Source organism: Lutra lutra, chromosome 3 (assembly GCF_902655055.1).
Source record: "Lutra lutra chromosome 3, mLutLut1.2, whole genome shotgun sequence".
In the NCBI taxonomy this organism is placed as follows: Eukaryota; Metazoa; Chordata; class Mammalia; order Carnivora; family Mustelidae; genus Lutra; species Lutra lutra.
In genome coordinates, this window is record NC_062280.1 from 3,681,904 (window position 1) to 3,907,985 (window position 226,082).

Below are 226,082 nucleotides of genomic sequence, written 5' to 3' on the forward strand. Positions count from 1 at the left end.
AAATAAATAAATAAAATCTTTAAAAAAAATTAAAAAATTAAAAAAAATACTGAAAAAACATGCTGATAGATCAGAGCACTTACTACTGGGAAGGTATCTAACAGTGAGTGTGAAGTGCAAGGGGCCAGTCTTGGAAAGAGTTTTAGGCAGAAGGGTCAGAAGAAGGTAGAGGTGGCTTTCAGAAATTATGCAGGGTAAGGGGAAAAAATTTGAGGGGCAAATTTAGGAAACTATCAGACCCCCCCCCTAAGATGGAAGGAGGCAGGCACCTGGGTGGCTCAGTGGCTTAAGCATCTGCCTTCGGCTCAGGTCATGATCTTGGGGTCTTGGGATCGAGACCCACATCGTGCCCCACATCGTGCTCTCTGATCTGTGGGGAGCCTGCTTCCCCCTCTCTCTGCCTGCCTCTCTGCCTACTTGTGATATCTGTCAAATAAATAAACGAGATCTTTTTTTAAATGGAAGGAAGCATAATCTCTTTTCCTATCAATCCTCTTCCATAAAATAATAATCAATTAAAAAAAAAAAAGAAAGAAAAAATAAACGTACTTTGCTACACTGACAGAAGAGGGCGCTCTTGATCCGGAAATCTTGCAACCACCCCACTCTTCAGCCCTGCCCACAGAAATGCACCTCAGTCTTCATGAAAGCGAAATCATTAAAATAAAAATAAAAAGAATCTAAAAAATAAAAATATTTTAAAAAGACAAAAAGAATCCAAAAAATTCAACTCGTAAAACTCCTCTTCCAAATAATATCAAAGTGGGAGAAAATTCACCAGCTGTAACACAACTCTCCAAACTGAATTATATATCCTCAAACAAGCATTTGGGAATATGAGAAACAGTAACAGACAAAAAACCAGGAGGAAATGAGACAGTCGGTTGAACTCAGGAAAGAAATAGAATAAGTATTAGACCGCATTACCTCTAAGATTTGAGATATTTGCACTAAGACACTGCATATACATATATATGTACACGTGCCATCTTTCAAGGCACATCGAAATGATTTCTCCACTGTGCAGTTTTCAGAACGCGTCCTCGCTGGGTGCGCCCTTTGAGACTTGTCTGCTGTTATTGCTGTCATCTCCATTACTGGCAATTGGTTGCTCGAGGACAGCAGGGGAGGGGAGGGAATCCTAAGTTTGTCTAGAGCAAAACTACAGAGTTTATCCCACGGCCCACCTAGGCCCAGGCTTGACTTCATGGAAGAGGAGACTGAGATTCAGCGAGGTTTTCAAAGTGGCCCAAAGCCGGTTAGTGACAGGGCGATGGAAAAAGCCTTCCTTTCCTTCTCTTTCCTTTTTTCTTCCTCTTGCTTCGGAAGATAAGGAATAGTTCCTCCCCTGAATCCACCTTCCAGCACCCTCCAGGGGCTATGAGGTCTTCCTCAGCAGGATCTCTCTTCTATATTCACGTTCCGTTTCCCCGACCCGTCCCACCGAACAGAAGCCAAGTGCCCAAGTCACTCTCATTTTCAAAAGCAAATAAACCAAACCATCTTCCCTTGATTCTGTCATCCCTGATTTTCCTCTTATCATTAAAACTTCTGGGGGGAACCTGGTGGCACAGTCTCTTAAGCGTCTGACTCCTGATTTTGGCTCAGGTCATGATCTCAGAGTCCTGGGATCGAGCTCTGCGCTGTCCTCCGAGCTCCGCAGAGTCAGCTTGAGATTTTCTCTCTCCCTTTGCCCCTCCCCTGCTCATGCACACACAGACACACACTTTGTCTCTAAAATAAATAAAAATAAAATCTTTAAAACTTCTGAAAGTGAACTGTACCAGCTGTGAGCTCTTCCTCCGCACTCATTCTTCAAACTCTCGCTCTCCGTTCCTGCCCCCATTCTCTCTGAAAGCTGTCTTGTTCCCTGTCGGTTACCATCATTTAGACACTGTTATTCCCTGTCTTGGATCTATAATCTTCTTTCCTTAGACAATTCTCAACTAGTCATTCTCCTTTTCTGCCTCGTCTTCCCCCCTTTTACATGTAAGCACCGCCTGAAGTTCTCCACTACCCTTTTTTTTCCCTCACAGCTACAAATTGCAAATACACGTCTCCAGGCCCAGAAGCTTCTTGGGTATCTCTCCCAAGTGACCTACTAGATACCACCGCTGGGTTCCAGAAGTTGCCTGGGGCTCAACATACCTGAAACTGAATTTCATGCCCTCTCTATTCCACCCTCCTCCCAACCTCACGCCGCTCTTTTTTACCACCCTTTCCTTTCTCTTCTGTACCAAATCATTCAGAAATTCAACTAAAAACACTGAATATTTTGTATGTGTAGGGACTGGGGAGAGGAAGTGAATAAACCAACTTTCTACATTTGTGCTTAGAAACTCAGGGAAAACCTGTCCGATCAGCACATCCAACTGTCCTTCCGTCTCACAGTCATGCCTCTCACCCCCATTGTCACCTCAAGTTCAAGTCATTGTTACCTCTTTCTTCAACGAATAAATTGGCCTCTGAAACTAGCCTGGCTGAGCTGAGTTGATCTCTATATTCCTTGCACATTTTTCTAGTTTAACGTGTTATTTCTGTTTGATGTTTCCCTCTAGATGGAGCGCCCTCCTTGAACTCTCAGTACTATGCCTTATCTGTCCTTTAAGGCTCATCTCAAAGTCCAGGCCCTCTCTGATACTTTCCCCAACTTCCTGAGCCACGAGTGTATCTTCTTTCTCTGAACTCATGTGGACTTGCCCTCTGCGTCTGTGCCTTACCAGCCGTCCGTCTTGCCAGAGCTGCTGGCTTCACAAATTACGAGTAGAAGGTAGAAACCTGTTTTATGTGATGGAAAGGCATATCAGTGATCAGCTTCAAGAGAAATTACTCCACCACTAGTTTATTTGTATAGTAGCCTTTCTTTCTTTCTTTCTTTCTTTTGAGATTTGATAAACTAAACTGCTAGAGAAGCTGAATAGGGTAGCTTTGTCCAGTGCATCAAAGGAGATCATGTGTGACTTCAAGAAAGTCACTAAGTTCTCTGGACCTCGGTTTTGTTATCTAGAAAACTGAAAAGTTGTACTAAATGATTTTCAGTGCTCTACCAGATCTAATCTCCTATAATTAAGGTTTTGAGGGGATTTGTCGTTGATGGACTAATCCAACGTCTATTCCCGGCCCCTCTCCTTTTCTTGTCTTCTGTGTAGAAGCTGGAAAAGCTAGATATCCTCTTTACTAGCCTTCCTTGCAGTTAGCACTGGCTACGTAATGTAGTTCTGCCCAACGAGATCTAAGAAGAACTCTATTACGAGGAACTCTGAGAAGCCATTTGCTTTTCAAAGGAAAGAGATGACATCGCTCCCGTGGTGGCAGAATTCTCAGATGGCCTCTTGGTGTCCATGCCCTGTAGAATCCCCTCCCTTTGAGTATGTGGAACCATGGGATATCGCCCTATGATTATGTTACTAACTGGTTGACTGTGAGTCAATCAAAAGGAAGGTTATCCTGAGTGGGCCTCACGTAATCAGACAAGGTTTTTGAAAGAGATCATTTCCTGCTGGACTCTTAAAAGAAAACAAACAGCAATGGTGTGAACGGCTTTGGAGCAGTCTCCGGGAGGTGAGAGCCTCAGTCATAGGAACTGAATTCCACCATCAGTGAGCCTCAAAGAGGACCTGAACCTCGAAGGACACGCAGCCCCAGCTGACACCTTGATTACAGTCTATTGATTCTCTGAGCAGAGAATTCAACCAATGACTAGACTCCTGACCCATAGAAACTGTGAGATAACAAATTTGTGTTGTGTTAAGTTCCTAAATTGGTGGCAATTTGTAACACAACAGTGGAAAACTAATACAGCTCCTTTTCACTTAATCTCAAAAGCTGAGCGCTTAAAAAACCATCTTGTTATCATAAAGGAAATGTCAAATAAACCACAGAAATCTCTGGCCTTGACCTCTTGCATGTCTAAACCATGGTCAGCAGCTGCTTTTCTCCAAACCTTTTTTTACACCAGACAAAGAAATGTCTATTTGTATAAGCCAATACAGGCTAGCAAGCTTTTCTTTTACTTGTATTTGAAATCGTTTCCAACTAACACAGCAAACTTCTGAAAGTAGCATGAGCAAGTTTTTATTGGTTCGCGGGCAAACAGTTATAAGGAATCCAGATAGAAAACACATGCACACATACACCAAGAATGTCCCAGATAGAACACACACATACACCAAGAATAAAAGGCTCACAGCCTACTGTTGGAGGAGGGGGTGGGCAGAGAAATTAAGGAAACAGTTAAAATACAGAGGGATGGAGGCTACGATAGGTATGAGAAGATCTTGGGAAAGCTCAAAGAAGGGGTGCCTAGGACACACTTCAGGGCTGGCTGGGAGGGAAGGACGGATCTGGGGGGTCAGGATGTGGAACACAACTATGAGGGGCGAGTCCAAGTGCCCGGGAGGGAAACCCTGGCGCAGAGAGAAGTAGGGGTCAGTCCGTCAAATAACTGGCCGCTACCAAGCACCTCGGGTGAGGCGGGGAACGTGCCGGACGCTCGAGGCTGGTAGAGACGAGAGTAAAGACACGGTTTAGGCCCAGGTTCTTAGACTCACCCTCGTTCCTGACCGAGCGGCACGTACTCTCCTTGTCGAGGGAGCTGCAGTGACCCCCAACACCCCGTCCTGCTGGCTACTCCCCGCGTTAGTGCCTTTGACAGCTGCCCCCGAAGGAGCCGCATGGAGAGCAGCTCACCCACGGGAGAGTCTAGGACAAGCTTCTTCAGGAATGAATCGTGCACAGGCAGTTCAAGAACACAGAAACGGATTGGACAGGGAAGCCCAGCCCTTCAGCTTTTGAAGTAAATCTTGGAGGCGTTCGGGCTTAGTCAAACCACATCGTCTCTCCTCTCCACTTAGGGTTCTTCGGCCTAGGGCTGTGCTCGGAAGCTAGATAGCCCCTGCGGGTCTCGGTTCAACAAGTGAAGAGCAAACACGTCCGTACACTAGATTGTGAATTCTGAAATTGGGCCTAGAGAGAAACACGGGGGTAAAAAGGCTTAAGGCAGACACTGTTGCAGGAAGTTGGAAGCAACGGAACAAACCTTATTTCATCCACTGACCAGTTTTTGTCAAGTTGGAGGAGCAAAGATGATCTGGACCTAAAAGGAAGAGGTAACTCAGGAGCTAGGGAAACTGTGTTTTTATCTGAGAGGACATCCAGTGCAGCTTCCCGGGTTTTCCTGGATGCTGGGGAAGCTTCCCCTGTGGCAGCAGGTAAGGAACTTGCCTGGGACCTAGAGGTTTGTTTTTTTCTTCAATTGTTTAAAGTGTCAGATTTACTGAGGTTTTATACACACACACACACACACACACACACACATATGTGTATATATATAAAATGTATTTTACATAGATATATAATATATAATACAAGAACATTCATCCTTTTCCATGTACAGTTTGATGATATCTGACAAACATGCACCACGGTGTAGCCCAGGAGGAAGAAGACGCGACACTTCCATCACCCCACACAGCTCCCTCTTGCCCCTTTGTGGTGAGCTGCCCCCACTATAACATCTAACCCTGCAAGTAGGGACTTAATTTCCATCCAGACAGTTTTGGCTTTTCCAGAATGCCATGTAAATGGACTCATACAGTATATAGCCTTGAATGTCTGGCTTCTTGCACTTAGCATAATGCAAGGTCAATTTTTAAAGCTCCAGTGCTGTCTGCCAAGGTCAACTTTCCTTGTGACGTCAGACAAAGTGGGTGAGCATCGGCGTGCACGCTTGCCTTAACAAATTCACCAAGGTGTGACCGTAGACCCTAAATCAAGCCTGCTGAATACTGAGCTCCTCCTCTTTGTTATCTGTCCGGATGTGTGTCAGGCTAGTGAATTTATACATGACTGTGGCTCTATTTATTAGCATTTAGAATTGCATAATTGCATTTTAGCTGGTCAAGAGCATTTATGCACCTATACTACTGGCCTTAAGGAACTTGCAAAGATAAGTAAAAAGACAGCATATAATTAAATCTACAAAATTTTATTGCTGAAAGGAGTTTAGGGATCACCGAGTCATAACGGCATAGAATTTCACAGTCAGCAGTGGCCTGCAAGATTCCCCAGACTCCCCCGTTGTCTCAGATTTGAATTTCCTTCTGGACAGCAAATTCAAAGAGCAGACAAGTGATGTAAACACGTGAGACTAGCCGTAGAGAGTAATGGGGCTTGAGGCATACTGAAGAAGGTATGGTAGCGCCTGTGGTCATTCAAATTCAATTTCAAAATTGACACTGTGAAAAGCCATTAAACGCACATCTCTGGGCATTAGTCAGTCCTTTGGTTATCATTATACAATCTCTTTTCTACAGTCGCCTTCTCAAGTTTTTAGTTAGTGTAACAGATACTGCTGAGACCCTGACTTACACCATGTTCGTTCTGACCAGTTCATTGTGTCCCAGCCTGGCTTTCGACTGCCAGCAATAGCGCCAGAGGAATGGTTTCCTGGCATAGTTTTCAATCTCAGCTGATGGAAATTTGTGTGTGAGCATCCCAGCTCTCACCTGAGGTGAGTGTTTCACACTGGTCTCCAGAATTTCCAAATGGGATTAGAGGTCCTATTTCTATACTGGACTCTTGCATGAATAGTATATCCTTCACACCCAGCATCCTTTTCTTGTCTCACTTCTGTTTTTCGTACCACTCTTCCCTGGGATCACCTACTGGAGAAGCTACTTCTGTGTAGATCCTCATCTCAGGGTCTACTTCTGTGAGAAAATCTCAAGTTCCTGTAGCCAGTGAATACTCAGACACCTCCAGAGATGAGGGGCTCTGCATCCCCAGACCTTGAGGCTGTCTTGGGAAACCTCTGACCCACAGAAAAATCTTCCCCTTACTAAAGTGAAACTGTCTATGACTGGCTAGTGGTTCACTCGACGGGACTAGATACCACTCCAGAAATAGCCCTCTTCAGAAAGAACCATTCAACCCAATTCTTAAATTGTTTAATTGTTCTTGAATATATTCTACATTTCACTCATTTATCTATGAAAGAAAAATTGTTAATTAGTATACAAAACCAGTAGTGAGACTCTGGAGTGAAAAACGCCCAGGAGAGGGAAGATTGGAGGAGGATAATGGACTTTCCCATCACATGAGATGGAAACTAGATCCATAGTTTGTTAAATGTTAAAGGAAAGGTCAATCCAGAAGACTGGAGAACATGACATCATTTTGCTTGTATAGATAATACATATATTATGCGTATAATTTATGGTCTTAGTTTTTCACCTGGGAAAGGCATGTGCTATGTTTTCCTTTTTCAGCCTGACAGTTTTTAGGCACAAAACTGGGAAGTTTGTTTCCCAGTCAAATGTTTAGTGTTTGTTCCCCGTATGTAGTACCTAAGAGGGTCTCAAACACTTTGTAAAGGTGCTGGCGTGGCATTAGGTCCTCACCTTCCTCCCAAGAGGCATCTTTTGGGCCTCTTTAAAAGGCAAGAAAGGTTCTGGCTTGTCTGAGCAATGTTCTGAGAGCATCTCCCTATTCCTTTCCACCTTAAGAGAGAAAGGAGAGCTTCCGGGGAGCAAAGAGCAAACCAGTGCACCAAGTAGATTTCAGAGCCCTGACGGACATCCCTTCTGACATTCCGTGTGAAATAAAGTCCCTATGGAAGAGTTCAGTGTACTAGTTTCCGAAGTTTGAGAGTACTTTGAGGACATACATGGTCATGTTTCCACGACCGATTTCCAGGACACACTGAAGGGACTGATTACTTGCCAATCTATTCTTTCTTATATAAGACTACTCCGTGAATATGCATTCCTGGGTATTCATGAATAGTTTTTCTTTTAAATTTTTGAAAGAGAGATAAACAAGTAATTACTGAATTCAAGGCTACACCTATTCCTCCCACGTCTCCATCTGATATAATTACAATAATCTGGGCTGAGCATATCTGAACATTTTCTGGTTTTGATTGTCAAGCAATCAAATAGCATTTCTCGCCCCCATTCAGACCCATAATTTAGAAGCTTCTCTACAGTGACACTCGGTGCAGTTTAATTATAATGCTCCTCAATCCAGAAAGCTATTTAAAGGACGATGGAAGCTGTGCACTTTCAGTCCTTTCTCTCAAAAACGATTCAGAAATGTATGTGTAGCTGATCCCAGATTGAAACTTGATACTTGTGTTGTGCATGGCTTTGAACAGCACTGTCTCTTCCTTTAGAGAATGGCTCATATTTTAAAATATATGTTCTTTCTACGAAAGAGGAGCCAGCACAGTTATTTCATTTTGAAACTCTTGCAGCACAACAACTAGAAGAAGACATGTAAAATCTCACAATTATCTGCATGCTGTTTCCAGCAAATACTTTTTCATTTCAAAATGAAATTCTCAAGCCCCAAATGGGTAGGTGTTTTAATTCAGCATTAACATAAAGAACTGCTTTTTCTGGACATATCCTCTCCCCTCCCTGGCAGTTACTGGTACCAACTTGCTCTTAATTATCTCCCATTCAATGCGAGTCATAACCGCCCGCCTACTCCACGCTCAGTCAGGCGGGCCCACAGCACTCACCCCAGCCCCCTCCGGCTGAATCATCTTCTGCCACCCACGTCCTTTCCCACTGCCATTTCCTTTCTTACTTTTCAAAGGGACAGTCTTGCTTTTCCAAAGCTTTTTTCTTCATTCTGTGCTATGTGCCCTTTATATTTTAGAAAACTGCAATTCTAAGGGAATTTTCTTCCCATCACTGCAGACAAATCATGCTTAATACATCATAGAATCTATGCTTATTAGCTACCCATTAATTCTTGTGTACTTTAGGGAAAAGTGGGATTTGAGAAACTGGACATTCATTACCTTCACTCTAACATACGAAAGATAAAAGGGACTCATTTTTGTAAGTTTCTACCTTGGCAGAGACACAGGAAATCCTAGGCCTGGGCTATATAAATAGTCAACCTTTGGATTGATATTCGTGTGTTCAGGATTTTCTTACTGATTTCTTAAAAATTCTACAGTCAAGTCCTTTCAATCATTAACTCTCAAGTCTCCATTTTTTTCTTAAGCACAAAGACTGAGAGAATGACTCCGACAGAGTGTGGAGCTTGGAGGCACAAGGATTTGATACCTGATGTTATCCAAGCTCTGAGCTGCTAACAGAAACTTTGTGCTAACACTAGCCCAGACCATGACAGCATAATTAAATGTTTCATCTGCACACATTATTTACTTAGTAATCTCAACATTTTCAGGAGGCAGCCATGCATGAAAGAGAAATCCTGGGCATGAGCGGGACAAGTCATTTGTCATTATCTCATAAAGATTCCTAACACAGGTCTTACAGTGACCCCAACAAGCAGAGGGAGAAAAGAGGAAGCCAAGCTCAAATGGTGAGTGATGGCCCCATTGAGGGGGTCCCTCTTCATTAAGAAGTTCTGGTTAAAAGAGATACCCTTGACCCAATACTTCATTTTATATGAGAAAAATGAGCCTCAAAGGCCTGACTTGTCCAAAGTCATTATGGAATTAGTTTTTAAAAATTAGAACCCAAGTATTGGGGCAACTGGGTGGCTCAGTCAGTTAAGCGTCTGCCTTGGCTCAGGTTGTGATCCCCACGGTCCTGGGATCTAGCCCTGCATCTGGCTCCCTGCTCAGCGGGGAGTCTGTTTCTCCCTCTCCCTTTGTCCCTCCTCCCTGCCCTACACTTTCACTCGCTTCCTCTCTCTAAAATAAATAAATCTTTTTAAAAAAAAAAAGAACTCCAGTGTTGCCACTGATAAAAGGAAATCTGTCTTTGTGAGTGCCTGGCACTGTGCCCTTCCCTTATCATTTCACCAAATCCTCACAATAACCCCCCAGAAAGGCTTCGTTATCCCCATTTGACAAATAAGAAAACTGAGGGTCATGAAGATAATTAATTATTCCAATTTCACACACACACACACACACGCTCACACACATGGAACTTCTGGCTGATGTTCACAGCTAACGGTTCGCGGCCTCGTGCACACTCACGCAGGAAGTGCCAGGCAGTGAACTGAGAGCCTCAGAGTGTCCGCGGGCTGAAGGTTTCAGGTTTTAGGCTCCTTTTGTGCCTTCCCTGCTATTTTGTTATTGTTATTTTTTGTTTTGTTTGTCTCTTTAGCCACAAAGACCATTCTAAGAAGCAGATGGCAAACAGGCCCTTTCACGTGTTACTGCCTGGAGTCCACACTGGAGTTTTAAGAGACAAAAAAGTAATCGAACTCTCACAACGCTTAGCATTTTCCCCTGAGGACTGAATGGAAAGGATTTCTTTCTTTTTCTTTTCTTTTTTTAAAAATTATTTTATTTTTTTAAAGATTTTATTTATTTACTTAAGAGAGAGAGAGAGAGCATGAGAGGGAAGAGGGTCAGAGGGAGAAGCAGACTCCCACTGAGCAGGGAGCCTGATGTGGGACTCGATCCTGGGACTCCAGGATCATGACCTGAGCCAAAGGCAGTCGCTTAACCAACTGAGCCACTGAGGTGCCCCACTTTAAAAAAAAAAAAAGATTTATTTATTTTAGAGAGAGAGAGTGGGGAGAGAGGTAGAGGGAGAGAGAGAATCCTTAGCTGACCCCACTCTCAGCAAGGAACCCAGCATGGTGCTCGATCTCACAACCCTGAGATCATGACCTGAGCCAAAATCAAGAGTCAGGCATGTAACCAAGTGAGCCACCCAGACACCCCAATGAATGGAAAGTATTTCTGAGGGAAGATGGATGAGGGGTGACAGACTGCAGCCCTGCCTATCCTTGGAAGTTTGGAACTGAAAGGAGGTGTTTAAGATCTTTGCTCTTACTTTAGGTTTGATTGGTGGGAAAATTATTATTTTAATTTATCTGCAGTTACACACAGCACAATTCTGCTTTACTCAGAAAATAAAGGAAGGTACGTTTAAATGAAGTTCTGGCTTGTGTCACTTTAACAACCTTTGCATCAAAAATGAGGTAGGGAACATTAGGAGATAGAGATAATAAAAATAACAGAATTTAACATGTAGTTTCTTTAACGATTTGTGAATAGACCCTCTAAATCACAATACTGCATTTTAAATGTGCACACATTAACTTGGTACTTACCTTATGCAGTTATCCCCCTGTCTCCAAACCTCCTCGATATCCCACCCAACATCCGGGACACATTCCCTTTCTCAACTCTATGAGCTCATGCCTTTTCAACTGTTCAGTACCCCTAAAATTATTACCTTTCAGGATTTTTTTTGTACTAACTGGAAGTGTGGGGTGATTCCTTTGGTCTGAAGGTCTGAAACAACCTTTTATTCACTTATAAAGTAAAAGTCTAGATTAGATCATCGTTGAGGTGTCTTCCAGATCTTAAATTTTTTGCGTTTCTAGTGCAATATATGAAATCAACAAACATGTACTGAGCACCAACTAAATGTCAGACATTGTACCAGAAATTGAGGGAATCAGGATGTAGTCCCTCCCCTCAACCGTCTTATTCTATGGCTGGGGAGAGGGGATCAGATACGACTAGTTATTACTCAACATTAAAAATGATAAAATCAAGGTATGTGTATGGGGATCAAGTGTCTAATTCTGTCTAGATGGTTAAGTAAAACACAGAGAAGATGAAATCTGAGCTGAGCCTTGAGAAATGAGTTAATAGGCCCAGACAAGAAGGAAAGGACTTTCTAGATAGAAGGAACAGCTTGAGGGATGGCACAGAAAATGGGAATATCTGGGTGGAGCAAAGAGAGCACAGAGGAGCTGGTAGGGCAGTAGGACTAAGACCATATCCTCCGAGAAGTCAGTTATCTGGCCTGTTAGTAACCTAGGGCTGCCATACAAAATACTACAGGCTGAGTGGCTTAAACAGCAAAAATTTATTTTCTCACAGTTCTGGAGGCTGGAAGTCCAAGATCAAGGTGTCAGCAGGTCTGGTTTCTCCCCAGATCTCTGCCCCTGGCTTGCGGACAGCCACCTTCTTGCCGCATCCCCTCACCGCCTCACAGCACCCAGACTAGCTATCCTCAGGTCAGCGTATTGAAACTCAGTCGCCCCATTCATACGAAAACTCTTAGGCCTCCCCCAAATGACTGCACATTCTGATTTCACATTTAACTTTTAAATGTAACAAACGGTAGCCGACAGACTGTGTTTTCCAGGGATGGCCGCACCAACCTCTCCCGTCCCTCCTGCTCTCTTCCAGTGTAATTTGGCCACTGTCCCATCAGCAAGTGGAGGCTCAATCTCGTCCCTTTGAATCTGGGGTGGATCTCGTGACTCATTTGTTACTAACACAGCGGCACTGCATGATTTCTGAGGCCACGAGAAAAGGCCATGAATGTGCCCTTGTTTCTCTTAGAACACTCACCTTCTGGAAGCCCCTCTTTGTGGCCTTCCCTCTCAGAACCCAGTCACCAGCCGTGAACAGCACAAGCCACGTGAAGAGGCCCTGGGTAGGGGTTCTGGGCAATGGTCCCAGCTAAACCCAGCCTTTCGCTGTTCCAGCCCAGGAGCCAGACAGGTGAATGAGACGCCATCTTGCGACTGGAACCTCTCGTCCCAGGTACCGCAGACGTCATCTGTTAGAGTCGCTCTTCCTACCTGAGTCTTCCTGGCTGAGGGCCAGACATCGGAGAGCAAAGAGCTACCCCTACCTGTTCACAATGAATTCCTGATCCACAGACTCTAAGAGCATAATAAAATGATTTTTTTTCATGCTGCTAAGTTTAGGATGACTTATTACATAGCAATAGTAACTGACTCAGACAATCAGACCACTAAGGGAAGAAGATTTCTGAAAAAATACTTGAAGTTAGATGTATGGAATTGTTGAACCACGATATTGTACACCTCAGTATTTTTCCTGAAAACTTCCCTATTTATAATATAGCATACGATTTTATGTTCATGATAATATTCCAGTCTCATTAAGAAACTGTTAAATTTGGTTCGGGATACATTCCTTTAGAAGGGAAGAGAAATAGATCACACATTTTGGAAAGATACACCTCAAATTGGTTAATATTTAAAATGTTTTGGTGCTTTAAAAGGAATGTAAGTTTCCATTATCAGGAAAATTAAAATACATAAACGTTCTCATTCTTTCATAATATGGATAGATTAGGCTTTACTATAATTTTTAATTGAACGTATTTCATATTTATTGGTGTTTGTGTTGCTTGTCAAAAGTAAGAACTGGCATATTATTATTTATATATATACCTTCTCTTTTTCAACAAAAAAATTGAACAGGCTTTGATGTTTGCTTAACCAGTTTCATACCCCATTAGGCATACGACATATGGATAGAATCATCATGAAGAAACACACTTTGACAATGCTAATGATGTTAAATTATGACCTCTCTAGAGACCAGGGACCATGCACTACTATTCATTTGTATATCTCTGATATTGCCTAGTTCAGTGCTTTGTATGTAATAGAAGCTCGAAAGTGATTTAATGAATTGAATTAAATTGACATAATTATGATTAGATCTTTGAATCACTTATGTCTAAAATTTTTCTCCAGAACACTATAGAGAAATGAGCAAAAAAGATCTGAGATAATTAACCTCAAGTAATACAAAATAGCCATGTAAACTACCACCCACTTCTAAATGATGCATTACAATAAACGCACCACGTGACAGACTTCTCTAATTTTATTTCCATGGAGTTTCATACCATTAAAATGGTATTGCAGTTCAGGTCAGGACTAACACTGAATGAGGATTCTGCATATGGTTACATATAGCTGCGTATATGTGTCTGTGTGTGGGCACATGTGAGTATGTTTAGAAGAATAGCAGATTTATTAGCAGAAATGGAATTTCGGGTCTCATAATCCCATCACAAATACTCTTTGCAAAGAGTAGACAGTCACTGGGGTCGAGCAGGGCCTGGTGGACGTCTCTAAGGACACCCAGGGCACAAGCAACCACGTTAACATGAAGAGTGCTAGCTTTCCTCCTGGAGACCAGCAAAGCCAAACTACTCTTCCTACCCCGAAGCTCCCTGTAGGACCCCCACGCTCATCCAGTAGAGCTGGGCCCCGACCAGGGACGAGTCAGGTAGAAGTTGCCTCTCAGTTGTTCTTTGGTGTGGCTCAAGAGTGCAGGGATGAACGGTTGACCGAAATTTTATCTTTGCTGATAATTTAACTATGTGCAGACAGTATAATTGCAGCCAGGGTGAAATTAAACTTCAACTCAAAATATATGGTCCTTATCCTTCACAATTTATAAGCCAGTGAGAAGGACGGGTGCAGACGTTTCTAGCTAGCTATAGTCATTTCTGACTGCAGAAGTCGGACGCTAATCTATAAAATGAGTAAAGTGCTGCATGGGGAATCTGAGGGGGGTGGTCACTACCTCTGAAAATGTGGAGAAAGATATAGATCTCACCTGAATCTCACTTTTGGTAAATGATTCTGATAAAAACAACTAGCACCAAGAATCTGCAAAATGCTTTAATAAAACAATAATAAAATTACTTAATTTACTGAATATATACAAAGTCTAAGATACCAGCACCATGCTATGTAAGATTTGATTTAATTGCTATGAAATGCGTATCTCTGTCTTCCCCCAACCGTGTGTGTGTGTGTGTGTGTGTGTGAATTCTATTTTATAAATGAAGAAACTCAGATATGCAAAAGTCAAAAGACTTCCTTATTTCTCTATCACTGGAATTTTTGACAAAGAAAGCCAAAAAACATTAAACAAACAGCATAGAACCCTATCTTCAAATAGTATATCCACAGAGATCAGGGTATTTGAAACTAAATTTTGCACTACTCACTGTCAAGAAAATATCTGTGTTCTTGGCCTGCACAACATATGACTGATGTTTAAAAATAGTTCTATGTTCTGATTTCCCCTTGTCCTTAAGAAAGAAAAAAAGTTTAACACAAGACTTAATTTGTAACTCAAGATTTATCTGCCTTTATCTACACAAGAGTCTTCATTGTCTTGAAGCTTTTCCAGTTAATTCCTAATTAATTATATATTTCAAATTGGTCATAATACGTTTCTTTAAAAAGAGTAGAGAGCTTTATTGGTAGGTTACAATTATAAGATTATACAGTTTCCACAACTAATTTAAAAGTAATTAATGAAGGCTCAAGTTTCAAAATGGCAGAAACGTTCCAACATCAGAATTATTGGAATCCCTGAAGGGAAGGAGAAAGAAAGAAGTCTAGAAGATATAGTGGAACAAATTCTCCATGAAAATTTTCCCAATCTCGCAAATGGAACCAGTGTTCATGTACTAGAGGCAGAACGGTCTTCCCCCAAGATTATAGAATCTCGAAAGTCCACGAGATACCTAATAGTAAGAATGAGGAATTATAATTGTAGACAGGCTCTCTTGAAGGCAGCAAGGACAAAGAAGCTCCTTACGTACAGAGGAAAGCCCATCAGAATAACACAGACCTGTCCACAGAGACCTGGCAAGCCAGAAAGGGCTGGCAAGATATATTCAGAACACTAAATGAGAAGAACATGCAGCCGAGAATACTTGATCCAGAAGAAACATTTCAAAAATGTTTATTTCCAGGTCATTGGGAGTAGCAAGAACCTTTTCAAATGTTTATCTTCAAAAGCGTCAACATTTCCTATATCAAAATACATAGACCACAATCTTTGAAGAAGATCTCTATGGCATTCTAGTAAAACAATCAGTTATATACCACACCATGTCCGCCATTCTACCCACCCGGGATAGGGGGAGAGGACTTTCATAGCTTATTCCCTTTGAAGCCCAAAAGGCAATAATTCCTCTCCACTTGAGAACAGAATTATAGCCTTCAACCAGAAAGTTAGTTTGCCAACAGATCCCTGGTTTTAACCAACAAGTATACGAGTAGGGCACAATGCTACAGAAAATGGACAGGGGTGCCTGGGGGGCTCAGTCAGTTAAGTGGCCGACTCTCAGTGTTGGCTCAGGTCATGATCTCAGGGTCCTAAGATCAAGCTCCATGTCTGGCACCCTGCTTAGTGGAGAGTCTTGAGATTCTCTCTCTTCCTCTGCCCCTTCCCCTGCTCACTCTCTCTCTCTCTAAAATAAATAAATAGGGGCACCTGGATGGCTCAGTGGGTTAAAGCCTCTGTCTTCAGCTCAGGTCATGATCCCAGGGTCCTGGGATTGAGCCCCACATCGGGCTCTCTTCTCAGTGGGGAGCCTGCTTCCTCCTCTCTCTCTGCCTGCCTCTCTGCCTACTTGTGATCTCTGTCTGTCAAATACATAAATAAAGTCTTTTAAAAAATAATAAAATAAATAAATAGATCTAAAAAAAGAAAGAAGGAAAGAAAGAAAGAAAGAAAATGTGCAAAGGGACATCTGGTATCCCAGATTAGAATAAGCAAAGAGCAGAGAGCAAACTTAAGTATGTGCTTAGCGTACCACAGAATGCCAAAAGCGTTTACAAGTAGTGGGTTGAAAGTAGACTTTAATGAACTACATTACACTGACATTATGAATCATAATTTTAAAAATTGCGGGGGGGGGCACCTGGGTGGCTCAGGCAGTTAAGTGCCTGCCTTTGGCTCAGGTCATGATCCCTGATTGAGGCCCGCATCAGGCTCCCTGCTCAGTGGGGAGTCTGCTTCTCCCTTTCCCTTTCCCCTCTAAACCTCACCCTGTTCATGCTCTCTCTCTCTCTCTCTCTCTCAATAAATAAACAAAATTTTAAAAAATTGTTTTGAAATACATGTATGAGACGTTGAGGGGTGGGGAAGGCCTCACAACCTTTTTGGTGTCTGGGATCACCAAAGGCAATCAACACTTCTTTATATTTCAAAATAGAACAATTTGACATAATATACAATTGATTAGCCAGAATCTCCCCCAAAGTCTTTATTTGTGACAAATATTGGAAACTTTCGATTCAGTTCATAAAATGGTTCTAGTCAACAACAGAACCTATTTCTAAGTTACTGTCCTGTGTGACTCATTGGTTTGAGCTGAGGTTTCAACAGAGATTGCAGTGGATGTTTGCTGAATGTACAAATTATGAAGGAACTAGAAGCAGTACACCTAGATTCAAAATTCACCTTTTTTTCATTTCTAATCGTGACCTTGGATCACTTACCTTGAGCTTAGGTTTCTACAGCCATAAAATGAAAATTATATGCCATATATACTTTATGGAGTTGTTAGGATGATCAAATGAGGTAATATAGTAAGATCATCTCATTAAGGTAGTTAAATCTCTTATTTGGGCATGGGAGAGTTAGAAATGAGACACCTATTTGAGGAATTATATTAAAATCCTTTATAACCTTCCCATAATCATTCATTCATCAATAGATATAGAATACTGCAGGCATGGTATTAGGTACAGAGAAATTTTGTGATAAACCTCAGGAAATAAGATATTTTATGTCCATTTTGACATAGTCTACAAACTATGTAGTCTTTGATATAGCATACAATTAATTGTATTTTCAGCATAACCTCTCTCTGTGGTGCCCTTCCATCTTCAAGAATAAGAGACGAGGTGAGAGTGTCTGTTTTACAAATTGCCTAGTGATTTTCAAAAATCAAAGTTTAATGGTTTGGTGTTTTGTTTTGTTTTGTTTTGTTTTGTTTTGTTTAGAGTCATGAAATAGGTGTGAATGTCAAAACTGTCCAACCAAAATGTTACCCCCTCCAGGACTTCACAACCAAAATGTCACCTCCTCTTAGAGGCACCCTCTTTCTCTCTGGTCTCTAGGATTTCAGTAATGCTTTTCCATCTGCCTGGACCACTGTCTCCTGGCCTCCCCGCCCCCATTCACTCGGCTCCTGATCTAAACTTCAGCAAGCTCTTCAGTCATTCCCCATCCTGAATGGCTTCTCCATCCTTACTCCCTCTCATCCCCAGTCTGGATAAAGGCCTTTCTCACTCTTAGAATGGGGTATTCAGTGAAGTCAAGTTTTTTTTTTCTTTACTGGAAAGACATCATCTCAAAGTGTTAGTGGAAACATTAATTCATCTTGGGAGCAGATTCTTTTGCTTTAGGAAAATCACCAGAATACTCTTATAAACGTAATAACTACTTACTGTTCAAGAGAAAAATATTAAGTCACCATTAATCTGAAAGCTAGTATTTCAGACAAACACACTAAATGCACCATTGGTCAATGTACATTTTGCTATCTTTAGCATAAATATACCCTTGCAGAGACAGAGACAGATAAAATTTTTTTCCTAAATATGGATTTAGTCTTATGCCTGAAAATTGCCCCCTCCCGTTGGGAGGTATGAAAGTCCTTTACATAGAAGTTTTCCCACAGATCGGTTTAGAAGAGTCTGTGTCAGGAGCCAGGTCTGACCTTCTCTTAGCATTATGCTGCAGTTAAGTCCCAGAAGGGTCTTGTAAGAACGTGACCACGGCTGAACTGCTGGCAACCCACCCATGAGTTCTTTTAATCGCATAAACCAGACTTTGAAGTATGTCTTTGAAACTGGTGCTCTCGCCTTGCCGACCTCCCGAGGCTAAAGAGCACCTCATGGGTGAGGTCAAAGGAACCGGATGTTTTCACCGTCAGTCATTCCAGGGAGGAAGACGAGGCAGGCCCGGGAATGGACTGGAAGATGGCAGACTTCTTCCTGGTTCTAGAAAAAGAAGAGGATTAAGTGTAAGAACTCCATAACACGAAGATGCCTGGAGGACCTGCCATGTCTCCAACACACAATATTAATTTATTTGTATTTAATATTAATGGAAGATCCTAAAAGTAGCAAGTAACTTTTAGGGGCAGCTGAGTTGCAAGTACTTTCTATATGGTGCTTGAGTTATCCCTAAGCCTTAAGTTAAATCTTAAGTGTGATGGTAGGTTTGGCTGTGCTCTAGGAATTAAGAAAGAACTCAGCGTACAGCAGGTGTGAAATGAGAAAGAGCCAACAGCAGCGTGGGAAGATGTTCACAGGACTTCGAAAAAATCAGTTGTAGGATCTGGAACTACAACATCTAGATCAGGATGGCTGGTCAGCTGATCAGTGACTACCTGAACAGACGACAGGACGTGGAAGTGTTCCTCGGGGATTTATAGAAATTATTCAAGAAAGAAAAGAATCCAGTAAAAGAACAAATTTCTCACAATTCTCTCTCAGATCTATTGCTATTGTTTTGGGGAGTATTGATGCAAATGCATGTGCCTTTTAAAGGTTAAAAGAATTTGGATTCCATTTTCAAATTCACTTTGTCTTTTCTACAAAGCCATCAGGTTGTTGATAATAAGGACTGTGTCTTCTTTATCTTTGCCTCATCACAGTTTCTAGAACAGTGTCTGGAACACAACAGTTGCTCAAAAGTGTCTGCTGAATTCACATGGATAACGTCTTTTACAACATGGTCTTCAACTTGATGATCTGACTCGAGTCAATAGTCTTATTTAAAACTGACTATGAGAAACACACTGAAATAAAATTAGTAAGATGTCTCGAGCCTCTCTGTTGTAAGGCTATTGCCATAACTTTCAAGTTGGAAAATATGTTTTCAGCACAGATTCCTACAAGAAAATCTGTGCAATCATATTGCCAGATAATCAGGCAACCAGAGGTGACCTGAAGGCCATGTACTTCCTTCACTTTACACACGAGGAAATCAAAGCCTTAAGGAATAAAGTAACTTGCCCAATGTCACACACCTCACAAATAATGGAGTAAGGGCTAGAATGTACCTGTTCTGATTCACTACGCTTCTTACTACTACATCATATGCTTCTACTAAATCCTACCATAGGTTCATGTTACTCTGAAACAAGAGTTGGTATAGAGATTTTTTTTTTTTTACCATCATACTTTGCTAAATTTTATAAACACTGCAGATCCTTAAAAGTCTGGAAAAGACCTACCCCGCCCCCCACCAAAGAAGCAAGACTTAAGCATTGGTATTTTAAAAAAAAAAAAATTGCACAAATGATTCTGATTACAGCTCGTATTAAAAATCATTGCCTTAAAATAGTCTTATTCAATGTCCTTATCCATTTTCCAATCCTTTTGTCCACCTCTCCCAACTTCTCCCTCACACCTCACTCTATGATTAAGTAGGAGACGCAGAATGCAGAGTCCTCGTTTTGGGTTCCACTACTGACTAGTGGGAAATTCCTAAATTAGTGAAGTTCAATGCAAAAAATATTTAATTTTACATTAAACACAGAAGACATCACCATTTGTGTGGGACAACACAGTACTGCATTATTTTAGAGAGCAGGCTTCCATGGAATTCATGACCAGCAAGAAATATATGATTCATATTTCAGCCACCAGGGAAATCTTTACCTATAGATACATGTCCCCTTTGTTAAAAGTCTACAAGGAGAAGTAATCCGTATTTTCCTTCATCATTCTTAGCCACACTGCTAAGAATGTTTTTTACTTAACCAATTTAAGCTGCTGTCTTCAGCTGCGATGAAGAACAATGAACAGATTGCCCATTTACTTATCTTTTGTTTAGTTGTGGACTCATGAATTCACAACTTAACCTTTTTCCCTCCAGGCTCATAATAAACAACTTATCCTGTCATTATGGCCTAAATTTTCCCACCATTTAAATTTTTCATTCTTCTCTGAACATAATAGACCACTATATGACAAAGTATCTGTGCTTTAACAGATCATTTGAAGATAAAAAATGCAATGAAGTCATCATTTTTAAAAAGATTTATTTATTTGAGAGAGCGAGAGTACACATGTGAGTGTAGGGAGGGGTGGAGGGAGAGAATCTCTAGAAGACCCCCATCGGAGCTTGGAACCTGACAGGCGGGGCTCTCAGTTTCATGATGTATGAGATCACGACCTGAGCCAAACCCAGGAGTCCAATGCTTAACCCACTGAGCCACCCACGTGCCCCTAGCAATGAGGTCATCATTTTAAGTACTGTTACATTCATACTCCAATACTTTCCATTTTTTCCCTTATCTTTTAGTTTTAAGACACAAAACATATTCACTGGGTCATAAATCATAATTACCTTGCCTTGTATCTGAAAGCAGAATGCAAACATAATGCTTTCCTCCTCTGATAATGTTTATAATTTACACGTAGCATTAATAAGGCTCTGGGTATAATTCAAATGTACAGATTGCACTCACAGTGCCAGAAACATAAGCTTTTCCCAGAGCAAACTGTCACTGAGGCACCAGCCTGGATAACAGAATTAGTCATTAACTCCTCAGGCAGCCTTTACATTTTCTTTATGGAGTATTTCTACACCCGTCGTAATATTGTGCCATTTTTACCAACTAGTTAAGATTTCATTGTATAAACAGTAGCTGAATATATTCATGTCAAAGATAATCCTTCCTTTAAAAGGTTTCTTTGTCAGGTACTCATTAAAGTAGGTTTCACTTCAAAATGATAGTCACTAATATAGGGCAAACATCTTACCCATTTGGCAGGTTTTTAAAAAATAATTTAATTTTATTAGCACCGTATCAAATCATCAGCCCGTATCAGGTCTCCTGTATTAACGGTACAAGGATCTGTGTCACAAATGCGCACAACTGGTGGGCTTACAGGGCAAAATCTGTGTTTCATATAAAAACCACAAAACAGGAAACCACAGAAGAGATGATGTTCATGGCTACCTCAGAAATCAATCATTGGACACATCTCTTTGCACGTGCTGTACTTCGTAAACGGTGCTTCCGCCTTCTTATATTAATTTCTTCAGAAATTCATTTTGCGATAAATTCCCTAAATAAGAGCTTCTCTCCAGCTGATGTTTACCACTCCAGGCTGCATGAAGCGCTGGCATTTTGCTTCAAGACAGGAGGTGACAGGAATAAACACAGCGCCAGCTACATTTCCTCCAGATCAGAGATGGCAATGTTGTGAGCATTGTCGTGGGTAGCGTGGGTGACACCGAACTGCACGGAAGCGCCCACACAAAGCGCAGCCCTTCAGAAGGCGCAGCAGACACCATTTTGTCCCGTTCCAATGCCGTTCACAATCTTCTCCAGTTTTTCAGTTGAAGCTTTCAGATGCAGTTTTTTTTTTTAATCTAAACCTATTATATATAATACATGAAGTTTTAGGAGGGCAATTTGGCTTCTAGACAGTGGGAGTGGGAATAGAATGGTACAAGAATTGGGGTCACAGCTTGTAAATACGTCTGAATTCTCCGAAGGAGTGAAGTGAGAATAGCCTTTATGTACGGTCATAGGGACACCGATAATCACTAAATTAAAGCCAGCATGAAAAGTAAACATCCATTCTTAGATTACTTCATAGGAGAGACCCATGTTTGCCTGGGGCCTGGGTGATGGGGGTGGGAGAGGGGTCAGGAGAGGAGTAGATGAACACCGCTCCATGTCTTTCTGTGGAGTCACATGAGAAACCAGTGCAGACTGTGGTGTAGGAAGCCTTGCAACGTGAGGGGACCTACAGGGACTGTGGCCCAACTGTGAGAGCAGCACCGTAGCTCTGTATCAAAGAGACTACAGTGATGGTGGCTTCGTGTGCTTTGTCTGGGGATGTTGGGAGGTTGTTGTTGTTTTGTTGTTTTGTTGGGAAGCCAAAGCATATATATGGTTTACATACATGCCAGAGCATTTATGTAAGTCAAAGTTGGCTTTCAATGTTGTAGCTTGACATTTTCCCAAATTTAGTGTCACCCCTTAAGCCATTTGGGGGTGTATCTTTTAGGATTCCCCCAACCCCAGCAGTGCATTCTTTTTTTTTTTAATTTTTTAAATTTATTTTCAGCGTAACAGTATTCCCTGTTTTTGTACCACACCCAGTGTTGCATGCGATCCGTGCCCTCCCCGATACCCACCACCTGGTTCCCCAACCTCCCCTCCCGGCCCTTCAAAACCCTCAGATTGTTGTGCATTCTTTTCTATAGCCTGAGTACTACCCATCTCCGTTTACCCTTTTAAAGTGTACAATTTAGTGGCATTTAGTACATTCACGATGTTGTACAATGATCATCACAATCTAGTCCAAGAAAATTTTCATCATTCTATTTTTTTTCATTTTCATCTTGAACTTTTTTGTTTTGCTTTGTTTTGTTTTCAAATTTTTACTTAAATTCTAGTTAAGATGTAGCATAATATTGGTTTCAGGAGTAGAGATTAGTGACTCATCACTTGCATATAACTCCCATCACAACAAGCACCCTCCTTAATACCCAGGACCCATTTAGCCCATCCCCCACCCAACATTCTCATCACTCTAAAAGGAAAGCCCCTACTCAGTTAAATAGTCACTGTACATTAGCCCCTCCTGGCCTCTGGCAACCAGTGATCTGCTTTCTATCTCTACGGATTTATCCATTTAGGGTATTCCATATAGATGGAGCTATACAGTATGTGTCCTTTTGTGCCTGACTTCTTTCACTTATTTGCCCTCCAGGATCACCCATGTTGTGTCGGTATCTATTTTGAAGCGACAGGAAGCCATATGGAACCTAGTCTGCTGAATAAGATAGATATATATTATTTGAAAAATGTTTAAGTGATTATAAAGTGATAATACTAATTTTCTTATGTGTCTCATGTTTTGTTTTTATGTGTTTGACTATATAAGTTCTATCTACACTAAAAAAATACACACAACTAAATAAACATGACAATACATTATTACCTATACTCAGAGTATAAGTTTTGATTGGTTATTGTCCAGTAGACTTTTACAAGGTTCTCTTTGCAGGAGGCAGGGGTTGGCTAAAGGATGTTACACTGAAGATGTTGTACTGGAATTATGAATCTCCCTAATGAATAATGTGAGGTATCCATAAATCAGATCTCAGAGGCAAAGCATCCAGGCTTTTGTAGTCTCTCTTTGTAACATCCGTCCTGTTTAATTGTTCCCTTTTCTAGTTCTTCTACAAAGGTTAAGTACCTAGTTAATGAAAAAAAATTTACTCTAAAATATTTATGACCTAATGAACTTAGAAACTAATGGAGACATACTTGCTTAATTCTATAATTTTTTTTATCATGTTCAGTTAGCCACCATATAGTGCATCATTAGTTTTTGATGTAGTGTTCAATGATTCATTAGTTGCGTATAACACCCAGTGCTCATCACAACATGTGCCCTCCGTAATGCCCATCACGTGGCTGTCCCATCCTCCCCAGGGCCCCTCCCCTCCGAAATCTTAGGTTTGTTTCCCAGAGCCCGTAGTCTCTCATGGCTTGTCTCCCTCTCTGATTTCCCTCCCTTCAGTTTTCTCTCCCTGTCCCTGTGGGCCTCTATGCTATTCTTTATGTTCCACATAGGCGTAAAACCACATAATTGTCTTTCTCTGCTTGACTTATTTCACTCGGCATCATCCCCTCCGGTTCCATCCATGTCGATGCAGAGGGTGGGTGTTCATCCTTTCTGACAGCTGCATAATATTCCACTGTATGCGTGTTCAACAAATGGTGCTGGGAAAATGGGATAGCTAAATACAGAAGAATGAAACTGGATGTTCTCTTACACCGTACACAAAGATAAACTTAATTCTATAAAATGAATTGCCTTTTGTGTCTGACTTTCTCTCCATCTAAGAAGTAGAGAAAAATATTAAGAGCAGATCTTTCCTGGTTCCCTTAAATCATACCACATGGACCAGTGTGGTCCTCAAACTTCCGTGTGTCTAAGAATCACTGGGACATTCATAAATATAAATTCCTAGGACCCAGAGATTCTGATTCAATCTGGTCAAGTATCAGAAATCTACATTTTTAAACAGATTTATTCATTTATTTATTTGAGAGACCGTGTGCACAGGCAGGGGGAGGGGCAAAGGGAGAGGGAGAATCTCAACCAGACTTCCTGCAGAGCACAAGCCCACGGCAGTGCTGGATCTCAGGACATGATCTGAGTTGAAACTATGTGATAACTATCCTAAATTGGTAGTTCTGGAACTTTAGTGTGCCTCAGAATTGCCCCGAGGGCTTGTTAAACCACAGATTTCTGGACCCCATTCCCAGAGGTTTTGATTTAGTAAGCCTGGAGTGGTGTTAAGAATTTACCTAACAAGACCCCAGGTGGTGCTGGTGCTTCAGGTTGGGGACCATATTTTGTGAACTATTGTCTTTGATGTTTCTAAAATAACTGAGCCTTGGCATACCTGGAGACATTCCGATAAACTAATCACACTTCTGTAAATCAGGCTAAGCTATGTGGCAGCCTGTGATAACATAACATGACTTTCACAATGATGGAATAAAATAAAGCTCTGTCCCTAGCTGGGAAGCATCAATACATTCCACAAACAATTTTAATAGGGTACTATTTTAATATAAAAAATCAGTTAAGGACCAAAAACCAATGCATGCAAAACAATGTTTTCTTTTGACATTCAGGTATGCATGCAGAAATTTTAAAATTATTGTAGTAGATTTCATTTAAAATAATACATTAAGGAGGGCATATGTTGTGATGAGCACTGGGTTGCATGTAACTAATGAATCGTTGCACACTACATCAAAAACTAATGATGTACTACTATATGTTGGCTAACTGAACATAATAATAAAACTTGGAAAATTAAAAATTTAAAAAGAAACTAGAATTTTCTAAAAATGTAAAAAGATAAAATAAAAATAAAATAAAATAAAATAAAACATCGAAAAAACATGTGAAGCTCTAAAAAAGTCACTGTTTAATGGCTTTGGTTTTCAGTTAGAAAACTGATTCAGGAGTACAGCCTACTGGATGTTTCTGATATTGCAAAGGAAAAAATTGTCATGAAAGTTTTAGCATTTAATATCTTTCTTTTATTGCATTAATTTCTTTCTATGTTTCTTTATAAGCACAGTAGAATGGAAATCTCATGAACCTTGGAGGGTTCAACATCTTCCTTTGTTTTGTGAGCTTCTTTTTATGTCACCTTGAACAAGTTACTCAAGCTTTAGGTTCCTACTCTGTATAACAGGGTATCGTAATAACTACCACCCTGCAGCACAGTTGTGAAAATCAGTGGAATAAAACATTTAAATTCCCAGTACAATGTTGGACTTGTTTGGAACCTATGGTGTTTATACAGATCCCTGTATACACGTGCACACGTCTATCACCAAACAGGAAAGATTTTTTTAAAAATCACCTTCTGATTTTTCTATGTAAGTTCCCCAAACTTAATTCTGCTTCAAAGCAACATTTACCAGAACATGTGGGGACTCCATATTAGTATTCCTCTGCATTTTGACTTCTGATATTTCTATGCATTAATGAATTAGGGAAGACTAGGCCCTGGTAAAGTCACACTATTTTTACTGCTATTAAAACTTAACAATGAAGTGAAGCATTCCAGATAAGTAATTTCCTGTACATAAGTTACTTAAGTCGAATCCATACTCAGTGCCTTCAGTCAATTAATTCTTTGATGTTTTCCCTAGGGGAGGACATTTGTAAGCTGGTCTTCACCGAAGATAAGCAGTAAGAAATGACATCCCATTGATGTCCAGGCCCAAACTGTGATGTCTCCAGACCCTAGTTGTGCTTAGGAACTCATCACATTTTGAGGTCCCCACACCCCACACCAAGAGTGTCCTTGGTGATCTCATGTGTGCTTGGGAACTGGTCCATGTATATTTTCTGCTGTAGCCTCCTGGTTAAGAAATCTGGAGATATAGTTCTGTGACCTATAGTAGGGCTCCAGAATGTTTATTAAAATAAGTGAATTCAGGAGATTCTGATGAAAGGTGTCCAAGGGTTATATAATGTAGGAAAAAAACCCTACACCGGGAGCGTTGTCTAGGAACCAGCAGGAGTTGGTTTTCTGCTCCTGCTTGCTGTAATTACTGGAGCAGAATCAAATAGGACTTCTACATTCAGTAAGGACTCTCATTAGCCAGGTAGACTGTCAGTTTTGATTACCGGGGCACTCTGGTTCAAGTCAAGTGTCCTTTGGATTCTAGTGTTGCAAACTACGATGATTTATGAAGCCCTTGCTGCAGTAAGAGATAATTATTGAAATTGATACTATTCCTGCCTCCTTACCTGCTGCCCCATTATTAGAGTCAGATTGTTCAAGCTAGCTCAGGGTCCAGCACAGAGTGTGGCACAAAGAAGACATTCAGTAAACAAGTGTTGAATGAATCCTCGTGGTGCCACAGCACCAGCTACATCAAAGATTGGGGTTTATTTGGAAGATATATTTACTTGGCTCAGTATTCATGATCAGGCAGTCTTTCCAAAGTTTGAGTGCCTATCCAATGCAGCTCTACTCCAGATAACTCAGGGATTTGGGGAAGTTTGAATCCTGGTATGCCCAGAAAAGACTAGCTACGTAAGATAGCTCTTGCTCCCCAACAGTCACTTAAGGCAGCTTATCAAAAATCACATTCCTTCAACATTCTTAAAATAAAGTTAGACTAGGGCTTATACAAAGTTCACACGAAGAGGAAATTATTTGGGACTCAATGTTTTGAATAATGACATTGAGATTAGACAGGTTCTATTATTAAAGGTCAAGTAAGTAGGATTTCTTTTTATCTCGGGTAATACTTGTTAATGTTCTTAAAGTAATGTGGATTTAATTACACAGGTCACATGAGAGTTCCCTCTTGCTTCTAATCAGTAAATATGGATTCCTTCACATTTAAAAAATTTTTATTTTATTTTTTCGGTGTTCCAAGATTCATTGTTTATGCGCCACGCCCAGTTCTCCATGCAATACGTGCCCTCCATAATACCCACCACCAGGCTCACCCAATCCCCCACCATTCTCCCCTCCAAAACCCTCAGTTTGTTTCTCAGAGTCCACAGTCTCTCATGATTCCTTCTCTTTTGATGACTCTGTAAAACCTGTAACTGGTAGATGACAGTGCCTTGTCTACCAAGGTCACAATAATATAGAATTATTAACTTTTATTTTCCCTCAAGTCAGGAAACTCTGAGAAGAATATCACTAAGATAAACCCTGAATTGGGCTCTCCAAGAACCTAAATGGAAAAATGAAAAATGAACAAAAAAATAGCTTGATGAAAAAAAGAATGGCTTTAATCTGTTGAAAAAAAAGTTTAATAAATTCTCATCATATTCTCCTATTTACTATGAAATAAAACCATATGCATTTATGACTGCTTTAAAATAGATCATTGTTAAAGAAAAACAATTACAAAGATATTACTTATAGAAGGTTTGTTTTTAATAGAAAATACTCAGATTCAGGCAACCATGGAAATAGAAACTCCTTTCTTTCAAGTCTAGCATAAGAATTAGGTATTATGTTATTCTAGGTTCTTCCTATGCCATCTAGTGGGAGATTCAAATGGTTTTGTCTGAATTTTGTGTAGATTATTTATCATCATTTCTTTCAACTTTTAATTTGCAGCAAATCAACCACATTACACCTAGTAAATGATGTGTGTCAAATTATGGGTTGAAAATGAAACTAAAGCAGACAAAGCAAAGAGTAAGCCCTGCCTTATGTTACAAATAACTTAGTGATAGACTATGCTCACGTTTCCAGCTCATATCACTAGTGACCCCTATGAGAGATTCCATGGTTAAAATATGAGCCATTACTGCTGTTGGCAAATCATTATATTATGGTATGATGACACATTCTAATTTACTCAGCCAAGAATATCCTCAGGATACAATTCCTAGTTGTAAATAGAATACAATGCCTTCACCTGCTGTTTGCTGTCTTATTTCTCTTCAGCACCCCCTTCTCTGCATGATGAAATCTTACCCAGCCATCAAGATTGCTCTGGTATTGTGTCCTCTGCAAAATTTGCCTTTTGTCCCAGGCTACACAGTCTACCCGCATGACACAGACGTAAACATGGGGAGGGGCCTGTGGGACTAACCGCCCCTCCTATTGCACCTAGAGCACTTTGTTCTCATACTTCTGTTACCACATTAACTGGTATTATTATTTTCTCAAATAGAGCTCCTTGAGGCCAAGGGCTATTTCTTTTTCATCTTTGGATTAAAAAACCATGAATGAATGAGTGAATGAATGAATGAAAGTAAGTACAGAGTCATCACTATGGCTCACTTCTCTCACTCAGTTGGTTGCAGAAGCCACTCATACTGAATTCCCACTGACAGGACTGAAAACAGATGGGGAGTCATGGAGTGTGTGTGAAGGCTCGGTGGGGAGCAGGAACCCAGGAATCAGCAGGAACAGCTCTCGAGGGATATGTGATGACCTCCCCCCTCTACCCCTTCTCCATTCACACTCAGTCCCCTTCTCTTCTAAGATGGAAGGTCTCACAGGTAGGGACTTGGCTTAATTCCACTGAGGCAGGCTTACGGATGGCAGTGAGAGTCACAGGGATCTCAAGTGCTAATATCGGCAGTTCGGCTGAAAGAGAAGGAAAAAACGACAGTACTGGCTGGGGACCGTCATGTATCTGCACAGGCAAAGACTCTCTCTTGAGTTCAGATCCAGCTACCAACACTTCCTAGGGGTTCTCTTTTACTCACCCCAGATAGGTTCCTCCTGTGACCAATTTGTAAGGAAATGACCACCTCTCCTGAGAGCCAAGGAGTCAGTCATCATTAGCCTACAGAGCACCTTCCTATCCAACCCCTCCAGCACTTACAGAGCCCTTCCCTGAAGACACCGTGACTCTGAGTGGACCCACGTTCAGAGGACACAGAGAGGAAAGGAAGCAATAAACATCATCTTGCAAGACCTATATGGTTATAAAGGGTGTTGTAACCATACTCCAAATCAAGATCAGTCCAGAACTACAGAAACTTGTGACTAACATCATCACCTTTACTTCCTAATTGCAGATACAAAATATACAATCCTTCTCCATCCATCCTCCAACTTGGTAAGAATGAGTAAAGTAATTTAAACCCATCTGAGGTTAAAATGGCCATTTTTCTTGTTTATGAGTTTCATTTTATCAGATGTTCAGGCTGAGAGAGGGTAGGCCAAGTTTTTTTTTTCTGAGCATTAACGTGTGAAGTACATGTAGGATCTGTAGCACATGGATGAGGCCACAGGCAGTGAACAATGAGGTCTGAGGGCCACAGCTAAGAGATCACTGAAGACAAATGGCGCTAACTGGGAGGACAGCAATTAAGGGAGAATTTTGAGAGTTCTGGTCTCCAGCTTAGAAACAGCATCACTGTTTTTGCAGTGAGTTCAAGACAAACATCTTGCACTCCTTGGTTTCTCTCTCCTGTCATACCCAACATCCAGAACATTCACACATCTTGTGAGTTTCATAAAAAAAATTTTTTCCAAGTATATCTAATATGTTCACTTCATGCCATTCCAGTGCCACCAACCAAATCCAAGCCACCATCAGTTCATTAGAACCAACCACACTGCCACTATTAGCACTCTTGCTGCCACTCCCTACCACCTCCCATACTACTGTCCACACAGTAGCCAACATGGTCTCAACAAAGGGTAAGTCATGTGACTTGTATCATTTAAGGTAACAGTCGCTACTACAATAAAGAAACCCCCATATTTGTGTAATGTGGATTTTACTTCTCACTTGCCTCATAGTCCCATATAGGGGATCCTTTGTCAGGGCCAGGCTAGTGCAGGGCAAAACCTAGTTATTGTCAACACATGAAATTAACATCCATCAAGCTGATAGAAGTGGAAAGAAAAAGTGAGGCAGACACGTCTGTTCCTCTGATACGTTTGCTCATAAATCACTCCTGCTCACATTCCAATGGCAAGAATTCAACCATGGCTTCTCTGGAAGCAAGGCAATGCCCTGGCTGGGCAGCTGCTCCCCCTAAAACAACTCCAGCACTCTACAACTCTGACGTGGGCAGCTGCCATCTGTTAAAATATAAGGAAGAGTTTATTCATCTGCTTACAACTGTCCTAGTGCTTCCTGTCTAACTATACCCAGAGCGTCCAGACCCTCATGATCTGACCTCTTCTACCTCTCTGGTCTCATTGTGCTCTGGCTCCCAAGGCCTTTATTCTGATCCTTATTATTGCCAACCCCGCGTTTGCTGTTCTCTTTGTCTAAAAGATTCTTTCATTAGATCTTCATGTAACGGATTCATTTTCATCATTTACAGAGATAAGTGGTGGGAACCAGGCATTTGCACTTTAAAGGGCACCCTAGGTGACTCTGATGTGGATGGTCACTGGCCCAAATTCTGAAAACACCTGGACAGTGGTTGACAATATAAACTCTAAGAACAGAGATACTTTGTTCATACACTAGTGGGACCCTTACACCAAGTCTCTAACTCTGGGCCATTTACTTGGGTCAAATAGTTTGGAGTCCGGCACACAGTAAGTGCACAAAGGAGTAGCTAATAGGTGCATCGTGCAGTTTTTGAAAATATAGGTATAGAATTAGACAAAAGAAGATTTGAGCAAGTGAATGTTAAATAAGGTAGTGATGGGACTTTGGGAAAACAGTTTGGATGTGCGTTGTGGGATTGTGGAAGGATGCTACAGAATCTTAAGAGGTAGAGTCAACTTGTCTCATGAGTGGTTTGAGATGCCCGTGTCTAAGGTCACTCTGAGCAGTGATTAGGAAGGTTAGATCTGGAGGGGAGAACCCGACCAAGAGACCAAGTCTGAATGAATTCTTGCAGTTGGGACGTGAGCAGGATTGATTTATGTGTCTCTCCTGGGCAAAAGTATCAGAGGAACCGATGTGTCTGCCTCACTTTTCCTTTCCACTTCTATCAGCTGGATGGAGGTTAACTTCCTGTATTGAAGATAACTATTCTTCTGGATTAAAAAAGACCCTATTGTATGAACTGAACAGAGAAATGGATCAGAGGGAAGAGAAAACAGAAAGAAACAGCAAAAGAGGCTGGTAATATGAAAACCAGGGAGAAACGATGGAAGAGAAACAGTGTGATCTCAGTGTGGGCAGAGCCTAATCTTACAGGAGGGCGGTGATTTCTAGTCTAGATTATTCCCAGGAGAAAAAGGGCTGAGGAACTTCAATAGACACAGAAAGTGGTACAACACGATCCTCAGAGCAAATGACCCCCTAGAAGCTGGAGTCCTGTGGTCAAGATTTTGAAGAAGTGATGCTAGTCACAACAAAGGGAAAATGGTGCATTGATGAGGCATCGAGTCAGAAACTGCAATGATCACGTGGGAAACTGTCTTCTGACTTTTCCATGAAGTCGCAATATTCCAGCGGACAGGAAGCTTTTAGAGGTGAGTGGGGTGCAGGGGGCAGGGGCATGACGTAGGTTCGAGAGAGTCAGGCCCGGGATGTAGTTCAGAGGTGGGACATTGTGTATGAAGTGTGTGTTCAAGGAACTGGGAAGGGGATGGAGCAGCAGCAAAGACTGAACTCTGGTGGCCCGGGGCCCGTGTGCCAGTAGACGGGGCCATTCTCCACTCACAGACACAGGCTGCACTGGCGCTCCTCCCTCCCGCCAAACCTCCAGCCACTGCCTGCACAATCCCCCTGACTGTCCGCCCCAAGGCCCTTCCCAGGCCCACTTCAGACACCGACCGCCCACCTGGGGGGAGCGTAATGACGATTCCACGTGGGCAGGTTGGGCCCAGAATGTGCGAGGGCTAAAGCTTGTAGTACTCGATTCATCCTTCCTCAGAAAAGGAAGATAAAATACGTAAGAAAATGTTTGGTCTCCAAAATGAACATTTATTAAGATTTTATTATTTATTTGACAGAGAGAGAGAGATCACAAGTAGGCAGAGAGGCAGGCAGAGAGAGAGAGGGGGAAGCAGACTCCCCACCAAGCGGAGAGCCGGATGTGGGGCTCGATCCCAGGACCCTGGGATCATGACCTGAGCTGAAGGCAGAGGATTTAATCCACTGAGCCACCCAGGTGCCCCCAAAATGAACATTTATTAAGGATAAGAAGCGGATTCACGACAAATTACCCTGGAGCTTCAGAAGGCCAGATCTGTCTAGTGACACTCGCCTAGGAACGTGCTGTATGTAAGGGCCTGGTTGGTCAGAGGGAGCCATTTTGTTGCGGTGAACTTGTATTGACCCTGCCCCTCCCAGAGGAATTTGCTTGCAAAGTCTAGATACAAGGGCAGGGCCACTAGGGTGAATTGAAATTCAATTGGCCACCTGTCTGTGGGCGGGGCAGGCTGGATAAAGACATCCAATCAGTGGGGCGCGAATATATCTACTAGGGTAAATTGCAATCTCATTGGCCACCTGTGTAGCCCGGCTAAACTACCTCTATAAAAGTTAGTCTGTGAGGCTGGGAGGGGTCGCCTCTTTGCAAGAGATGGCCTTGACTGGTCAGTTTGATTCTCGATGCTTGGCATGAAATAAAGCTTTGCTTGACCTTCGCTTTGTATCAGTCTCGCTCCTTTGATTACGGACCCTAACACTGGAACCGCACCCACAGAAGAGCAGTGGGACTTCCTCCGCCGCGGTGACCCCAGGAGCCCCGGCGCTCACAGGCCAGCAGGCAGGGCCCAAGGCTGAAGCTTCATTTTCTTCAGAGCGAAACTGCCTTTCTGTCAAGAAGTGTCTCCTCGCTTCAAGGTCAGGAAACTCTGACGCCTGACCACGGCGAGGGACACGTCTTCTTCATGAAGCTGCTGTGCGTGTTTTCCTTGGGCTGGAGAGGACGAAGCATGGCCGTCAGGGAAACCCCGCCGGGAGCTGTGGCCTCAGGCAGTCATGACCTCAGGGCCGCCGGCAGGGCCGGAGGCTCTGACTCTCCCAGATCCGTCCCCGCATCCCCGCAGGACACACACTGCTTCGCGCCGCCCGCACCTCAGAGGGAATTTGCATTTGCGGGGTCGTCCATGAGCCTCTCCGGACTCGCTCCCTCCGCTCCGTGCTGCTCTGCGCCCTGGAAGGCGGACCCAGTGACCATGTCCGCGGCTCCCATCATGCCCCGCTCAGGGTCAGGTGTGGCAGCGAGAACCCGCAGAGGGAAAGTGAGGCGGGGATCCTTCGGGCTGGCTCCCCCGCAGCGCCCGGTTCCCAACGCTCCTTCCAGGCCCTCCTCTCGCACAACCACCCTCTCCAGGGGCAGGAACAGCCCCGTATCTGCCATCTTCAGGCCGGGGGAGTAATGTCTCCCCCGTCCCAAGTCTTGGGGATGGTGCGGTCCCTTGCTGGTTTCTGTAAACACCGTCCACACCTCTGTGAACGCTCCTTTGTCAAACTCTCCTCAAATTACCCAGTTTGAATGCTCATTTTTCTGCTTGTACTGTGACTGATTTCATATTATAATCACCAAAGAGGAAAAGGCCTTCAAAAACGTTTCCCTGGGGGCCCAGAATTAATAATAAGGGGAAGTAAAAAGCATGAGCTGACACTGAACGTACCAGCCAGTAAACAGATTGTGCCCGGAGGATGCCACAGCAAGCGGGTCTGCTGCTCTTCCTCCTGGCAGTGGGGGCGTCGGGAAGGCAGCGCCGTCTGGAAAAGACCAAAGTGCAGCATCGGAGCTGGGAGGCCCTGTGTTCCCTCTCCGCAAACCACAGGTTCCTCCAGGCAGAAAGGACCTTAATAAGGTAAAAGAAGCCATTGGATTAGCTGGTCAGGTTATTGAATATGTTCTACTTGAATATTTGCAAAGGTGGAAAGCATTACTGTACAGTAGCCCAATCAGTTACAGGGCATGTCTAATTGTCAGAACATGGTATACATATTTGATAACAATAGAACATTATATAAATATACAGATATTTATATATTATATATAATTAAACAAAAATTAAATATATATACATATATAAGATTTCATTCACTTACTTGAGAGAGAATGAGTGAGTGAGAATGAGCAGGGAGAGGGACAGAGGGAGAAGCAGACTCCCTGCTGAGCAGGGAGCCCAATGCAGGGCTCGATTCCAGGACCCTGGGGTCATGACCTGAGCCAAAGGCAGATGCTTAACCAACTGAGCCACCCAGGTGCCCCTGTTAGAACATTATGTTAAGCAAAATCTGCATCCCTTTAACTTGCTTGTGTCTGTTTCTCTTTTTCTGAACAATATAGAGCCAAATGTGATCTTTCTTCCTTGTGGCAGACCTACAGATATCGGGGGAGAGCTGCCCTTTCTCACCACCCTCGTGTCTTGAATGACCTCTGGTTCGATGCTCGTGAAAGTATAGTGACCAAAAATGGACATAATACTCTATGTAGAATTTTGCCTGGAATAGCCATATAACATTCAGCTACGCTTTTCCCATGATTCTTTCCCGACCCCTTAAAAAATATTTCTCTTACTTTTAGGACACATTTAAAATTAATCCTCTCTCCCATAGCTGCTACTTCCTTTATCTGTGCTAAAATTATCTTCTCCTCGCAAATCATTTCCTATTTCAAATGCCTCTTTTATAGCTACCCATGGCTTTTTCCATCATATTCAAGTTTCTTGATTTTACTGTTACTGCCTGACCCCAATCATTATTTTTACTGCTTGCTGATTTTCTTTTTCTCCTTTCTCCTCTACATCTTTGTTCCCTGTCACCTCCACTGAATATACTACTGATTTCACACTGAACTCTGTTTGAAATGTTCAGCCCATTTTTTGTCATCCTTTTCCATTTTAGAAGTCCCTTTTATGTAACCACCTCATAAAACACAGAGAAAAATACACACATAGACACTAAATCCAAATGATCTTTTATCCTTCAAAGTTCAAGAGCATCCTCATTTTGTTTTTATTTTATTTTTAGAGGGGGTGCGGGGAGGGGGCAGAGGGCGAGGAGGAGGAGAAAGAGAATCTTGGGGAGCCTCCCCAAGGAGCCTGACGCAGCTCAATCCCACAACTCTGAGATCATGACTTGAATCAAAATCAAGAGTCAGGTGCTTGACCGACTGAGCCACCCAGGCGCCCCACGAGCACCCTCATTTTAGTGTCTTGATCTCATTCTTTGAATTATATACTAGTGTCAAGATAAACTGTTAGAACCAAAATCATATCTTACAATGTTTCATAAAAATGTTAAGCCCTTTATAATTACATAAAACCTATAGACCTTGAAGTAACATGAGAATAACACTTGAAATAAGTTTGATCGACAATCATTTCATTTAAAGATGCATGATATAAATAACTCAAATTATGTATAAAGTTCTCATTAAAATATGTGTCACACAGGACTCACCTGTACTTAGCTTTACCTCTCATTGCGAGGGAGGCTTACAGAGCAGGTTCCTGAGCTCTGATGAAATTCTACTCCCTGACCTTGTTTTAAAGGAAGAGATTGAACTAAATATCTAGTAGTGAGCATTTTCTATTTATTCCATGCATACTTCTGGACACAAGCCAAGTTAAAAAACATCTGAATATAGATAGAGAGACTGACATACAATCTTGCAATATTTGTCTACCAGAATTCCTTTGGTTATATTTATACATTTTTATTGTAGGAGCTCAAAGTTCTCCACAGATAGTATCTTTAGAATCCTCATAACATACTCTTTAAACAAGTAGAAGCCAAAGAGGATTGCATTCTTTTTTTTTCTTTTTTGTATTGATTTTTGTTTTTGTTTTTGTTTTTTTTAAAGAACAGTCCTTTAGAGGCAGAAGGGCCTTTCTCCTGGGGTCATTCATCTTGACAAGTTGATGGCTAGCCTTAGGTCAAGGTCACATGTTAAGGTACTGGTGTTCTAAGAAAAGAATTCTAATTTAATGATCCACCCACAGGATCTGGCCGACTTCCATATGTACAAAGTCAGTACTAAGACACCGTAGAATAAGATACTGACTAAAGCTCTGTCTACAAAACTCACTGCATTTTCTGTTAAAGCATTTCTTGAAGAAGAATCAAACTTACAAGTACTATATGAGTGCGAGTCACATAGTCATGACCCCTCAGGCCCATTCTTCCATGATATCAAGCTCCCACGGATTTGCTACCTTCTCTTCTCTAGACTTCAGAATATGTATCTCCATCTTACCATCCTATTATCCTCGGATTTAGCATTTCCTTGGACTACCACTGTTTGCCCAGAATGAGTCTGAATTTGCTACTCTCTTATTAGGATTTGCTCTTGGAAAGCTCACCTTCTCCATGAATACTGAAGCCACCATTCCCACTTGGCTCAAGTTTGTATTAATTTCTTCCTAACCTTCCCTCTTTCTCTTGACTTACTTCCTCTTCCTCCTTACTCTCCAAATGCCCTGCCACAAATGATATAAAAGCATATTGTACTTCCTGCTGGTGGGCCAGACAGAATCACCCCCAGCATTATGCACAGTGGGCTATTCATGCACTGCAAGTGGTTCTTCCCTAACCAGAAGTATATAAAAGAACGATGGCTGGGCCAGAACTTTTTGCCCAGAATGAGGCTCATAATTCTGCATTCTCCCTGCCGACATGTTACTCTAAGTTACTTAGTTGCCTGGATTTGGGGGCCCTTGTTTCCCCTGAACTCAGGTATTTCCTACTTAAGAATTGCTTCTTTACTGGGAAAAAAAGATTTGCAAAATACATATCTGATAAAGGACTTCTATCCAGGATATTTAAAGAACTCATAGCTTAATAAAGGCAAACAACCCAGTTAAGATGGACAAGAGTCCAGATGTCCATCAGCAGACAAATGGATAAAGAAGATGTGGTATACATATACAGAGGAATATTACTCAGCCAACAAAAAGAATGAAATCGTGCCATTTGCAACGATGTGGATGGAATTAGATTTTGTGCTAATTGAAATCCAAATTTAGGTTTTGTGCTAATTGAAATCAGTCAGTCAGAGAAAGACAAATGCCATATGATTTCACTCATATGTGGAATCTAAGAAACAAAACAGATGAACATAGGGGAAAGGAAGGAAAAATAAAATAAGATGAAAACAGGGAGGCAAATCATAAGAGATGCTTAATTCTAGGAAACAAACAGAGTTGCTGGAGGGGAGGTGTGTGGGGGGATAGGGTTATTGGGTGATAGGCATTAAGGAAGGCAGTTGATGTAATGAGCACTGAGTGTTACATGCAACTGATGAACCAATGAATTCTATCCCTGAAACTAATAACACAGTATATGTTAACTAAATTGAATTTTTAAAAATTTTTAAAAGAAATGAACAAAAAGTACCAGATTTCACAAAAGAAGATATTCAAATGTAAAATAAGTACATAAAAAAGGTGCTCAACTTCATCAGTCATTAGGGAAATGCAAATTAAAACCACAAGGAGGCACTACTATAAATGCCATCAGAATGCCTAAGTTAAAAGACAAATAGTACCAAGTCTTGTCAACGATGCAGAGTCTTTGGGACTCTCATACATTGCTGTGGAAATGCAAAATGGTACAACTGCTTTGGAAAACAGCTTGGTAATTTCATGTAAGATTAAATATGCTCAATATATGAGCTAGAAAACTTACTCTTAGGTATGTACTCAAGATAAAAGAAAAAATATGTTCCATACAAAGATTTGTACTTTAATGCTCATAGTAGCTTTATTCAGAATAGCCCCAAACTAGAAGCAATCCAAATCCTCATTAACTGGTGAATGGATAAATAAATTGTGGCATAGCCATACAATGGTATACTACACAGCAATAAAGAGGAATAAACTATTGATATAAGCAACAAAATCAGTTAATCTCAAAAGTGTAATTATGTTCATTGTAAAAAGCCAGGCAGAAAAGATCACATACAATGTATATGAACTTCTAGAAAAGGCAAAACTATAGTGATGGAAATTTGATCAGTGCTTTCCAGGGGTAGATGGGGAGAATGGGATTGGCTATAAAGGGACATGAGGAAATTTTTTTAGGTAACTTAAATGTTCTGTATTGTGAAAGTGGTGGTAGTTTTTAACAGGTTTTCTTGTTTTTTGTTTTTTTTTTTACAAAACTCAACTGTATGCTTAAAATGGGTGAATTTTATTGAAGGTAAATTATATTTCAATAAAGATGATTAAAACAAACAAAATGCAACAAATGTTAATAGATGGTATTTTAAAATTTAGGATTTCTATTATTGTTATTCAGGAATGGTGAGGTCAATAGGTCAAGAAATGGCTGCCACTAAAAAGATTGCTTGTTCCTCACAGTTCCCAAGAGGGAGAGATACCCATGCCACAGAAGGAACATGGAAAAATACCTGGGCTGGTCAGAAGGCAAAGAAAGCCTGGGGGAAATGTGGGCAAGGCATTTTATTGTGGCTTCCATGGGAAGGAAAGGTAAGGCAGGCTAAACAGGTTTAGGACTGGCTAGTTTGAGTAATTTCAGCAGGCTCTGAGGTATAGAGCTCTCTCAGATTGCCTGATACCTGGCTTCGGGCTGATTACAACAAATAGTGGCCCTGAGTATGAAAGCCCCTTAGAGGGACAGTGGGGATGTGGGCTCTGGATTGATTAGTTAGCAAAAGAAAGACACACTTGCAGACAAATCCCTTACTGTCTCCAGGAGCTGGGTAGCACTGAGAGTGGCAGTCTCTCCAGGGTCAGCGAGGCAAGATCCTAGATGCCCAAACATCGGGAATACAGAAAATAAAAAGACATGGTTAAAAAGATATGTGATAAAATAAATACACAAAAATGTTAATCACAGACTCTAGGTGTTGGGTATATTGGTGTTCCTTATATAATTCTTTCAAGTTCTCAGTATACCTGAACATTTTCATAATAAAAGTTGAGGGAAAAAAATGTTTCTTTGGGTATTTCATCTCTTACCTAGTCATGGCTTCTAAGAGCCTGTTTCTCTACCCTTGTCTTACTTACCTGCCTAGATTCTTGACTTCCCGCTTGCTCTGAACATTACTGTTACCTGACTCTCTTAGTGATGAAATTCAGCTGAGTCTCCCTATCAGCCAACTTTTTTGGATTCCAGGAGTCACACCCGAACTAGCCAAGACTTCTTATTACACAAAGTCACTAAATAGGCAGGGCCAGCCCAGGGCATAATGTGAATCAGATGAGTTCCATTTTCAAGTGCCTTATATACTTTCTTCCTCAGACCCCTGCCCAGCACCTGCACACACCTCTGCTATAGAGTGAATTGTGTCCTCCCCCAGATTCATATGAATGTGACCTAATTTGTGACAATAGGAGATTTATAGAAGTAATCAAGTAAAATGAAGTCATTAAGTTAGGCCCTAATCCAATATGACTGGCATCCTTATGAAAATTGGAAATTTGGACATAGTGATACAAAGGGAAGATAATATGGAGAGACACAGGGAGAAGACAGGCACCTATAATCCAAGGAACACCTGAGGATACACCAGAAGCTAGAAGAGGGCCTGGAACAGATGCATCCCCAGCACCTTTTGAAGACTTCATGGTCTTGTCAACACCTTGATTGTGAACTCTGTCTTCTGAAACTGTGAGACTAATACCTTTTTGTTCTAAGCCATCCAGTTTGTGAATATTTTGTTACTGCAGTTCTAGAAAACTAACAATGGCTAGAGGCTCTCTTTCTCTTTTCCTAGTCCAGTACAGTTGTATCCTCTATGGTACCTCACCCACATTTACAGTAATGGACAGTGTCTCAAGTACCCATTCATAAAAACTGGAATTTCCAATGTGCCTGTAGCTTGGAAAGTTACCAGGGAGTAATTAAGAACTGATAAGCTAAAATGAAGCCAAAGAGTACGGACACTCTTACAATGTGCCATAACTCTCGTGGGGATTGGTTCATATGCTCGTTAATTCATAGAACAAGTCTATAACGATGCTGTCTCAGGCAGTATAAGAGGTGGGCAAGGAAAATAATCGTAGGTGTAAGAAACATCTCATAGTTTCTCAAATCACACCAGTTAAATTGCCATGCATTTTTACCTGGAAGTGTCCATGCTGGCAAAGAGACAATTTCTCACCCAGAAAAATGTGCTGGTTAAGGCACAGGTCAACAAATAAGTGCCTGATTGCCTCCAGGGTGGCACTTGGTGTGTAAAGGTATTCTAATTTGTGGTAAATCATCCAAAAAAATCCATATTTTCATTAGCTAACCTCTTACCCCTTTTGCTTCTATGCTAACACTGGAAATGCTGAGACCAGAATGACATGTGTAAAGATGCTTTTCTGGTTCTATTTGCCAAGGGAGGGGGAAAGCCAAGGACTGATCTCGTCTCAGCTTTCAGAGAGCTGAAAAATGTCTGCACAGAGGATTGGGGACACATTTGCCATACACGGCCAAGAGAAAACATTTGGCAAAAACAAGCAACAAAGAAGATGTGGTCCTATGGAGTATTATGCCTCCATCAGAAAGGATGAATACCCAACTTTTGTAGCAACATGGACGGGACTGGAAGAGATTATGCTGAGTGAAATAAGTCAAGCAGAGAGAGTCAATTATCATAGGGTTTCACTTATTTGTGGAGCATAACAAATAGCATGGAGGACAAGGGGAGATGGAGAGAAGAAGGGAGTTGAGGGAAATTGGAAGGGGAGGTGAACCATGAGAGACTATGGACTCTGAAAAGCAATCTGAGGGTTTTGAAGGGGGTGGGAGGTTGGGGGAACCAGGTGGTGGGTATTGGAGAGGGCACGGATTGCATGGAGCACTGGGTGTGGTGCAAAAATAATGAATACTGTTACGCTGAAAAAATAAAAAATAAAAAAAAATAAAATATATAACTGGGAAAAAAAAACAAGCAACAAAAGCGAGAAAATAAAGAAATGACTGTTTTCCGTAGGTTAAAACAAATTAGTGAGGACTGATATCCAATTTCAGAGAAAGTACTCACCATTTCCAATAAAAATATTTCAAAAAGCAATGCCTTAGTTAAAGAAAGAAGATTAGTTTTTAATTCACTACAGTGCTTTCAATCAAGGGGTTTGCCTTTTTGACTAAGTGGGGGGAGAATAAAAGGCAGTTCTTGGTAGTTTGGGTGGCCATATTAGATTTGGATATTGGTTTCCCAGGACAGATCTGTGAACACAACATGTCACGATCTTCTAAGAAGAGCAAAAGGAAGGCATTTTGAAAGAACATGGCTATATTTAATTAATCTAAGTATGTTCTGTTTCCATTATAGATCCCATCACTTTTTCAACACCTCATCATTTGAATATTATTCAAATATTATTATATTATAATTTATTTCAATGTTTTCAAGATAATAGTTTTGTCATTTCAACAATCTTATTGTTTAATTTTATACCCACATGTATTCGACACTATTCTCCTAGTTGAGGATGTAGTGCCAGTTCACAATGGAAAAGTAATTTGTTAATCATTTCTATGAGTTCTCTTGTCATTCATCAGAGGTGACCATATTCCATCCTAAATAAGTGCCGAACTTGAGAGTTTATAATCCAGTGAGGTTACCAGAGTGATCAAGCAGAGGTCAGCTGGCACTTCTGTCCTTTTCCCCTAGAGATCAGAATGACTGGCTCTCTCTTCCTTCCTTCCTTCCTGCCATCTTTCCACCCTCCCAGGATTCAGTTAAAGGGTTCAGTCTTTCTCCTCAACTCTATATGTCCCAATCCTATACTACCTTCAGTGTCCTTTCGAGTTGAACTAAAAGTTTTTCTTCCCAACCTACGTCCCCCTTGGAACAATGATGGTCACTAGTAGTATTACTCTGTACCATCATCTACTCTTGTGTCTTGTTTTGCAGTTTTTAATTTTGTCTCCCATACTTGACAATGAGCTCCTAGGGGACAAGATTCATCTTCATGTCCTTCCTATGGCTATTATATTGCTCTCTGCAGAGCAGGTGCTTAAAGAATACCTACTGAATGACCGGGTTCATCCAAAAATGAAGTATTGAAAAGCAACATAAAATTTTTTTGATGGACTACATCTTTTGTCCAACAATTTGCTCATTCCTAGAAGTCCCTGAATGAAAAGCACCAGGTAAAAAAGGTTTCTTTTCTTTTCTTTTCTTTGACAGAGAGATCACAAGTAGGCAGATCACAACACAAGTAGGCAGAGAGGCAGGGAGAGAGGTGGGGAAGCAGACTCCCTGCTGAGCAGAGAGCCTGATGTGGGGCTCAATGCAGGGCTCAATCCCAGAACTGGGATCACAACCTGAGCCAAAGGCAGAGGCTTTAACCCACTGAGCCACCCAGGCACCCCTGAAAAAGGTTTCTTACTATTGGTATGTAGTAATTTCAATGCCAACAAAAGTCTAGTCCTTTGGATTCACTTTCTACAACTGGGTCGATTATGAAGCTCTTGAGCCCCTAAGTGGGATTGAAGGGTATAGAATTCAAACTTGAGTGTTTAGGTTACTGTAAATATATTCTTCTAAAATCAATATTTAATTAACTAAGGGTCATTTTCTGACACATAATGATGAGAAAAATATTTGATTACAAGAAGTTCTTCAAAGTCACTCACTCCTAATAGAACTTGAGTTATCCCTTTATTCTTCAAAGAATAATGTGTTTCAGTTAATAGATCAAACTTAGCATTATGCTTTACCAGTTAAACCTTAAGCTCTTTTCATTAAAGACAAATTTGCAAAATATTATCCTGCTGCTAAAGATTTCACTAATGCAGGAATGGCAAGCACACTGTATTCTGTTCCTTAGTTAACTCTGGTGAACAAGACTGAAGTTTAGTGTTTAAGCCTCATAGACTCTGGAGCCTTGTTTCTTGGATTCATATCCCTCTTTCCAGTCTTGGAGTTTTGTAATCTTTATAAAATAGTTAGCCTCTCTGTCTCAATCTCTTCATGTTTAAAATAGAAATGATTATCTGTCAACCTATAGTGAAGATTAACTGAGTTTGTGCAGCCAAAACTCTTGGAACAGTACTTGAGCACAGTAAAGACCATGTCGGTTATTGTTTAAGGGTCTAAAGGTAGACTGTAAGAACTTGAATTCCTTCTCTTTGGTTAGGAGGGATGGTTCAGATGAAGCTGAATCTCATTTTAAGGTAGGTCAGTGGCTCTTGGTAAAGCATTATCCTTTTTCTGGCATCTGAGCAAAGCTACCCCTAAGGCCCGAAAGCTATTTTAGTCAATGGAAGTCTTATCACTGGTGTCCCCCACCCACTTCCTTTTAACCCTTTCTATGACATCTCTGTTCAAAGTGCTGTACCCCCCACCCCACTGCACGGAGCATAAATTTCTGTCCAGAGGAAGGAGAACTATAATGTCACATAATAGACTACAAACCTATGTAACCAACATACTACCTCCTTGGTCTCCCATGAATCCCATTCACAGGTGAAAAATAAAATTGTAGCTATTTCTTGATTAGTAATACTTAAGGGCTTAAGTGGAATTAGTAGGATCTTTTAATATCCCAACCATCCACTCCATATGTTTGGCAAATAAAAAGAAGCAAATTAATGGTGATATTAACTAACTTTAAAAAGATTAAATAAAGAGGTTTAGAGATAGAAGTAACAGATGGCAACTGAGGTGTCTATCTTAGCTCATAGGCACAGAAGGGAAAAGGGTCCCTGATTTCTTGTGGGTGACTGGTTTCCAGAGCCTGCCAGTATTTCTCAATTGCTTGGAATGCTTCTGTAAAAGGTCAGTTCCTAGGGCTCACCAGTGCCAATAGGATTCCTGGTGGTGGGACCTAGTATCATATATAATATGTTTCCCCCAGGGGATTCTAGTGTCCCCCAGTTCTCCTGCTGTTGTCTCATTTCTTAGAGTGATGAATGGGACACAAGAAATTTGGGATAAGAGGAGGTCTTAGAGGTTATCTAGGATACCTCCCCCTGATACAGAATGAGGAGGTCCACAGAAGTCAAAGGGCTGACCTTCAGACTGAATACTGCTAGCACTTACAAAGTGTTCCAAGAACTAGAGTTGTGCACTCACAAGACCTGATTGAAGTGCAAACTATTTGTTTTGCTAACACACATAGTATTTTCCAAAATATCAAGAACAATAATGTTGTTGTAACAGACTGTCACTGCCATGCATATATCTACATAATTCAGACCTCTTATAACTAGCATGTCTTGGGAGTTTTCTAATTAGCTTTCTTTTCTTTTTTTTTTTTTAATCAACATTATTTTATACTCTCTTTTGGTTTCTGTATGTCAGGATTGCAGGGAGGGATCAAGTGGATAATTCACGTTCAGGGTCTGTCTTTTTAAAAATGTGTTTATTGAAATATAGTTCACATATCATAAAATTCAGCCATTTAAAGTACAATTCAATGTTTTTAGTGTATCCACAAAATTATGCAAGAATCACCACAATCTGACTTTATAACATTTTCAACATCTCAAAAGAAAATCCTATGTCCATTAAGTCATACCCCATTCCTTCCCAACACATCCCATGCCCCCAACTCTACCACCCACTACCATGTCCTATGAAACTACAAATTTACTTTTTGTTTCTATAGATTTGCCTGTTCTGGGCATATCATATAGAATCATTCAGTATGTGGCCTTTTATAACCAGCTTCTTTCATTTAGTATAACATCTTCGAGGTTTATCTGTGTTGTAGCATGCATCAATACCTCATTTCTATGGCTGAATAACATCCCGTTGTATGGATATACCACATTTTGTTTATTCATCCACTATTTGATGAACACTCGGCTTATTTCCATCTTTTGGCTAAACTGAATAATGCTGCTCTGAACACTTAAGTATAGGTATTTGTTTATATATACATTTTCAGGGGCATCTGGGTGGCTCAGTTGGTTAAGTGTCCAACTCTTGATTTTCACTCAGGTCATGATCTCTCAGGGTTGTTAGATCGAACTCCACATCAGGCTTGTGCTGGGTGTGGAGCCTGCTTGAGATTCTCTCTCTCTCTCCCTTGCTCTCTGCCCCTCCCAACACCAACACCAACAACACCACCCTTTTTCAGTTCTCTTGGGTATATATCTAAAAGAGGAATTGCCAAATCAGATGGTAGCTGTATGTTTAACATTCTGAGGGATGCTAAATTATTTCTCCACATTTCACTTCACATTTTACATTCTCACCAACATTTATAATTGTTGATTTTTTTTATTATACCCAGATGTAATGTTTTGCTAGGGTTGCTATAACAAAGTACTACAAACTGAGTGGCTAAAACAGAAATTCTCCCACAGTTCTGGAGGCTAGAATTTCAAGATCAAGGTGTCCACAGGATCATGTTCCATCTGAAGAGCCTAGGGGAATTATCTGTTCCAGACTTCTCTTCTAGCTTCTGGTAGTTCCTTGGCTACTGGAAATATATATCTATTTTTCACATGGTGTTTTCCCAGTGTACATGTCTGTGTCTAAATTTCCACTTTCTATAAAGACATTAGCCATATTGGATTTGGGGCCACCCTATTCTAGATCTCATCTAAACTACATCTACATTGACCCTACTTCCAAATAAAGTCATATTCTGGGGTTATGACCTCAACATAGAATTTTAGGGGGGCACAATTCAACCATACTCGTAGGTCTAAAAGGATATTTAATTGCAGTTTTGATTTTCATTTTTCTACAACTAGTAATATTGAACATCTTCCTATGTGCTTATTTGCCATTTGTGTATCTTCTTTGGAGAAATATCTGCTCAAATCCTTTGTTCATTTAAAATACTGGATTATTTATCTTCTTATTGTTGAGTTTTAGGGGTACTTTATAAATTCTGGATATAAAACTGGTATATGATTTGCAAAGATTTTTTAGGTATATGATTTGCAAAGATTTCTCCCATTCTGTAGGTCTTCTGTAGGTCTTTCTTGATAGTATCCATTCATGTAGAAAAGATTTTAATTTCAATGAAATTCAGTCTATCTTTTGTTGCTTGTGCTTTTGGAGTCATTTATAAGAAATCTATATATAAATCCAAGGGTCCTAAGATTTTTCCTGTGTTTTGTTCTAAGCATTTTATGGTCTTAGTATTTAATTTTAGTTTTCATTCTGAGTTAATTTTCATATATGGTGTGAGGTGGGAGTCCAACCTCTTTCTTTTACTTGTGATATCTAGTAGTTTCAGTGCATTTGATGAAAAAGCTATTCTTTCTCCCACTTAATTGTTTTGATGTCTTATGAAAAATGCACTAACCACAATGTAAAGATTAATTTTTGGCCTCCCATTTCTATTGCAATAATCTATATTTGTATTTTTATGCCATAGTGTCTTGATTACTGTAGCTTTGTAGCATGTCCTCTATTTTTATTCTTTCTTAAGATTGCTATTATGGGTTTCTTGGATTTCTATATGAATTTTAGGATCACACTATCAGTTTCTACACAAAATCTAATTGGGATTTTGACAGAGATTTCGCTGAATCTGTGGATAATTTGGAGTACTGCCACTTTAACAATAAGTTTTATGATCCAGGAAAATGAAATGTCTGTATTTATTCTAGATTTCCCTTAATTTCTTTCAACAAGGTTTTGCATTTTCCAGTGTACAAGACTTGCACTTAATTTTTTAAAATTTATACCTATTTTATTGTTCTTCATGTTATTGTAAGTGGAATTATTTTCTTAATTTCATTTTCAGATTTTTTTTTCTACTATACAGAAATTAAATTAATTTTTTAATACAAATCTTGTATCCTGCAACTCTACCAAACTTATTTAATTCTAATGCTCTTTTAATGCATTACTTATATGGATATAATAAAAATATATGTTATGTATTTTGTCTTTATCAATGGTTCCTGGTACAGAACTCAAAAACTCTTAGAATTTCCTGAGTGATAGGAGTGTCTTTTGTTATTCATAATAATATCTGAAAGTATGATAACAAGATGACTCATGGTGGGTCCTCAGATAGTTTCAAGGAAGGAGATGGCTATGCACATAATTAGAAAATTGGAACTTTCAGCCCCACCCCCCAGTCTCTGGAGAAAGGAGGCGGGGGTTGGTCATTGAGTTCAATCATGTGGACTATGATTTAATCAATCATGCCTATAATGAAACCTCAATAAAAATTCTTGAATAATGAGATCTGGGAAGAGTCTAGATTCATAAAAACATTGATGTGCTGAGCAGGTCATCCTCCTGGGGAGAGCATGAAAGTTCTTTGTCCCACTTCCATATTTTGTCTAATGAGCATTTTCCATTTGTCTGTTCCTAAGTTATACCCTTTATAAGAAAAGTATAATTATAAGTATACTGCTTTCCTGAGTTCTGTGAATTGTTTTAGGAAACCTGAGTGGGGGGTCATGGTAACCCTCAAATTTTAGTCTTTTGGACAGAAGTGTGGGTAGTCTGAAGCCCCCAGGTAGGGCTGGTGTTTAAAGTGAGGAAAGTCCTGTGAGAGTGAGCTGTTTACTTGTGGGGTTTGTACTAACTCTGGGTAGTTAGGATCAGTACTGAATTAAATCATTGGACACTCTGTTCATGTCAGGGAATTTTTACTGGAAGAATGTACCTATTAAACTCATTAATTCTCATAGTCTATTAATGGATTCCATTGGATTTTCTAGACTTAAGATTATGTGATTTGCAAATAGAGATAGTTTAACTTCTTCCTGTCCAATCTGGACGTATTTTATTTCTTTTTCTTGCCTAATTGCTTTGTATGGAACTTCTAGTACAATGTGCAATGTAAGTGGCAAGAGTGGACGTCCTTGTCTTTTTCCAAATCTTAGTGTGATGCTAGCTGTAGGGTTTTGTGGAAGCCATTTATCAGGTAGAGGACTTTCCCTTCTATTCCAACTTTATCACTGAAAGATGCTGGTTTTGTAAAATGCCTTTTCTGCATCTATTGAGATGATTGATCTTTGTCCTTCATTCTATTGTTTGCATGTATTACACTAATTGATATTCAGGTGTTAAACCAACCACATCTAAGATACATCCCACTTGGTTATGGGGTGTAATTATTTTTATATGTCACTGGATTTGGTTTGTTGGTATTTTGTTGAGGACTTTAGTGATTACATCCATAAAGAATATTGATAAGCAGTTTCTTTTTTGTGTAGTATCTTCATCTGTGTTTGGTATTAGGCTAAAACTGGCTTCATAGAATTATTTGGGATATATTCCCTCATCTTTCTTTTTTGGAAGGGTATATGAGGGATTGGCATTAATTCTTCTATAAATGTTTGGTAGTACCTCCCGCAAAGTTATCTGGTTCTGAACTTTTCTTTGTGGCAAGTTTTTTGATAACTAATGCAATCTCTTCTTAGAGCTCTATTCAGATTTTCAGTTTCTATTTGAGAGAGTTTCATCAGTTTGTGTCTTCCTTTCATCTAAGCTACCTAAGTTGTTGGCATATCATTATTCATAGTTTCATTTTCATTGTTCTCAAAGTGTTTTCTAACTACCCTTGTGATTTCTTTCTCGACCCATTGGTTATTTAGGAGTGTGTTGTTTAGTTTCCACATATTTGTGAATTTCCCAAATTTCCTTGCTAATGATTCCTAATTTCTAGTTTCATTCCATTTTGGTTGGAGAATATACTTTGTATGATTTCAATCCTTTTAAGTTTATTGAGCCTTATTTTATGGCCTACCATATGGTCTATCCTAGAAAATGTTCCAAGTGCACTTAAGGAAGAAAAAATCTGTTGTTAGGTAGAATATTCTATAGACTCATTCACATTCATGATCTGTATGCTTATATATTTCATGTGAGATATGTTTAGATTCACATCTACCATTGTGCTTTGTGCTTTCTTTTTCTAAATTTCGTATGTTTTTCTATTCCTATCTTCCTCTTTATTGTTATGTTTCATATTAAGCTGATATTTTTATAATGTAACATTTTAATTCTTTTAATGATTTTTTAATTTTATTTTTGAGTTATTTTCTTAGTGGTTATTCTACAGATTACAATAAAGTTCTTAAAATCTACTTCAGATTTTTACTAAGCTGATTCTAGTTAATTTGGAAATGTACTGTCGTTACTACTATATAGCTTCATGCCCCACCCCTTTTTGTGCTATTATTTATAGCTATTGTGTTTTCTTGTTAATACCAGTGTCATGGTGCTAACAGCATCCTCTCAATTGTTCTCCACAAAAATCTTCTTTGTTTTGGACAATACCCTTAAGCATGGAATTTCTACATTTTGTTCCAGATAAACTCAGTCCCTTCAGGCAAAGGTGTGGTGCCCTTTGTCCTTCTGGCCTGTGCTTCTCAAGAACAGACTCTCTGAATCACAGTATAGCTGGGAGCAGGGATGATAGCCTGTTCTCCCAGAATGACACCCAGCAATATGTGCATATGCTGGAAGTGAGGGATAGTAGCATCTGATCTTCTCAACTTGCCTTTGACAACGTGGAACCTCTCTAGGAGTGGTTCAAGCACCTGGGGAAGGAGTAAGCAAGGCCCCAGTATTTGGGGCTTACCAAGCTGAGAAACAAACTGAGGGTTTTGGAGGGGATGGGGGGTGGGGGGTTGGGTGAGCCTGGTGGTGGGTATTATGGAGGGCACATATTGCATGGAGCACTGGGTGCGATGCATAAACAATGAATTTTGGAACACTGAAAAAAAATTAAATTAAATTAAATTTTTAGGGGCACCTGGGTGGCTCAGCGGGTTAAGCCTCTGCCTTCAGCTCAGGTCATGATCTCAGGGACCTGGGATCAAGCCCCGCATTGGGCTCTCTGCTCAGCAGGGAGCCTGCTTCCCTTCCTCTCTGCCTGCCTCTCTGCCTGCCTCTCTGCCTACTTGTGATCTCTCTCTCTCTCTGTGTCAAATAAATAAATAAAATCTTTAAAAAAAACAAAAACAAAAAACAAAAAAAAAAAACAAAAAAAAACCTCCTAGATGGGCTAGATGGCTTCACAGGAAAATTCTACTAAACAATTAAAGAAGAGTTAATACTTATTCTCAAACTATTCCAAAGTAGTTTCCAAAATACTCCAAAAACTATTCCAAAATATTTCCAAAAAATACAAGAAGAAGGACAACTTCCAAATTCATTCTATGAGGTGAGTATCACCCTGATACCAAAACCAGATGAAGACACTACAAAAAAGAGAACTATAGGCAAATACCTCTGATGAACATAGATGAAAAAATCCACAATAAAATATTAGCAAACTGAATCCAATGATACATTAAAAAAGTCATTCACCACGATCAAATGGCATTTGATTGTGAGATACATATGTGGTTTATTATTCACAAATTAATCAACATGATATATCACATTAGTAAGAGAAAGGATAAAAACCATATGATCATTTCAATAGATACAGAAAAAGTATTTGACAAAGTACAACTTCCATTTCATAAAAGCCTCAATAAAGTAGATTTAGAAGGAATATACCTCAACTTAATAAAGGTCATATATGAAAAACCCACAGCCAACATCATACCCAATGGTGAAAAACTGAGAGCTTTTCCCCTAAGAACAGGAACAAGATAAGGATGTCCACTTTTACCACTTTTAATCAACATATTACTACTGGAAGTCCGAGTCACAGCAATTAGAAAACATAAAGAAGTAAAATGGACCCAAACTAGTAAAGAAGAAGTAAAACTTTCACAATTTGCAAATGATGTGATACTGAAAGTAGAAAACCCTAAAGACTCCACCAAAAAACTACTGGAACAGATAAGTGAATTCAGTAAAGTCACAGGATACAAAATCAATATGCAAGAATCTGATTCATTTCTATACACTAATAATGAAGCAGCAGAAAGAGAGATTAAGAAAACAATCCCATTTACAATTGGACTAAATATAATAAAGTATCTAGGAATAAACCTAACTAAAAAGGTGAAAAACCTGTACTCTGAAAACTATAAAACATTGATGAAAGAAATTGAAGACAACACAGAGAAATGGAAAGAAATTCCATGCTCATGGACTGGAAGGACAAATATTGTTAAAATATCTATACTACCCAAAGCAATCTATGGATTTAATGCCATCCCTATCAAAATACCAACTGCATCTTTCACAGAACTAGAACAAACAATCCCAAAATTTGTATGGAACCACAAAATACCTCAAATAGCCAAAGCAATGTTGAAAAGGAAGAACAAAGCTGGAGGAATCACAGTCCCAGACTTCAAGTTATATTACAAAGCTGTAGTACAGTACTGGCACAGAAATAGACACATAAATAAATAGAACAGGAAATCCAAAAATAAACCCACAGATACATGGTCAGTCTTCAAAAAAGCAGGAAAGAATATGCAATGGAAAAAAGACAGTGTCTTGAACAAGTGGTGTTGGGAAAACCAGACAGCTACATGCAAAAGAATGAAACTGGACCACTTTCTTACATCATACACAGAAATCAACTCAAAATGAATTGAGAAACTAAATGTGAGACCTAAAACCATAAAATTCCTAGAAAAGCGCAAGGCAGTAATGTCTCTGACATTGGCTATAGCAACATTTTTCTAGATACATCTGCTGAGGTAAGGGAAATAAAAGCAAAAATAAACTACCAGGACTATTTCAAAATAAAAAGTTTCTGCACAGTGAAGGAAACAAAACTAAAAGGCAACCCACTGAATGGAAGAAGATATTTGCAAATGACATATCCAATAAAGGGTTAGTATCCCAAATATATAAAGAACTGATACAATACCCAAAAAACAAATAATCCAATAAAAAAATGGACAGAAGATATGAGGAGACATTTCTCCAAAGAAGACATCCAGATGGTCAACAGACATATGAAAAGATACTCAACATCACTCATCATTAGGGAAAGGCAAATTGAAACAACAATGAGATATCACTTCACATCTGTCATAATGGCTAAAATAAAAAACTCGAGAAACAACACGCGTTGGTGAGGACGTGGATGAAAAAAACCCTCATGTGCATGATTAGTGGGAAGGCAAACTGGTGCAGCCACTATGGAAAACAGGTTGAAGATTCCTCAAAAAGTTAGAAGCACAACTACACTACAGTGCAGTAATCACACTACGGGGAATTTACCCCAAGAATACAAAAGCAGTAATTCAAAGGGATGCATGTACTCTGATGTTTATAGCAGCATTATTTACAATAGCCAAATTATGAAAGCAGTTAATTGTCCACTGATAGATGAATGGATAGAGAAGAAGTGGTATATATATAGTGGAATATTATTCAGCCATAAAAAAGAATGAAATCATGCCATTTTCAATGACATGGTTGGAACTGAATAGTATGTTAACAAAATAAGTCAGTCAGAGAAAGACAAATACCATATGATTTCATTCATATGTGGAATTCAAGAAGTTGAACAATCAAGCAAGGATTAAAAAAAGGGGGGGGAGAAACCAAGAAACACTCTTAACTATAGAGAACAAAAATGGCTGCTTACCAGGGGGTAGGCGAGTGGGGGAGTGGGAGAAATAGGAAATGGGGAGTAAGGAATTGTTCTTGTTGTGATGAGCACGGGGTGATGTGTGGAGTGTTGCACCACTATAGCACACCTAGAACTAGTACAACACTGTATGCTAAATATGTAGGAGTTAAAATAAAGTTTAAAAAAGAAAATAATCTGTTTGGTGTTAATCTGGCAATACAGGAATGTCTAGTCACCCATCAACTAATCTTCAAATGGTATTAACAAATAATTTGACTCATCATCATCAAGCCATCATACGTTGCCTGGTCTATAAAATGGGCTTGGGTAAGAACATCTCAAAGATCACTTTAAGCTTGAATGTTACTTCATTCTCTTAGTCTGAAATGTTGACTTTATCTGAATCAAGCTGTAATGCCTTTTTCCAGTGGTACTGAGAAATAATTGACTTACATAGACTGCTGGGTAAGTTTAAGGCATACAGCATGATGGTTCCATTCACATATACTGTGAAATGATTAATATCCATCATCTCATATAGATAAAAAAAAAGAAAAGTTTAAAAAAGCTCCGTATGGGGCGCCTGGGTGGCTCAGTGGGTTAAGCCGCTGCCTTCAGCTCAGGTCATGATCTCGGAGTCCTGGGATCGAGCCCCGCATCGGGCTCTCTGCTCAGCAGGGAGCCTGCTTCCTTCTCTCTCTCTGCCTGCCTCTCTGCCTGCTTGTGATCTCTCTGTCAAATAAATAAATAAAATCTTTTAAAAATTAATTAATTAATTAATTAATTAATTAAAAAATAAAAATAAAAAAATAAAAAAGCTCCGTATGATGAGCCCTCTTAGGATTAACTCTCCTAACTTCCGTCTATACCATCCAGCAGTGTGAACTATAGTCATCATACTGTACATTACATCCTTAGTACTGATTTGCCTTACAACGGATGTCTGTGCCTTTTGACCCCTGTCCTCCAACAACCCCCAACCACAAATTTGCCTTTTTGTCTATGAGGTTGTTTTTGTTTTTGTTTGCTTTGATTCTACATATAAATGAGATATACAGTATCTGCCTTCTTCTGTCTGACATTTTATTCAGCACACTGCCTTCAAGGTCCACCCATGTTGCTGCAAATGGAAGGATTTTCTCTTTTTTTTTTAATTGTGGGATAGTATTCCATTGTTTACATACACCATGGCTTCTTTATCTATTCAGGTGTCAGTGGACACTTAGGTTGTTTCCATGTCTTGCTTATTATAAATAACGCTGCTACAAACATCAGGGTGAGGGTATCTTTTCCTGTTACTGTTTTCATTTCCTTTGAATATATTCCCAGAAGTAGGATTTCTAGATCTTTTAGCAGTTCTATTTTTAATTTTTTGATGCTCTTCCATACTGTTTTCTATATTGGATGTACCAATTTACAATCCCAACAAAGTGCACAAGGGTTCTCCTTTTTCCACATCCATGCCAACATTCGTTATCATTTGCGTTTTGATGATGGCCATTCCAACAGTAAAACCATATCTTCTTTTCTTCTGCATAATAATAAAACAAGACTGTTACTTCAAATGACCACTAAGTCAGAGAGTTTCATATTTTAAGGTCATGGCATTAAACACTTGTGGCACCACATCCAATCTCTGGAAAAATGTGAAAAGCTGCCTCTTTCAAATGTCAGCATTATGACCAATAGAGATTTTGTCAGGATTTTTCAGGAGCCTTAGGAATGTTCTGAAGGAAGAAGAATGGAGAAGACTATGGAGTGATAAACGACTGTTCTAAGATTCAAGAGGCCCAGACCGAGAGTAAAGAAAACAGACCAAGTCTTTGCAGAATTAAGAACAGGGGATGGGATTTAAGGGCAGGCAGGTATCAGGTCTCTGTAAAGCGGCTCTCTCCTCAGTCCAAGACGTCCAGATTGCAGCAGGCTGCTGCCTGTGAGTCAGACAGCTTCCGCGCCTGGAAGTGTCCCAACAGAGGCTAGAGAGCCATCACGTGCAAATGCTGTGAACAAGATTCCTGCATTTAGTCAAAAGTGGGACTAAACAATATCTAAGCCTCTTTCCAAACAGAGAGACCTGGGGATCCTCTTCATCATCTTGGGCTACATTATTGAGCCCTACCTGTCACTTCACATCCTCAGCATTTCTCATATTTCCATTTCCAGTTTGGCTATCGCTGGGGCAATATCTCCTACTAACCCTAACATGAGCTCCATGCTCAAGGCAAACTTCACTAGAGTCAGTGCTCATGCCTCCCTCTTTGCTGTGAATTCAATTATTTCTCATCACTCAGCTCAAAATCTCTTCCCCAGGGAAGCCTTTTCTGCCTCAGCCTGGCAGAGTCCTTGACTATCTCTGTTTAACGAAACAGTAGTTTACACGAACTGCCATTATGCACTCATCATTCCGTATTACAATTTTATGTTTACACATCTGGCTCCCCTACTAATGATAACCTCCCCCAGGGCAAAGATCATGCCTTATCTTTGTATGACCAGCACCTGGAAGAGTATTTCCTGTAGAAGTTACTCAACAAATATTTAGTGAGTAAATAAATCAATGAATTAATCTTTGGGATTCTATATTTCTGTTAAGAGTCCTTATACTCATGACACCTTTAAGAATGAAAATGAAATGTTTGGTAACTAAGGCCAGTATTTTTATATCTAAAATAGTACCTCTCAACTTTAAAATTTTTATGTTCCTCATCCTTTCCTCTGAGGGAGTGAGCTTTGCTACAAACGACTAAAGGGAAGCACTGACTACAACAGTAAAAAGTGAAAAGTTATTGCCATGATCTTTTGGCTCTGACAGCACCCCACCTGAAGGGTTAATTAATACCGAAGGAGAAGAGGAGAAACCAGGAGGTATACAAAGGAAGAAAGGAAAGGAAAGGAAAGGAAGAAAAAAGGGGAAGCAATGAAGAATACACATGAGCAGGAAAATGTAAACATCAGAGGACACAGTGAATGAACCACAATTTTGGATTATATATATCAGTGCCATTTGTGACACTCTAATTAGAAAGTGATGCTCAGAAGATCCTGGCAGTTCTCAATCTGTGGTCAAGAACAGAGCAGAAAGGGGTAAAACACCGTTCCTGGGAAGGTTTATGAAGGCAAAGGAAGCTAAGTCTAGAGATGTGTGCTAAAGAAAAATGTTCAAAGGGCACCTGGGCCACTCAGTCAGTTAAGCATCCGCCTCCGGTTCAGGTCATGATCCCACTGTTCTGGGATCGAGACTGGCACTGGGCTCCCTGCTCAGCAGGTCATCTGTTTCTTCCTCTCCCTCTCCCTGCTGCTCCCTCTGCTTGTGCGCTCTCTGTCAAATAGATAAATAAATAAAATCTTAAAAAAAAAAAAAGGAAGAAGAAGGATGTTCAAACTCCTGATGAGAGCCCTTTCCTCCCTGTGGCATAAGCAGAATCCCTTTCTCCCTGTACCATCACAGGTGATTGTTGGCTCTCTTGGCTGGGACCAGCCTGAGGGAAATTTGGGAAGTAAACAAGATTTAACATCCATTCTCTTTTTACAGTGACTCCTTCCTTTTTTTAACCCCCTGCCATCATCTCCAGTTTTCTCTAATTTCCCCCACTGCCTCTTAATTTTACATGCTTACCCAGCCTTCCCCCTATCTGTGACACCCCATCAGGACATCCCAGTTTTTCTATTCTCTGGGTTTATTCTCCCTTAACCCTCCATGGTGGCCATGGCACCATGTCCATTTTCTCTGGCAAAACCACATGACCAGTCTTGAGCTAAATTGCTATGACTGAATTGAATGACTTTGATTCCCAATGTGTTACTCTTCCACATATGCATTCTGCTAGAGATTTTTAGTGGCTTAAACAAAAGGTAGAGTAAACATTAAATACAAAACAAAGGAAACCATTTAAAACACTAACCCAAACTATTTCTGAAAATGAAAGTCTCATCCTTAAGGAGCTTGAGATCCTTAAGAAATAGATTTCATACTTCACTGAAATAAATAGGACACACAGTACTTCAGACTTTAATTTCATGCTAGTGATTTTTGATAGCAGCTGTTGTTAATAAGGGAGGAGTATATTCATCAAAGCAGCTAATCATCTTATACTCAAAAAAAAAAAAAAAAAAAAAAAAAGACTGTAACAGGAATTTGGAAATCTGCCCAGTATGCTTTTTGAGAAATGGATGGCAATGGTTGACATCTCTTTTTTGTGCCTCTTCCTGACACTCCCGCACAGGGGCACACCCTGTCCATTCTCAGGGTGAATCTGATGACGGTGTTATCTAATACTTTAATGACACAGAAATATGTTGTCTCCAAACTACACTGTAAGAGAATCAAATGATGCAACCGTAAGTTATTAACAGCTGCTCTTATCAACCTGTTCTTTAAGAATATTGGTTGCTTTTATTTGTGCCTAAAAATTCCTTCCTCTGCGTTGAGAAAAAAAAAAAAGGAAGAAAGAGGAAGAGAGGAAGAAAAGGAGGGAGAAAATGAGGGAAGGAACGCCCCAGCTCTTTGTTGCTGAATAGTTCTGCATCTTTGCGATGTCAACATTTTTTTTAAAAAGATTTTATATATTTATTTGAAAGAGAGAGAACACACAAGCAGGGGCAGAGGGAGACGGAGAGGGAGAAGCAGACTCCCCTGATGAGCAGGAAGCCCGACTCCAGCTCAATTCCAGGACCCTGGGATCATGACCTGAGCTGAAGGCAGATGCTTCACTGACTGAGCCATGCAGGTGCCCTGAGATGTCAACATTTTGAAATAAAAGCTTCTTGGAATATTAATTTTTCTTCCCAAGATTTAGCTAACAAGGGCTTTGATTGACAGTACTTGTTTACTTTATTTCCCATATATTTTTCATAATTATGTACATATTTCCATGTTTCATTTTATCCTTTTGGGTGGCTCTTTGTTGGACATCTGAAATAACTATTTCAGGCATTTGTTTTTCCACCCTAAAGAAGGGTAGCTCTGATTTTCTTTTGTCTTTGCCTACATTCTCTTTGCATGAAAACAAACAAACAAACAAAACAGACATGATAATGAGCTCTGAAGGGATGAACCTCAGAAATGGCCTAGGATTCAGGGATTAGCGCTCTACGGCCCACAAACCGAACACACACACTCTGACTTGCCACCCACACAACCAATATGTCCTACTCCAAGGTTCCTTTTCCAGGGATAGGACTTCCAAGAGACAAGACATAGCTGCAAAGGGCAGGGATTTTTTTAGTCTATTTCACTGCATATATATATGTATGTATATATATATATATTTTTTTTTATAAAGGTCTCAAACAGTGCTTTGGTATAGTAGGTCTTCAATAATAATTAGAGGATTACATAAATGGCTTTCATTAAAATTAAACAAGACTCAATAATGGGCACTTCTAGAGTTCACTTATTTCAGAATAACACCAGAAAAACCTGGTCTAATTTGGAATTTGCAAGGCCAGCCTCTCAATAGTGGGAAATTTGCCTTCACAAAGATATCACAGAAAAGTTGTATTAAATGCATCAATTAAAATTTAGACATGTCAAAAAAGAACTCAAGAAGAACATTCAAATGCCTTGAGACTCAAAGACCAAAACTAAGACACTGTTTAAAATTGTTAAGTGACAGTTCAGTTAACATATAATAAGCACAGCTTTAATTAGTATTTCCTTTAAAAGGGATCAGAGAATTTTTAAACCCCATTTTTTCCAACAACCAAGTTAGAGTGATTAGATCAAATTGTGATAATACTCAGATCTTCTTCAACTAATTGGCCCACCATTTGTAGGATACCTCCTTAGAATCTGATACTTTTCCAAGTTTCACCACTCTTATTAAAGCTCTGACCAAAGGCTGTAGCTAGTCCTTTTGGTACCTTCATTAGAGTTAGAAAAAGGTGTACCCCTTGGAATTTCAGCTTCCAGTTTCCCTTGTGAGGGGCATAACTTTATTCCACTTGTGTACCTACTCAGCAGATGAACTTATCACCTACATCGCAAAGAAAATTGAGACCAAGAGTTGTGAACTCCTTCAACTTCCAGCTTCCCCACCTCTGATTTTACTATATATTTGCACATTTCCTCTTGCCTAAGGGGACATATTCTTTGCAGACTCGCCCCATCCTCCCGGATGCTTCCTCCTCTCCCTTCCAGGACCCAGTTACACCCACTTACCCACTCAGCCTTTACTCCTCTGCTCTCCTCAGTCTCCATATAGGCTCAAGTCCCCCGACCTAAGAAACACAAAAACTTCCTCCTCACTCTGTTCCCCAAAGTCAATCTTCTTGAAAAAGCATGAAACATCTTTATGCTCAATTCTTCACCTCACATTTGCTCCTCAATCTTCTCGTGATTGTATCTCTTCCGACCTCCCCATTCAGATTCCAGTTTTAGATGGTGACATAGGAAGAGCCTCAACTCACCTCCTCCCATGGACACAATAAGTCTACAGCTACATATGGGACAACTTCCTCTGAGGAAAAAAACAAAAAAAACCCTAAAGGCTGGCTGAACAACTACTATACCTCAGGAAAATGAGAAGAAAACCCCATCCAAAGGGGTAGGAAAGGCCAGAGTATAATTTCACCATAAATCCCAGTCCCAGTGCAGTGACCCACATTGGAAAGGAACTCAAAACCCAGAGCTTTTGCCTGAAGAGTGAGGAGTTTGAACCCCATATCAGGCACCCCTGCTTTTAAGACCTGCACTTGAGAGATGAGCCTCTGAAACACCTAGCTTTGAAAGCCAACAAGGCTTATATCCATGAGACGTACAAGACTGTAGCCATCTGAGAAATAGTTCTTAAAGGACTCCTGTGTGGGGAGTCACCTGCCCCAGGGCCCAGCCCAGAGGCAGCATTCTGCTCAGACTTTAAGTGAAAGAGGCTCATTTGAGTATATTAAAGTGCTGGTCTGAGGTGGAGGTATATAATTTAACACACATCTGAGAGCCTGCAAGATCACTCTCTGGGGGCAGAGATTGGTAGATGCCATCATCATGGTCTCCTTCTGCCTTGCTCTTACCCAAAGCTGCCACCTCTTGCTTTTTTTTTTAAAACAAATTTTCCAGTGGGGGCCATCTTTATGCCCCTGTCTTCCTTGCTACAGCCAGTAGGCCTTTCTGTATCATATCTCTGCCCTGCTCCAGAACGCCAGTATCTCCCAGGGGGAAGCTCTTACATATATCTGGTGCCTTTTTGTTGTTGTTGTTGGGGTTTTTTTTTTGGTCTGGTGTCCTAGCTTTTGCAACTGCTGCCCAGGGAATGCTCTTTGACCACCTGCTTCCAGTGGCCAGGTGCGGCTGTGTTTTGGATCCCACATTACTAAAATGGGATAATAGTTCTTGGCAGGATACCACGCCCAGAGCACTATGAAGAAAGTGGACTGAAGCACATCCCCCCAGTCTTTCTGTGAAAGAAATCTATTTGCATGTGCAGGAGTTTTGGCCTGAGGGATAGACTTTTAGTCTGGTACACACATAGGGGTCTACTGAGTTGCTCTTGGGGAATATAGGCTGATGATACCATCTTTGGTCTCTCCCTCTGCCTTGCTACAGCTGGGTGGTATCTGGAAAAGAACTTATGCACTTGTCTGGAGTCCTGATTTTTGTGATTGCTGCGCAGGGGACTCCTCCAGATCATCTGGCTCTGGTAGCCATCAGAGCTACACTTCCAGTTCCACAGGCTGTATACATTTGCATACTTTAAAAGCTGCTGCCTGAGGGTTTGGTTTCCAGGCACCTTGAATGAGTGTAAGTGCTAAGTGAGATCTCTTTTGGGACACTGACAGGTCTTGGCCCATCTTCAACTACTGGGAGCTATTAAAAAATATTATAGGCTGCTTGGATAATCACAAGGCTTAAAAGACAACCAAGAACTAGGGAAGGGTTGTGATATGGTTCATTTCCCACACAAGTCCAACCTGTTAAGACTGGGAGAGGTAGCTGTTTCATCTAATGCATAGAAACCAACAGAGAGTCAGGCAAAATGAAGAAACAGAGGAATATATTCCAGATGAAAAAACAAAATAAAACTTCAGAAAAAAAAACCTTACTGAAGTGGAGATAACTAATATACCTGAAAAAGAGTTTTAAGTAAAGGTCATAAAGATGTTCACTGAACTTAGGAGAAGAATGGATGAACACAGTGAAAACTTCAACAAAGAGATAGAAAATTTAAGAAAGTACCACTCCATCCAAAGACATTCAAAAAGGTCTCTCCGGGGGTGCTTGGGTGGCTCAGTCAGTTAAACATCTGTCTTCCACTCAAGTCATGATCTCAGGGTCTTGAGAACAAGCCCCATATCAGACTCCTGCTTCCCCTTCTACTCCTCCTCCCAGGTCATGCTCTCCCTCTCCCGCTCTATTAAACAAAATCTTAAAAAAAAAAAAAAGAAAGAAAGAAAGAAAGAAAGAAAGAGAAAAGGTCACTCCAGACTCCCCAGATAACCATAATTTCTTTTTTATCCTTCTTGATGTCTTTGCATCATTTGACTCTATTGATCTTCTTTCTATAAACTTTCTCCTTCCACTGGCTTCTTTGAGGCAACTACCTCTCTGACTTCTATCTCTTAGCTTATTATTCTGAGTTTTAATGATTTAAAAAAGGCAGGGGGAGCAGAAAGTCTCACCTCTATCTAAGCTTTAAAAATGAATTTACCATGGAGTGTAAGATCACTGAAAACTTGCACAAACTTGACATACTGATAGAAAACACATTTTATTAAGGGAAAATCATATCTAAGTAGTATGTTAGGCTTCTTTGAGAGTAAAATTAAATACCTTAATAAAAGCGCAGCAATAAATGTGATGTTTGTGTTAGCCTTTCATAAGATTCTACACTAAAAGCACTTAACAAATTGAAATCATCAGAGAAAAAATTTTATGGATAAAGAATTGCTCTAAAAGCACTAAATAAAAGATAAGGGTAAATGGGCACTTGCATGTATAATTAGTGCATTGAACAAGCCCCATCTTATAGGATGTGCTCAGAAGAAAAGCAAATTTTTCTCTTTCATTGTCCACTTGTATTTATTCAGTAGGTCTGGTCTTTCTCCTGTCTCTGTAGAAACTCAGCTTTTCTTCTTACCTTTACATAAGAAGAGTTTACTTTGCTGGTTTACTTTAAGATTCACTCTTAAATCAGGCTCCCTGCTGAGCAGAGAGCCCTAAGCGGGGCTTTTTCAATCCCAGGACCCTGAGATCATGACCTTAGCCAAAGGCAGAGGCTTAACCCACTAAGCCACCCAGGTGCCCCAAAAAGAATTTACTTTGCTGGTTTACTTTAAGATTCACTCTTGACTTGAGCTAAAGAAGGTGGGGTTGATACTTCACAACTCACGAAAGGAAGGAAGGAAGGAGGAAGGAAGAAAGGAGGGAAGGGAGAGAGGAAGGAAGGAAGGGAGAGAGAGAAAGAAAGGAAGAAAGAGAAAGAAAGAAAAAAATCAATTTTTCAAATGCCCAATAAAACCACCCTTATGCCCCTGATGTGGGTAAGGGGCCTAAGCATTATAACTCTAAAATTAATAAGTTTACAATTAACTTAGGTAGCTCATACTTTAGGACATCAGCTGAAACTGCCACTTAACATTCCATTCCTCCTGAATGAAGAGATTTAAACAGTGAGCTAACACCAGGGATTGGCTCTAAGGCATTCTTACGAAAAGGTTTGGTAAATGATTCAGAGGTGAGCATATGCTGAAACCTCCGAAGTGGCATATGACATGAAACTTCCGTTTAGTAAAATGCCAAGTCCAGGATAACCTACAGGAAGACGGCACCAGAATGGGCGAGCAGGCAGAGAAGTGGAAGATGGATGTTCAAGGATAAGGGAGAAGAGGCTTTCAGGACAAATAATCCAAACACCACTCTCAGATGGTCTCCAGGGTATCAGCCATGACCCTCTGGAAGGATGGCCTTCAGAAAGGTATAAGCCTACACACAAATGAGGTTCCTATTTACAGTTCTTAAGGTACTGGAATCTTTTGCATGTTTAAGTAAGGTTTTTTTTTTTTTTTTTTAATAATCATTAAAGTCATTCTTCTTTTCAGTGAAACACAAGTGGCTGAATCTTGAAATTGAATTTCAGATGGCATTTTATACTAGGGATTTACTTTAGTCTATATTTCCATATATATTTATAATTAATAGGAGGCTTTGAAACCTAAATTTATTCTTTTTCACATAGTACTACATAGATCTTTATTATCAATGTGCTAATAAATTACCTTTGTCTCTGTGAAGATGTGTTTGTGTATCTTTCTCCACGTATTTTTCTATTGTGCATGTGTGTAGGTACACTTGGTCATACAAGTATCTAATGACTTGAGGTGTAATTAAAAGTCTTTCGGAGACTCTCCTCTCTCAAGATCTTTTTTTTCCCCCTCTGCTGAGAAGGTGAGACATTGGGTAGCTGGTGCAATTTCCACTATTAAAAATAAATGCCCTTCAGACAGGAATTAGATAAGCAGCTGTTTCTTCAAGAGTTGAACAGCAGCCAATTTCACACAAACTCATTTCATAAATATTTCTCTCTTCCAAAAAAAAAAAAATTTGAGAAGATAGATGGATTCAAAATTCTCTAGGAAGGTACTGAAGTTTCTGCTCAGGATTATCTCAGGTGGAAGCGTCCATCTGTTCTCTCTAATAGCTTACCTTTCTCTGTTGAGCTCCATATTTCTTAAACAGGACTTTGAAGTTTTTGCATAAGATTAAATATGTTTCTCATTTTCCTGTTTTATTAAAATACCCATTTATTTGATAAGTCATTACCCTGCTCTATTGCTTACAGCATTACCTGAGGGCAGAGAAAATATTTTGTCCCAAAGAAAGATTTCATGCCATCTCTATGGCTACATAAATACTTATGTATCTTTGTATCTTTTTAACTGCCTCGATCGGTTGATTTTTAGATTGTCTCAAATGCACCTGATTTCTCCGCCTCCCCAACAGACCTTCTTCAATCCCTGTATAACTTCCTATCTAATCCTGCTCACTGGCCCACAAAGGTCATGTTCAAAATATTATCACCTTTATGTAATGATCACATACAAAGCCTAACCATCCTCTAAATGGTTTCAATATGAAGCATGACCATAAACCAGCGTGAATAATTTTCAACGTGAACAGGACTGAAAACTAGTTCAATAAGAGGAGCTCCAGAAATCTTAGCATTGATTAAGCATATAAATTTCTTCTGCTGAGTCCTTTGAGTATATAAGTGCTGTAATATTTACTTAAAAAAGCCATTCACACTGTTTATACTTTCACTTTGTATTTGGTTATTAATATGCTATACTGTGTATTCTCTTTGGAGTAAAACATTTTCTCATTTTAATATTCATGTTAATAGCTCTCATTACAGAAATGGGTAGATTCTAATTTTTAGCGATTTTTTTTCTTTAATACATTCTCATGTTTAAATATGAAACACATGAAAGTGAATGTCTTAAAGATTTTTTTAATTAAGAGAATTCCTCGTATTATATTTGTTTGCCAAAAAACTCTTGGGCCCAGTAATTCACAGTTTTAAATTATTTGTTTGGAACCTTAGGGATGTTTCTACTGTTTCAGAGTCCCAATTAAAAAAAAGAAGAGGAAGAAGAAGAAGTAAACAAAGTCCATATGAAGGCATTCCTGACTCCCCTGTGAAAGGTAATACTTTATAGTGGTACTTTCCTCATGGACTCCTGTAATTTTCCATCATAAATTAGTATCCACATTCCTTTCATGCAGACACAACTTTAACATGCTCTCATACATGGTTGACTTTGGGGTAGGAATGGAAACCAGCCCAAATCACGTTGTACTCTGCCACCTTCTGCTCTGAACATTTTTATACGGGAACATCAGGTTTAAAAAACTAATCTTAAAAGAAAGAATGAGGAAGACCCACAAAAGCCACACCCAGTCTGGGGAGAGGGTATAGTAAGAAGATAAGCAAGTCTTACCTGCCTGCCCTGTTGACCTAAGGTATGGAAGTAGGTTGGACAGTATATTCATGTGTAAAAAATACCCGCCCTTAAGTGTGTTGAGAACATTGAGTTTTTATAGCCCTATAAGGCAGATAGTATTATTATCTCCATATTTTACAGATGAGAAAACTATCTTTCAGGTCATTTTTAGCACCAGTTGGGGAATTGGCTAACTGCCCGGGTGAGTCATGGTCCAGACGCACAATCCCAAAACCATGAGGGCTGAAGACAATTACCCAGTGTTTTTGGCACTCCCTGCTTTAGCTGTGCCCAGCACACACCCTGAATATTTGATAATATGTGTTTAAAAAATAACCCCACATTGTACTGATTATCATTCAAATATCTGTGTTAATGAATACTTATTTTCAGTATTTGAATCACCAATTCCCATTTCAGTACTGACTTTCGCCTTGGCCCTTTGTGCCAATATAAGGAAGCAGTGGTGTGGATATTGGAAGCGGGCATTTCGCCCACCCAGCAGGATCATGCTCCTCACACAAATGAGCCAAACACTGAAATTCACTGTCACCTCATCCCTTAAAATTAAAGCTAGAATTGAGGAAAACTACCACCAGGGGGCAATAAATATCTTACCACATGGTCAGAACCAGCAGCCGTATTTTGTTAAAATGACATTGCACCACCAAGGAATACAATCATTGAGCACCAATACAGACATCAACATAATTTTAAATGACAAAACTTTAGGTATAATTTTATATATTTTAAATTAATGCTTATCTACTTTATCTACTTTAAATTAAATTAAATTAGCTTATTCTAACTCTGTACTTATCTTCTCGCTGAAACAGAAATTTGAATATTCATCCTAAATCCACATCCTGAAGGACTCAGGTCGTTCCTAGAGAGGCGATGTATTTTGTTACTTCAAACAAATTTGACATCAGCTCATTCTCTTAATTTCAGGTAAAAGCAAGAATTGTACGGCTGCCATGAGGAACTTGCTTAGATGGAGTCTCCCAACTTCATACTTTTCTTTTCTTTTAACAATTTTATGTGTTTATTTGACAGAGAGACACAGCGAGAGAGGGAACACAAACAGGGGGAGTGGGAGAGGGAGAAGCAGGCCCCCCGCTGAGCAGGGAGCCTGACGTGGGCCAGGATGCTGGGATCATGACCAGAGCCAAAGGCAGACGCTTAACACCTGAGCCACCCAGGCGCCCCTCAACTTCATACTTTGCTCATTCTCTCTCTCTAGCAGGTGGAAGAAACTATTGGAGGGGATAAGAAAGACAGCATCCTCTTGCTTTTTTGCCTTCTCACTTTTTTGTGAGTTTATTCACAATCGGAACAGGCAGAGAGAGCAACTGATGGTCTCACAGGTCAAGGAAGCTTCGGCTGTGATATTTCTCATTCCAGATTCCTAGACTGTTCTCATTGTTCAGTGTCAAACTTTCTGGTATTGTAGAGAAATTGTTATTGCTCTCCAGAGGCAGCTTGGGTGGCAGACAAAACTCTAGCTTTGAGTGAGAAATGCTTGATTTATTACTCTTCACTCACTGAGTATACATTACTATTTACTACAGTCCAAGACTAAACTTTCTTGACTGTAAGAGTGGGATAATACTATTTGACCTTACTAACTTTGCTCATGTCATTGTGAAGAATAAAAACAATCCATGTTATGAAAACAAACTGTAGAGTACTATATAATACAAGTTGTTATAATTTTGAAACTTCCGGGAGGCAAAGTGACCACAGTAGCAGCTTCCCATCCTCCACCCTTCAGACCTATGGCAGGCAGCTGTACACTGTTCTAGAACAGCTTGCATGCGGTCTGCCAGAGCCAGGGTTGGGGGGAAATATGTCCTCCAAATGTGTGGGGTCTATTCTCTGATGGCTGATTGACACTTCTGACCACAGAGGCACAGGCAAAGAGCCGGTGATCATTACCGTTACACCTCCCCCATGTTTGCAAGCCACTCTCATTTCAGCTGAAGACACTTCTGGGGATTTAAAGAACTGGCATCCTTTTGTTCCCCTTCATTTTTTTATTTTCTGCCTTTGGGAGCCGTACATTAAAGACTAGGCTATTCAAAAGCAAATGTATACACACACACACATATATATATGTTTAAGAGAAATTAGAAAGTCACCACACATACCCAGACAAAGGATACAACTCAGAAAATACCTGAAAGGACCTTAGGTTTACACTTCAGACTGATTTCCCAGCATAGAGACAGCCTACAATAAACCAAATAGCAAAACTTGTGGGGGGCAGGGAAGAGGAAGAATCTTACGTTCCACAGTTACCAAATCATTAGATTAAGTATCCATTTTTCAACAAAAATCACAAAGTATACAAAGAAACAGGAAAATGCGATCCATTCAAAGGAAAAATTAAGCCAACAGAAACTGTCCTTGGAAAAGAAGTGATGGTGGACCTACTAGACAAAGACATTAAAACAACTGTCATAAAAATGCTCAAAGAACTAAAGGAAGATATGAAGAAGGTTAAGAAAATGATGTATGATAAAATGGTAAAATGGAAATACTAATAAAGAGACAGAAAACCTAAAAGAAACAAAAAAGAAACTCTGGAACTGGGGAAATGGAAAATTCCCTAGAGGGATTCAGAAGCAGTTTTGAGCAGGTAGAGGAATCAGCAAACTTGAAAATAGGATGATGGTAATTATTGAGCCTGAAGTACATAAAGAAAAAAAAAAAAAAAACCTGAAGGAAAGTGAAGAGTGTAACAGACCTGTGATTTACCATCGGGCAGACCAACATACAGATAGTGAAGTCCCAGAAGGAGTAGAGAGAGACAGAAGAACAGAGAGAATATTGAAGAAATAATGCCCCCAAACTCCCCAAATCTGATGACATGAACATAAACATCCAAGAAGTTCCAAGACCCAAGTAGGATGAATTAGAGAGATGCACACTGAGACACACTAGGATCAGAGATTCCTGAAAGCAACAAGAAAGAAGCAAGTCACCAGAAACTGGAGACCAGGAGACAGCGGGCTGATACATTCAAAATGCTAAACAACAACCACAACCACCTGTCAACCAAGAACGTATTCAACAAATTCCTTCAAACCTGAGGGAGAAATTAGGACATTTCTAGATAGACAAAAGCTGAAGGAGTTCATGACCACTAGACTTACCCTGCAAGACAGGCTCTAGAGAACCCGCAGATTGAAATGAATGAACACTGGATGGCAATTTGAAGCCATATGGGGACATAAAGTTCTCAATAAAGGTGAATATATGGGCAATTATAAGACCTACTGCTATTGTTGCAATGATTTGTAACGCCACTTTTTTCTACATTACTTAAGAAATTAAAACACTTTTAAAAATCATTAACTTATGTTTTAAAAACAAAGTATAAAGACATAATTTTGTGACAACTGAAAGGAGTAGGGATGGACACGTAAAGGAGAAGAGTTACTGTATGTTATTGAAGTTAAGCTGGCATAAATCCAAGTTAGAGTGTTACAACCCTAGAATACTAAATCCCTATGGTAACTACAAATAAAATGACATAGAATATACTCGAAAGGAAATGAGGAAGGAATTTAAACATTTCATTACAAAAAATCAACTAAACACAAAAGAAGACAGTAATGCAGGAAATGGGGCACAAAAAAACTATAAAGCATATTGAAAACAACTAGCAAAATGACACAAGTAAGTTTCTTACCAATCAGCTTTAAAAAAATTCTGACGCATGCTACAACACAGATGAAACGTGGGAACACTGGACTAAGTGAAATAAGCTGATCATAAAATGACAAACGTTCTATGATTACTTTGTTAACTTCTTTATGCGTTTATCGCTGTTTCTACTTCCACCCAGTGTGAGCGCTCTAAGAGTGGGATCTTTCTGATTGCTGACAGCTGTTTCTGTACCACATAGAACATAATGGCGTATGATGGGGATCAAGAAAATTATTTGCTCAATGAATAAATGGAAGAATTTTTTTTTTTTTTAATTTTAGGGAGAGTGAGAGAGCATGCACAAGCAAGCAGGGGAGGGGCAAAGGGAGCTGGAGAGACAGAATCTCAAGGAAACTCCATGTTGAGTGCAGAGCACGACACGGCTCCATGTCAAGACCCTGAAAACACGACCTGACCTAAAACCAAGAACTGTATGTCCAACTGACTGAGCCATCCAGCTCCCCATGAAAACAAAATTTGATTTTGTTTTCAACATATAATATCTCTCGGTTTCATCCAAAACTTAAAGACCCAATGACTGATTTATTAGATTGTTCTGTTATTCTTAGTTTGGGGGTAAAAAAAAAAAGTGTCTTATATCAAAGCACATATTTTGCCAAATCCCATATATTTTTATATCCGAATCCTTTGTTTACAGTCCCAGCCTCCATATAACCTTTCTAGTCAACTACCTCCTCTTCCAATTTATTATTTATGAACCGATAAAATACTTGAAAGAAAAATACAAAAAGCATCCATATACTCTTCATCCAGACTGAACATTTTTTAACCTCTTGCCACATTTGCAGTCTCTCCCTTTCTATACACACACACACACACACACGTCTAAATAAGTTATTACAGAAATAACTATAAAATGGTAATTTTCTTTTTCTATCATTCCTTTCATATGCATTAGCTAGCATTAGTCATAACCAACAGCTTCTTGATACCAGATCATATGAAGGGAGATTTGTATTAACAGTGAAGTAGATTCAGAAAAAATATTTTAGTGGTCTTGATGCGTTTTTGAATCAATCCCATTAGCACAGTCCCCAAATATAGAACGTGTGTGACGCTCAAAATTTCTGAATACTGAACTTTACTACTATCAGAAAAAAATGAAATTCTGAAATATTAATTTTTCCTCTTTCAGTACAAGTGTAAAAGTGTCCCTGTATTATTCTTTTGTTATGATCATTGACCATCTAATCCGCAGACATCTTAAGCTATTTTACTATTAACATTAAACCAAAAAAGAAATAAATTGACGATACGTGTTTGAGATGTGAGAAACATTTTGAATTGTAAGAAAGCTAATATTAAATGTGTGTAACATTTTCAAATGGACCCAGAGAATTGGAGAGGAAAATTCAGAGTCAACATTCATTATGGACACTAATTCTGTGAGGCACTAATGCATTATTGCCATGATACAGTCCAATTATTCCCAACATAATTCTTAAGTTAAATATAGTAAATGGAATTTTCCCCCCAGCAAGTTTGGTTAACTAGTTAATTTTTACACAGGTTAGTTTCAGGACTACCTTGATGGAGGAGGTGGTCTGGAAGAGTCAGGAAGGGTCAATCTGGAATTTAAATCCTCTACATGTAATCCGCAAGAATGGCAGAGATATTACTTACGTTCAGGGTCTTAATATTGATTTGTCACTACAAATTAGGTGAACTTGAATTGCTTAACTAGTGAGATAGTCCTTAGCTCTAGAATGTATTCATTCATTCATTCATCAAATATTAGCAGAGTTCCTCTCCATGCCAGCTACATGCCAGGACATGGAATCCCTTGGTGAACACCACAGTTCCCCGCTATCAATGGTCCTCAGTCTCCTCCAGCTCTAAGGAAGTATCTCTCTAAGGAAGCAGGTGGAGGTAAGTGTAGAAAAGGATAAAAGGGGGACAGAAAAAGAATACTACAAGGTCAACAAAGAGTCATGACAAATGTGAAGATTAACAGAAAATGAAGATGGACCTCAGAAGTGAAAAGTCGTGAACCATGAGATGTAAGTAGGGCTTGCCACGGACAGCCCTTCAGTCTGAGCATTACGCAGACACTTGATGGACAAGCCAGGAGAAACCTCATGCTTGGGGAGGCGGGAGGAGGACTCAACCTACCCCTAAAAACAAGCAACTTTTTCCAGTTCACAGAAAGGTACTACATAGGATGTGTATGTTTTTAGATCCACAGTTGTGCCTTTAAAACTAAAAATATTTTTTTAAGATTTTATTTATTTATTTGAAAGACAGATCACAAGCAGACAGAGAGGCAGGCAGGGGGGCGGGGGGGGAGGCTCCCTGCTGAGCAGAGAGCCTGATATGGGGCTCAATCCCAGGACCCTGAGATCATGACCTGAGCCGAAAACAGAGGCTTAACCTACGGAGCCACACAGGCGCCCTTAAAACTAAAAATATGAAACAGAGCGACAGTTGGTGGTGCTCATAGTCTGTACTCAGTCAAGGGTCTTAGCAATTTTCTCACATGTACAGGATTCAAGAGTACATATTCAAGACTTGTAGGTGCACATCTTGGGCTTGTAATAAGCTATGGCGATAGATTTCTTAACATGAAGCTTAAGTTCTTCATCTACTTTAAGAGTATACTTTAAGAATATTTGAGATGTAACATGTTTAAAACAAAATACTCATGTCTTGTTTACCTTTGTATTATAACATTTTAAGAATCATCTTGTTGTTATTACTATTATTATATGACTCGAGAAAAATACCAAGTTTCAGTGTAAACCATGGTTGTGTATTATTTGAGGAAGATTACTTTCATTTACATTGCTTCAAATCTTAAAATGTGTGGTTCTATATAAAACAAGAGGAAGTGGCCTAATCTTTTTAAATATAGAATGTTGACGTGGAGTTTAAAGTCCATTTTTATCCGATTTCAATTTCCTCTGAAACACCTGGAAGCATTCCTTGTGCTTAAAGAAAATAGCTTATGCATTCATGCTCTTAAAAATTGTGCTGTAAGCCTAAAACACAACACAAAACATTGTGTGGCTGTGTGTTTTATTGAACCTAGAATCTAATAGCTTTTTGACAAGCCAATATAAGAAGTAGTATTTTTTATTCCTTACATGTCAAAAATTATTAAAAGTTCATTGTGCAAAGCATTGTGGAATTAAGCAAATAATAGAAAAGATATTGTTTCTGCCTTCAAAGGGATAAGGTTATTTTGGCATTGAAATATTTCTTTTCAGAACGCTGATAGCCGCAGAAATATGGGTCAAATATGGGCAAAAATTATTGTTGACATCTCCTGTTTTGATCTCTCTTTGAGGCACCCGATTGCCCTTCTGGTCTCTCAGAGTCCTTTTTGGCTCACCTCTGGAAATTCTCCCCCTTCCAATTCCTTCTTTTATTATGCCCATATCCATATTACTTGCCTATGATCTACTTTCTTAGGGATTAGTTGCCACAGTGATGACTAACTAATCTGAAAAACTAATCCATTCTAAGGTATGTTCTAGTTTTATCCCTTTTAGAAACACAGTTATGTTTTATTCTCTTTTTAGAGACAATACCTTAATGCATAAAAGTGACTCTACTGGTGGGGCTTTCTACAACAAGCATGATGGGTCATTTGGTGTCCCTCAACATTGTATTCTTGTCCTGAGGGTGGAGGGGAAAAAAATGGGCTGTCTGTTTTATTTTTTTTAAAGATTTTATTTATTTATTTGAGAGAGAGAGAGAGAGAATAAGAGAGAGAGCATGAGCAGGGGGCGAGGGGGTGGGCAGAGGGAAAGGGAGAAGCAAACTTCCTGCTGAGCAGAGAGCTCAATGCGGAGCTCAATCCCAGGACCCCAAGATCATGACCTGAGCTGAAGGCAGAGGCTTAACCGACTGAGCCACCCAGGCGCCCCATAAATGGGCTAAGTCTTCACATTGCTTGGAAGAATTCCTAATTACATGCTTACAAAACCCTCAAGGGGCAGGTGGTTTCTTCCCTACCTTGTAGGATCCTCCATTTCAACAAGCTCGGCCCAGTTTTCCACAATTCCTATTGGAAGAAAATATATTTCTCAAAATAAGGGTGCAAGTGGCATTCGGGGCAGGACAATTCTTTGTATTATAGAGTGGTATTGCATGTGGAAGGAAATTTTAGTACCTTTGGTCCCAACCCACTAACATCTCCCCTGCCACTCCACCTGCCCAGTAACTGTGATAACCAAGGTGCCTTCCACACATTTCCAAATGTTGGAATAACACTGGCGATGACTATTAGGCAGCCATTTTAGAGCCAGTTAGAACCATCTCTGCAGAAAGCACAACATACTCCATTAGCCACAGTGTCACAGGTGGTGAGTAGCCTTGAACATCTAGCGGGCAGATCTCTGTTCAGGAACACAGTGCATGAATGCAAAAAGGCAGATGTAAACTTTCCCCTCAGCATCCTCAAACTAGTTCCAGTCAACTGTGTTACTGTAAGTCAGGAAATAAGACTAAAAGGATGGGAAATTTTTCTAAAAGTAAAGGCTTTCTTTAGATGGCAGCTTAATAAGGAATCATTCCGTGGTTGACATTGATCCATCTAATATTGTGACAGTATCCCTGAAAGAAACCATGCCCTTTGGGGGTAACATAACTTCAGAATTTTATCTATTTTTGGAGTCACATTTGGTCTCATTCAAAAGATCATTTTTTAAAGAATCAGTACATAAGAAAAAACGAGAACAGAAGTCCTTTGTCTCAAATGCCATGGTAACACACTAAAATATTGATTTTTAAATAATTGTTCACTTGATATAATTTCTAGTAAGTCAATTTGTATTATTTTTATTAATTTTTCATAGCATTAGAATTACATGGTTTAAAGATATGAATAAGAATAAGAACTAGATAACATCATAGCAAAATAGACTTCTAGTTTATGGTGAGTAGATCAAAGTTTCAGGGGCCATAAAGAGTTTCATCAGGGGAGTAAAGTCCTTTCGTTTCTTTTAGATTAGACATATGTATAAAAGGCTCAGGAAAGTGCTGTTTAATTAGATAATGCTCAAAGAACATGATTGACAAGAAAATTATGTGAAAATAAAGTTTAAAACAATTTATTTAAAAGAAATTTATGTGGGAAATAAATTGTGGGACAATTTGTTTAAAAGTCTGGGGTAACTTTAAGAGGATGGAAGGTAGGAAACATGACTTTTGAAAATATGAATATGTTCTTGCTTATTAATGGTTATCCTCAAAGTGAGAGTTAAGGTGGGCTTCTATTTTAAATATTGAACATTTGGTACAAAATGATGCTGACTTGGTGTTGTATAGGTGGTTAAATCATTGGTTACATTGATAAGAAAGCCAATTATATTTCTTCCCTAATGGTCTATGTGTTGGTTAGACGCCAGTTTAGGAAAATGGTCACCAGGTGGTGGGTATCGGGGAGGGCACAGACTGCATGGAGCACTGGGTGTGGTGCCAAAACAAGGATACTGTTCTGCTGGAAAAAAAAAGGTCACTCTGCTTCGAGTTCCAGGAATGCCGGGGCCCTGTTAACATTGCTCCGTCTCCAGGGCCGCGCAGACTGCCTGCACATAGAAAGGCCTCAAAGGAGGGGATGAGTTGAAAAACATTCACTCCTTTTTTCTAGTGTAACAGAAACACCCTAGATGATTCTTTCCCTGAGCCATTTTCAATACAACTTTCGACAGCTAACTCTCATCTGTATGCATTTATTGTGAGCCCAGCAACAATGACCATTATTTCATTTAATTATTAAATCAATTTCATGACATAAGCATTATTGTCAACACTTTCAGACAAAGGCGCTAGATCTTAAATCAGTAATTTGCTTGGGATAATGCGGCACCAAAATGAAAATCCAGGTCTCTGAGACCTGGGTCTATTTATTGAGTCCCTGTTGTGAATGAGACACTATGGTAGGAGATAGATTTCATAAGATAAGCCTCTGCCCTCTGCTGAGAAAGAGGGTCATGTAAACAAGTCATTCCATTCACTATTAAAAGGGCTAAAATAGAGAGAGGTATAAGGCAGCAACTAGTAAAATTTAAGGATAGAGAAGTAATTACCTGAATTTAAGGATGTGGCTAATCATATGATGATAAAATGACAGGATTTAGATGTCAGCTCTCCAATTCTGGGAGGTAAGTAAGTTATGTAAAATGAGCAAAACTATCACATCTGGATGTGAAACAATTCTGTCCCCAGGTCCTACTTCTCTTCAGGCAGCTCTGCACCATGGGTCAGCCCCTATATACCGGCCAGTGCTGAACTACACATACACTGCTTACCTCAGATGCCCCAGGGGCACACACCACTTGCACCAACATGCGAAGTATCTCCCTATTACTTCTGAGAGTCACCGAAGGGGTGTCTGCCTCCCACACGCAGTTAAACCGAGTCATTTTCCTCCCACTTGGGTCCCTTCTTGCCAATGTCCACTGCAGCCGAAGCTTCCTTAAGAAACCTGCTGCCATCTCTGCTCAGGACTATTAAGCAGTTGGCGACCCATGACCTACTCCTAATTCAGCCTTTACCCAGCAAAACCACCCTAGGTGGGAGGAAGAGCCCTCTGTTGTCCACTGGCCTCCAAGGCCCCACTTTGCTAGACCCAGTGTCTCTCACAGTAGAATTTCTTCCCCTCTTTATCACCTTTAAGCAAAGTTATCTCAAACAGAAGTAGAAGCTGCAGTTTTCTGTGCATTCTCTATGCTGTTTAAACACTTCCAAGAAAAGCGTTTTCTTTCCTTATTACTGAAATACAAGTCAGCACACATACACACATACTCACACAAGGAACTTGGAGATAGCAATCTAGCTCAAAGCTACACAATCAGCTATTTCCCTTACCAAACTGGAATGCTTAATACCATCTTCAGATTAAGGGCACCTGTCTTATATTTGTGTAGTTAAAAGAAACCATTGTGGGATCCCCCCCTAAAATGAAGGAACAGTTTATATTAAATATGAATGATAAATAAGAATGATAAAAATAAATATTTACTTGTAGAGACAAAAAAAACACACAAAATTTCACAAATTTTGAAGTCCAATCTCAGCCGAGACACTCTGTTACATATAGGTGAGGGAATCGAGAGTCACGAAGACTGTTTGGTGGTTAAAGTCATACAGGTAATAGCAGAGCCAGGGTTAGAATTTAGGTTTTTCAATTCCCAGTCAAGTGCTCTTTCTTTGGGGGTGGGGGGAGAGGGAGGAGGAGGTTAAGAGAGGTGTAGTTTGATACTTTTTTCCCCTGTGGGAGAAAGAAGAATGGATTTCTCTGTTCTCTCTCAGCTAGTTTTTGGTCAGTTTTTGGTCATCTGCTAGGTATGTGTCATTTCTGGCTCTTGCATTTTCAACAGAGCTGACTCTTGTGTACTGACTCTGAGCTTCCGTGGTTTTATGGAATGTTCAACATGAGCCTCCTCCAAAGGGAGACTGTGCAGTATTCCTCATTCTAAAAATATGCCGCTTTGGTTGAAATGGTTAAATTACTAGGTTTATTTTATTATGCCTTGAATTGTGTCTACATTCCTTTTGCTGTTTTCCTTTTCAAATTCTGGTCTTATAATACACCTCTGCACATTGGTGTTTTTATCTTTTGAACAAGCTGATCACGATAGCTCCACGTTGCCTAGAATCAGTTAACTTGTTTCCTAATAAATTCGTTTCTCTGATTGTCATTAATATTCAAACAGTTTGCTTAGTGTGGTTGCCTAGATATGCTGCCAGGGGACCTGGAACATACCTCACCAGGACCAGTTGTAGCGTTATTATTTCTGTTCTGACTCCTTCTCCCTGGTCCAGGGACCAGCTTCCTTTCTTCATCTTCATCAGAAAGTAGAAACCTATGTATCTGCCACATTCATAATGCTTTTGGCTTTTCTAAGTGTGATGTGGGGGAAAAAAAAATGTTGGGGGTGAGTTCGTAGCAGCTGTTTTACCACGTTCCTGTGAAAATGCCTGCAGGCCCAGAGGGCTCCACTCAAGCCATAAAAAGACCTTCAGCCCTGGTAGATCTGCCTCGGCTGATCTCCATCAGAATGCAGGGTTCCAGACTCAAGCATGCATAAGAAACACCTGGGGGTGCTGACTGCTGGACTGTACCCCAGCCCCGAGGATTCTGTCCATCTAGGGGCCCAAGGACACTTCAGCAATATTCCAGTGATTCTGATGCAGGCTGTCTGCGGAGCATTCTTTGGGTTTTAGAATTAGGCTCATTTCTTTAAAAAAATCTTTTTCTTAAAATTGTAGCTGGATGGCCAGTTTTGAGGAATGCTATATAGAGGGGATTAACAAACATGGGGGAGCGGGCCGGATTTCTGAAGTCCCTTCCTTCCCACCTCTTTGATTCTATGATTCTGCATTTTTTTTTTTTTTATTATATATAATACATCTGAATCCATGGAATTTAGGTTCAGTACAGAGATATTTCTTGGCATTTTTTCTCCCTACTGAAGAGCCTACAACATGAAGGGTTATGTTAAAATATAGAAAATATGTGTGTAGAAGCTTTGGTAACTTTCTGGAGTTATTCTCTGCTAACTAAATAAAACCTCAGTCCACAGTCCACCGTCTATGGTCTCTCCCCATTCATACCTTCTGGGCACAGTTTGCTTGGTTTTATGAGATTAGGACTGAAGTGGGTTCATTTGTGTAAACAGGAGCAGAAGAGGAATGTGCCCCGAGAATTGAGGTAAGCCTTAGACCTGAAGGGGAGGGCTTGGAACACTGGGACACAGAAGGGCTCACTTATGGGTGGAACAGATAGACCTTTTGTGATGTGACTTTAGAGGAAACAAGGGGAGACAACCAAATTTCTTTAGTGGAGTCATGGTGCCGAGGACGACTGCCAAAGCCTCACACTCTGTAAGGTTAAACTTAAAGATGGACCTGGAAGATGATTCCTTAAATTCACTCTATTATTTATAAAGGATTTCCATGAATGTTTCCTGAAAGCTGTTTTAACATGTAGGGGGAAATCTACTATAGAAAGTTGGAGTGAGGGGCGTCTTGGTGGAACAGTCAGTTAACGTTTGGGCTCAGGTCATGATCTTAAGGTTGGGTGATGGAGCCCCACATAGGGCTCCATGATGAGTGTGGACTGTGCTTGAGTTTCTCTCTTCCTCTCCCTCTGCCCCTTCCCTCCCCTGTGCTTGCTCTCTATCTCCAATAAATAAATAATTAAAAAAGAAAGTTGGAAGTGAGGGGAGAAAATTATGCGAATGAGGTAGACAGCACAAAAATAGATAGTTGGCACCATGACCGTTGTTATTCCAGTTATCTTATTCAATAAGCAAGACACACCACAAAATTCTGGAGAAAAACACCTGAGTACGTGGCAACCTCAGCTAATGAAAGAATAGAAATTTTGTGTAAAGTTAAAGCACAGAGGCCTGACAAAGCAAATGCCACTGTGTGCTCACAGTTTAGAGGGAGGGCCTCGGGTTCTCACTCAGAGGTGACTCCAGGTATGGCTGTTAAATGGTAAATATACATTTAAACACCAGCACGGAAATCTCTCCAAGAGCTTCTCTAAGAGCTGCCTTCTACACTGGGAGTTTCCAAGCAGGAATAGTGTGAGCAAAGATGTCAGACCAGCATGGAGAGCGGAATCTTAAAGAAAAATCTTAAAGATTAAAAAAACTTAAAAAAAATCAAAAATAAAAATCAAAGCCAGATAGGAAGGAAGACTCAAAGTGGACAAAAAACTTTGGGAAATACTGTCAATCTAGACAGTCTACAGAGGTTATGCATAAGTATGCATAAGAGGTAGGACCTCGCACGGGGCGTGGTACTTGGGGACATTTCATAAACTGTCATGGAAGGAAGAGAGAGAAGCCGCGGTTTTCTAGCAGAAGCTCCTACGTTATCAGCAAAGGTGGTGGGCTGTGAGGTATATTTTCATGACTAAAAGGTAATGGTCTAAAACCTAGAATCCAAACAGAAAAGCGTGTTCGTACTTCCTTTCAGAGACCTATGCAGAAGCACAGCTCGGGAAACTAAAGCAGGTGACTTGGCCCTTCGGTAAACATCCAAGGACAATGTGACATGGGCTAGAAACAAGGCACAAAGGTGGGCCTGGCGGGGTACTTCTGCTGAGAGCTCAGGACTGGAAGAGCCTTGAGGCAGTGCGAGCAGTTTATCTCTTCCTTCTCAGTAGTGAACTTCCTATGTCTCAAATCCCTCTTTCTACACAAAGTCTAATTTTGCTCTAGAACCATTGGTGAATGTTGAAATGCAGTGAGCAGGGTGAAAAAGAGGAAGTGAGTTAAAGAGGAAGTAGGAAGAGGCCAGCATACAAAGATCTTTTGCTGGAGGCATTTTCTCTCTCTCTGTTCCTACATGTGGCTCAAGGAAGATGCCCAAATTTGACATCAGGTTGGCTGGAGTCATGTTCTCCAATTTTCCATGGGTGATGGGGAGTGGGTACAGATCTTTCGCTGTATCTTTGGGTGGACTTTATTGGTTAGAAAATCTTGAACTCCAGCAGCAAGCATTTCCTGCGTGCTTTCTCTGTGTCAGAATGTGGCCATGAGAGAAGGACCCACCCTACCAGGCCCTTAGAAACTTACAGTGTGGTAGCAGAAGAACAGTCACACAGGATTAGTCATTTGCTTGAAAGAAAAGAGCAGGGTCTTAGGAGAGTTCTTAACAAGGAAACATATTTGAGTAGGTTACATTTAAGTTGAGACCTAAGAGTAAGATTTTTTTTTTAAATTTTCAGCGTAACAGTATTCATTGTTTTTGCACCACACCTAGTGCTGCATGCAATCCGTGCCCTCTCCAATACCCACCAGCTGGTTCCCCCAACCTCCCACCCCCCGCCCTTTCAAACCCCTCAGATTGTTTTTCAGAGTCCATAGTCTCTCATGGTTCACCTCCCCTTCCAATTTCCCCCAACTCCCTTCTCCTCTCTAACTCCCCTTGTCCTCGATTTTGCCAGTAACAGAGAGAAAAGGTGAGAGTTTCAGGCAGGGGGAGCAGCACATGCAGAAGCAGTGATGGTTTCCAAACTGCAATACGGGAGGGCCTCAGGGGCAGCGATTAAGTAGAAGCTCCTTTCACGTAGCATTTGGCATAAGAGCTACAACATATGAGGGGGGCATCTCAAAGGAAAGATGGACTCAATGCATATTATAACAGATAAAGCACCCCAAATCTCCTCTTGTGCTACTACTATGATGGAACCATGAGACAGGTCAGGCCTATCTGAAGACCCGAGAGAAGGCAACTGTGGCCCGAGCAGAAAACTCAATGGGTAACTGGCCTAAGCAGCAGCTACAATTCAGATGGGGCCAAGGAGCCTTGTTATGAAGGTTACAAATTGTCGATTTTATCCCAAATGTAATGGGAAGCCATTAAGGGTTTTAAGGTGAAGGGTAATATGATCCGATTTTATAGTTTATGATCATTCCAGCTTGACAGAAATGGATTAAGGGACAAGGAGCTAACAGTTGCGAGTTTCTGTGTGGCCTTGTCTCTGAGCAATACATACACATCACTCATTTAATTCTTACAACAGCCTCCCAAAGTGGGGGAACTGAGGTCCTTCGAAGTTATACAAATTGCCCAGCATAACGCTAGGAGAAGCAAAAAAAAAAAAAAAAAAAGAAAGAAAAAGTGTACAATTTGTTTTATTATTTTGGAGTTAATGCATGGGGCATACCGATAATATCTCAGTGATTGTTTGATCATAAAATTCTGTAAGTTAGGTGACGGCCATATCCAGAATGCAGTGATCACAAGGGTTTATACGTGTTTTTGCAGCAAGGAAGTTCCTGACCCTGGCTGCTCATCCAAAGGATACTGGATACAGCCATGTGTGATTAAAACTTCTATAGAATTTTGTTCTTAAAACCTTTCTTAACATTGTTAAATGTGCAAAAGACCTCTTTTCACTGTTTTGATCTCTTTTTCAGGCTGTTTTCCAGGCAGTGGTTGCTAGAAGTGAAAGAGTTTTATTATTTAGAGCTAAGTGAAGCCGAGATATCCCATTACCTTAGAAAGCACCAAAAAAAAAAAAAAAAAAAAAGAAAGAAAGAAAGAAAGGAAGGAAGGAAGGAAAACGGTAATTGACTTGACGATTATTTTTGTAACACCACTTGTACCAATCCACCTGCTTTTTATTTACTCATGGTTATCTCTTTTCACTAATGATTCTCTGAAAGCATGCACTAAAGTTTGCTCCAAAATACTGTCCTGGAGACGGTTGGAGTCTGATTGCCAGGGCTCCTCAGAGCCAACAGCTGCTTCTAATAACAGTGAGCACATACAGGCTGAGTGACTATGGAGCCCCTGCCATAAGCATGAGTGCCAGTGGCTACACAATGCATGAATTACCCTTGAATATAGTTGCCTTTATAGTCTGATAATGCTTACCCCTGGGGGAGACCCCACTGAGACTGAAGTTGTACCAACCAGGTTACAGAGACATTGCTCCCCATCTGGGATCAGTTCCCACCCAGCCCTGAGGTTCTTGGTTGGGTATCCTTTTGCTCCTTTTCATATCACCCCTTAACAGTATCTTTGATTATTAACCTAAGAGTGTGTGACCCTTTTGCTCTTGTAAAACTGCCATGTGCTAGGTTGCTTAGAGCTTTTGTCCAGTCACTGAACTTAAAACATTGTTCAACCTTGTTTGATATTTAGAATGCGTCACCTGCAATTCCTATAGTACCTGTTGGAAACAAAGACATGCGATCCCATCAGTAAGTGTCTAATAATCTCCAGATGAACGTTACAACTACATATAACCTGAATCACATGCTCAGAATCATAGTTCAGATCCGCCTTTGAGATCACGTAGGCCAAGCTTCCATTTAATAGAATTGGGAACCGAGGCACTGACAGGTCAAGGGATTTACCCAGGTCAACCAGCCGGGCAATGGCCAGGCTGAAGCGAAAATTCCCGTAGCTGTACTTTAAGAAAGTTCAGAAAGCCTTTAGAGATCTATATCCATTATTAAACTCTTTCATATATAAACATATATTTAGTCCTCAGAATTGGACTTAAAATTTGTTTATTGGCTCTCTTACTGTACAAGGACTTGATTTTCCTCTCAACATTTGGGCAGATACTAGGGAGTACACACACTTAAGGTACTTCCCTTGGCCCATATCACAAATTATTGAGAACAAACCACAGTTATGAAGGAGACTAAGTTTATCTTCAGAATGTCCACCTTTGTTTCTCATCCTCTCTTCTCTCTTTTTTCTTTGGTATTCCTCTAAGTCTTGCTGGTATCTTAAGATCTGTATTCTAACCTATTCATTGGCCTTTGGCTTTCCATTCTTACCACTTAGGATATTAACCCCTTATGTCTAGACCTTTTCCTACCTCATTTCCTCCTCTGTCTACATAAACTTACTTATACAGTATATACGATCCTCTTAATTTCTTCTCTCAGGTATGATGTTAGCAAAGCTCATAATCAACATACATGGCTCCTGTCTTTGCCTATCATGAGATGTCAAGTTATCACTATTTCAGTCACTCTCTTGGGTTAAAATACTATTTCTAGAAACCTCTATTAAAATGTAAAGAATGTTATCTGGGAGGTAAAATCCATGAAGGCAGTACTGTGTGAAAGCAATACACTCTGCTAGAAATAAAATTTAAGCATGTCTCTCCTCAAGTTGTAAGCATTTTCATTTGTGCCATGCCTCTTTCAAATGTAGAAATGTAACAGCATCTTGTGTTCAATACAAGTGTAGCTAATAAATACCGAAGCTATAGGTGACTGGTTATTTTCCCCCCATCTGAAACACATAGGTTAGTAACTGTGTAATGATAAGATTAATTTAAGGATGGATTATGAAGGCACGTTTTTTATTTTTTTGACTCAGATTACATTTATCAACTTTGGAGTTAGTTGTGGAAATAAGAACTGCTGGTCAGAAGTGGCATTCAAGGAGCGCCTGGGTGGCTCAGTGGGTTAGGCCTCTGCCTTCAGCTCAGGTCATGACCTCAGGGTACTAGGATCGAGCCCTGCATGGGGCTCTCTGGTTGGTGGGGAGCCTGCTCCCTCCTCTCTCTCTCTGCCTGCCTCTCTGCCTACTTGTGATTTCTCTCTCTGTGTCAAATAAATAAATTTTTTAAAAATGGCATTCAATTGAAAAAGCATAAAATATGCTTATTCGAATTCATGCATTTAAATATTTGGACATATACTTTTGAGTAAATGGTCATTTTATAGGCTGACCTTTATAAGTGCAACCAATATGATTGTCTTCTCTATGATCCAATGTTCTTTCTCTCACCTTCCTCTCATATTAGATGGAATAAGTAGGATAGAATGATTTGCTCTGACAAAAATAGCCCACGAATAGGGGCCCCTGGGTGGCTCAGTCCATTGAGCATCTATCTTCAGCTCGGGTCCTGATCTCAGGGTCCTGGGATGGAGCCCTATGTTGGGCTCTCTGCTCAGTGGGGAGTCTGTTTCTCCCTCTCATTTTCCCTCTGTGTTCTCCCTTCTCATTCTCTCAAATAAATTTTTAAAATTTTTTTTAAAAATAGCTCACAAATCACAGATGCTTAAAATGACAAAGTTTCTTTCTCTGACCTCAGAGACTAAGGTAGACAGAATGGCCACCAGCTTTAAGTATCAATAGTTACAGTGGCATAGAGAAAGACAGAAAATTATGCATTGGATTTTTAAGCTTATAACATTTCTCTGGCCAAAGCAAGTTTCATGGATACATCCGACTTTAAGAGAGCAGAGGTGTGCAATTTAACACAGGTAGATACTGGAAACACTTAGAAGAGAGTGCTAATACCACTTCAGATTACTTAGAATTCCCTGAACCTACAATTTAACTTATTCCTTTTTTGTTCTTCAAAGAATGTCCTTGTCAATCTTTATGTATCTGGATTTCTACAAGTAGCTACCTCCTTCCTAGAATATTTCATAATCTCCCTGATAGAATTCACTTCCAGTTCTTCATCCTTTGAATATACACATATATGTAATGTTTATAGCATCTAGACTAATATATTTTAATTAAGAGTTTACATTTGTCTGAGTTTCATCTACTTCATCAAACCAAAAGACTATGTCTTTCCTACTCCTCTATGTAATCTTAGCTCCCACCATGGTGATTGGTGCCAGTAGATAGTCACTAAAAACAAGATGTCCATAAGGTCAGTTTGAATTTTTAATAAATTTTTTCTTCTTTGTGAAATATAGAGGAGTAATTTACTTAAGAGTCAAATAAAATTGTGAAAGGTTCATTTTTTTCTAACAATTTCCTTTATTTTCTAGCTAACAAACTCCTATGTTGCATTAATTGAGCCTCATTTCAGTTATTAAAATGATGTTACTTAAAATGATGGTGGAGGGGTGCCTGGGTGGCTCAGCTGGTTAAGGGTCTGCCTTCAGCTCAGGTCATGACCCCAGGGTCCTGGAATTGGTCCCACATCCAGCTCCCTGCTCAGTGGGGAGCCTGCTTCTCCCTCTGCCTCTGCCTCTGCTCCTGCTTGTGTTCTCTCACTCTCGCTCTCTCTCAAATAATAAAATCGTTTAAAAAAGAGAAAATTTTAAAAAGAAAAAAAGAAAATGATGGTGGATATGTTGAAAACAAAGAGATATACATCCTCCTGTCTAGCTGGAAGAGAGGCACACAAATAATTACAGTAATGCAATAAATGAAGATACTACCAAGTAAGCCCTGATACGGAGAGGAAGAACCTTTCAACTCTGCCTAGAGAGGTCAGGGAAGGCCTTCCAAAGGAGATGCCATTTGAGCTGAGTTCTTAGAAAAGACAAGGAATATCCAGATGAGATTAGTAAGGGGCAGTGGGAGTGGTAAAGGCCACAGCATCAAGAAATATGTGCCACTTTTAAGGCAAGTCACAGAAATATTGAGCAGATTACTTACAATCTCTGTGTCAATTTTCGCATTTACAAAATAAGATTATACACAGCTGCCAATCTCAAATGGCTGTTATAAGGGGAACAACTTTTATGAAGGTAAATGTGTAGTTACATGAGAAATTGGAGAGCATCATGGAGATGTAAGATGGAGACCTTGAAGGGTCAGTGGGATTTGGATGGGGAGAGGGAAAGGGGCTTAGGGCATACAAGATGGTAAGAATGGTGTAAGCAGACTCCAAGGAGAAAAGTCAGCTAGGTGAAGGAAAATTGAAAATTTTGGCAAGAGTGGAGGATAGCAAGTTGAAGTTCAAACACTAACAAATAAGGCACAAGTATAGAAGTCTAGCAGAAAAACAAAGCTGGTTGACTTAATATGGCTCAATATTTTTTTGTTGGGAGAGAAGAGAAGCAAATCGAGGGTTACAGAAATGATTCGGAGTCCAAACTGGGGCAAGCTTCTTAATGCTTGTTGTGCCTCCCGCTCTATCCTTTAAATTATGCAAGGCTATCCTATGTGGCCCTCAAACAATATGCAAATAAGTTAAATGTAGATATATAATCTAGCAGTGTTAAAAAAAGAGAGAGAAGCGGGACGTGATAAATTGTAACTCAAGGTAAGAAAGAGACGGAAATAATCTCCTACAGTGTGATTTTGAATCAATCAGGATGTCTTAATGGAAACCAGGGTTCGAGATGATTTAAGGAAATGTATCACATATAACAGGGCAGGCATCAGAACTGGCTTCTCATGAATGACAGTAGCTCATGAATGTCATAGATATTCTAGACTCTTCCTCTGTTGACCTTGGTATGTTGGGTTTTTCTTATGCTACTTCCTCTCTTTGGAAGCAAGAGAGCTGCAGCAGTTTCATGGGGAATGACATGCTCATGGCTGGTTAGGACTAATCATCTGGAGTAGAATATGTGCTGGGGAATAAAGCTTAAACAGAGTTACATCGCTATCATCATCTGATTGCTTGGGACAGGGCTGGAAACATGCCCACGGGCCAAGTTATTCTTGCAGATGTTTTGTTTGACTAGTATACTGTTAAAAAAATTGAATGAGTTGCTTACTTTTATAAATCAGAAGACTTTATTCTGTAAAGCAGCACCTCTGCTCTTGTTATCTGTTACTCCCTTTTACAAATCTTACCTGAAGGCAAACTGGTGGCTTAAAGTTTTCTAGACTTATCCAGAATTTTCCTATCTCTTTGCTTTTGTTCCTGCTATTCCCTTCTCCAGAACGCTGTTCCCTGCATGGCCAAGTGGAAATGTCACCCACCCCTCAGGGCCATGTCATCTGTTACACCCCCCAATCCCCCACCCCACCCCCACCCCCGTCATGAAGGTTGATCTAAGTCCACAAACCAGATAGCATCTTTTCCTTCACAGAATCCTTCACACTCTACATATTGCTCTTGTGTCTGGAGTTATGGTTGTTCTATTTGCCTTAGATCATGCACTCATTTGTTTCTGAGAACTTTCCAGGTACCACCAGGTGCTGGGGCCTGGTGTACAAATCAACAAGAGCAATCCTGATCTTAAAGGGAGTAAGGAGTTATGGAGGCCTTCTGGGCAGAGGAAACAGCAAGTTCAAAGATCCAGAGGTCAGGCAGAACCCAGGCCAGGTGAGAAACTGCAGAGAGTTCAGCATAAGGAAGAAATCAGCTGCAGCGCCTGGTGCTCAGTCAGTTAAGTGTTTGCCTGTGGCTTGGTTCATGATCCCAGGATTCTGGGGTTGAGCCCTGCGAAGGGCTCTCTGCTCAGCGGGGATCCTGTTTTTCCCTCTGCCTACTGCTCCCCCTGCTTGTGCCCTCTCTCTCTTTCTCTGTTAAATGAATAAAGTCTTTAAAAAAATAATCAGAAGATTTTGTTTACTTTAAAAAATCATATTTCTGCATAACTTAAAGAATACAAAGGTCTAGCTAACAGTGCCTGCATTCCACTTAGCTAAAGCTAGCTAGAGTACATTACTTACTTCCCCTCTAGACAGACCATTCCAATTCTAATTTACTAGAGCCTCATCCTTCCCTAATGCATTATAACCTAGTCTGTTTTACTCAAGTTATCTACTGAGTTTTGCACTGGGGAAATTATTCCCAAAGATTTTTAAGAGCTTTGTGGTGTCTCATTTAGGTATTTGTCCAAAGGCTCAAAAGAATAGAAAGCAAGGAGAGTGAGTCTTTGCCAACTCCACTGTATTAGTTGAGTGACTTTATTAGCTTATAACTTTCATAGCCATAAAATTTAGCAATTGACACCTGTCCCCAGTAGGAATGTTACAAAGATTAATACCTTAACTTCAAAGAAAGGATGGATATATCTTTATCCATATTTTATTAATAAAAGAATTCCTTCCATATTTATGTTTGAGATAGCCAAGAACCAAATAATTTTTGATAAGGTTTTCAGTTAAACATTAGTCACTTGTAACTTTCATAAAGCCTAATATGGTTTCAAGGATATTGTCTGTTGGTTGCACTCTTTAAGTATGTTTACAGAGTAGCTATATTACTTACTAGTTGTATCAGCCATCATTGATTAGGCAAAATTTGATAAAGTTTAAAAGGAATCATTAAAAAGTGAAAATTGGATTATAATATTATATTATGTATATGTATAGATACATATACAGATGTATAATATTGTTAGAGAAAAGAAACAGCTTTCAACATTATAATAAAGCTTCTTTTCTTTAATTATCTTTTAGAGTTCTCAAATATTTTTTATAATCCATATTCTCATGGTGGCCAACTCTTCTTAATTCAAGTTGGATGATACATCAGTTAACCTAAGTTATTCAATGGTAATAATCCCTAAATGGGAACTACTTACAGGAAGTTTTCTTTCTCTTCATGTTATTTGTCAATCACAGTCATCTTCAACTTCATTTCATCCTTCTGGGACTCTGGTGAAGGGGCATCCACTCTTTGGGACATGCCATTCTTGTCATATAAAGAAAAGAGAGACATTAGAACTAAGTGATTACTATTAAAATTCCTGGTCAATGTGGCACTCATCACTTTCTTTCATATTTCATTGAATAAAAATTAAGGCAAAATGCCAAGCCTGCCATTCAAGAAGGTGAAGAGGTAAAGTCTTCCTACTGGAAGGGACATAAAATATTTGGGAATAGTAATTTGATTTACCATAGAGGTTATTTTCATTCTCAAGAAGGTATCCTTTTGATTGACTTTTGGAATATTTATAAAATCGTCCCCCTTTTATTTAGGTTTTTGCTTATTATACAAGCAAGACTTTTTTATCTTTGTGAGGTGGAGATGGGGTTTAGTCCAACTTAGTATTTCTTATTATACTACAAAAAATAAGAGTTAAAATTACTTTGAAAAATCAATAAATATCTAGGGAACACATGCATATAATTGTGATCTAAGTATAACCAATATTAACTTTATAAACCGAACTAATTGAAATCTTCACTGTATACCTCCAAATGAAGGAAAATAACTCATTACCACCCGATTCCTGTTCCAGCCGTCAGGAGACCCACCAAAAAATTTCATGTTGTTAGTATTTTGTATGAGACTTCAAGTAGTTTCTTCAAACCTGATGGAAATCTTTCTATTTTTGTGTGATGTCACAAGGAAGAGATGTTTGATTTACATAGGTAGCAAATAATAGATTTTTAGACTTAATTATATATGAAACATACATTTTCTTTTTAATCTAGCACTTCTTCCTGTAGTACTTTTTATTTTTTTAATTTATTTTTATTTATTTATTTTTAAAGATTTTATTTATTTATTTGTCAGAGAGAGCGAGCACAGGCAGACAGAATGGCAGGCAGAGGCAGAGGGAGAAGCAGGTTCCCTGACGAGCAAGGAGCCCGATGCGGAACTCGATCCCAGGACGCTGGGATCATGACCTGAGCCGATGGCAGCTGCTTAACCAACTGAGCCACCCAGGCGTCCCCCTGTAGTACTTTTTAAAAGTTATTTGTAAATAGTTGGTACCTTGGGCACTGAGCCCAGCTTTGCTTAATCTTACTGTCTTTAGAGCAGTCTATTTCTATTTTAAGATACTTTGGTAATTATTGGTTTGTTTTCTAAAAATGGAGTAAATGATCTCATTTTGTGGAGCTAACTTCTTCTTAAATGATATTTTATGACTAGATGGTTTAAAACAACTTTATCCAGCTTTTGATTAGACAACAGATGTTATCTAATCAAAACAGATTAGACAACATCTAATGTTTCAACATTAGATGTGAAAACAGATGTGACAACGAAATCACACTGCACAAACAAAATTTATTCACTCATGGAATATTTATAGCTAGCATTTATAAAATGCTACTGGTATTGTTCCAAGTGGTTTATATATATTGATTCATTTAGTCCTCACAACCTTGTGAGATAAGGTGTTAATATTATCACCATTTTATAGATGAAGGATCTAATACCTACTTTAATACAGACCTAAGTTCAGCTTTGGAATAATAAGTCATGTTTGACAGGGTTTATCAGCAAGACTAGGAAGTTGGCCAATTAATGCAGGAAATAGAACAGAAGAAAGGGAAGTAGTAGCAGAAGCTGTTTAGAGGTTCCCTGAATCTTACTCTATTCTCTTAATAGAAGAATTTCAAACAAACAAACAAAAAACATAGTCAATTCTCTTAAGCTGTTAGGCAAATTATTTTCTACTTAGCTTTAGGTCAACAAATAATCTTTTAATTCTTGTGAAAGGCAAAATCTGGAACTTATACATAGCTTACATTATGATCTTGAAACATTAGCTTTTTTTTAATCTTCAAAGGGTACACAGGAACTCAGGAATTGTTCTTCTAGTTAGAACAGAGACAAAGTGCATAAATTCCAACTTTTCCTTTGGATGGTTCATTACCTTCTCAATAGCTATGGGACCAACAGTCTACTGTGGGATGGCTGCACTTACCTAGTAGCAAAGAGAAGTCTATGAGTAGGTCTGACAATCCAGCCCCCTGTTAATCTGGAGATCCATTTTCTCTTTTGTAGATATGTTGGTGGACTATCGTATGTGTATAAAATGTTTTTACAGGGATAGATTTTGTTTTATATGTTGATGTAATTTATTAGGCAAATAATTAATCTAATGGAAATAGTAATTAACTCCAATTCATGGTTACCCAGCTGTCTTTGATTAAAAAACATTATAAGATAAAGGAATCAAATGAGAGTATGAATGAGTCACATTTTAATTTTATTTATTGTAGTTTTAATTTGCTGTCTATAACTTTCTCATGGTTTTCACAAAGCGTTTAATTTCATCAGACTCTTGAGTTCTTCTAAATGTTAGGAGTAACATGTGTCCATTTTTATCAGCTCATCCCTGAAAGTAGAAACTCTAGACAGCAATCCATTATTAGGTCAGTTTTCCACATTTGTTAAGTATACTATAAAGTATTTAAACGTTTAAACATTAGAATTTTCATAGGAAAATTAGAGAAACTGAGAGAAAAACCAGGAGGAAAATAAGAATTGGATTTGTCAATAGCTTGGATGTGGGAGACAGTCAAAACTGATAATCAGTCATACGTAAGAGGTCATACAATATTCAGGTTTATGCCATTGGTAAGTCAGACTGGAAAGGTTAGGCAGGGCTGGTATTTGCTACCTTTCCTCCCAAAGTTGACGTTCCTTTTCCTGAATGTATTATTATTATTTTGACTCTTCAAATTTTAGTGACGGGTAACCTTAAGCAGTAATAAAAGCCCTATATATAATTTGCCAGTGTTTTAACTTTTTTTTAAGGTACTTAAGTGATTGACACATGATAGCTTTTTCTAGGTTCTTCCGGTTAAAGAGCAGCCAGAAAAAATTTAAATATGGCAAGACTCCGACATGTCAGAGGTCACATAACCTTTAGGTACAGCAGATTTTCTATTAATCTAGTGCTACATTTTAAGATTAATTAGATGACAACCTGGTGATCCGTTAATGATGTCCCGGACAAACACCACCCTTCCTGTGTCTTAAAGATCACCCCATTGACCTTCGTGGGTCTACGCATTGCCAGGGCATAGGTGGGCTCAGAGGAAAACCCGGAGTTTACCCCATCCTTGGCTCTTTCCCCACAGGTCCAAAAGGATAAACGGGGGGAGGGATACGAAGCCGAAGCGATTAAGGGACCCGTATTCGGAGGCTCCTATTTTAAAATGATGCAGCCGCTTTTAAAATAGAAGAGTATCCACAATTTTGCTTTCCAGCAAACTAATGTCGGGGAATCCCTGCTGTCCAGAAACATTTGGGGGATACCAGCGAACATTTTAAAAAATAATTGTTTCAAAGGAAAGCAGTCGTGCTCTGGAATTCCTCCCCCTCCCCGCCCTCGCCCGGGCGCCAGCCCTCCCAGCGGCGAAGTCGCATAGCTGAAAGGCTTTTGCTCATTTTTTCCAAAACACTTCGCATCTGGGTAGTGGCCAACCATGGAAAGTTTCAAGTAAATGTAACATTTGGGAGGGAGACGATGTTCGTCTGGGGCTGCCTTCCCTGGACCGCGGCCACCGGAGGTGTCGCCTCACGCCCTCTCCGGACCGCCGGGCCAACGCAAGCCTGGACCAGCCCAGCTCCGGCGGCCCAGACGCCCCCTGCGGCCCACCAGGCCGGCTGCCGGCCCCTCGGCTTGCCCGTCGGTCTCCACCGCGGGTTCGAAGCCCCCGGTCCGGGAGCCAATCCGCCTCGTAAACGCCGAGACCCCTGGGTCCCCGGGTCCTCAGGTCCCCACGAGCGCAGCCTCGCGGCGGGAAAGCGCGAGGAAGGGACCGAGCTGGAGCCCCGGCGGGCTCCCACGCCTCGCACGTCAGTCCGGTTACCCTCCCCAGCCACCTCCTCCGCCCGAGCCCCAGCCCCCGCCCCCGCCCCCGCCCCGGCCCCGGCCCCCGCCCCGACTCAGCGCGCACCCGGCGCCGAGAGAAATTTGACTGCTCCAGTCACCAATCAGGAGAGAGGTCGAGGGGACGAGCCAATCGCAGCGGGGAGAGGGGGAAGGACGCCAGTGTCCTCCCGCCCCCACGAGGGTGAGCGCGGAATGTCCCCGGCCCTCCCCTGCGCCTCAGTCTCAGTGCGGAGCTCTCGGCCGTGTGAGGAGGAGCAGCAGCCCGCAGCCGCGGAGGAGCCGCAGAAGCTGCGAGAGCCGGAACCGAAACCACACCCACGTCGCCGCTCCTGTCCTCTGTCGCCCTCTCGGCGTCCCACCCGAGGCCGCGTTCCGGAGGACAGCGGCCGCTCACTCCCCGAGCATCCTCCCCGCCGAGCGGGTGCTGACAGAGCCGGCGGCATGATGCGCCTGCGGGGCTCGGCGGTGCTGCGCGACCTGCTCCTGCGGCCTCCCGCCGCCTCCTGCGCGCCTCTGAGGCGGGCGCAGCCCCTCGCCACACAGTGCCGGCGTCCCCGAGGCGGGGGACAGGGGACCGCCGGCCCAGCGGCCGCCGCGCGTCTCCACCCGTGGTGGGGCGGGGGCGGGCGGCCGGCGGGGCCCCTCGCGCGGGGACTGTCTAGCTCCCCCTCGGAGATCCTGCAGGAGCTGGGCAAGGGGGGCCCGCAGCCGCCGCCGCAGCAGCAGCAGCAGCCCGGGGCGGCGCCGCCCGCGGCCCCGTCGGCTCCCGGCCCCAAGGACGGCCCCGGGGAGACGGACGCGTTCGGCAACAGTGAGGGCAAGGAGCTGGTGGCCTCGGGCGAAAAGTGAGTGTCTCCGCCGGGCGGAGGCGGCCTCCCCCTGCAGCGGGCCCGGGAGGGGCCTGCGGTGGGGCGGGATGGGAGCGGAGGTTCGAGAAAGAAAGAGATGCCGGCGGCCTGCGCAGGCTGCGCCATGTGATTAGGTCCGGCCCCGCCCGCGCCTTCCCTGCCGTCGCCCCTCCGCTAGGCCCCCACTTCCCTTCCCCGCCCCCGGCGCGGGCCGCCCGGGAGGAGCCGCGCGGGGGCCGCGGTGGGGGGGACGGTCTGGTCCCCTCCCCGCCCCCCCCGTCCTCCCCGCCCGGGAACCGCGGCCGCCTGTGCGCACCGCGTGCGCCGCGCGCCGGCCCCCGGCTGCAGCACCTGGCGCCGGCCCAGCTCTCGTGGGTGATGCCGCACGAACCGCTCCGCCGGGTGACATTCGGGAGTCGGTGTGGAGCCCGCCCGGTGCCTTCCCGGCTCCTGACTCGTCGCTCCCCGGCTCGGGTTTCTCCCCTGAGCCGCCCCCGTTCGCTCGCTGCCACGGTCTCCTTAGGAGCTTCGCGTGGCAGAACGTTCGTAACCTTTCTGGAGTGGCGCCTCCCGGCGCGCTGCGCAGCCATCTGGGGCGCCGGAAATCGTGTTTTCGCAGCGAGATTAGGAGGAGAGTCATGTGGCCGAGATGGGGCGCGCCGGAGGAGACTACCTGTTTGTCCTGGGACCAGCCTTGGCCTGTCCGATGCCTCTCATGAGTGGGTGAATTTTAAAAAATAAAAACCAGAATAGCCAAGATGAAGCGTGACTTGGTAAACACTGGAAAATCCGGGCCTTGTAGCCTTCGTGGCTTAGCGATAGAAGGTTGTCATCTGTGCCGCACAGCAGTTCCGACCCAAAACGCAGTGGGTTTTCCTACACAATATGGGAAGCAGTTTCTTGGATAGTTTGTGTGACATAAATGGACCCAAACTTTGTTTTCCATGTGAGTGAAAATATATCTGTAGGCTTTCTTTATACTTCACTGTTTTGGGGACGCTGTCCTGACACTAGGCGACCTCTTTTGCCTCCCTGTGACTTAACGTTCCACGTTGTCTCCAGCCTCAGATCACCTTAAGTCAAACTGAAAGTGCCGTTTGATTTTTGTATTTTCAGTCTCAGGCCGGCCTAATGTTTCCTGTAATTGAAGTTGGCACCTTCCTAAAACATTCCAAGCTAAAGTTTTCCCAGACTGAAAAATGTCACTTAAAAAAACAAAACAAAAAAACACACATTTCGTGATGGGGAAAATTTGTTGTATTCTGTGATAATGATTTTGTGTGGCAAAGTAGCCGTAGGACCATAGGCAGGTCATTTAACATCTTAGATGATTTAAATCCCTTCGGGGTCCAGAAAGCTAGACTTCTGTTAAATTTTGACCTCTCATGTTTTTTAGGGAATAGAATGTGTGCTTAATCTCATGTGGAACTCTCTTGTACCTTATCATCTGGTTTACGAGATGAGACTTGGAACTCGTTTAAATACCTGAGCCTGGAGTCACGGAATTGCAAAATGCAATTGCCAGCATTTAAAAGTTGTTCTTAAGGCTGTAGAATGGGAGCAGCTTTCTATTGAAAATGTCTTCCAGTCTGTGTCTCCTCAGTGGCTTTAGTGTCCCTCTTTTTTTCCCTTTTTGTCAGTTAGGAAATTGAGCTCCTTTTGTGATTCACATGTTTCCCAGAAGTTTCTAGCTTCATTGTCTTCTGAATAAGAGATGATCTCTTAGCAATAACTTTCAAACACTTTGGCTAATACTTACTGACAATGATGCATAAAAATTGTCGTGTACTATATCCTAACCACCAAAGAAAACCGATCTAGAGAGGGAATCCTTTAAGAATATTTGCTCAGATGCCCCGGGAGTTTGAATAACCAATAAGGTAATCTTGTTTACCTTAGTATAAAGGAGTTTATTTTTCTGCCACCAAAGTTTGGAGTAATAGCTAGACTGGCTCAGGAACAATCTAAGTATATGATAATCCTGAGAGCTTTCAGTCAAGGATTTAAAGAGTGAACCCCAGCTGCCTCCAATCCACATATGAAGTTGAAGAGCACTGGTCTCAAGATTGCCAAAAATTTTTTAAATCTTATGAAAGATTCGATTTCCTGAATGCTGTGGTTTCCAAATGTAGCTTTCCTCCTTCGACTCCTTCGATTTTGCCTTTGTGTGATAAACATTTCTCTCATTCTGGAGGTAAGCCTCCCGTTCATCCTGTTATCCTTTCTAATGCTCAGCTTCCAAAGCACAGTTCATCCCTCAGTCAGCCAGCCATCTGGAATGCCAGCACTCAGGACTCTGCCAGGTTTTATGGGGGATTATTAAAAGAAAGAGCCATGTGAAAATTAAATGAGTTGACGTTTTGTAAAAGGCTTAGGACAATATTTGATATGTGTTAAATACTACATAAATCTTTATTAAATAAGAAATTGCTTCATTTATTGTAAAACATGACAAGGACATTGACCTTTGAATTTTAGGCTCACATATGAGAAATTTCTTTTGTTTTTTTTTTAATTTCCAGAAAAAATTTCTCTTGAGAAATTATTGTACTAACATAAAACTACTTGATTTGCACTGTTTATCTTTTTAGCTTGTATACTCAGTAAGCTCAGAGTGAATTGAGTAACCATACAACTTTCATTAATTAACACGGCTGAGCTATTTCTTGTTCCTACTTTACTTGGTCTTACTATATTTTATTAACTTTACCGTATTATTTTCTGGAAAGAGGTGGGATATAAGCACATTAACCTACTTACATTTTTTTTCTGTAGTCCGATTCTTTGAACCAGTGTCATCCTAGGCTACGCCATCTCCTTCAACCAGCTTCAGTCTGGTTTAGATTCCTGATGCAACTTAAGATTTTACTTCTATCTTACGTATCTTAGAGAAAATGTAATGATCTGAGCTCAGTTTTGACTGGAGTACACCTAATTTTTGTTGCTATCATTTCATCATTTTGAAAACCACTTGGCTTGGCTATCTTCATTTTTTAAATTGTTCTCTTTGCTTTCCTGGCTCTTTTTTGGATTTGCTCACTGAGTAAACCCTGAGGCTAAAGCTTTTGCTTCTTTTCCACTTGTCTGTCTTCTCAACATGTGCCTTCTCTCAGCTTTGACTCTCTTGGTAATATTTCTTCTCTTATCCAAACTCTTTTCTTACATTTATCTCCACATGTTTGATGACCCACATTTAAATTCTGTGCCCCCATATTCATTCTTCTGTCCCATTTCAATCTATTTTGCATACTGTTCTGAGATTAATTATAGAGTTTTGATTTCAAACTACCACTCTTCTTCCAGAATACCAATAGACTGGAGTGAGCATTATATCAAAATCGCAAACCATGCTGTAGCATTCAGTAGTCTTGATCAACCTTAATGCCAAATGCTTGCCCATCATGGACATTTTATCATACTGTTCCCCATTAAGCATCCATGCTTCATTTCTGTAAAGCTCAGAAGTAAGATAATCCTATCTTAGTAAAGAGTAAAGAGTGACAAAGGGCTAGCAGGGTGGGAATGAGGGACATTTTTGTGACCTTCCGTTTGGACATTTTATTGTTTAATTAGAAAGGAAAAAGATATAACAAAAGGACTAGGCTGGGAAAATATCAGCACATGTATGTTCTTTAGTAAGCAGGTAATTCATTCAGGGTACAATACTGACGATACAGGAAACAGTATTCCATCAAAACGATGAGATCATTTTTACCCTATCGGATGGGCAGATGTTAAGTTAAATCAAGTGATGCAGATGGTGAGGGGAGTAGGAACTCTTACATTGCTAGTGGAAGTATAAATTAGTTCAGCTATTTTGGAGGGTGGTTTGGTAGTATCTGTCAAAAACTGCATACCCATGATGCAGTTAGTAATTGAATGTTTGCTTATCTGCATGAAGTCATGGCCTTTAAAAATGTATCTTAAGGGACGCCTGGGTGGCTCAGTTGGTTAAGCAGCTGCCTTCGGTTCAGGTCATGATCCCAGCGTCCTGGGATCGAGTCCCACATTGGGCTTCTTGCTCATCAGGGAGCCTGCTTCTCCCTCTGCCTCTGCCTGCCATTCTGTCTGCCTGTGCTTGCTCTCTCTCCCTCTCTCTCTCTGACAAATAAATAAATAAAATCTTTAAAAAAAATGTATCTTAAATATGCAGAGTTAAAAATATATTAAGGGTCACTTGGGTGACTTGGTTGTCTGTCTTCGGCTCAGGTCATGATCTTGGGATCCTGGGATCAAGGCTCCCACGGCCTCTCTTACCCACAGCACCCTAGCTTCAGATTGTGTGACTTATTTTGGTAGTTAATATTGATTAAATGGAAAGTGAGGGTCAAAGAATCATTGAATCATATGCTATAAGAATTAAATCTCAGAGTAAGAGTAAATGCCTAGGCATTTCAGCAAACATTGAATTGGGTCTATACACGGTACTGATAATGAAGTTGAGACAGTATTTGGCAGATACAGATCGTTTCAAAGTGAAAAAACCTCTCTGAAATAGGTGACTAAAATTCTGTCATCCTTTAATAATGTGTTTGCTTTTCATTTGTAAAAGTGAACATATGTATAATTCATTAAAATTGAGATTGAAATATATTTAATTGGGAGCTTTCAGTGAACCCCTCTGATTTTATTTGTGGTTTCCTCTATTAAAAATTTTTTAAAAATTACAGTTATCAGTGAGTTTTAGTTTACTTTTAATGGCCAGTTGTAACATACATCATAACATTATTTGCTGTCTAATGTTTATATTAAACTACATACATCTCTTTAGTCATGAATGTATCTGTGGTGATCTGTAATTAACAAACTACATGCTGCTTATTAATTTTTAGATGAAGTTCACTGAAAGCATGAATTAGATCTTGAACTTTAGTGTCTTTGAGTTTTAGCTTCTTTTCAGGCTTTACTGTTTACAAAGAAGTCTGCCTACTCAAAATCAACTAACTCAGGAAATGACTACCAAATTGAATTCAGGTTTTTTTTGAAGCAGTAGGTAGGGAAAAGTAACGGGTGGGAGGGGCACTATTTTAATCTGAAAAAGCTAAATGTCATTTTGAAGAGAACTTTGTTGAATACATTTGTGGGTTTGAGTTTCAAAAAGTTATTTGAAATAAGTAAAAATATATTACTTCCTTGTGATTATGAAGTGAAGAAAAATTATAGCTATAGAAACTGAAAGTCTGATTGTAGGTTTTGCATTCTTTGAGGAGCTCAGTCTTTAAATCCTGTATAAATCAAGGAGTTGCCTGTTGGCCTTTTCACCTTTTAAGTCATTTGCTAGTAAGAGGAATGCTTAAGAAAGCTGAGTGAACAGATATATTTGTAAAAATAGTTATTAATTGTTGATATCTCTAAGTGAGTTAAATAGCTTTTAGGTAGACACTAAGATTTTATACTTAGATCTGCTCAGGTATAAAACTGCTTTGGTTATGAGACAGGGTGCATGCAACTAATTATTGTACTTGGTAATTTTTCTGGCCACCTACAATGTGGTATGAGTATGTTAATGTGTTGTCTTGGTTTCCTTTGGGAAGTATTCTCTGGTTGGTATGTAACATTGCTTACTGAGTTCTAAAGAAATATTTGTAGTGAAAGCAATAATTTAACATGGAACTATGGATATTACATAATGGACAGTAAGTTGATAACTTTCAGGATTTGCATATATATTTTTGCCTCCTAATTTCTATTACAGACTTCTAAAGATTTTTTAAGATTTATTTATTTTAGAGGGGAGGGGCAGAAGGAGGGGAAGATAGAGTCTCAAGCAGATTCTGCGCGGAATGCAGATTCTAACGTGGCTCCTCATGGGGCTCCATCTAATGACCCTGACATCAGGACCTGAGCAGAAACTAAGAGCTGAAACACTTAAAAGTGTGCACACAGGTGCCCCTAAAAAAGATTTTATTTATTTGAGAGAGAGAGAGAGAGAGAGCACGCACATAAGCTGGGGTGGAGCAGAGGGAGAGGGAGAAGCAGGCACCCCGCTGAGCAGAGAGCCTGATGCTGGGCTTGATCCCAGGACCCTGGGATCATGACCTGAGCCAAAGGCAGATACTTAAGCAACTGAGCCACCCATGTGCCCCTAAAAAAGATTTTTAAATTGTTACTTTCATGAGGGTATTCTGAGCGACATGGGCACTTAAGATTCTTGGTGGGAGTTCTTAGGAATGCAGACTTTTAAGAACTGTTTTTAAACTGTATGAAACTTTAAATATATTCATACATTTTTAGGCACCTAGGCTGAGTTGTAGAAAGATTTATTCACTAATACTTCTGGCACAGTATTATGCATACTAGAGAAGAATGGAGAAAAACTTAGGTTTAACATTAGTGGAATGATTAAGTAAATGATGCTACATTCATATGAAAGTTTCTTACTCAGTCATTTAAGATGTATACACATATTTTTGGGGGTATAAGACAATGGTAAGCCTGAAGTTAGAATACAAAATTTACTGTGCAGTATGCTCTTTAAGTGATCCTTAAGCTTAAAAAAAAAAAAAAAAAAAAAAAGCTTAGAAAACTTGTATCTGAGGAAAATAAACTGAAATGATATCAGCAGTTGTAGTTTGTGAAAATGGACATTGTTTTTCCTGCCTCTCTAGAGTTACTAAGATTTCTCATTATGAGTACAGTTGATCCTTGAATAATGTAGAGGTTAGGGGTGCCAGCCTCCCCTCACAGTCAAAAATCTCCTGACTTCCCCAAAAATGTAACTACTAACAGCCTACTGTTGACTGGAAGCCTTACTAGTAACATGAACAGTCAATTAATGCATATTTTATTATGTTTTATGTATTATGTGCTATATTCTTGTAATAAAGTAAGCAAGAGAAAAGAATGTTGTTTAAATCAGAAGGAAAAGAAAATGCATTTGCAGTAAAAATGCATTTGGAAAAATCTACATATAAGTGGACCCCCGTAGTTCAAACCCATGTTGTTCAAAGGTCAACTGCATATATAACTTCTATAACTAGAAGAACCACATCTGTTAAATTTTAAAGTTGTAAATCTCTACTTTGCTTAGTCTGCTAACCTAATATCCTGTTTCTGGTACATATTACAGGAAGTACCTACATTACATTAAAAAGTTAAAAAAGATTGTGAGTCTTTGTACAGCTCTCATCAGAATTATCCACTTGTGTTCACTATTTGCAAACATCAAGCTTTTTTTATTCCTAAACTATTCTCGGTATAGGTCTCCTTAGAAAATGTTGCATATTTTTTTGCTACAGTAAAAGTTATAACGAATAAAGTTTAATATTTCTTGTTCCAACTTAGAGTTTACCATAAGGGAGCATTGCTATAGTGATCCTCTCAGGCATGTGTTGGCAAACTTTTTCTCAGAAGGGCCAAGTAGTATGTACTTTTGGCTTTGCATGCTATCTGGTCTATGTTAATACTATTCAAACAAATAGCAGTTATTAGCAAAGCTGTCATGGACAACAGGTAAATGAATAGGCATGTCTGTCTTGCAATAAAACTTTTGTACAAAAACGGGGGCTGCTATAGCTTGCTGTCGGCGGCCCCAACATTAAACTGTATTTAGTTGTGTAACGTATATTCTCATAGTCTGACTAGTTGTACTTTGAAAGATTTGTTCCTGTGTGGATTTTTGTATCCTCAGTTGCTATATCTTGTTTCTGTTCTTCATGTCTCCATTTTGCCTATTTTCTCTTACTCTCACCTTCCATGCCTAATTTGCTTTCACTTAAAAAAAATTTTCCAGTAAAATACACATAACGCAAAAATCTTTTATCTTAACCATTTTTAAGTTTACAGTTCAGTGACATAAGTGCTCTCTCTTTTTAAAAAGCATTCAAATAATTAGACTTATTATATAAAATGTGTGAATATAGATCCTGTGTGTGTGTGTATGTATCTTCTGAGTAAAGTTTATAGTCTTTAGTGTAGGAATTTAGGAGGACATCTATTTTAGCAGCTCAAAAACTGAGAATTAGAATTGGAAGTGACTTTGAAAACATTTAATTCCACCTTATTGTACATATTTTCTAAGTTGGCCACATAAAATGGCCTAACTAAATGACTAAAGTTCCTGCAATATTAGGACTTACTTTGTTTTTTTCATCTGCTAGTAGATTAATAAAATACTGTACTGAATTGATTACTTTTTTAGGTACAGGATTGGAAGAGACCTTAAAAACCCATATCCTGGGGCACCTGGATGTCTCAGTCATTTAAGCATCTGCCTTTGGCTAACTGGGGTCATAATCCCAGGGTTCTGGGATCCCTGTTAAGTGGGGAGCCTTTTTCTCCCTCTCCTTGTCCCTCCTTCCCCCCCAAATGAATAAATAAAAAATAAAATCTTAAAAAAAAAAAAGAAAACAAACCATCTCCCCAGCTGATGTTTTTTCCTCTTCTTTTATACTCTCTGAAAATTGTTACTTATCTCTGCCTGAATACTTCCTTGACTGAAGTTAATTAATTCCCTTAGAATATTGCACCTTCCATTTCAGAGCTGGTTTTTTTTTTTTTTTTTGTATCTCTGAAGTCTGCCTTACATTAACTTCTATTTACATGTTTTAATTATTTCAAAGACATCGTTTCTAGAATGGTATTAAAGTGCTTACAATAACAATTCACATAATATGTGTATTTTTACAACTGGAGTGATTTATTAAAGGATACTTGACTGAGGAAATAGGTGGTTGGAAGGAATAACAGAGTGGAATATCAGGGACTTGACCTGCCCAGGTCCTTGTCCTCCTCTCAGAGACCAGCAGACTGCCACCCGGGTTAGACTTTTAAAGTTGTACATGTGGACAAATTGCCATCAACTGTATGGAGAGCCTGGCCACTTCTCACGTAAAGATTTATGGCTTTGGTGCTTCTCACTCTGGCATTCTCTCGGTAATTTTCAATAAAGTCCAATCAGAACAGCAGCCCTAATTTAATACAGTCTGATCCTCGCTTTGTATAGGATACAGTTTTAACAAGGTTGAACAACAGTTTAGTTATCTAACATACGTAATTCCCGTTAACATTTTGGTTAGAAATTCTTCAGTGTGTAAGGAGTCTTTTATTTTTCATTATTCTGAGTGAGCTCCAGGTGTTCCTTCTAAAATGGAGGGCTAATAACTGAACGTAGTTGGTGTGGTATACCGGGAAGTATCCAGGACTAGAAACCAAAGACCAGCTTTCCACGACTAATTCTGGTCCAGCCACTTAAGAACTGTGTGACATTAGACATGGTGCTGGGCTCTGACATCAGAGTCCTTATCTGTAAACCTTACTTTAGCACATAGGGTTTTAAGATAGTAGGAGATCGTTTCTTAACAGTAAAGCCTTAAAATATGTAAGATTTTGTTTTTAAATTCCACCAATAATTAGCCTTGTGGCAAAATGATTTGGAGAATAAGCAGAATTTGTCACTTGTCAGACTGTCAGACTGTCAGACTTATGATATGTGGTCAGCCCCTCATCAGTTCAACTTTTAACCCCATAGTTTTATTTAGTAAATTAATTTTTATTGAAGTATAATTGACATACCATATTGTATGGGTTCCATGTGTACAACATAGGGATTCCACATATTCATGAATTGGGAATTGATCACAGTAAGTCTAGTTACCATCTGTCACCATACAAAGTGGATACAATATTATTGATAGTGTTCCCCCATGCTGTAAGTTACATCCTCATAGCTTATTTATTTTATAACTGAAAGTTTGTACCTCTTGATCCCTTTCACCCATTTTGGCCCCCACTTCCAACCCCTCTCCCCTCTGGGAACCACTACTGTTCTCCATGTCTGTGAGTCTCAACTGGTTTAATCTAATTTGCTGGTGTTGATGGACAACTATTACTATCAATCAGATTACTTGAAATTCAGAATGATAGACTGATTAAAAACAACTCCAATTTCTTTTTAAAGATCATTGTTTTAAGATGATGACATAAGTAAAAATACCAAAGCATTCTTTTGTGTTCTCTTAGTGGATCTTTTTTTTTTTCTTTTTTTAAAGATTTTATTTGTTTGACAGAGAGTGTCAGACAGCAAGAGAGGGACTGACTATAAGCAGGGGGAGTGAGTGAGGGAGAAGGAGACCTCCTGCTGAGTAGGGAGCACGATGTGGGGTGATGTGGGTCTTTATCCCAGGACCCTGGGATCATGACCCCAGCTGAAGGCAGATGCCTAACTACTGAGCCACGCAGGTGCCCTGGACTTTTATTTATTTTTTTAAATCTAGCTGGGGGGAAAAGTTTCTAATTATCTGATAGGTTTACCATACTAAACAATGCATTTGAGGTACATGGAGCTAACCTCCACACACACACACCAAAAAAAAAAAAAGAAGGTAATACACCAGTCTTGAAGGTTTATAGTTTAGAGAAGTCAGATAACATGAAATGTTATTTAACAAAATAGGATAATATAGTTGATTTCAGTTTTTTTTCTTCTCATTTTGCTGTCCTTAGTTAAAGGCTTGCTTTCATTTTCCTCCTTTCATTTGATACTAGTTTTTTAATTAATAAAATTTTGAACTGATGACGGAGAGTTTACAGGATTGTTCCTAATTACAAATTATATTTACTTGATTTTCCCCACCCATCAAGGCAAAATTGAATGCTTACTTTGTACTTGCCAATACTTTTCTTATACACTTCTGTCCTAGTACTTGCCCCATTGCTGTAGTCTTCTCTGTCCTATAGAGCATCTTTACTTTATTCATCTTTATATCCCCAATGCTTAGCATACAATAGGCTGTATTAGAGAAGTGCAAAACTTAGTGATGCAGCCCAGTGCATGCTAAAAAGAGTATAGAATATCTGGTTGGGGAAAGCCCTCTCAAATGATTGAAATGATCATTGATGCCTTACAGGATTAGGAAAAGGAAGGTTATAAACAGAAGGCTTATAGATAAAAAAAATTAAAGGCACAGTAGCAGGATTTATTTGCAGGTTGGTGAGTCTAATTAATTAAAATGATAAGTTTAGGAATAGATAGTACAAAGCCAAATATGGAGAACTGAATACCAGACTGAGGAGCTTAAATTGTCCTTTGGTATTGGGTAACTGATTTGATTGATCAATAAACAAAGATAGTACCTCTTTTCATGTTGCAGAAATTTGCCCTGAATTTAAACTCCATATTACATTTTGGGGAGGTAGTCTCATTTATTGTTTATATAGATCTCTCTCAACCCTGAAAATTAAGTATTTTCACAGCTCATAAGGAGAAATGGGCACTTTCATATATCTTAGGCTTTCACTGGTGTTCCTTGTAAACACCTAGTGAATGTTTACCTTCATTGCTTTGGTGGTTCTGTTTTCTTCGCTGGAAATCACTTTCTGTTGCCATGTTTTCAACTCCTACCATCTTTCAAGTCCAGCTGAAATTCTGTGTCTTCTAAAAATGCTTTACGTTATTAGCCCACAGTGAAGTAATTTTTCAGAGTGGATCCCTTAGTCTTATTATAATTCCTCATTATGTGAGTCTTCTATTTTCAATTTAGACTGTAAGCAACAACTAACATATGCTGTACATGTCATAGATGCCAGTTAAATACATGGTATTTTTCTTTTTCATCTTCTTAAGTAATGATTTTTAATGTTCTAGGCAAGTATTTTGTAAGGGTATAAAGTAGAGGAAGGAATGGGTAGATAGATGAAGGCACAAAATGAGAGTGAAAGGATCTTAAGGGCAGAAATTAGGAAGTAAGCGGAAATAAAAGGGAAAGAATAAAAAAGTATGAAACAGTATTTTTCTTTGGATTTCCTGATCTTCTATGTATATCTTATTTTAGTTGCTGAGTGTCATAACCATTTTATATTTTTGCATAGGAAATCTGGACGGCTCACTCAGGTTCATCACTAGTGGCGAATGTGGTGATTTGAAAGTCTCCTATAATCTATTTTTTTTTTTATTTGACAGACAGATCACGAGTAGGCAGAGAGGCAGGCAGAGAGAGAGAGAGAGAGAGGGAAGCAGGCTCCCTGCTGAGCAGAGAGCCCGATGCGGGACTCCATCCCAGGACCCTGAGATCATGACCTGAGCTGAAGGCAGCGGCTTAACCCACTGAGCCACCCAGGCGCCCTCCTATAATCTATTTTTTTGTCATTAAAACTTGAGTATGCCTGAAGGATTTTCTAGTTACTATATGCTTAAAACTATAGTTTATAGCTTTTGAATTTTTTTTAAGATTTTATTTATTTATTTGATAGAGACACAGCGAGAGAGGGAATAGAGCAGGGGAGCAGCAGGCTTCCCGCCAAGCAGGGAGCCCAATGTGGGGCTCCATCCCAGGACCCCGGGATCATGACCTGAGCCAAAGGCAGACGCTTAATGACTGAGCCACTCAGGCGCCCCTTAGCTTTTGAATTTTAATAGCAAAACACATTACTGTGAAATGTTGCCACAAAGTCGTATTAATTAAATTTGGAGAGAGAAAAGGGGGTAACATCAAGAAAGATCTTTGGAGTAATTTCTTCCTCTTTTGAAGTTTGGGGGAGAATCTTGTCATTTATTTGTTTACCAGAGAGTTGATGCTAACTCATTCTCAAATCAGAGTGTGAACTTTTAAATGCTGAGATAGGTATCAATTTTGACCTATTTATTTTGTAAGCACATTTTTTAGAGATGACTTAAATCTCTTTTTTATGGATAAAAATTAGTCTCATCCAAAAGCAAGTAAATATTTACCTTTTTTTGCTAGCTGTGACAATAATATGGTCATTTAAATTTTTTTGTGCTCTGTACCATAAGCTAAAGAAGTGTATATTTTATGTCATTTGCTTAGCTTTTAGGCAAAGCAAATACCATTTACTGGTGTAAATATATAGAAAGCTTATTCTGCAGTTTTTTAAAGTGACAAACTATCACTATCTGAAGTTTATTTGACAAACCATTTTCTGTACAAAATTGATCTGTTATTTTCCACTGCTGTTTTGATGGCTAGCTCAATTTTTCTTTAAATAATTAAGTCATCAGTATTGTTGAATGCTGTTAATGGTTTTGGATCAGGGTAAGTCCTAGAAAAATTCTACTTTGTGAAATTAATAACTAGCTAGTAAGTTTGAGAGACAGTATACTGTAGTAATGAATAATTTGGGCTCTGGATTTGGAGATATGGGTTCTAAATCCATTTTTGCTACTCTGCAGTCTTGGGAAGCTTCTTGACCTATCTGAACTCCTGTTTCATTACATACATAGAAGTTTATAATTCCAGGATATGCCATTAAATTATGGTAATACTCTTTATTTTTTAAAACTTTGGCATGAAATTGATACATTTTAAGGTTGATTTTAAAACCTAAAAGTTGGTGTAACAGCTTTGAAAGCCAGTTTAAATGATATTAATATCAACATTAATGTTTCTTTTAGGAGAAATTTGATATGTGTTTGTATAACTGTTCATGTTCTGTGAACCAAGTTTATATTCTGTTGTCTTTTAGGATGGAAATATATGGGCCACGAATAATAGGGAGGTAATTATATTAGGAAATATTAAGTACGTATGGTCTTACTGAAGTATGGAACTATTAAATAATCTTTGGGTAATTCAGGAAATATTTAGATACCTAGAAAAGCTCTTTTTAACAGTATAGAAGCAATTGTGACAGTCTATTTTACAAAAGTATTGTATACAGTTTTCCTGTGAAACTTGCCATTAACCCACTGAGTTGTTGAGTTGTTCTCAATTAAGTCCTAAAATTATTAAAATGAGTATTATTCCATCCTTTCCTTTTGTTTAATTTTCTCTATTGCTTTCTTGAAATATAAAGTCTTTTCCGGAATATTTTATACAGCGTGCCATACGTGTTTGTATTTCTCTCTCACATTTTAACAGATGGGGAGGAGATCTGTTTTATCTTAGATCTATAATCCTTGCATCACTGTAATAAAGTCATTGATGTTCAGAATATGGAAATGGGTTAATTATAGTTTCAGAGCTAAAAAAAAGATTATAATTTCATTATCGTTTACTTGAAAGCTTTTTAGTGGATAGGAAAAAATTCCTTTCTTGTTTAAATGTTTGGTTAACTACAGCATCTTATACTAGTTTATTAGTTAATTAAGATTTTAATGTATTTTTTATAGTAAAAAAATTATATTCTAACAGTCTCCTTTGTGATTTGTGGCATTTGGTCTGTATACATAAGCTTAGATCACTTTAGAAATATTAACTACAATTACCATCTATTGAGTATTTACTTTCTGCCAGTCATCATTCTAAATGCATTGAATGTTTCCAGTCAATTGATCCTCACAATAAACAACCCTGTGAGGTAGGCACTATTATCTCATCTCACATGAGGAAATTGAACCATGGAAAGGTTCTTTAATTTATCCAAGGTGACCCAACTAGTAAGTATATAGCTAGGATTCAGAGCTAGTATATTAGTCTTTATTGTCCAGTATGTAATTGCTCTCTCCCCCAGGTTTTATAATCAGGTTAACATTTTAATAATATGTAAATATAGTCATCATATTTTTAAAAAAACAGAGCAAAGTATTGACTCTTACCCGAACATTTGCTGAGCTCTATAATTAGAGTTGGTGTTGTATTAGGCTGTACTGGAAGGTATCACCATAACAGATGACTCGGTATTAGTAGCACTAGAAATGGTAATCAAGATTTTAAAACCTGGGATTTAAAAAAATCTATATTCGTTAATAAGTTTCTACTTTTTCAGTAATAACTGGTTTGAGTTTGGTGAATTAGCATTTATCATGACAGTAGTCTTGATGAGTAGATCAGCTTAGCTGTAGTGTGATTCAGTGATTATTTAATAATGGATATACCTAAAATCCATTAGAACGTTTGCACAAGGATTAATTTTGTTTTCTTTTTTCCCTTTAGTAAAATAAAACAGGGTCTGTTACCTAGCTTGGAAGATTTGCTGTTCTATACAATTGCAGAAGGACAAGAGAAAATACCTGTTCATAAATTTATTACAGTAAGTTTTTATATTCTTCTGTGTTACACTTTTTAAAAATCAGTAATATTGAATCAATAATGCAGTAATATCAAAATGTAGTCTTAAAGCTCATCTGACATGTAGATCCTGACTGACACTGTTTCTCTTATTATGTTTTCAAATTTTCATCATGCTCATTTCAAGGTAATCAGTGAAAGAAAATGAAAGAAACAATGAGAAACTTGTCCAGGAAGTGGGTAATAGTGACACTAAAATGCCCATATACTTATTCAGGTCCTGGGTAGAAATTTTTATATACAGGAATAAAAACTTGTAGTTGGAATAAGCATATACATTATTTGCACTATGTATTTACAAACTCTTATTTTTTTAAAAACAGGCACTCAAATCTACAGGATTGCGAACGTCTGATCCCAGGTTGAAAGAGTGTATGGATATGTTAAGATTAACTCTTCAAACAACATCAGATGGTGTCATGCTAGACAAAGATCTTTTTAAAAAGTAAAAAATTCTGCCAAACCTTTAATGGTGATTTGCTATGCTATATGGTGATTTTTCTTTTAAAACAAAACTGCATCTTTGAATGCCAGTGCTTCTTGTGTAACTGGAAAAAAGGGGGGATTTATAAACATCAATTGTTTGACAAAGGTGGTGCACATAAGGTTCTATGATGCACAGGGGTGTAAGAGTAGACTTTCTTTGAAACTACTCTAAGGAAATGTAGGCGTAGATGTTTCCAATTTACAGTATATGGAGATTGCATTCAGTTTGAATAGAGCACACTCTGGCTTGTCACAAACTGATCTCCAGTTCTTCTGCATGTCTTACGGGCTTTTTGAATATGGTCTCTGTTTCTTTCCTACAAGGTGATTTAGTTGACGTCATAAAATGAGAAGGCTTCAGACAGCATGTGTTCCTTAGATTTACGTATCTCCATTGTCTGCTTCTCTTTTCTCTTCAGACCTATTGATACATGGGCTTTTGAGTGCTTTTATTTCCCTGAAAATATTTAAAAACTAAAAATGCTTTAGAGATTAATACCTTGATTTGGTTGAATGAACATGCTTATTTTGATTTTCCTATATTTGCCTATTTGTTTAGTATTTATCTTCATTAATGTCTTCCTACTTATCTGATTTCTTAATGGTTTAAAAGATAGCACGTTTATAATGGATCCCAAAGAAGTAAATGGCATTTTAAACTAATAAGAGTTAGGTAAAAACCAGTATAAAACTGTAAACACTACTGTAACACATTGGCTTTTTCTAGACGATAGGGTAAGTTGAGATAGATGCAAAGAATTCTAGCATCTACCTTGAAAGCTTATTTTTATGTATGTATGTATTTTTGTTTAGTTTTATTTTCTTTTGGGGACTTGATGATTTGTCCTAGATGTCTCCTGGAAATATCCTAGGTATTAAGTCATTTTAAGGTATGTGTTTAACTGAAGTCCTTCAGAGTTTCCTGGCATGCTGTGAAGCACTGCTGACAGTTTTGGATTCTTGTCTTTTTACCACAAAGGTTCTTGATTCTGTTAACTCAGCTGACCTTATAAAGTATAAATTTTAGGTTCGTGTTAGAATTAGTGGTAAGATTTTTGAATCTTTGAAATATGTTTCTTTGTGAAGGGGAGGAAATAATTTGTTAGCTGTGCCTTTGCAATAAGGATTAGTTTTAGTGTTCATGAACTCTCCGAGCAAAGTACTCTTGATTATGGCGCCTTCTAAAGAGTTATTTTAGTGTACCTGAGAGTGAAATTGTCAAGAGGTGGTAGGTAGATCTGTTGATAATAGGTATGAGGAATTGCTTTGGAATTTTAAATGAAAGCAGTATTTTATACATTTTTAGTCTGTTTAAAATTTTTTGTGCTTTATAAACATGTTGCTATGTTTAAATATGAAATTAAAAGTAAACTAAGTATACTGATTATGAAGCCAAGAAACATAATCATATTATTTTCTGCCTATAATTATATAAAAGAATAGCAGTTACCATATTTTAAATACTAATCCAATTTCTTAAAAAAAAATTGATGATTGTAATACAGTCAGTTCCTAACTTGACAAATGCTTAGTGTTTTATATAAGCAGGCAATGGAAAAGTCTCCACGTATAGGCGTAACAATTTCTCTTTTCATCTCTCGAATGAAGTAATTCAAACCTCTGACTATAACCTTTTGAGGTCACCTAGAAAGGTGATTGCTCCAGAGAGGTTCTTTCTTTCTTTTCTTTTTTCTTTTTCAAAATAAGAAGTTTTCTAGTTTAATGTTGCTTAAATAAACTAACTCCTCTCCATGCTGATGGGAAGGAGATATTACAGTGAATTCATTTTCTCAGGGAAATAATTTATAAAGGTGGATAGGTTTGGTTGAAGTCAGTGTGTTGATAATTTTACCAGAAAATGTTGTTGGTTAATATTATTTAGCCTTTGAGGGTAATCTGAGCAACCGTGATTACATAGGATTTTTTTTTAAGGGAAAGTGAATTCTAAGCATACTATTTGGAATATAATCTGTTTGAAAGTTGGAGACTGCCTGTACCCATCTAGATAATTAATTGTTTTTAATGCCAATAATCCTTTAAACTGATAGAAGTAGATAATTGTGTTGAAAATGAATGCCTTATTTATTTATGCATTTTTAACTATACAGATATTAGAACTATTTTTATGTGTGATCATGATTTTTTGGTCTTTTTGGTTTTAGAGGAAAATGAATGGTAGTCTTTGTATCTGTATATTGATTTTTTTAAACAACTTCATCTCCATTATGTTATTTTACTGATGAGAATTAGGAGATACTTTCTAAAACATGTGCATTATAGTTGTTAATCATAAACATTTAAGAAGAAAGATTATTATTCCCAGTTAACAGATGAGCAAGCCAAAGCATGAGAAAGCTGTGACTTGCTGAAAAGTCTGAGCACTTCCTTCTCAGAATTCATTTTTATGTAGAACTTCTAATTTTCTAGTTCCATTCATGACATGTATATTCAAGTAGCTCCCAACGAAAACCTTTAGTACATGTAATTTTCATCAGTTTGCAGTAAACACTTTCTTATGTGGTAAGATTGTTTGTGTTTTGCACAGTAATTCACCAGTGAAGTCAGTTCCACAGCTTTACTAGCACCTTCTGATAGAGGGAAAAACAATAACAAACCAGTTTCACTGACTATAGAGTTTTGTTAATTATAAAGCTTCCTTTTAAAAGTGCTGATTAATTTTAAATAGTTAAATAGTTAGTAGTAGGTTAATAATTTAAGTTTGCTTAGTAGTCCTTATATTTTTCCATGTATAACTTCTTGAAAAATTGGGATTTAAGTTTGATACAGATACAGTGCTTTAACATCAGGAATTGTCTTAACTTTTTCCTACTGAGAAATGTGTTCTTTAGTATATATTTCTTACAACTCTCATATGTGCAAATTAAATTGCTATTTAAAACATTAAATATTAAATCATTGGCATACTTAATTTTTAGATTAACTTTGAAACTATGAGAAAACAATTCATTGAATTATTGATATTGAAGTAAATATCTGTTATCTCTGGGATGTCAATTATTTCTATGTCTATTTATTAATAACAGAAATTAGGACTATAATTTTTTCATGTTGTGACTGGGGTACATCTTTGTCATTGGAAATAACCTATATTATTTTAAATCAGTATTTTAATTTTATACTGACCAAGTGAGTATAATCTCTGAATTTTTTATTAATAGTCAAAAGTGAAATCGGACTTTTAATTTTAATTTGATGTTTCATTTGGAACTATTACAATTAAAATACTGAGATATAAAAACTAAAAAAGAAATACTGAGTGTCTAGTTCTTCGTTTCTGTATTTATAGTTAATGCAGGTTATTTACTTGCAGGTAGTTCTCTTATCTTTAAAGTAAGGAAATCCTCTTTCTCAAAATGTTGATGTTCTCATGGTTGAACAGATGAAGAGTAGTTGAAGCTTACTTTTTATGAAGAATGCCAATTTGGATGTTTTTTTTTTTTCCCTCCCAAAGAAGCTAATATAGTATCACATCATTTACCTGTGAGGAATCAAGTTACATAACTTCCGGTAGCTTGTGGCTTAACTTTCTCTTACCACATTACTGAGACTCTTAAGAAGATGAGCTTAGAAGGTGGTTCACTGTAACCTATTTAAAAAGCTCTTCTTTAAGGTTACATTAATATATTGATTTTTTTGGCTTAAATCCTTTTTAGAACATAGCAGAATATTGGTTCAAATCATCAGATTTCATGTTCTCCCATCCGCATGGTTTACCATATCTTTTTAAATGGTTTTTAACAATGAGACCTTTTATTCCATAGTGTATTACATATCTTATAGTGAATAGAATAATGTGATTTCAAATTTTTGGTGATTCATATAAGTAAAGTTAATTACTGTACTACTTTATATATAATTTCATTTAAAATTATACATTATTGTTACAAGTATTTTATTCTAATCTGACTAAATAAAGTTGATTTTATCTCTATTTGTTAGCTTGGAAATACAGATTTTTCACACTAATTTAGAGAAAATATGTTAAGATATAAAAAGTTTAGTTTTTTGTGAAATACTACTAATAGTTATATAGGAACTAAGGATATATGTCTGCAGTTACTTAATGGATCAATAAACAGGCTCTCAACTGTGACATATTAAAGTCCAATTTTTGTTAACGAAATGTCATACTGAATGCTTAACCCTGATGAGCATAAGAAACTTGTCTTTAGTTGCTCTTGATATTTAACCTGGTGGAACACTCTGGTTTTTAATCTTTGACACAATTTTTAGGCAATCTAATTTATTTCTTAAATTTGCTCAACAGCCTACAAGCAACTTCATAAAAGACTGCTTGAAGGAAAGAAAATAATATAGAAAGTATAATTTATAGATTTTAGTAATATAAAATGACAAATTTCTCAATAGTTTAAATATTCTCCTAATTAATATTGTTATTACCAACTACTAATATTTGAAAGGCACCCAGTAAGTTAATTTTTTTCTTACATTCCACAGATGTGTTCAGAGCAACATCGTTTTGTTGACACAAGCCTTTAGAAGAAAGTTTGTCATTCCTGACTTTATGTCTTTTACCTCTCACATTGATGAGTTATTTGAAAGTGCTAAAAAGCAGTCTGGAGGAAAGGTAAAATTTTTGATGTGAATATTTTCCTAAACCAGTCACTTAATTAAGCTCAAGTTGAGGTATAGAAATTCAGGTTGTGGAGTTTTCGTGTGCTTTGCTAGTTAAGAAGTTTAAGCTTAAGTGAAGCTACTGGATTAAATCTTTTAAAATATTTTAAATATTCAGTTTTGTTATTAGGGCTACAGAGAAATCTTAAGTTTAAGAATTCTTTTTGATTTTCAGACGATGGAAAAGGCTTTTAACTCTTTAAAAAAAGAGTAACTTTATTAAGAATTTCTGTAAATGTGATACCCTCAAACATTAAATTTGAAAAATTCTCTAAATAAAATACTAAGGGCTATTTGATTTTTTTTCTCTGTATTGAAAGTTTTTAGGTAATGAAACCCTGCTACCATGACTTTGATTAAAGAAGTTCTACTTCTTTACGTTTAAAGAAAATCAAGTCTTAGTCTCTCTCTCTTTTTTTTTTAGTTTCTCTTTTAGAATGTGCTTTTCTCAATTCTCTAGGAATTGAGAATGCATTGGAAAACATGGGACGAGGGAGACTGAGAGAAGTCAGTTAGATCTTACCTGTAATTCTCAACTCTCTTCTGCCCTTAGTTTTTATGAATATTATTATAAAAGATAAACCACAAAGCCACTGAGTACTATAAAATAACTCTTTATTCATGGAAGCTTAATTAAGATGAATTTTTTGGTAGAAGAAATATTATTTGCTTGTATTCTGTTAATTTTTTTCCCAATATTTTGCATAGGTTGCAGATTATATTCCTCAGCTAGCCAAGTTCAGTCCTGATTTGTGGGGTGTGTCTGTGTGTACAGTAGATGGACAGAGGTGAGTTTATTTCAAATTCATGGAAATCAACTTTAAGCTTTGAATTTTACATAACAGTGAGCACAAGGGAGACAGGATCATCTTCTGTATTGGAAACTAGCCATAACATGACAGGAATTCAAGAAGGAAAATAAGTTTAGATTTTAATTTAATTTTTAAAAACTCAACTAAAATAGTCTTACACTAAGTTTTATGAGGTATTTCATCTCATTCACAATTGTAGTCTTGTTATTTGAGTATTTATTTTTCAAGTACTTGCAATTACAGTTTTCTTAGGAAAAGCAGACTTGTCAAAACATGAAATTATTCACTAATGAACTGACCACTAATAGAATTGGTTTCTGTTTCTTAGTTTAACAGTTTAACAGTAACAGCCTCTCATTGTCTTTGTTGCTCATGCTCTAGATATGAGCGATGTGGTAGTTAAGACAGTACAGTGTTACAGTAGTCGGTTTTTGTCACTTGCAAAGTGAGAACTCTCGGGGTCTCATAAGTCCATGAAAGCGATCTTTGGAAAGTGCTCATGCTGTAGGCAGAACCATTGACAAATGACATTCTAGCAGAATTATAAAAAGGATAATGATGTGTGAAGGCACTTCAAAGAGAATGATTTGGTTTTAAAATCAATGAATCATGTGAGGCCCTTGAAAAGTTGATAAAATTCTGGAATATTTTTTCAAGAATGACTTTTTATTACGCTGTGAGTAAGATATAAGGATTTCTTATCATGTTATAATTTGGTTTTGTCAAGTCAGAAAAATCATGCCAGAAAATTCAATTTTTTTAATTAATTTGAAGGGTAAGCTCAGAGTTACAATCTTTGTGTTCCTTTTGTTTTTTACTAAAGTATTTTTTTAAATTAAAATATAACTTACATAAACTAAGGTGTACATCTCCTAAGTGCACATAGCTTTATGAATTTATATCAGTGATTAATTTTATCCTAAATTTTGTTAAAACTACAAGTTGTTTAGCCTTATAATTTTCAATCTTAAATACCTTCTTTCTAAGTTATCTTTTTATTTTTTACCAACTATCTTCCTCAAGTATTTACAGTAAAAAGACCTGTGACTTAGCCCATTCATTATTAAGGTATCTGAGGCCCAAAATTCCTCTAATACTGGCAGAGGTAAAACAAATACTTGGGTCTCTTAACTTCTAGTATGTTGTTCTCTCCATTATCACAGGCTTTTGTTCTCATTTGGGCCTGTAAGATGTACTAACCCTTAATTGTGTGTTGAATTAAATGTTGGGTGCTATAAAAGGACACAAATACATGGGAAGACATGGCTTTATTCTAGTACAGAGTGATACCTTTTGTATTTGGAGGAAATGGTTTATCATGTAAAGGAAATTTTTATATTTGGAGGAAATGATTATAATGCAAGGTGTGCACGTGATTGTTCTCTTAAACATTCTCTGTGTGTGGAAATGATTCTTTTAGGTAAGTTGACTTTGGACTAGAACATATGTATTTTTAAATGAAAGGTAATAAGACAAGCTCTTGTCAGGTTTTAAGAATGATTATCAAGTTGAAGTTATAGTCTGAATTAGAAATTATTCCTAAACACGATAGGAAGAATATTACATACTTTTACTATCTATTCATATGTATTTATATTCCATAATATACTTGGAAGTAAGGTGGCTGGCCCTCTGGTGTTTCTTTGCCTTTTCTTTGCCTTTTTTGCCCAGGGGCGGTTATTAGTAGTGTCCAGTTTCACGGTGAATGAGTTTCACTCTGAATGAATGATTGACTGGTTTGTGTTGAGGCATAGTTCAGGGCACCTGGGATCCCAGTAAATAAAAGAAAGATCTCTGCCCTTACATTATAATAGAGTCAGTCAGTTTTTCCATTTTTAAACCTATTTTGTACTTCATTTACATCCCAGTTTGGAAACATATAGAGCTTTCTTTTTGTTCTATTGTTTGGATACGTGGTAATAATAATGCCATTAATGCCAGCTTTAATACAGCTCACAAAACTTGGTGCTGTTTATTTTAATGGGGCTGGAATTGTGAGTAGATATGGTTCACAGGCTAAGGTGTTTGTGGACAAGGTCTCAGAGAATAGAGTGAGATCCAAACTGAGCCCTATTTAAAACTAACCACCACTGTGTAGCCATGATTAAACCTATGGGTGAAGAAGTAGTGACTGATTTCTAAAAGGGTTAGTTCATTTTATATGCTTGAATACTGGTAGGAGTAAGGAGGGCCAAACCCTTTTAGCCTCAGAGGAAAATTTTCACATTACTTATTTATTATCTAATTCTGAACCATATTATTACTTGCGTACTTTTAAGCTTTTGCCCTTTTTTGCAGTATTTTAAAAATTTATATTTATTCTTTAATATCCAAGTAAACTTGTGGTGAAATTATGGGAAAACCTTTATAAATTAGAATTAAAATGTAAAAATAACTCCAGTTATTCCATTATTTTTTCCAGTTGATTTTAATTATTTTTTAAATCTGCTTTTAAATAGGCATTCTATTGGAGATACCAAAGTTCCATTTTGTCTTCAGTCATGTGTAAAACCTTTGAAATATGCCATTGCTGTTAATGATCTTGGAACAGAATATGTTCATCGATATGTTGGGAAAGAGCCAAGTGGATTAAGATTCAACAAACTGTTTTTAAATGAAGATGGTAAGAATAATATAAAAGTTCGAAAAAGAAATACCCCTTTTTCCTATTTAAATCTAAGAAGTTGGGATGCACGGGTGGTCAGTCGGTTGAGTGTCTACGTTCGGTTCAGGTCATGTGAGTGCCACATCGGGCTCCCTGTTTTTCCTTCTGCCTGCCACCTGCCCTGCTTGTGCTCTCTCTCTCTGACAAAGAAATACTATTTATTTATAAAACCTCAGAAAAAAAAATCTAAGAAGTTATTTTTTAATATTTTTGAAGAAAATTAAAAACATTTGTACTTTTTTTCATTTCTCATGGGATTTCTGTTAAACCCATAGACATAGTTTGTTTAATCACCTACTTTTAAAAATGTATATATATTTTTTAGGACTAGAGAGAAGATGGGGCAGGGAGTGAGATTTCTGTTTCACTCCTAACCACATATAGGAGAATATCTTGTAATAAAATCTTACAGTGTCTGGGATTTGCTGTAAAATAATTCAGTGAGTATAGTTGGGAGTGCTGGGTATGAATTATTACTGTATGTTGGTAATTATTGAGGCTAACTTAGATGCCTACATCTATGTTTATTCTATTCTTTCTACTTTTGTATTTCATATATATTTGAAAACTTCCAGCATAACAAGTTTTTATAGTGGCTGTGGTTATAATAATGAATATTTTTGCTTTTTCTTTTACATAACATTTAATATTTGAAAGAAACATGTTAAATAGTTGGATAACTAACAAATCTTACCACTTAATAGGAATTTAAAAGCAAAGGGGGAGGACAAAGGTAGTACTTTTGATCTAATAGAGGTTTTATTTTATTTATTTATTTTTAAAGATTTTATTTATTGAGAGAGAGAAGGAGAGCATGAGTGGGGTGAGAGGGAGAGGGAGAAGCAGACTCACCACTGCGCAGGTTGCCCCACGCGGAACTCAATCCCGGTACCTGAGATCTTGACCGGAACCAAAGGCAGATGTTTACCCAACTGAGCCTCCCAGGCACCCCTGATAGACATTTTTTTTTTGTTTGATTGCTTGTTGTTTTCTGATAGAAGTTTTAATTCTAAATGCCAACCTATATATTGGTTTCTATATTTCAGTCTTTCTGACATATACTGTGTTGCTCATTTCGTGGTGAGTGAAGATAGAATCAAAGAAAGAGTGAAGGAGTTTAATGGTTGCAATAATGGTTGTGACAAGTACACTTTTGCAATTTTTGTTTGTGCTGGATAAAAATGAAATGTGCCTTGTACTTGTTATTGTTTTTTTAATGAAGTTATAAAAATGGTATTTTCTTGGGGTGTTTGGGTGTGCATCACCCAGTAAAGCATCCAACTCTTGATTTCTGTTCAGGTCATGATCTCAAGGTCCTGGGATTGAGCCCATAGTGGGGCTCTGTGGTCAGCAGGGAGTCTGCTTGAGATTCTCTCTCTGCTTGTCCTCTGCCCCTCCCCACTGCGATCTTTTTCTCTAAAATAAATAAAAGTTAAAAGAAAAAAAATGATATTTTCTTGTGCTTCTCTATTTGTTTTGAGAGCAATTATATTTTCTTACTTAGTTCACCATAGTCTTTCTGTCCTGATGCTGCTGTTGATTTTATGGACATTGTCATAAACCAACAATTTCAATAAGGTCATCATATGCAGAAGAACCTTATTTATTAAGCCCATTGACACCCAGGTTTAATATGGGAATAACTAGTATTTTTGTCCTATCAAGATAGAGCATTTTATAGGAAAAATTAATATTTTTCCATGTAAGCCAAAATAGAATAATCTAGGTGGTTCTGGTGAATTGTGATTGGCTTTGAGAGAGGTATTTAAAGAATAGAAATGAACAAATACAGGAATTCAAATGTGAAGAAATATTTGAGAAACACAAAGAAATAAAATGGGCATGGAATAAATGAACATTACAAGTCATACCTTTTTTTGCTCTGTAGCTTTATGAGTTTAAAATTATAATTTACTGGGGCACCTTGGTGGCTCAGTGGGTTAAAGCCTCTGCCTTCGGCCCAGGTCATGATCCCAGGGTCCTGGGATCGAGCCCCACGTCGGGCTCTCTGCTCAGAGGGAGCCTGCTTCCTCCTCTCTCTCTGCCTGCCTCTCTGCCTCCTTGTGATCTCTGTCAAATAAATAATAAAATCTTTTTTAAAAAATTAAATAAATAAATAAAATTATAATTTACTGATACAGTAGTCTATAAGAAAAAAATCATAAAAACTTAGGGATTTAGCACTGGTTTATAATTGAAATATGAAGTTTAACAAGAGGTTTTACCTTGATAGTCTTTGATTTTTTTTTCCAAGCCGGTCCAGGAGTCTCAGAAGTAACGGGAAAATGAAGGCCTCACTGTGCCACTTCTGCATAGATTCTATGCTCTAAAGTTTTGGTTTTAAACTAGCCCAAGATAAAAACAATTTATCCGTCTTCTTCATACTTAAAACTTCAAGGGTAGATTTATGATGAAACTATACATTTCATATATGTGCATGTGTCTGTGCATCTAGCATTATAAAATTTTAAAACAATGTGTGTTTATATTCTTCTAGCTTTGTAAGATTGTGGTAAGTTAAGATTAATGTGAATATAATAAAAAATTACAGTACTCTTTTAACATCAGTAGTTTTACAGTGTTCTAACAAAATAAAAACATTTTAGTGCTGTGGTGGAGAGTTGGTCTGATACTTTCTGTCAAGAAGTAGGTTACTTGATGGAGATAATCAGTTTTTGAAAACAGCTGTCACCTAGTGAAGTCTTTTTCTATCTTACAGTAGAAATTAGATTAATTAACAAATACTTACAGAGCCTTCTTCCACTCTATTGTTAACAGCTTATGCAGGGTAAATGGATGTTGGTTCTTTGAGTAACTTAGGTAGCTAATACTAAAGGATATGGCAACAGTTATACATCTATCTAATACATGCAGACAAAATATAAACTCTTACAAGTGTGTAATTTACAGAAGCCAAAATATATATGTTGGTTTATATTGTGAAAGATTTGAGAAAGAAAGGTGTTGAACTAATTTACATGAGGAAGACAGGACTGAATTTTATATGGGAAGAACAAAGTTTGGGTGGTTGGGTAAGTGGGCAATGCAGGATTAAACTTTATGTAGAATATACTTTAATTTTTATATTGCCCTTTAAAATTCTAGTATAATACTTAAAATATAAGTATCCGTATCAAACTGAAATTAATACATTTTAGTTCTTTAGTATGTACATTAGCAACCTTTGACTTAGCCTCAGTTATGATCCACATCTTTTAAGGTTCATGTGCTTAGCCGTTGGAGAACTTTTGCTAGTGTAGTATAATGCATGTTTTGTCACTTTGGAGAATAAATACTTGGCTAAAATTCAACAGTTTTGTGCATTCTAGTTAAAAGTGCTCCTAAATTTCACATGTTGCCCTTGTCCATTTTATCATTAAACCAAGCTAATTTTTGTCATTACTTCAGATGGTAGATTTTATTAATTAGCTTATGTGTTATTTCTGCTGTCATGAGTATTTTTTAAATAAAAGTTCTAAATAGAACCATTCAATTCTCCCCTCCTACCTAGAGTGGAGCAGGAAGCCAGTAGATTTTATAGTCATAGGTTTTAGACTGAGGTTTTAGATTGCAGTAATGCTGGTGTTATATTAGAGTATCTGGTATATTTCCAAACATTGAGGTGTCTGGCTTTTGAGCCAAAGGCAGAGAGAGCAGTTGCTTACATCTGAAAATTGCAGCGTCATGCCTTGAAATGGTTTAATGTTCTTTGAAAGGTCGTCTTGAATGTAGCTGATGTGATATTTGCAGAATATTTGTAATTTAGATAATATTAAATGCACACATTTATGTATTACCATTGGAATATACACATTAGCTGCCTCCTAAAGGCCCTAGAGCCTAAACATGATAATGTCAAAAAACCATGAAAGGGCACACACAGAAACAGCTACACAAACATAAATATAAACTAATGTAGCACAGGCTGATCTCTCTATTGTTTTCTGTCTATATCTTTTTTTTTTTTTCCAGGTGAATAATATTGGAAATTTTTTTTTTCTTGGCTCCCTCTTGCCACGTAGTACTTTTCTTTGACAGTAGTTGCTCTCATTTTGTGTGACCTAGAGAAGGCAGACTTTTCTTAGTGAGATTTGGGATAGGTCAACTCTTCATTGTAAATACTCTGATATTATACTAAATTTTAACATTTGGAGGTAATCATCATCATGAGTAACCCAAAATGTACAGTGTTTAAACCATAGCTGCTAAATCACATTGTTGATCTTATATATTGAGGGGAAACTGGTAAACTGTCAATCACCTAATATTCTGTCTTTATTTTTTTTAAATAAAAAAAATTTAATGGTGTTATTGGGAGATACTTCACATGCCATATAATTCACCCATTTAGAGTGTAGAGTTCAGTGGCTTTTAGTGTATTAATAGAGTTGTACAGCCATCACCACAATCCATTTTGGGACACTTTTGCCCAAAATGATACCCTGTAACCTATTAGCAGTGAGTATCCATTTCTCTCCTTCCCTGGTGACTAGTAATCTACTTTCTGTCTCTATAGATTAGCTTGCTCGGGGGGGCCTGGGTGGCTCTGTCAAGACTTTTTCTGCTCAGGTCATGATCATGATCGCAGGGTCTGAGATCCAGCCCTGTGTGTTTAAGATTCTTTCTCTCCCTGTACCCCCAATCCCCTGCTTGCTCACTCACTCTCTTAAAAAAGAAAAAGATGGTTTGCCTGTTCTGGATATTTTATATAAATGGAATCATATGATATTTGGTCTTATGACTGGCCTGTTGTACTTAGAGTATTAAAGTGCTCTCACGTGGTAGATTGCATCTGTACTTTGCTTTTTAAAAAATGCATTGAAGAGGGTATGTGCTATGGTGAGTGCCGAGAAGTGTGTAAGCCTGATGATTCACAAACTGTACCCCTGGGTACATTTAATTTAATACATTTTATGTTAATAAAAATAATAACAAAATAATGATAAAAAACAAAAAACCCCGATACTCTCCTATTTATGATTCATAAAACAAGACAGTGATTAATAGAATTAGAAAAAAAATTGCTGAATAACATTGCATTGTATGGGTAATAATACCACAATAAAAATAATCACATTGTGTTTAGACATTCATCAGTTGACAGGACATTTAAATTGTTTTTTCGTCTTTTGACTATTACGTATTATGCTGCTGTGAGCATTGGTTTGCAAATTTTCATGTGCACGTATTTATTTATTTCTATTTTTATTGGTTATATACCTGGAAATGGAATTGCTCAGTCATATGGAAACTGTTTAATTGTCGAAGAACTGCCAGGCTGTTCTCCAGAGCTCAGAGTTATTTAGTTATAGATTAATTTTATAGAAGGCAACTTGCTTAAAATTTAAGGACAATAGTAATTATGCAGTAAGTGAATTCTGTTGGATTATCAAGTTAGATAAGAATTTGTTCCCCCCAAAATAAATCACTACCACAAATAGATAATTTAGGAATTGTGCTTTCAGATAAATGTTTTCAATGTCCTAAGGCGTTAATATTTGGCATTTGTGCCATGCCATGAATGACAGGGTGATCAGTTGAGATTTGAAATTCTATTTGTTCTAAGAATTAAAAGAGATAGGATTTTGGATGAACATCAATTTTAAGTATTTTTAAGATAAATACATCTTTATTGTCAGGAAATACAGAAAAATAAAGAATATCATTTAAATCCCATGTAATATTTTTATCATAGGTATATCCCTTTATAGTGTTTGTGTTTTCTTTTTCTGCATATGTATGTGTGTATTCATAAAAACAAAAATAAAGCACTTTTAAAAAAAGATTTTATTTATTTGATGGAAAGAGCACAAGTAAGCAGGTGGTAGGCAGAAGTGGAAGGTGAAGAAGCCCAGCAGGGAGCCCAGTGCGAGGCTGACCTCCGACCCCAGCTGAGCCACCCAGGTGTCCCCAGAATAAGGCATTTTAAAAAGCAAAAGTGGTTTCATACTAGATGTGCTGCTTTCAAGGTTATTTTTTAACAACATTATTTGAGTGCATAAGGGTGTGCCATTTACATTTAAGCATTTCAAGTGTTTTACTTCATTCAGAAATTATGACTCGCTGAGGTGTTGATGTTCTTTATTATTCCCAACATACAGTGGGAAAATTGAGGCACAGTGTAGTTCAGTTACTTGAATACAGTCAAATAGCTAGGAAATGGTAGAGTTAGGAAATTTTAATGTACTTTTATACTGCTATTCACTGTCTTTCAATATTATGAATCTTTGTTTTCCTATATAATTATTATAGAAATATATTATTGGTTTGATAAGTAAATGACTTAAATGCATTCTTTCGCCCTCCCTTCCCCCTGCCAAAAAAAAAAAGACTAACGATATCTTACATAAAGAAAATAGATATATATTCACAGGAAATACCTATGCATCATGGGAAATGATATCAAGTATTTGAAATGATGCTGTTGTTTTTATATTTTACAGATAAGCCACACAATCCTATGGTAAATGCTGGTGCAATTGTTGTGACTTCATTAATAAAGGTAAAATGTTGACAATTCCTTTTAACCTAGTAAGTTTTTAAAAATAACTAAGGCATAAAGATGAATCTTGGATTATTTATGTAGAACTATGAAAAATTTTTTTTAAAAATCTTATGGTGTAAAGCTAAAATTCTTATTTATTTAAAAATAAATAATACAGTTTCAAGGACGGAATTAAAAAACAGATGACTCACTGTAGAGTTACTCAGTTACCCTTGACCTGAAGATCTGGCAAAAATTCAAAAAGAAGTCTCTGCTGAACAATAGGCACAGAGGTTTTTCTTCTTAAAGTTTTGATATTTTTTTCTTCCCTTTCCTTTTGGCTCTTGGAAAATAAACAGATGTAAACACAGTTAAAAGCATTTTCTGTTAACTGTTTGTCATCAGCATATGTAGGAACAAATGTTTTGGTACTTTGTGTTAAGACAAAGTACATTTACCCTTGAATATTCCAAAGTCCTACTCTCTCAGGAGCTACATTCATGATTTTCATTTAAACTTCTTTCATTTGTTTTGCTTATTATCATAAATAAGTAAGACTTATTCCAATTATTAAGTTATATTATTTTTCTTATGTATTGTTTTACATTATATGTTTTGATTGTTTTAGTGTCTTGTTTGCCTTAATAATTGGAAACTCTAATGTTGTTTGGAATAAGTATTTGAAAATGATTTGAGTGCGTGATACTGTTTAGATTTTTAATTTCTAATTATAAATTTCATTCATATTCAAATAAATCTCATTTATGTTTGGAACACTTGTATACTTTCTTCAGTGAATCTGTGTTTATCTCTTCCAAGCATAAAAAAACATAACAACATGGCTTTGTAGATGCTTTAGTGAGTATGGGATACCCTGGTTACATAAAGAATATTTGGGCCTTTGGCCCATTTAATAAAAATATACCTAATTTCTATACTGGAAATCCTTTTTCATAAATTTTATATGTTCGTGAGAAAAGGCTTTCAAATAGAAGACTACTGTCATAAGAATTATGTATGTTTAGTTGCTATTTTAGGACAAATACTTTGTAAGCATTGGTCCACTTAATCCTTGTAACTCTAGTGAGGTAGGTATTATAGCCAAGGATTATTCTTTAATGTAATTCATTTAGAAGACTATGGAAATTTTTATTTTGCCCATTATAACATTTGGCTATTCATGACTGTTTCACCCAAGATAAAAGTTGTCAGTTTGAGGTGAAAGAATATTTGTTTATTGTAGAAAAGTATAATACAAATCTGGGCTAGCCACAGTCCTTCCTCCAGGTAGTTTGCTTACCTTGTAGTGTGAGGTGGACACAAGTATAAATGGGTCCCTACAATGCAATTCAGTGAACACTGCGATGAGAGAAAAGTCTCATTAATAATTGTTTAGATTTGAACAAGTAAACAAGTTAGAGGTAAGGAAAGTTATAATAACACAACCTATGTATTAGTGCTTGCTTGATGAGAAAAACCACTAGAATGGTTCTAAACCTTTTTGGGGTCTTCCCAGAAAATGTTCACTTAATGATGATTTTATATCAACTAAGGAGTTTACAGACCCTTCGAAGCTGATCTGTGAGTCCAAGTTGAAGAACTCTTATATTGGAGAAAGAGTAACCTAGCACACCAGTAATATTTTCAGGAAAGGGCATGTATAAATGATTAAATGAAAAAAATGATTTATTTCCTTAACTGCATGCATTTAAACATCTTTTGTTTAATGATTCATGGGTTTCATATACTATGCTGAAATGCTGCATGTAAATGCATGTCTGGTCACATCATAGCATCACTTCCTCCGTTTCACTTCTCATGTGCAGTCATGAGCCATAAAAGTCACATTGAGCCACATTAATATGAAACAGTGAAAAAAACGCATATACACAACATAAATGTGGTTCAGTGTCCAACAGTGCAAAAGTTTAACTGAGTCATCTTGTATTTATAAATTTGATCAGTGATTTTAAATATATAAACATTTTTAATTTACTGGCAAAGTTGAAAATGAGGCTTTGGGATATAGTTCATATTTAAGGTCACTTTCTTGGAATGTTTGTTTTGTTTTTAGAAGTGTTTCACAAGTTTCTTTCTCTTTCTTTAATGAAGTTCATCTAGGTCTTGGAGGGGTAAGCTTCATCTCCCTCTGTAAAACTGACTGTCCCAGAATGTAATATTTCATTAGACTGTTTTTTGTTTTTTTTTTAAAGAATTCAGAACGCCTCTAAAAATCTGTATGTGATCTGTGAAGTTTGTACGATCACATATTTATGAATTGGTAATCGAAATTGAGGTAACAAAACCGTAGCTGAAAGGGCCTTCAAGTTCAGCCTACTTACTTTATGCAGCGAGGAAATGGAGACTAGACAGGGATTGACAGCAGTAGAGCTGGGCCTGAGCTAAATCTGGTTTGTTTGCACTTCATTACAGTTCACTCTACCATATTTAATGTACATATTTGCTGCTTCTCTTGATGATATCTTTGTCTCTACCTAGCATGGTTATATTGTCCAAAAAGCAGGAATTTTATTTTCTTAATTTTAACTGGCTCAAAAGATAACAATTTATTGGCTTAAAAGTCACATCTGATTTTTAGTGGGTGTAATATGGTCATTCTTTGGACATTATTCAGTACCTGTGATCTGTAAGGAACTAATGCTTTCTCGGGAGCTTGCATTTGAGTATCCAAAGCGTGGATATTTTACCATGGCTACTAGATGTGAATTTTATTTTTTAGCTCTTTAGTTGATGACGTTAAGGATGGTTTTTTTTTTTTTTTTTCAAACTTCAACTTTATGTGCTGCTATTAAAACCTTCTCCTCATGTTAGTCCTCTCCCACCCCACCCCAAGATATTAAGTAGAGTCTTTAGTAAGACTCTTTATTTCTTAATTTTGTAGTATTGATATTTTTTCCTTGTAGGATTGGAGATGATCCTCAGGAAATGGGGGAAGAGGCAGAGCAAATGTTCAAAAGGATTAGCAGATTGTGGAAAAGAGGAGGATTTGGACAGAAGGAACCTGTTGCATAAATTCTTAACTACTAAACTTATAGGAAAACTCCAATATTTAAAATTTTAAACAAAGCTTATATAGGTAAATACCTTCAAAAAAACCAAATGTCATTTTGTACTTAAAATGCACATAATTTAAACAACTATAAAATTAATACCTTTTTTTTCTTTGCGGTAACTACTAAGTTTAAAGGAATACTTTCTGATGCAGTTTGTTTTATCTGATGATGATAATATGGTTGCTTTGTTTAAAAGGAAGAGTAAAAATAAATTTGAAAGGAGCACAGTTAACTCTGGATGAAATAGCAGTATATGTATGTAATTTTTTTCTTTGCAATGGTAAAAACTTCACCTAGATTTAGTTTAAAAGTTAAGATCTTCAGGTAACTTGAGAGTTGGGGTGGGAAAACGAGGACAACATATTTCAATATAATTGCCATAATTCTGCTTTTGTATTTTAAAGGTAAAGCATAAGTTACATTCTCTTCTGTATTTATGTCTCTCCTTATTCTGGTGGTATTTTCCAGTTTTTGTCATTTAAAGAAGACATTTTTTTTTTTTAAATCAGAAATATTTTTAAATTTAAAAAATCAGATTTTTTTTTCTTTTTAAAAGACAGTTCAATCATTCTCCATGAAAATAGGATGAATTTAGTTAGTCTGTATGTAGTGCTCAGTTTGGTTATGTTAGCAGCAACCTTTTGGATGTGCCTGTGAGCCACACTTTTAAGGTGGTTTATGGCTCTGGGGAGCTCTGGGTGGTGCCTTGGATTTGGTGATTTTATTGTGTTAATTGTTTTATTCACTCCAGGTTTATATCAGTTGAATTGTTTGAGGTTTTTGTTTTGTTTTTTTTTTTTTTAAGATTTTATTTATTTATTTGTCAGAGAGAGAGAGGGAGAAAGAGGAAGCACCGGCAGACAGAATGGCAGGCAGAGGCAGAGGGAGAAGCAGGCTCCCTGATGAGCAAGGAGCCCGATGTGGGACTCGATCCCAGGACGCTGGGATCATGACCTGAGCCGAAGGCAGCTGCTTAACCAACTGAGCCACCCAGGCGTCCCTGAGGTTTTTTATAATGAAAGGCAAATAATTTATTGCCAACAGAACTTTTTATATTTAGGGTTAATTTAGATAATACTAGAGTTAGAATATTATTTTTTAACCTATAATATCTACTGTGACTCCTCCAAGCCTCCAAGTATTATTTAGCTTTAAAGCATTTTCTTTGGCAAGATTAAACTAAGCGTATTCTATAAAATAATTTTTAGTTACTTTTTTTTGCCTCTTTTATGCTTTCCTCTGCGATTGCTAATTTTCCATTTGCTTTTACACCTCCATACTTTATGAATGAAATCAAATGATTTACTTACAAAATAACTGATTAATGCATGGACTTCAAATTAATCATTTTTATATTAAATTTATTAGCATATATCCCTGTTAACAGTAATATTTTCACCTGTGTTTTAGTGTATAATTCATAATTGAATTCAGGAGTATGTTTGTTGTAAAAACAGGCATAAAAACACTCCAACATGGTTATATTAATTCTTTTAACAGCCAGTGTTAATTTTGTTTTTTTATTTTTTATTTTTTTAAAGATTTTATTTATCTCTTTGACAGAGAGAGATCACAAGTAGGCAGAGAGGCAGGCAGAGAGAGAGGAGGAAGCAGGCTCCCTGCTGAGCAGAGAGCCGGATGCGGGACTTGATCCCAGGACCCTGAGATCACGACCCTAGCTGAAGGCAGAGGCTCAACCCACTGAGCCACACAGGCGCCCAACAGCCAGTGTTTAAAACTCTGTGCCTGTTTATCACATTTTCATTCATAAAGTTTTCTTTAATGAAATGGAAATTCCTTAAGTTAGTGTAGGTATGTTTACAGAGAAACTAGTTTGTATACTTTTCTCGTCTCTGGATCCCATTTACTACTGTTTTCAAACAAAACATGGTTTGCTTTTTAAAAGTCATTTGATCTTCAGGTTCCTGTAAGTCTTTTTTAACATATGAAAATCCCTTCAGAAACTTCCCTTTATCTCTACCCACGGACACAATTTAATGTAGTATTATCAGTCATTCCTTACAATTACAGTGCAGCTCATTCTGCCCATGAGGACTGTCCCCTTCCTTTAATAAAAACACTTTCTCACACACACCAAAAGAAAAAAAAATTTCATTTGGTGAATATGTTTTCTCCAATTTATTTATTTATTTATTTATTTATTTATTTATTTTTTAGTTTTCCTAATGTACTTACTATGTATCACTATAATTTTTTCTAGAATTAAAATAACATATCTAATAATGGTTGTAGAGTGACTTAAAACTGGGCTAAGCATAATCTTGTTATGGGAATTTTTTTTTTTAAGAGATAAAGGGGCATTAATAGTTTTTAAGACTGTCAGTTTCCCAAATTTCAGTTTTCATATGTGTCTTTCTTAAAATTAGTCTGCCTTTGGTCCAGATATTTCCTTCCAGTTTTCATAAGAAGGCCATACTTGTCATGCATCCCAAATTTTATTCTAGTGCCACTGCTTTAGGTTGTAAAAAACTCTTGGCACCAACAACCAAAGAACATTTTGAAATATTAGAGTCAGTGGTATTGAGGATATGAATCATTGCAAAGAGTGGAACAACTCTTTGTATATGAAGTTGTTTCTAGGTCTTTGCTTTCAAAAAAATGGACAGAGGATCTGATCAAGTTGTTAGTAGGAACATTAAGTCTAAGTTTTAAGGATGGGTTGACTTTTATATGTAAAGAGCCGAGTGGTATTGCTCTAATAAAACCTTTCCTATTTCAGTCTACTCCTCTGTTGTCAGCAAAATTTCTCAACTCATACATCCGGAAAATTTTAAATAGGAAGATTTAATTTCTTAATTTTAGCTGTAGAAAGTAACAGCTGTAAATTAAGATGGGACATTATTAACAAATAAACATTTTTTTCTTCAACTTTTTTATGAAAAATTTCAAACATATACAAAATAAACATGATAGTGTAACTAGCCCCATGTACCCATTCCTGGCTTCTGATTTTCATAACATCTCTTCTTCCACCTCTCTGTACCCCACGACTAGATAATGATGATGGATTTTTTTTTTTTTTTACAGTTTACATTTTTGCTTTTGGGGGTTTTACTCTAGTTTATTTTTTATGTGTGTTTTTTCTTTCACATCTTTGCAGATAAACTTTATACAGTTTTTTTGTTTGTTTGTTTTTAGAAATTGATGTTTTGTAATGAAATATATCCCTGAGATACACTGAATCCTCCCAAGAGATACAGGGGCAAATATATTTTATTGACTTAAATACTGTTTTCAGGGTATATAGTAAGAACAAACATTAAGCAAGTGCTTTTACATTATAATGGGGGAAGTTTTGGGGAGAGGCTTTCTTGGGTCAACAAAATCAGTGAGATACTTTATTTGCTTGTTTATATAATCTGCCTAGGACATTTCAAATAGCTTATCCAAAATGTTATATAACGATTGACGTTCGTAAATATCAGTTGTTTTTTAAAAACTGCATAGAAGCAAAACTCAATTGTGCTTTAATTTAGTAAACTGCAAAGTAGACCAAGCATGTGACCATCGTCTAGAGTTGAAAGGTTTTTTTTCTGTTCTTTCTATTAAACATGACAGCTAAATAAAGCAAATTTGTATTTGTTTTGTAGGGACAGTTTAGGTCAGAGAATGAAAGTTCAGTATAACCTGTCTATTTTACATTGATTAATTGTATAATGGTGATTACCCATGTAACATCCCAATGCAAATGCTGACATCATTTTCCAAAAGAGTTGTGTTTTTTTTTTTTTTTTTTTTTTTGTGCTTTCTCAAAGGTTAAAAAGGTTTTTGTGGTTTAAATGTTGTTACATATTTTACAGCATTAGGATCTATGGAATATTTTGACAACTGCAACAGTTCAATGAAGTTGGTAATTTCTTCTTTTAATTATTTTTCATTGAACACCTTTGGACTTAAATTTCTACATTTTGAATTCTGGTGTATTATAAGGAAAGAAAACTTAAAATATGTCAAAAGGCACTTTAGAGAAAATACAGAGTTAGTGATTACAATATGGCTGTAGCTAAATTATCCTTATCTTGTTTAAGCTTTGTTAATGCCTAATTTTGATGAAATAGTGTGTTCTTTTCAGCTACTGACTGTATATGTGATTGACATCCTTTCTTAAATAAATTCATTTGTAAGGTTTCATGGATTATCAGCCACATCCTAGTCCACTTGTAAAGTGGAGAATGAACCTGGCTTTATTCAGTTAAATAATTCTGTGGTACAGATTTTCCCCCTCATAATAAAATTTGAAAGTGTAATGTTTTAGAATTTTTGAGGGTAAAGTTAAGAAATTTGTTTAAAAAATTTTAGTTGTCAAATTATTTTAAACCTGTTTTGAAAATTAGAGATGTATTGTTTCTTTTGGGTGCACATCACCAATTAATACGTTTGATTTCAGATCTACATCTTACTGCTTTGTAAACTTCGCCGAGGTAAAATGAAACCATTTGGCTACTTGAACTGCTCTACGTTACATAGGTTTTTCCTATTGACATTGCAGTAGCTAACATACCCAGAAATAGCAGTGACGAAACAATACATCTTCCATGCTCTGAATTGGCATAATGCTAAATTCAAATGTAGCTAATTTTCTTAGAGACTATGGAATATATGTTTTTTTAGTTCAAGTATTGTTAAAACATTTGAGATGTGAAAGGTAGAGCTTTCTTTACACTAGCAGAATGTATTCAGAATGTTTGCATATACTAGGATTATAAAAGTTTAGTTAGTTTTGCAACATAACTCATTTTTCTAACTAATACTGATTTAAGGTTATTTTAAAAATATAAGTAGATCGTTCTAAATTGAAAACCATAATTTATAAATACTCAATTCTTTTCTAAGGGTGAAACTTTATTTTAAGTTTTTTTAAAATATGAAATTAAATAACATACATTCTAGAATATTATGTGTTGTCCTGAAAGTTAAGGGAACTTGGGGTAACTAAAATTCTGTAACTTTGGGTTGGGTAAAGATATACTTAAAATAAAGCATTCCCTTTATAATTCAGATCCATTCTCAACATATTGGTGTTAATAAAAGAATATGTAGAAAGTTTATGTAAATATTAAATTATTTTAGAGTATTTCCTAGTGTTAAAAGTACTAATGCACAGTATATTAATCATAATGATAGCAGTTTGAAATTTTGGTACTATATTCACTTAAAACTTAACTGTGGGATGATGCTGATATTAACATTTATGTCTCATTTCTTTGCAGCAAGGAGTGAATAATGCTGAAAAATTTGACTATGTAAGTGCAATATGGAATTCAGTTTTTGTGCTATATTTATATTCCTTATGTATTTGTTTTTTGACTAATACTTTCTAATTTTGGTTTACAGGTGATGCAGTTTTTGAATAAGATGGCTGGCAATGAATATGTTGGATTCAGTAATGCAACGTGAGTCTGATTTGTGGCTTAAGTTTTTTATAATAGGCCAGGCCTCTTTAATTAACAAACGTAACTAGATTATAGAATTCTATTTTAAATGCTATCTTGTCCCACCTCTCTTCCTCCTTTTCCCACCCCTTTCCCTATTGTAATACACATTATACTTAGAATTAATCTGTTTTCCCTTGTTGGTCCTAGGGTTTACTTCAGTGAGTAAATAAATGCTTTAAACAGTTTTGATAGACTTCTTGTGGGTAATTATAGAGTTAGAAGGGAACCCAACTGTACCTTAAATTACTGGTAGTTAGGGATACCTGGGTGGCTTCTTTGGCTCAGGTCAAGATTGCAGGGTCCTGGGATTGCGTCCCTCACCCTGGTCCTTGCTCAGCAGGGAGCCTTCTTCTCTCTCTGCCTGCCACTCCTCCTGCTTGTGTTCTCTCTCTCTCTGACAAATAAAATCTTTTTAAAAAATTGCTGATAGTTATTCAGTTTTCTTTTTGCCTGTGATACATGTTTTATCTCTCTCTCTCTTTTTAAAGAATTTATTTATTTACTCATTTTGAGAACAAGAGAGCATGTGTGAGCTGGGGTGGGGGCAGGGGAGCAGAGGGAGAGGGACAAGCTGACTCTGGGCTGAACGAGGAGCCCATATCGGGGTCAATTCCCATGGCCCTGAGGTTATGACTGAGCAGAAAGTAAGAGTTGGACACTTAACTGCCTGAGCCACCCATGTGCCCTGTCTTACCTCTCTCAGTTTCTCTACCTGGCTAACTTGCCTTTGACCCCAATTTTTTAATTTTGAAATTTGCTAGTCTACAGAAAAGTTGAAAGAATAAACAATGAATATCTGGATATTTTCACCTATATTTTCTGATTAATATTTTGTCTCGTTTGCTTTTCCTCAACCTCTTTCTTTAAATAGAGGCATTTAAAAACGTGTATCTCTCTCTATATGTACATATATATAAATATACATGATTATGATGGGATTGTTTTCCTGAACTAATAGAACAACATTTCACCCTTAAATAACTCAACATGTATATTCCAAGAATAAGGACAGTCTCTTACATAATCACAATACCATCAACAAATTTAAGATCACTAACGTTAATTTAAAAATATCTTCAATATGTAAATGTCCCCAACTGTCCCCTAAATGCCTGTGATAGCCTTTTTTCCCCAGGAATTAATTAAGGTTCTTGCAAGGCATTTTTGTCTCTTTTGCTTTATTGAAATAGAAGAGTTCCCCCTGCCCTAAACCCTTGCTTCATAAAATTTTATTAAATGGCTTTCTTTGAGGAGTGCCAATCACTTTTTTTTACCAAGTAGGAATTAACTAACTTTCTCTGTGAAGGACCAGATAGTAAATATTTCAGACTTATGGGCCATAGAAACTCTTTAAACTACTCATTTCTACTGTTTTGATAAGAAAGTAGCTATAAACAATATGAGGTGGTGTTCCAAGAAACTTTATTTATGAAAATAGGCAGCAGGCTACATCTGGCCCATGGGCTATAGTGGATATTTTCCATTTTGAATAGGTCTGTTGTTTCCTGTGGTTAGATAAAGCTGAAACAGTTTTGTCATGACTACTAACTAGGTGATACTTTGTACTACATGTTTCAGGAGGCAAAAATTTTCTGCTGTACCAACTCTTATTCATCTGCTTAAATATCTTTTCCCAGAAGTTTTTCGTGAATCACATCTCACCTCTCTTCTGTGGTCTCAAATTACCATATTTAATTGAGCTTACTCTTTGTCTCTCTGCCCCATCACTGCTGTTGGACTCTGATCTCCGTTAGACCTGGATAGAATATCTTCCAGTTCACTTTTGTATTCCTGTTACCTGGCAGATAATAGGCACTTGATTTAGTGTTTGTTGAACAGAGCCAATGCAGGGCATTGTGATCATTGCTGAGTAGTTATTGCACTATGCTGATTTTTTTTAAAGGCATGCAGGTTGACAAGTTTATTTTCCAGAGCTTTTCCACATTCAGCATTGTTTTTCTGACCACAGAAACTGTAAAACGTGTAGTTAGAGGGGACTGCCATAGTTAGAGGGGACTGCCACCCCCAACTCCATGATCGATAATACAAAGTGTGTCACCCATGGTTCCTCTTGTCAGCAGCCTTCTGTAAACTTGTAGATTGATTTCTCAAATGTACTGCAAATTAAATCTGTCTAAAATTAAAACTCATTCTCTTTCTTCTCAAACTGCTCTTTGTTCCAGGGTTCCCATCAGTTGATATCATGATCCTTTCAGTAGATTGCACTAGAAATCTAGACTTTTGTACCAGACTTCATTCACCCTGTTTCTCCTCTTTCCCATCAGGTTGGAAGATTTGCTGAACTGCTCTCATGTTTGATCGTACTTCTTCCATTCCTATCACCACTACCTAACTTCAGGCTTTCAGTGGCTCTTAACACTCCAGTCTCCTAATAACATCATTCATCCTTTCTTTTTCCCTTTTCCCAAACTGATGTTAGAGTTATCCTTCCAAAGTATAGATCTGACTAGGTAATTTGATTGGAAGGAAGCCTTTAAGCTTTCATTTTGTTGGCAATCAGGAGCCATTTTTAGCATTTATCGGTCTTGATAATGTGGTCCTAGTCTCCCTTGTTAGTTCGATGTTTCTCCACTCTTTTCCATGAACCCTATTTCCCAGATACATCAGAATATGTGCCATTCTTCAGTGAAGTTCTGTCTTTTATACTTTTTACCTTTGTGCTACATGGAATTTGCCACTGCCTAGGCTTCCCCCTGAAATCCGTTAATCCAACAGATGCTGAAAGGCCCATTTCATTTGTCCCTCTCTCAGTGAAATTTCCATGCATTCCCTCAGTTGGAATTGATTATTATACTTTTTGAGGATCCAGAAGATTCTGCAACTTTTTAGTATATTTTTTAATGGTGGAATATTTGATAATTTTAAAATTAGCTTCTTTATTCACAAAATACGGAGATTAGAAAGGGTGTACCTCACTTCAGTCCTTTTACAACTGAGAAAGTTAAGGCTACAAGAATTGTCACTTAAATGACTTCCTCAAGACACATAGCTAGCCTGTTTGACAGAACTGGGACTGGAACCTAGCAGTCTTTACTCTTAGGTCAGTGTTCTTTATACTGTACTTTGCTATATAAATTAAACTACAGAACAATCATACTCTTATATGAAATAAGTAGAGAAATTTTCTAAATAGAGTAATTTTCTTTTCTTCCTAGGTTTCAGTCTGAAAGAGAAAGTGGAGATCGAAACTTTGCAATAGGATATTACTTAAAAGAAAAAAAGGTTTTTGAATTTTTGTCTCTATTTCAAATTATTTTATTTAATAAAATACATTGGGATGTATGCTAAGAACTCAGCAACAACTTATAAGCAACTACCTATTACTATTTAAGTGCAGAAATTTTTGCAAAACACTCTTGAGTTAATGGTGTCAAAATGGTAAGAACATTAAATTGATTTAAAATCTGGCAGTATTCAAGTATTTGACTAGTTTTATTAATGCAACTTTTGCTTAAGGATTAGCCAATTTTTCCAAAAGTGTAATGCCAGACTACTGTTGATTAAATTTGATTTTTAAATTTTAAGAGTGATCCAGTAACTTAGTTTATGAATTATGAAGCAGTTTATAGTATTTAGAAATCTGTATGTGATGTAGTTTTATTTCATTGTTCTTCGTTATTTCATATTTATACTGTTTACAGATTATGTGCTGTTTTCTCAAGGTGAAGCATTTGTGTACATTTTAAATTTAATCTTTATGTGTCTTTTAGTTATGTGCATATATTCTTGTTTTTAATTGCCTTTCTGTTTTTTTCAGTGTTTTCCAGAAGGCACAGACATGGTTGGTATATTAGACTTCTATTTCCAGGTAATTTACTTTAACTGTATGAATTGTATATATAAATAGGTGTGTCACACTTTGCGGAATCATGGCTCCAGGTTAAGATAGAATACATTTACCATTGACCTTCCCAAAAAAGCCTTCATAAAAGATAATTTCATGTCTTTTTCTCCTAAAATGTCATGCCTCAGAATGTAAGAGGGAGGTTTTTTCTGTAAAAACACTGTATTTAAGAAGTGTCAAAAATTATGTATAACTCTAGAAATTCGCTTGTCCTTATTTAAACTAAGCTGATTTCTTAGCTTTTCAATTTTGGAGAATTTATTTGTTTATCAGAGGGTTTATATTCAGCATCTTGAAGAGGCAGTTTTTTGGTTGGTTTAATTCATTTTTGCAGTGTAATCTGACGGGTTTTTTCCTAAGTTAAAGTAGCTCTCCGCATTTGTGAGAGAGGTGGGCCACACACATAATCTGTGGTTATAGAACTTGGTTTTAAATAGCCTTCCAGGACAGCTCTCTTTTCTCCCTGTGTTTTCAGTTCATTTAATTCCTACAGATATAGTAACATTGGAGCCTCTGATGGGCTATAATATCAAGCTACATAGTAACAAATTACTTTCCATTGATTTCTAGTTAACCTTACATTTATCTGTCTGTACAAGATGTGCTTGAATTTAGAATTTGTGGTAATCTTCAAGAATATATAAGGAATATTGATAATGAAGTAGATTTTGATGACAGTTTGTCACCTGCTAATGTAAAGAATTGTGAATCGAGAATCCAGACTATCAATATAAAATCAAGGTTTAATCTGGCCACTTTTTAACCATGTGACCTAATTTCAGTTACTTAGACCTTGTTTTATTATGTATAGCACATGCTTACCCTAACTTTTTGCATTACATTGAAGATAATATGAGACGATATGTGTGAAATTTCTTTGAATTTCAAAGTTATTTTATATATATAGTATCATATTTACTTATATCCAGTAGCCCTGTTTTTTGCCCTAGCCCGTATGAATTTCTTCCATACATTAATGCTTCTTTTCCTTTGGTGTACATACTTTACTTTGGCTATTACAGCCTAGGTGCTACTAGTCTACTGTGAAATGTCTGTACTTCTGGGCAAAAATTAAGAGAAGGCCATAGAGGGGCGCCTGGGTGGCTCAGTGGGTTAAAGCCTCTGCCTTCAGCTCAGGTCATGATCCCAGGATTCTGGGATCGAGCCCCGCATCGGGCTCTCTGCTCAGCGGGGAGCCTGCTTCCTCCTCTCTCTCTGCCTGCCTCTCTGCCTACTTGTGATCTGTCTGTCAAATAAATAAATAAATAAAATCTTTAAAAAAAAAAAAAAAAGAGAAGGCCATAGAAGCCTTACTTTTTTGGAGAATGGCTACATGTAATTGAACATCCGTCAGAGTATCAGGAAAGTACTTTCAGATTGGGATTTGTAAAATTTGTAGTATATCATTTTATGACAAACAAAATTCCAATTAATACCAAGTATAAATTGGGAAATGATTATTGGAATTTAAATCTTACTTATTTTAGAAAGTTTCATGATTAAATCTGCTGTAAGTCTTTGCTGTCTGGGTCAGTATAGTAATTGGGTTTTCTAGTTTTGAAGAAATTGGGAAGAGATTTTAATACAAATAAAAGTAAAAGTCAGACAAAAAGTGGCTCCCCGTCAGTTTCCTAATGCACTGTAGCTAGTTTTCCTTCTTGCTCTCCCAAACCCCTTTGTGCCTCTTGTAGAATCTTGAATTATGGATAAGGAAAGCTTACACGTTGAGAACCTAGTCTTTTCCTCCTGCTCCCTCTTCCATCTTCTTTCTCTTCTGCTTCCTCCCCTACCCCCACAGTTTTGGTTGCTGTAAAGGAAAAATAAAATGGAGCATATTTATTGTTCCCATTTTACGGGTAAATTTGGGTCTGCTATGAAAAAACTCTTTCCATTATTTTGACTGTATTTAAATGTCTGAACTATACTGCAACTGGACTTTACCTTTTTTTATAGATTATAATTTATCCAGCACCCATAATCAGTTTCAAATAAATATTTGAATATTAATAAGTGATTTAAAAGGTAGCATTTTGATTTAGGCACACAGAATATCCAGGCTAGAGCGATCTTACAGTTTTCTTCCCTTAATTTTTTACATATTGCTACATAGGGATGCTGAACTTTGCCATAGTGAAATGTCAGGCATTTTAGCATTTTTTTCCTTGAATGGTAATTTCTCATGTAGATGCTGTCTATCATACTACTGATGTATGTTGCTTTATCTTAAAAATATATCATGGCTCCCTTTTCTTTTGATTTAAAAACAATTGTTAGGGGGGCCTGGGTGGCTCAGTGGGTTAAGCCACTGCCTTCGGCTCAGGTCATGATCTCGGGGTCCTGGGATCGAGCCCCGCGTCGGGCTCTCTGCTCAGCGGGGAGCCTGCTTCCTCCTCTCTCTCTGCCTGCCTCTCTGCCTGCCTCTCTGCCTGCCTCTCTGCCTGCCTCTCTGCCTGCTTGTGATCTCTCTGTCAAATAAATAAATAAAATCTTTAAAAAAAAAAAATTTAAAAACAATTGTTAGAAAGTATTAATATTTAAACAACTTTTAATATCATTTGGGCAGTTACAAATGTTAGTGCTTAGGGGCTGGCTCTTCCTATCCTAGTTTTGCTGTTAGAAGACTATGTAACTGGCAAATTGGGATAAACCTTAAAGGGGCTTGAACTTCGTTCAAATTAAAATCTTTGGAATGTTATTAAGTTATATTAAAATAATCCCCTTAGAAGAAAGATTTCAGATCTGTATAAAATACCAGATGAAACAGATTATCTTAGAAGTCAACTGCAGTACAAAAAACAGTGTGAACTTGGATTTTCAGACAGTTTTTTCTTCCTTTTAGTTATGCTCCATTGAAGTAACTTGTGAATCAGCCAGTGTGATGGCTGCAACGCTGGCTAACGGAGGTTTCTGTCCAATTACTGGGGAGAGAGTACTGAGCCCTGAAGCAGTTCGGAACACACTGAGTTTGATGCACTCCTGTGGCATGTATGATTTCTCAGGGCAGTTTGCTTTTCATGTAAGTAATTGTTTGATCTCAGTTTTCTACCTGCAAGAAACTAGTCTGGACTAGTTCTTTTAAAAATACAGTTTGAACTTTGGTTTTAAAGCTGAACAAAAAACAAGAGAGACTTGTTTTCAAGGTTAATTTGTTACAGACTTGGTAAGGAATAGAGTTAAGCAGTCTACCAGATACTCTTGAGTACTTGAAGTTTAATTTATAGAACCGCATGACTTCTACTTTTAAGGCATTCCAATGTACACGGTTAGTATAGACTTTCTTTGCTTTTTCTTAATATTTAGCATTATGGTGATTACATATGCTCAAGAACTCCTTACGTTCAGAAGGTGCACATAATTGTGATGTTTAACATCTTTGGTTATTGTCGTAGATATTTAAGGCACTTGAAGTATATTTAACAAAAATATACTGCATAAAGCTCTGTCCTGCCCTTGTGAACATTTGTGTACTCTTGTGAAATCTATAGACTTTCTTATTCATGTTTATGTGAAGACAAAATGCCCTAAAAATTTTACTTGAAATTTTTAAAACAGAAAAATAGAGAAATGCATTTAATGTGTTATCCACTACTCAACTTCAGTAATTATTAATGCATGACCAATATTGTTTATCTTTACGTCATACTCTTGCTGTAGTTTAGTATGTAATTCTAAATGATAAGGATGTTTTTAAAAAACCATAGCAACATTATTACATTTAAAAAGATAAAAAAAAACTTGGTCTTTAATAGCCTCAAAATATTTAGTGTTCAGCTGATCTGGATTGTCTTATAAATTATTTTCTAGTTTGACTTGGGATGCAAATAAGGGTCATACACTGTGATTGGTTTTATCTCCCTTTATTATTATTTTTAAAATCTGTGTTCTCCCCCTTGACCTTTCTTTTTTCTTGTTTTTAGTTGAAAAAAACTGGGTCATTTATCCTGTACAGTTCCTCACAGTGTAGATTTTGTTTATTTTATCCATACCATTGTTCTTTGTATCTTGCATTCCTGGTAAATTGGTATATCCCATTCAGGTGATTTTTTTTTTTTTCCTTAGGTTTTATGCAAGATTACTTCTAGCAATAGATACTCAATATTGGAATGTTAGTAAGCCATTAGTGAATACTGCCCTGATGATATTAATACTGTCTTTTATCATAGTTACTGTCAAGTGTTACAGAATGCAAACTTAAAAGTTTTGAAGAGGATTAGTTTAAATTACCATCTTCTCTTCCTCAGACAGTTCTCTGACAGTGTATCAGAGAATCTTTTTTTTTTTTCAATTTTTTAAAATTTTTAAAGGTTTTATTTATTTATTTGACAGAGAGACATAGCAAGAGAAGGAATGCAAGCAGGAGGTCGAAAGGGAACACAAGCAGGGGGAGTGGGAGAGGGAGAAGTAGGCTCCCCCCAGCAGGGAGCCCAATGTGGGGCTTGATCCTAGGACCCTGGGGTCATGACCTGAGCTGAAGGCAGATGCTAATGACTGAGCCACCCCTACAGAGAATCTTTTAAGAAGCTATAATTTCTCATTGTTCTCTAGTCATAGAATATCTTTTTCAAAGTAACTTTTTATACTTGAATTCATATTTATTATAGAATTAAAAAATATAGGCCAAGAGACTAAAATAAAAACATGCATAGCCCCACAATTTATGATGTAATGGACTTTAATCCTTAGAGTATATCTTTTCAAATTTTTCTATATTCAAATATATTTCAGCTCTAATAGTGTTTTCTCATTTATTCCTTATATACATGTTGAAAGATACTTTTCCACAACATTTGTAATGTTAGAATTCTATGTGTATGTAAACCATAATTTTTAAGCCAGTTCCCTTATCGTTGGACGTAACCTCTTTTTTTTTTTTAATTTAATTTTATTTTATTTATTTGACAGAGATCACAACTAGGCAGAGAGGCAGGCGTGGGGGCGGGGGGAAGCAGGCTCCCCGTGGAGCAGAGAGCTGGATGCGGGGCTCGATCCCAGGACCCTGAGATCATGACCTGAGCCGAAGGCAGAGGCCCTAACCCACTGAGCCACCCAGGCACCCCCGTAACCTCCCTTTTTTTAAAATGTTAACATGAATATCTTTTTCTTCAAATTATTTTCAGGTTGGTCTTCCTGCAAAATCCGGAGTTGCTGGGGGCATTCTTTTAGTTGTGCCCAATGTCATGGGCATGATGTGCTGGTCTCCTCCTCTGGACAAGATGGGCAACAGTGTTAAGGGAATTCATTTCTGTCATGTAAGCACATTTTCTTAATGAAAATAATGGTCATATAAGTGGAACATCCAGTGAATCCATTCTTTTAAATTTTAATTGCAATATAGTTAATATATGATGATGTATATGAGTTTCAGGTGTACAATATAGTGACTCAGTAAGTCTATACATTATCCATTGTTCATCATGATAAGTGCACTCTTAATCCCCTTCACCTATTTCACCCATCTCCCTACCCACCTCTCTGGTAACCAGCAGTTCTCTATAGTTGAGTCTATTTTTAGTTTATCTCTTTTTTTCCCCCCTCTTTATTTGTTTTATTTCTTAAATTCTACAAACAAGTGAAATCATATGCTATTTTTCTTTCTCTGACTGGCTTACTTCACTTAGTGTTATACTCTGGATCCATCCATGTTGTAGCCAAATGGCAAGATTTCCTTCTTCTTTATGGCTGAATAATGTTCCATTGTGTATATATGTACACATCACTTCTTCTTTATTCCATGCATCCATCAGCGGGCACTTGGGCTCTTTCCATAATTTGACAATTGTACATAATGCTCCAGTAAACATAGGGGTGCATATATCCCTTCAAATTAGTGTTTTCGTATTTTGGGGGGTAAATGCCAAATAGTGTGATTACGGGATATAGAATAGTTCTTTTTAACATTTTTTTTAGACTTTTTAAGGAAACTTCATATTGTTTTCCATAGTGGCTGTGCCAGTTTACATTCCAATCAACATTGCACAAAGGTTCGTTTTTCTCCACATCCTCACCAACACTTGTTTCTTTAGTTTCTGATTTTTGCCATTCTGAGAAATGTGAAGTAATACCTAATTGTGGTTTTGATTTGCGTTACCCTGATGACGAGTGATGTTGAATCTTTTCATGTGTCTGTTGGCCATCTGCATGTCTTTGGAGAAATGTCTGTTCATGTCTTCTGCCCATTTAGTAATCAGATAATTTGATTTTTGGGTGTTCAGTTATATCAGTTCCTTATATATTTTAGATACTAATCCTTAATTTTATTTTTTTTTTAAAGATTTTATTTATTTATTTGTCAGAGAGAGAGAGGGAGAGAGAGCAAGCACAGGCAGACAGAATGGCAGGCAGAGGCAGAGGGAGAAGCAGGCTCCCTGATGAGCAAGGAGCCCGATGTGGGACTCGATCCCAGGACGCTGGGATCATGACTTGAGCCGAAGGCAGCTGCTTAACCAACTGAGCCACCCAGGCGTCCCATAGATACTAATCCTTAATTTTAATAGGTAATTTTCAAGTATCTTCTCCCGTTCAATAGGTTGTTTTTAGTTTGGTTGATTGTTTCCTTTGTTGTGCAGAAACTTTATTTTGATGTAGTCCCAATACTTTATTTTTGCTTTTGTTTTCTTTGCTTTAGGAGACATATCTAGAAAGATCTTGACTGTAATTCCTTAATCCATTTTGAGTTGATTTTTGTGTATGGTGTAAGAAAATGGTCTGCTTTCATTATTTTGCATGCAGTTGTCTAGTTTCCCAACATCACTTATTGAAGAGTCTATCTTTTTAAACCATTGCATATTCTTTCCTACTTTGTCAAAGATTAGTTGATCATATAATTATGGGTTTAATTCCGGATGTTTTGTTCTGTTTCATTGATATCTGTGTCTGTTTTTGTGCCTGCACCGTGCTGTTTTATTATGGCTTCGTAATAGAACTGAAGTCTGGAATTGTGATACCTTGGTTTTTGTTCTTCTTTTTTAAGATTGCTTTGGCTATTTAGAGTCTTTTGTGGGTTTTTTTTTTGCAAATTTCCGGCTTGTTTGTTCTAGTTCTATGAAAAATGCTTTTGGTATTTTGATAGAATTACATTAAATCTGTAGCTTGCTTTGGGTAGTGTAGACATCTTAACAATATTTGTTCTTCCATTCCATGAGCATGGAATGTCTTTTCCATTGCTTTGTGTCGTCTTTTAGCATTTTAGAGTTCAGAGTACAGGTCTTTCCTCTTTGGTTAAATTTATTCCTAGGTATTTTATTATTTTTGGTGCAATTATAAATGGGATTTTTTTCTTTACTTTCTGTGGTTTCATTATTAGTGTGTAAAACTAATAATCCAATAGCATTGGATTTCTGTATATTGATTTTGTATCTTGTGACTTTACTGAATTCATTTATCAGTTCTAGTAGTTTTTTGGTGGAGTCTTTAGGGTTTTCTAGAGTATCATTTCATCTGCAAATAGTGAAAGTTTTACTTCTTTGTTACCAATTTGGATGCTTCTTGTTTCTTTTACTGTCTGATTGCTTTGGCTAGGACTTCCAATACTGTGTTGAATATAAGTGGTGAGAGTAGACATCTTGTTCTTGATCTTAAGGGAAAAGCTTTGAAGTTTATTTCCCTATTAAGTATGATGTTAGCTGTGGGTTTTTCATATATGGTCTTTATTGTGTTGAGGCATATTCCCTCTAAACCTACTTTGTTGAAGGTTTTTATCATGAATGGATATTGTATGATAATGATCATATAAGTGGAACCATCCGGTGATTCTTTTTTTTTTTTTTAAGTCATTTCGGTAGTTTTTTGCTCGTTGGCATTCTGCCTGCCTATCTGCCAGTTACTGGGGTAGCTGTGGAAGTACTCATAGAGGAGCTTCAAATTGCTTTCATCAGACAGTTCCCATATACTCATTCCCACAGAAAATTATGTTTGAAGCTGATGTTTTAATTGTCATGGTTTTAAATAGTTTTCAGTTTCCAGAAGCTCAACTAAAATTTTTAAACTTGGAAAGGTTTAAATTTAAAGCCAATTAAGAATATTATAGTTTATTATATCATCATTAATCTTCATGTTTGAATATCTTTATCCATAAACTACCTTGAAAAGTCTGTTTTTTGAGGACATAAGCTCTGCAAAATAAAATTGTTATTATTGTTGATTAGTTCAGTATTTTATGTTATCCAAGTTTGCTAATATTTCAGCTTCTGGTTTTATGTACATTTGCTGCTTCATAGACTCTATATTGCGTACCATAATTTTTCTGCAAACTTTCTCAATTAAAATTCTGATTTATTTTTCAGTTTCTTATATTTTACAAAAGCTAGAGGATGATGTTGGATTGCTTATAGATTATAACCAGAATATCGATTTATATTTTTGTGGTGCTTTACAGTTATTTGATAGAATAGTTCTTTCTCTGTGGCCCATTTTATAGGAAATGAAAGTTAAACAATTTGATGGTTGAGTCCTAGGTTCATGCTAGTAAGCAGTGTTCTCAAAATTTTTGTCCCTGTCTTCTCATTCTGATTTCAGTTCTCTTCTTGATTCATCAGGCAGCTTTATAACATGCAGTGGTGTTTTCCATGAGATAGTAGTTAAATTAGACAATATTAGTGTGATTTGTTAAAATGTGAAAAAACAATGGCCAATGAATAGCCAGTTTCTTAACACCTGTTCTGTTTATTTACAGGATCTTGTTTCTCTCTGTAATTTCCATAACTATGATAATCTGAGACACTTTGCAAAAAAACTTGATCCTCGAAGAGAAGGCGGTGATCAAAGGGTAAGCAAAATTCTTATTTAGATTATTATGTAATATTTTTCTAAGAGAGAAAATGAGATTCACCTGTTTGAATAGAACTTAGTTTAAATGCTGGTGGCCTCATTATTTGCTAATCACAAATGAATGTACACAAATTGTTGACATATTTACCCTGGACGTGATAGTATATAGATGTGGCTGTTTTATTTAAATTTAAACTGGTTGCCTAGCAGCAGAGTTTACCCACCACCCATTTTTCTGCTATTTCAAGCAATTTTTTTAAGAATTGATTCTGTTAAAAAGAAGAATTAATTCTGTTCCAAGAAAACAACATTGGAAAGTGCTACAATGCTATAAAAGAAAGCCTTGGTTTTTTTTACTCTTAATATTTATCAGTTATAGTTTTAAAGTTTATTTTGATGTGGATGGATCTATAAATGGAAAAGGGATTATAGTATTAGTGAAAAATCTTTCAAAGCCTCATAGTTTTAGTGGCCACTACAGATGAAATACTTTCTATAAAAAGTGTTTGATACAGAATTCTTGACACTCTTATTTTAAAGTAATATTTGTTGATTTATCAGTGTGTTTGGCTTCATATTATTGCACATACATACTTTTTTTAGAGCTAATATTTAAGAGTCAGAACTTAAATTTCAGAAACAAGATTTTTTGTCTTCATAGTTACTCACTGGAACAAGGACTTGTTTTGAATTTTAATTAAATTCCTTTATATCCCATTTGGAAAATGTTTATAGTAGATAATTAATTAGACTTAAAGCTAATATGAAGCACTTAAAAGTAGAAATTATTTTTATGCATAGTAAGAAAACTTTCCTATTGTTAGTTCCAAAGTAACTTATAATAATATATGAGAATTATGCAAAGCCAACAGAATAGAAACTTCCATGAGCGTCATCATGAGTAACATGGAACAAAACATCAAATGGTGGTGGGTGAAAATGTTAACAGATTTTAATAACATTCATTGAAAAATACCGTTTTATAGCTTGGACCTTTCTTCACTCAAGTGCACTAATAAATTATGTATGTTGCTTGAACAACTAGCATTCCTTTGGACCATTGGACTATGAAAGTCTCCAACAAGAACTTGCTTTAAAAGAGACAGTATGGAAAAAAGTGTCACCTGAGTCAAATGAGGACATCTCTACAACTGTAGTATATAGAATGGAAAGTCTGGGAGAGAAAAGCTAAAGAAATGGGTTATAGTTTCAGAATGTTCTTCACTTAACCTCTCAAACATCTTTAGCTTTTTTGCATACTATAAATATTTATTTGAGTTTTTTTGTGTTCTCAACCTTGGGTGCTGGAGCCGTAAAGCTTTTTTTCCTTTTAATCTTTTGTATAAAGATAAGAGATTAAAAAGTGGATTTGTTGGTCTTTAAAAAGTATTTATAAATAAGTAAAGCAAATTTGCTTTATTTTTAAAGATGCAAAAAGGAAAAATTCCTTTAAATTTTTTCATGGTATAATTAAAATTTTAACTTAACCCTCATTTTAAAATAGTAAGAAATATTAATTTTTTGGTTCTAAAACCCACACATTGAACTCATAAATTTAGTTACATTTTGTTTTTTCTTTCCCAGTTTTAAAACTTACGTGATGTCTATAGGGGCAGTAGAAAGCTATTTCTATGCTAAATACAAAACTAAAAAGGCAAAATAATGAATCCCAAATTATTTAATATAGCAATAGATTATAAAATTAGCTTAAGTTTACATTTTATGCCATTTTTAGTGTTAGATTGCCTTTAAATTTTTTAAAACTTCATTTTAAATTTTATCAAATACTTTAAAATATAAATCATGTCTGTGCTTTTTTTATTTTGCAATTCCTCTATGTTCTGTCAAAATTGTCATGTACAGGAGTGTCTTATGTTACTAAAACATTCCAGCCAAAGAATTTCAGAAGTAAGATAATGACATTTCACTGTTAAGCTATAATGGTTACTCAGAAGGAGCAACAGTGAGTGTCCTCAAGTGAGATGTTTACCTAAACAGTTTTATTTTTGTATTACCCATGTTACTTTTTCTATGTTATATTTAAGTATGAATGGTGAAGTCTTGGGTTTTAGCTTTTAATATTTTTATTATCCTAATAATTTCACAAATGCTAATGAATCTTATATGATAAATTATAATGACATCTCATAAAGTTTGTTTTATTTGAACTCTTTTAGAGTACTTAGGAAATGAATTCAGTCTGATGGTAGTAAGCATACTACTAAAATGTTAGATCTGAATCCTTTTGTTTGGTTATAAAAATGCAATATTGAGAATCAAAACTTGTTTTTAAGAGAAGGACTATTTTGGATAATTTACAATGTTAATTTACAAAGTCTGTCTTGGCAAAGTGATTGTAAAATTCTTTAGGACCTATTCACACTTCTTCCTTCTTCCAAATATCTCTTCAGTTTTCTCCACATTATCCATACCTGCAAGGTATTTTTTGTTTTTATTTTATTCATTCTTAAACTTGTAGATTTTGGAGGGGCAGTGATGGGTTCTCAGGTCTAGAAGGAGAACTTGATAGTTGGTTTTTTTGGTTTTTTTTTTTTGTTTTTCTTTTTTAGTGTTATGGCATATATATGGTAGATAACGTCTATGAAAGTAAATAATAGTGTAATAAAACAGGTTTCACTGAGTAATTTAGATACTGGTTTAAATATAAATACAAAAAATTTGATCATATGATGTCTGGAACTTGGGAACTGTGATAATAGAAAAGGAAGTTCCCTTCCAAAGGTGTTGGTCAAAAGCTTTTTAGCTAACTTTAAATAATTATATGTTAATTTTTAGAGGATTTTATCAAGGGTTTTATGGTTACTTGAATATTTCTCTGATGTACATATGCATATGTCACTAGATGCTTCCGATTTGGCCATTTCCAAGGGAGAGGGTTTTTATTTGAAGCCCTCACCTCTCCAACACCTTTAAACAGTATCATTTGTACTCTGAGTTCCACCAAAGCCATTTGCAGTTGGGGAATGTCTTAATTGATAGATTGGGGAAAAAAGCTTTATTTTTTCCCCTATGCTCTAAATTGTTACATTTTACTATTGCATTTGGAGATTGGTTTTACTTTATAAAATGAAACTTTAATGTTTCCTATTGTGCCCATATATATAGATTTCAAAATTATGTTGTTAATGTATGGCACTTACATTGCTAAGGAGTAAATGCACACTTACCAGTGAAGTAATGTTATCTAGGCTAACTGTTTAAAGAATCTTGTGAGGGTGAGTATCCAGAAATTTTTGTAGGAAGTTATCCAAATGGAAGAAGACGGAAGATACTGTGAATAGGCCCCCAAACTTTAACAAAAAAAGAAAAAAAGAAGGAAAATCTTTGCCAGATTTAAGGACATTCTTTAAATCAATTCCATCAGTATTTTTAATGCCTTTTCAAATAAAGTTCTTGAAAAGTACCCAGTATTGTGGATTTAATGTTTCATGCCATTACAGATTCTTGATATTCAAGCATTTAGAAGTTAGCACATTTGTTTTTCTTTTTTTTTTTTCATTAATAACATTTCGTTTGAAATGCATATCCTTCCTGAGAAATACTTTATTTTAGCATAAATGTTGTGCATTTTATCTTAGTGTTTGGATTAAAACATTTGTGTTATTTAGCTTTCTTTTGTTTGCTTTGTATATTTAATAATGTACCTTTTATTTTCTAGTATGCCTACTTTTTGTATTGTACAATAAATTTATTTTAAGCTGATTTTATTGGTTTTTTTTTTTTTTTTGGTTTTTTTTTTTGATGAAAGCAACCCTAGCATTTTATGTACAAGTAGTTGGAATTTTAACTTAGAAAATTTCTTTTATGAAGATACTATTAAAAATGTTTTATATTTTTAATTCTGAGCCTGTTGTGAAGAGATACTGGAAATACTCAAAAGGGCTTTGTTTGATTTTTTTTATTCTTAAGTAAAGTATAGAGTTAGTGGGTTTTTTGATGGAGAGGACGTTTTCCTATTGGTTGTACTAGAAGTATTTGAATAAAGACTTTTCTCCCAATTTTTTTTTTGTTGTTTTTCCATTTGACAACTTAAAAAAAAGTCTACCCTGTATGCTGTTTATGCTTTCTGAGGAAGAGTATCACTGATGTTACTCACTTGTCACTGTTGTTTTATCTGTTGTCTAGTGGAAGAAAAACATACTGCTAAACCAAATGAAGAGTATCATAATACTGCTTTAGAGTTGTCATTCACAGCAGAATTTATATTGAGTGAAATAACTATAATACAGAAATTCACCTTACCTACGTTTTAAGGAATTTAGTTTTCAGAAGGAGCTTACTTCCTTCTGTATGTTTATACAGCACAGTCCAAATTATGAGGCTCCGTGCATTGTACAGTTTTATCTTCCTGATGATTTTCTTAATAACATTTTTCTCTTACTGTAACATACAGTAAGAGCTTACTGTAACATACAAAATATGTTTTAATCAACTCTATGTTCTTGGTAAGGCTTGTGGTCAGTGTAGGCTATTAGTAGTTAAGTTTTGGGAGAGTCAAAAGTTATGTGCAGATTTTCAACTACATAGGGGCCAGTGTCCCTAACCCCCACCCCAACATTGTTCAAGGTCAACTGTACTTTAAATATTCTTGTTTGATCAGATCTATCATTTGTATCCATAGAAGATGTCCCAAATATTTTGTAGAACTTTAAAACTATTTGAAAGGGAAATACCGTTGTTTATAAGAATTTGTATTTGTGGGATTTTTTATAAAGTTCTTTGGGGACTAGTAAATACGGAGTTCCAAGTGTCATGATATATTCAAAATGTATTGTTTCTGATTGCTTACTTTTAAAGATACACTTGGAATTTTTTTGTTGTTTTTAATCCATTTGAAGGAAAGGGAGAGGTGACTCAAAGAGCTTGGTGGTCTTGTCTGACAGTGTAGAGTTTTATAGGCATGTACGTATGTGGAAACAAACACTGATATATTCTGAAAAGGTATATATAAATTGTGCATGTTATATATGTATGTGTTTGTGAGTACATCTAAGTCTGTCTTTTTATCTGTCCGTCCATTTACCTATCCATCCATCCATGTTCTGAAAATCAGCAGCAATCTTTTCCACAGAGTATGTTATGTGTAAATGGTTCTTTGCTTTATTCCTATTCCAAGTTTTATCATAGAACTCTTTAATATTGTTGCTGTCCCCAGGATTTATAAGACATAACATATTTTACTTGTTCAACTTAACTCTAAAGATTGTGCTTTCTTTTTTTGTGCCTATTCGCTACCTGCACTGTCAGAGTAAGAGCGTAAGAGTATTGGGGAACTCCATAAAAGGGAAAACAAGAACATCAAATTTCATGTAGAAAGTTGACTTTATGGCAGTTTCTAAAATTTATTATATGGAAGGATTATATTCAACTTAAAATAAATAATGTACTTCTCATTTTGAATAGCTTATGGAATAGTTTTATTCTAAAAATTGTATACAATTTTTATTTTAAGAATGTGCTTTACTATTCATTTGTAAAATTTGGGTATTTCTTCTCATCGATCTTGAAAATGCTAGAATACAGCTTTTTCAAAAAGTAACATGATTTCTGCTCAGTTCCTTTACTATTTTACATTAAATGTAATATTTACATTGTGTAATAAAACCAAAACTGGATGTTGGTACAGCTGTTAGGATGCATCATGGCCATCCTTCAGATTTTCACTTAGGTTTATTCTGGATAGACTTTACCTTAGTCCATTCTTTGTCATGGAGTTCAAAGGCAAAATTAAACAGGAAAATATATTCAAGTTAATTAAGTTCAGCCACTTTTCTTTTATTTCAAATTGTAATATAGTTAAAACATTTGTTTCTTACACTGCATAAAAATGGAAGGAATTTCATTGGACTGGGAGAGAATTTCATTGGACTTTTATCCTCCTTCTCTCTTCCCCTGCCCAAGTTGTTTATCAAAGTGAATTCCATACAGACTTGAAGAAATTTAGAGTTACACTTAGTCTGTTTCAGTTTAGTTTTTAAAACTACTATAAAGGCATCTAGAGCAAAATCTATCAAACATAAAACAGAGCTGACGAAACGATGTTAGAGTCCTTAATTTCTTAAATAGTAATAGAAAACATACTTACTTTTTAAAAAGAAGATGTTAAGGATGGGGCGCCTGGGTGGCTCAGTGGGTTGAGCCGCTGCCTTCGGCTCAGGTCATGATCTCAGGGTCCTGGGATCGAGTCCCACATCGGGCTCTCTGCTCAGCAGGAAGCCTGCTTCCCTCTCTCTCTCTCTCTGCCTGCCTCTCCGTCTACTTGTGATCTCTCTCTGTCAAATAAATAAATAAAATCTCTAAAAAAAAAAAAAAAAGAAGAAGATGTTAAGGAGACCAGTCATAAATCTTTGTACCTAATGAAGTGATTCTTTTATACAATAGTTTTAAAATGTTCTTTTTTACTTATATTTTGAAATATGAAAGGTCATTAGTTTTAAGGTTGACTTTACCATTTGTTTTGTGGATTGTAGATCTACTATAGTGAATTTTAGAAGTTGTAGTTATAGAGATTTTTAAGATATGCAGATATGTAAAGCCTATGTTGATTAGGCTTTATAATGGCTTTCTAATCAATTACATTAACGTTTGACTAAAATGAATGACACAAATTAGCACTTGAGGGCATTGTTTTTCTTTGTGGTATCTGTGTATTTTTTTGCATGAATTACTTTTTATTGAGAACTGTTATGTATGGGGTTAAAAAATAAGAGAGTTTGATTCTTGGTGCCAAATGTTGCGATGAACTTGAAAGAAAGAGTAATGAAGTGACAGATTTTGGCAGTTGATCTTATGACACCATTATTAGACTTTTCAACTCTAAATCTCATTTACTAACTCAGAAATATTAAATCTCAATGATAAAGAACAGCTTGGTATATCTATTTTTAAGCCAAATTTTGACATCTGAGGATATGATTTTTCTGGACATAGTATTGTTAAAAATAATGATTTTTTTTTTTTCATTAAGTATTTACCTTGCTAAGAAAAATATTTCCAATGCTAATACCTCAGATTATTGAAATTATCTATCTGGAAGGCTTAGCTTTTAAAAGGAATAGTTCTTTTTTTTTTTTTTTAAAGATTTTATTTATTTATTTGACAGAAATCACAAGTAAGCAGAGAGGCAGGCAGAGAGAGAGGGAGGAAGCAGGCTCCCTGCTGAGCAGAAAGCCCGATGTGGGGCTCGAACCCAGGACCTGGGATCATGACCTGAGCCGAAGGCAGCGGCTTAACCCACTGAGCCACCCAGGCGCCCCTAAAAGGAATAGTTCTTACTGATCAAGTTTTAGGTTTGCTTCCATATTAACATGACTGGTAATTTTTGTTTATATAATGAAAATCTCCTCTGTCTAGTAATTCCATTTGGTGCCCTGAGTTACAGTTTTAGTTCATATTCTGTAAGCAGCTGAAGAATTTGTTTTATTTTTTTTATTTTTATTTTTTTATTTTTTACAGCTTTATAAACATATATTTTTATCCCCAGGGGTACAGGTCTGTGAATCACCAGGCTTACACACTTCACAGCAGTCACCATAGCACACACCCTCCCCAGTGTCCATAATCCCACCCCCCTCCCAACCCCCCTCCCCCCATCAACCCTCAGTTTGTTTTGTGAGATTAAGAGTCACTTATGGTTTGTCTCCCTCCCAATTCCATCTTGTTTCATTTACTCTTTTCCTACCCCCTTGACCCCCCATGTTGCATCTCCTTAATTGAGGGGCGCCAGGGTGGCTTAGTCAGTTAAGTGTCCGACTCTTGATTTCAGCTCTGGTCATAATCTTGGGGTTGTGAGATCGAGCCCTGAGTCAGGCTCCGCCCTGGGCCTAGAGTCTGCCCAAGATTCTCTCTCTTTCCCCAGTAACATGCTGTCTCTTTAAAAAAATAAAATAGATAAGAATCCCATAACTGCACTTGAAAGTAATCTTAAAGTTTATCCAGTGCAAACTCTCACTTTTCCAGGTTTCTTAACACCTTGCTTTCTCAGTTAACATAAGTACAATATTTTTTTCTCTGTCTTGTTGGAGTTGGTCTGTTTTGTGTTTTGTTACAACAGCCTTTTGTGTATTGGTTATTTGTAAAGAAAAGCATAATTGACAGTAGTTAATATGACTAAGTTATTTGGCACACTGATTGTCCCATCAAAAATGTAGTTATAATACTTAATTGTAGTTTTCTAGTAAACAGCCTTATGCCTCAGTTTATAAAGACTAGTAAAGTTAGAAGTGAATGTAACAATTATACAGTAGTTCTGAAAATAAAGCACTACCCTGGAACTTTTGAAAGAAAGGAAGTATCGCAAAAACGTGACTCTAAAAATAAATGTTGCAGCATTTGCTTTTTAAAATAAGTTTCTGTGGGTTTAGGTCACATATCTAAGTGAAAAGGTCAAATACGCAAAGGCTATTGCAGTTCTAAACAGATGTTCTCTAGGAGAAAAAAATTTTTTTTGCAAGTTAATTTTTCCCAGCATATACTATGCAAAATATCTAGATAATTTCCTTTGTTTTTATTTTATATATTTGGATCTCTGGGTGACTTCAGAACATGGCATCTCAGTTGTCCATATATAATTCTATCACGTATATTGTCCTTAGCTCCAGTGTCCATTTAATAGTTCTGGGACTTTTATTTTTTCTTTATGAAGGAAATTTATATTGCTGTTCTTGAAAAGCGTTACTTTTTAAAAGCTTTTGTTGACTTAGAAATGTTGCAACTTAAAATTGTGTTATTCTTTAAAAAAAAAGTATGCGTTACTTCTCAAAATTTAAGCTTACCTAATGGCGGGCTCTTTTCTCCACAAGTTTATATAGATGAGAACCCAGACTTCTAGGAGACTGGCTCTTATGCTATATAAACTGCTTGTTTTCACGTTGCGCTTACTAAAATTAGAGTGGTCGGAAGTTCTCCCATGAGTTATACTATTTATTCATATTTGGACCATTCCATTGGAAAATTAAAATTAAAATCATGATCTTTAGCCTCTTGCTAAACTTTTCTTTCTAATTACTACGTTTCATTATTTTGTATGTGCCTTTCACAAATCATCACTAAGGGGCAATTACAATTATCCTTTGAGGGTTCATTTAGTTCCATTACATGAGATTAATTATGTTGTATAAAACCATGGTATAAATTATTCATTGGACTCCATCCATATTTTGTTGTTTTGTTCTCTCTCACAGTCACAATTAAAGATCCTAATTGAAAAATACAAAACAAATTAATTTCAAGTATTCTTTCTTTAACTTTTTCCTGTCATAACTTATTTTTGGCTGAAAATGAGGTAACATAAAAATTATATCAAAGTTACTCAAAATGGGTTTTCATTTTCAAGCCTTTGTATTGTGATATGTTCATTTCCAAATCTTTTAGGTATTGTTGACATTGGCCATTCTAGAATTATTTTCTTTAAAAAGTTAAAAACATGAGTGTTAAAATTCATGCTTTTTTTTTCATTATGATAGAGTCTACTGTTGGTAATTTAATATTTTGCCTTCAACTTTGAATACAAAATCTGAGTCCAGGTCTCTGCCCAAGATTTACAACATAAATAAAGAAGTGAACTAAATAATATTGTTTCTACTTTGAATTGAAATGAATGTTACATTTTTTGCACAATGAAACTTTATTAATATCTCTTGATGAAATTATAGAACAAGTGATTTTGTTAAGATTCTGTGGGGACTAATACAATTAACCCTTTTAAATCATACCAATAAAATATTCCTGCCTTAATGTCTCTTCTTTTTACCTGAAAGAGAAACTTTAGAGCATGGTTTTAAGGAGGTGGGGGAATAGAGCTTAACTTTCTACTTATGTGTTTGTGAAGTATTTCAACTAAAACACGGTATTACAACAAAACTTAGGGTACCTATGACTTTTTTTCACCTGAAGGAGAAACAAAGGAACAAGAAAACTAATTTGCTATGTTTTTAGCCAAGTAATAAAAACTTGAGAAGCTTTAATTTTTATTTTGTCTCTGTTGTGCACTTTTATTTTACATCCACCATATATGTCTGCCACAGAACCAGCAGTGCTGTTTATTTGGTATCCCTTACATGTTGGGCTTGGTCATGTAATGGTCATGTAATGGTCTCATGTATTAGTGCATTTACCTCATGTTTGGGGACTCTGGATAGAGGGCTGTTGCTTTGTTTGCATATGGAGTTTTGTAGTTATGCTTTGCAAAAATCCCCATTCAGTGCTATTGTGAATTTTAGAATTTTGTTTTAGTTAAGGATTTAGAATCTTCTGCAAACGTTCTCAATAAATTGAAACTTGGGGTTTACCTAGTGCTTTTTGGACTTAAATAGGATCAGTGAATGCTGGAAGTTGGGCATAGGATCTGGGTGGGTAACCCAATGTGATATAAGGCAGGAAATTTTTCTTTTTCTTTTTGGCATGAACTTCTGAGTCTTGATTTCTACCTTAAAAATTTACATAAATGTTATTCTCTTTTACCTGTTCTAATATTTTTTTAAAGATTTTATTTATTTATTTGACAGACAGACATCACAAGTAGGCAGAGAGGCAGGCAGAGAGAGAGAGGGAAGCAGGCTCCCTGCTGAGCAGAGAGCCCGATTCGGGGCTCGATCCCAGGACCCTGAGACTATGACCTGAGCCGCAGGCAGAGGCTTAACCCACTGAGCCCCCCAGGCGCCCCTGTTCTAATATTTTTGAAAACACAGTATTTACTACAGGTTCTGTGACTAACCTTTTCTCCAGAGTTGGAGTACAGTTGGCTTCAGGAAGTGTACCATTATCATTCACTCTGATACAGGTAATGGTAAATCTATAAAAAGTCTTAATCACAGGTTTGAAGTTACCATTTGCACCTAAAATTGGCAGCGATTTTAAAAAGAATGTCTCAGTTATGCCTGCCCCTGTACACAAAAATCTTGGAAGTCTAGCGTTCCTTTCCCATCCCCTTGTCACAAGAAGCCTGGGCAGCGTACCAGACTAGAACCTGAATATACAGTGACCGGTCCTCAAAGTGTGGGCCAAAAATGGAGGTGATCCCAGTTTGCTAACCCAGGGATCTTGCAGTTTTCTGGAGACTACTCTTTTGCTTTCAGAGTCAGTAATTTCAGTCAACTCGAGCAATGGTGTCTGCCCAATACACCATCCGCCAGAAACTTGATAACAATCAAAATTTGAAAATTTTAAAAGCATAACTTTTAGCACTTACTGTGACTTAACTATGGGTTAACCAGGGCAACGTTTTGAGAATTTTTTTTTATCCCCCTAAAGTCTATGAAGTGGGTGCTGTTATTACCTCTGTAGATTTGTATAGATCTTCAAAGTTCCCTGAAATCACAAATTCTTAGATCTGTAGAACCAGGATTTGCACTCAGGCAGTTTTGGTTCCAGAGCCCGTTGTCTTTGACCACAGACCTATATTATTTCCTTTGCAAGATGTAAGTGGAGCAACTTACGCCTCCTTGTTAATAAAATTGGGATATTCCCTGAAATTTAAGGACAGTAACAATTTCAAGAGTGCCTTGACAGAACAAAAAAAGGGAAATTTCATGTTGAACAAGGTTATTCCTGTGAGAATTTCAGTTTTCACTATAACATATATAATGCAGGCAGTGTCTCCATCACATTTCACTAATATCTCCGGATAAGTGAGAAAATTAATTCCAATGTAATTTGACCATACTGGACAACAAGTCAGCCCCCAACTATTACAGTGAAATAATTTTGAGCTAGCTTTTTATGTGTTTTCATTACTTAAAAGTTTCCTTATTGTATATTCCTACAGCATTAATATAAACTAGTGCACTCTAGTGCCACTCTCTCAGCACTAAAAGCTGATGTTTATTATAACTCTTTAAAACTTAGATTTGTTTTTAAATCTTTGTGTCGTGTCTTCTCTAAATGTCTGTTAGCTAACCTCAATTTATTAAAACCTTTATAAACCCTGACTCCATAAAGCTTTTCATAGAACTCAATTGTAGGGGTTTTTATTGATCTTATATATAAGAGTTCCAGGATCTGAAACCTTGATATCCAAAAACGAATTCATCTTTGGTTCACATCTGCACACGCGTCTTTAGAATAACATTTTTTTAGACACAAGCTAGAATGATTCAGTGATAAATTTTGTATTCTCATCTACAGTCATTTATAGTTCTTGTATATGCATTTTATTTTAATGATAATGTTTGACACATTACAATTTTTAATGATAATTTTTGATACAAACAAAATCACAGAAACATGCCATGTGTACTGAACTATGAAGAAACACAATTCTGCTACGAAATTATATCTAAAAAGATAACTTCTGCCTATCCCAATGCCCTTAGGGAAACTGATAGTAAATGTACCCATTTTCCAATTAAATGGTTCTTCCAATATTGCTTTTATAATAGTGTGGTAGGGTATAAGAGTGGACAGATACTTCATTCTTTTTATGAAGTTTCTTTTCCACTGAAGTGGCTCTAAGAAAGTGGTCAGGACTCTTCTGATTTCTTGGTTTCTAGGTCCCCAATTCAGTACTATTAGTCCCTATTTACTTAGTTATCAAACAACTTTTCATCTATATACCAAGAATTTTGTTTTCCTCTTGTTTGAGTTTTTTCTTCTTCATTTCTGGCATTACATATAGATCTACCAATGTCTAAGATTAGATCCAATTATATAATTGCAAAAGTAAAACTTTTCAAAAATTCTTTTCCTACTGAGAACCAGTTATCTCTCAGTATTTCACTAGTTTTTGTTTAAGCAGCAGACAATTAGTTTGAGATACTTAGCCAATTTGATTTGATGGAGTAGTTCAGACTTTGTATAATTAGCTTGAGCATTATCCTATTGTTAATTCACTGGTTGCTTCTGCATTCAGTCAGTACTTGTCTCTTGCCTGATACACGCTAGATACTGCGGAGTACTTAGGATATGTGATAGTGAGCGTGGTCAGGACCTTGCCTATTTGCAATCTAGAAGAGGATGCAGATATCGAAGGAGTAATTAATATTTAAAATGGTGATAAGTGATCTGCTCATACTGATGCATATAGATGTAGTACATTTTAACATTGTGGAGACGAAATGGTATATACGAAGTGACACTTTTTATACAGCTACACAGCAGACTTCATGAGATAAGTGTGCAGCATAGTTCAAGTAGCAGAACGTGCGCACCAGTCTTCACTAAAGCGTACCTCTGGGAAGGAGGGGAATGAGTGCACGGAGAACACGCAGCTATATCCGTCATATTTTATTTCTTTAAGAAATAAGCAAATATAAGAAATGACAGAAACAGAGTGCCAGCAGAGGGTATAGCAAAAAACAAACATTTTGTCGGTTGAGTAGGTGCGGTTGGTTTTTTCTGAAAGGTGTTAGTTAAGTTCTGGATGAGTGAGAGGGAGGGTGAGGGTTAATACAGTAGCTTGCCTTGAAGGCCCAGGGACAGGAAGGAGCACATGGTGAAGGTGAAGGAAGGCAAAAATGATGGGAGAAGGGGTGAGGCAAAGTGACTGGAGATTGGCCCTGGATGAGTCTCCAAAGACCACATGGGGTAAGGTGGGCTTTGTATCTTAATGTACATTTGAACTTGGTTTAATATCTACATTTTTAACAAGCACCCCGGGTGTTTCTGCTGCAGACTGTTCTCTGAATACAGCTTGGGAAATATTTATGTAGGATCTTGCTTGCCACATTCAGAGTTTTGGACTATTTAAGATGCAGTGGGAAACTTCAGGGCTTGTAAGAAGGGGAATTACATGATTTGGCTTTAAAATTCTGCTTTGTATTGAATGGATTAGAGGCAGACAAAAGTTGAGTTCTGGGCCTGAGATGAGCTGTGATAGTGGCTTAAAGGGGGAAATCGATGGGAGAACGGTAGACAGGAGAAATGTTGAGGAGATGAAGCTTGGCAGTGCCTGGTGATCCATTTGGTGGAGGAAAAGAATGAGAATGTCACATGGACCACCAGGGTTTCGTGTAAGTGATAGAGCAGATGGTGCTGTGTTACTAAGATGGAGAACGCTGGGGAGGCAGACCTTGGGAGTACAGGGAGAAATGAATTTTGGTTATGGTAACAATTAAGGGTCTGACTAGATATCAAGAGTAGGATTAGTAGCGGTTTAGATGAATGCGGTTATTCTTCTAATATATCAAGAAGTTTGGGGTTAGAAAATCCAGGATGTGCAGCATCTGTAAGATAGACTGCAACCAACCTTAGTGTGTTGGCTTCAGACTTCCTGCCTGTCACCTTAGAGTTGCAAGATAACTGTTCCACCTTTAGCCTCACTCGCATGGTCACAGTGGAAGAAGAAAAGAAAGAGGGATACCTAAATCAGATCAGTTTCCAGAAATCCATCTGATACCAGACTAGCTACAAGGGAATCTAAGGAAGAATTTTTATCTGGCACATTGCTATCCTTAATTAGTAGAGATTCTTTTGCATGAATGGGGTAGGGAATAGATAGATCATAGATAGGCAATTGGCAGTGGGAGAAAACTAACTTCCATTTGCCATATTTATATTTTTGAGATACCCAAGTAGTGATGTTGAGTATCAGATATAGGCCTAAATACTTAGGAGAGTGGTCTGAGTTGGAGAAAGATTTCTGTAAGTTGTTAGCGTGGAGAGAGTAGATTTGAAACTGTCAAGCTGTGTGAGATTGCTCCAGAAGACAGTGCAGAATGAGAGGAACCTTAAGAGACTCCCATTTTAAAAGTAGTATAGTACACAGGGGGCGCCTGGGTGGCTCAGTGGGTTAGGCCGCTGCCTTCGGTCAGGTCATGATCTCAGGGTCCTGGGATCGAGCCCCGCATCGGGCTCTCTGCTCAGCAGGGAGCCTGCTTCCTCCTCTCTCTCTGCCTGCCTCTCTGCCTGCTTGTGATCTCTCTCTGTCAAATGAATGAATAAAAAAAAAAAAAAGTAGTATAGTACACAAGTCTCCCACTACGGACAAATGTCCCATTAGAAGAAAATCCAGCATCATACAGTAGAAGTCAAGAAAGAGTATTTTAAGAAATTTGGAACAACTATACCAAAGCAGATTAGCATTAAGTAAAATGAGGGGTATCCATTTACATTACATCTTTCCTACTTTTCTTTTGGTGTTAAAATGCCCTTTTATTTAGTAAATGATATCTGTAGATGGTGGCACTATTTTATTATATGTGCTCAGAAAATTTTAAAAGCGGCAAGTCCATACTGGTCATCTCCTCCCCACAGTTATGAAAATTTTCTTGGCTTTGAGATTTAAAGGTCAGAGAACTATTGGGAGTAGAGCAGGTTTGGCTCCTGATTGGAAAAAAAAAAAACAAAAACAGTAAAGAAGGAGAATTTGAAATAGATACAGGAGAGCGGAAATGACCAGCAAAGTGATGTTTCTAGAAAGAAATGGAGCTCTCAGCACAAGTCGGGGGATTGGCTTTGGTGGGAAGAAAGCATCTCTTCCAATAAATTAGGACATCGAGAGGTTGGTAAGTAGGTTTGCAGACATGGTAGGGAGAAGTGAAGTTACTGGCCATTGGTTTCCATTTCCTAAGAGTACGAAGAGGCTTTCTGCTGAGAATGAGTTGAGGAGTTGGTGGGAGGCTGTGCGGTTCAGGGCATAAAGAAGATGGAAATGTTTATTCTTGAAGCGTGGGGCAGAGCTGAAGAAAATACAGCAACATTGTCAGAATAGTATTGAGGTCGGTAACCCTGGATTTGCAGTGACGCTAATCTGCTGTTGCCCCCGCCTCCCTCCCCCCATTATCCTATAGCCGCACTCCAGATTTAGGTTCAAGGGCTGCAGGAGATCAGGCGAAGGATTTTAGAGCATTTACTAGAGAGTGATTTTTAACAGTAGCCTTGGGAATCTACTTTAGACCCTCCCTATATAGAAGACATTTAGGCTTTTTCCTTTTAAAATTTGATTCTACTTAAAGAATTTTCACTCACAGATGAGTTCCGTGTATAATTTTGCCATGTCCATCCTCCTTTCTTCAAATAAAATATTACTGATAAGAATTATGAATGTTAAAATACAGATATATGCTAAGAAGTCTCATGATAAGCCCCAAGAATGGTGCTCGAGTGACTTTTTTTTTCTTTTTTGCCTATTTATATATTTTTTTTCACACAGTGTTACACTGCATTATTTTTAAGGGTCTTAAAAATACCCTATTCTCCAGCAGCTTCTTGTATATGTGCTGGAGGAACCTGTTAGCATAATTCAATGATATTACGATGTCTATGAAAGTGCTTTGAAAAGTGCACAGTGCTAGAAAAACAGATGTGATTTTGCCTGCTCTGTGTGTTGTCCATAAAGTCGGCATGTTAGACTTTCCGCAATAAAACCGTAAAATAAACATTAAAGAATGTAGAGAATGAAGTATGGCTCTCTGGAGATGAGACTTACTTTCTAGAATCGAAGCAGTCAGTAAGAATGTATTGTGGTTGGAGTAACTAGAATATTGGTGTCCCCGTGCCTTGCTTTGTCGTAGCAGCATTGACGGCGTGCGAGGCACAGATAATCCTTTAAATTGAAGATGTAATTCTGTCTCTACTGCTGCTTTTCTTAGAAAAGAACCTTATCTCTTTTCAGGGATCTTGTGTATATTTATCTTTAATTCCTACTAGACAGTGTGAGAATCTTTTTTTTTTTTTTTAAGATTTTATTTATTTATTTGACACAGATCACAGGTAGGCAGAGAGGCAGGCAGAGAGAGGAGGAAGCAGGCTCCCTGCCGAGCAGAGAGCCCGATGTGGGGCTCGATCCCAGGATCCTGGGATCATGACCCGAGCCGAAGGCAGAGGCTTCAACCCACTGAGCCACCCAGGCGCCCTGAGAATCTTTTAATTCTGTTTGCCCTGACCCTGTTTTGTTTGTTTTAAAGTACGTACAAGCATTTGATGACCGTTTTCTTCTCTTTCTGTCCTATTCTTTGATCTTAGTTTCTTTGACTCTTTGGGGTTTTACCTACTTTTTTTTTAGTTAATGATAATTGTAAATGAACATGACATTTGATCGTGCCAGAAGTGTGACACCTTGTCCTCTGTCTGAACACACTAATGTTAACCAGGCCTCATGGAGTTTTACAAATATTTGTATAAGAGAGAAAGAGAGGAAGACAGCGAATATGAAACTTTGGTAGTTTTCTGTGCATATCAGTACTCCTGGGTTTGTCCCATGGAAATGCACTTCTGTTCTTCAGGGAAACCACTGCCTTTGCCCTTGCTCATTTCAGTTTTCTTCCTCTTTGTTGCTGGATTCTCAATTAGGAATGCTGTCATGCCACACAAAGATACGTTGTTGGCTACTTTTATGCTTGGCTGTGAAGGGAGGGTTGCTAATGGGCCCATTGGTATTTTTTAGGCCATTCATTGGCATTTACCAGAATAACATGAACCACTGAGAGAAGTTACTTATTTGCTGCTAATGCTGTAGCAATCATACTTGCTATGTTCACATCGATCCAAAACTCATATTTCACTTTTAAAGACTTCAGTGCAGAGACTGTGGATATCTTTAACTTTTTTCCTTTTGTGGCATTGATATGCCAAGTTGAATGATTTTTGTTCCTCTATTTTCAGTTAAAAACAAAATACCTTTGGTTAGCACCTCAATAGAAAATTAGTATCTCTGATTTTCCTTCGAACTTCCTTATTTGCTATTTTCTGATTTTAGTCTTGATATTGTATTGATGAGGAAATCTCATCTCAGGTTTTGTTAGGAAATCTGCAGGAGATCCTGCGAAGTGCTTGAGAGCAGCTGAGCCCAGAGCAGCAGTCAGACTGGGCATGAGCTCTCACTCGGCCACATTACTTTGCTGGAGTTAATTTAAATGCATTAGCCTTCAGTCTCCTGTCCCTTGAATAATAACAGACAGTAACACTTAAAGCACTTAGCTCAGTCCAGAGAGAGTAGGTGCTTCATATTATTTATTTTTTCCAAATAATATACAATCTGAATTTTTGTCTTCATGGGTTGTCAGATTTCTTTGATAGAGTCGCGACTTCTTAATTTAAGAATAACTAAAATTATTTCAGGTTAATCTGTTCAGAGAAATTTTGAAAATGGTCTTCTTAGGAGAGTTTGTTCTTTAGTCAAGCAGAATGCAGCGTTTGGACCTGCCATTTTGAAGTTAGAGTTTGTAAGTGAAATTTCTGTGCTCCTCTTTAGGGTAAAATTTACTATTCAATTTATTCCTCTCTATTATAGTTATCCTATGAGCACCTCCTGCATTAAAAATTTGGAAGTGTCATGAAATTGCTGGACTGTTATTCCCTGAAGGGATTTTCTCTAATCCTCTGATCATGTCAGTTTGGATTAATTTTGTCTGCACGTAGCAGATTAATAATTGTGTCTGAGTAAGTCAGTGGAAAAGCTTGGGAGCGCGTGTAACCTCCTACTCACCTTCCACTTTCTAATCACAAAAGTACTATAATTTTGTTTTTACGTGGCCATATGATATTTAATAAGATCATATTAAATATATGAATATTAAATAAGGGAAAGAGGTGCGGGTTTATATTTATTTCTACCCTTGTTGGTAGGAGATTAATTTTTCTTTAGCCATACTATGATAGGTTTATATTTCTTAATGTGACTTTAAGAAAAATATTTATGAAAGAAGGTTGAAAACTTATTTTCATTTAAAGGCTCTAAAAGGCCAAGTTGGCATGAAGCTTTTAAAGCAGAATTGGATCTGGAGTGATGATGGTTTATTTAACAGATGAAGAAGAGTGTCTGTCCCGTGGCAACAGATACTGTAGTGAGCTGGAAATGAGAGAGCGGCTTATGTCACACTAGAAGTCGTAGGAACAGAGGGATGCTTTTTCGGTTACGTGCTTTTTCTTCTTTCATTAAAGCCTTTTCAAAGGGCTGCATTAGTCTTTGTATGAAGACAGAAGCCAATAAGGAAAAACAAGGGTAAGCCACAGTGTTGCAGTTGGTAGCAGAGTTGGAAATAAAATACTTGGAGTAAAGCTAATGAATCGGTCCTCCCTTCCTTCCTCCCTCTTTGTCTCTCTTCTCCAGCCTTTCCCTCCCAGCCTCCCCTGCTTTCTTCTGCTATTTAGCAAAGGACCTTTATGGATTAGAACTAAATTGCCATTTCATCCTTTGGTTTTCTTCTGTCCTTTGGATAGCAGTGAGGTGTACTAAGGACTCACATTACCATGGTGTAGTTGTACAGAATTGAGAATGTAGCCCAGCTACATTACTAATTCATATGCTATATGACCTTGAGCGAAGGCCCTTAACCTCAGTGGTAGCAATAAATAAAATATACCTATAATTTTATTTTATAGCCAGCCTATCAGAAATGTTTAAAAACAATTACAACTTTTTAAAATGTTGAATTTTTCAAGGTTGCTCATTATATAAGTGTAAAGTGGTGTTGTGTAATTCTAATTGCTTCTTGTACAGAATTAAGGCGTTTGGGGAAAGGAGACAAAAGCCACACCATTCAACTTTTACACAGGCTTAAAATGAACAGACTGATAGGATTGGAGAGTTAGGAATGTCTTGTTTTAGAATTATAAAATTGATAGAATCTCCAACTGCTTTTAGCTATTTTGGAAAAAAAAAGTATAATTTTGATATGCCAAGCGTGCTAGTGTTAAAGGAACTCATGTGAACTGGTAACATTTTTGTCCCACTGTTGTCATGACTTTGTATAAATAAACTAAGATACGGTTGTCTGGTTCTGGCAGGTTCTGACACAGAGATTTGATAAGAAAAATGTAGTAGTACTGGAAAATATGCAGTATGAAGGGAAAACTGGTTAACAATTTATAAATTTTTAGTGGCTACATGCCCAAGTGAAGTTTCTCTTTACTCTGGAGAAGCAGACATTAAACATCCGAGCCCTTCATGTATAGGCCACTGTTGAACTCTGTGTGTTCTGCTGCTTTGTACCAAGGAGCGATTCATCACGACAGATGAATCTGTCTCAGCAGTTGATGTCAACTCCCTGTTGTCTACACTGGCCTTCTTGACAGGTATTTTAAAGGTAACATAACCCAAGTCTCTGCTGGGAATTAGGGGACTGAGCCTCAATCGGTGGTGAGCACACCCACATCCTTTGCGAGGCTGGCTTGGGGTCGCACGCGGCCTCTCATAGGCTGTCCTCACCCTCCAGTTTGGCTCACAGTGCTCGTCGCTCCAGAGGATGTGCCAGTGTAGCTGGGGAGACCAGGAAGTGCGCCGTCCCTAAATGAAATAACACTCCATCTGCTGTCTCAGAGCTGTTAAACTGTTCCATTTTCTTTCTTGGCATTCTGCTCAGAGCTCATTTCGTGATTTATGCAAACCTTAAAAATATAGGTGGCTATTTGCTGGCGTAAATGTGGTTTTAAATGGTGCCCGTGCCTGTGCTCCCCCCTAGTGTCTTTCTGTCGAGAAGTGCCCTGACACTCATTTTGTGACCGAGCTCCTTCTCGTCTTGATCTATGACTTGGACTAAATTCAGTCCTGCAGCTAGCTTTTTGTTTTCATGGGATGAATACTACGTTTCCATGTTACCCTTTAATAATTTGTTTAGGGCAAGCTAGTATTTTTCCCCCCATAAATCACAGAGCCTTTGTACATTACAGTCTCCTGATTTTTTTCCTCGTTTTGTGTTTCTCTCTGAGCTGAAACACGCTTGTGAGTAGAGTGTTACACTCTCAGTGAAATGATTGTATTCTAAAACCAGCCATGCTTGGGCCTTATTTAATATGTAGTTTTAGAACTTTGGAAATACTGCATAATTAAGTGACACATACAATGTATAAAAACTCTCTTCAGACTAGCTTGGTCTGAATTCAGAATTTTATAAAGGGGATGTAGTTCTTCTTGCATGCAGTCCCTGGAAATCATCAAGGACTTATGGCTCAGAAGGACTAATATACTTTAAAGAATAAGAACTACGGGTAGTTAATGTATTAGTGGGATCCATGTTGGAACTCTGGATCTCTCTTGGGTGGTAGAGGAGATAAGTAAGACACGTAAGTAAATCTGCCATATGCGGTAGTGCCGTGGGGAGGGAAGTGTCGGAGAAAGAGATGACTTCTGATTGAAGAGATCGGACTAGAGCTCGTGGAGAGGGGCTGCAGATCACCCTGCAGTGAGAAATGGGTGGAGAAAAGAGGCTTTCAGGCAGTGAAAAGTGTGTACTGTGGCTTCGTAGGAGCAAAAGTTACATTCAGGGTTGTAGTGGGAGATACCGGGTCTGACTGATGACCCCTTGGCACATGCTGTCACAAAACAGTGTGCAGGCAACGGGCAACGGGTCACATGGAGAGTGGAGGCTGGATGAGATGCCTGAGGCAGTGTGGTAGCAAAGAAGGGGTCTCCGAGGTTTTCCGGCCAGCCCTTGAAGGAACGGAGGGGTTTGGCTCTAGAGGTTCCCAAAAGGAGAAAAAGGAGCAAAGACACAAAGGTAGAAACAAGAGCAGTAGGTAAGACCAGGTTTGTTCTGTTGAGGTTAAGAAGAAAACCGTGAGTTAGCCAGAGTGAGGAATCGTGAATGCAAGGCTAAAGAATTCAAATTTTATCCAAAATGATTTGGGGACTTTTTTGGCACTCCCATGCCGAGAAGCCTTTAAAGACCAGAGCAGTGTTTGGGGAAGATGAGGAGGGATCTACGGGAGAGTGCTGGTGGGTGGAAGGACCAGAAGCAGAGGCAGCAGTTCGGATTGAACAAATTTGGTGGTATTTAAAGTAAAAGTTAAAAGAGGTAGAAGAATTAGTAATGATTACAGTTTAGTTCCCCAAGTGGTGGTGGTAACAATGTGGATATTTGATGCTTTGGGAGAGAATATTGATTTAGCCCGTAGACACATTCTTTCAGTTGTGGTTTAACTGGTGTAGACACTGCGTCTGTGGTGTACAGTGTGTTGTCTGGTGTCCGTGTGCACTGAATGAGCACCGGTTACGTGCCGTAGGCACTGGGGTTACAGTGGGGTGAACATAAGGTCTGCCTCACATGGAGCTTACATTTAATGGGGGAAAGAGATAAGAAACAAATTTAAATATATATTTATATAAAATCAGATCTGTAATGTGAAATGCATACGATGTCAGGTAACGAGTGCTCTGAAGAGAAAAAGCGAGGTCAGGGGTAAGGCATGATGAAAAAGAGGTCAGTATTGTAGAACCCGTGAGGTAACATTTGAGTAGAGACCTGAAGGATGAGGGCGGGAGCTTCCCTCTCCGGGGCGGCCCGGCCCGCAGCACAGCGAGGCCAAGGAGCCCACGGGCCGGCGGAGACCGCCAGGGCCGAGTGGCCGGAGGGCCGCGCAGGTGGCTGGGCAGTAAGGCCCTTGGTGTTCTGAGAGCCGCGCCACAGGGTCTGGATCTGGTTCCAGTGTGAGGAGGTCGCTGGGGGTGCTGCGGCCCGTGTTTTCGGATCCCCGCGGTAGCGAGGAGGAGAGCAGTGACCCGTTAGGACGCGGCGGCCGTCCTCGGGTGAGGTGAGGCAGCCGAGGATGCACTTAGTGGAGGCGGCGACAAGCGCTGGGATTCCAGATGGCCTTGGGGGCGGTAGAGCAAGTGCGCGGCGGGTGGGACGCGGGTTGTGAGCAGCGGAGTCCGAGTAGCACGAGGGTCCACACGGTGCGCTTGTGTGAATTCGAAGCCAGTCCTGCCTTTGCCTGAGCAGAGCCTCTCGGCGCGCTTGTGCGGCCAAGGCCCCCTTCCTCCCATCAGGTGTCCTTGGGTGCCGGCCACCAAGCGGGCCGAGGGAGCGTGGGCCGGTTACCCCGACTTGGCCGGGCACCCTTGGGCGGGGGCTGCAGCAGCTCTGGGTGACACTCGGCTTTGGGCCGGAGCAGCTGGGAGCATCGCAGCGTCGTCCCCAAGCGAGGGAGCCCCGAGGGGGGAGTAACGGGCTGGGAGGCGGCAGTCAAGTTGGGTCTCGGGGGAGCCTGAGATGCCTGTGGAGCGTCCGGGAGGCACCGGCGAGCGGGCAGACGGGCACAGGCGTGGCGGGGCCACCGCGGCCCGGCACAGCCGCGGCGGGGCTGCCGCTTTGGAGTTTGAAGTGGCAGCGAGACAGGCAGGCGAGCTGTTGAGTTCAGCGAAGGAACAAAGATTTCGATGAAAGATGTAGACTGGGGAGTCATTCGGGCGAAAGGAATGGGAGACCTTTGAGGACCAGCACCGCAGAGGGATGGGGGCTGCCTTCGTGTCTTCTCGGGCAGCGGCCGCGGGAGGGGTTCTGCGCAGCCAGAGGACGAGCTGCGGCCTCGGCCCCTCCAAAGACAAGGGGTAAAAGGGCAGGCGTGGCGGGGGGTCCCCGAGAAGCAGGCCCGGGAAGGCCGCGGGAGCTCGGGGGAGTGGAGGTGACTGTGGATGAGGAGGCGATTTGCAGGGAATTAAAAATACAAGCTGCTTTCAGAAAATATGCACCAGGATGGGGTAGCAGTCGGGTTATAGGCTGATTTTTCAAAACAGGTTGAGGTTGTGTCCATATTAAGGCAGAAATCAGGGTACCAGCGAGGGGGGGAAGGTTAGAGGTGTGGAAACAAGAAGGGTAAATGAGGCGGCAAGTTTAGGTGACTGGGAGGATATACATTTTAAGGAATAGGTAAAGAAGTTAGTCTCGGAAGTGAAAAAGGATAGATGTGTTTTGCTTTGAGGTTTGGAGAGAAAAAAGGGAGAATAGGTATTGGAAGCAGATGTTTTGTGTAATAGAGAAGGGAGAAGTGAGAAGAGCTATCGAAGTACAGCTGTGGTCAGGGTCATCTGCTTTAGGGGACGCCACAGGTATTAAAAGGCCTGAAGACAGAGCGAAACGGAATCAATCAGGAAAAAAAAAAATTGTCAAGCACTGATGAGAGACCAGCTGGAAATTTGAAGAAGAATTTGTAATAGCTCACCAGTATTTTCCCGCGGGCCCAAGACCGCAAGGGGAATTGGAGATTCCAATTGGATCCAATTAAAAAAAAAAAAATTAAGGGCACTTGGAACAGTGGTTTCTGACCAAGAAGAGTACCTATCAAAATCACCTGAAGACATTTTTTCAAAAGGCTGTTTTTCCTAAAACGTATCAAATGAGGTGTGGGACTAGGACAGTTAGAAATGGGAAGAGAGATGCTACTATATCCTCTCAGAACATTCTCTGTGATTCCACGAAGCTTTTCCCTCCACCTCCATGAGAATACGGTTCCAGATTATCTGAATTCCAGATTCAGATAATCTCCAGATTAGCAGGAGACTGACCGCAGAGCACAGGCCGGGCAGGAGCAGGCGGCTTGGAAGGGAAGCTGGGAGACCACAGGAGTAAGGGTGAGGTTTTCTGGAGTAATGTCTACAGTACTGGTAAAATCTGGGGAGTGTGTTCAGCTCCTTAGACAGGTTCTTGTACTGCAGAACTTTACAGAGCCCTTCATATGCCCATGAATCTCCATGAAGGGGATTTACTATTTTAAGAAAATACCTGACTATAGGACCCTTTTTTCCCGGAGCATGTGTGCAGTCTCTACAGAACATATTGTGAAAATGCTGACCCAGAGAAATCCAACCATGGCGAGTTCCAGTTTGATTTAAAAGGAAAGCCACGGGGAGAGGGAAGCCATTGTGGAAAGGGGAAGGGTCCCGGTTAAGCTCTTGGAAGCACATGTCCCAGGCCCGTGGCTTTGTTGGTGGGTAGCTGTGTTACTTTCCATCCCTCCAATTCAACTCCTGTTTTCAACCATTGAGTCCACTGCCAGTAGGGGCATCAGTATGAATATGGAAGTTGCAAAAGATGAAAGTGGGAATTTCTGTAGTATTTACATTGTGTGTTCAGCGGTTTCTCGAGAACAGGGCTGGATAAAGTCTCTGAAGGAAGGCCAAAATCTAATGACCTTTTAGGGTAACTAGCCTTTTCCTTAATTGTAAAGACAAGCAAGTGGGCAGCTATCAGAGGAAGATACACTTTGAAGTCTTGGAGCACTCACTAACAGTGACTTAAAATCTGGGTTCACCCTCCTTTTAAGCAGAGGCAGTGGCCACAGGCTCTGGGATGCCTTACTTTAGACCACTTGGGCATCGACCCGAAGACTGTCTTTCCAGGGAGGTAGAGTCCTTAAGTTTAAGGTGATTAATACTGAACGTTGTCTCCTAGGATTTCCAGAGAAGCCAGTGATTGGTGAGGACAGTGATTGCTGGCAGGGATTAGACAGTTATACAGCATGATTTAGTTTTTTAACAAAGATGTGATGTGAATTTTGTGAGTATAAGAAGTCCACTCATGGTACTGAGACTGACTAAATTAGAAAGGTTCTAAACAATTTTCACTTGCCCCGACTATGTGTGTTTCCCAGGTCCCAAATTTCCACTTTCATGACAATATTATTCCACTCCCTCTTTGCGTGTAGCTTATCTTTACTGATGAATTTTCTCTCCTAACCCTCTATTAAAAAAAAAATACACGTGTGTCCTTTTTGGTGATAGAAGTGCACTTGGGGTAACTGTGCGTGTGACCCAGCTGAGAGTTCAGAGCACGCGGAGATCACTGCTGGTGACAGTAGCACAGTCTCTCTACTTACTTCCCCCTCGGATGCCTGAACTCTCTTCTCTTCACAGGTGAAGTCCGTGATAAACCTCCTGTTTGCCGCCTACACTGGAGATGTGTCTGCGCTCCGGAGGTGTGTTCATAGGGTGGCGTGTGGCTCAGTGTATGGTTTACAGGAGTTTGTGAAGTTGCTTTGGGGCAGGTGGCCATTTCTTAAGGCTAAAATCTCACTTCCATTTCTAATAAAAATGACCCAAACAAATTTACACTAAATCCCACTTCCTCAGGCTTCCTGTGTAGTTTTGTCCTTTTCTACCTCCCAAGAAGCCTAGACCTCTGTCCACCCAAGTGTACCTGTTCAGCTAATCTGGCTCATTAGCGTTTTATTGGAGTCGAATAATGTTTTCTCCGGCCCCATCTCCTCTCCCCTTCCCACATTTGGAGGTGAAGGGGGAGTGAAAAGAGGGGCATTTAGTGTTCGGTAGATCACCGGGTCGAGAAGGGTCGTGGAGTGCTGCACACTAAACCTACGACTTCTTGTATGGAGTAGCAACTGAATTGTAACATGGAAAAATATCTATGCTTAATTCCTACCTTTGTCTTAAAGTCTGATTAGTATTTATGCCAACAGTGTTACATTATCAACTTCAAAGTTGCTTGGAGACCAGATCTTAATTGTTCTCACCAGAAAAAAGTAATTGCTGATGTGATAGAAGAGTTAGCTACTGCTACTGTGGTAATCATATTGCAGTATATAAACGTATCAAATCCAACATGTTTTCCCCCTTAAACTTCCATAATGTTCTATGTAATTTTATCTCAATAAAACAATGTGCACTTTAAAAGTTCTTTTTAAAGTTCCCTGATTAATACTTGTACACTATACACTATAAAATGTTATTTTACAGAAGGGGAGCCTCAGTAAAAACATTTAACTTTAGTAATAGGTATTAGTTTCTCGCCCTTCTGAGGCACAAACCTGGGTATGCTCCTATTCTTGAGTTTTGAACATTTAACGTAATGAAGCTGAATTCTGGGACAGCTGGTGAAGATTTCCTTCTACCCCAAAAGAACAAAGCTAAGGAAAAGAGGGGAGGTGGCATTTACCCGAAGAGGCCTGTGTAGTGGTTGAACATCAGTGAGCCTCATGAAGGATGGCACTTACTTGTCTTCCAAGACCTTAGATTGGTGGGGTAAATGTGACAAGTGTGAATTCTATCGCGTAGATCACGAATGGCTATTCTCACGTGTTTTCAGATTTGCTCTGTCAGCCATGGACATGGAGCAGCGAGACTATGACTCCAGAACAGCCCTCCACGTAGCCGCCGCCGAGGGTAACATATGAACCGTTCTTTTTCTTTTTTCTTTTCCCAGATGTAACTTAATACTAAAATCTGCCTGTTTTGTTTTGGATACAGGTCATGTTGAAGTTGTTAAATTTTTGCTGGAAGCGTGCAAAGTCAACCCTTTCCCCAAGGACAGGTGAGCACTTCTGTTTCCTTCTCCCACGTAGCTGGCAAGTCAGCGTTTCGTTATACAGGGCCAGACCGTTTGAGCTGACGGTATATTTAAATGCACTGTATACTGGAGACGCTCTTCAGCTTGCTGTGGTGCCTTACAAAGGTGACCAAACCTCATTTCTTCTAGGTTCATCATTCTCTCTCCCATATCCTGTCTCATCTAAGGATGGTCTTATTCAGAATTTTTCAGGTTACTCTGTCAGTCAATACACTGTAGGAAGAAAACAGTGGTTCGTATTGGAAAAGAAAAAAAATAGGAATTCTGTCCTTGTGGGGCTTTTAACTTCATCAGGTAGACAAGATCATTTATAGGAGCATATTAAGAATGTATAAGAAAGTCACTGTCCTAGAACGCTAAAATGAATATATTAGACTTTCTTGAAATTCCTAGATTTGGTTGGTGTGTTAGAAGGCTCTGTGCAGTTGAATTTTAATCTGTGCTTCGGGGAAGAGATGAGATTTGAAGGCACGGAATGGAGAAAGGCGCCCTGTCTGCAGTGGGAGAAACCTGCCCGGAGTTCACTTTGCTCCTCTCTGCTCTCTCCTGGGGCACGTGGCAAACCGCCTTTCATCTGGAAGGAAATGCTGTCCCCGGAGAGGATGGTCCCGGGAGGCACGAGTGCAGCTGTCCCACATGCAGATACGTGAAGTCAACTCCGGGCCCACAGACTTGCGCATCGTGTGACCGGAGTTATGGAACTGGATGAGTCAGTAATGAGAATAAAGGTTAAGAATTGAAGGAAAAAATACTTCATAGAGAGCTCTGATAAGTTTCACTAGGAGTTTTGGATTGGATATTTGAGGACTATATCAGTAAGTTTGGGGCAAGTTGATTGTTTTCTAGCCATTAGATCTTTGTTTCACTGTTTTTTAAATTAGAAGTTTGGGTTTTAGTAATTCCAGCTGCTTGCAAGAAATGCAGAAAAGTTATGATGTCTGGAAATTGTTAGTAGTGATGTAAGGATGGTGACAATTTATCTCATCATGACCTTTACTTGCAAAATTCTGAAACCTCATGTTAGGGGAGACAATCTTCCCTTTTATCCCCAAGGGTAACGTTCATACCAGCTCTTTCTAGAGGAAGACACTGAGGAGAGAGTGTTTCCCCCACCCGTCCTCGTGCCCTATGTGTCTAATGCCAGCTAAAACACTAACACACACTGGAAACAGTTACTGTGCTTTATATTTTATCCTTTTTATCTAAAGATTGCAATGTTTTGGTTTTTGCCCTACATTGGCCTCTAGGATTGTGGAAGTAGATGCGCCCACCTGACAGGCAGGAGTTAACTAGGTAATTTGGTCACTGGATATTCAGCTACTCTAGAATACAAGCTAAACCGAGACAACTCCTTTCCCCATTTCACAGAGTCAGTGTTCCCTCAACTGTAAAGTAGGCTGGAGTGAATGTATTCTTTGAAGTGGACAGTTTGTATTATTTCATGGAGGAAGAGTTGTCAGAGAGGTAACTTGCTGTTAACACGCGCTTGTTCCAGAAAGTTCCTTATATGCTGTAGATGCCTGAATGGCCCCCTGCCCCCGTTTAAGGCCACCGACTCCCCAAATTAATGAAGGCCAGTGTGGAAAAGGAGCTGTTATTGGAGAAACATGAAGATGCATGTAAAATATGACTTACCTGATTTTTAAAATGAAGATTACCAAATTTTATCCAGAAATATTTTCTGAGACTTTTCAAAAAAACCTTAATTCCCTGCTGTGATCCCATTAAGGATGTAAAAGGTTTCCCGTTGAAGGCAGAACGGGAAAGAAGAAATGGCAAGAGGGAAACCCAGAGGGCTGGGGGAGTAGCACACTGAAAAGTGGGAGTCTGGGCGCCTGGCAGCCATGGAGAAGTCCAGCGGCGAGAGAAGGAGAGAGGCTCAGTAGCTGTGTCGAGTGTTAGGGAACCGATTCTCACTCTCTCCTCTACCTGCGTTGTGAGTTCACGGTTTCCTCTCTTCTCTCCAAGGGCTGTTGAGATGGTTAGTCACTGCAGTCTTCACCCGTCACTGAGGAGCACACCCCAGAAATACACCGTGGAAAGCGTTGTAATTGTTCTGGGGTGCAGTGGTCCGTCTGAGACCCTGGGTCCCCATCCTTACCAGAGAGGAGGACCAGGTCAAGCCCTCTGGGGCTGAGGCCGCTCCTCCGGTGTGTGTCTGGGCCTTAATGAGGTCACGGTTATTCCCAGACTTCTGAGATTGGTTGCAATTTTTGAATTGACAGGAACACAAATTTTTGATCAAAGGATAGGGTGAGGGTGTTATATACCTGACTTTTCCTTGAATATTTTATTTAAGGAGCGATCCTGCGGGCTTTTCATGAAATTAAAATTCAGGAATCCCAGAGGAGTCCATGGTATCTGTCCACACCAGAACCTCCCCTCCATATGCACTTAGATATGTGAGCAAGATCCATTTCTTTCTTTTTTTGCAAGATCCATTTCTAACGACTGCTTGTTTTCCCTTCCTCCCCATATCTCAAGTGGCCTGTAAGACCTCTTTTTGAATTATGAATCCCCTTCTGTACCTTCCGTGTAAACAGCCATAAAATGGCGAAATCTGAATGGCCCTTAAGCCTGCTAGATTTAGCATCTCAGAACGCTGGGTTTTCATCTCTGTGTGGGGACGATCTAACGCCCCGTCCGTGTTGTGCTACTTATGCAGGTGGAATAACACACCCATGGATGAAGCGCTGCACTTCGGACACCACGATGTATTTAAAATCCTCCAGGAGTACCAGGTCCAGTACACGCCTCAAGGAGAGTCCGACAACGGAAAAGAAAACCAAACGGTCCATAAGAATCTTGATGGATTGTTGTAACGGTCTTAAGCCCCAAATAGAAATCACTTACCTATTTAATTGTGGAAAATGATTATGAAGAACATGTGTATTTCTATCTGGTAGTGATGTATATTTTACGACATTTGTCATTTCAGTGTTACTGGAGTTTTCTTCATTGTACACACAGGACAAATCTGATCTCTTTGGGAAAAAATAGAAATAAAACAATCTCCCTCCATAATGTGAGCAATATTTACCTCGTGCATTGTATAATTTGATGTAAAAGAAGTAGTTACCGATGCTAGCTTAACTGTGTGGTCTTCATGATTTTTGTGTGTTCTGTGAACTTTCAATTTGTATGATGAACTTAGGCATTTATAAATTAAGTTCTGTTGTACAGTCTGTCCAGATGGGTCAAGGCTGCCTTTAGGAGCAAAAAGTGTGACTTTTCAGGACTTCAAATGTAGATTTAGTTTGAGTGTCTAAACAACTATATGCACTTAGGGTTATGTGTTTTAAATGTCTCCCAACACCCTAGCTTCCTGGCGTGACTCTTTAAAAATTAAAATAGTTAACGTGTTGTAGCATAGACCAATTCTGATTAGACTTTATCAGGGAATCTGTTTAAGATATGTTTGGTGACCAAAATATTTATGCGAATGTAGTTATATAATACTTTTGGAAAAAATTTCCTTTTTCTATATCCCCCTTCGTCCAGCCTCTCTTCCCAGATGTTTAGCGATTTGCCTCTTTGCTTTAGCTGGGAATGTGGGTGCTGGCACTCTATGCAGTTTTCATGTTTTCCACCGTAAGTCAGAAAAGGTCTCACATTATCTGGCATCTGAGCTACAATTATGCCATTTGTCTACAGGTGATGAACCAGAGGCAAATTACTAAGCTAAGTACAAATTAGTCAAATTCATCAACCTAAAAAAGGAAGGGATGAGCTACCACAGCTCTTTAAGATACGTTTCAGTTTCCAGGATAAAGATGAGGATAAATTCAGATCAACTCTCTAAGCTACCGAAGTTGTTACGATGGTATGGGAACTGTTACAGTTATCGTTTATTTTTAAACCCATAATTAAAGGCATCAAGATATTTGTTCTTTTGGGGGGAACCCCAGATCACTCGTTTTCTCCTGACTCTCTGCTGTATAATTACTGTATAATTGGTGGCCGACTCTAGTAAGAAAAGGCCTCATTTTAAATGGAGACCCACTGTTGTCTTGGGGAGGCACGTACCTGTGCTTTATCCTATACCTCGGAGGTAAAGGGGTCTGCTAATGGGGATTTCTGATATAAAGCACACACACAGGCACATACACATACAAGTGGACCTTTTCAAAGCCCTATTTAGTGAAATGAACAAAATCCTCCACTCCCAGATGCTGTTGTAGCAAATCCAGCGAGTTCCTTTTCCCCGTTCTATCAGCCTACCCTGCTGCTCCCAGCCTTTATCATGCCGAAGGGCCCTTTCCCCTCTAACACCCTCCAAATGCTTCCATTTTTGCTTTAAAGTGAGAGGCTTCGGCCACTGCCCTTCTGTTACCTGGACAGCAGGAGCTCCCGGAGGAGCCACGGACAGTCCCTCCCCTGAGCTGCAGCAGGCATGAAGCCGCACCGCCTGGCTGCTCCTGCAGGAATTCGGAGGCGGAGGCGGGGGGTGGGGGGGTGGGGTGGCGGGCATCCAGCCCGGCCACTGTGTCCTCCCCCCAGATCTGCCAAGCCGTGCAGACAGGGAGTGCTGGCAGACTGCTGCGGAGGGACGGCATCTTCCCCACAGATGTTAACGGGGTGGGATGTTCTTTAACTTAAATGACTGCTCAAGCAGCCGCCTGCTTTGTGGGATGAAAATGAAACACTACGACGATTCCGCTGTGTGGCTTAAAGGTTACCAACAATTTTGAGGCTTTAATGAAAAGAGGTTTTAGCTATTGTTTGGAGACGAAGAGAGTTCTCATCTTTTTTCAGGTCAAAAGTACCTTGTAAAATCTTTGTGGTTTAGTCCAATGTGCCCTTATTTACCCACGCAGTTGTGTGTGGCTCCGCGGGCCGCGCTCTGGCTGCTGGTGACAAGTACACTTGGCGTCAGTGCTCTGGACTGTGCTTGAAACTGCTGCAGTCAGTATACTCCGAAGATCCTTTTGTTTTGGCTTTAGGATCATCAGTGCTTTTTCTGTACCATGAGAGCCCTCTAGGGTCCTGTTTATTTAAAGCTCCGTCTACACTGTTGTTTTTGGTGGTCTCAATTCTAATGATCTCATTTTGGGGTGTAACGTGCCGTATCCCACTACCGGCCCACACTGCCCGTTAGCTGCAGAGCTGATTCGCAGTCCACTGTTTGATGCTGTTGTCTGTCTGGGGGGTTGAATGACCGGATGCTGGATTTAGATTCTTCCTGGGGACTGTACAGCTATGAATGTATTCACTTCCAGAACTTCCCAAAGTGAATCTAATCTTAAAACTATAAGTTGTAAGTATTCTGAAATTGGGAAATATTTATTTTAAATGAAATCAGGTAGTGTTGCTTTTTACAGCATAATAAAGACATGTATCAAAAAAATACCTGTAAGAATGAATTTTTTAAAACCACTAAGGTTCTCTTACATCACTGGGTTAGGAACTCTGCTGAGTATACAGACTGTATCTAGTTGCTTCAAATCAATTTCTAATGCCTACTCTGAGCCAGGAACTACGCAAGGTGGCAGCGGGAGTTCTCACAATGATTAAGACAACCCTGTAAGGAGTTCATCCTTGAGGGTGGGAGGATGGACAGGCACGTTTCCAGCACTCTAGAAGCTAACGCGATCGTTCTGCAGTTGGGACACACTAAGTATCTGTAGAATTCAGTCATTAGACATGTCCTTCACTAGGAGGGCTTCTGACCTCTGCTAGTGAGGGGAGAGGTGGTTTTCACAGAGCCTTGTCCTCTGTCTAGGGAACTGTATCCAGTGCAGCCACACTAGGGTCTGAGCAGGACAAGCCGGCAAACGGCAGTACCTTCCTGGTTCGTGGGTCTATGGGATGGCATTCGCTCCCAAGGCCAGAAACCCTGTCTACTGGGTTAGGGGTAGTGTGTGGTTTACCGTAGAGACAGTATGAGAATACACGGCTGCCATTTTCAACTACCAGAGCTGTCTGTCACAAAGTGCTCTGCAGCCGTCAGGTGTGAACCATCTGCGTCACCGACATTTTAGGATGGAAAGAGACATCAGACATCAGACATCTCTCATCTAATCCCACTCTCACAGATGAAGCTGAGACCCAGGAGGGGGCTGTGATACAGAACTCCGAGTCTCCTCTTCTTTCTCTACATCTACCACACTGTCCCCGCTATGGACAGAAAACTCGGACTTTTCAGACAGAAAACTATGGACTTTGGACAAGCGTTAAGTGCTATAGCGCTCAGCCTTGCCGCGTGTGGCCGCCAGGAGCCACGCGTGCGCACACCCGCGCACAGAGGCAGCGCAGCAGCGCAGGGGAAAAAGACGAGTAACACCAAATAGAGAAAAGCTAAATCATGCTTATCCTTGATACAACAGGAGCGTATTACTTTTCTGGGGCTGTTTTTAAGGACTGGGTAATCTTTCTAATTTTACTTACTACCTTTCATAGTAAAATGAGTAAATGAGTAAATTCGTGACTCATAGGCCAGACAGCACAGGGAAGCAGCTGGTGAATGTGTTAGGTCAGACTTTAAAAAGGGGCTTTTGGGGGAAGGGGTACTTTATAGTTACATAAAGAAAGGATGTGATTACTAGAAGATCAGGGAAGGTATGTATGTTTTGGGACAGGAAGGATAGAAAATTAAGTCAGTTATTGCAAAGGGGCAAAGACTGGGCATTTTATTTCTATTCTGGAGCCTGGACCCAACTCCAGGCCTCCACGCGCTCCAGCCTTGCCCCTGGCTGCCTCTCCATGTCTTTTTGTTTGTTTTGTTTTTAAAGATTTATTTGAGAGAGACAGAGCGCACACAAGCAGAGGGAGCGGAAGAAGCAGACTCCCCACCAAGCAGGCAGTCCCATGCAGGGCTTGATCCCAGGACCCCAGGATCATGACCTGAGCCAAAGGCAGACGCTTAATCGATGGAGCCACCCAGGTGCTCCTCTCCACATGTCTTTTAAAGAGTCTACTAGAATTGAGTCCAACAAGCAGTCACAGTAATAAGAACTGCTTCATGCGTGTACAGAAAACCAGGGAAAGCTGTCACACACCACCAGCAGGGCGCCGAAGTGGTGCGAGGGCACTTCACATAGTATGAGAATGAAAAACCCATTATTAGCTTTCTGCCAAAGGTACCGCTGAGGTACCCCTACATTTGTATGCCCGATATAAATTTACTATGTTTACAAATGCTTAAGTGCAGTACTTTTTTTCAGTTGGCCAAGTAAGAGGTTTAACTCCTCGGTACAGTATACACATAAACCTGAAGTTCGTCTGCCAAAACTTGGAAGCGGGGTATGATTGATTTTAAGAGCTATAAAATTCGTATTAGAAGGTTCTAAAAACCACATTATCTTTAGCCTTCTTAAAACTGTTTTAAATGCCATTTCCTTGGAATTGTGGGTATCTTACAGAACAATTCGGGTCATCTGTAGCTTTTGGCTATTTCACAAAATCTTATGTTTCCGCAAGTAAGGGCAGCTAGAACCTATGACCCAGTATCTCACGTCTCGGGCTCCAAAAGAGCAGGGCTCCTTGTTTTTGCTTACCGATGTTTCCCAAACGTCTAGAATAGTGCCGGCTGCCTGCAGGTGCTCGGTTATATCTGATGAACTAGTACAGTAGTACAGCGAGTGAGTCTTAACTACCCAAAAGAAGCCACTCAGGCAAAATACCCATTGCTCTGGCAACAGCATCCCGGTCCAAACAGTAGGTACCACAGCTTTCAAAACAATTTCTAGTTTTTTCCCCGGGACAGTCAGAGGTGAAAGGAGTGCTCTGTTTATTGACTTAATATTCCATTTTAGCTTACAGGCCCTAAGTAGATTTTGGTCATTTAATGCTGAATAAATAGCTCAATCATTTATTGCCATCTCAGGAATCTCCTTCCTATTTGATAAGGAGAAATTTTTCTCAGGTGGTGTATAAAAACTCTGTGCTTATCAAACCGTCTATAAAACCACACCAGAAGCACTCTTAAAACTCATAAACATCCCTAAGCCAGCATCTACATGGTGACTCATGATAATGATCAATTATATATGAATACAAGCTTAGGGCTAGGCAGGCCCTTATCTACCGGAGAAATACGGTTCTCCATGCTTATTATAAAGAAACTGTATTTCCGAGATGTGAAGACTGCAGATGCAGAGATGAGAAAGGTCCTATCTGTTATGATGCCAGCATTCAAGCCTACACCACTACTCCCTGATGACTCTTCAAACAATAGTTAGGTCAAGGCTGCCAGATTTATGTTTAAGTAGTGATTATGTCTTTCATTACGTGATTTTTTTTTTCTCCCAGCTCAGGGTGCCTTTTACTGAGAAGGCCATGGCTTTCTAGCTTAAAACATCTTTGGAGAAAAATGGCCCCTTTGGTGTAGGCACAGTGTCTCCTCAGGAAGAGCCCCTCTGATCTTGGGATGTGGGTCTGAGATGTGGCTTTGGAGCCAAGACAAGAGTCCCAGTTCCATGTGTTTTAAGTTAGGAACTGCTATTAGCTGCGCCAAAACATATTGCAAACTAACTGCCAAATTATTTGCACATTTGGAGGCAGCTGTGGTCGAGACCAAAGCACTTTGTGTGTTTGCTTTTCATGGCACTCCTGCAGAACTCCTCATTCCAGAACTGCTTCCTGCCCGCTCGCTCCCACGGACCCATCCGCCAGAGCAGTCCAGGATGCAAGCAGACTAAGAAGGGCCGGTGCTCGGAAACATGGTGTTGCCAGCCTTACTCAAAAATCCGGACTCATGCGTTTGTATGTATGATCGTAAGTAAGAAGAAAATGGGAAAAGCATCAAACCTACACATAAATGCCAGTAACTTTTAAAATCTTTATGCCAAATTTGTTTGTAAGAGACTAACATTAGAGTTTCAATACTTCTCATAAGTAACCAAAATCCCTTGGCCGGCACGGTAAAATGCAACCATACCAGGTTGTTCTCAAAGGGCCAAACACACCTAAACAGTTAAAATGCTGACAATTAGAAACAATATTTTTTTTAACGTCCTGTTCTTTGTTCCTTCCTCCCTTCAATCTAAAAAGTCAATACAGGGGTGCCTGGGTGGCTCAGCCAGTTAAGCCGCTGCCTTTGGCTCAGGTCATAATCTCAGGGTCCTGGGATTGAGCCCCTCACTGGGCTCTCTGCTCGGCAGGGAGCCTGTTTCCCTCTCGGTCTCTGCCTGCCTCCCTGCTTACTTGTGATCTCTGTTTGTCAAATAAATAAATAAAATCTTAAAAAAAAAAAAAGTCAACACAAAGCCAGTCAGGTTCACACGGTCTTACGTAAAAACTGAGAGGAGGGGAGTACCATGTGCAGAGTGTATTTAAGGCAATACAGATAGTTTAAATTTTAAAATAGACTTTGAGAAAAGTTTATTCCCACCAGAAAAATACGGCATCTGCGTACTAATATAACTGTGGTGGTGACGGTGGGAAATGAAGGCGCAGATATAGAGACAGCCGCCTGTCTGTGAACGGGTTCTGAGGAAGAACGTGCCAAACCCGCCCCACCAAGCCATGTGCGTGGTGTCAGTGCTAGTGAGGGAAGACGGTGAGTAACAGAATGCACTTCACGGAACATCAGAAAGCAGTCTAGAAAAAGCACAGGAGAGATGATGGAACCATTTGCAAATGTATTTTTCAGAGACACACATCATCACTGAAAAACATGCACTTCTCAATGCAGTTACATAGGACGAGTTCTCAAATTGTTTGATTATCATACGATCTCCAGTTAATTACTTGTCAGTCACTCTTTTCTCAATTTGAAAATTTCATGACTAAGACTAAATACCAGCTAATAACAATAAAGACACATTAACCCATTTAAGAAACATGAACTAAATTTCTGAGTTGGTCTAAATCTATGATTAACTTCAATTTTTTGAAGAGTAACAGAGGATTTTTGTCTCAAGAGAGTGGTTGTTAATTGCCTGGCTCCCATGACAGAAATGTGAAGATAATTTCATTTACTAGTGACTGCGAAGAAGGCGGGATATATTCAGCTTTGGACATTAAGGCTTAAGACAGAAAAAAAAAAAAAAAAAAAAAAAAACTACTCGAGAGTCCGGAAAACGTATTTCCTTCTACTGATACTAGCCAGTATCATATAGCCATAACAGACGGAAAAGCTAAGTCTCCCAAGAGAGAGAATTTGCTTTTAGCTTTAAACGGCCAGCGTGGAAAACGTAATAAAATAAAGAACCCAACTTTTACCCCCTGCGCAGATACAGGATGGCTACTTTGATAAACAGTTGATGTAATTCTGTGTGACTTAGCTCTGAACGATTTCATAGGTAACCCGACGGAAAACCTCCAGCCATATCTGCAGCAGAGGGAACAAGTAAAAATTCTCTAGAATAGAAATTTGCCAATCCTACATCAAGAAGTTCCCTAAGTAACCGTGTGATCTATCCAACAGCCTGTAACAGCAGCCAGGCACGGACTTTGTGCACAGCATTTTACATGCTGCTCAACTTCTCGCCTTTCCTAAAGGATTCCCATTCTAGCCCTGACGTTTTCAGTGAACCTGGATATTTTTCTTTGTAAAACCCACACTACAGAGAGGGCCTTTCAATTTTACCTTTCATTAGATGCATGAAGCCCTTCAGAGTAACAGACGTTTCTGAATTGGGGGAAAATCCACTTGCTATCAACAGGTTGCAGCAAATTTGTTCGTCTTTGTTTCATTTCCCTAGAAACATAGGATGTGAAGAACAGAGCAGCAGGAGGGAATCACAGATGGGAAGGAAAAATGTCGCCAGAGAAGATGAGAAAAATTCATGCTCTATACTGCATTCATCTGTAAAAGATAAAATGTGGTTAAGTTTATTACACAGCTCTTAGGAAATGCAGACCCACACATTTGACACGGCTCGTCGATTCTACAATGGGGTAGTAGGAAGACACTTCCACAGCAAATAACCACTATGACATGGGAGGGCCTTCACATGTGCTATTTATCCTTTTTCCTGGACTAATCGAGACCTTTTATATCATCTAAGCAGATGGATTATTCCTCTGCAGCCTGCCGGCTTAATTCTGTCCAGTCGTGCAGGCTGCATAAAGCATTCTGCTGTTATGCAAGTCTGGGGGCAGAGCAACGTGGCAAATCCTCTCTCACAAAACAAGAGCGAGGCAATGCTGAGCTGTGTGCCCGAGGGAGGACGGCACGGGTGAGATGATGACTTTTCCTTAAAGGCCACGCAGTGGGAATAATAAATGAATGCCTTTCAGGTACAGACTAGAGACACAGAATTTGGAGGCAGCCCTGCCCCCCCCCCCCCCCCCCCCCCGCCCCGAGAGCCTCTTGCCCAGGTGCCCGGAGCAGTGCACCTTGTGGGCAGTAAATTGCGAATCCAAGGAATCCCAGCCTGCCCCTGACTTCCTAGCTTCACACCCCCGCCCCCCATCCCTGCTGCTCTCCCCACAGGCCAGGGGCTCTTCACCAGCCTGGGTCTGCCCTCGGCAACGTCTAGAGACGTGGTTGATCATCATGACTGGGTTTGGGTCTGGGGGTGCTAGTGGCCTCTAGGGGGCAGAGGCCGGGGGTGCTGCTAAGTACTCCACAAGGCAGAGAACAGCCCTCTGAAACAGAAAATTACTAGGCTCCCAGAATACCAAGAGAAACACAGGACTAGACTGTAAGCCTCTTGGAAACTGCCCTTTTAAGGTTTTGGAGAATTCCTCTAGTACCTATTTAGGAAGCCACAGAGTGACCCAAACAATCAAGTCAGAATGTGTAATGATTTATAGTTGTTTCTACAATGAGTCCATTATTTTTAATCCTAAGTGCTCAATGATGGGTAGGACCCAGTGGGCTCTTATGAACATTATTTTGGATTGAAAGTGCAGTGAAGGTTTGGCTCCTACGTTTCAGTATGTGGCTGAAATGCGTAGTTGAGAGAGTGGACTTTTGGAGAGAGGGAAAAAGAGAGAGACAGGAGAGAAAGCCTGGATCCATATCCTGTCACCGTCTCTTACTAGCATGTGTGACTGTGGCTTATCACCCAGCCTCTCTAAATCTCAAAGTCTTGTCCTTCCAAAGCAGGCTAAGAGGACCTGGCAGAAGGACGTGATGGAAGGATTAAATGAGAGACAGTGTGCAGTGCCTAGTGCAGCAGACGGAATGAGAGATGGTCAATAAATGTTCCTGTTGTTATTATCAGCTTTGCCAAAGGCCGGCAGGAGAGTACACTGGTTCTCACGTAGTCCCCGAGGAAGAAGTTTGTTGTACAGGAAATCCAGACTAAACAAATACTCAAGTCATCCTGAAGAAAACACTGGTGCTCTGTCTCTCTCGGACAGTTTCCTCAGGGGCGCGCAGTCCCTCCTGGTCCTGACCCTAGTCCAGAGTGGCAACCTGCAGACGAGGCTGAAACAGCAGGCCCCGGGAGAGGCCGCTCTGTTTCACAGCATATGCTCTCCCGCCAGGAGCAGAAAGCAGATGCTGACAGAAGTCATGGGCAAGGTCAAGGACAGATCATATGAGATAAAGTAGAGTCCACCCAGTTTGGGGACTAATCCAACTTTTATTTTGTCCAGTCAGTGCCTTGTCCATATTATCACCTCTCCTAGCTCTGTCTTCTAAAGGTTGAACCTGGAGAGAGATGTGTGTGTGTGTGTGTGTGTGTGTGGGTGGGTGGGTGCGTGGGTGTGCAAAACAGACTTCTTTTGCCCTACAAATGAAATGAATGAAATCATCTGGATGGAATGGCTGTGTGGGGGGGGTGTCCATTTCCTGGCATTCATTTAGAGAATTTAAATCCCTCTCTCAGTATCATTCTAAGAGCACAGGGAAAGTCAGTCACACGCTTGCACAGATGGACACAACTAATCCATCTTGTTTTCTTAAGGTCTAGGGGAATAATGGTGATGACAGAGTTGGAACTCTGACTTCCCAATCCCAAACACAGGCTTCCCACCCAAAGGCCACGCTGCCTTTGTCCTGATAAACTGGAACGAGACCTAGGGAGTCCTGTGCAAACAGTTTCTCTGCGGTGATGTTTGGAAGGAAAGGAAGCTCTTGCTGTTCTGGGAGGCGTTCCAGGCAAGGGGACGGCCTGCACGCTAGAGACCCACCGGCTGGATTCCCATGCTCCCTCCACCACTTAGTCAAGTTGGAAAGCTTGGGATGGGGGGGCTCCTTTCCCACACTGTAAAACTGAGAACAGTAACAGCTAACTCAGAAGGTAGTTGTGAAGACTGATGAAGTCACTCCTGGTGGGGTGCCCGGTACACAGAACATCTCACCTACCAACGGCGCTGGGGCTGACTGTGATGATAATGTACCTTGCTCAGGAACAACAAAGAAGGCACGAAAGAAGGTCAGCCATTTTGTGGTTCTGTCAACAGATCTTACACTCCCGGAAGAGGGCTTTGCATTTGTTCCGTTTTTTGTGTTGGGCTTATAAAGTACTTTATAGTAGCCTTGGGGGCTACATTCCAACAGGAGAGGAGTCCTTGCCCATAGAAAAGGTTCATTTTACACGTGCCAACAGGAACAGAAGTGACTTTTTTCATTTTCAACAATCAGGAAGGTGTAAGAAATCAAGATCTCTAAAAGTCTCAGCCTGGGCTTCTTCAGGTGAGAAAAAGGAACCAAGAGAAAAGTTACATACCGGAAACTTGACTCTCAACAGATGTTACTGATGTCACATGCACTCACGGCTATATGACCCCAGGTGTGTGAAGGGTGGCACCCCCCTCTCCACCTCTCCCTTCCCTGCCCTCCCGCCTCGCCCCCTGAGCACACGGTCTGTGCCAGGTACTAGTTACAAGAAACTGATGAAGAAAGGATGGTAATAACTCAGGCAAGACTTTTTTAAAGGAGTAAACACATTTTAACAAATAAACTGGAACAGCTTCCCATGGAAAAACGCTCCAAATTAAACAGTGTCAGCAAAATTCCAGCCAACCAAAAATGTCTTCAGGAGGAAGGATTTTGGCCCGACAGGCCAACAATACTATTTGATTTACTGAAAAACATTCTCTCAAAGGCAATGGATTCTCTCTTTTATAGACAACCCTGTTCCTATTCTGGTCATGACACTCATAACTCTTTCACTCCTAGAATCTGCTACTCTTGGCAAGCGCCCGACCACCGCAGCTGCGAGCAGCACAGATCGGTCGTCAATACGAAGCAGGCGGAGTGATTCTTGTCACTGGTAAAGCCTCAGGGGACTGCTAACTGCCAAGCATCAGTCCTCGCTCTCCCTAAAAATAACACTCCTGCGTCCAGACACAGTGCTGAAATAAGAGGCCAAAGGAAAACACTTTCTTATCAGAGAAACGGTAGCTCCTTAACATATGAAATTGCGGCAAGAACAAGTTCAAAGGGCAGAGGTGAAACTCTGAAATACCTGAAATGTCATTTAGTTTCTGGAAAGTGCCGAGTGCCAGGGATAAAGCATCCTGGTGCTGAGGAAGCTTGCTGTACAGCAGGCTCTGACTGGTCAGGACTGGTCTAAAACGCACCACTGACGGCTCTGCCCGAGGCTGCTGCGGATACCCCGCGGCCGAGCTGAGCAGCTGCGGGTGCCCTCCCGGACCCAGAGACACCTGCTCGGCAGGAGCCCACACCGTCGCCACCGGGTACTCACCATACTGTCGAACTCCACAGAACCCACTATCCGTGACACCTCGTCAAACTCCTCCGGAGACATGGGGAGCAGGTTGTCTGTGGTCTGAAGTCGAGAGGGGTGACTAGAATGGGGAGAGAGGAAAAGGAAATGTTAACACTGAGATCGTGAACATGGTGGTGCCAGCTTGGACATTTCGTCTTCAGCCCGTGACGGAACTGTCACTGGAGATCTTTACTTTGGCTCAGGGCATCTGCTCGTGCACGACACTTGGAAAAGTACAGTTTGCGGGAGGTTCTTGTCCCCAGCCCAGCCCCTTGGGAAACGTCCAGGACTCTAGAGACGTGAGTGAGAAGTAGCCAGACTTGGGACCTGCGCCGCTCCTGCCTGGTTAAAGGTGTGGGCGAGCGTGGACAGCGCGTCACCCTGCGAGGCCGATGCCTCGGGGCCAAGAAGCTTCAAGCTTCCAAGCTCCGGAGGAGTGTCTGGGGAGTCCCTCATCCCTACCTTGAGGTTTGTATGCAGATAAAGCTGCTCCAGAGTGTTTTTACATGAAGGCTACATCCATTCACCCCAAGACAGTGCTGCGGGCCAAATAACTGACAATGACTTTTCCAAATTTTTTTCTACCTTTTATAAAATGAAACAACAAAATAAAAGCAAGCGAAAAAAATGTATCTCAATCACCACTTTGGCCTTTCCTCGATTGAAAAGAACTACTTTCTCACTGTGATCCATTTTTGTTCATTTTATTTATACTTTTTCAAAATATCAGTTGGGGGGGTACTTAAATACAACCTTGGGTGGTGATGGTGGTGTTTAGGGTTTTGGGGTTTTTTCTGTTTGTTTTGTTTGTTTGTTTTTATAAAGGCAGTAAAATTCTGATAGGCAGTGGCACCAGGATCTCTAGTTAGGATCTTTCCAACAAGTCCAACTTTGGTGGCGGCAGCAGCAATTACAAAGCAGGAGCGGGGCTGGCCTGTGGTTTTTAAACATGGCTCTCTTCTGTGTTCACTTACACTTCAGACACAGAAATCAACTCTGTCTTGATGTATCCAGTTCCTTTAGGGCCATCGAGTTCCATTGGTTCTGGGGCTAGAAGCAAACACATCAGGTACAACTTTCTGTTAGCAGGATTTACCCAAGGACAGACGATCAATGTTCTCTTTGATCAGAATTTTACTGTTTGCCCTAACAGTCAGGTTAGGGTCCTGTAGCGTTATGGGGCTGTGACTTCCCTGCCTGGATCACCTCAAATTCTGGTGGGAATGCGGAAGCAACCTAGAGGGAAAGGCGAGGAGCTCAGGACAGAAGTCAAGCTGCAGGCTCTCTCCTTCCCAGGCTTGAAATCCTACAGAAGCTGGAGCACAGAATGTGCAAAGCTGTATCTGGGTTAGTGGTCCTAGCCTGGCTGGTACGATATACACGGCTGGCAGGGTAAAGCTAGCGGCATCTTCTTCCCAAAGCAACTCTGTGGATATTGAGATTTCTGGTTCTATAACATAAAAAACTCTGTTGGCATGTTCCAAACCAGAGCACCTAATGTGAAAGTTCTCAAATGCATCTGGTAAAGATGAAGAAGCAGGAGACCTGTTCTAAGCTCAGGTCTGCTCTTAACAACAATCACTAGGGAATAATATGATCTCATAAACTAATCAGATCACCCTAAATGAACAGTTTTGTTTCTCCTGGGCCTTAGTTTCCCCAATTTTAACAGGAACAGGCTGGTATAAATCAGTTGGCCATGGTGTTCCCACCTTTTACCACTCTGCATGTGGAAAAATAACGTAATAAATACACAAGACCAGAAATGGATTTTGTCAACACTCCCTAAAACACCAAATTCTTTGTTCATTTCTTACTGTCTGTATCAGGCCGAATAACATGTTATATTTCAGCTATGCTGGTTTATACCATCTTTAGAAAACCTGTTTACAGCGATTCAAAAGAAAGTGGGGAGTTAATGCCACAGCAAGGGTGAAGCTTGTGCAGGCGCCATGCACTTCCAGGAAGCCAAAGGCGGTGTGTGCTATTAAACCCCGGCTCCAGCAAACCTGTGGACAGTGAGGAAGTGAGAACCTCCTCATACCAGGAATGAGCGAACTGTGCTATTACTCATAAGGGTGGTGACCATTCACTCCCCCACCTACCTTCCTTTGGCCTGGAGTAGTATTTCCCAAAGGCATGGTCTTTATCAATATTCGGATACAGATACTTCAGGGGATTCTCTGGAATATTTTCAGCAGCCATAACTTTGTAATTGCGAATAATATCAGGGAAAGTAACAGCAGAAAGTTCTTTCTTCGTGTAGGGCTCAACGGCATGGAAGTGAGGTTCTAAAAAAGAAGATCCAAGTAAGTCCCATGGACTAATCCCAAAACAACAGAGAAGAAAAGCAAAACATTGCAGAGTTCATGGATTTAAGCAAACCTGGTAAGAACTAATCACGATATAGGACTTATAATACAGCATGTTGCTTCATTTCTGAATAAATCAGAATCCTTTCTGAGGACAATGCAACAACACTGCCCTTGTCATTATTTACTGAGATTGGTAAACCTGTCAATAAGAGGTTTATTAAACATCTTCAGTAGCCTGCATCTTCAATGATGTCCCCACCTGTGGGCAGCTAGAGAAATACTAACTGGATCTTCTTGGCTCAAGCCAGCCACAGATTAAGTTAATAATCAACTCTCCAGTTGCTTTTCTTTTCAGACTGAAGATTGTAATTTTTTACTAAAATAATTAATGCAATACCCAGAAACCAATTTTTTAAACAAAAAAAGGATCCTACTTGCTACTTTTTCTTCTAATCCTTAACACAATAAACCCCTTTAATTTACTCGTGGTCTTACTCCCAGACGTCAACTGAATGCCGCCTCCTGACTGACCCAGAAGCTCACTTTTGGGTGCACACATTCCGGAGGCTGCCGTTCGGGTGCTGCGGGGACTCTGCCCTAATGTGCAGGCTGCCAGCGTGCCAGAGGTCTGGAGCTGGTGTTGCCCCGCCTAAGCTTTCTGGATGCCAAGGACCTCAGCTCTGCCTCCGGGTTGGCCAGCTCACTTAGCTTGGAAAAGGCACTACTGGAGAAGATGGACAAGGCCTCTTCTAACATCTACTGCCTACCCTCGACCCTAATCCCAGCCTTCCTCAATTTTCATTAGGAGAAAAATAAAAATAGGGGCGCCTGGGTGGCTCAGTGGGTTAAGCCTCTGCCTGCGGCTCAGGTCATGATCTCAGGGTCCTGGGATTGAGCCCGACATAGGGCTCTTTACTCAGCGGGGAGCCTGCTTCCCCCTCTCTCTCTGCCTACTTGTGACCTCTGTCAAATAAATAAAATCTTTAAGTTAAAAAAAAAAAATTAAAAAAAAAAAAAATAGAACTGAAGTATGCCCCATTTTCGCAACTGTCCCTTGAAGGCAGGAAAGTCACTGGGTTCCCTCAGCACCCCCAGAGCGCAAACTGAGAGTAAGTGCGGAAAAGACCGTGTCTACCGTCTCCTCTCCGAGGCTCGGCCTCCTCCACCCACCCCCCCCACCCCCCCACCCCCACCCCCGCCCGGACCCTGCTGCAGGGTGCGGCGGTGCTGGGCAGTCTTTCCGCCGCAAACTCATCTGAGGAAGCGCAAACCCCCGCGACAACAAAGCCAGACTTGCCCCTGCTCGGTTTGCACGCAGGGCCAGGCGGGGGCAAGGGCAGTGCGGGGTGCGCAGGACCCCTGACCTGGAGCCTGCCGGGGGCTGCGCGCCTCCAGGGGGCCTCCCCGCGCGGCCCTGGGGGCACAGGCCTCCACAAAGTGGGTGCCCTCCCCGAACGGCGAGGCAGCCACGCGGACGCACGTCCTCGCCCTACAGGTAGCAGGCGGGACAGAAAGAGCAGCACTCGGCCTCGTCTGTTTCTCACCCGTCACTTCCACCCGGGCAGTGACCCACGAATATTCCTAGCGACGTATCACACCCTCTTGGCGACGCTCAGGGGCTGGGTTTGGCAGCCATCGGGCTGTGGCCGCACCGCGGCTGCGCGGGGGACCCGAAGGGGAAGGGGGGGCCCGCGGGGTACGCATGCGCGCTGGCTCACCTCCTCCGTTCTGGGGGCGCTCCACCCACGTGAACGTGATGGCGCCTTCGCGGCAGCTCTCGCTGAAGCGCAGCAGGAACGTCCCGGGCTGCTGGTCCTTCAGCAGCGCGCGCTCCCGCTCCTTGCTGATGAAGCCCACGATACACCTGCGTGGGGACAGAGAAACAGGTGCGCCGCGCGTCGGCTTGGAAACCAGGTGGGCTGCGGAGACCCGACGGAAGAACCGCGGTGGAAATGTGGGGCCCGACCGACGTGCGGGAATCGCCCGCTCCGCCACTTCCGGTAGCGCTGGGCCGGTGCCTGTGTCTGCAGAAGTCCCAGCGCGTCCTCCGCACCGGCCCGGGGGCGCTGCGCACGGTCCGCACGCACTGGCTGCGTAGGGGCCCGGCGTGTCTACTTGAGGACCCTTTGTTGCCCGTGATTTTTAAAGGCCGTGAAAATGATTATGAAAAAGATTATGAAAGTGTAAATTTAATCTGATGAGGTTCCACTATCATGCAGCCCCGACAGGACAGCCCGGAAGCATCCATTCCTGTGAGACGCTCGCAAGTCTTGTCGAATTGTGAGGCCTGTCCAGGTCAGGTGGGTCTCGGACTTGCAGTAAGGGAGCCTGTGCTAAAATTACGTTTAAAAAATAAATTGATCGATGGCCCTTACCCATCATTCCAGAGAGAGAGCAGGTGTTTTTTAATGAGTTCAAGGATGCTTTCAATCCAAAGCCAGAAGGGAAAATTTTTATCATTTATGTTTTCCTGCAAGTGTACAAATGCACACATTAGGAACAAAGAAATTCAAAATAGTGACTTACCATGCCTCTTCCCACCATCAGATTTTAATTCGCAAAGCGTGACCAGCTGCCAAAACTAACACTACCCCCACTGAGCCGCCCCTCCCCTTACACAGACACCGTGCTCGCTCGCTCTGTCCTAGGCCAGGCTCTGCTTCCCTCTCTAAACTGTAGTGAACCAGTCAGGGAACGACCTCCACAGTGAATCGCAGAATAGAAGCTGCCCTCCTGCTAGTAAAATCCAGTAGCGTGAGCTTGTAAGCACTGTCTGGGCCACTCCAGAGGGGTCTTATTATTCCCTCCAACTGGTCCCTCCGCTGGAGCAGGCTTGGGGAAGCTCATCAGCGTCCAAGCCGGCCCAGACCACGCACTTCTCATGGGCGGGGCTAAATGCTGCCAGGCAAGGGACCGCTGTGGGTAAACGGAAGGCTCACTTCAGAGAGAAAGAATGTTATCACACACGCAGGAGCTTCCTGTCAGACCCACACTTGGAGACTGACCTTCTGCACTGAAGGAAAGTAAACAACCTGCCCCCGGGTTTCCACGGGCCAGGGGCAAACATGCCAAAATAAGCACAAAGATAAGTAACTACCACAGCAAAAAAAAAAAAAAAAAAACCAGGAGAACCTCAACAGAGAGCGAGAACTCAGAGCGTAGAAAACCCAAACAGTACCCACCTTACAGAACCTTGTCCATGGAATGAGACCATCGGGGCCAGCATTAGGTCCTAACCAAATAAAAATAAGCTTTTTCAGCAAACAGAAATGGACTCTGAAGCTTTTCTTAGACTGGCTAACCAAGATGGCTCCTGTATATCCTCTCAAAGAGCTAACACCCAGAGACTATGGGTGAAAGACTATGTATATGGTTGATATTCTGAGACACACTGATGCTAATTAGTTGTACTTTCTAGAGAAGCCTTCATTTGGTCCCTGTCTATGCAGTATCCTCTCCCAGGGCCGCCGCCTCCTTCCTCAGCAGGCTTCTCTCCCACGGGTCCTTCGGAGCTTTCTCAAGCTTCAAACCAAGACCAAGATCACCCCTAGGTGATCTATTTCACTGACACTTGACTGTCCAAGCTTATTTTGGATATTATTTGGGCATTTGCCTCAGCCTTTCTCCAAACAGGATATGGGCTGAGGGAGGCCGATATAGATCAAAAGCCAAGTGGGAGACACGAGAGAGGGGAAGGAGGCTGAGGGGTTCTCCACTTCACAAATTAAAGCAGCCCAGGCCATCAAAGGTGTGAGCCTGTCATCTCTCTTTGGAGAGAACCACAAATAAGCCATTATAAGCAAAAAAGATATCTGTCTTAATTCTCATCAAATAAGGAAATGGAATAAGGTGATTTCTTACATCTTATTAAATGGTGTAAGACCCCCTACTGTGACAGCTACATGGCCACAAGAAGGCATACTGAGCTACTTGGTTAGGAGGAGGCTTTTGGTGTTTGCAATATACACAATTCTTCATATAGAAAGCAAATTTTGAAAAAAAAAAAAAAAGTTGCCTGTGGATTTTTAAATAAATAGTTCAGATATTCTCATTCATTGAAGATGGAGGCCAGTTGGTCTTTGATTTCCTTTTGTGGAAGACTAATAAATCCATGACATTAGCTATTGAAGAGGAATTCTCTATCATGGCCTGGACCCTGAGACAAGAGGCTTGGGTGTACCCTATGGAGTAGGTGGCCCCAGGACCTTACTTATTTTCACTATGCTGGGGACTTACTTTTTTCTCATTTTTAGGTTAATAAGACTTCATTTTTCTCATCAAGGAACTTCTTTTAGCCACAACTAACATATTATACAATTCAAAAATATTTCCCTTAGAACCTGCTCAGTAATGTTAACAAGAAATAATTGGGAAATGGTTCTTTTTAGTTTTTTTTCAATTAAAAAATTTAACCTACTTCTGAGGTGAGCTGTAATTCTCATTTAGCTGTAAAAAGCTGCAGCTGGGAAAGCCAACTGACTCCTTTTTTTTTTTTTTTTTTTTTAAACACTCTTCTACCTTGATCAAAATAGAGCAAAGAGGGGGTAAGGAACAAGTCCAGATATTTTTATGAATTTAAATTTTCTTTTTTTTTTTTTTTTAAGATTTTATTTATTTATTTGACAGAGAGAAATCACAAGTAAGCAGAGAGGCAGGCAGAGAGAGAGGAGGAAGCAGGCTCCCTGCTGAGCAGAAAGCCCAATGCGGGGCTCGAACCCAGGACCTGGGATCATGACCTGAGCCGAAGGCAGCGGCTTAACCCACTGAGCCACCCAGGCGCCCCTGAATTTAAATTTTCTTATATGGAGAAAATTCCTACCGAGTAGTTTCTCTCCCAGCATGTTGAGCTGGTCCACATTGAGACCTCTTTTGGTGACAGAAGAAAACTGCCAGCTGAGCACCTCCGAGAGCTGAGACCATCGTGCACAAGGTGGGTTCAGGAAGAAGGACAGATTCTAGAAAAAAAAAAATACCTAAAAGCTTAGGCCGTCGGTCCCAAGTAAAGCCCTCAGACCCAGATCTGTCCCAAAGTTCAGTTCTAGTTTCTGTGACACACACAAGTTTTCACAGAAGAGAAACACAGTTGATTCTCATTATTTGGAGGGTCACATTTGTGAATGCAATCTACTCATGCAAAGTTACTTTAACCCCCAAATGGCTCCTCGTGGCCATTCTGCAGTCATCCGTGGACACCATGAATAAAGCGGTGAAAGACTGGAGTCACCTGACATGGATGTTTCCAGGAGAGTCAGACTACGCAACTGCCTTCTTGTTTCAGCTCATGCCACAAGCAAGTGTCCTTTGCCTTTTGGGTTTTTTTTCTGTTCTTTAAAAATTTCATTTTTAAAATGGTCACAAGGATAGCACTACGGTGCCACCTGATGTTCCTAAGTGCAAGATGGCCACCACGGGCCTCACGGAGCAAATACAAGCGCTTAGATGCGCTTCATTCAGGCATGAGCTACAGTGCTGCTGGCCTGAGCGCAATGTGAATGCAGAAACAGATGCGTTAGATAAGGCATCTTTAAACAGAAGCATACAAGGCCACATATCGATAGGTCCAGTAGCCATCATTCAGCATTTGCTAATTCAGTGTTCAAAGTGACTTTCAAGAATGTAAGTGCAAAAAAAAAAAAAAAAAGAATAAGTGCAGGGAATAATGAGAATCAGCTGTACTTAACGGTGAGTATGCACACTTAAGAATGGAGCGTGCGGATTTAGCAGATATATACACTTTAAGAAAAGCAATAAATCAACTCCTCCACAGTAAAAGTCATAGGAAATCTATTGCCTGAGCTTATTCCTACAGAAGGAAAACCACACTTCTCATTTCTAATACATACAGGTGCTTCCCTTTTCCAGAATTACTGAAGGTCCTTAAAGCACTTGTTATGTCACTTTTCTCTCAACTTCTGGCCCTGAGGGGTGCTGTGAGATATGCAGAAACCACATGATGGTTAGTGCCTGAGCAAAAGGAGAGGAGTTTTCCATACCCGGGGTTCTGTCACCAGCATGTTGTACCACAGGATGGAGGCCCAACCACTCGGCAGCTGGCTGACGTTGGAGATCACCACGACGGGTAGAGAGGTCGTCTAAAAATGGTAAAGGCCTTGAAATCATTCGAATCACAGAAGTATCACCTGAAGACCACTGTGTAGCCTTAAAACTAAGCAAAGGGTGATTTGCAAATTTGCATGTATTTTATATTTGAACACTAAAAATGGAAAGTTAACTTTTGTCCGTAGCTTATTTTTCATTCTACCATTCAATTAAGAAATAAGTCTCCTTGCCTCATGTAATAGTTTAACATAGGACACCTCAACTAGGACGTTTAGTTTGCAGCTTTTTAAAGCTGAATTCAGTTCTTTAGCTTCCTGAACCATTCCGTTAGCTTCCTGAACCATTCCGTTAACATCAAGATAGTATTAGCTGAGAAAGATTTTCCTTTTTAGCAATTAGGTCAATATGTCTAAAACAAAAACTGAGGAGTAAATAAAATTTCCCAGGTCTGACCATGTAAGTCTCACCTCGAGGTCAATGACCAAACCAGGCTGGCACAGCTGGGTCTCAAAACTGAGGGAGTGAAGCTCTTCAGTAACGATGAGAGGGCCCTTCAAAGAGAGACGGGAGAAAAGAAAAAAAAAAAAAAGGAATACAGTGATTCAGTCACACATCCTGCAACTTTCAGGGGCCTCATAAGGACTAAAAAGGGCTGCAGAGAGCCTGAATGCCAATCAACCAAAGGCAATTCAGAAAAAAAATTCCCATTTTCACGAATGTACCCCAGGTTCAATTATTGTATCTCCGTGTTCTCTTAAGGACAAGATTTCTGAAAGCCTGGCCAGGGTTACAGATTAACAGAAAGAAATGTCAGTAGGGAAACAAGCTTCTCATGGGTTTCTTGGTAAGAAGCTTCCCGGCTCTCAGCCGCCCTGCCTGCTGCCCCGTCCGGCTCCAACCCCGGGCGAACCGGCGGAGCAGACACGTGTTCCAGGTGGGATTAGTTACTGGAAGGACTGAACTGCATAAGCCTGGCAGGTCAGAAAGTTCCCGGTGTAGAAATATAATAGTTTTCTAAGTGGCTTCATACACATTTTCTCCTGGGAGCACCACAGCAACTGAGAACAGGAGAGAAGCAGCCGCTCTCTCTGCTCACAGGAGCGGAGCCGGGAGGTCACGGTGAGAGTGAAGGGCAAAACCAGGGCTAAGCAGTGTGTGTCCGCATGGCCCGGGCGGTGTCTGTCCCACTCTTCCACACAACCTCTGCTGGGTGTGGTTGCAAGGCCCGCCTGCTACGTGGGCACAAAGCCTGAAATTGTTCCAAACCAAACCAACTCCAGACATTCTGTCCTCTGTCCACAGTTCAGTTTTTAATGCATTACAGTCATCCCTCCTCCCTGGGGATCTGGCTGTAAAAAGGAAAATGTCAGAACAACGCTGCCTCTGGGTAGAGAATGCAGGGGTGAGAAAACCCTCTTGCCATGCTTCAGTTTTCAGCACGGCAGTCCCCAAACCAGCCTCTAGTTCCAGCTCACACAGTAATTCCTATGTTTCCTTAGCTACATCCTACAAATTTCCTGGGATCCACTTTCTTTGCATGTGAGATGTGAGTAGCACGGGAGCCTGCTGGGAGGGCCCAGCAACATCGTGTGCGAAATCATCTGACAAACAGAAAGCATGAAGGCAGTGGGTTTTTACTGGTATCACAGATACACTGTGTCTCAGAGCTCATCCTCTCCCCTGCGGGAGAGGACCCCTCTTTGAGGTGCAGGGGCACTGAGCAAACCTGCCTGGACACACCTGCCTCTTAGAGACCATTCACAACAGAAAAGGACTCACCTCGTTAGTTCTGGTGCCAGCATTTTTCTGTTCCTTCAGTTGCTACAGAACAAGAAACCACCTTAGTAAACGGCATGATAATGCTCACAGTTGCTATTTTCATCTACAAATCAGATTGAAGTCACGGTTTAGAAAGAATAAAGGATGTGAAATCATTTTCAGAATGCAGAACAAGACATGAAATGACCCCTGTGTGGGCTCCTAAGCCCAAGTGCCCCTTTCCAGCACCCGGACACCATGCGGACACAAGTGAACATGGAAGGATCCCAGGAAATCACAGCCTGCTCCTTGCCCTGTGCACGCTTTCGGAATGACCCCCCTTAACTCTACCTGCTTCATCCCTGCCCCCACCCTGCTCAGGGCACAGCTAAGCCTGCCCTCAAGAGGACTTCAATCCCTGAGGTTTTAAGGGAAGCATTCTGGAGCTCTGAGAGCAGCTCTGGGCATGTGCGACTCCCACGTCTGGACTGAGGCTCTCATATAAGGTCTAGCTTCACAAACTATGAATTTGCCGGCTTATGGAACTGTTGCAAGTGACCCTACCTGCAGGTTCCAGCCCAGGGAGCACACCAGGGTCAGGGGCAACATGTCAGAACCACCTCACAGAGGCAGGCAAAAGGCACTTAAAATCCCCTGCGGGATTTCTGTGGCGTGGCGGAATGGGCCGACTCCGCTGGAAACAAAGCGGTGGGGGCAGTGGTCGGGGGCAAGACCGCCAGGAAGGAGAAAGTGAATAATGGGCCAAGGAGAGACTCCGGGGGTCTGCCACACCTGGAGCAGGCAGGATGTGGAGGCAACAGTCAGTGATCACCGAGGTCGCAGAGGCACCAGGCACAGGTCCCTCATATGTACACTGGGTATGGCATGTTTTGCCGAGACGGCTGTGCCCCAGCAAGTATCTCTGGAGAAGAGACTGGCAGAGCAAGGGCACAGAGCAGGCCTGAGGTAAGGAGGAGGAATGAAGATTCAGCATGAAGTCAGCAGCCACACACTCTAGAAAGCCTTCTCCAGGGGTGCGTCCACATCACACAGCGAACCGGGTGCCACTCCATTGAAAATGGGTCCTACCAAGCCACACACAACCCACAGAAACAGGAAAGCTGTTCTCCTACCAGGTGCCGGAACTCCGCCGCCAGACTCCCGTTGGTGGACTCCTCCATGTTCATCACTTTTGTGTGCGTGCCCAAAATGTTGAACTTCCTAAATCTAGACAATACAGAGCAGAAATACTTAAAAGGCTTGGAACTTCTAAACAAACAAAGACAGTAAAATCTAGTACAAGGTGCTTAACATACCCTTTTACTGTATTTCTCTCATTCACATCTCTGAAAAAGAAACACATATATATAAAATCATGTATGTGCATTTAAATTTTGAGATGAGCTTTAACAAAAATGCATAAGTATACAGTAGAGTAAAAGACCACACAAAATCTACACCTGTGGGCTTTCTGTCCTTTCACTCCTCGCCCCCATCCCCCAATCGACCCACATGAGCTCTGCCAAGGATTGTTGAGTGACCTTGGGCAAATAGACCATCGGGCCTCACGTCTCACTTGTAAGATGTGGTGCTACCGGCGCCCACCTTGCAGGACACCGAGAGTGGTGAGCTAGACCACGGGTGCAAGGGCACGAGCGCACCCTCCGCAGATGTAAGTAAGCTGCGTTTCTGGCTGTTTCCTGAGCAGTCGCCCGCCTTGTGTGAGGCCCCGAGCTAAGCGCAGGAAGCAGAGAGCCGTCGCAGCTGTGCGATTAGGGAACTTCCAGCGTGACAGCCAAATCCTTCTTTTTAGTCTCTCTGATCCTTAATACTTTTATGAAAGGACCAGAATAGTCAATTATTTGGGGGAAACGGTCAAGTTCAAGTTTTAAATCTGAGGCTCAATCTCGAGCAGCCTGCCTCTTACATCAATGCCATGCTGACTCTGTCACGTTCTGGGCTCCCAGGTACCCGTCAGTAGAGGCGGAGCCCAGACATCATTAGCACGCTCACAGTGACATGGAAGTCATTAGTATGCTCACAGTGACATGGAAGTCATTAGCACGCTCACAGTGACATGGAAGTCATTAGCACGCTCACAGTGACATGGAAGTCATTAGCACGCTCACAGTGACATGGAAGTCATTAGCACGCTCACAGTGACATGGGCCAGCGACCTTTCCTAGCTCAACAAGAAGCTCAGCATTGCTGTGAATGACAATCACCATTAGCTATGTGAGTGACCAACTGTCCCCAGTTCTGGGGTGGGGGGCAGGGGGGTGCGGAACATAAAGAAAAAGGAACAGCATGATAGTGCCTCATCAGAGCTAAGAAGAAAACCCAGAGTGGAAAAGAGAGAAAGGACAAAAGAGCAGTAACCAAAGGAGAGACAGAGCACAGCGTAATGGCCACAACATCTGCCACTTTTCCTTTCAAGAGATACGGGTGTATTTCCCTGTCCCTGGAACCTTCCAGGTGACTCTGACTGGGATCTGGCCACAGAATGGTCAGGAGGGATTGCCGCACAAGCTCCAAGTCTCACCCCCGCACGCATCGCACGTGGCTCTTCTTACCCACCCGGAATGCCGTCCCCATGCAAAAAAGCCCAGGTTAGCCCCTTGAGAACCCCACAGAGAAGGGCCCAGTTATCCCAGCCAGGACTTCAGACACTGGACACCCCCAGCAACAATCAAGCAGATGCAGACCAGAAGGGCCACCCACAGCGCACAGAATAAGAGAAATAAGCTTTTGGGTTTTAAGCCTGACGTTTTGGGGTGATGTGTTAAGCACCAAAAGCAGCCACACAGAGAAACCGCAGCTGGTGGCAGGAAAGACAAAGGCGCAGAGCACAGCGCAGAACAGTGTTAGCGGAAAGACACAACCCTGGAGGAAGATGACTTGCATCACATAAATGGTTTTGAAACTTGCTAAACGAGTACGTTACACACACACAAAAGCATTAAAAATATCAAGGGGTGGGGGCCCCTGGGTGGCTCAGTGGGTTAAAGCCTCTGTCTTCGGCTCAGGTCATGATCCCAGGGTCCTGAGATGGAGCCCCGCATTGGGCTTTCTGCTCAGCGGGGAGCCTGCTTCCCCCTGCCCCCGCCTGCCTCTCTGCCTACTTGTGATCTCTGTCTGTCAAATAAAAAATAAATAAAATCTTAAAAAAAAAAAAATCAAGGGGCGGGAGCCAGCGGTTAGCTCAGGACTAGTCCAGGTCTAGTGTCCAAGGGCAAATGGGATAGGACTACTCAGTTTAGACAGAGAGCTCCTGCCCACTCCTGGGTCCCTGCTGTTGGGACAAGGGTGGATCCAGCAGGCCCCACACAGTCTCTGCAAAACGCTGTCAGCTGTGTTCCAGAAACAACCCACAATGGCTGCAGAATCACTGCACCTCAGTCCTCAGCCTGGTGCAAGCCCAAGGGCCCCTCCTCTTCGGGGCTGGCCTAGGAGGAAGGAGGGTTGGCAGGCCAGGCCCAGTGCTTCGAGACTTGATCAGTACAAGCTCACAGGCATAAAACACACCCATTCTTCCATGTGTGTACAGTCTGAGAAGGCACCAGCTTGCCGCTGTCAGCCCTGGGAGAGGCTCCCAGTGTCCAGAACGGGAGCCATCAATTTAAAGCTCCTGCCATCACGCAGAAATAGCCCCAGCGCATCAGTCCATGTCCGGTTAACAAAACCAGCATCTCGATGGTCTGTGTATCTTAGATAATATAAAAGATATCTTACTTATCAAATAAGACTTTGACTTTCAAATTATAATTCAGCTCTTGCAATTTCACCAGCAGTCTGCAAAGAAAAATAAGTCATTATTACTTTAAAAATTATCTATTACAATCTATTTATTATGCCAACTCCCTACGGGTGGCCATGTCGATAACCTCTGCTCCCTCCAGTTATTACAAACAATAGCATCGACATCCACATATGTCTACTGGGATTTTTTCTAAGTGCATTTGCAACATAAATTCCTAACCGTGGAATTGCTGGGGCAAAGCTCTAACACTAAATTCTGATAGAAAGAGCAGCGTTTCCACTCGCACCAAGTGTGAGTGAGGGTCCCTGCTTCCCTATACAGCCTTGCCAACACTGGGTTCTACCAAAATTTCTACTTTGGGACAATTATATGGGCAAAAAAGTAGCAAATGTACTTTTTACTAAAACTTGTATCTAATGTTTGTTCTGTTGGGAAAAAAATAACTCTGGCCCAAAATGAGGAAAGAGAGGGTAGCATCTACGGTCATTCCAGGTGGTGTGGAAAGACAAAGGAAGGACTGCGGAAGATGTGCACGTGTCTTCTCTGAGGAGCTGGAGACCTCCAGCAGGAGCCCCTCGCTGGTCCGCTCCACTTATTGGCACAGGCGGATGGGACTGTGCTTCTAGTGCCCCTTCTAGCTGTGGGTCCTCGGCGCCCGCGGGTGCTCAGGGGTGTGATGCTGAAACACCAGCAGCCAGGGAACCTCACCGGGACCTAACTGAGCGGCACCCCAGGAGGAAGGACTATAGCCAGCTCTTTGGAGCCCAGTTGCTCACCAGGAGAAGAACAGCTAAAGAAGTTTGCTATTTGACAGAGAAAGGACAGCCCTAAGTTCTCACATGGCAACACTTCTGCAATTTATAATCACGGAGAAAAACAGGTGGCAAAACACCACGTATAGCAGAACCTTAGTTTTTAAAACTAAAATCTGTAGGTAATATTACGTATGTGTGTATGTGTGTATCTTTGTATGAAAATATATGTAAATACACACACACGCGCAACTGTATTTATTTCCGTATTTGTGTAGGCATGGAGAGAATTCCGGGAGGGAGGACTGCCACTAGGCTGTTTGCCACAGTGATCTACAGCTTTTTAGATCACAGACAACTCTGAAACACTGAGGAAAGCTATGACCCCATTCACCAGAAAAACGAGTCACGAGTCCATATTCTCACACACATGGGGTCTCGGGGCTACGAAAAGCCCATGCTACCAGCTTGTTCTCAGGAGGGCACAAAACTGCTGGGAACTTCTGCGTCTACTAGATGCAGTTCTGCCCTTTCGAATTCTTTTTTACAGTGAATGCACATGACATTTACAGGGGGAAATCGTGTGTGCGTGTGTGTACATAAATATCTGTTACATTTCTATTTCTTTTAATAGAAAAGACGGACTCTTAGATATTCTAAATAAGAATTCACATCGAAATGCCTACTGCACCACTGCTTCCTCTAAGTACTCTCCGCGACAGTGTGGTGTAGCAGGGGAGGGCGCACACTTCAAGGCGCAGGGTTTCTGTCTCATCTTGGTTACCTCAACTTCACGGTGAACTGGACCCCAGTCTTCAAGACCAGCGGCCTCTGAGGATGAGTTGGCATGCAAGGTTGTCTTTCCACCACAAATGAGCTGTAAATTCCAAGAAAAGTGCAGATTAGCATTTCCATTAAGGCTGACGCAGTACCAACAGGAGGGGGGTTAGAGGGCACAGCCGTCCCACATCTGCACTCCGTGTGAGATCAGAGCGTGACCTGTGACACCTCTGACAAGCAAAACCCTGAGTTGCACGAATTTGCATGAAGAACCGAATTTGCAAAGTAGCCGTCACTGTGGCGATTACTTCGCAATATATACAAGTTCAGGTCATTATGTCCTATACCTGAACCGGATGAATGTTGTATGCCAATCATATCTCAATTTAAAAATAAAAATAAACGAAAACAAAAAATAAAAAGAAATTTCACTATAGTTGAAAATGAACCGCATAACACATTGCTTGCTACCATAATTTGAAATGGATTATCTTGGGATCCTTTGGAAAACTGTACTTCTAGTAAGACAGTTTGGTAATACTTACTATCTAGTAAACACTTCCAAATATGAATTTTCATTTAAAAAAGGATTACATTTGCATTCCAAAATCCAAGGAAATAAATATCCTTGCTATTTCAAAATACAGCACTAAGGTACTGCTGTTTGGACATGAGCCACAGGGAACTGAGGATATTTTTTTTATTATGTCACGTTAGCACACACAAAAAAAAAACTTGCAGTGTGAACTTTATCCTTCTACCCAGTGCATTTACCTACGAAGTATACTTGGAACAACTACCCATGATCAAGGCACTGCACAAGGTCCTTGTGGGGGATAAAAGAGGACAAAGGCACATCTCTGTCTTCCAAGAACTTCTAGTTCATGTCACAGATGACAGAAATCCACACACAATTACATAATGAATCCAGAATGCGAGAAAAACAAAGACAGAGCCAGGCAGATCCAGAAGGGAGCTAACATGTTTGGGAACTCTGGGAAGATTTCACGACAAGACACAAGCTGACACTCTCAGGAGCTTACAATGTTGAGATGAGGTTCAAAGAAGGCGGCTAGGGGGCAGAGGACACAGGAGAGGCACGGCAAAGTGACTGGAGTCGGTGCGGATGAGGTCTGCCTGGAAATGAAGTGTGTGGGGAAGCTCACCCTGGAGTGGTCAGCTGGGGCCAGGCCAGGAAGTTGGGGCCCAAGTGTCCAGCTGACGGGCTCCGCCTGGATGAGCAGGTGACAAAGAGCCAGGCTGGACACTGCTTGGGGAAGCACAGCGTTGCAGGGGCTGAGAAGGGACATGTTTGGGAGGTGACTGCATGAGTTCAGCAAGAGGATCTGAGAACCTGAAACACATGGGGCCTTGGAGTGGGAAGGAGGGGACAAACCGCCCCAGGACAGACTGGCAGGTCTCGGCAGAGACTGGCCCCCGGGGAGGGGGCAGTAGAATGGGTGAGTTACCAGGCTGGCTGGCCACAAGAATGCAGAGCCGCAGAGCGGACGGTACGGACAAGGCATTTAGGAAGAGGTGACCGCCCTAAAACAATTTACATAACGTATTAAACTTTTAAACGACCTGAATCACCGTGAAATTTCCCCCGAGTAAAATAACTGCAGAACGTGCAAGCGAGTCCCCTCAAGTCACCTCTGAATGAGCTGCTGGAAAAGGCTGAAGGTGCGGTCCCACAGGCCTTGCTTGTTTTTTGTGATAGGGTCGTGTTCGTAGGTGTATTTCTGTTCCAACTCCTCGAGCTTTTTCAGCTGCTGACGCACCTGCTGCAGACTCTCCGCAACTATGGTGAACCTGGGAAGGGACAAGATTCGGGGACCTTGATCAGAAACCGCCTCCAAGCCGCCTGGCCCGCAGGGAACCGTGGAACCGACGAGCGGGTTCCCCAGAGAACACCTGACATTATCCGCGAGGCCACTCTCTGCACAGAGAACAAGGTTCACGTTGCCATTAGAGAGTATTATTTGGGGGGAAGAAATCAACAGATTTCGGCCCAGACCTGCGGAGGTGGGGCCTGCTGGAGACCTGTGACTTCTGCTAACCTGCATGATGACCGGGACTTAAAAGGACAGGCAGGGAGGAAGGCAGAGGCAGGGGACACAGCAAAGGAGATGCTGTGACAGGTGATGCGGGAGGCAGCGAGGGGCCGTGCAGATTGTGTATCAGGACACAGAGGAGCAAGAGAACAGCTTGGAAGCTGGGGAAGCCGCACGGTGAGGGAACGACAGGCCGGGGTCAGGAGGAGGGAGAAGGTCACCGTTTTACTGGACTGAAAGAAGGCGGCAAAAGCGCTCAATCTAGACACTCAAAACATAGACCGCGGAGGAAGCCCGTGATTGCTTTCAGGTCCCTCCTTCCTTCCAGTGAAGGGCCTGTGAGCCGAGTCAGGCCGTGAGACTGCGGCTTGACTCCCTGGCGTAGTAACAGAGGAAGATCTATCCCAGTGAACACATCTCTTCCGCTTCACGGTTTCATTTCCTGAATCCAGTTCAAAGCACCCAAGGAGCAGCCCTTGGCCACGAAAGGAGAGGCGGGCTGATGGCGGCGGGCCGGTTCCGGGGGATCCTAACCGGGGGCTTCCCAACTTCCTTCAAACCATGGCACACACGGGAACGTGACAAATGACAGCCCAGGGCTTCCCTAGGCAGCAGGAGAGGTTTGGGGGGCGGGGCGGGGGGGGGGGGTCAGTGGTTCTCAAGGCCCATTGTGGGGGGTACACTGGGCTGGGAAGTTCTGTTCTAACCAACAAGAAATTTGGGATACAAGCAGGCAATCCACAGAATACAAATGAATGGCTAAGTATTAATTGTGAATTAAAAAAAAAAAAGCCATTCAGAGAACCTGCTGAGATCTGTGGTCCTTGGGCGCTCGGGAACTGTTGTCACCCCCACTCTGACCCACCACTGCCACCCGCTCTGGTCTGTCGGCCCTCCCCTGGACGACACTAGAGCGCTCATGGTCACCCGGCTGGCCTTTCTGTCTCTAGTCTCCTCCAGACTGCTGCCAGAGTGACCGAAGTCAAACAAACAAAAAACCCGAGAAGTGACCCTGCACTTAAATCAAAAGCCCCGCCAGGCTCATCAGCACGCACTGGATCAAGTCCTGTTCCTAGCGCGGTGTGAGAACCGCCTCAGCAGCCTCCTGCTTCCTGCCACCTCCACCTTCCTCCGCCCGCACCGCACCCCATTCTCCAGCCATCCAGTATCCGGTACCACAGGCCCCCTCTCATGCCCAGCTTCTCCTCTCCTCTCCTCTGCCTCTGTCCCTGCTGGTCTCCTCGCTGGTCTCCAGGAAGAACTCCCCTTCAGTCTAAAGTCAGTGCAAGAGCCCTTCTCGGAAACTCTGCTGGTGGCCGCTTCCCTCGTCCTCCCCAGAACCCTGGGCAGCCCCTTATTAGAGCAGCAGCGGCCTCTTACTGCACAGGGTGAGGAAGGGACCTTCCGCCTCCCCACGGAGACTCCTCCCTGGTAGGACCAGGAGTCACTCATCGTGTGTTCGTTCCCAGGTCCTAGCCTGGCACACAGCATTTAATAAGGTTTTACTAGATATCTGACTGAGTGAATGGTCCAAACGATCACTTCACGGAAGCCTGGAAAATGTCTCATGCTATTTTGTTTTTAATTAAACACTAGGGCTCAAGTGGTTAAATGTGTGATGTGAGGACTATGCCACCAGTGTTTTGGAATGGATGACGTATCCCATGGGACAGGCACAGTAGGGAGAAGACTGCTCCAGACCAAGCAGAACTTGGCTAAACTCGGCCACAGGCATGAAAAATGTGCATTTTACAAATGTTGCCAGGGCCAGAAGCAGCTGGGCTATATCAAAGTCTAAACAAAAGTCTCGACAGGGTCCTTTCAACTAACAACTGGAATGTACACTTTGTGGGCTCATGGGGTCGGCGGTCAGATTTGGAGGCTTACCAGTTCTGCAGCTGATCAAGACAAGCGTTGGGGGGGCCCCCGATGCAGGCGCTCTGCTGTCTCTGCTTCCATTCCACCAGCTCATCATTGATCAGGGCTTTCTGGGTAAGTTCCGTAACATTCAACAACTCTATTATTTTGAGAACTACTTCCTAAAGGGAGAGGAAGAGACAAAGTGAACTCAATTCATCTTTAATCACTGAATTTAAAAATATTTTTAAAAAGCAAAGCAAGGGGCGCCTGGGTGGTTCAGTGGGTGAAGCCTCTGCCTTCGGCTCAGGTCATGATCTCAGGGTCCTGGGATCAAGCCCCGCATCGGGCTCTCTGCTCAGCAGGAAGCCTGCTTCCCCATCTCTCTTTCTGCCTGCCTGCTTGTGATATTTCTCTCTCTCTGTCAAACAAATAAATAAAAAATCTTAAAAAAAAAAAAAAAAAGGAAAGCAAATATTTCAACTGGGGCTCTAAGCCAAGTGGTTATAAAAATAATGTTTCCTCTATTCTAAACTTCATGTCCATTACTTATAGTCTGTGACAGAAGCAACACATTATTCTGGAAAGTGAATCACTACCTTTCTCTTATTGTCAAGCATTAAATACATCTTCTGGATTAACAACTGTTCTTGTTTCTGATCATTCTTTGCCACACCATTGGTTTCATGCTCTGTGAAGTGAGAGAGATGGCAGGTAAGTATAAATGTAAAAAAACCAAAACCAACTAAATCCAAGATTTACATCCACTTAGAAGAAATAGAATCCAAATGTTATCTGTTGACAGATCCAAGTTTGATCTTCAATTTTCACTGAACAAAACTAAAAAAATCAGTCACCAGTTTAAAAAAACTGGACAGGCTAAAACAAAGTTCTTGTTTTCAATGACCCAGGTAAACTGGAAACAGTACTGTCCAGCTCTTAAATCACTGTCAGAATATTACCTAAATGAATATAACCAACAAAATCCAAAATCCCAGATAAAAAATTTATACAAAGTGTATGTGCAGCTTTGAAAGAGAAGTACACAATTAGGAAGGAGTAGTTGAGGTTCCTTTCTCTCATACTATTCCCCAAGTTGTCCTAATAATGTCCCCAGATCACCCCGGTATCCTCCAAGTGATCGCTAGGGTTACAGCCAGCGTATGGAGCTGCATCGTTTAAAAGAGCTTCAAGCTGGGAAACTCCACACACCTGTCCAGCTACATCAATCAGGGGCCTAGGTACAGTAAGTAAAGTGAGTGACACAAAGCCTTGTCGACAGCCAGTGATACTGGCCTGCCATCCCTCCCCCCAAACACGGGGCAGTGTCTGACAGGTGGCCACTGGGGATTAAGGAATAGTTCTACTGCCATCTGGTGGCTAAAAATCAGGGCTGCTGCTAACTACCCTATGAGGCACAGAACAGACAGCCCCTTGGGAAGGGAACTGGCTCAAAAGGTCAACAGCAGGGAGGTTAACACCGGCCTGCCTCATCAAGAAGCCAAGACTAGCGGTTCAGAGTCATAAAGCACTTGGCAAACATGAAGACATACTTGCCTTCCTCATCTCGTGTCAACAGAAGAAAGGACAGCCAATGGCACTGCTTTAGAGGTTAAGTCTTACCTCTGTTCTGCAAGGTTTTGCACTTGAAGTCATATTCGTCTTGTAAATCTTCTAGGGTCTTTATTTCATGCTCTATACACTGCAAATAAAGACATAAACAGGTTTCCAACCTGCTTCCAAAGACTTTGGGAAATAGATTATCATTTCTGTAGGACCCAGAAACCCTGGCAACCATCCTGCACCCTCAAAGATGGATTCCACTTGTCACATACATATTCTAGTCACATACATAATAATTCTAGTCACATACATAATAATCTCTATTTCCTTAATAAGAATATAATAATTTCTTTTAAGAGGAAGACATACAGTTATTTTCAGACTGGCTTCCCTTGATTTCTACTTTAATGCTTCCCTTCCCAGGCTCAGAATAAAACAGGTCCTTGAGAAAGAGGAGCCATGTTTGTCCTGGGGCTCTGCATAACCCCAGGAACACGCCAACTTGAGAAGCACGGCCATCAAAGGCTATTTCAAGCAGCAACATCTAGTTTATTGGGTGATGGGGCAAAGTCAACAGTTACCGTACAATCTTGCAAGGAAGAAAGAAAGCAGCTCAGTGTCTGAAGCTGTAACAGGGGCCATAAAAGTCTATCCGCGGGTTGGTTTAACTACTTTGTTTACATATGGTTTAGAACTTCAGCAAAACTTCTCAACTACTTAAAAGACTGAAATCAGTTAACCACGTTTACACTCAAATAATTGAAACCTTTTTCGTCTTACAAAAAGTTAGAGGCTAAACATATATATTGACTCAGTACGCACCATAACCTTATCCTTCACATTTCTGACTTTGCTGTCAAGCTCCTTCTGTTTGTCTAACATCACGGTGCTCTGGATACTCCCCGACTGCGCCTGCAATGGGAGGGGCGTGGTTACCAAAGAGTTCCTCTGCCACAGTCACCTGCTCGTTACTCTCCGAAGTCAAGTCCATACCTTGTGCACCACCTACACCCCAGACCTTCCAAAACTTCCTACAAGCTTCCCACATCAGCGTTGACGAGAAACAGCTAGTTCTCAAGGCCCTGGAAAATGCTGGCGAAATGTTAAAAAGGCTACAGAAAGACTCGGTTCAGTTCATGTCTACTATATACAGAGTATTTCTGGAATTTTCCATTAATTCATACAGTTGCATGGTACCACACAGGAAGTTCACGTCAGGGTTTCTCAAATTTTATAGACAAGATTATTCCCATAAACCCTGTACTTATTTGTCATAAAGCCTTGCGATTCCTTGTGGCCCCCAGACCAGCAGCACCTTACCGCCTGGAGCTAGTGGGAAATGCAGACTCTCAGTGCCTCACTGATTACTGAATCAGAAGCCCCATTTTGACAAGATCCCAGGTGACCCAGAGGCCTGTTGGAACTGGACAGCACTGCCATTCCGGACTTCAGTGACTGTGTGCTACTCGGAAGTCATGACTATCAACCAAGACACACAGAGGATCCAGTCCTTGCCCTTCAGAGCACTCAAGATGTAGCAGAACTTCCGTGTTCCTTGTTTAAGGTGTTCCTTGGTTTATTCGCGCAGCGACTTACTCGCTATTAAGTCAAGGTCAGACAATGTCCTAGACCCCAGTGGTAGAGTGGTAAACATGAGACTGTTCTCATACAGATGATTCTAGAAAGAGGCTATTTTTGTTTAGAGTTAAAGCAAAAACTGTGCCCATCGACCCTACTTACGGAGGCCTACACAGCGCAGATTCTATGTGAGCATTTTTACCCCTTCAAACTTAACAGGATTTTCTTCTTTTATATCTGGATTTTCCCTATTAGAAAGCCTTTCTGTATTGACAGATTAGAAATAAGTTTTCCCATTTTTAACCTAGCACTTAAATGGTTTCTTTTTTTTTCTACCTTTAGATCTCTAATCCATTTGAAGTTTATTCTTACGTTTACGGTGAAAAAATGTGGGGACAATTTTAACTTTTTTTCCCAATTGGCTGTCCACGTGTCTTAATAACATTTAGTGAAAAGTTCCTATTTTCCCCAGAGCTCTGACTTGCCATTTTTATCACACAAAATTCCTTTCATACTTGGTTTTAAGTTCTAGACTTTCTGTGATTTTCCATGGGTTTTTCTCTTCCTGAACCTTAACAGTGTTCCTTGGAGGAACAACCTTGGAGGGCTTGGTGTGTCCCTAATAGAGCGGGGCCCGTCTTCTTGTCGTGTTTCTCTGCTAGTTTCCTTGCTATTCTTGGAGAGTTATTTTCCTGACAACTTTCACAGCTTCGGAAAGAAACTTGTTACTTCTCTTGGGATCACGTTAAAGTCATGAGTAACTCAGGGACAGCCGATAATTCTATGACGTTGCTCTGATTCTTATGCCTCTCATGGTGTTCTCTTACCTAACGGCACTGGCGAATACCATCAATATAATGTTATTTAAGTATCAGTGGAAATAGTGGACATCCTTGCCACAGTTCTGATGTGTTCCAAACGACATAAGACACTGTCTACAGCACTGAGAGATATGTATTTTAATATGCTAAAGAGGTACCCATCAGTTTGTATATTATTTAGTGTCTTTTATCGGGGATGGGTGTTGGATTTTGTCAACCCTTTTCAGCAACTTTAGAGATAAGCATACGCTTTTTCTTCCTTGTATCTACTTACATAATGAATTACATTAATGCATTTCCTAGCCACACCCTACTCTGTAATTATAATCTGGAATAAATTCTACTTGATCATAATATATTGTTTTCTTAATGTATTACTGAATTCTGATCACTAAAATATTTTGTTTAGAACTTTACACTGATATTCAGAAGTGAAATTGGCCTATAATATTCTTTCTTGTTCTATCTTTATTATGTTTAGGTGATCAACGTGATTCTTTGTTTACAGAAAACTCTGGAAGTTTTCCTTCTTTTATATACTCTGGAATTGCAGAAGTTCAAAGCGTCTGAATTATATCTGTGTAAAGTGTGCATTAAAAATACGTTACACTTGGGCACCTGGGTGGCTCAGTGGGTTAAAGCCTCTGCCTTCGGCTCAGGTCATGATCCCAGGGTCCTGGGATCGAGCCCCACATCAGGCTCTCTGCTCAGCAGGGAGCCTGCTTCCTCCTTTCTCTGACTGCCTCTCTTCCTACTTGTAATCTCTGTCTGTCAAATAAATAAATTTTAAAAATCTTAAAAAAAAAAAAAACGTTACACTGACTGGTACCCCGAGGTGCCCCACGTGTCACTGAGGAATGAACAGGGCTGCTCGGGCCTTTCAGAAGGAGCTGTCGCTTTGAGCAACTCCATACGCCTCCTGCCTCTGCTGCACATCAAACGCTCAAGTTGGGTATGGAAGTGCTGAATCACTGTATTCTACACCTGAAACTACTGTTACACTGCACACGAACTGGAATTAAATGCAAACTTTACACAAACCGTTGAAGTTGGAAGGGACTCGTCTACTCTTCTTTTCTCATTTCACACCTACACCACATACAGACCCTGTCTGGAGGGTTCTCATTAGAACTGAGCTCCACACACACCCCAGACCAAGGCAGTCTGCTCAGGGAGGCTTTCTCTTCAATGGAACAAGTGGCTGTCCAAATAAGAGGACACGTGATAGGCAGTGGATGGGCACCAGAGGTCCCAGTCAGAATGCCCTCCTCTCCCATCTCACAAGTCCAAACCCCCAAGACAGATGAAGCAACTTCTCTAATGAACAGGTTTTAGAGTCAGACAATTCTAGGTTTAAATTCCAAACTCATTAGCTCTGTGGCCCTGAGCAAAGTACTTGACCCCTCAACCTTAGTTTTTCATCTGTAAAATGGGGATAAGAATACTTAATTTCAGTGACAGTTTGAAAACGTTTATTCAAATTAAATGATGTTTATAAGATATTTAGCACAGGTCCTGAAAAAAGCATTCAGTATATGGTAATTCTATTATTTTTGTTTAAAGATTGTATTTATTTGTCAGAGAGAGAGAGCATAAGCAGGGGGAGCGGCAGGCAGAGGGAGAAGCAGGTTCCTTACTGAGCAGGGAGCCCGATGCGGCACTCGATCCCAGGACCCTGGAATCAGGACTTGAGCTGAAGGCAGATGCTTAAGGGACTGAGCCAGTCCCTGATAACTCTAACAAAGGGAAACCCGAGAGCCACTTTGTGTCTTTTCTTCCAATCTGAAAGAACCAATCACCACTCCCTGTGGTGAACCCTATGGACCTAAATTCTATCCACACAGTTTTTTCGCCACACACACACGCACGCACTCACGTGTGTGCACATGTGTGCGCACAACACACGAGAAAGAAAAAGCTTAGTGTGCAATAATGGCAGCAAACAAAACATTCATAGTTTACTAAGAAGTATCTACATATAAATTCTTTTTTTAAATATTCTCTTACACATACTTTCTAAAAGTTCTTTTATTAAAACAAAAAATAACAGAAACAAAATTTTCCTATCCCAACATTTCTATAAAATTTCACAGAATTTGAACACTATAAACAGACTCTCAAGTTTGCATGTTTTTAACTTGTTGAATTTCTTGAATCCCTATGTACCTATCAGTTTCCACAACTGTCAGTCAAGTCATGAACACTCTTGTTTCATCTAGATTCTCCAAATGCCCCCGGCGCCAAAATGGGGTTACTGGGAACCAAATACAGGCATCACACATCATACGTCAGTATGCATAAAAGATACATTATTAAAACGTAGTTACTTCAACAAGGGGGAGAAATGGCAAAGAAATGTTTCTCAATTTCCCAGCCCATAGTAGATTGGGTAACTTGGGGGCCATTTCCCTTTCCCTGATGGTCTCAAACATCCAGATCCTTCCCTCAAACCCTAAGAAGGTCTTGCTTCTCTCGTTCTCAGCTGGGCAGTCAACTAAACCTCCTGAAAGGTGCTCACCAGTAACTCAGGGGTCTCCTGAGAGGCTTAAGATGGTCCGCTCCCCAGATCACTGACATTTTTAAAGGGGAGAAAACACTGGCAAGCCTTCAAAACCCAGAGCATACCCAGGAGAGGAGGCTGATCTGGGAAAGAAGTCCCCTTATCTCCCTCCCAGTGCCCACTCTGGGCCTCAGGGCCAAATGTGAGGCTAGAAATGCTTGGACGCCAAGGTGGAAAGTTGGTTCTTCTGCCCATCTCTGCTCTTGGTGGCCCTCTCAAGTTGGACATACAGGAGTGGCCAGACCATTGCCTGGTGTTGTTAAGATGAAAATCCCACACAGTCCCAACATCCTGCTGAAAACCTTGCAGCTGCGGAACGCATGATGAAGACAAGTATACCCCCTGCAGAGGAGCCCAGGCGGCCGACACTGAGAGGCACTTCTGTTCATGAGGCCAGGGGCCAGATGCGCTAGCTCGAGTTGAGAACAAATAACGCATCTCTTGAAATGCTCAGTGCAGCAGCACGCTTCCAGTGGGCCCGGGACTAAATGCCCAGGGAAGCAGCGGATTCACAAAAACTGGATCAAATGCCCAGAAAGCGCATGGAGAATGGCATTCACCCCTGCTACTTACATCCTACTACTCTGGCATTCTCCCTCTCATAGCGGAAGGGTCTTAGCCAGAACAACCCATACGGTGGTTTCACAACTCTGTTTCGTTGCCTTCTGATTGTTTCTGGCACCTCAGCCATCAAGAAGGGGATGAACAGATGCCACAGCGATTTTAAAAATCTGAGCCCTGACCGCCAAGGTGGTTTGTATTAATATTAGTAAAACTCTGATCAAAAATCTCGATGCTAAAACAAATCTGACTCATTCTGTTTGGATGTCTTGTACATTTAAGAGGTAACTCGGGGCACCTGGGTGGCTCAGTGGGTTAAGCCTCTGCCTTCGGCTCAGGTCATGATCTCAGGGTCCTGGGATTGAGCCCCGCATCGGGCTCTCTGCTCAGCAGGGAGCCTGCTTCCCCTCTCTCTCTGCCTGCCTCTCTGCCTACTTGTGATCTCTTCCTGTCAAATAAATAAATAAAATCTTTAAAAAAAAGAGGTAACTCGATCCTATTCAAAACAAAGGTCTTAATTTTCCCATCAACTTGTTCTTCTCCTCTAAAACATACTATGTCCTACAAAAGTCGTCCCCCATCCTTTCTTTCCTCCCCTGCACAATGAACAATATCTCCAAGTGATTCAAGTTGCAAACCATCAAGTCATCTTCCGTTTTGCACTTTCCCTCACTCCCATATCTGATCCTTCAATATAAGCCCAATCGGTACCATGTCCCAAATATAATCTGCCACTTTTTACCTCCACCAGCTGCACCTTTCTTGAGTCCACTTCCGCCTCCTCTCCCGCTGTCTGCCACTTCCTTCCCTGCCCAATCCTCACCCTGATCTAAAGACATAACCCCACCCCCCAGATACTTCGTTACTGTATCTCAGTATCCTCCTTTGGTAACTGCATAGGAATTATCATTATCTGAAAATATTTTGCGTATGTATTATCTCTCTCCCTCACCAGAATGACTTCCAACAGATCATAGTCCTTTCTTAAAGCCCAGGTCTATGCAATCTCTGTATCTGATCTTTCCCATTTCCTGGGGCTATAAGATCAGAGGACTTTTCCCTACAGGGTGTTCATAATATTTGTTGGGTATATGAATGCATTTTTATTTTACTACAATCTTCAGCGTTCCATTAGAAAAAAAAGTACCTGATTGAATCTCTGAGCATTTTCCAGGATCCTCCTTTCTTCCTTCAGACAGTTACAGATGATCATAGACATCTGTATTGGGTCTTCCTGAAAATTATCCTAGATATGGGTTAGAATAAAAACAAATTTCAGAATGTTTAAGCCACTGTATACTATTATAAATTGAATTTGTTCCTATCTACCGAAAAGTCTCCTCTTGTGTTTATTAAATTCTATGCAAGCTATTTTTAGTAAAAATAAAAAATACCCTTAATAAATTATAACAAAACCTTTCCAATAAGTACACATACCTAAATTATTTCTTGATTAAAAATCCCAAGTATCTTCATACACAGTTCTGCTAATAGTTTTACTTTTATTTCTGTTGTTTTTGAGGCCATTTATGTTCTGTTAGGGTCCTGACACAATGCAAATGATATTTCTCAATTAAGTTTTCAGTTGGTCTCTGCTTTGAATTTACCAAAGATATTCTTTTCAGTTTTTCTATTTCCTTGTCAAAGCAGGTTGCAAAATGCTGGCAACATGACTCTTTATAACAGGTATGCTCAAGCAAAGTCTGTAGGAGAGCAAATTTCTGTAAATCTCACCTAACTTCCCCATCGCTGGTATTATAAAAGCATAGCTACATTCACAAGGGAAGGAAAAGCTTCTAATTATCTAAGTTGAAATTTGGTTACGTTGAAATAAGAAAATGATCGCTCTCACCTTCACTGAGACAGAAAAGTTCTGTTGTGACACAAGTAAATAGAGTAGCCAGTCTTAAGGGATGCTGGGAGCCTTTTGAAAAACTCCTAAAACCCTGTAGCCCACTGTCTCCGGCCTGGGACTCCCCCTGACTTTCTCTTCCGTGGGAGGGCAATTCTTCCAAAAGCAAGGAAAAGTGGGCCCTTGTTCCAATTCACTGAGTCTGTCAGAGCTCTGGGTCATCAAACCTTTCCGGACTGATTCTTCATCTGGACACCAAGGGCTGAGACGGACTACTACTACAGCTCCTTTGAGTTTCTGCATGGTACGACCGCTCATGGCTTTTAAAATGTAACCCTGTCCCCTGGTTTCAATTTCAACAACTTGTAGTAAAAGAAGGTGACAGCATCACATTTGTCTCAAAATTACTGACACCTAACAGGTGATACACTTAAACCTGGAAATTCCTTATGTATTTACAAAATGAACAGATATCTTACTTTGCTCATGCTATAAAATATTAGCAATACAAAGAGAGTTTATATGTCATCTCCGAAACTTTTAAAAATACCAGTGAATGCATGCTCAAGTATTTGCTCAGTGAAAAAAACAAAAAACTCTTACATAGGCTTGGGAACATTTTAACTATAATGAAAAAACAAGGTCATACCTGAAGATTACGCTTGCTTTTCCTTATGTTATGCTGCAACAAAAAATTATTCTCCAAAGAAAAGCGACTATACTGATCATCCAGCTGGGACAGGAGGTCATGAAAACGGATGGTGGCAAATGAAACGTCATTAGCAGCATGCTCCCTGGGAGATTGAAAATTTACACATTTCGTTTCAGGTACTACTTTCAACAGACAAAATAAACATCGTTTTCCTAATGAAAATTATTTAAGAAACCAAATCTTAAGCATTCTCCTAGGTTATTTTTCCTTCTTTTAAGACTGACATTGCTTTTAACAGCAGCTTGTACAATATTTCCATTACATACAATTAGCATGAAAAATTCCAGAACTCAGATTGTGCATGAAAACTATTAATGATAATTATCACTGGAGGGGGAAAAAACCAATAGGGGCCTTTACTTTGTGTGCCATTTAAAATTTTTGCAATCAGCATTTAGTAAATTTTAAAATTGAGTACATATCAAGTTTCTAGAGCTAACCCCCTAATTTTATTACCTTCTTCCTATTTCTAATCAATGTTTTACCATAATTAGGCTATCATTGTTTCTTTTAACATTTCTTTCTCTAACCTGGATCCTAACATGGGAAATAATTGGTGCCAACATTATCTAACTTGTCCAAAGCATTTAGGAGTACATGTCATAATTCAATGGACAAACTACATACAAGCACTTAATGACTAACACAGTTTTGTAGAGACACATGCCATTTTTCAAACCAACAGAGTGTTCTGCAACAGCTAATCCAAATGGCTACAATGAGATTCATCTCTTATCCAGTGCAGCTCCAAGCCACTTAATCACTTTAAAAACAGAAAATCTTCAAGTGAGCGTCCCTTACCAGTCTTGTTTTTCTAGCCACTGTGCCAGGTACTGTCTGATTTCCATGGGAAAACTGTCATCGTAGAGCTGGTGAACCTGCTCCAGGAATTTGGAGTCAAGCTGCTGCAGCTCGTACCACTGCGACATCCTACCAGCAAACAGAGCACAAGACCTAGGTCAGGAATGGAAGAGCACAGTTCCAAAGAAGGCGTTATCTAGCACCATGCTTCTTTTAAATATCTTACTTAATCCAAAACATGATTTGTCTCTGAAATACGTTATTTAAATGGTATTTACATTCTGAGGTCTGTTTTTTTAAAATTAAGGTTTGGGGTTTGTTTGTTTTCTTTCTTCTCCAGAAAACACACCTTCAGGCCTTTTGCTCAAGTGCCAATATACCAGGGAAGACTTTCCGGCCCCTTACTTATGTTGACATCACATCTCACCTCATAAAACACTATCCCTCTGCCCTGATGTGTTTTTCTCCATAGCACTTACCACCAGCTAACCCACTCTGTATTTTCTTTTTTATTCTAAGGAATAAAGGGAATGAATGAAGGGAAGAATCTGAAGGGTGAGCGGACTGTTCAATGCTCTATCTCCAGAACAGTGCCGGGCTCATAATAGGACTTTGAAATGAATCTGTACTTTTATCGAATAAAAAATGAAAAACATTATTTCGTTAGATTTGCTTCCAGACAAATCCTAAGAACCCTCCAAAAGTTGCTCTCTTAGAAATACAGTACATTTGGGGCACCTAGGTGGCTCAGTCAGTTGGGCATCTGACTCTTGATTTTGGCTCAGGTCATGTCTCAGGGTCGTGAGGTCAAGTCCCACACTGGACTCTGAGCTCAGTGTGGAGTCCGCCTGAGATTCTCTCCCTCTCCTGCTGACCCTCCCCCTGTTCTCATGGGTCTGCTCTAAAATAAATAATTAAATCTTAAAAAAAGAAATACAGTACACCTGTAATTTAACTCAAAGAATTTTAAACCAATATTTTATACTTTGTGATTCATATGCTAACATGAATTATTTTTGTCCTATACCTTTTAAAACAGATTTTCTTCTTGGTCTACTTAGAACAATAAAAGTAGTACGAAAACTCTTAAATCTCAGTAATAATTTAAAGATGGAAACAACACTGTTAAGTATAATTTCAAAAATTAGAGTACTACTGTCTCTTTGGATAACCGTAAGTCATTTTCTGCTGAGCAGTTCTAAGGAAATGAAAACAAAACCCTGATTTAAGGAATTCCTACCGTCTACGTGGAAAACGGAGAGCCTCCCATTACCACAGTGTAGTCGGGATTTACACCAGCACACAGCTGGCTCATGCAGCGTGGGTACACATGGCTCGCATCCTACAAGGCCTCTGCAGAAGGGGTCTGCATTTTCAAGCGGGGAACGGAAAAGCCATGCATGCTTGCTGTCAAGCACGCTCGTGGAGGCATGACGTCAGGCCTACTCCACGACTTTCCTTCCAAAGAAAAGCAACGATATGGTGGGACAATAAAGCTAGTTACCATCACAAATGCCGGTGGAAATGGACACAAACCCACTCCTTGGCACACCTGCTATAGGAATCTGATTTTGCACTTCAAATTAATTTCACCCCATGGATGACTCCAAACCTGTGGCTCTTTCCCTACCCTGGCAGGTGTGTAATAAGGATGTGCCTAGCAAATCAGGTGGCCCCGGGGTGAGCCAGAGGGGGCATGACACCTCTTACTAGATGCAGGACCGCAGGCAACTCACTTCCCCATCAACATTGCGGTTGTTAAGACTGGAGGAGCTAGTAGAGCACGGAGCAGGCGATCAATAAATGCATGCTAACAGATCCAGAATCAGTATCATCTCATTAAACCTGTAACCAACTCAAGGAGGGACACGATCATCCCCTAATCACCTGGCTCAAATTCCAGTGTTACTCGGACTCCTCCCTCCAGTCCCAAGACCTCCTGCCTCTCTGCTTCCAACACTACTTCCCAGTCTAGCCTCCTGCTGTACACAGATGGACCACATCACTGTCTTGCTCAAAACTGCTGCAGTTTGCCCATTCCTAGGCTGATCTGCACCCCGACCCTATCTTCATCTGTTAGCAAAGCAAACCCGTCACCAAATTATCTAGTGTTTTGGTTATGCCCAACTTTTCCGCTCTGCTCCAGCTGTCACTCGCTCTTAAAAACAGCCTCTCCAGGAATTTCTGCCTAAGTCCTACCATGATTCAAAGGTAGATACAAAAGCCCTTTCTTCCATAAAGCTGTCTAGGACTTGCCCAGAGACAGTTAAGCTTTCTTTGACTTAGCCTCACGCATTCTGCACCCTCGGTTACTATATCAGCTCCATATGAAGCTCTAGGCTTCCTCCCCTGCGTGATGGAAGTTTCAGAGGTGCCAGGGCTATCTCTCTCTCTCTTTTTTTTTTTTTTTTTAAACAAAAAACCACCAACAGTGTCCTGCCCATCGTAGGTACTCAGTTTACTGGATTGAAATCTCGTCTATTTCGTACTGAATTAGAAAGTAAGGGGCAAACCCTGTGATGCTCCTCCGAGTCTGGGTTCCGCATCCTCATGAGGCAGCGGCTGTCCACGGGCTTGTGCTGGAGGCTCAAGTCTTCCTCCCGTCACGTGAGAACAACCTCTCCAGCCTCCACACACAACACTCAAAGCTCAGTCACTCGCATACGCACACAGATACCCCCCAGACTTCAGGATTCGCCACCAGTTTTCAAAGACTAACAGCACTTGGGGGTTCGCAGGAACTTTACTCCAGGAAGACATGAAGCTCCTTGATCTCTAAACACAAAGGATTAAGAGTCCAAAATGCGACGCTCCTCCGTTCGTTCTCCCGAACCGTTACTGACCTGTCGCCTCGTGTCCCGCCGCCGCGGGGCTGAGGACCCAAGCCAAGCGGCCGCCGCGCACGCGAGGGGCGAGCGCCGCGGGGGGCGCATGCACAGGCGCGAGCGTCCGGCCGGGGCGGCTGTCCCGCGACGGCGCAAGCAAACGATCACTTCTGTGGAGAGAAGAGGCGCCTGTGGGGGAGTGGGCGGGGCGGAGGGCAGAGCGGGGTCAGGGCACCGCGGCAGTGTCTTACGGGGGAAATCCTACTTCACAAGACTCTTCCTGCTAGGGCACAACTTGGCTCCTCACCCAGAAGGACCCCGGGGTGCCGGGGACGCGTGCTTCCCCGATGGCGGGTGCGCCTGCAGAGCGGCCTTCGCCGGGCGTCTGGCTGCCAGACGCGGACCGCGCGGTCCTGGGACGCCCCACCCCGGCGCCCGGAAACCCAGGCCACTCACTCTGCGCGCCGGGTCGGGCAGCGGTGGGCGAAAGCGCCGCGGGACTGCCTATCCCGGGTCTCCGCACCCGCTTCACCTCTGCGGGGTCTGGGGTCGGGCGGGCGACGTCCCGAGAGCGGCGGGGCCCGCGGCCGACTCTGCAGAAAACCGAAAGTAGCGGCTGGGAGAAAAAGACAACGCCCGGCGTCCCGCCTCCTCGCGCCTCCGCCAATCAGCGGGCGGCTGCCGCGCACGGCCAATCGGACGCGGCTGTTCCGCGGGGTCGCTGCCTCCCCGCCGCGGCCGCGGCCCCTCCAACCCGCCGAGGCCTCCTCCCTGGGCCCCGAGCAGGGCCCCCGCGGGGCGTCCGGAGGCTGACCCGGTGTCGCAACTTAGCGGGCTGGCGGTTACCTCCAGACACTGCGGACGACAACTAAGAGGATGTCTGTGTTCGCAGAGGCCCCGGCTTGGAGACCCTGGCGTTAAACCCCTGTCTGTGAAGCCAGGGCCGGGGGCCGGTGGGAACTCGGTCTGAGTGGGGCAGCTCACGTGCTTGCTGCTTCCGGGGACCCGTTCTGCCCTCGCCTGACCCCTCCGACACGCTTGGCACAGCTGACCCTCCATTTCTCAGTACCCACTCCTGCGTGTGTCCTCCCGCCTCCGCGGCACCTTTCGTCATCTCCGCTCCTCCGTCGCCGAACTGTCCACCTGAGAGGGGGTCCGGGTCCGAAGCCGCTCGGGTTGGCGGACATTCTCACGCGCGCGTGTGGCGGCCGCGTGCACAGTTGCCTGCTAGCGTGGAGGGCTGCGGTGTGTCCCGTCCGCACCCGTCTGTCCTGTCCGCACCCGCGCCTCCTCTCCCACCTCCTGCACGGTCCGCGCCCTCGTGCAAAGTCCTCCCTTGTTCCACGAGGCTCTTCGGCAGGTTCTGCAAACTAGTTATATTCAGAACCAACTCATCATCTTTCTCCTCAAACCTGCCCTTTTGCTGGAGCCGGCACGTGGCAGCCAGGAGGCCTCCCTGACTTTGTCTTCGCCCTCAACTCCCACGCCTGGTGCTCAAGCCTCGTCGACTCTTCTTGCCAAATATTCCTCAAGTCTCACCAGCTTCTGTCTGTCTCATACCATCCCCACTTTTTTTTCCGATTTGGATAATTGCAGTAGAGTCCCAAGTGGCTGCCTCACTGAAGCTCTTCATTGCCCGCCCCCTTTTAAGTTTATTTGTTTTTTTAAGTAACCTCTACACCCAACATGGGGCTTGAACTCACAGTCCCGAGATCAAGACTCAGCTTGCCCTACCAGCTGAGGCAGCCAGGGCCCCTGCCTTTAATTCCCTTTTAATCCATTCTCCATGCAGCAGTTTGAGTGATTTTTTTTTTTTAATTTCAAAGCAGATCATGTGTTTGCCAACTTGAAAAATCCTGGGATGGCTTTTCTTACAGAATTCAAATTTCTAAATATAGCTTACAAAGCCTTGGTTCCCCTATCTCTTTCTCTAATCCTATCTTGTGCCTCTCTTTCCTTTCTGCACTTCAGCATTCTTAGTTTTTGAATATGCCAAGCTCTTTCCCCAAACTCAGGACTTCTCACCAGCAGTTCTCCATTTGGAAAGCCCCCCGGAGCAACATTGGCTTTCCCCCAACCTCTTTTCTGGCTAACTAATCTTTTATGTCTTAGCTAGAAACTCAGCTTAAATGGCACTCCCCCAGGGAGGCACCCCACAGGCCAACCTAGATTCTTTTTTTTTTTTTTAAGATTTTATTTATTTGACAGAGAGAGAGACAGACAGACAGACAGCAAAAGAGGGAACACAAGCAGGAGAGTGGGAGAGAGAGAAGCAGGCTTCCCATTGAGCCGGGAGCCCAGGGCAGCCTCCATTCCAGGAACCTGGAGTCATAACCCAGCTGAAGGCAGACGCTGAATGACTGATCCACCCAGGTGCTCCTAGATCCGATCTTATTGGGATGTATGCCCATCAGATAAGCCGGCTCTTTCAAGCAGATGGAACTTGAATCAAGCCTTGAAGAATAAGGCAAACTTGGGTAGGAAAAGGATCTAATTAATTTCCCACAGATATGCTTAAATGTGTTTCTATTGTAGTTTTTCTCTTCCCACAGCTATACATTCCTTCCGGTCACATACTCACCCTTACAAAGCCAGTACTGATCTGTGATAGCAATGACCCTTGGTACCAAAGTAGCTGCCTTCTGTAAGAAAAGATGCCAGGCCACCATAAAATGCCCTTCCCCTCCTACTCACCTGCATTAAGGGCCCAGACAATGTTTGAGAAAATCTGACTCTAAGAAGAGTCAGAACTTGTTATCAAGTTCTATGGATGCCTCCTTCCCTCTGTCTTTATCCTCCTTTGTTGTACTGTCATTGACCATACTCTCCCGTAGCTCGCATCATTTCAGACCCGGAACACTAGAGACCAGGGAGACTACCTTCTTCCATCCCTTTCCTCTCCACTGTATTTGCCAAATTAATTTCTCTAAAACCTTAACCTCAGTGATACACTCAGTCCCTGCTCAAGAGCCTTGACAACTCTCATTGCATTTATGGTAAAAAACAAACTCTGTCTGTGAGTCTGGGTCCTCCACAGAATGTCCTTACCCTTCTCTCCAACCTTGTCTCCCACTGTCCCGTTACCTGACGAAACTCTATCCTCTGTTTTGCCTCCATCCCCAAGCTTTTCATTTCCCTGTTTCTGTCCCTTTGCTCATACCATTGGCAAGTATTGCACATACTAAATGTCATGTCCTGCCCCTTACTCACTTCACCTATCAAATCTTGACTCAATTTTGTTAAAACTAAGCCCAAATCCTATATTCTCCTTCTGGAACCACCTCACCCCATGATCATTAATCTTGTCTCTGAAATAATATGACACACAAGTGTCTCCATTTTTGTCAACAATTACCACACACTCCCTATATTATGGTTTTGAAAGTGTCTGAGCCTTATTTCCTCCAAGATTCCAAGTTCCAGGGGGGCAAGCTTATGTATTTTGTAAGTGTGACTAACATACTGACCATTGAAAAAGCAACTCAATAAAAAACCAAACCGAACAGAAAAACGAGAGATCCAGAAGTGAAAAACCCAAACGTGTGAAGGCCCCCTTAGAACGGCCCGTTTAGGAAACTGTATCTCTATGCCAACCGTGTCAACGTTGCAAAAGACACAAAATCTGGAAAAAATGGCTAATACCGTGTTTGGTAGATTGTGTTATTTTTCCTTTTTTTTTTTTTTTTTTCTTTCCCTTCCCACTCCTTGCCTCCATTCACTCTGGCCACAACATGGAATAGAAGCAGATGGGAGGTACTCAGGTCTAACCAACCTGGGACTGCGAATGTTCGATGTGACCCACTTGTCGGTATGCTCCTTCTCTGCACTGGGAGAGGGCAGGCTCAAGCAGCCGCGGCTCCTCCAGCCTGAGTCCTAGAAACAGAGATGTGAGGAGACCCCTGCCCCTACCCGCCAGGACAGAACTGCTGTGGCCTACCCACACACCGTGAGTAAGAGGTGTTTGTGGTCAGTGCTGTAAGGCCCTGAGGTCCCCCCCGTCGGCTGAAATAGCCCCCTAATTCACAGACGGAATCAAAAGTCTAAGTTATCTTCGGGTAGAATGTTGTTGTGCGGACACCAACTGGATAATACTTAAGAGAGTAAGTGCAAAGACCTGTATTTGGGTTTTTTTTTTTTTTGAAAAAAAGGCAACAAAGGACAGGTACTCTCTGGTGCTAGGCGTGGGAATACTTTTCAACACTGTATCGGTTAAGTCACTAGCGCTCAATCCGAAATGGCAGGTAAGAAGAATACCCCTCGTCCGGTATTTATTTAAAGGAGAGTCAGGATGGTGAGGAGGCTAGAAACCACATTTCATGATGAGAATTTGAAAGCGCTTGAGTAACTCATCAGTTCGCATGATGTTACAGTTCTAGGAATCTTTCCTTTCCTGGTTCTCCGCATTTTCGATATTCATATGCTAGAATATGAAAGTTATGCTTTCAAAGACTAGTTATTGGGAAATATCCACGTATAAAATTAAATTAAATGCAGGAAAACAAACAATATCCTATTACTCTAAGGATATATAGAAATGTAGATCATGGAACACTCAGAAAGGGAAAGGGGAGAGACAGAGAAAATATTTGAAAATGTTCAAGTTTCTGGGCGGTGGGTTACTATATAATTTTCTTCTCCTGTTTGCACAAATGATTGTACTGAGCACATTTCAATTCTTGGTCCGAACACCGTCGTGAGCACCTGCCGAGTCCTGCGCCCGAGGCGGCGGCCGGCTGGGAAGCGCAGGTTATCCGCGACTGGAAACGCCTCCGAGGCCGCTGGCCGGTGCGTGGCGGGAGGGGCGCCGCTGCTCGGAAGAGCCGCCCCACGTGCTTTCGGGGAAACGGCCCTGGAGCGAGAAGGAGCAGGATTGGGAGGAAACCGAAAAGCGAAAGTGAACAGAGTCGGGGCGCAGTGCGCAAGCGCGGGCCCCGGGGATTTTCCCACCGACGGGCCGCGGGTCAGGGGTCCCCCCGCGCCGAGCCTGCGGGGGTGCGGTGGGGGTCAGAGCCGGGGGCGTGACGCGACCGCCAGCCCCGGACTGGCGGCACCTGCCTGCGCCCTCCAGCTGGCTGAGTCTGAGGGGGGAGGCGCGACGGGACGGAAGGCGGGGGCCCGGGCGGGGCGGCGCCCGTTAACTTCGGAAGGAGCGAGGGGATGTGCTCTAACCCCTTAAGGCGCTGGAAACCGTAGCCGTCGCGCTTTCACCTGTTCTTTCTTCCTCCGCCCCGGAGGGCGCCCTTTGCCTGCGTCCGGTCCCTCTCCGCCGTCGGTGGGCGGGCTCACTCGGGCGAGCCCCGCGTCCTTCGGGCTCGGACCCCCCAGCTGCGGTGGAGGGGGAGGTCGGGGCTGGCTGCTGCCCCCGGAGTCCTTTTGCTGTATCTGTCAAAGTGGCCTTTCCCCTCCGGGAGCCTTCTTGCCCCCTGCCTTCCCCCTCGCGGTGATTGTACCGAGGAAGTGGGGGAGGGGTATCATGGGGGAGTGGTTTGGTCACCGCACCGTGACCAGAATTTTGACGGACCCGGGGAAATAGTCTGGGTCCTGCCAGCCGTCTGTGCCGCTCACTGCATGACTGGGGGAGGTACGGACGGGGCCGGCTCGGCTCCGTCACTAGCGAAGGACACCAGCAACTTGGGGTGACCGGGTCCCAACCGCGGACTCCAGTGTGCGAAGGGACCCGTCGCGCCATGCCGCAGCCCTCTGCGTCATGCGAGAGTGAGCGCCAGTCCCGGGGCTGCGACAAATGCCCCAGCAAGTGCTCCTCACCTAATTCCCACAACGCAAAGGGATGTTTATTTTCCCGTTTGAAGGACAGGACAGGCTATATAATTTGCAGGGCCCAGTGCAAAATGAAAATATGGATTCCTTTATTCAGAACTTACAAGAATTTCTAGAAGGCAATGTAGGGCATTATACCAAGCATGGAGTCCTTGTGAATGCTGGCCCTGGGCAACTGCTCAGGTTGCACACTAACGAAGTAGTGTGAAATTGGAGAGTAGTCCCATAGAAACCTTGTTACATATTTACTTAAAACAAAAAAAAACCTTAGGTAATGAAGGAACAAAAATAATAACACCACTTTTTTCCTATAGCACTTGCAATAAAATTCAGAGCCTTCAGCTTTCCCTATAGAGCCCTACATGATCTGGTCTTGCCCCTGTCTCCTACCCGTGTTGTCCCAGTCACTCCATGCCTCACCATGTTCCCCTCCCTGTGGCCTCAAGCACTCAAGATTTTATCAGCCGGGGTCTCATGTGTGTACTGTTCTTTTAGGATGTTGTGTTTCTGGCTGTGTCTATGGACCTGCTCCTTCTCATTCTTTAGGTCTCAGATCAAGTATCTCCCCAGGAAGACCTTCACTGACCACTCTTTTCAACTACTCTATATAGTCTTCATAGTACTTATTAAATTTGTCATTTATTATTTGTCTGTTTTCATCTCTCCTCGTAACAGCAGGGACTTTGTGCTGTGACAGCCTGCTTCATCCCAGGTTTCATGAAAGGATTAAGCCTAGTACCCTGAAGCATCTGGGTGGTCTCTCTTCTATACCTAGAATGGCACTAGGTACCATCCTTGGGACAACTGAGAAAATAGTCAAGCAAATCACTGAGTGTGTCTTATGCTTCAGATGGGAAACCTGAGTTAAGAAAAGTAATCAGTCCCTGATAGACAATCGTGGTATTTTTTTACGAGTGCATCACACCATTGACCAATACTGGGATCAGGAATCACAGGTGAATTCAACCATCCAGACCTCAACACTGGCTCTAGACCTGTCGAGCTAGAATTGAGGGGCAGAGAATAACAAGCATGTGTATTCTGAAAAACTCCCTAAGGATGTGAATAAGAGCACCACTCCTCCACACCCTTCCTGACCGCACTCCCATCCCCACCCTCCCCGCCATGTCCAGACAGCCTCCAGGCTTCTTCCCATTGGCCGTGCTCTGTGAGACATCTGAGGGAATGACTTTGGAGTCTAATGTAAGAGAGAGTTGTGTAAGGCTTTCACCCAGGGGAGGAGTAAAAAGGCAGTGAGCTTAACAAAGGCGGAGTTATGGGAAATTTCAAGAGCAGTTGGTTCATCTGTGTACAGGCATATGTCTGGGATATTAGGCACATAGAAGATATCTAAATAAAAGAGAAGTTAGAATGAGCTAATAATCAGACAATCTAATCTAGAGCATTTCTACAGAGTTTGGAAATTATGAGTGAGATGTGCTCATATATTAAATCATTGACAAATACTTTCTAAGGGGCCGAGTGTGCTTGATTTTAGGGCTAGAACTTGTGAACAAAGCCTTCTTGGTCCCTGCATTTACAGAGCTTGCTTAGAGTCTAATGAAGATGACAGCTGACAGGCCTGCACAACAACAGTGGTAGGAATGGTGCCGGGGCACCTAGAGCATCTGGAGGAGGTGTAAAGGGACCTGAGTCATACAGGTGTCCACATGGAGCGGGGGTGGGGGGTGGAGGGTTGGGCAGAAGGCTTTCTAGAACCTGAAGGGTGTGTGAATGTTATCCTGGTGGCAGGCTGGGTGGGATGGGTTGGAGAATTGAGAGGATGCGGTGGAGGGACGGGGGAGGGAGCCTGGGCCATCAAAGAAACTGAAAGTAGTTCAGTCTTGTGTGCGGATGTTTTGCAGGGTAAGAAGCCGTTGTTGGGGGAGGTGATGAGAGAGGCACCAAAGACTAAGAAGAGACGAAAAAATGTCTGACTTCGGAAAGATCTGCTGAGAATTATGGTCACCATCCAGAGCTGGGATTCTTAAGCTTTGTGCCATGGACGCCTTTGGCAGTCTGAGGAAACCTATGAACTCCTTCAAAAAGTAATGTTTTTAGCTGAATAAAATAAAATACATGAGATCAAATAGAAAACCAACTACATGGAAATGCAGATTCAAAATATTAAAACCCACTTTGTGGCATAGTGATAGAAGGGTCTCTTTGTTAATGGCATTAAATAAGATCTAGCAGCGGGTCTGATGAATGCAATTTCAAAATTGTGCTTAGCATAAGCAGTAGTTTGAGGTCATTGTAACAACTGTAATGTGACAAAAATGTGTGCGTGTCGCCTTTATTCCTAATTGGAAGAAATTCTAAGTTTCAATTAGAAGTCTATGAAAATAGACTGATGTTTGCCATTCAAACTCAGGAACCTCCAGGCTTCTATCCATACATGGATGGTAGGAGCTGCTAATCCACAGCACCAGAAGCCATACGGAGATTATAAACGGGGTGAGAGGACGTGATTGGTGTTAACTAGAGCCTCTGTCCACATGGGAAGCCCCATAGAATTATTTGGTGTATTTGCTCTAGAGATGATGCAGAGCCTGTCCATGGTGTTTTTATAGCGTCCTCTTTGAGGACTCTGGTGGGCATGTTGTGTCTTACAGTGCTGGTTGCACAACTGTATGGGTTTGTCAGAGAAGGGTGAATTTATTATGTGTTTATTGTACTTCCTTCAGCCAGACTTTTAAAAAAACTGTAAGCAGTCAGGGGGGCCTGGGTGGCTCAGATGGTTAAGTGGCCAACTTTTGGTTTCGGTTCAGGTCATGATCTCCCGGGTCCTGGGATGGAGCCTTGCGTTGGGCTCCACACTTGGTGAGGAGTCTGCACGACGATCCTTTCCCTCTGCTGCTCCCCCATTCACACACACACACACACACACACACACTCTCTCTCTCTCTCTCTCTCT

General features: G+C 40.3%; 2 protein-coding genes across 7 annotated transcripts; one reads left to right on the forward strand and one right to left on the reverse strand.

Moving 5' to 3' along the window:
- Nucleotides 1-91,363: 91,363 nt before the first annotated feature.
- GLS (glutaminase) lies at nucleotides 91,364-173,229 on the forward strand. Of its 3 annotated transcripts, XM_047720617.1 has the most exons (18): nucleotides 91,364-92,006; nucleotides 106,838-106,934; nucleotides 107,296-107,417; nucleotides 111,938-112,067; nucleotides 112,823-112,902; nucleotides 115,386-115,549; nucleotides 122,035-122,093; nucleotides 130,381-130,413; nucleotides 130,505-130,563; nucleotides 133,782-133,848; nucleotides 134,384-134,434; nucleotides 137,310-137,486; nucleotides 139,588-139,719; nucleotides 143,142-143,234; nucleotides 168,759-168,820; nucleotides 169,945-170,021; nucleotides 170,106-170,169; nucleotides 172,871-173,229. In XM_047720617.1, exons 1-18 carry the CDS (start codon nucleotides 91,603-91,605, stop codon nucleotides 173,025-173,027), a joined length of 2,028 nt encoding a protein of 675 aa, XP_047576573.1. In that variant the 5' UTR covers nucleotides 91,364-91,602; the 3' UTR covers nucleotides 173,028-173,229. The 3 variants fall into 3 exon arrangements, with proteins under 3 accessions (XP_047576573.1, XP_047576574.1, XP_047576575.1); XM_047720618.1 differs by lacking the exons at nucleotides 168,759-168,820; nucleotides 169,945-170,021; nucleotides 170,106-170,169; nucleotides 172,871-173,229 and adding an exon at nucleotides 144,282-146,959; XM_047720619.1 differs by lacking the exons at nucleotides 168,759-168,820; nucleotides 169,945-170,021; nucleotides 170,106-170,169; nucleotides 172,871-173,229 and adding an exon at nucleotides 144,223-144,346.
- A 6,537-nt stretch (nucleotides 173,230-179,766) lies between these two features.
- STAT1 (signal transducer and activator of transcription 1) lies at nucleotides 179,767-217,984 on the reverse strand. 4 transcript variants are annotated; one of them, XM_047720794.1, is made up of 25 exons: nucleotides 217,844-217,984; nucleotides 217,406-217,557; nucleotides 214,563-214,691; nucleotides 213,699-213,843; nucleotides 212,345-212,443; nucleotides 206,500-206,589; nucleotides 205,738-205,816; nucleotides 204,714-204,805; nucleotides 204,145-204,296; nucleotides 201,857-202,015; nucleotides 200,208-200,300; nucleotides 198,644-198,703; nucleotides 196,228-196,257; nucleotides 196,045-196,138; nucleotides 194,933-194,974; nucleotides 193,621-193,704; nucleotides 193,087-193,185; nucleotides 191,913-192,048; nucleotides 190,276-190,325; nucleotides 189,469-189,563; nucleotides 188,812-188,957; nucleotides 186,884-187,069; nucleotides 185,753-185,828; nucleotides 184,755-184,857; nucleotides 179,767-180,955 (listed from the first exon to the last, which is right to left on the reverse strand). In XM_047720794.1, the coding sequence occupies exons 3-25, from the start codon at nucleotides 214,688-214,690 to the stop codon at nucleotides 180,941-180,943; spliced, it is 2,253 nt and encodes a 750-aa protein (XP_047576750.1). In that variant the 5' UTR covers nucleotide 214,691; nucleotides 217,406-217,557; nucleotides 217,844-217,984; the 3' UTR covers nucleotides 179,767-180,940. The 4 variants fall into 4 exon arrangements, with proteins under 4 accessions (XP_047576750.1, XP_047576748.1, XP_047576746.1 ...); XM_047720790.1 differs by lacking the exon at nucleotides 179,767-180,955 and adding an exon at nucleotides 183,980-184,401; XM_047720793.1 differs by lacking the exons at nucleotides 179,767-180,955; nucleotides 217,844-217,984 and adding exons at nucleotides 183,980-184,401; nucleotides 217,695-217,810.
- Between the last annotated feature and the right edge of the window lie 8,098 nt (nucleotides 217,985-226,082).

What these genes read in the sequence shown, in the direction of transcription:
- GLS (XM_047720617.1), top strand. Translation starts at nt 91,603, where the DNA reads ATGATGCGCCTGCGGGGCTCGGCGGTGCTGCGCGACCTGCTCCTGCGG. An exon ending in GTTGGATTCAGTAATGCAAC is followed by an intron (nt 130,564 to 133,781) that starts GTGAGTCTGATT and finishes TTTTCTTCCTAG; the next exon opens with GTTTCAGTCTGAAAGAGAAA. An exon ending in ATTACTTAAAAGAAAAAAAG is followed by an intron (nt 133,849 to 134,383) that starts GTTTTTGAATTT and finishes TGTTTTTTTCAG; the next exon opens with TGTTTTCCAGAAGGCACAGA.
- STAT1 (XM_047720792.1), bottom strand. Translation starts at nt 214,690, where the DNA reads ATGTCGCAGTGGTACGAGCTGCAGCAGCTTGACTCCAAATTCCTGGAG. An exon ending in ATGCTCAGAGATTCAATCAG is followed by an intron (nt 206,590 to 212,344) that starts GTACTTTTTTTT and finishes CTCCCATTGCAG; the next exon opens with GCGCAGTCGGGGAGTATCCA. An exon ending in CATGGACAAGGTTCTGTAAG is followed by an intron (nt 189,564 to 190,275) that starts GTGGGTACTGTT and finishes GTACACTTGCAG; the next exon opens with GAAAACATAAATGATAAAAA.